This window comes from Curcuma longa, chromosome 2 (genome assembly GCF_044706935.1).
Source record: "Curcuma longa cultivar G26 ecotype Majalengka, Jawa Barat chromosome 2, ITB_CL_G26_1.1, whole genome shotgun sequence".
In the NCBI taxonomy this organism is placed as follows: Eukaryota; Viridiplantae; Streptophyta; class Magnoliopsida; order Zingiberales; family Zingiberaceae; genus Curcuma; species Curcuma longa.
In genome coordinates this window covers 7,716,274-7,988,928 of record NC_133862.1, presented here as the reverse complement: position 1 = coordinate 7,988,928, position 272,655 = coordinate 7,716,274, and the positions used below count along the sequence as shown (strand labels likewise).

The following is a 272,655-nucleotide window of genomic DNA, read 5'->3' as shown; positions in this document are numbered from 1 at the left end:
CTGAACTTTTGAACCTGTTGGTGACCTTCAGCCAGAGAAGATAAACAATAATCAAGGTTAGCAACGGACGATATTTGTTTCATTGCTCGCGAAATCAACAACCATGAAGAAGTATGACTTCTAGAGCCTCACATTCGCTGTCGGTCCAGTTCAGCTTTAGCATTGCTTGATTTCCTCTTGTTTGATCCTTGATTGAGAGAAAGATGTCTCATAAAATGCAGCTGCATCAAAAGGAAACAATTCTATTTCAGCCAAGAATTTAGAGCTTGCATTTAATGATATGAAGATAGTCAGCGTCGATCTTTAGAGGAGCAATGAGAAATTAATGCTGTGTGTCCACAGAATACAAATCCAATAGTGAAGAAGCAGAGGATGGCGTTGAAGTGCTTTGTCCATGAAAATGATGATTTGCAGTAGCGAAGAGATTACGTAAAATGAGAGATTGTTGTCATCGGGAATTCAACGAGAATGAAGAGGATGAGACTTGCAGTAACGATGAACAAGCATTCGTAAAATGCATTTACAGATGAAGGAAAGCGAGAACAGGTTTTGGTGAGGACCTGATCTCCATCGTTGATTCGGAAGTTCTTCAAACGCGTCTTGTCTTCTGTTAGCTTGTGTTCTTTGTAGCATAAGCAAAAATGACCCCAAACATGAGACCTGCCATTAGGACTGGATTAAGCGAACCCTAGTTTTGAAAACGCAGCACTTGGAAACGATAGTAAACATAAAGGAACCATCTTGGGGGTTATTTGCTGAAAGAACCCTAGTTTTGGGGGAAAAAAAAGATGAACCGATTCCATTTACCAAGAAATAGAACCTTTCCCATCCTCGGGGTCGTGCAACTCGCGAAAGAGATCCTCCACTGCATCCTTGAGATCCCTAACCGACGCCGTCCTCGCGACTCGCACATCTGCCCACAATGCATGCGCAAACACAGACAAATCGTCGACAAATCCGAAAGAAAAAGGGGAGGAGGGCAGAAAACGGGAGGGAAGGGGAGTACCGAAGGAGGATCCGTCCAGTCTGAGGACGGAGAGGTGGAGGATTCGATCGGAGGGAAGGCGGAAATAGGACGAACTGCTTCTCTGACGGGATCCGACGCCGACGTCGGATGAGGGGGAGGAGCGGCCACCGGCAAAGGCGGGCTGCGAGAGGGACCGCAGCAGCTTCACGTAACATGAGACGTCTCTTGGCATCGCACGGCAATCGCCAGGGTTGCGCCGATCTTTTCCTTCGCCGGCGACTCGTCGTCTTCTTCGGCGAGCGAGCGATCGTTATGTTTTCCGAGGCATTCGCCAGTTCAAATTTAAATAAATAAATAAATAAATTTTCAGAAAATAAAAAATAAAATAGAGGGAATGTTTCTCCTTTCAAATGACTAAATTGCCCTTATTCAATAAGAAAAAAACTAAATGTCAATTTTTTAAAATAGTTTTTTAAACGTTAAATACGCAAAAATAATTCAAAATATTTTATTTGACACGACAATGTCAACGTATTATTTCCACCCGTTAGAGCCGAGTCATGCCGCGGACACCGCCGCAATCCTCCGCCGCCGGCGCCGCCTTCCCCTCTTCCGGAGTTCTCGTCGGATTCCTCCGGAGAAGCAGATCGACCTATTTCCGCCTCCCCACCGACCCACCTTGATTTTTTCTTTTGGTTAACTTGGTCGATCAAGTTTGGATTTTGTGCGGATGTGGAGGTCGATAGGATGGCCTCCGTTAGGGAACTCAAGGACGCAGTCGAGGATCTCTTCGGACAGTTCTTACGAGGAAGGAAGCGACGCCGTTCCCTGGTATGTTCGATCGATTGACTGACTGGTTTCCTAGGGTTCCAGGTTCCTTGGTTGTATTAAAGATGGATCTTTTATGCTCCTTGTTTTCCATATCGTAATTTAGAGCTTTTGTGTTCCTTTTGGCTATGACCGGCCCCAATTATCCTGGGATGGACACGACGGATGACAATGCTTGTTTACGAACTTTTGGGATCAATGAAAGAGATCAGGTCTGCACTGCAACTGGTTGTTCATTAGTTTGTTCGTATAAACGTTTGCCTCATTGTGAATGTGCACCTCATTCAAGTGCTTCACTACTTGTTCAATTCATAGTTCAACTGAGCATCTTATCACTTCAGTGTTTTCCTCTGGATTTGAAACAAACAACAATTTAACTAATGTAGACTATCTAGGTGTCATTAGTTGTTCCAAGTTCTAAATACTTGCTGAACTGGAAACATTCAGTAAATCTAAATACAGAATGCTGAAAATTGTTGGAGTGATTGTAATCTATACTAGTCAAAAGGAAAAAAAAAAATCCGCAACTTAGGCATGAGACTGAGTTTTTGCTACAACTACTCTCGATTAGCACCAACATACAAACTCAAGGGGGAAATGGAAGAGTTCTATTAAGTTTGCTAGGTGTTAGTGTTTACTTATATAAGGAAGAAGCCAATTTTGATTTACGGAACTCCTACATATACTTAAATTCCATCAAACCATGAGAATATTTCGAAGGAGTGTTATATAATTGCTTGATTGAGGTCATTTACTTATTGAAATTTCAATATTTCTTTGACAGATTAGTCTATCTGCTGTGCTCAGTACTCAGATATCTCATCATTCTAATCTACCTAATGGAATGATTTTTCAACCTCTCCACTATGAAATTTTTCCGTTGTTCTCAGTTAGATTCTAAAACCATTATTTCATGTGAGGACCTTTGTCTCAATTTAAAATACCTATGAATTATTAGTAATACAATCTCTTAGTTGTTTCACTGAATATCTGTTGTTGTTTCATGTGAGCACCTTCATGTCGATCTGTTGTTGTTTCACTGACTATGCAAGACTTCCTTACTTCTTGGTTGCTTTTGAGAAGATATATATATGCATCTCTTAGTTATTATGTCTCAATATTCAGTAATTACTAACTGGATTGCTTCTGTAATCGATCGGTTCATCAAATGGGTGTTGTTATTATATAAGCTGTGCTCAGTTATGTTGGCCTTAATGTAGCTGTTTTTCTTTTACCCTTTCTTCTTCTTGTGCAGCTCCATTTTATCAGGCACGTTTCTCCTAATCAAGAATCAACAAAGAAAAGGAGAAATAGGAGAACAATATCAACGAACCAACACAGGATGTGAGGCTCTACAAACTATATTATTGTTTGCGCATATTCTTCATTTCTATTGAATTTGCAAAGCTTTCCACTTCCTTTTTTATTTTCCAGACCTGAAAATTTATCTTTAATTAATTTCCTCCCCTTGAATTCACAAGCTGGTTCAAAAGTACATGTTAAAAATGAGGAGAAACACAAGAATAGAGATTGTGGTAGAGTTGGTTCTAGTCTATCTTTAACTTAGCACAATGAAGATTCTGACAGTCGATGGCCTTCTTACCCAAGACTGAGAAAGTCACAAGATAAAGTCAGAAAAAATTAGCAGAAATCACTAGATAGAGTTGTATCATAGGCGACACCAAATTTATACAAGTTGTTAATTTCCTCAATGGAAATAACTTTGATGTAAAACAATATAGTTGGGCAATTTTAGAATTTTTTTTTCACTAAATTTCTGTGCATGTCCTTCATGATCTTAGTAGAATTTATGCAAACACATTTGCCCATTAATTGAAAATATTCCTGAATTCGTTTATGATAATTAACTAACAACTAATCATAATTAAAATGTTTAGTAAGATCTTGTTAATGGTCCTTTAAGAACCAGAAGGTGGAGTAACATACAATATGAAATGGAGAATTAATTCCTTATGCATAATTTGCATGACTGAACTAGGGAAAAAATAGAGAAAGGTAAAAAGAATAACTAAGAGATTATGCATGAAATGAACTTGTTTATTAATTAACTTTAAGTGCAAAGAACTCTCCACACTAATGGCCTATGTATATATATTGTCTTCAATGGCTTGTTGCATGAGATAAAAGACAGATAAATATATCGAGTTTTAGGGCAAAATATCACATATATTACTATTGCTTCATATATAATTGAAAAACAAAAACAATCAGAAAATTCAAGTCATACCTAATTTGCTGGAAATCAAAATGAACTATACTTGCCTGTTTTGATCAAAGGTGCAGTATTCCTTCCTCTTCCTCTGTCATATTATATTAACCAACACAATGATCAAAGCTAATGATGTAGATTAACTTCGATAAATAATGATCTAATTATATCTGAAGCAATAAACACTAACTTCAGTTATCAAACAAATATGCAATCTTAATTAAAGAGATAAATGAATGAAGAGAAGATGTGCTCAAGTATAGTGATATTGGCGCGGCTCAATCTGAGAAGGGCTTACCATTGTTTGTAAGTCAATCATCGGATTGAACCTCACCAATATCGCTGCTTACATCTTCAGCCTACTCAATCAATATATATATATATATATATATATATAGATAGATAGATAGATAGATCTCTTTCTTCATTTCATGAAGAGTTTCTTCTAGGAGAAAGCTCTGAAAGGAGCAAACTGTCTGTGCTGTAAATTAAGATCGAAACAGGAGAATGGTGATATATATACAAAGAAGAAGATAAAAAAGAGAGTATAGCATGTACTGGAACTGGAGAAGTGCTACTTTCTAGGGTTTTATATAAGGCATAAATAAGCAGGCATGCAAATGGGAAGCAGAGAAGTTCATGTGAGGGGCAATATTAATAATTATAATCATGCAAGTTGAGGTACGAACCTACATGTTCAGAACTATCTGCCATTTCTTTACACAAAATATAGTTCGAATGAATAATTACTGCACAGTGGTTCATGCAAAACTTAATTGCGCATGCATGCATGCATGGCCACTGCAATATTCCCCACTTAGATAACACCAAACCTATACTTTTGCACTTGCACATCTTCCAATGGAAGAGAAGCAGAAGTAAGAGAGAAAGAATCTTCATGTCGTGACTTTAGAGAGCTTTGGGAGCATGATCCAGAATGTGTGTACCTAGAAACACAGTCATATTTATCATCCAACTTATTTAATTAGTTATTAATCAAATAATAATAAATTGCAATGCCATAGTGGTGGACAAAGAAACATCCATGTTTTGCTCTCACCAAACATCTCTTCAGGATTTCCTCATCTCATGCATGCACTTGTTGCTACTTAGCAGTTGTTTAGGATGATCCAAATGGAAGTATTAAGTTGTAGATTCACAGTGAAAGAACATACATACAAACTCACACATTCTTTTATATATATATATATATATGTTTTTTTTTTTTGTAGTTTAAAGATAATGGGGCTTTTTAGGTAGTCTATATGAACTTGTTGTGCATAGTGGGGAAGATGAGTGTGTTAGGGAAAAGGGGAGTCTCTTTAATTATATTGCTTTGCTTTGCTTTGCTTGGAGTCTCTTGATCTTGTGATGTTGAGGTTGGTGGTGGAGTGAAAAGGAGAGAAGGAATATATATAAAGGTGAAGAGATATCCCATGTTTCAATCATGCATGTCAACTTAGTCTCCTTCATTATTTTTGCTTGCTTTAGTTTGTCTCCTTGTGAAGACAAAGACAAGACACCTCCAATCTCCCTTGGGAGTTTCTATGTGTGCAAGTTTTGTAGATCTCCATGCACACACATGCTTTCTATTTAATTTAGAAATGAAGATAATAATATTATGTTCATATTTAGAGGTGGCCTTTTTTCTAAAGTTCAATAAATGAAAGTGAGTGTGTATAAATGATATCTATATTTATTTAATAGGCAAATTAGGGGGAAAGACTGTTTACTCTTAGGATTAATTATATAAAAAAATGAAGGTAATAATAATATGTGCATACTTTAAGGTATAAAGTATAAAACATCTATAGAACTCAATACAAAATTGTGTATAATTCAAAGGGTAAAGTATATTTCTTGAAGTTATTTTTTTATATAAAAAATAGAATGGTATACATTGTAAAATTATGGGGTTTTTTTGTAAATTGGGCCTCGTTTAAAAATTGGGCCTCTTATTAATTGGGCTTAATGTAAGTCAATGCCACTCCGGCCCATTGTCCTTGTCCTCCTTCGGCGCCGTCTCCTCCTCCGTCGCCGTCCTCCTCCAGCGTCGCAGCCCTCCTTCTTTGCGCTCGGATCCAATGGCGACGCGTAGCTTCGTCCTCTGGATGCACCTTCTTCCAACGAGTCCTTCCCCGTTCCCGAATTCAAGCACGCCCAGCGTTCCTTCCCGTCCGCCCTCTCGATCTACCATCTCCTGCAACTGTGCCGCCATCCTTTCTATGCTCGAGCATTTGCTTTTATGGTTTTGCTTATGCAGATCAATGAGAAAAGGCACAACTTCGTGCTGATGCAATTTGATCTATATCGGTATTTTCCATTCGCTTTCCATTATCTTTCTGTGTCGTATCGACGAAAAAACAGTTGTTTTGTATGCAAAATGTGGCATTTTCCCTCATTCTAGGTTCGATTTTGAGTGGTATAATTGTTTAACTAGTTGGGCATTCAGATTTTGTGAAAATTAGGAGCTTTCTAATGCTTGGTCTGTATGAACCTGCTAAAACAAGTTTTGATCTATATGTAATTGTTATTTCTCCTCAGTCATCCATGTTGAGCTTCAAAGTGAAGAACTACTCCTAAAATTCGTATTTTTAACTTTTTGAAGAATCAATTTCTGATCGACTCTCTAGTTTGCAAGCTTTCCTTTTGAAAATTTCTTGAACTTTTATCTTATGTATTGCTCATGTAATTACATTCTAATTTCATGTCGATCAACTTGTAGTCACTTGCTCATGTATGCTTGAAGCTCTGCTATGGATATGCATCAGCTACCCAGCCATCCTGTTTCCATTACATCCAATTTATGTAAGTGATACTTCAAAACTGCTGTTAAATTTATACACATACAATTTTTTATCTGCATCGACTCTAAATGAGTGAGATTATTGATGAACAAGTTTTTGCCATGCCTGTTATCAATGCTGTCTCATTACTGATGAGCTAATTGAGTTTAGCTGTTGCTTTTAGTGATCTATTGCAATTGTGGAATGGGTTTAATACAATGTAGATGAGCGTTTATGACAGTCGGTCTCTCAGTTTCTAATTTTTGTGAAACACAGAGAGATACAGGACGATAATAAATCATAAAAAGAACACATACTAATTAAGAACTGTTGGAACATCTTTTAATCTTGCTTTAGCTTGAAGACTCTATATCAACATCAATGTATCAGTGGTTAATGTTTAGTAGATTGAATCAATAAATTTTTAAATGGTTAATCTATTTTGTTGTTCGTGAATATTTTCAGAGTTATTGTTGTCTGTATATTGATGTTAACCCATTTACTTTGTTTGAATTCAATCCCAGCTCAAATACTACAAGAACACATAAAAATCTAGGCAAGCAAACAAAAGTTCACGTGCATACAGAATCCACTAGACAACAAATCTTATTGTTAAATTATAATATTGCATTACTTTTTAATTAAATTGACATGTTTAATTTAGATTTGTCTCTCTTTTTTTTTTTTTTTTACCATCTCAATAATTTCTATTGTTTCCATAAGAATGCAAGTTGTATATAAAGGACAGGTCTACCAGATTCCAAAAGCATTGGTCCAACAAAGAAGACGTACCGTGCCCATGGCTGTCAACCTCTTCGTCCTCTTCTTCCTCTTCGGCTGCGCCGCCGGCCGCATTCCGGCCGTCATCGTCTTCGGCGACTCCACCGTCGACCCCGGCAACAACGACTTCCTCCTCACACCACTCAAGGCCAACTTTCCCCCCTACGGCCGTGATTTCCCCGGAAACATCCCCACCGGACGCTTCTGCAACGGCCGCCTCTCCACCGACTTCATCTCCTCCTCCCTCGGCCTACCGCCCACTGTTCCCCCTTACCTCGACCCCTCCCTCCCCATCCAGCGCCTCGCCTCCGGCGTCTCCTTCGCCTCCGCCGGCACCGGCCTCGACCCCGCCACGTCTCAGCTCCTCGTAATATGATCCGCCGTTCCCTCGTTGCTTTTCTTTTTTTTTTTTCCCCTTCATAAAAATGAGATTTTTAATTGATCGATTCATTGGTAGTCGGTGATTCCGCTGATGGAGGAGGTGGAGCTGTTCAGGGAGTACAAGAGCCGGCTGGCGGCGCATTTTGGGGCGGCGGAGGCGGAGGCGATCGTGGGGGAGGCGCTGTACTTGGTCAGCATCGGGACCAACGACTACATTGTGAACTACTTCCCGATGGCGACCGAGCGGAGCAAGCAGTTCACGGTGTGGGAGTTCGGAGAGTTCCTGGCGGCGGGGGTGGCGGAGTTCGTGGCCGCGTTGCACGCGCTCGGGGCCCGCAAGATCGTCTTCGTGGGGCTGGCCCCCATCGGCTGCCTGCCCGTGGAGAGGCTCACCGGCGGCGGAGGGGGGTGCTCGGAAGAGCACAGCGCGGCGGCGCGGGGGTTCAACGACAGGCTGGAGGCGGCGGTGGCGAGGCTGGACGGGGAGCTTCCGGGGCTGAGGCTGAGGTTTGCGCCACTGTACGATTTTGTCGCTGACGTCATCCAAAACCCCAGATCATATGGTGAGTTTTCAGCTCAGATCCGACCGTTCAAATACACACACTCAATATTAAACAATTATCTATTTATTTTTCAAATTATTACAAAATAAAATTTAAATGTTAAAATACAAATTAATTTTAAATTTATTAAAATAATTCTTATTATATAATTTTTAAAAATAACATTTTTTATATAAGGGAGTTTCTTATAAAATATTATTCGCATGTATTTTCATGTTAGAGTTTTGACACAAAATTATGTATCAAATTGTGTTGGCACAAATGATGGATTCTTTAGTCGCAACTGTTCGATCGATCGGATTGAGCTACGGTTCGCGAAATCGGTGATCCCGAACTACATTGATAATGTTGTGATTGTAGGGTTTGAGAATGCTGTGCAAGGATGCTGTGGAACAGGCGAGTTGGAGGTGAGCTTCTTGTGCAACAAATGGACCCCTTACACTTGCCCTGATGCCAATCAGTATGCCTTCTTCGACTCGGTCCACCCCTCGGAGAAGTTGAACAGCTTGCTGTCCGACTACCTTCTCAACACGACACTCGCCGAGTTCATATGATCCTCAGCCGCAAAATCTATCAAATTTGTATACCGAACGAAAGATACGATTGCGTTCAATCTCGAGACTTAGCAAAAACTTTGTTTGACAAATAAAACTTACAACTTCCATTCCTCCTCTACACAAAATGATGAAGTTGGGTCACTAGAGCAAATTGTATCCTTTTCAACTTGCTCCCTTTAATTTGTAATTTTAGCAAATTGTATCCTTTTCGATTTTTGAATCGATCAACTTTGCATGAATTGGCCCTTTTACTCTCAACTAATTGCATCACTGATTTAATATAAGGTTAGGGTAAATATAATAATTTAAACTATAGGGGTAAAATGAAAAAGGTAAACAATTGTGAGCCGCCTATAAATAACTCGACTCGACGCCTCCTCCGTTTGCTCCGCGCCTCTACTCTTCTACGGCCGCAGGGGCGGAAGAAGCAGGGCGCTTGTGGAGGACAAGAAGAACCCTAGCTTTCGTTGTCGCAAGGACGCATCGGCGGTTGGTACGTCTTCTTGTTCTTCTTTTTTATTTTTCCCTAATCAGATGTTGATGGTTTTATTGAATTCTTCGTCTAATCTCTGACATCGATAGTTTGTGTATGCTTGAGACGAATCGGTCAGACCATTTTAGGTTATATGTCTGATTTGAGTTCTGGTCAGGTGAGATTTAACGGAGACTATGATCAAAGCCTAAGGATCCATGATCATATGGAGATTTATATCACATGGTATTATTACATGACCTAGGATGTCTTATTTTTATGAGTAATAGATTGGCGTCTGAATGGGTTTATATTAGATTGGCAAACAAATAATCTGTCTTCTTTCAACAGGTTCGTGCGGAATAGTAGGTTCTTAGCAAATCTTACGAGTTGAATTTTTTTTTCCCATCTTCCAGTTTAAGTTTCATGTTGGTATTTTGTGGCTCTTAGTCATCCTTCCCCTCGTGTACAAAATGTGGCCTAATTTTTCTGGATTGTCTCTGTGCAAGGTCAAAGCTGACTAAATACTTGCAATTTTTCATGAAGTGGTGAGAGTAGCTTGCAGTAAATCATATATGCTCTTTAGCAATGTTCATGTGAAAAGATGATATGCTTTCAGTATCAATGAGCGTTATGTTAATTACTTTTATATCAGCATGTAACTTAAAATTTGTAGGTCTTTAAATACATGGTGATGCAAACATTTATTACTGTACCAGCACCTACAGCACAATGGCCAGCTTTTCTTCCGCCCCAGAGATTATTAGGTAAAATTATGGCACTGCTGACAAGTACTGTTTTGATTTCTGAGCATATATATATATATATATATATATATATATATATATATATATATATATATATATATATATATGTTGCCAACTGAGACGTAGTGGTACTTGTTTGAATCAATTAGGTATCATGAGAGTTTGTTTATATGGAGATATTGGCGTGTTCTTAATCTCAGCCATTTTTGAATACCATATGGCTTTTGTAGTCATGTGAAATTGATCATCTTCATAGCCAATTGTCATTTCTCTAGAATGCTGCACTAGTACTTGCTCAAACTCAGAAGATGTAATGCCTAATTTTGGAGGACCCAAAATTCTCAACTAATCTAGGGAGGAATTTTGGTTTGCTTGAACTCGGAAAATGTGATGCTTTTGTTGGCATGGCTCTGTTTGATCTTTCTGTTTGCCATTTTCTCCAACTGTTTATGTGGACACTTTGGGAAGAAATTGTCAGTCCATGCCGTGCCAATCTGGTTTTTGTCTGTCTTCAATGGAACACCCTTCAATAGCACAAATACTTTGATTTCCCTTTATGCTTCAAAATACCATCAACTTAAGCTTTGTATGAGATTTTTATCAATTTTCTTCTTATATTTCAGTCTGATACTATTCTTCGAAAAGAATCATCAGGGTCATCCTCTCCTTGTTTGAAACAGCAATTTCTTGTGAAAAAAATAGTTTTGACATATGGGGAATCTGAAGTTTTATGCTAAATGTGCAATCCTATCATTAGCTTTAGAAGATGATATCTCAACTGTGTGAGAACTGATACTGTTGTTTTCTTATTCACATACAGAGAAAGGGAGGCTTCAACTCAGCCAGATTGGTCAAAGGCATTGTTGTCTTACATTTGCTAGGAAATTTTCTCCATCTGCAAGGCTGCATGTCGCTAATTCGGTAAGAGATGAACATAAGGCTCACGCTAGCACAAGCAGTTGCCCCTTCACATTCGATACTTCCTTTTTTTGAAAAGAAAAAGAAAATTTGATTCGTTACTTTTCTTCTGTTCTATTAATTGCATGCATGATCTAAATGCTTCAGCAAGCAACTTGTGCTGCAACTCAGACTCAAAAGCAAACTGCAAGAAGTCGATCATCGACCATCTCAACCACTCCCACAAAGGGTAGCTTTCCTAACTTCTACAATGTGTTTTAACGCCTCGATGTGGCACAAGCATTTGATCATTTAGTACTGCTTTCCATGATATCCTCCTACATATGGTCAATAGTTTACTTACACTCTCTTTTGGAAAGAGGCCACTGAGTCAATCTACATTTTAGATACCCAAAAACCTCGGAAGCTTTACGATGGGGGCCAGGGTTTCCCCCCATGGTTTGGCGGCGGCGGCAAGGGCGGCGGTGGCGGAAGTTCATCAGGTGGATTCTTTTTGTTTTCTCTGTTGATATTTTTTGATTACTTGAAGGAGCTAGAGGAGGATGACTCTTTTGACGACAGGGGAAGGATGTACTAATATATTTCAGATACATTCCATGCATCCATTTTTCTATCTCGTTAATTAATAAATATTTAAATTCATTGTTTGATTCCAGCTTAGCTAAAGGATGAAAAGCTTTTTTTTTTTCATTTGTAAACATGTTTTGTCCTTCATCCTTAGTCTTCTTTCATACAGGCTAATTGAATCCATTGCTTGATTGGGTTTGGCAAATTGGATGGGTTGAATGGTCTAATCAATTAGTGTAGATTGGTCGAGCCAATCGATCGTCGGATCGCACAAGCAGGCCAAGCAAGATGGCCTGATTCAAAGACAATAAATCAGAGCAACACTTGAACATAACTTTGAAAAAAAAAAAAGGGATACAAATAAACATGTAAATTAACATTTTAGGAACACATTTGGCACAATATATCAAATATATACATAGCAAATTTTTGGTTTAGAGACAAAAGTTACAAACAAGCAGCCATAATTTTCACTTGTATTAACTTGTGGAGCTGCTACTTGTGAGAGCTTACACAGGTACTCGCCTGCCTCTAAATCGTTCGAGCAACTGCAAGAAGCGAAAAATGAAACTTGTAAGCAAGTGAGAATCTGAAGGAGCAAACTAAGAAATCGAAATTTTTGCGATATGTATGTCATTACCGATGTTACAAATGGCTGTTGAAACAACCAACCAAAGATGGGAATCCTTTGCAAGAAGACTGCAAGGGTTGGCCAAAAGCCACTGAAGAGTAAACCAAAGAAGGAAAAAATATCAACGATCGATGAGATATTACTGATGAACAAATAGCAACCTGTGTTTCAGAGTATCTAGCCGGCACAAAAGGTTTACGAAGAAAACACGCATGGATGTATCGAATAGCCTGCGTATCGAAGGAAAGTGTCACTCACCTGAAGAGAACAATGAAGCCATATGACTCCAAGATCATGCCAAGAATAGGCCATCCAATTAGGACCAAAAAGAAGCCAACTCCAAATGATATGGTCCCCTATCAAACGAGAGATGAAATGAGTAAACGATACAATCAAACAGACAGCCCATCGAAACACGGCAAGCAAACTTGCAATGAGCAAACCTTGTAATTCTTAGGCTTTGTGAAGAACTGCATAGTGGACTTGAGACCGATGGTCAACATTAGACCTGATAGAAAGAGAATCTGGTAGATCATCAAAGCATGAAGCACACAGTTAGATGCACTTTAGAGAAAAAAAAACAACCTAGAATAACAAATGAATATTATAGAACTCACATTTCCCATTGCTAAGAGACCTTTGTCAAAGAAGAAAATGATTCCCAAGAATGAGAAGAATATTCCAAATCCAGTCAATCCCAGCCCAATCTCTGTCAAGGAAAACTGAGGTCAGTAGATTAAAAATGGTGAATCAAAACCTACTATATTGTGAACAGATCAGGGACACTAACACGTAACAATATGAACTATCTGTAAAACACTAGTAACAAAGTGGAATATTGATCCTAAATGCAGATTAAAAGGCAAGAAATCCATACTTTTTCGATCATTCATCTCGAAGGAAACCATCCTGCTTAGCTAGCCAACAAACAATAATCTGCGACAGAAAGAACTGATAGTCGGTTGTTAGAGTTATATCACTCAACAGGATGGCGACATAAAAAAGAAACAATGAATTTAGAGTGAGTATAAGATAAGTCAAGATAGTTAGGATGCACAAGTTACAGCTTTTCCGTATGTCATTATGGGCCTATGGCATGCGAGTTGATTGTGAAGTCTCAAACTAGAGACAAGTGCACCTGATAGTTTCTGCTTATCATAGCATTATAGTAAAACCATGCAAGCATGACATATATCAGATCAGTTTAACAACAAAATACTCCGGAATACACATGCTCCCTCAATAACATATTAGCAAGCCACTCTGAAATTTTGTAGATGTAGTTGAAGGCTTCATAATTCTTGCTACAAAATGTAAAATTCCATTTGCATATTGAGAGGAAGGAAAACATGGAGTGAGTATCATAGTTTTCTTAGTAATGCCATCCATAAGCATCAAAAGATGCACCTAGCCAAGCTTCTCGAAGACCTAATTGTTCCTTTGCATAGCACACCAATGGCAAATCACTGAGAAATTATGTATATGTAATATCTAAAACTTCATTTATTGCACTGAGCAAAAAGAAGAATATGAATTTAAGTATCAAAAGATGCATCTAAGTCAGGCTACGCTTACCAAGTGCCCATCAATGATAAAGAGAGAAAGAGATGCATCTAAGTCAGGCTAAGCTTACAAAGTGAGAATAAAGGCTCGAAGTTGAGGTAAAATTTCAATTTTGTAACTTGATTGAATGGTATATACTAATGTTAAGGCAAAGAATCCATTACTTTATCTCCTTCCTTTAGAAGGAAAAATAGGTTAAAATCAATTTACTATGTTCGATGGTATTAACAAGGCATAGAAGTAGCCATGCACTGCAAAGAATGGGGGGAAACAATTTCGCAACATGGCAGGCAATAAATTATACGAGTACCTTACTGCGCTAGACGACTCAGGAGCGCCTTCAATTTGGAGCACCAAACACAAGACAATCACAAGAATATAGCGGAAAGGATCTAGAAATTAAAAATCCAGCAGGAAAATGGAAGCCGATGCCGTAGCATAGACCAAAAGCAACACTGTATCCAAAGAACATATTTTTTTTTACTCAAAAAAATTTAAGGGAATCCACAAACAATAGTAATCAGGATTCTGAATTAGGGCTAATCACTCAAAAAAAAATTATTAAAAATAACAAAAAAGCGAATCAGGGACGCTAGGTTAAAACTACGGTGAGCTCTGGAGCGAGACTTGTAACGACAAATCGAATAGAAATCGATGAAGAAGCTGCAGAGATCAAGAAAGGAACGCACCGAAAGAACCGCAGCGGAGATCAAAGAGGAACGAGGACCAGGAACGCCCGAAGCAATCACGAAAGCGAGAAGGCAAACGTACGGTATTATTTAGAGGAAATTCCATTTTACCCCAACTTTTATCAAAATTATCATTCCACCCCTAGAGTTTTCAATTTCGTCCAACAGTTGCATAGAACACGTATCCAATTCCTTTTCTTGAATAATAACATGAACAGAAATTGTTGTTCATGATTTTTTTTGGATTTAGTTATTATTATGAACAAGAACAGAACATAAAAACACTGATTCATGAGCTTGACGCTCGATCAACATGAAGCTTTTCCAAGAAAACAAAGTCACAAAGGCATCTTCAGTCGTCGCCATGAAAGCTGGAAAGGAAATAGCTACAAGAAAGATACAAGCAAGCCATCCTGCTACTGCTGCTGGCACTAGTGGGAATCCTGATGATGCTGCAAAACCATGGTCGAGCGATGTGGCGGCAGGCGACGGTCATCGCCGTCGTTGTTGCTGCTGCTGCTGCTGGCCGTGAAGTCGTAGAGAAACCCTGCTCTTTCAGGTCTTGCAACTCCATCGCTGCTGCTTGAATACTGCATCAACGAGCCCATGGTGAATCTTGAAGTTTCTGTCTGTTTTGAAGTGAATCAGAAGTTTACCTGCTTCAGTTGGAACTGATGGTGAGGAAGAGCGATCATGGATGTGGCGAAGAATTGCAGACTGGATGTTCCTGCTGTTGTTCGCTTCAGGAACCTCGACCTCGAGTTTCTCATCAAATACCTGCCCTTGATCCCCCCAAACTCAAGTCGAGATCGTCTTCGAGCTGGCCATGGCTTGCTGTGAGATGTTCGTTCATGCAATTAGAACCTCTGGTTGAAGCGATAGGCAGATTTCAGTCTACCAACTTGAGTTGAAAGAAAAACTCACTTGATGCATTGAACTCCTCCTCGTAGATGCTCCGATCGAAGTTTGTAACTGCATCCTTTCCGTTGCATCTAATTGCAGCCTTGTCATAAGCTCTAAAAAGTTCAAATAAACATCTCACAAACCTCACTAACATGAAAAAAATCAAAATTTTGATGTACCTTGCAGCTTCAATTTCGGTGTCGAAGAGGCCTAGATACACATATCTGAGATATGATCGATCAACGATGAACATGAAAGAATAGAAGCATTCAATCTACGGAAATCAAAGAGCAGATGCATACTTTTTACCCAGAAACTGGCCCATTCTTGCTTCCCATTTGCCGCATTTGTGCAAGGTCACTCCTCTGTACTTGGAGCTTCCTCTAGGATAGCTCGTGCTCTCACGACGAAGAACATGAATGAACTCCTCCTTTGTGAGATTGCTCACTTGGCCTAGGTCGCCCTTGTAATCATCCAGATCGAAGTTGATATCTGCATCTGGCCCCCGGAATTTGATCGCAGCTCGGTCGTAGGCCCTGCATTGAGATTGAGATCCATCTAGATGAAGAATCAAACAATGAAGCATGAAGAAGAGGAGTATGTAGAGCGAACCTTGCTGCAGCATGTGCTGTGTCAAATCCACCTATATAGACAAATTACAATGTCAACGAGCTTGAAACATTCGAAGTGTTTTGATTCTTAGAGTTTTGATTCCAAATCAAGAATCGAGATGAAACATACCCAGATAAACTTGTTTTCCGCAATCCCTGCAAATCAGTGGATGGAAACAGATTGACATGAAAAGTACCATCTTTGATTAGGGTTGTGGTCGTGATGGAAAAAGAGGAAGAAGCTAACCAGATATGGGACTCCCATCGGCCGGTCCTCCTGTAGAAGGTGACGCCCCTGAACTGTGAGCTTCTCGACCGCGGCCCCCTCCGGCTCTTCTTCGTGATTTGCGGCTCCTCCAACAGCCTTCCGGCCGCCGCCGTCGGCTCCGGCGACGACCTACCTCCTTCGGGAAAGAATTGGTGGGTTACGGGGGCGGGACTCTCCTCCCGGGGGCCGGAGATGGAGAACCCAAAGATCCTCATGGCGCCGGGACCAGGCTCCCCCTCTTCCGAAGCCTCGGCGACGGAACCCGAGGAGACGGAACCCTCGTTCTCCGCCTCGGCGGAGCCGGCCTCGTTGAGATTCCACTCCCCAACCATCGGTCGGACCTTCGTCGATTTACCTCGCTAAAAAATGGCACTTTTTCTGATCAAACCTCTTCCCAAATCCAATCTGTATCCCCTTTCTCCTTCCCAAATCAAAACACACGACAAGACGAAAAAGAATCGCACTTTTTGCAGCTCCAAACTGCTCTCGAACTCTAATCTTTATTCCCTTTCTCTTCCTATTGCCTCATTATACTCTTTCCTTTCGAAATCGAAACAAAGGACAGCGCGAAAAGCCGAGTTCGATCCCCAAAGCCAGCAGCTTTACCACCTTTTTGCCATCTAAGGATCGACACCATCCCAGAAAAAGAAATTTTAAACGAGACTATAATTCAGCATCTTCAATCACAAAAGTCAGTTTGAAATCGGCGATTTGCCTCCACAAAATTGCACCTTTTCTTTCTCCTCCCTCCTAGCAATTCAACTTGTCTTCCCTTTCTCCCTTAAACCTTGACGCCGCAAAGGTAGAAGCTTTGCCGACTGATACGCATCCTGTTCTTCCATCCTGCTCCACCAGGGTCTCCTGTGGATGGCGGAAAATGGAAGGAAGAAGGGGAGTGATTGCCACATCCCTGTTTAGCCATCCCACATTAACTAGATCGAAAAGCAGGATGCAAGCGTTCCTAATCAGTAAACACGCAGGAAAGCGACTGGTTACCTTCCTAATCCGGATCCTAATGCTCTGTCAACTCTGCTTTCTCACCTCACTCTGGCGTTTTCTATACTTCGATCACTGATGGGAGTTGAATTAATTCACTAATTGGCAGTGTGGGAAGTTTGAGTTGGATTCTGCATGATCCACTGTGTCTATCACAGATTCACAGAGTGAAGAAATTTCAGTAAGATTTCCACAAATGGCTAAATATATAAAATTAGTATTTTTCTTATCTTCCTCAACCAACTGCTCCTATTTCATTACAATTACTTCATGAAAATCTCATTGAATATACTACTCATTGAATCCAAATCTCATTGAAAGATTAATCTAAAGAAAAATAGATAACTGTTTAGTCCCTTTCCATCTAAATTTTATTTTCTTAGACTTTGCTCCTCTGTTTAATGTAAATCTGGGAGCAAAAGCTTCCTCTTTAAACAAGTCAATTGTTCATCATTATTGGTTCCAGTCGTCGCACTCTGTTGCATCAGAGGAAGAGACGATCAAATCAATGAATTATTCAGTGGATTAATTTGGGAACAGTTTGTTTTTTTTTTCAAAAAAAGAAGAACGAAGAAGAAAACTGAGTTGTCTAAAACATCCCTCCGTTCTCCAGTCCGTCATGTGCCTGGTCCTGCCAGTTCCTTGTCTTCTCCGTCCTCCCATTAATTCATCTGATACTTGTTTTGCAGTGGATTAAATTCTTCCACACTGGTCTGAGAATGAGTTGACTGATCTGGGAAGGTAGCTTGCACGAGTGGACTCCATTCCATGCTCCTCTGCTCTGCTCTCCTCTGCACAATGATTTCACCACCCGTGTGTGTGACTGCTTTCACCTCTGCCATCCCTGCTCTTCCCTACTTTGTATCACAACTCACCTGACAAGCTTGTAAGCACCCTGCAACACTGTTCTCTGCCAACCCCCAAGATCATCTTTAATAACGTGCCATTACGATCAGTAACACAGGAATCATACAAATCTACTTCTGACTACTTTTGGCCACTTCTTTTGCAGGTACTTGGCACACTATATCTGCCCTAAAGGGGTTACTTCAAACAAACTGTTTCAGGATGAGAACAAGGATGAGAAAGCTGAGTGACATGAAATGAAAAAGCCTGGCTTCAATATCACACCACGAAATCACACCACGAAGCATTCTTCCATCATGAGGTTCACACCGTGCTACAGTGACTTCGCAACCAAACAAGCAAAGCAAAAGCTGCAGCAAGCAGCCTGTGCCTGTCCATATCATATCACACACACACGCACACTAGTTGTCAAGATTTAGCTATCTAATCACTGAAAAAAAATCTTGAATTTGTTGTTCTTGGAGTGAAGAAGTCCTGACCTTCGTATTGTTGAATCTTGATGGAGTTAGAGCTTCTTCGGTGACTTCTCTGTGTGATTTCCCACAGCTTTATTGAACTGCATGCGACTGAGACATGCGCCATGACTGCCGTTCAAGAAAGCTGTGGAAAACTACACAGAGAGCCATTTCACCACCTGCAAAGATTCAGCTCTGCTCCAAGAAATGGGGAAGGACGAAAAAGAAGGAAAGAAAGAAAGAAAGAAAGAAAGGAGAGCCAAAGGCTTCACTGAGACAGAGCTGAGGCCGAGAGGTGGGTACTTATAGAAGTGAATCAGAGAGAGAGAGAGAGAGATCGAGGCAGATCCCAAGAAGAATAGAGGGTTCAGAAATTGATGCACTTGCCAGTAATTACAATGCATTTACACAGCAGGGCCGAAGGTGAAAGCCAAATTGGCTTCGAGGGGTCCCTTGTTTTGTAGGCATGTGGTGGTTTGCTGACAGATCTTGGCCCATCTGCACATCTGTTTCAGCAAAAATTGACCTCTTGGCCAGTAAAAAAGAAAAGAAAAGTATGAACTCTGAGAAGCAAATGGGGAGGATCCTCGCTCTGAAGTAAGTAAGAGCATCACAATCTCCCTCCTCCAGTTCAGGCAGTCAGAAACAACAACGCGAAGCTGCAAAGCATGGAGGAGCTCGAAGCTCGATCGCATTTACTTAGATTTCCCAAGAACAGCGTCGCCAGACAAGAAGGGGGGATGAATGAATAGGAAACCACAAAAATAATTGTGCAGGACAAGACACAATGTTCTCTTTCACAGGACGAGAGGGTACGTCCCCAATCTGGCTGGCAATGCATGGAGGAGCATGGCCATGGTGGAAAACAAAGTTCGGAGGTAGAAAATGTTTTACAAAAAGCCTCCTCAGGTGTATATGATTAATACTTGCTGAAACAGACTCCTATGATCAAAAATTACAGATTGAGAAGTTTCTCTGCAGATCGATTCGATGCTCTGTTTAAGGCTGTCATGATAAGGATTAGGCTGTCATTTTGAATCTTGTCACCTCTCCAACTAACACACTTTGTTGTTTAAGCATCTATCTACCATGTGTAAACAAAAGTGCTGTTGAGAGAAAGGACAAAGGCAGCTACAAGAGATGGCAAAAGGTGTATGAATTGGCTTGGCGAGTATTTGCCAACCACATGGCAGCGTCGTTGCGGGACTTGCCACTATATATATATTTAGATTATAATATCATTTACTATACACGCTAATTTTAAAAATATTTTATTGACTATTTTATATAAATTTAGCTTGAGAAGCTTTTTCTTTCTTTAATAATTGTTATATCGTTATGGAACGGTATGATCTGGTCCAAAAAGTTAAGGTTCGGTCCAAGAAAATAACGCATCAGATAGAAGACTGACTTGGCCTCACGTCCTGATTTGGTAGTCTCGACTCAGTATCCAGATTAGATCGGGGTCTAGAACCCTACTATGTTTTTTGCTCAGGTCTAAACTCAACGTCCGACCTCTAAAAGAGTGTTTCCTACTCAGGTCTGGACTCAATGTCCGACCTCTAAAAGAGCCCAACTTCTATTCGGCATCCTACTTCGACCCGACAGATTAGGTCAGGGCCTAGTACTCGACTCGCCCTCTAGTTTGGGTCTAGACCCAACACTTGCTTGGCACCAGACTCCGAGCTCTGACTCCTTACTTCTCCTTCAAGTCTACTCAAGGTTTTGTTGGGCCTTATGCCATCTCGGCCTCCGCCATCGACCTCGACTTGGTTTTGCTCCCTCGGCCCCAATCGACGACCATGCTTCATTCTCTCAGTGTCAAACTTAACACTCAACTTGCTCTGCTCTGATCATTTCTCCTAGTCAACTAAGCAGGTTGCAGTCATAAGGACACAAACAATCATGTGGTAGAGTGATTCACCTACTCTTCCATTAATGCTGCATGATGGTGCAGTATAATGAATGATACAACTTTTCACTATTGCAGCAGTGATAAGACATCCTTCTTATTTAGATGAGACATCTCTTCTAACAAAATCCTCGTTGATAGAATATTCTCCTCAATTACAATATGATATATATCTCTCGTAAGTCCATATAACTCCCGCTCCTTTCAGATACAAGTATGTGTGATCATCGTATGCACTCAATTAACATCCTCTACTTGTTTGTGTTCTCCTTCTTTCTCCAGATCAGTGATTAACTTGAGCGTCAGAACGGTTGAGCTAGGGCACTCCTGACCTCCGTCCTCACTCTCTTCTTCCTCTTGTAGTAGCTCGGAGTTCAATGGGATCATAGAGCTTGCCATCTTCCTCTCTTTATACCCCGTAGCAGTCAACCTAGTTAGTTTTCGGTGACTCCGAAAGGCGATTTTAATAGGAACAATAATAAAGTGATAAATTACTCTTATTAATTAGTCATCATTAAAATGAGAATATCACAAAAAAAAATAGCCATTTAAATTTATGAAAATAGAATTCACAAAAAAGGGTTTTAATGAAATTATCATCGATGAATTAGTTACCCAAAAAGGACCGTGACGATTGAGATTGGTGGCTGGGATGGGGCGACGCGCTGCGTTCCCCGGCTAACGGATTGGGTCAGCGGTTCTTGGAACGAAGGGTGACCTCGCGACAGCCGCACACGTGTGCGGACAGGAAGCTTTGAGATACTCGCCAGCCGTCGATTTGTAGCCGCATCCCTGTTTTGCTGGCCCTTGTTCTTCCTGGAGGACCAGGAATCCCTGCCGCCCTCGTCCCGGAGCACCTTTTCCCACCTATTCAAGGTGCTTTACTGCAAGATTTCTTTTTTTTTTTCATTGATTTGTCTTTTGATCTTTTGGATTTGTGCTGTGGCAACGGAAATGAGTGATCTTAGACTTTGTTAGAGGTGGGTTAGTTTACGGTTCTAATTTGCAACTGGAGTAATTGTGGTTCGGGCATTTTGGATTAATGAATCTGGAACGCAAAGCTGTAAGTTTTACTGGTTATGGTGGTTTAAGAGGAGAAGCCATGATCGCTGGATTCCTTTTTTTTTTTGTCCTTTTGGATTGATTTTATATGATTAGGAGCGAGTAGTTGCTAAAGTGATCGACTTTTATGTTTTTTGTTCGGGATAGAAATTATTTAGGAAGACTCGGAAGAGGCAATTTCCTGATATTTTGAGTTAAAACGAGAGATGTTTGTGCCTATGAATTCTGTCTTAGCAATCAGGATATTAGAATGATTGAGGAAGACTAGGATGAGGCAAGATTCTGACATTTCTGTGCGTTTGGATTTTGCCTAAACAATCAGGATCACAAGCTGAAGTTTTTGCTGCTTATTGTTATCAAAGAGGTAATGGGTTTGATGTCTTGATGCCTCTGTGTCATTGAGATCGTCATTTATTTTACTTAAATTTTCTCAATCTCTGTAGAGTTTCATTTTCACCAAGTACGATTTCCCAGCAAAGAATTGGAGTTTTGTAGGAGTCATCATGTGATGGTAGTTTATAGGCATGTTGGTGCTTGATTGCATTCGACTAAATACTTGGGTGTTTATGTAGCAGATTGAGGTCATGGTCATCTTGGTCAAGAGGAGAGAGAGATTGCTGCAGAGGTGGTAATGTTTAAAAACATGACAACGTGCAGAATGGAAATGTGTTGTGGAATTCAAGGGAAGCAGATTGGTGGATTCAATTTCCATGTCAGATTGTACAACTAATTTGGATCTTAAACTGTGGTTCAAGGACTATATATGGTTTCATCATTGAAGGAAAAGGAAATAGAAAAGACACTTTTCACCACCTTTCACTGTCACATCTCAAGCACACCTGCAAATGTTCGATCATTTCATTTCACTTCATTGTGTATGCTTTTCTAGCAACAAATTTGTTATTTGTGAATTCTTAACTTCTTGGTCAGTCGACCTCTTTTTTAATTTTTGAATGGAAATTTACTTAATTTTATACTAGCTTTTGTTTCCTTGACAAACTATCAGATTCGCTTCACTTTGTGGCAGTCAATTTTCCTATTCTAATTGTAAGCAGTGACAAAGGATATTAAAATCTGCAATATATGCAAATAACATGAACTTCAAATAAGGTTTTGTAGGGTTGCAGATACACCTGGAAGAAAATATAAATTGATGTTCCTTGTTGCCCTTTCTTAATTCCCTTTGGTTGAATTTCTTTGAGGAGTTATTTGTCAACAACAGGATGGCAGTTTGTTTGCCTTATTTTGACCCTGAATATGAGAATCTGAATGAGGAGATATATGGACCAAGGTCAGTTTCTTATTGGCCATGTACCACATAAATTTAATATTTGTCAAGATTCTTTACTTGATGACTTAAATACCAGTATTACAGGGTGTCTGTGGACAATGAATCTTGTGAAAAATGCACAGTGGTGAAGGTATGCTAATCCATGAATCTCAGAACTTTGTGCCTTCTTGATTAAACTAGGACATTTTATAATTTACTTCGTTTTGTTTATTTAGGTTGATAGTATCAACATACAGGGATTGTTACTTAAAGCGGTGCAAGTTATAACAGACATGGATCTCTTTATCACCAAGAGCTATATATCTTCTGATGCAGGATGGCTTATGGATGGTATTTATCTATGCCAATTGTCATATGGTTAAGTTTCATGATTGCATGATGACAGTACACATCTGTTGAGACTAAAGTAGGGAACTCGTCCTAATTTGTAATGGTTTGAGCTCAAGTGAGAACCGTTTTTGGTTGGAAGTCTTATGTGACTAGTAATTTTATGTGACCTCCATCTTTTTGAAACAATGGCAGCCTATTATTTAACTGCAAACTCCTTCAAGGAAGGCATGTTACTTTCAACTGAATCTACTGGATTACAATTGCTTCCTAGATGCATTTGCATAACCGATTCAGCTAATGGGTTGCTATTTGTTTCTAAGAAAGCACACAAATCTCATTAGTGCCTTTTCTCTTTGAAAACCCAGATTGAACTTCTCTTAGTAACTTATATCAGATAATTCCTCCTTTTGGGAGGGATTATAAGTTATAACATGCATTTAAATTTGCTTCTGAAATATTTAAGCTAGGTGCAGGATTTCAGCAATTATGCCATGATTTCTTTTTCTTCGTTGCAGTCTTCCATGTCAAAGATCTGTTGGGAAACAAAGTAAATGATAGAAAGATTCTCAGAAGCATACAACAGGTACACTGTCTCTGTGTAAGATAATTATTCCTTTGGTTCATCAATTTCATCTGAGTTGTTGTGAGTAGTTCGAAGGTTCGATTTTGGCATCAAGCAGATTACTTTATAATAGATTATAACTTGTAATGTCTACATGTGCTGAAAATTTGTGTCGTTTTGCAGGCCATTGGTCAAAAGCAAGAGAATAACAAGCAAGGAGAAACCAAGAAGCTTGATACTTACACCAGTGGTAGTGAGGTTTCCATTGACTGTACAGCCATAGAGATGATTGGCACCAATCGACCAGGACTGTTCTCTGAGATCTCAGCTGCCCTCGCCGAGCAGAGATGCCATGTTGTTGAAGCTCATGCGTGGAGCAACAATGACTGCCTTGCATGTGTAGCCTACATCTCTGATGAATTCACTTCGACAAGCATAGACGACCCAAGTAGGCTATCCACTATCGAAGACCGTCTCTCCAACATTCTAGGGGACTCAATTGATGGCCATGATAGTACAAGTGTTAGAACATGTTCTCTTGGATGTGATAACTCAATGGGTCATGCTGAGCGCAGGTTGCACCAACTCATGTTTCAAAAACGAGACTTCGAATGCCCTCGCAATCCCTTGAACCTGTCCTCATTGTCTGTGAACATGGACGATTATCAAAAAAGAAGAAAAGCATTCGTTTCGATCGATCGATGTAAAGAAAAAGGATACACTGTTGTGAATGTTGAGTGCTTGGATAGGCCAAAGCTCATGTTTGATACTGTCTGCACACTAACAGATATGCAGTATGTTGTTTTCCATGCCAGCATTTCTTCTTGTGGGAACTATGCTCGTCAGGTATGTTCAGTTGCATATACAAATTGTTTAATGTCAACTCCTGAGGCTTTACTCTTTCCTGATTTGGAATCGCAGGAATATTTTATTAGGAACAAGGATGGAAGCTCATTGATCAGTGAACTCGAGGTTCAACGAGTTGCTAAATGCTTGGAGGCTGCCATTGAGCGCCGAGTTTGTCAAGTAAGCTAGCCCTCTAAATACATAAACTTCATTCAGCAGTTTCTATGGTGTTCATATCATCAACCTTTTACCCCCGTTATCTGATCTAGCATATTGAAATATTTGATTTAGATCATTTTTGATGATAGATACAAGTAGTGATTTGTTCCTTGATCCATTTGCTTCAGGGGATTCGCATAGAGATCGACTTGCAAAACAATGTGGGAGTTCTTCCTTATCTCACCCGATGCCTCCGCGAGCACAGCTTAACCGTGACCCACGCAGACATTGCTGCGGACATTGCCACTCATGGAGGGAAGACCAAGAGTGTGCTCTACATCGAGGACATCTCCGGGAAGAAAGTTGACATGGGGGTCATGGAGCTGATGCAGAAGGAGATGGAGCCATTGGCGTTTCAGGTGAAGAACGATACACTGCCACAAACATGTACCTCAACTGATGGCGATCGGTCGTCGATCATTAGTTTGATTAAGTCCAGTCTGGAGAGGATTTCTCAAAGCTTCATCTCAATTTAGTGTGGAGATCATGCTGCAAAAGTGATACTTTGCACTCCAATGCTAGCTGCTCCTTGTAAATGCTTTGCAGATATGTATATATATGTGAATGTCCTGTAAATAGATTGCAAGGGATAAGATGAACATGTTTTTCATTTTAAAATATGCCTTTTGATACCCTTTTTTGCTCACTTAGTTGTGATTTTGAGATAAAATTGCTGCTATGTGATTTGAGATCATGAGTTTGAATCGCGAACACAATCTCTTGCGAAATAGAAAATAAGATCGCGTATAATAAATCTAATATGATTCCATTTTTTTTAGAATTTTGTATTGATGGAAATTTTATGCATCGGACTGTCATTTTTATTGTTAAGTTGTGATTTTATGATTAGACCAGGCTTGATGCATTATGTCATGTTTGATAATTTTAAAAATAAATAAATTTTTTAAAAAAAGTCTTTCAAAAAATATTCCTTTCTCTTTTTTTTTTATAAAAAAATTATTATATGTGACATCTTTTTCCATACAAATATATAACAAATGATTTGGTAGTTACGATTAAAAATTATTAAGATGAAATTTTTTTTAAGAGAATTAGATTTGAACCTTATTCTAATATAATAATTTTATCATACTAATTCAACTACATCATATCTATCCATAAAGAGGTAATGAGGTCCCGGGGTAATGGTGCCGCAGTGGGACATCTAGGTTGTCACTTAGGCATCTGCGATTCGATCCCCAACTACGGCGTATTTGTAGAAATTGACTGGCCGCTGTATCCCCAACTACGGCGTATTTGTAGAAATAGTCAATGGCCTAATTAGGATTTATTAAATCTTAAAATAATATCTGATTTATCATTAAAAAAATATATAAAAGCTTTATATTTTCTATCAAATAAATGGATCTTAAGAATTTATAATGTTTTATTTATTTATGATTACTTCTTTTAGTTATAAGTAATTAGTTTTATTCTTATTGGCAAACCAGATATATTTTTGCAATTATGGATTTTAAAATTTCGAAAGAGTAAATATTTATTTGTTAATTGTTAAAAAGGGTAAATTTTCTATTTTTTGAAAGAATAAATATGTGAATACGTTCTAATTAATAGGAGGTCCTTCTATTTGTATTTGTCGGAAGAGAGAAATAAACAAATATATCAACCAAAATTTCCTTCGTCGCCCTTCTTTGACGGCAGAGCTCCGCTTTCGGGCATCGCCTTTCCTCTCGCCTTCGATCTTCGCGTCAGGTACCGCTTATTCTCCTTCACTATGATATATGGTTTAAGCGATCCGGTGCTCGATCGGGCAAGCCAGGTGTTGATCTTGCTGTGGTCGCCGCCTGCGTGTCCCTGGTCAATTTGGAGGGGATCTGTTCAATCGGGATCCCTTTTGTCTTTTTTTTTAATGGAATTTCGCTCGATCGATGCTCCGTTGATGTGGACTCTTGATTAGTTGGGGTTTTGGTCGATTTTGGGGATTTTTGATGAGGACGTGGTTGTTTTGTTAGGGTTAGGATTTGCGTGGGTCGACGTAGGTTATAGTGGAAAGAGGGATCGTTAGAGATGGTTCGTGATTTGGGGACAAGAACCGTGTACATAACTCTTTGGATGTTTCTTTGGGTGTTTTACTCGCCAAGAATTAGGTTGTTTCTATGATCGGTGATTTCCCCTTTTCTGTTCGCAATTAGACCTGATTTCTTGACCTTGAAATGCATTAGTTGGTCTAAAGTTGTTATCTTTCTTATTGTTCTAGGGAGAACTTGGCTTGCACATTTGATGGATGATGACTATTCCCATGGATAGTTCTCGTCCCTCATCCTGGGAACTTGCACAGAGACTTTATGACAAGGTATGAACTTGTGAAAATTCTTATTTACTGTGAGTAGCTTTTACTTTTGCTGATATTCAAATATTAAGTAGATTCTATTTACTAGTTCTTAGTTTCTTATCCAAATAGCAGTAGTAGTTTTTGTTGTTGTTGTTGTTATTTAATCGGCACTTGTGTTTCACCTACCAGGCTTTGATAATTATGTAACCATGTATCTGAACGCACAAGAACTTCAAATACAGTGTAACAATATCAACAGCTTAGTTATATAAACCTTCATAAATAGGATCCACTTATTATCTTCTGAGCCCTTTAACAGTACAACTTTTTCACCTGAAATCATTACTCATTTGGATCTTCATAGTTCCATTTTTATGTCATCTGATTGGAAACATACTACAACTGGTAGTGGTTAAGGTACCTAGTAAAATATGCATCAAGAATTTTGAAGACTGTTTTGTTGTTCCATGTACTATAACTTTGAAAAAAAGGGTACATCTAAAGTACCTAGAAGTTTATTCTTTATAGCAAGGTTTTTAAAGAAAGTTTGAAGATGGTATGCACTTGAGTGCCATCTGTGGAAGTTGATTCATACATTCACTTATATGGTTTCTTCAGAATTAATTATATTGACAATAATGCATAAGATTGTGTGACAATGCAAAACACACTCACATACACACACATCTACTTTTATAACAGCCAGTGTTCAAATCCCTTAAATCACTTAGTGAGCTAAGTTTTCATTGGTATCCTCTATGCCTCACACCTTCATCTTTAGCCAGTTTAACCATATAGAATCTTTGGACGACTTTCAATATATCAATATTATCTTAACTAAGTTTCTCTCATTTTATATTTTGTAGCTACACCTATTGCTCCAACATAGTAAGCATTTTTAGTCAACCCATCTTAATAACCCAACACATTTGCTTTAGTATTCTCACCTCTTCATTATTATTATTTTTTAAATAAAAAATGTCTAGTCTACATAAGATCTTTTAGGCACGAAATTAAATTGATTTTCGCAAATCTTTATTGAATCTCTTATTATTCTCTGAATATTTCTTTCCCATAGGTTCATGATATGACTCATCTATTTAATTCTATATTTGAAACAACTTTGTATTTTTCATCTAACATTTTATATATAGATATTTGCTTCATCATCCTATGACAGCTAGCATCTTTCAGGATTCAGCATCTATTCTGAACCACAAAGAAGTTCAATTTATGACAGGCTTTTGACCCATCATGATAATGTGACATCATATTAAGTTACTAGCTGTATGTTGCATCTATCCTAAATGGAAAGAAAGTCAATTTATGATTAGCTTTCTACTCATCAAGACAATGCTGCATCAGATTAAGTTATCAACTGCAAATTTGTTGTCTATCAACCCATCATGATAATGCTGCTTCATATTAAGTTATTAACTGTATTTTTTTGCGTATCTCTTAGAATGTTGAATTGGAGAATGGACTACGACAGTCTGCAAAGTCAAAAGTTCCTTCAGACCCAAATGCTTGGCTTCAAATGCGAGAAAACTATGAGGCCATAGTTCTTGAGGATCGTGATTTTTCCGAGGAGAAAGATATAGAATTTGCCCTATGGCAACTGCATTACAGAAGAATAGAGGAGTTTAGACAGCATATTCATGCTGCAGTCTCGACTGGTACAGCAGCAAATCCATCAGCAAATGGGAAGGTCCTAGTTCGCCCTGATAAAATTAAGAAAATCCATTATGTTTTCAGAAGCTTCCTAACAGAAGCTACTGGGTTTTACCATGATCTCATATTGAAGATAAGAGCAAAGTATGGCTTACCATTGAGCTACTTTAATGAGGGAATTGAAAATGAAATTGTTTCAACAATAGATGAAAAAAATTTGTCCAACATGCAAAAGGGTCTTGTGTCTTGTCATCGGTGTTTGATATATTTAGGAGATCTTGCACGTTATAAAGGACTATATGGAGAAGGGGACTCTGTTAGCCGTGATTTTGCAGCTTCTTCAAGTTACTATTTGCAGGCAGCTTCACTCTGTCCTTCAAATGGAAATCCACATCATCAGGTTTGCATGTTGTTTCCTAGAGCAGTTATAATTATCCAACTACTGTTTACATGGTTCTTGTTCCATTTAGTATCTATATAAAATCTTTATGGTTGCAGCTGGCAATACTTGCTTCCTATTCATCTGATGAGTTGCTGGCGGTATACCGGTACTTCAGAAGTTTGGCAGTTGAAATACCCTTTTCAACTGCAAGAGATAATTTGATAATCGCTTTTGAGAAGGTACCTTTTTGTATGGCCCAACTAATATATTTATGCATTTTTGGGACTCTGTTGTGTACTTGTGTGGCCCTTAATTTTCTGTATGCATGTATCAAGCTGGTGTTCTTTTGCATGGTCACTGATACCTTTCATTTTTGTCATTCATTTTGAATCATGTATATGCTTGGTCAATGATACCATAACAAAATCTTTTTGGTACTTGTGGGTCTTTTGGTAGGCAAAGAACTTTATTGTTCCTATATTGTGCAACTTGCAAACAAGCTGAACATATTGTTGGCAAATTGTTATTTTTTTAACTTTCTGTTTAGGTTGACTGTGCGTTCTGCAAGTGGTAGATTTATCTATGGCAGATGCCAAAAATCCGTGTTTGACTGCATTGTAATTACTAGATCTTGATTTTTTTTTCTTTCTTGACCTTATTGTGTTATCAAGGTAAGAACATGAGCTTTTTGTTCTTTTTAATGCATGAAATTATACTTGACTATTTGATTTGTTAATACTTGGCTAAGTGTATTTGATGTCTTATTTGATGTATACCTTTTTCCTATAGAATCGTCAAAGTTTCTCTCAGCTGGCCAGCAATACAAAGGTTGCTAGGGGCCAAAAAATGCATATGCGCTCAACTGGGAGAGGTAGAGGAAGGGGGGATTTAAATCTCATGCAAAATGACACTAGAATTGCAACTTCTCCTATCAAAGATCAAGAACTCACAAAGTCTGAAATATTTAAATCCTTCTCAATTCGTTTTGTTCGTCTTCATGGAATCCTTTTTACAAGGACAAGGTACTCGATCAGTTTATATATTATATGTTTTCAACTTTTTATGCTGATTATTTTACTTGTTTTCTGACTTCAACAGCTTGGAGACTTTTGGTGAAGTGTTTGGCTCTGTAATTAATGATCTGATTGTGCTCCTTTCCTCTGGCCCCCAGGAGGAACTTAATTTTGGTTCAACTGCTGCTGAAAATTCATCAAGTATACTGAGGCTTATTGCCATTGTGATATTCACTGTTCACAATGTGAAAAGGGAGTCAGAGAACCACTCATATGCTGAAATCCTGCAACGCAGAGTGTTACTGCAGAATGCCTTTACATCGGCCTTTGAATTTGTTGGGTATATTCTAAAGAGATGCGTCGAGCTACAAGATTCCACATCAAGTTATTTTTTGCCTGGTATTTTGCTTTTCATTGAATGGCTGGCATGCCATCAAGACATTGCAGCAGGTTCTGATATGGAGAAAAAAGAAGAGGGTGCAAGACTGTTCTTTTGGAAATATTGCATTTCTTTCATGAATAAACTTATTGATACAGGACTTGCATCTATTGATGGTGATGATGATGAAGCTTGCTTTTTTAACATGAGTAGGTATGATGGAGAAGAAACTGGAAATAGACATGCACTTTGGGAGGATTTTGAGTTAAGAGGATTCTTACCTTTAGTACCAGCACAACTCATTTTAGATTTTTCTAGGAAGCATACACACATGAATGATGGAGACATGAAATACAAAATGTCTCGTGTTCAGAGGATTCTGTCAGCTGGACGGGCTCTTACAAATATTGTTTATGTTGAACAGAAAAAATTGTATATTGATCCAAGCCTGAAAAAATTTGTTATGAGCACTGAGCCTCCAGTATTGGAAGGTAAGATGGACCCTACCTTTTCAGTTCTGTTGGATTCAGGTTTTAAAAATCCAGGAAGTGAAATAGAAAGTATGGCTGATCTTGGGGTAACAGAAAGTCTAGGAGTGGGAGAAATCAAGGACCACATCTATATGGGAGGAGAAGATGAAGAAGAAGAAATTGTGTTCAAGCCTATTACCTCGGACAAGCACCCAGTTACTAAGTTAACTGCTTTTAATTTGATCAACCCTGTGCCAGAATCTTTTCTTTCTGATCAAGCAACACAAGGTCATCATCTTTCTTCAAATGCTGGTCGTGTTCAGATGTCAGCTCTACCAAATAACAAATGGTTCTCAAAGAACGAAGCATTCTTATCAAATGATCTTATAAATATGAATATAGCGGAAAATGGGCATTTGAATAAGCAGGTCTTGCAAGAAAGCTCAAGTATCTTGCAGCCCCAACCGTTCTCACCTGTAGTGTCAAGTTATGTTAGTCTGGATGCCAATAACACATTCTCCAATCAGATTAAAGCTGCAGATGTGATGTTGCCATCTGCACTTGATACTATATTACCACCAGGAGCCATTTCTAATGGTGTGCCTATGAATCTCTCAGCCTTTCCATTGAAGAAAAATCCTGTAAGCCGTCCAGTTAGGCACAATGGGCCACCTCCTGGCTTTTGCTATATTGGTTCTAGACAACCGAATCCAAATTCTTTTACTAAGGAACAGCTGTATGAGATTGATGATTATAGCTGGTTAGATGATAGTAGATCATCTACCATGGGTATGAATGTGGTGGATTCTTTTGATCAGATAGCACACAAGGCTCCATGCATCAACATGAACAATACTACTCCCTTTACAACTGTTTCCACTTTCCCATTCCCTGGAAAGCAAGCTCCTAATATGCAGTCTGAAACTGTCAATGGACGAAGATGGCATGATTTCCAGCTTTTCGAACAACTGAAAGCCTACAATGGGCAGCAAAGTCAGCACTTAAACCCACAGCAGACTCTATTGCCTGAACAACATCAAGCACAATCACTTTGGTCTAGCCGGCACTTTGTGTGATGCTATATTTGAAGAAGATTTTCATGGTGAGAAAATGAGGTATTGATGTTATAACTCCTCTTCAGAGACATTCATAGCAATTTACATAATTTTATATTTTGAGGTTGTATAAAATATCTTTACTTGCATTTTTTGTTGTTGTTTTAGTGATGGATAAGTACCTTCCATGGTGGGTGCTTATGGGAATCAGTACCGTTTCGCAGAACTAAATATTGTGCAAGTTTATGGTCAAATATTGATGGTCATGGGAGTGCTGCTAGTGCTTGGACTTTTATATGGTAGGTGCTGTATTGACTGTCTTTTTATGCTTTTTATGGATTTATACGAACTGCCTGGTCTAATCCATCCAGGTTGAGCTTTTGTTTTAGGGAAGGTAATTGCTGAACAATTTCATTTATTAGATAGATTTATTCCAATTAGTAGAATAATTATATCTTTTGTTAGTTACTGGAAACTATATTTAGGCCCCTATTACTATATTTTGACTTGGCATAAGTTAAAATATTTTAATGGTCATCTCCTTTCTTGCAAAGAGTCATCCTCTTCTCATTGAGCAATTCATTTTAGAGTTTGGACAGGAACTCCTTTTTTTCCCCCCAACTTTTCCAGTTTGGCTAAGCTCAGCTGTTAATGTATTTGGGGTGATGTTTTTCCTTCGTAAAATCTTGAGGGTTTACATTTGCCCAGTTAGACTGCAAAAATACCTGTCTTGCATCTGCTTTTGTGGAAGTTATTACCTCAACTATTTTTGTTCAAAGATTGATTACCTCAACTATTTTTCAAGTGATCTCTACTTAATTGCTGTTGATCTTTTGTCATGATCTTTACTATTATTATAATAGAATCTGTGAACAAATGTTTATCTCTTCAGCACTTTTTGCAAGTTATTTTGCATTTACTTGTCTTAGCCAAGATATGTTACTTGCGCTTATGGCAATCCACAAAGATTATACAAATTCTAGACTGCTCCGGATCAGTTTTTATTCTAACCCTAACATTTAGCAACTTGATATGCAAGGGATATTTCCATTTAATTTGTGGCAGATATTTCCATTAGTTCATCTCCTCTATCCTGTCTAATTCTTCTTCCAGTGGTTTTTAGTTGCTTGAGCAACCCAGATGCTTACATTTGCCTTCCCCCTTACCAGGATGCACCCATTGCTATCAGGCTGTGGGAACAAAGAATTGGTTGTCTCTTTGATCGAGAGGAATATAAGCAAGTCGTATGATTCAAACATGATAGTGATCCTTGGGCTTTGCTTCATGGCGGGAACTTTTCAGTCGAGCCATAGTGTTTGCGCCGTGTGCAAATCCAACAGCTTTCTCGGTGAGTCTGCTTTTATTATCTCTTATCAAGATGTCAACTTTACCAGCAGTAGGAAAGATAAAACGATCGAGAAAGTAAGTGGCTTCAGATTTGGAGGTTTGTTGCTGCAACTTGATGAATAACCCACCTATTGTTCTTGTCGCCTTGAGGAAACTTTTGCCTCGATATATTCAAATAATGGTATGGTGTTTTCATTGTGTGGTTTGTTTTGTTATGTGATGGAAGCCTGGAACTTCCATCTAAATTTCAAACTTTTTCTTCGTTTGAGTTGTTGTGGACCAACTTGTATGTTGCATGAATTATCTGGTTTGATTGCAATATTAGTTAACTCGCGTGGCTTTATTTTCAATTTTATTGGCATTATTTATTTTCTTCTCGTGCTACTTATGCGCTGGTTTTAAATTATACTGAATTAAATTAAACTATTAAAAAAACGAAAGCACACAAGATATCGGTAAACTCTTTTTAATGAATTTGTTTAAATTTGTTTTTCAAAAAATCAAGTACATGCATTGTACTGATTTACATATGCTATAATTTTGTTTTTTTTAAAAAAAATTATTGTAACATTTTGGTTTTGCGCCAAATCTATAGCCTCTTTAATCTCAATTTATTTATTATTAAATCGGCGAGGTCCGAGCCTCGGTAAAATTATTATGGATTTGAATGATGAAAATAATTTTTTATAATGTAAAATAAGATTTTATATAATAAATCCAAAAGGGTCTATTTTTTTTTTTGAGATTTTGTATTGACGAAAATTATCGTCTTGAGGATAAGCAACATATGTTTCTAAGTGTTGGAAGCATTCAAAGTTTTCTTTTGCTTGTTCTTTTCACATTGCTTGATGGCCAAGATCATTCATAATTTGAAACAGTTGACTTGTTGACTACCTAAATCGTTAGTTGTATACCAAAAAGATGAGAATTCATTGGGACAAAAAATGTCATAAGAACCAATCGGTTTAGCTTGTAATCATCTACTCTAATTCATCATTCTGGTAATAAAATTGGAACTTGTTAGTAACATAATTCAAAAATAGACCAAATTCTCACTTGTTTTGGAGTAGAAAAAATATACTTAGAAGAGTATATACACTCGCAAAGGACGAGTGTAATAACTATCCAGCTTATTGATGTACTTAATCATTGCAAACAAACTCCTTGTTTAACAGCACTAACCCCAGTTATCAGTAGGTCGACTTTTCTCATTAATGAATGCTCATATTGCTTAATGTGAAAGTAACCATGGGAAAATGTTCACGCCTTGCGATTGAATCCAGACAACCCATCAGACTCAATATTTTCTTAGTTAAACCAAAACTAGTCTCATCAACCTTTTCTTTTTAACTGATTAAGTACTTGTATATCTACTTAATTTTGGCACATCACACTTGAAAAAAATCTTGGAAGCAGAAATTGTAAAACTCATAATTAAATGTCCGAAAAAAGTTTCTCAATGCATCAATCTACCTAGTAGCTTCGTCCCCAGTATGCCCACTTCTTTGCAGGCTTTCCTGAGGCAAAGCAAAGAGTGCCTGCAAATAATATGAACAAAAAAAATCATGATGGTCCAGTGGAGTGGCATTAGACATATAAAACAAATAAAATGATGATAAAGAGAGCACTAAAATTGTAAACCAGACGAAATCCAACAGTTTTGCAAGGGTGAACGAGACTTGATGTTGAAAACTGAAGCATAAATCATAATGTGGTTTTAACAAGGAAAAGATATGAAAAGAACAATACTCATAAAAGAGAAACAAAACATATAAAGATGTTGATTCCAGCAAATTTTTTTCTTCACATCAAAGATCTACTATATGTGCATCAGAAAAGATCCGCTAAGGTTCAGAATAATCCTAAGCTCCAATAAGCTAGCTAATTACGTCTAGAGATGATACTCTTTTGTATCATGAACTTTGTAATCAAGATTTATCCACATCCCAAATCTTATAAAGAAATGTTAAAACATGTTCTTAAACCTCTCATTTAGATTTGCAATGAACAAACACCTCAACTCAAACATGGATTAGCCAATTGAGATATCTAGTTTCCAACCCATGCTGGATTTAGAAAATTAACTCACCAAAAGTGCCTTTGTTTATTGGGGTCCTTTAGGAGGATAGAATTCAAGAAGAAAATTACAAAAGCTTGAAACTAGCCTACAGGGTAGCTATGGAAGGTGTTATGTCAAGTTACTGGTGATGATTTAATCACATTCTCTCCTCAATCTTTCTTAATTTTGTAAAAAGCTATTTGCTTCCTAGATGAATAGGGTCTTCAATTAGGGTATGTAATCATGAGGTGTACTTTGTGGAGATCAACGTAAAAGTATAAGGGTACCTTCAGGGAGGTTTGGCTGATCAAATGGAATGCACAAGGACTTGGCAGCTCCAAGTTCACCCTTTGTTCGAGTTTTTACATCCTTCTCAACTTCCTGTAGATCAATGAACATAAACAACACCAGTCGTCAACTACAACATTCGACATTGTTAAAGAGGGCAAAAAACAGATAAGCAACATAAAGACAAGTTTAATTCTACAGTGGATCTTTAATAGGCCTGAAGCCAACTAATGTATACAACTAAACCAATAGAACATCAATATGATAAATAATGCACACAGAACAAATGTTTTTTTTGGAAAAACAGCTGATGACAATAAATTAGTTCATCTTGTGAATAAATAAATAACAGCACATTGAGATGTTTCAGCTTCTACCCCTTGTACCATCCAAAAAAGTAACAATTTCAAATTAAATCATAAAAGATGCATGAATGGCTTATGACAAGAATCTCTTGATTATGGAAAAGGATGTACCTCTTCATCACACCAAGGAGCAAGGATCATCTTTTTCTCATTCAAAGCAGAGACAAACTCATCCCAAGTGTTGACAATCTTTATGCATGCATCTCTCTTCTGTTTTGCAGCATTAAACAAGCATTCCTGGATGCTTGTGAGTATCTCTTTCACTTGATCCACCAAAGTTCCTGTTGGTATATCTGTTTTAGCACCATTGTCACGACGAACAACTCGTACCTGCAGAGTTGAATGTGAGATTTCTCACCTTTTAAATAACAAAATGATACAATGAACAAAACCCATCTAAGGATCATCCATGTGACTTGCAAAAATACTACAATAGAACCACACTTCCATAGACAAAATAGTAACCTTTTTTCTATCAAACAAGGTCGTAACACACCACTGACAGTTTGACAACCGATAAACATATATATAGATGTGCTGGAACTCTCAATTAAATATCTAATTCTGAAACAGTGGAGACCCAACTCCAAGTGTGGAGATATTAATTCTTAAACAGAGGAGATCCAACTCCAAATGTGAAATTATCACCAAATATTAAGCCTCAAACCTAGGTTATGAAAGTGTTATTGCATCAAAACAAGTAAAGAAGGGAAACAAAGCCCCATGGAGACACTGAAGCATGAAATTGTTTAACGACTGCAAACAAGAGCGTGAATGCACGTGTGAACTTCTAACTGCAACCATGAGTGTCAATGTGACTAAACTTGCAACTGCAATCACACACAGATTGAGTTTACCTGGTTATTTGCTAAATCCTTTGGTCCAATTTCAATCCTCAAAGGAACACCTTTCATTTCCCAGTGTGAATACTTCCAGCCAGGGGAATAGTTATCTCTCAAGTCAGTTTCAGCTCTGAAGCCTGCTTCACAAAGCGTCTTAACTGTTGATGAGCAAGCATTAAAAATAGCATCTGTATCTGCATCCTTGTATGGTACAGGAATGACAACAACTTGTACTGCTGCCACTTTGGGTGGTAAAACCAAGCCTTTATCATCTCCATGGACCATCACCATAACTCCAATCTGCACAAATCTGAACATTAGGAAAGGCAGACACTCTAGCAAAGTGTCTGTCAACCAGGTGCCAGTTGCTATCGAGCACAGCAATAGTGGGATTGACAGTGCATAAAAGCCAAGGATTGCTGACTAATTATCAATAGGCACATAAAATCTCTCAGAAGAAATAAACCATTAAAAATCAATATCCCTTCATCAAATGCAACATGCTATTAATTTTCTTCAAATAAAACATCTCCAAAAATTTTGAACCCATGACTTCGGATGTGGGATTTGGGGCATTACATTTCATGATCCAATTGCAAGAGGATGTATTGTGGCTGGTTAGTAACATTCAATGGAAATGTACAGTAGTATAGTTAACACTGTAGTATGCTAATCATCCGATAACAGTCTGGGCTTCTGGCAAATACTAATTTGCTTATGCTAAGATAATCCTCATGCATCAAACAAATTTTTCTTACTTTGTATGTGCAGACAAGCCTCGTACTTGGTGCAGTCAAAACTAATTTCAGAAATTCAGAAACTTAAACAATACACGTTAAATCACTTAGTGCACTTACAACCTATGGGTCAGCAACAGAAATGGAGATTATCTGCCTTTTGTGCTGTCAGATGAAAATTGATCTATATTATACTTGAAATATGACATAAATTACCTGAAAATGATAAATGATCAATTCCTATGATGCTTCTTTTGCAATTATGAAGTTTTTAAATTATAGTTGGCAGATCAATCTCCAAGTTCAACTATTAATTGAAGTACCATGAACTTGGCCCACCTTGAACAAAAGCATACAATGATCACAAACTTCAAGAACTTACTATTAAAAGACTCAAATAAACTTCAAAAACTGTATCGTGTGCTTCATTTTCTTGTTTATAAGAAATAGTTATTGCCTGAACAAATTGTCTATGCCAGTAGTAATGTCACAATATAAAAATAAATAAAAGTAGACCATTAGAAAGATGCAAGAATGAATATTTCAATGCTAGGATTAAGCTTCTATACAGATAAATTATCTGCAACATCAGATGTGCCTAAGATCATCAACAAAGAAGTAGGATAAAAAAATTACCGTTCGAGTAGTGTATGCCCAAGAATTCTGCCAGACCATAGACTTCTCGCCCTTCTCATTCTCAAAATTTATCTCAAACATCTTTGCAAAGTTTTGTCCCAAGCAATGTGAGGTTGCACCTTGTATTCCACGGCCAGTATTTGGAATAAAGGCCTGGAAGATTGTCAATAATTCTTAGAAAACTAGGAAAAGTGTTTTTTTATGCTTCAGGCAAAAGGCACTGCTTTTGATTAATAAATCAACCATATAGTATGCAGAAAGAGAATTGCAGATAGAAATAATCATTAGTACCTCGACAGTGGTAGTATAATAGCCACCAGCAAACTTTTCTAATTCACTTTTCCTACCCTTAATAATAGGAACTGCAAGGAACTCTTCATATATTTTCCTATATAATTCCAAGATTTGAAGTACCTGAAACAATGACATAGGATTGAGGCTAGCTTTATCGACAAACTGGCTAATTTTAAAACAACTATGAGTTTCACACAGATTGCATGTCATGCCACTTTCAACTAGAACTATAACCAAAACACAACTTTGAGAATCCAATATGAGCACCTGAAGAGGGCTTTTTTGAGGCTCTTAGCCTTTACAACATATGATATCAGAAAAAAAAAAAATCAAATGGATGAAACCAAGCAATCTATCAGCAGGTATAAAAGTTTTTTTTTTAAAAAAAAAACTTCAATCATATTTGATTTGGATGTCTTATCATTGGGTTATTCAGTGGTTGTTAAGTAACACCTGAGAATACCTTCATCATAGTATTACATCAATTGTCAACCAATACTCAGATAACCATACTTTTTTTAGCCAACATGGCTAATTACTATCACACAGATGTACTACTCAGGTACCTCTTGATCTGCTTCAGCTTGAGTTGCAAAAGCTGTATGCCCTTCTTGCCATAGAAATTCTCGGCTCCTTCAGATAAGAAAAATATGACCACAGTCAGTTAAGAAGACAGTGCCTAAATCCCAATAAGAAAGAGACAACTCAGACAATTGTAGAGAATCTCATTTTTTTTTTAAGATTTAGCACATTGTACAAAAGAATAGTTAATATTAGATGTCATTTCACCAAACTATGGAATGAGTATCAGTAACAAAATCAAATTTCATTAACAGACGTCACTTGTCTCAATACTACATATTTGTTTTTTGCTTTAACGGTTCAAATGAAGGAAAGAGTTTTCTCCAATATATGAGATAAATGAAGGAGTTGACATGGCATGGGCAAATTCATTGACATCTAATTGATTTGAAAAAAAAAGACTTTAAAGTCTTGTTCCAGGCTGATCTTTGGTTGGAATGATACATGTTGGAGTTGTGTTGATCATGATGCCTATGCTTGTTCCCAGCCTTAACAATAATGGAAAGAAAAAGACTTCAAGAATTGGCCAAGGGGTCGTATGACAAGCCTTAAGTCGATAGAAGAAGGGCGAAGGAGGAAATACGAAACGAGGAAGAAGCCTTGTCCTGCTGCTAGAAAAAGTCTTGCAACTATCTTAGCGAGGATCCTCATTTGCCACTTGTCACTGGAGGAATCTCATCTTCTCGACGAGAAAGAAGACTCGCTTCTATCATTGCTAGAGAAGAAATTGTTCACCACCCACATGTCACATTGTTGTTGGAGGATAAAGAGCACTTCACGTCGAGGAAGACATTGAGGGTTTCGATGTCTCAATCTAGTTTTTTGTATTGATCAATGGGTGAAATGAGATGTTTCACTTGTGATGACCAATGTTTTAAAAGGTGTTTCCAGACAACAGGCTGTCGACCAACTGCATAAAGCTCATATCTAAATGCAAGGGCATATGTCATCAAGATTTTAAAATTCCAAAAATATTTTTGATAATAATTATTAACACATATTCAACAAAGTATAATAATTGATCTATTTAATTTATAATTCCACATAAAAAATTCGTACAATGCACTATACAACAATGAATACATTATATTTATTGGAATATAATTAATTATAAAATATTTATAACTTGAAAAAATAACCGCTTAAGTAAGCCCATGTTAATTTATCAATTTTTATAATCATGAGTTAATCAAAAAACCATGACATAAGTGCTTGAATCTTACTTAACGGACCATATATCATGTACGACCACTTGTCCAAAACTCCTAGACAACCAGCCATATGTGGCTGGGCCACTTTTTCAAACATTGGCACCGATTAACATAAAACATTTCTTTAACTTGTGAAAAAAAAAGGTACAAAAAGTCATATGGTAGATTTGGTAGTTGACTCACCAATATCCTCTTCTTCACCCATCACCTCAACACCATCATTCTTATCATTCACTAAGCAGCCAATGGCTTCCTCGTAAGGAGTTCACTAGTTTTTCCTTCCTTGTCCTCTCGTTCCACCATCCAACCAATGCCCTTCAAATCACCTACTACTTTCACTATCCATGCATATTGTTGATCTATAGCTGTTTGATCACTAGACCCTTCATCAGGCTGGCAAGATCTTCTGATCATTCACTTAGCAGCCAATGGCTTCCTCGGTGAGGAGTCCACTAGTTTTCACTTCCTTGTCCTCTCATTCCACCATCCAACCAATGCCCATCACACCACCTACTACTTTAACTACATCCTTGCTGACATTGTTCATGTTTTCACTATCCATGCATATTGTTGATCTATAGCTATTGGATCACTAGATGCTTCATCAGGTTGGTAAGATCTTCTTTGCTGTAGGCATAGCCAACTCACTCCATCAGATTGGCACACAGGCAAAGTACACCTCCCTTGCACTCCTTGTCAAATTCCTCTAAGATCCTGGTTGAGTGACAATTATATGGCAACAATTATTCATGGCTCATACTCTCATCGTGGTGGTGTTGTTGTAAAGCCTATCAGGGATAATCTAGGCCCTCGCACGTGTGATGCACAGGGTGATAGCTCAAATGGTCCACATGCAATCGACATAGGAGGGATCACCATAACTACAGTAGATGTTAATGCCAAGTGTATGCTCAAGGAAATCTTAAAAGTATTCATGGTGCCCTTAGGGCGTAGCACCAAAGGTGGGTGCATGGTATTGTTGGCGTAATGGTCAGGGGTCGATTCCCAAGAGGTGATGACCTGCGTGGTCAACCCCACCATGCCCCTAACTCCTGTGTACCTGAATGAACCTCCCTCCATATCCGTGGGGCCAGCTCTAGAGAGGTCGTTGAGGTAGCGGATCTACCTTTTTTTAAAAGTATTCATGGTGGTGATTATCATGATAGCACGACTGTGATGTAAATCTTTGTGGCAATGCAAGGATGTATTAAGCAATGAGCTGGTGGTGGGAAACACCAATGAGCTCTCATTCTCTTGGGACAAACGATGGAACTCAACATGTGGGGATTGGGTATATGAGTGCACAACAGAAGGGGTTGAGAGGGCGCTGAAAAGATGCACCATATTTCAATATTGGCAAACCTTTGATGACATTAATCAAGCTGCATCGATGACTTGACAAAAGTTTTAACTGGCATTTAATTAGAGGTTAAATCTACAACAACTTAAATACTTTTGAGTCTAAAATTGTTACAAATTTTGATTTTGGCTAAATACATAGAAAATCCCTCATTGTTTAAACCAAATTTAGGCACTACAACGTTAAGGATTTAGAAAACCTCAAATACATGTTTCTGAAGAAGTTAAACTCAAAGACTTCAGATGACAAGGACCTGATTCATGTGAAATCAAAAAAAACATGAAAAATACCTGATAAAAGGAGTAGGGTGGCTGAATTCCCATCTAACAACATTGCACCATTGGTTAAGCTTCAATGGCAAATCACGATGGCCCCTGATCCATTTTGAAAAATATGGATACATAACAGTCTCACTTGTGGGACGTATTGCAATAGGCACTTCCAACTCAGATTGTCCAGACTTGGTCACCCATGCAACCTGCAAGAAAGAACAATGGTACATGGTCACATGGACATTGAGGATACAAAGAGTTGAGAACAAAAACTAACTACGATAATCCAAAAGATCCAACTTCAAGTGTCAGAAACCCTTAAAATTTATTATCATCACATGAATGCAACACTAAACAAGCTACAACAAATACAGGATCTATAGTCAAACAGAACCACTCCTTAATCTATCAACAAATTAATTCAATATACAAAAAATGATCCTGTGTGCTTGTGCTATTATGCATCACTGCTAAACAAACAATTGATGCTGGTCTTTAATATATAGCAGGATTTTGATTATAAAACTATACACTTTATTGTATCACACAAAAATATTATCACCATCAAATGCAAAATTAGCATGAAATAATAATCGCCAAACTCTAATATAAGGTTTCAGTTATCAATTGCTATAAGACAATGACAAAGTGAGAAAATGAAAACCTTTTGTATACCCATTTTTGGACAGAAAAAAAGTTAAACATGTAAGGTAAAGATTGATTGCTTGTCTCAGTGTATACAAAGATAACTGCCCTTCAATTATTGATGTCTTTTCAATATAACTGACATCCACAACAATGTTACAATATACTATGTCAAGCCAGACATCCATGATACTGAAAAGAAATCTCCTGCTGATCTCCAACCCCGTATCCACATTACTACCATACCAAGATGCTCTCTTACTAGTGCCTTCTCTCTTTCTTTCCACTTTTCTCTATGTTTAATCAATCCCTTGGCTATAGTTTGAAAAGGCACCATCAATATTTTCCCCACAAAAGAGCAAGGAAAGAACTGCTACTTTTACATCAAAAATGAAGTCAAATTCACTAGAGACATAGCTCCATAAAATAAGCTAAAAATTTTACCTCAGGAGCAAAACCTTCAATATGATCCTTTTCCCTTTGAAGGACATTTTCAGTAACGAATAGAGGGAAATAAGCATTCTTGATATTCATCTTTTTTATTTCAGCATCAAAAAAAGTCTGCATGTAAGATACAATAAATTTCACACATTAAGAAATAGAAATATACAACATGCCACTGGTATTTATTGTGCCGATCATTGATGGGACTAATTAGAAGACGATGTCTAAAAGAAACAGATGCTAGAACATGAATCTGAGTCTAACACTTACTTGTAAGGTTTCCCAAATGGCCATTGACCATGGTCTCAAGATGTAGCAACCAGATATGTCGTAGTACTCAATCATTTCACTAGTAACAACAACCTGACGGGAAAAAAAGAAATAAATTAGTGCCACGACGATGAAACAATACACGGCAATACAAATTTTTATGCACGCGTACCCACCTCAGAGTACCATTCACCAAAATTCTCATCTTTCTTGTAGGTCAAACCGAGTCCAGTTTCTTTCTTCACCTCCTTCTTCTTTGATGCTGCTGAGAAAATTACAACAAATATACATTCAAATTTACATTATTTCAGAAAATAAAACGTATATACATGTCGTAGTAACACGTACTGTTCTTGGTGTTGGACTTGGTGGCCATGAATCTAGACAAGTAATTGCCCGATTTGGTGACCCCTGGAAGAAAAATGAGAGCAAACCTCAGAGACCTGGAACGCCAATCGGTGAGGCAAAAGAGCACAGATCCGAAGTTTACAAAGATCTAGATAAAGAAGGAGAGGTCATCACCTCCAGTAGATGCTCGGCCTCGAGCTGAGAAGAGACCAGAGACGAGCGCCTTGCCGAAGACCTCCACGTTGAAAGCGACTGAGACACCGAGAGAGGTAAACCCTAGGTCTTGATCGAGCAGACCTTTTATAGGCGGCCCAAATAAATCGAGTCCATGCGATTGAAAGAGAAAATGGGCTGAGGCCCATATCAGTCTGGGCCTCCATGGTTGTAACACGAATTCTTCTCCATGTGCTTCTCACGTGACTATCGGTCGCTTTGACCTTGTCCCTTCTCCATTTCCTTTTCGAGAAATCTCGGCCATCTCGAGGCTCGAGAGATGGGCGGCGGACGGCGGAGGCCCAACAAAAACGGCGGCAGAGGCCGGGCACAGACTGCCGGTGCAAATACTTTCTCTTACGGTCATGCAGTACTTCGGGGAAGACCCGGAGGTGGCTCTGCCGCTGGTCGGGCGAGGACGGATGGAGACCGACGGATGCGTGGGCGGGCGAACGCCTTCCGGTACACCTACGCCCACGCGGAGTCCTCCGGCGGAGGCGACGACCCGAGATGCCCGATCCTTATCTCTTGCTCCCGGGATGCCCCGCCTACTGAGGCCTTCGTGGATCCTAGCCCGTGCGTGCATCTTGAATCTGAGATCCCTTCCTACGAGTACCATCCTTCGGTAGTGGGCGGTCTGGGGTTAGGATATCACGGGGACGAGGTGGATGCGGAGCAGGAGGATGATACAGACACGTTGGGCTTGGATTTGGAGATGATCGGAGGTGTTGGTTTAGGTTTTCGCCATGCTGAAGGAGGAGGAGGAGGAGAGGAAGAGGAGGCGGAGGAAATATTGGGGCTTGGATCTTTCTCAACTCCAGAAACCACAAAAAGTGTGAGAAATGAAGGCTACTTGTCGATTGGAGGTGTTAGGATCTACACTGAGGACACTTCATCACCAGAAGAGGAGATTGTCTTGTCTAACGATGATGACAGTGATGACGAGGATGCAGATCAGGTTGAGGACGGAATGCTTGATATTGTGGAGTCTTCTGATAACGAGGAGGATATGGAGGAGTCTTCGCAAGGAGATAGTGAAGAAGATGAAGAGGATGATTCTTCGTCTGAAGGAGGTAGTTTGTCATCAGATAGTGATTCTGATATTGATGACGAAGTTGCACAAGATTATTTGGAAGGAATTGGAGAAGATGTGGAATTATTGAATATTGGCTCTCTGGAAGCTGCAAATTTGGATTCATCTGATGAAGATGGTTTGCCGAAGTCTGGGAAAAATCTTAGCAAGCATAGAACCAAGTTAACAACGATTGGTTTGATGAATTTATCTTCAGAATACGGCATGAAGAAGCCCAAAGCAAAGAAACCAAAGGGACACATGCGACATAGTACGGGTTGGCCTGCAGCTGATGTTGGAGTATCAGCAGTTGAGGATTTCATATTTTTAAAAGACTCCAGGGCAGCATTGCGAAAAAAGAAGTCATCTTCTGATCTTTCACGATCATGGCCACGTGAATCTATTACTAGAAGGAAAAGCAATGTTCCAGGTAGATCTTCAGCTTGATCGCCTGCTAGTGTGATCGGTTTAATGCTAATTTTGGACTTTATTGCAGGGGGGAAAAAGAAGTATCGCAAAGAACTGGTTGCTGTGAAGCGCCGGCAACGTATGATCAATCGAGGTGTTGATCTCGATCAAATAAATTATGTGAGGCCAATTCTTGTTTGTGCATTCAAATTTAGGGAGCATAGCAAATTTGTGAATTAATGTAGCTGTAAAATCATCATCATCATGTGTTTGTTTCAACTATTTGTGCTTTGAATCTTGTCTTTTCATTGCACTCTATGTGAGGGTATATCATGGCCAAACCTTATGGAAAATAGGCTCTATGAATCTTAAAGTAGCCTTCAACTACAATAATTTTTTCAAAAAACACATTTCTGTCTTTCTTTATATGATTTTGTGTTAATGGCACCTATGGGGGAAGTTTAGTAATCATCCCTAAAGGGAAATATTAAAATCATCCTCTGCTTATTTATTGATTTTATAACCGATTAAAGAGCTATGTGTTATATTGCTCATATTGGGCAATGTCATATCCTCCTATTATTAATGTTCCATATCATGGATAATTGACAATGTCCAGTATTTTGGGCTCTTATGGTGATCTATAACATTACATAAGATTCATGTATATGCCATTTTTAGAAATATTAATTCTGCTAAACAGATCATAGGTATTGATTATATGTAGAAATAATGAACAATCGGCTTTACACATGTTTATATGCAGAAACTTAGACAGTTGGTGGTTAGTGAGGTTGATATGTTCTCGTTCCAACCAATGCATGCACGTGATTGTTCTCAGGTATGATTTGTTCTCTGTCCTACTCGTTCAAGTACACACTAGTGATCCTCCTCGTTCTTCCCTTCTTTTGAGGAACCATGCTCTTATGTCTTATCCATTTTTTGTTAATGCAAATTCATTTGTCAATGAAGTCATGGTGCATTTGATTTTCTTCATCAGGTCCAGAGACTTGCATCCGTATATCACCTGAAGAGTGGTTGTCAAGGCTCAGGCAAGAAAAGGTTGTTTTGTCTAATTTTCTGTCCTCGATAATTATTAAACTCATTAGTAGATAACTTTATTTCTTCATGCCTGAGTTCCATCAGATAGATAGGTCGACTATGTAAATTGTAATATTACTGAGAAATGGTTTGAGCCTCTAAGACATTATTTGTCAGTGCCAGTGTTTGTTTCAGTTAATCTATTAGACATAAATCAATCATCAGACTGAGATTATTATTTTCAGATTTGTGACAGTGAGCCGGACTGAGAAAACATGTCTTCCTTCCATAAGGGACAAAGCTAGGCTGGATAAGGTACTTGAGTACAAATATTTGATAATACGGTTAGTTATATTTTGATATTCTGGTTGATGGATCTCCTTTGTATAATGAGTTTATTGGGAAAACATACTTAACACTTATCTGTTAATCCCCTAGAACTCTTTTAATGGATGATTGTGTTTTTGTCCGATGATGTTCTTGTTGTACCATTCAGTTGCTTGGCCCCAGTGTCGATGAAGTTGATGACTTTGTTGTTGGCCCACGTGCCAAGACTGAGTCTTGGAGAAGAACCAAAGCAAAGGGTTCCATAACTCACCAGAACCAGTCTGCTCCAGCAAAGCTAGCAAATGGAACCGGAAGACGGTTTCAGAAGCAGCAGTATTCCAAACGACCTGTCTCCTTTGTTTCCTCCGGAGTCATGCAAGATGGTACAGAGAAAGAGACCCCTGCCATGGATCCAGACACTTCTACCGCCACCTCACATGCAATGGTTACAAACACTAGCTCAAACATTGGTGCATTTGAGGTGCATACAAAGGGCTTTGGTTCAAGAATGATGGCCAAGATGGGATTTGTGGAAGGCTCTGGGTTGGGGAAGGAAGGACAAGGCATTGTTCAACCAATCGAAGTAGTGCAACGTCCCAAATCGCTTGGACTTGGCATTCAATTTGAGGCTGAGACAAGCATCACGAAGAACAATGGACTAGGAAAATCAGAGACAGCGGGAATCGGTGCCTTTGAGAATCACACAAAAGGGTTTGGGTCGAGGATGATGGTGAAGATGGGTTTTGTTCCTGGCACAGGCTTGGGGAAAGATGGCCAGGGGATCACCACCCCCTTAACCGCAGTCAGGCGGCCAAAGTCACGAGGATTAGGTGCCAAAACATCTTAACTGTTGCTGAACTACCAGTGTTTAATTTCCATTCTAAAATTTACGTTTCTATCTTAGGACTGCTTGCACATGCCTTGTCTGACAACAGTACTGATTTATGTTATCAAGTGGAATATATGTTCATTTTCTAATAGTTTGTAGAAATTATATTATCCATCTGTGAACATGTTCTACTTGTTGTGGTCTAATCTATGAAACAATTGCTGTTTCAATCGATAGTGGTGCTGTTTTTTCATTTTGGAATGGTATAGTAGTAAATGCATTATTAGTTCTATATATTAATCATTATCAGTTTATTGAGATGAAATTCACATTCTTTTGTTTACTTACATTCAGACATTCTAGCAAGGCTTGTTCTGAAACTTCAGGTGGGAATTTACTGATAGCATTTTGTTATTCAAAACGAAAGGTTCTACTTTTTTTTCTATAAGTTTCTATTTGTTTCAGATTATCACGAGTGACAATAATTAAGATCAACCAACATCTGCATTAATATAGAATCATGCACAAGTTTTAATATATAACAAGAGTCTTTGGGCAAATCGTAATATCTACAGTGCTCCCATGAACACACTAACAAAGATGGGAGAGGGAACAAAAATAAAAGGAGCTCACAATCTGAGCTGCAACATTGACTTTGATTTTGAATGCATCCCAATAAACTGAACAACATGACACTGAATCAAGATCCTTTCGAGACATTCTTCAGCACGTTTAATGATATGAGTATGCCTTGCCCTTCTTTCAGAAGTTTGCCTCATTTGCGACCTTAGCAAAATTTACTGAAAGCATATCCTGATGTTGTGATGAGGGAACTGATGCATCCCAACCCCAAGAAACCTCAACTTCTTCGTCACCAAGACTCTTCGTTGTCAATTCTAGCGCAGACTCTAACTCTGCTATTCGCTGCTGTTGCCTTGTATTTATTAATTCATACAATCTTCTCTCTAGTTCCCTTGCGGAGACGCCACCGTGAACATTGTAGTAATCTTCTTGAGGGTCACCATTTTCAGAAGAACTTGAGCTCCCATAGGCTATCTGTATTTTTTTTCCAATGAAGATATTAGCATTTTGTGTTAAGGGATGAAGATATTAGACAGCAGATTTTTATATTGTTTCTCAAGGCACGTTATATTATATGTAAACAAGAATACTGCAGGTAAATCTAATGATTTCCATGTATGATCTACACTTGAACATGTCTTCCTTGATTCAGAGTGCAATTAGGTGGATACACCTAACGAAAACCCTTGTTAAAGAAATAGGCATGAATCCTATCAGTTCCGCATGTGCTAACTACTAAGTTATAAGTTATTCAGAAGGGAATCATATTGCACGTTGTTTTTCCAATTTCTCATGTTCCAGGAATAAACAAAGATCAAACTGAAATGAATGTTTTGAATTTTTTTACCTAAGAAACTAAGTATAATTGACTAAGCATGGTCTAAAACTAATAACTCAGACTATTTCCTGACAGGATCTTAACTATCATATGGAAAGAAAATTGAAAAGGAGAGAGAACTTCAGCATGATGGGAAAAAAAATGTGGCAATTATTATGATCACAGATGTATTTCTTGGCATATGTATAAGTATACCTCAAGTTTTGCTTGTTCTGAGAGAGTCGTGGAGTCATTTCCATCCAAGCTGAGCTGCAGCTGTTCTAGCTCGAATGCTAGTTCTGCTTCCATTTGATCCATACTCTGGCTCCTAATGTGATCATTCAAGTGCTGCGACTCCACGGTAGACTTCTTTTCTTCCAGATGAAAATTTGCTCCATGATCTTGAAATGAGATATTGTTAAATTTACTAACAACCCCACTACAATCTGATGAAGAGGCAAATTCATGGCCTGGATTTAGGATGCCAGAAGCAACGTGAGTTTTTGCAACTTCACTTCTGATATCGTTAAGAAGCATTTCCATTTGAAAGTGGAGGTCTTTCATTCTGTTGAATTCAGTTTCCCACCTCGATAGGGCAAAAGCAATTCCAACTCCCACTCCTAGGTTAAAAGATATCTCAGGTTTCCTACCTGGGTTAAGCATTCACATAGTTCTGGTCAGTGCAGCCATAAACAGAATGTCATTCATATAAAAATTGTTTCTTGCTAAAACTAAGACAAGGAACCAAGATGTATATTGATTAGAGGGGGTGAAATGAATCTTGCGCCACACAGAATCACCAATATAGATCGAGATACTGCACTGACACTTAACAACAGAAACAGGTGAATATGATGAACTAACTTTTTCTAAAGAAAGATGATGAACTTTAGCTAGGCCACAGAGAGCTTATGCTGGTGTCAGTGGAGAACTGCATTAACCTAGCTGTCCATTATCCACATAGTTTATCAAAGCAAATTCAAAAACCTATATTTAGAGTTCTTGCATAGGATAGAACCAATTCATGGTGTCCAAGCACTTCTAAATCTAAGTCAATAATTTCTCAAGGAAAATTAGCAAAATGATTTGGCATGAAAATAATTGTCCTGGATTTAAAGAGATCAAATGGATGATACCATGCAATCACTTTTGATGTAGGCTCTTGTAGTAGAAATAAATATTTTTGCATCTTTCGAGAACTTCAGTTTAGCAAGCTTGGTTAACAAAGAACAATTCTCAGCTAAAAACTATGACTTCTACCTCAATTTGAAGTTATCATTATATGTTTTTTTACTTAACTCAGTTGAACAGCCTAAAACCTCGCTTGAACCAACCTCAGAATCGATAGGACTTTGGCAACTGCAAGCACTCAAGTGATGCTTCAATAGGCAGGCTAACATCTAATCCTTTGATCCAAATTTGACAAGAGATACTCAATTCAGACAATAAACAAGAAAAAAAATGAGAAAGGGCAAGTTTTTGAAGGTTGCTGAGCAGAATTTGAAGCAATAACAATAAATCAAACATTGAAGCTGCAACTACAACCATGTAGGAATAGACAAAATCGATCTGCGCAACATACCTGGGACAAGCTCCATCGACCCAACGGTAGCGTCTCCACCAACCTCCTCCGCCACCTTGGAATCAAACGACGCCGACTTTTCTACTCCATCCTCCTCCCGCAGCATCTCCTTCCCTTTCCTCCTCGAATGCCGACACCCTAGCAACGGCGCCCGAGGCGATCTCGGGCTGCCCTCCCCGCCGCCCGAACGCTTCTTAAAAGACGAGAGATATCGAAAGAGGAACTTCCGCGAGGCGGACACAACGGGGCAAAGTTTGCGCCTTGGCCGATCGACTCCGCCCAATTCGTCCGCATGCTCCTCCTCCCGCAGGCAATCCTCGATCCGCATCCTCCCCGCCATCCCCCGCGCCTCGGTCACCCGACCATCGGCGCCAGGTCTCGGGGCGGCGGCGCCACTCCCCTGCCTCGAGGAGTCCCCCATGGATTCGAGGAGGCAGTCCGCTCAGCCGGGGCGGGACGGCGTCCTTTAGAAGCGAGAAAAGCGCGTTGAATGTTTTAACGAAAGGGACAGATCACGAATCTCGGCGCAATCCGACGATCAAAATGACAGTTCTGATGGGGAAAACGTCAGCGCACCGGTCTGATGGGAATTCGAGGATATATTATGGGAACGGCCATTGGAGCATATCCTTGTTTTCAAATTAAAGACCGAAATAAATAAATAATTGATGGGGATCAGTTAATGATTAGTCAAACATGTCGATTTAATTTAAGCACCTGGAGTTTCATTTTTCAATTTTGCCCCTAATTTTTATATGTGTAAATGGCAATATGTGAAATATTTATTTGTTAAGTAATAAAGGAAAAAACATCAAATGTTTGACTAAGAAACAAATTTAATAATCGACACATCTGGAAGGTTGCTTATTTATTGGGACACATAGGGCTGTCAAACTCATGACAAGGCAGATTAACCATGACAGACCCATCATATGATGGGACGGGACGGACTAACCCATCAATTTGAGACGGATTGAAAAATCTCCAATCCAACCCAACTCAAGGCGGGCCGCGGGTTAGACGGATCAATTCACGGATCTGTTAAAAAATAAAAAAAAATTTTAAATTTTTAAATTTTTAAATTTGAAGTATAATTTAAATTGATTAAGTTGAAAGATTTAAATTTGAATTATAATTATATTTTAATTTTAAAATTTAAAATAAATAAATAAATAAATTTTTTCGACCTGCGGGCCAACTCAAGCCCGTCGCGGGCCCACCCACGCGGGGCGCGGGCCTAGACGGGTCAATCCACCTCAATCCATCTTAAAATTGATTGATAAAATTTCAACCCAATCTGTCTAAATTACTTGGCAGGGTGGGCCAATTCCGACGGGCCTAACCCAACTTGACGGTCGTACTGACTAAGAAACAAATAGTCACTTTAGTCCCTAAACTTTGAAAACTAATAAGTCAAGGGCTGAATACAAATAATTTTTAAAATTATTTTAGAGATAGGAAATGGTCAAAACGTTGAATAGAAATGTAAACGGCGGTGGAACTTGGAAATGCAGCGCAGTCAAACAAAGATTATGCAACATTTGAATTTTTTATTATTATGAATGGACTATTGAATTGTTTTATTTTTAAAAAATCACCAACAAATCGAATTGGAATTATTGTAAAAAAAAACTCAAAAAAAAAAAAAAAAAGAGAACAATATTATTGAAAATGAAAGAGACAATCTTTAGTTTTGCCTATATCGAGTTCCATGTGTAAGAAGAAGAGTGATTCAAAGAGGAGCAATAAAATTTAAAGTTTGGCAATGATTTCCAAGGTGAAAAAATGAGTAATCTTCCTGTGTTTTGTTTCGCAAATTTTGTTGTCAAAAATTTTTTATCACAAAATTTATCGTAAATTTATGATAAAAAAATATTTTATCGTAAATTAACTATGAAATAATTATTTGTTACAATTTTACAATAGATTTTTTTTCATGAAACTATGATAAAATATTTTTTTGGTCGTCAAAATTTGATGACAAAAACCTGATTCATCACCATCAACTTGATCCGAACTCATCTGACTTACTCGAATTGACATCCCTACCTAAATACAATAGCCTAAGACAAATCATCTATCCCTAAATGGATAGTTTACGTTTAATTGCAATTTGATTTAGATTTAATATCTATCCAAGTAAGTTATCTTTCTTTTTCACCTATAAAAAAACATCACATTGCACAATCTTTCCTAAACACCAAGTTTTATATCATTTATTTATTTATATTAATAAAGTAAAAAATGAATCAAATTCTTTAATATGATTAATTAATTCTTTGTGAATATATTTTTGAAAACAATCTTTTTTTATAAAATTCAATTTGATTAACTAAACTCTCTAAACACTTATATAATCAATTGGGTGGGATATCTGGAAGGAAAAGAAAAGTATTCTTCTTCTTCTACTTAGTGTTTACCCATCCAAGAAACGCAGCACAATACTTGTGACTATAAAACTTTATTTTTGTAGTACAAATAGGATGGCAAAGAAGGATGTATTCACATTAAAATTGAATCAGAATTCAGTTCTACGAGTTAAATTTATCAAAATCAAATCAAATTAAATTTTTTTAAACTAATTAAAGATTAAATTTTTAAATAAAAATTAAATAAATTAAATCAATAAAATATCAATTAATTTAATTTTTAATCAAATTAATTAAAATTGTTAAATTAAAAATTTTTTAATTTTTAATTAGAAAATTTTTTTAAATTAATTTAATTAATTCTTTTATTCAATTTAATCAAATAAAAAATTTTAAAATAAAATTCGAAATGATTTAATTTAATAACCGAAATAACCTAACAGAATTTTTAATTCGGTTGGTTTTAACGGAATTTTTGCATCCTATTTATGCTGCAGTGGAATTCAATCTCGCTCCGGTTACGGTTGAATTTCCCAATCTCTGCAGTTCGCTGTCGCCGTGATCTTCGCCGGCGGTACCCAAGTACCTCTGCGCTTCCCAAGCCCCGCCGGTAAACCTCCACGCCGTCACTCGGATATTCTTTTAGGTCACCTGCGAACGGAGAAAGCAGGGGCGACGGCCAAGTTTGTTTTTGTCTGCGGCCGCGACACACTCTAGATAGATATCTACAGGTGCGACGTCCACTTTCTACAATCTGCTATTTTTGGTATTTGATTTGTCTACCGAAAAGCATAGTTTTGTTTTGTTTTATGTTCTATCTTCTCTCTCTAGGGTTTTTGGTGTTTCTGTTTATCCCCTTCCAAGTTGGTTGTTAGATTTGATTTGTTTCCTGATGTCGTGCTGTTCTTCTACTTTGATCCTCTCTTGTCACTCTCATAACCACGTATGACAGTATGACCATCCATTGATGAAGCAATCGTCTAACTAACCTGTCCATTTAAGCTCCATACTGAATTTGAAATTGTGTCAGTGTTCCAGACGATGTACTTTTTTATTCTCTGTAAACAAAGTAATTTCTTTGGTTTCCAGTAGTTGGATGATTCTCCATTTTGTATCTCTAACTCGATTGGACATGAAATTGTTGCCAAATCTATATTTAGTAATTTTGATGTTGTAATGAAAGATTTTTGCTGATCCAGTTATAATAACTATTTGAAATTTCATAGGATGATATATACTGGGATTGACACCTTCTACCTCACTGAAGAGCAGTTGAAGAGTTCACCATCAAGAAAAGATGGCATCCATGAAGAGACAGAAACCACATTACGAATTTATGGGTGTGACCTTATCCAAGAGAGTGGCATTCTTCTTAAACTGCCACAAGCCGTAATGGCAACTGGGCAGGTCCTTTTCCATCGTTTCTACTGCAAGAAGTCCTTTGCTCGCTTCAGCGTTAAGGTGTGAATCTCAAGGTTCAAATTTTCATTTTTTGTTTAGGATATTTTATAATTATATCTCTCACCTTATGGAATTTGCTTTTTGTGAATTATCAGAGGGTTGCTGCGAGTTGTGTATGGTTAGCATCAAAGTTGGAGGAGTGCCCCAAGAAAGCAAAGCATATTATTGTTGTCTTCCATAGAATGGAATGTAGAAGGGAAAATTTGCCAATAGAGCCTTTTGATTTCCATTCTAAGGCAAGTGCAAGTGTTTCTCTGTTTAGTGCTTTGTTCTGCTAATTAATGAGATTTTTCTCATATATTATTTTCTTTATTTTTCTTGCAACAGAAATATACAGAGTTGAAGAATGATTTGGTTAGGACTGAGGGACATTTACTGAAAGAAATGGGCTTTATTTGCCAGGTTGAACATCCTCACAAGTTCATATCTAACTATCTAGCAACACTTGATGCTTCTCCTGAGATGAGGCAAGAAGCCTGGAATCTGGCCAACGACAGGTACTATGCAGTTCTTTCATCTGAAAGAGTGTTGATGTTCAGTAAAGGCTTGAAAGTTAGCTATTGCATTGAAATTGATGATATTCTTTTTATTTCCGTATGTTTCATGCTCTAGAAATATTTTCAATATAAAGTTGATTTGCTGTACTCGTATCATTTTTTTATTATTTCATTTGCATATTCCAGATACATTAACTGATTTATAATAGAGAATTCACAGGTTTAAGTTGCCATATTATATACATAGGCTGTCAGCTACAAATAAAAAATTCTTCTTTGAGATATCTGGGAATACCTTTTGAAAGTTAAGTGCATTTTAACAAGTTTTATATATTTCTGACACATCATCTGATCTATATAAAGCATTCACAAGTATAAAATTATGATATAGCTGCCATCTACAACTATGAAATTTTAGTTTTGAGTTGCCCGGGCATGTATTTTAAATGTTTAATAGATTTGCATTCTGATTGAGGGTATCATTGTCCTGAATGGCTGTAGATGTGTCCCATCTTAGTACTTTGTTTTTTAAACTAAAAAATTAGTCAATGTATTAGAGGAACTAGATAGATAAGTAGTCGTGAAATGCAGTAGAAGAATTTGCTTTAACAAATAACTTCTAGAACATAGTTTTCCTATTAGAAGTTAAATGCATCTCAACAAGTGCTAAATTCTGAACAAGGTTGTTCTAGAATATTAGATCAGCTTAAAAGTTTATGGGAGCTAATCTAGTTAGTTGAGTTTCAAGTTTGTCATAGTGAATGAAAAACTTGATTTAATAAATAACATATGATAATTTTTACAAGCTAGCCTCTTTTTTTTTTTAGTTTAGTTAGTTATTTGTTTAATTCAAAACACAAACTTCATCCTAGTTTAGTTAGTTATTTGTTTAATTCCTATCGTATACTTGTCTTGAACAGTCTGTATTCTTTCTTCTCATTTGAAGATTAACCAATATGAGGGAGTGAGGTTGGTATAGATGACATGACCACTAGGGACAATTCAGCTTGAATTTGGTATAGCAAGGATTTCGGGAATGATGTAGTTTGAGACTTCTTTGAGTAATTACATGGTAATGGATTGACATACAACCATATGGTTGTTGTCTTTCATGGTAACTGATTACTTGGATGGAAGATAAATTGAAAGTTGGTTGGTTGGAAAGGCAAAAGACAAAGGACTTTGTAAGATGATATCTTTATGGTTTCCAAAATTACATATGGAGCAATTTATTTCATTTATGTCTGACATCTTTTTGTCACTTTACCTGCTCTTGCCTCATATTTTCCTTCTTGCCAATTCACTAGTAATCATACCCAGTCACTAATAGTAATGTTAATTGTCTTATGTGGGACTAAATCCAATAGCATGGGCAATTGATGCCTCTTTAACTAAAAGGACGAGAAAAAACAATATAAACATTCTTATTTTTCAAAGTGTATATTCTTCTTTTTCACAATGCTTCTTATGATATCACTAAGTTCTGTTTGTTTTGTTTTTCTTTTCCTCATCAAGACTGCCTATTCTTCATTCTATTTGAAATATATGGTTTTTGACTAAACAATATTTTCTTTGTACCTACTAGTTTGCGGACAACCCTTTGTGTGCGTTTCAAGAGCGAAGTGGTAGCATGTGGTGTTGTATATGCTGCAGTCCGCAGGTTCCAGGTCCCCCTTCCTGAAAGCCCACCCTGGTGGGAAGTTTTTGATGCAGACAAAGCTGGGATCGATGAGGTTTGTAGAGTTCTTGCACATCTCTACAGTCTTCCTAAGGCACAATGTATTGCAGTCTATAAAGATAATGATTCTTTCACTTCAAGAAGTAAAAATCCAGACCAACAGGCTCAAGTTCACAAGGTATTGAATCGAAGCAGCTTCTGTACTTAGATTCTGTAAACTAACATGAATTGTGGCTGTCATTAACAGACTACCACATGTTCTTTGGTAGGAGAGTCTACTCAATGGTGAACCCAAGGAAACATCTACTCCCAAGTCCAAAGCTCCGACTCCTGATGGTAGTTTGCCAAAAGAAACAACTGTAAAAGCATCAAAGATTGATCAGAAGGTTGATGTAGATAGGAACCGTGACAGAGATAGGGAGAGGACAAAGACCAGAGAACGTGATAGCAGGGGACGGGATTCTGATTATGATGGTAGGAGTCGAGACTTGGACAGGGATAGAGAGAGAGACAAGGATCTAGAGCATGAAAGAGAGCGAAGACATCATCGTGCCAAGGGTATAGCAGATAATTTTATTTTTTAGTGATTATTTTGTGAACATTTAAACTTCCATCAGTGCAGGTTCCTGCAGTAATTAACATGAATTGTTCTTTGATCCATTTTATGTTTCTCATCTTTTTCAGGGCATTCAGAGAAATTGAGGCATCACTCTTCGCGAGGTACATTTCTGAGCTCTTTGTAAAAATGTCCTGTTGTATATGAATGTAGAGTTTTACTTGGCCTTTTTGTGAATCTTTCTCGCAGATCGCAGCGAATACCATAGTTCTCGCTCCTCTCGTGAGAAAGATCGATACGAGAAAGATAGACACAGACACCATCCTTACAGATGACTGATAGATGCATGGTGGAGCCATACTCTGTTGGCAAACACTATCACTGGCTTACCAACTGCATAAGTCGATTGAGAAGCTGTAGCTGTGCTTTCCAAAGTATAATATTAAATCTTTGCTGGATCTGCACCTAGTGCGAGCAACATAGGGATTTTATTCGAAAAATAATACGCTATATGAAAAATATAGTATGAAATTCAACATGACACACTCAATTGTATGGATGTGGTTCTACATTACATAATTGCATGTGTGTATTGAGTTTCATACTATATTTTTCATGTAGTGTATCATTGTTCTTTTATTCAATGTATCTACTGTAGGGGAAGAAACATAGAAGAGAGAGAGAGGAGAGGAAGAGAGGCAGGGATCTTGTTCAATGTGTCTACTTCATTTTTCTTTTATAGAGAGAGCAAGAAGGAGATAAAAGGGATTAACCTTAGCTCATACAAACTCACTTCCACTCCACTTGTTTCATTGTGCCCAAGTCGCATCTCTGCCTTGCTCATGCCTCACCTCGCCTTGCTTTGCCCATTGCTTCACTCAACATTATGCGCTACTTCACACTCAGGTGTCGGGGTTTATCAATTCCCGGTCAATACATCGTGGATGGTTCCAACACCGATTTAAGGATTGCCGACGTTGCGGATACGCTCTTGATATGGGGTTGCGGTGAGAGGTCCAGAGACTTGCAAAGTACTCAGAAAGTCCATGTCGCATCTCTACCTTGCCTAGCGTCGTGCTGACAGTGTCAACTTCACTCATCGCCTCACTTGATATTATGCACTACTTCCACCCTTAGTGCTGAGACTAATCGACTCTAGAGGAACTAATGAAAAAGAATTGTCTAATCTCATCTGACCATGTCATGGGCAATTTAAAGATTTTGATAGAATAAGGGAAGGATTCCACATTTAGTGCCAAAGTGAATTCAAAAAAATGTTTACTATAAATTCAAAGTAAAAGAACCTTGGTCTTCTCTCCACATTTTATGTTGCATTTTCATATATTTTTAATTGAATTTCTTTCTTTTTCACCTATAAAAAAAACATTGCACAATCTTTCCTTAAACACCAAGTTTTATATCATTTATTATATTTATATTAATAAAGATTTGTTTATGAGAAATTATAGATTGCATGAAAATATAACATTGTAAAAATATAATATGACACTATATTACATGGAGATAAGACCCAAATCTATTATATAGTCTATATATTTTTAATTGGATTTAAATTTGTTACTAATTTTTATTTATGAAAAATGATAGATTACGTGAAAATACAGTATATATAATTTATACTTTGTGAAAATGAGATCAGATATGTAATGTGTTATATTATATCTTTGTTTATATCTTTGTTTATAGTTGCTCTTTGTTTATAGTTGGTTTAGATTCAAGGCACTAAAAGTCAATAACTCATCTCTGATTTTGAAAGACAAATTTGATGCGACATGTAATTTCATTCACGTGCATGTAATGTAATGTAGTATATGTCGATGGAAAACAAAGCCAAGTTCCAAACGAAAATTTTACCAGTGGAGTAGGTGCGATTTGTCCTTGTCAAAATGTCACTATTACACCAATTTTCTTCATTAATGAGATGTGTATTCAATTTATTAAATTATTAAAAAAATAAATAAATGCATAAAACTTAAATTTAATATTTTTTTAATTTAAGGAAGTCAATTTAAAGTCTCCCACTAGTTGTTACCAGTTGGAGGATTCACTGGATGCAACCAGAACGTTAACATCCAACTCACCGCCTTGACCTAAATGATGAGATCAATCTGACGGTAGGGATTCTCCCACGTCATCAAGCGAAATTCACCACGCCGTTTCCACGGTCAGAAGTTGCGCGTGCTCACACCATCCCGGATCCTTCCTTCCTTCCTCTCTACCGTTGGATCTGAATCCCATGGTCCAGATTTCACCTCCTCTTCTTCCTGCCCTCTTCCTGCGGCCGCCTCTTTCCTCCGTATAAAGCAGGCCTGCGGAGCAGAGCTCACCCACACGCACACCGCCACCGCCGCCGCCGCCGCAGCCGCCGCCGCCGCCGCCGCCGCCGCCGCCGCCGCCGCTTCTTCTCGACAGAGTTCTCGCCGTCCAAGTCTAGCCACGGGGATGCAGAAATATGGGGAGGACACAGTTGGCATCTAATCTCCCTGCTGCGAGAGGCGGCTCGCCGGACGGAAGTTCTTCGAGGATTGAAAGTTTGAAAGGTCCCTCTTTTTGTTGCCTTGGCGATGGAGGACTGCGGTGGTGGCGGCGGCGTCCTCCAAGGCCGCTATGAGCTCGGCCGCGTTCTGGGCCGCGGTTCCTTCGGGAAAGTCCACCTCGCCCGCGATCTCTGCTCCGGGCGGAGCGTGGCGGTCAAGGTGGTGGACAAGGCGACCGTCGTCCGCGCAGGGATGATGGATCATCTTAAGCGCGAGATCTCCGCCATGCGGATGGTCCGCCACCCCAACGTGGTCGCGCTCCACGAGGTCATGGCCACCCGATCCAAGATCTACCTCGCGATGGAGCTCGTCCGCGGTGGCGAGCTCTTCGCCCGCGTCTCCCGCGGCGGGCGCCTCGGCGAGTCCGCCGCGCGCCGGTATTTCCGTCAGCTGATCTCCGCCGTCGATTTCTGCCACCGGCGCGGCGTCTACCACCGCGATCTCAAGCTGGAAAACCTCCTCCTCGACGAGAACGACGATCTCAAAGTGGCTGATTTTGGGCTCAGCGCCCTGACCGATCCCGCTGGAGCAGATCGGCTCCTCCACACCTTGTGCGGCACGCCTGCGTACGTCGCCCCGGAGGTGCTACTCCAAAGGGGCTACGACGGGGCCAAGACCGACGTGTGGGCCTGCGGCGTCATTCTCTTCGTCCTCCTCGCCGGATTCTTGCCGTTCCGAGATGACAACGTCATGGCGATGTACAAAAAGATCTGCCGCGGTGATTTCCAGTGCCCTCCCTGGATTTCTCCTGGTGCCCGTCGCATCATCGTCAAGCTGCTCGACCCAAATCCCAACACCAGAATCACCCTCGCGAAGCTCATGGAGTCTTCGTGGTTCAACAAATCCGCCCCGCAGAAACCAGAGCAATGCGAGGAAGAACCGATTGCGGCGCATCTGGCGGAGGAGCCAGAGAAGCTGAACGCTTTCCACTTGATATCCTTCTCCGAGGGCTTCAACCTTTCTCCTCTGTTCGAAGGGGCGAGGAAAGAAGGGATGAGGTTCACGACGAAGGAGCCGGCGAGCACTGTGGTGTCGAAGCTGGAGAGCGTAGCGGCGAGCACGTCGGGGAAGTTGCGGGTGACGAAGAGCGGCGCCGGCGGGGTGTGGATGGAGGGAGAGGACAAGGGGAGGACGGGGAGGCTGGCGATCGCCGCGCAATTCTTCGCGCTGGCGGAATCTGTGCTCGTGGTGGAGGTGAGGAAGGACGACGGCGACACGGTGGAGTACCAGAAGTTCTGCGCCGACGAGCTCCGGCCGGCGCTCGAAGACATCATGTGGTCGCCGAATTGCCAACCTGTCGTTGCCTGATAAAGAATCCTAGTTCGTCCTATAGTTCGTTTACAGTTAAATTCTTCTTTCTTTCTTGCGTTTACAGTTGATTCATGACAATAAATTTGGAATTTATTCTGACAAAAAAATGATAAATCCGTCAGTCTCGTGGATTCAATCTAGATGTCCAACATCTTTTGATTGCGTTCTCCATTTAGAGCGTTCTCTATTTAGAAGAAAATTCTTGCAAATACGTCATAGCTAGGGATCGAACCACGAATCCTGGTTACAACCTAGATGTTCTACCATTGCACTATTGGTCCGGGGATTGGAATTTATTCTGACGATTCTTGTGAAAGGAGCTTCTATCATCAAGATTTCTGAGATCTCAAAATTTTGCTATCATGTAGCATGGAATTCTTTAATAAAGATTTGCTATCGTGTTAATATTTTACTATGAGCAAAAGAATACTTTGCTTTACCTATAAAAAAAAAAAGAGGTAAAAAAAAAGAGAATACTTTGCTTTGCTTGTGGCTATGGCAAATGAAAGATGCTGATGTACATATCAAAACTAGTTTGCTTCACTATCATCATCGATCGTCTCCACCATTGCATAAACCCATTCAATAGCAAAGAAAATAAGAAGCAGAAGAAATCATGTTTGTGTTGGTGGAATTGAAGCATCTATTGCTGGAGGTGCTACCATCGCCTGCCATGATGGAACAAGGCCGCTTGTTGTGTATCCAAAACCACTTGGCCATGGTCTGTGATAGCCTTTGGGCTATCAATTCAATGATCGTCATCCCAGATATGGGAGTGCAGTATAACGATTATTTACGATGGATGAAGTTAGATTGGATGCTAGATGTGCCGGCAGAATTCGCAGATTGGGAGAGAGATGTGGCTGCAACAGTCATCGATGTGGAAGAGTTGCTCGATCGAATCTTGAATTGGGAAGCAAGTTTGCATTGTTTCATTCTGGGCAACACCCAACAGGTGCACTTTCGCCATGGTATTCTAGTGGAGCTGAACGAAATGTTGTGCAACTTGAATTCTCTTGTGCTCAGAGGAACTGCAATGGGTCTTCATAGAAATCCCCTGGGTTCCATGAACCCACTCCGAGAAGACTACTCAATGATCCTTCAAAATGAGGTGGTGGGAGAGAGGAAGATCTCGAGAAACTCATCGCAATCTTTCAACAACAACAACAACAACAACAACAACTAGTCCGTCCAACAACAATGGCGATGATAGCAACCCGTTTGTGATTGTCATAGTTGGCGAAAAAGGGGTTGGGAAGACGACCTTGGCACATATAATCTACCACCACACTTGGATTCGTCAACAATTTCATCATCGCATTTGGGTGGATCTACCTCCTGTTTCGACATTCAAGATGATTAATATAATCGGAAAAGCATTTGCAAGGTCTATAAACAATGAAGAAGAATATTGTGATCAGAAATTACATCTAGAGCTGCCGCTACAAGCTATGTGGAAATATATTAATGAACAACTCGATGGAAGTAGATTCTTGTTGGTGCTTCATTGTGAAGATTTGGCTAGTTTGACGCAACAAGAGTGGAATGAGTTGAAGAACATCCTGTTGTGTGTGGGCGGGCCAGGAAGTGCAGTCTTGGTCATCCTCAAATCATCAACAGAAGAATCAGTAAGTGATATGGGTTTTCTAAATGGGGCGAAGGATGTTACAACATACTGCTTAAATTCCTTATCTGAGGATGCATGGCTGGAATTATTCATGAGACAGAAAGCAACGACGATCCCAGAGAACGATGAGCTTATTCCATTTGCTAAGCAACACTTTCAAAACTTGATTGGTCAAACTTTTGGGGCAAAGCTTTTTGGATCGTTAAGCCATAATATTCAGGCAACACTTTCATCCCTTACCTGTTATACCATAAGGAATTTATATGCTTAGGAATTGGCCACTTTTCATCGTACGATTACTCCAATATCAACACCTGTTTGATGCTGATACTGATAGTGATAATGATTATGATGTCATCTCACACATGTTGATCTTGAATACCTGATACCAGCTGAAGGCCTCAAGCAGGTTGGCTGGAGATGAAGATTTTTTAAAAATATATATTACATTGGGATTATCAGCAATACTGATTCCCAGGATGGTCTACTTGCATATGAAGGTTCCCAAAGATTCAACTACTATTCCAAGGCATTGTCGCTATTTGTGTTTGAAAATTAATCCTAGAGCGATACCATTTCGACTGCCGACCATGCCAGTTGAGGTGAGCAAGAAGCTGATAGCATTGATTTTACAAGAAGGCGAAGATGAGGCAGAAGATGATGAGGAAATAACACTTCAAGTTTATGAAAAAAGGCGAACTAAAGCAGCAACTGCAATATCAAAGTTCCTCGACAAGATGTTGGTAAGACTCATACATTTGCGTATATTAGTTGTAGAAACTAGTATGATCCAAAGGCTACCCAATGAAGTTAGCAAGTTGGTTAACTTGAGATACCTCCACCTTTCAAAGCTTAAGATGGAATTACTTCCGAAATCACTTTTTTACCTACCTAATTTGCGAATTTTAAGTTTGCTTCACTGTGAAAAGCTTCAAAAGATATCTGAAGGAATCCATGAGCTTAAGAAATTGCAGATTTTGAAACTAGCTTATTGCATCAAACTTCAGCAGTTACCAAAATCTATAATGAGACTCAAAAACTTAGAAGTGCTTGATGTGGAAGGTTGTTGTTGGCTCAGCAAGCTCCCAGAGGATTTGGTCTGTTTTAAATCACTGAGAATCCTCAACGTAGCAAAATGTGCATCCTTGTCTCAAATTCCTTATGGGATCGAGCAATTAATTGACCTTCGTAAGTTGTTAGGAATATTCGTGGGTGTCGATGGAGGTTTTGGGCTCGCACAGTTGCAAGCTTTAACAAATCTTCAAGAAATAAGATTACGAAACCTAGAACGAGCAGAGGAGACTCAAACTGAAGTGTTGATGGGCCAACAAAGTCTTCGGACTTTGTCATTGCATTGGGGTGGTGAAGAAACAAATGAGAGTTCTGAATCAGCTACACCACTGCAGGTACTCGAAGCTCTCCGACCCAACATGCATTTGGAAAAGCTAGAGATCATTTCTTATAAGGGAGTGGAATTCCCTACTTGGATGAGTAAACAACAACTTGTTCGTTTTGATTCTTTAGTTGAGGTCAGACTCATCAATCTCAGGAGGTGTTCTACATTACCATCACTTGGTCAACTTCCTCGTCTTCAGAAGCTTGAGATAAGTGGAATGGATTTAATAAAACACATAGACGATACATTTTACGGCGATGGCAACATATTTCCTATGTTGACAGAGCTCACTTTCTCAGAAATGCTTGCACTAGAGAAATGGTCTGTGCCGAAAAGGGAAAATACTAAAAATTTTTTAAAGCTTAAACAATTGACACTAATTCAGTGCCCAAAACTCAAGGAAATAGATCTTGGTTCTTATGTGAATATTTTTTTAGAATGAGAGTGTGGTTGAACAATAAGACAATATGGTCTGTTGAATTTTGCAATTGGAACCTCCTCCAATACATTAGAAAAATAGAGATAGTCGGGTGTCAAGAGCTAAGGTGTCTACCACAGGGTATGCAAAGCTTAAAGCATCTAACTGATATGACAATTAACAGCTGCAACAATTTGACGACTTTGGTAGCATTGGATTCACTTGATGTCTTGCGCATATATGCTTGCCCAATGCTAGCATTCAACCTCGAAGCATTTACAAAACTTATGTGGCTTACAATTAAAGATTGCCCAAAGATGCAAATGTGAGTATGATCTTCATCTTCTTGTAGATTCATTTACTTGCTCCTATGCTTCAATCAAACTAGTTATTTATTCTCTTCTTCCTTATTTGTTGTTTGTTTCTACCAATTAGATGTTATTTACCATCCGATCTCTCTCTCTCTGCCATTGCCTAAACTCATTCACTAGCAAAGAAAATAAGAGGTTGAAGAAATTATACATGGCGGTGTTCTTGAATTGAAGCATCTATTGCTGCAGGTGCTACCATCGCCTGCCATGATGGTACAAGGCCGCTTGCTGTGTATCCAAAACCACTTGGACATGCTTTGTGATAGCCTTTGGGCTATCAATTCAATGATCGTTATCCCTGAGATGGGAATGTTGTAAATGATTTTCAAATTGGCAGATGTTGGGTAGGATATATAGATGTGCCTATAGAATTTGCAGATTCGAAGATAGATGTGCCTGCAGAATTTGCAGATTGGAAGACAGATGTGGCTGCAGCAGTTACAGATGTGGGAGAGTTGCTCAGTCGAATCATGGATTGGGAAGCAAGTTTGCATCGTTCCATTGAGGTGCGCTTTCGCCATGTTATTCTAGTGGAGCTGAAAGAGATGTTGTGCCACTTGAATTCTCTTGTGCTGAGAGGATCTGCAATGGGTCTTCGGAGGGATCCTATGGCTTCTATGAACCCACTCCGAGAAGACTTCTCAATTGTCCTAAAAAATGAGGTGGTGGGTAGAGAGGAAAAGATCTAGAGAAACTCATTGCAATCTTTGAACAACAACTAGTATCATCCAACAACAATGGCGATGATAACAACCCGTTTGCCATTGTCATAGTTGGCAAACTAGGGGTTGGGAAGACGACCTTGGCGCATATGATCTACCACCACACTTGGGTTCGCCAACAATTTCATCATCGCATTTGGGTGGATCTACCCTGGGTTTCGGCATTCAAGATGATTAATATAATCGGAAATGAATTTGTAAGGTCCATAAACAAGGAAGAATATTGTGATCAGAAATTACAGCTAGACCTGCCGCTACCAGCCATGTGGGAATATCTTAATGAACAACTCGATGGGAGCAGATACTTGTTGGTGCTTTGTTGTGAAAGTTTGGAAAGTTTGATGCAACCAGAGTGGAATGAATTGAAGAACTTCTTGTTGCGTGTGGGCGGGCCAGGAAGTGGAGTCTTGATCATCGACAAATCATCAACAGAAGCAAAAGTAAGTGATATGGGTTTTCTGTATGGGATGAAGGATATTACAACATACTGCTTGGATCCCTTATCGGAGGATGCATGGCTAGAACTATTCAAGAGACATGCAGCAACGACAACCCCATCGAAGCAGGACATATTAGAGAATGATGAGCTCATTCCATTTGTTAAGCAACACTTCCCAAAGTTGCCTGGTCAAACTTTTGGGGCAAAGCTTTTTGGATCGTTAAGCCATAAAATTCAAAACTATCACCAACTTGTTGTTAATGCTGATGCCAACGTTTGGATTATGAATTATCCATTTGTCATGTACGATTACTCCAATACCGTCAACTACTTGATTCTGATACTGATGATAATGATAATGATTATGATGTCATCTTACACATGTTGATCGTTGAATCCCTGATACCACTTGAAGGCCTCATAAGAGATGAATCTTTTAAATATATAACTACATTGGGATTTTCAGCATTTACTGTCACCCAGGATGGTCTCCTTGCATATGAAGGTTCCCAAAGATTCAACTACTATTCCAAGGCATTGTCGTTATTTGTGTTTGAAAATTAATCCTAGAGTGATACCATTTCGACTGCCGACCATGCCAGTTGAGGTGAGCAAGAAGCTGATAGCATTGATTCTACAACAAGGAGAAGGAGAAGATGATGAGGAAATAACACTTCAAGTTTATGAAAAAAGGCGAACGAAAGCAGCAACTGCAGTATCGAAGTTCCTCGACAAGATGTTGGTAAGACTCATACATTTGCGTATATTAGTTGTAGAAACTAGTATGATCCAAAGCCTACCCAATGAAGTTAGCAAGTTGGTTAACTTGAGATACCTCCACCTTTCAAAGCTTAAGATGGAATTACTTCCGAAATCACTTTTTTACCTACCTAATTTGCGAATTTTAAGTTTGCTTCACTGTGGAAAGCTTCAAAAGATATCTGAGCGAATCCATCAGCTTAAGAAATTGCAGATTTTGAAACTAGCTTATTGCATCAAACTTCAGTGGTTACCAAAATCTATAACCAGACTCAAAAACTTAGAAGTGCTTGATGTGGAAGGTTGTTGTTGGCTCAGCAAGCTCCCAGAGGATTTGGTCTGTTTTAAATCACTGAGAATCCTCAACGTAGCAAAATGTGCATCCTTGTCTCAAATTCCCCGTGGGATCGAGCAATTAATTGACCTTCGTAAGTTGTCAGGAATATTTGTGGGTGTCGATGGAGGTTTTGGGCTCACACAGTTGCAAGCTTTAACAAATCTTCAAGATATAAGTTTACGGAACCTAGAACGAGTAGAGGAGACTCAAACTGAAATGTTGATGGCCCAACAAAGTCTTCTGAACTTGTCATTGCATTGGGGTGGTGAAGAAGCAAATAAGAGTTCTGAATCAGCTACATCACTGCAGGTACTCGAAGCTCTCCGACCCAACATGCATTTGGAAAGGCTAGAGATCATTTCTTATAAGGGAGTGGAATTCCCTACTTGGATGAGTAAACAACAACTTGCTCGTTTTGATTCTTTAGTTGAGGTCAGACTCATCAATCTCAAGAGGTGTGCTACATTACCATTCCTCGGTCAACTTCCTCGTCTCAAGAAGCTTGAAATAAGTGGCATGGATTTAATAAAACACATAGACAATAAATTTTACGGTGATGGCATCAAATTTCCTTGGTTGAGAGAGCTCACTTTCTCAGAAATGCTTACGCTAGAGAAATGGTCTGTGCCAAAAAGAAAATATGATGAATTTTTTCCAAAGCTTAGGCAATTGACACTAATTCAGTGCCCAAAACTCAAGAAAATAGATATGCTTATTAATGCTACAACAATGAGAGTATGGTTGAACAATGAGACAATATGGTCTGCTAAATTTTGCAGTTGGGACAACCTCAAAAACATTCAAAGAATAGAGATAGTCGGGTGCCAAGAGCTAAGGTGTTTGCCACAGGGTATGCAAAGGTTGAAGCTTCTATGTCAAATGACAATTAACAGTTGCAACAATTTGACGACTTTGGTAGCATTGGATTCACTTGAAGTCTTGTACATATATGCTTGCCCAATGCTAGAATTCAACTTAGAAGTATTTACAAAACTTTGGAGGCTTACAATTAAAGGTTGCCCAAAGATGCAAAGGTGAGTGTGATCTTCATCTCCTAGTTGTAGATTTCATTTAATTACTACTACTATGCTTCTATTCGTACCAACGATATATAACTGTTGGATTAATTATTGCTTCAATCAGAGTAGTTATTTATTCTCTTCTTCCTTGTTTGTTCTACCTATTAGATGTTACTTACCATTACTGCATAAACTTATTACTTAGATAATTAAATAAAAATTAACTGACTTGTATGATTAGTGATATAATATGTTTGTCAACAAAACTTAATAGTAATATGAAATATACTAACTTGTATGATTAGTAATTGATCCCATGTACGACATACCATTTGCTTAGCCATTGGACATATTGAAATACAAAAAAAATTAGAAATTATGAAATTTATTTGTTCTTTTATTGTACTTGGATGTTTGACTATGTATCAAAGTGTAGTGCAAAGGTTGAAAAATCAAACCAAGATTCATATCCTCAATTTAATGTTATCAAAGCAAATTATAATACATGATTAATAATTGTTTATCATTTCAGTTATCACGATACTTGGAAGGAAAAAAATGAGAAACGACGACAAGAAGAAGGAGAAGAAGAGGAACGACGATGGGCAAAAGAAGAAATAAAGAAACAAATATTGGCAACAAGTAGAAGAACAAGAAGAAGAGGAAACGATGGTTCGAAGAAGCAATGAAGGAACGATGGAGGGCAAAAGAAAAGAAACAATGGTCGGCAAAAGAAGAATGAAGAAGATTGACAATGCAAGTAATTCTCTTCGCCAAATTGAATGATTCTACTGGACATATTACAAGCAACAGTCGATTTCAAGTGACAACATAAGAAGAATAGAAGATCCTAATTGACATTGATATGCTAGTTTGAATCATATCTTCTTAGTGTGTTTTAATTTGGTTAATCATCTAGTCTATTTTTTATTTTGTGAAATTAATGTGTGTTATTGTGAAACCCTATATTTATTGTGCATCATTAATTAGATACATGTTATGGCTTGTGAACTTTCAAACATACATCATTTTTCTAAAAATAAAAAATAAAAATAGAACCATCATAAAAGTTTAAAATAATAAGAGATTTTGAAGCCTAAATTGATCTAAGCCCTTAGAGTTGATTGTGCACTTTATTGAGAACCTAATGAGTTGACCATGCAAGCTTTATAATCTAACCATGCAAGTGGTTGATCTAAGCAAATAAGATAAGTCAAAATAAAAAAAAACAATCAAGTTGGATAAAATCAATAATTCAATTCAGATTTTATCCCTTCCCCTAAAATTAAATAATTCAAAATTCAAGTTGGATAAGAGGAGAATTGATCTGCTAATTTGATCCCTTCCCCTAAAATTAAATAATCCCTCTATCCGAGTGGCAATTTCGTAATTTCGGTCATCATAGACAGCATTGATAAGGTCTTGCATTTGCCAAACTGTTCTCCATTTCGTCTACCTAATAAGGTTTTAGCAAATGAGGTCTCTTTCTCTCACGCTCAATTTATGAACAAACTGAATCGAACCGAATCGAAGAGCCTAGAGATAGTTCATTGTTTCCGGTAAAATTTGAGCTTGACTAGTTTAGATTGGTTCTCGGTTGATGGTTGAATTGTCCACATCACAATTTAAGGGGTGCCAAAGACCTACTCCAAACTTCCTCAAGCAACCACAGAGAAGAAAAAAAGAATTCAAACTATGGAAGCTGTTGAACAAGTCACACAACAAACACCCTCAAGTTTCTGACCAAATCCTAACCAAACCACAAATCCTTCAATTAAATACCTGCTTCCTCTGAAATCCTATCTGTCTTCAACATCTCATAAGCTTCTCCATGGCCATGGCCATCCCAGACAAGCTCCTTGAATCCTTCAAATCCTCAACTCTTTTTGCGTCCATCATCCTCCTCTCCGCCGTCTCTGCTTCCTCCTCCCTCTTCTTCTCGAGCAGCCACAACTCCCTCTACTCATCTCTCACGAGACCAATCTGCAGCAGAGTAACCGACATCACGACCCTCTCTGCCTCGATCGGAAAGACCAGCATCAAAGACTCAGCCCTGCTGCTAACTTCCTTCGTCATTGCCTCCTTCCTAACGCCTGCAACTATCCATGCTTGCTCCAAGGGAATGGCATGCGCTCCGAAGAACCCTTATACCGACATCGTCGTGAAGACCAAACGTGCGTGGAAATCCTCCTTTATGAGCCAAAGCTGTGTCACAATCCTTCACACCTGCTTCGTCCTCTCGATGGATCCAATTCTTCTTGGATCCACCGTAATGTCGCACGACTCGAAGCTTTTAGTCGTGATGCTCATCCTTGTAGCTGTTTTGTCGGCGGTGTATTACTTCTACGTAGCAATAGTTTCGCTTCTGTGTTTAGTGGTATCTGCGGTGGAGGAAGAGTGTTACGGCATGGAAGCATTTGGCAGGGCACTGGAGCTCATCGGCAGGAGAAGGAAGCAGGGAATTATAATCAATGTTCTAGTGGTGGTTCTTAGCAGTGTTGCCACTTTAGCATTCATGGTTTTCTCCCCTTCATCCTCAGATTCTGAGGAAAACCAATGGCGGATTGAACTAGTTCGTATTGGCATGGATGTGGTGCTAAACTTCCTCATCTTGGCTACAACAACAGCGCTATACTACGAGTGCAAGAAGAGTGAAAGGGATGAGAGTTTCCGAGAGATTGAAGAGTACATTGTAGATGTTTATCTTCTCACTAGCCCTTAAGCAAGAGGGATCCTTCCATTCAAACGTGTGTATAGGTATTGCAGATGTAACAAAATGTTTTTTGTACTGTAATATCCTTTATTTCTGGAAAATCATGAGTGCTCATATTGGGAAGAATAGACAGGTAAGCAATTCTGAAATGAAGAGTCTACACATTGAGCTGAAGATGAAATGCAAAAAAATGGCAAAAAGTGTGAAAGAAAAAAAGGTAGAAATGTAGATTATGTGAACTCGATATTGTCTACTTTGGATCCACGCCGTCATGATTTTGTTTTTGAATTTTATCTCAAAAAGTCTCGTACCGATGAAATATTTTTTCATCTTATAACCCCAAGATTTTTTTCATGTATTTTTAATGTCAGACTTTGATTGTATTCCAACAATCTATCCTTCAAACAAAAGACCACTGGAAGCCCCCCCCCCTTAATGGTCCCAACGGACCCCTTAATGGGAGTCGGGTCCCAACGGACCCATCCCCTTAATGGTCCCGACAGACCTCTTAATGGGACTCCCGCCACATGGATCCCTTATTCGTATGGGTCCCAACGGATCTAACCCCTTAACGGTTCCAACGGACCCCTTAATGAGGCTCCCACCACATAGACCCGCTCTGATACTACTGTTAGATCCGATGAAATTCATATATATCTCTACAACGATACGCTATTGTCCACTTTGGGTCCACGCCCTCATAGTTTTATTTTTGGACTTTGCTCAAAAGGTCTCATACAATGTGATATCTGAGCCTCCCCCTTAATGGTCCCAACAGATCTTTTATTGGTACGAATCCCAATGGATCCGTCCCCTTAACGGTCCCAACGAACCCTTTATTAGGAGCTCTTATATCAATGTTAGATCCATATATTTCCAATGTGTGACTTTCCAATTGAAAGAACAGTGATTCTTTTGAAGCTTTTTCGACGAAGTTAAATGGGTTTGGTTCGTATCTGCATATACAAATTACAATTAAGTTCACTTTTAAAAAATCAAATCCAACAACTGTTCACCATCAATGCGTTATTTTCAGCAAAAATTTCTTACATGGTTATAAGAATAGTTAGAACAACAAAGCATAGGAGCAGTAAAAGCTGTGCATTCGATGTAGTATAACTAGATTTCAAAATGAATGAATGATCAGCTCAATAAGTTATGTTTGAATGAACACTATTCAAAATAAGATGTGCCATAACGAGATCCCTCATCAAATCAAGAATGAGTGCATGAACAAGATCATGTTGGAAGGAAAAGAAGTTGTAAACAACTAATTCAAGCACTAAACTTGAAAATCAGATGCGTTTGGGATAAAGAATAGTGAATGAACAGCTCGATCATGTTTGATTCAGTAAAAGTAATGGATCGAACCAACTAAAAGCACTGAGACTAGAATGTTCAACCGGTTGTAATCCCTAAAAGTACTGACTCTAACCTGGAGACGGAAGCTAGATCGACCATGGAAAGCAAACGACGGCCTCCCGTGCAGGTTCAAGCACGACGAGATCGGAAACAGCGAGGAGAGAGTGCCGGTAGGGCACGGAACCAGGATTGTCCTTGGAACTCAGTGCGGGACGACTTCGCCGGAGAATCGTTCTCAACCTCGAGATCCGCCTACGTCGAAATGGGGCGAGGGAGAGAAAGAGCATTAGGAAGAGGAAGGCGGGATGCGATCCGGGGAGATGGAATCCTGCAGAGGGCGGAGGAAAAAAGACGGCGACTCGGATCGGGAGAACTGAGTCGGACTCGGACTTGACTCAGCCGAATCGGTTATAGACAAGTCGAATTGGTTCGGATGTCAAAAATTGATCCGATCCAATCTGAAAAAATTATATTAGAATTGAGGATTTAAATTGGATTAAATTTAAATCGGATTTAAATTGAATTTAAATTTAATATTTAGGATAAATTAATTAATTTAAATTTTATTTTTAAAATTAAGATGTTTTATATAACGAGATTAGGCGTTGTGGGGTACGGTGGTAATAGTTGAAAATATAAATACATGTGTATTGCATATTTTTCATACGTGTTGACCAAAATAAAGCACGTATGCAAACGCGTTTTGTTTTTTCTTAATTTTGCCATGTCTTCAAGTCAAATTTGTCCACAAATGAAAGATAAAGTCAACGCCTAAGAAATGAATCTTCCCCCACAATCAATGAGTTTCCAATCAATGACTTTCCAATTTTAGATTATCATCCTCCCTTTTTTATTATGAAGATTAATCTTGTTAGGGATGGTCAATTCAAAGTCAACGGTATAAAATTACAACTCTCATATAAATTTTAATTCATTTCTATAATCTTGATTTTCTATGTTCGAATTTAACAAAAGACAATGGTTAACATTGTAGATGTATAATCGATGTATAATTAAAAGATACAAAAGAAAACCATAACTTTGACCAAGACTTTACATTAATATATCCCATTTTTTTAAAAAAATATTGAAAATTCAAGATTATATATATATATATATATATATATATATATATATCAAGATTATTAAATTAAATTCAATATTGAAAAATATTGAAAATTGAAGATTTTTTCAAAGTAATGTTCCTCTTTTATCTTTAAATTATTGTTGACCATAATAATTTCATTTACACGTGTTAATTGTTTATGGTGAGACTTTTGGAACTAAGCGTTTACATTTGATTAGGCAAAAGAAATGGGAGATAATAAGAGGGAGTGGAGGACATAAATTCACTATTTTATTTGATCAAAAATTATTAATTTATTAATTTTCCTATTTTATTCGATGGAAATATTTTTGTTCTCGGCTCTAATTAAACCTCCAATGTGACATGCGGAGTAATTTATTGTAATAGATAATGTCAGAATCTTTTTCACGTATGGGTTAATTATAATTTTTCGATTTATCTTCTTATAGATGATTGTGAGATCAATCGTATGAGTCTGCTGGAATGATATATTATACCTTTTGTGCAGGAAAGACGTTTACTCGATTCCATAATGATTTTATTTCTTCAAAAAATTATTTCCTCAAAGATTTAATCTTTATTCTCAATGTGATAATGTACTATTTAAGTACCAACTCAATTATCTCCTTAAATACTAATTAAGCATCCAAAGTACTACACAGGGAAAATTTAATAATAATAATATATACATTTGTAATGCCCTTGGAAAATTTTATTTTGCCTCTTACAATTTTCAACTTTGCACTTTACCTCTCGGAGTTTGTGAAAATTTTATTTATTCTTTTTCTTTCCTTCGCTTAAACGGCAGAGCGAAATTCGTCAAATTTAAAAATAAAAAAATGGCACGAAAAGTTTGTGTTTGGAAGAAACGAAAGAAACAGAACACAATAACCAAAATAAAAATAATAAAAATAAAAAACTTTTCCATCTCAATATTAAAATAAGATGGGCAAAAAATTAAAAAACATCCTAATTAGATAAATCATCGAAAGCATATTATTTTTAAAAAAATAATTAAAAGGATGCTTCATTATATGTTTTACTTTAAAAATATTTTTTATTTGAGTGATAATTGTTATCACCGAATCAACTTAATTAAAATTATTAAAAATTTTAAAATAATTATAACAACTACTTAAATAATTATAATATTATGTTATAATATTGTAATAATTATAATTATAATAGTTATTTAAGTAGGTATGACACTATTGTAATAGCTATTAACTAATTACTATAACGATATAATAATAACTTAATAACGGTTACCGCGTTGTGCCAAAAGAAAAGCGGCAACATAAAAACAAACAAATAAAAAAATATTAAAATTTATTATGATTAAAAGATTTCATGGATTCTGATAACCCAATTGCTGCGATACCGCCACAAGAAGACAAATTAAATGTTTACAATAATCAAAGTCCAAAAAGTTGTGATGCTTGATGATGATAGACCTCGTCTTCCTCTCAATAAAATAAAATAAAATCCAAATATAATATTTTTGAAAAATCTCTTCTTATAGGTTTTTTTTTGATGAAATTTAATAAATAAAAAATAAGGCAGTGATTATTATTAGAGAAGGAGGAGGAAGAAGAAGATTCTGTTCATTTGGTCTCAACTTTCTCTCTTCCTTGAATTCTTTCTGCCTCCGTACTCCTACTCCAGAAAGAAAGACACAGGGAACCAAAAAAGTTGCCATCTTTTTCTTCCCCTTCTTCTTCTTCTTCACGATCTTCCTGTTTTTGTTGTGGGAATTTGATCGATTGTCTTGGTTTTGGTTTCGCTAATTTAGTAAAGGAGAGATTTTTACTCGATTTGAGGAGATCGCCGGAGGATTTAGAAGTTAAAGGTGAGATTTTTAGCGGTGGGAAGAGAGGATGAGGGCGGAGCTGAGCACAATCCAGCAGATGCTAACGCCGGAGGCGGCCAGCGTGCTGGCTCGCTCCATCGTGGAGGCGGTGCAGAGGAAGCACGCGCGGATCACGCCCCTCCACGTCGCTGCCGTTCTTCTGGCTGCGCCCTCAGGCATCCTCAGGAGGTCCTGCTTGAGCTCTCACCCGGACTCCGCCGCCCACCCGCTCCGTTGCCGCGCTCTGGAGCTCTGCTTCTCCGTCGCGCTCGATCGCCTGCCGTCTGACGGCGGTCGGGACGCCGCCCAGCCGCCGATGTCGAACGCGCTGAAGGCGGCGCTCAAGCGCGCGCAGGCCAACCAGCGTCGCGGGTGCCCCGAGCAGCCGCAACAACCGGCCGCGCCGCTGCTGGCTGTCAAGGTCGAGCTCGAGCAGCTCGTCGTCTCCATCCTCGATGACCCTCAGGTCAGCCGCGTCATGCGGGAGGCCGGCTTCTCCTCCACCGTCGTCAAGGGCGTCGTCGAGCAATCACTCTCCTCTTCTTCCTCCAACTCCTCCACCTCATCTACTATCACCGCCGCAGTGCTTTCCACCACCACTTCCCCTGTTTCATCTGTTCCGCCCTCCCCTGCCCACCTCTATGTGAACCCCCGCCTCCACAATGGAAGCGGCGCAGCTGCCACAGCCAGCGGCGAGCAACCGCGAACGGAGGAGGTCAAAAGGGTCATGAGCACACTATCACGATCCAAGAAACGAAATCCAGTTCTCGTCAGCGATATCGATCCGGAGGCCGTTATCCAGGAGGTGATCCAGAAGATCGAGTCCGGCGCCGCCCCGCCGCCGCTCCACACCGCAAAAGTTGTCTCTTTTGCCAAAGATTTGCCCGCTGCCACGGCATCCGGCGACAAATCCTGGATCGCCGCAAAGATACGAGAGTTAGGCAGCGTCGTCGAGTCTCAACTCATCGGTGGCGACCACGGCGTGGTGGTCGATATCGGAGACCTCAAGTGGCTGGTGGAGAGCTCCGCCCGGCCCCCGACTATCACTTCACCGAAGATCAACGCGCAGCAGACCGTCTCCGAAACCGCCCGCACCGCAGTGGCGGAGATGGCGACACTTCTCAAATCGTTCCGCGACGGCGGCCGCCAGGTTTGGCTACTGGGCACGGCGACGTGGACGACGTACCTCCGGTGCCAAGTCTACCACCCGACGATGGAGGACGACTGGGATCTGCAGGCGGTGCAAATTGCTCCAAGGTCCCAAAATTTTCCAAGGTGAGATTTTTATTCGATTTATAAGGTTTTCCTCTTCGATCTCATCCAAGAATCATAACAAAAAAGCAATTGTTTTCTTCTCCCCGATTCAAAATCTGCAGGACTAGTCAGCAATTTCCAGGGACAATAAACTCTGCAACGAACACAGGGATGTGCGCACTTTGCACCGAGGGCTACAGGCACGACATGACCAAGGGAAGCCATCAACCTCCTCCAAAGGTAGACGAGAACAAAGCATTGCCGCCATGGCTGCAGCTGGCCAAGCTCCGCAGTGAATCCTGCACAACTGATCATCAGCACAAGGAAACGCTGCTGAAGAAATGGCAACACATATGCTCTCGGCTTCACTCCAAAGCCTCTCCTCCTTCACCGTTGCTTCTCTGTTCAGGAAACTCACCAGCTATATCCCTTCCTGAGATATCAGTGAAGACTGATCTTGTCCTTGGCAATTCTGCAATCTGCAATCCGAACGAGCCCAAGAAAGTTGAGTTCTTGAACCAGAAGAAGACTAATTTCGCCGGCGTTTCTGATATCGACACCTTCAAGAGGTTGTACAAGGGGCTCCTGGACAAGGTCAGCTGGCAGCCGGAAGTGGCCTCCGCCATGGCCGCCACCGTGCTAAGACTCAAGTCCGAAAGCAGGAGGAGAGGCCATTCCTGGCTTCTCTATCTGGGGCCCGACAAGATCGGCAAGCGGAAGATGGCCACCGCGCTATCGGAGCTTGTATTCGGGACTCCTCCTGTCGTCGTCAAGCTCGGCGGCGATGATGAAGAGGAAGGAGAGTGCACCGTGAGCTCCTTCCGTGGTCGGACGTCGATGGATCGAGTCGTGGAGGCGATCCGGAGGAACCCGTTCGCGGTGGTTCTCATTGAGGAATTTGACCGAACAGATGATGTTCTGGTGAGGGGAAGCATAAAGAGGGCGATGGAACAGGGAAGGATGGTGGACTCGCATGGACGAGAGGTCAGCTTGGGAAGCGCGATCTTCATCATGACGTCGAGCTGGCTTCCGGAAGAGCTCCAGAGATCTCACGAGTCGCTGATCAAATACGAGGAGAAGGTTCTCAGGGCGGCAGCGCGGGGGCAGGGGCTCGAGCTCTCGGCGGAGAAAAACACTTCGAAACGATGTGTCGATTGGCTCCGACACGGCGCCCCGCCGACGAAGCTCCGACGGCCGCTTTCGCTGGACTTGAATCTAGCCATGGGGACGGCGGAGGACGACGATCCCGGCGAGGGGTCGAGCGACGTGACGGTGGAGCGTGACGTCAGCAAGGAGCGGCTCGACGTCAAGCGATCGACCTCGTCCGTGGCGGCGGAGATGGCCGAGCTGGCGGACGGCGCGGTGGTGTTCGAGCCGGTGGACTTCTCGCCGATGCGGCAGCGAGCGGCGGAGGGGATATCTGGCATCTTTGCGGCCGTGATGGGGGAGAAGTGGTCGATGAGGGTCGACGAGGAGGCCACCGACCGGATCGTGGGCTGCGCCTGGATCGCCGGCGAGAAGCTCGACGAATGGTCTGAGAGAGTACTAACTCCTCGCTTTAAGGAATTAAAGGGAAGATTGAAGACGGCTGAGGGAGAGGTGGTCGTCCGGCTATCGATAGTGGAACGCAGCGGGGCGAAGGCGAACAGCAACCGCAGCGAACGGGACTGGACGCCGGCGGTGAGGGTTGCGGTAGAAGGGGCGTAGAGATAAAAATTATGGAATATTTGAGGGTGGATTTGTAGTTTTGTACACGTAAACATTATAGTAGTCTTCCTGTTCATTTCGTTAAGTAGGCGTTAATGACAGATATTAACTATACAAATTCAATTAACTTTGTATTATATAGTTTTTTTAGTAAAATATATCAAGAAAAGGCTGATTGTTAGTCTCCAATTAATGTTCTTTTTATTCTGATTGTTAAAAGAGTATTTTTAAAATAAAAAAATTATCAAAACATCATCTCATCTTATATTTTAATTTATAATTTTTCTTATTAAGTAAAATAATTATACCTTTTAAGAATAATTTTAGTCAAAATCCTCTAAAAGAAGGAGATTTTATCAACACTATTTCAAATGGATACAATATTAATCAAAATTCTTAAGCAATAGTATATTTTTAAAATAATTTTGATTTAAGATGAAGCATAAAAGAATATTTCAGATATTAAATTATAATAAAATAATATTTTAACAATTTTTCCTAAAAAAATAAATATTCTTTTAATAATATAGATAATTGTATCATGTTAGCCAACATTGGTACCTAATCCTTTCTATTTTTGACTTGGTCAAATAAAGAAAGATTAATTTAAATTTCTAAAAATAGAAATGGATCAAAATCCTTATTAATCATGTGCAAAATCACTCCCTTAATTCTTTAATTTAATTATCTTATCAAATAAATTTAAACACTATAAAATAAAAAATAACAAGGAGACAAACTCTAATTAATTAGCTCATTTAATTGCTACCCTACCACAATCACCACAAAGGCAAATTCTATTCTACTACATTTGAGATTTAAAAAAATAAATTTTTAATTTAGTCGATGAATTGAAAAAGATCAAATTGAACATCTGAATTATGAGAGGAAACTAAAATAGAGACTTTTAATTGTGGCCTGTGGCTAAGTGCCAACCCAATTAATGAATGTCATGTATGTGCATGGACAAGTAGGAAGAAATGGTCCAGTGAAGGAGGACGATTCCCTCACGACTCTTCCACTCATTAATACCAATACCACCAACAAGTGTAGAAAGGGTGCAACCTCTTATTTATTGCGCTTTGCCCTCGTAACCAACAGATTTACAGTTTGACTTTCTCGATTTACCTCCTCACAGATGGTCGTGAGGCCGACCGCCGCTAAGGTGACGGATCCACCTTTTTGCAGAAGAAAAAGGGTGCAACCTGTTTTTGGAGCAAGACAAGTCATTTACGCCTCACAGAAAGATAGATAGATACAACTAACTTTGAATGAGGACTAAGGAGCTAGTCGGCTTGTGCTTCCATTCATTGCCTTTTTGCCTTACCTAATTGTCGTCGAGAGATTTGCGTTGAGGCAAATTAAGGCAGTCCATGTGAAGCAGTGGACCACGGTTGCAGAGGTGACTACTGCATGAGAACAAAGAGACATATTGAAGCAAAAGGAAAATGATGGATGGGTGTGTTGTGTGTACCTCATCATATCCATGGACAAAGGGCTTGCCACCCTCATCAATGAGTGATAATGGCTAGACAGACTTGTCATTACTCTCAGGATCTGATCTGATAGGTCAAGAAGAGAAAGTTGTAGAATAGGAACTTTCTGAGGTGAGAAATGGTCTGAATTTGATATGTTCGCAGGTGGAATTGAAGCTTACCTGAAAGCAAGCGTGGTTCATGATTTGATTCTTCCAGGTCGACTTTGCTGGACTCCTGTAAAAAGAAGAATTGAATACTAATTAAGGCTTATTTAATTTCCACTGAAGTTATTTGTGAGAAAAAAAGAGCAGAGAGAATTAGTGCATTCTGGGAAGATCATAAACCACGTGCACTTGACAAATATAAGAGATGGCATGCATCTTCAATTATGAACCAATATCAATAGGAATTAGAGCACACGTAGTTAGATAATGCCCTTTTCCGTCGTGGTCAACTAAAGCTTTTCAATTTACCTTCTCACAGATGATCGTGAAACCGACCGTATAAGGCTGTTGATTCCACCTTTTTACAGAAGTAGAGCACACGTAGTTCAAAAACTAAATATGCTGTGCGTGAATACTGATCACTATAAGAAGAAAATACTTGTGTCTTCAACTCCTTGGTACTGAAACTATTAGCCTATGATCAGTGCCTCCTAGCTAGCTCATTGAAACCTACCTGCAATGCAGAAATGAATACATGAAAGTCACTAATATGTTCCACTAACCACATAATATATCCTCAATCTTGGCATATTCAATTATTTACAAGAGGGAAGGGACTTTTCTCAGCATGAACTTAAAGAAAGTGGGTCTGGTCTCTATATATGTTGCTTTACAAGAATACTCAGGTGTTTGTGTTTGTCCATCACTTCCTAACATGTAGATTGGCCCTCTGTTTTTTATGCTGAAAAGGTCATTTCACAAGAACAACAAGCTGAACTTGAAAATTCAATAGCATATATATGAAATATTTCCAGATTGAACTCACTATATATAATACCACCACCTCCAATTTTTTCAATAGCATTTGTAAACTCACTCTAGGAAGAGTTAAAAGCTTGTTGTTGTATTTTCCTTTCTGCTGAATATGATCCTATGAATCTGATCCAATTTTAGGTCATCAAACTAGAAAATAGAACCTAAATTCCTCTTTCAATTCCTACAAATACGTCGTAGTTGGAGATCGAAACGCAAGTACTTGGGTGACAACCTGAATGTCCTACCGCGACACCATTACTCTGGGGACTATAAGTCCCCATTAAAAAAAATAATAAATCTCAGTCAGTCTCATGGACTCAATCCCTGGGGGTGGCTGACCCGGTCTCACGGAAGTTTCCCACCAACCATCAAAATAATTAATAAATCGAGAAGCACATACGCTATAAGTCACCCACTAGTTTTCCTAGAAGGGTGCGATTGGGTACTTTAAAGATCGATTAATGTTGCAATTCAATTTTTTTACTAAAATAATATTTTTCTAATTTATTTGGTTCGATTTTAAAATCCACAGATGGATTAAATCGATTAAATTAAATTATCAATCGACTGATTAATTAATTCCATAGTTTGATTTATTTAAAAAATTAATTTAATAAATTTTGAATCGATTGTTCACCGCTAGTTCTTTGTATTATAGTATTTATTTTTTTAAAATCTAATCAATAGATTGTAAATTATTAGATAATAATTTATCCAGCAATTTATTTAAAAACTCGATTAAATAAGTAAAGTAAAGAAAAAAATATTAGTTTAGTTCAATCTCATATATTTTTATTTTTCATAATGCTCTTTCAAATTATGACGTCATCAAACTTTATTCTATAAGTTTGTATTGCCATGGGAAATATTGATATACAGTGAATCAAATGAAAAATATTACAAAATAATTTTTTTTTTTATGTGATAACCATTTGTAAATATTTGTTAGTGAGGTAAAAAATTATAATAAATAAATGTATTCTATTCAATTTTTGTTCTTGATTTTAAATTAAAAAATGGGGAAAAAATTCATGAATGAACAAAAATAATTGCATTAATCTGCTCGACAAAATCACACCACAATCAACCATCCATTTTTCTCAAAAAAAGAAAAATGAGAAAAGAAATTATTATTATTATTATTCTTTTAAAACAAAAATCTTGGGAATAAGTGAGGAAATAAATCACATTCCTACTCTGTTTTAATTTTCTTGGCGGCTGAAGCATGGGACGGCGACACCGCCGGGAGGAAGACGGCGGCGAGGTCTCCGGGGACGGTGAAGAAGCACCGGGAGCCTCCGTTGCCGTCGGGCTTCCTCTTCGACGGACGCGGCTTCCTCGGTGGCGGGGGGCACGGCAACAATTCCGGCGAGCTTTGCGCAGGCTTGGGCGTGGCAGGGCAGTCCCCTGCTTCCTCAGTGGTCTCCTTCGCCGGGAGAAGCCACAATTGTTCCCCGGCGGCGAACTTCAAGCCCATGGCATAGAGTGAACTTTGTAGGACAAGGAGAAGGTGGTGGTGGTGGTGGTGATAGGAGAAAGAAGAGGAGATTTTGAAGGAAGGTGCAAACTAAGGATGGTTAAATAAAATATGAGAGAGATGATGCAAGATAATGTTAATTTGGTATAAAGTAGTCATTAAAGGTGCTAAAATATAGAACAATTAATTAAAGTTTATTATTTTTTAATTGAGATATCTAACTCTTACAATTTGAATAATTTGATTTGACTCCATAAAAATTTTTCACCGACTATCAAGGTAAATCCAAGAAATACAGACGGCTGACAACCCAACATCACTAATAGTTTGAGCACGGTAAACGTTTAGTGAATTAAATCCTCGCTGTATGAATTATCCGCATTATTGTTTATCATTGCACTGTGCCCCAAAGACTAAAGTTGATTGTCATAGATGATAACTATGGTGCTATAATTATATTAAAGTGATTTTATCTAGTTAAAATAATTTTAATTAATTTGAAAAAAATATGTTAATATAATAATATTTTATATATAATAATCCGATAAAATTAAAATACATTTTGCTCCATAAATATATTGAATTTTAAATTTATTTGAACTCAAGACAACTTGTTCTTCAAGCATTCACCTTCTTTATAATCATCATTGTTGACTTTTTAATTAAAAAAATGTGTTGCTTGATTGAGCATGAAATTTTTGAGTGATCCTAGAAGTACCATCAACTCACTTGTCTTTCTCTCCTACAACAAAACAAAAACTTCCTTTATTTGATGTGATTTTCTTTTAAAAAAAATTAATCTCCACTTCTTTTAGTTCCTCAAATTAATATTTTCATTTTTTTAATTACTAAACAAAATTAAATTAAGTTTAGGAATACTTATCTTTGGATTTAGGCTAATTGCTTGTCAAGATTCTAATCAATTGATTTGTTCTTAATTTATAGGTGAACAGATTTAATTATAATTAATATGATTACAGCTGCTAATGAAAAAATAATAAGAAGAATAAGCATTTATAAATTTGATTATTACAAATAATAATTTTAGCATATTAAAAAAGAAAATCATTGAGTAACTTTCTTAAAATGTTAAATTATTAGGAAGTGATGCATAAACAAATTAAATGAAAGACCACTTCCAAAGCTTCATATAATTTTCACATGCATCAGAACAATAGTACATGCTCAACCTGTAAATGGATAGAGTAAAAAATAAAATAAAATAATGAATGCTGAATTGTGGATCATATGAGAAGATTACAAATAAAATAATACAATAAATCAATGTAAGCATCTTAATATGATCTGATGAAGATCTAGATCAGAATATTTAAGTGAGAGACTATGATTTAGATGGAGGCTCTTGATCATATTTTCTTTCACTTCTTCCAACTCCCTGTTTTTTCACCTTCAAAACATACACACCTTAATTGACTCAAATGCCAATTGATCACTGATATCATAATTTACAATCATAGAAGAAAGTCATAGCATCTGATACCATAATCAGTATCTACAGATGAACAAGAATTGAATTTAGGCGAATATCCTTGGGAAGAAATATTTACAAAAAATGAGGTTGCAACAAATCAAAACAGGAAGATAGAAAATAATCACATTTGACTAAAAGTAGAAGATACATGTGTGAATAACATTGCCCCTTTTAGTGCTAAATCTCTCATCTGCTCACGCTATGCTTTATCTCCATAAGTATAATTGTTGGCACCAATGTATCACAAGTTCTTGATCAGTGAATATGATTGCAGAATGCAGTTCCAGAGACAAAGGAAAAAATCGAATTGGCTGATTCAGGTAATAGTTGATTCTGCAGATTGAATGCAATGTCAAAAAGGGATGCCAATGTAAATGGTTGCAATGCAGCCAGTGATATTGTAAGTTATTGCTCCTTCTTTTGGTTCTGGCAAAGCATAGGCTCCCTGGTTGATTTAGCCCTGATTTTTGAGAGATCCCTCATTTTGCCCTGAAGACACATAACATGATTTAGCATTAATCAAACTGTAAACCATGATTGTTTCATCTATAAATATAGTCTATTGTTTTATTTAGTGGAAGCAAAATCTCTCAATATATTCTTCTGTATAAGTATCACATATTACTGATAATACCCATCTTGTGCAGCGGATGTTGAGACCTTAAGTTTCAATAAACAAACTAATAAACAGTAACAAAAACTAATTGAGATTCAAGGTACATTTAATTGAGTATGAGTGACAACCCCGGGACATAGTTGAGTTGGTTACGACGGAACAGATTTGCTGAAGTGGACAAGGGTCAAATTTCAGTGAAGCCGAGGCAATGCCCTCCCCCGTCGTGGCCAACTGCAGCTTCTCGATTTACCTCCTCATATATGGTCGTGGGCCGACAGTGTGGGGCCGTTGGAGTGGCAAATTCCACCTTTTGCTGCAGAGTATGAATGCTAATTTCTCAATATCTTTTTTTTTCTCAAGTTTTTCAATGCTTTAACTGGCAGTAGAATAAGAAGGAAGAAAAGATTGGAAACTCTTCCAATCTTTCCTCATTAATTAAAAACTTAAAACAGATCAAGTAGTTGAATCTGTATAGGCAGCTAGTTAAGGATGAAGGGAAATGTTTGATTTCATCAAAATCAGATAGAGATTCTTCACCAACATAGATCATTCGAAAGCAATCATCTAACAATAAAAAATATGACAGAAGCTGTAAATGTTAAAGGTGATTCATCAAGCAGAAGGAAATATGGCTCGAGTTCAGGAGAAACAACAATTCCAGTCTCTACCGTCTTTCCCCAAAAAATTCCACATGGATTGCACAAGGTCCTTTGTCCATCAGGCCCACGGCGCATCATCGGTGTAGACGTTGGGGTAGTGCCACAATTATGACATCTGTGCAAATCCATAGCTATATGTTAGATTTTAAAATTCAAAATAATTAATCAATATAGTATACATATAGGACCACCAAGCAATAATAGTCAGCATTGATGGTATCTAGAATAATTTCAATATGAGATACAATCATTATCGTCAAGTTATGTTTGTCTCAACTATTTGAGGTTGGTACATGGATTTTATCCTTTGAACCCTATGCAAAGCTGCGACTTCTAATATTCAAATATCTTAAACCACTTTGCTTTGTATTAATTAATTTTTTTAGTTTCCATCAACCTCTATGCAGTCACTCTAATTGATTCAACTTGTTAACTATTGAATCAATAAAAGAGCAGACCGGAAGAGCAGACCGTTGCACGAATCTCCTGCCAATGCAAGATTCCGGGGAAGGATATATTGTATGCAGTTTTACCCTGCATGGCAAGAGGTTGTTTCCATGACTCGAACCCGTGACGTCCAAGTCATATGGCAGCAACTTTACTATTGCACCAAAGCTCTCCTTCAACTATTGAATCAATCAAGTGAGAAATTGAAATATAGAATAAGATAGCCAACCACCTAAATCAAACAAAAGGTAGCTACTTATAGGAACAATGAACCACTTGACAAGTATAAGAAATTTTATAATTTTATTCCTATGTTCCTCATTCCAAAGATTTTAATTTAGGTATTTATATTTTCTATTTTTAATATTTTAGGTAAACAAAGAACATATTCACACTAGGAATTCCTTTTCCAACAAAGATTATCCAATCTCATTCCTTTGCCTGCTTAGCAACCCAAAAATCTTTCCATGTTACTACTACTGCAGTCTCCAGACAACTAAATCTTCATCATTATTGAGCCCGTATAGATCCCCCATTCATTTGGGATCAGCTACATGGGCCATTATTCTTCCATTCAGACAACTAAATTCCTAAAATAGTCAACTTTTATTTATTTACTTATTCTGAATTTTATTTTAATATTTTTTAATAATGAATCCAAAAGCAACAGATTATAATTTTGCTTCTACAAAAATCAAAAACTACAGCAAAAGGCACACACTGTTTTGAAAGCTTACGCAGATGCCCCTACAATCTTATTCCCCGATGAACCATAATCTTGGTTGGCAGCAGTACTATCACTTGTGGATCCAGTAGTCTGTGATTTTGATGATGCAAATTGACCCTTGTTCCGTGGCATCCTGTAACATGTCCAACCAGAAACTAAATTCCAAAATGGAAAAAGATATGCTAAGGAATTTGGAAAGATAAAGATGTTCTTTCTTATGATACAAAAAGAAATTCTTGCTAGTGGTGTTTCATTTTCGTAGCATGGGAGTGTGTTGTCCATATACATAGGTCAGTAATTTATTGCTACACCATATATATCCCAATACGACATATGCAAGTGCACATAAATAAATCTGATAAGGCATTAGTGAAGACAAGCTGTGGCCATAGTGAGGCAGTCACATGAATAGTCATCAAGCACTAAGATCGATAGTTTTCCCTCTATTTTTAGAATGCAATGACTTTAACTGATGGCCATGAAGACATTAATACATATGAAAAATACAGCTAGCAATGTACCCATGTCAAGTGCAGGCAGCCTTAGGTTGTGAGGTTCTACCTAAAATTTGAAATGCAAAATTGACTTGCAAGGATGCAAGTTGTGTCTAGAAGCAGGAGGATGATCTGAGTTGTAACTAAAGAAAACATTGAAAATGAATAATGATCTTTACATTGCTAACCCACACGGTCTAGTTCTCTAACAATAACAGTTTTTTTTTTTTTGCACTGTTCATTGGTTGGCTAGAAACAATGATGGTTATGTGTTCTAAAAGATTGATTAGCATAAAAAAGTGAAATGGCCCATAACATTAATCCTATTGTCACTCCCATGATAGTACCAAATGAGCCTTAAGTATAGCAAGAGCCTAGTGTTAGATATTAAAAGAATAAGAGAACAAGGATATGTACAAGAAATTATAAGGACACATCACCAGAAAAAAAATTCAATAGTTAGAAATTAATATAAATTATATGGTCCTATAGAGTTTGAGGAACCACAATTCATCTAACTTCTGTACGCCGAACCTTATGAAATAGCAATAAAATTAAATCATTCCATGAGCATAGACCTAGTTTTAAGGTAGCTGTCTATGATAATCATAAAGGCATAAGCACTTAAACAAGAAGCAATTCGAGCATAGAAACAAGAAAGACTTTTAGATGATGCGCCCTCCTACCTTGATGCGACTTCCTTGCGAACAGTATATCGTATTTTCTTCTCAAAATTCCTATCTTTCCGCTTTTCTCTAAACCTCATCAAGGATGCAATTCTACGAGGAATATCTCCAGGCTGCCATATATCAAAAACAGCTAAATTAACAAACGCATTTAATACAATTCTACATCGAGCAATGCTTGACAGTACTTGAATTTGAGTAGAAGATGACGGAAAAGGACTTGATCCAGATTGCATCTCACGGCTTCCCAGTAACAAAAGTATGGATTGCACCTACAATTTGAAGCAGAAGTGTAAAAGAAGGAATTTTTTAACTTCAAAAACGGCCTTTTGAACTACAGCAAGCGAAACAAAAAGATAGAGAGAGAGAGAGAAAAAAAACCTGGTCGGCAGAAACAGAATCAAAGACGTAGACTGCGTCCTGAAACGAGAGCGTAAGCCGATTCCTGCCTTCCTGTGCTGGCACCACAGCCCACGTGTCGCCCAGATGTTTCGGACCAGGAAGTTCTTCTGCCTCCATATCCTCGTTCACCAGCACTCCTAAGCCGTCCTCTTCCATCCCGTTACTGCCGCTGCTGCAGTCCGCTTCCTCGTACTGCTGCCACGCCTGCGCATCTACGGCGGCAATCAATTCTCCGTTGCCGCCGCCAATTGCGTGGGCATCACCTACATTGGGCGGAAGGGCCACGATGTGGTGGACATGGTATCTCGGCCAGCTATCGACGCTAGCCGGTATCCCGCCACCGCCAGCCAGTGGGTTACTGTTTCCGCTCATCGTTGGAAGCCAAAATCCCGATCGCGCGCTCGAATTCTGCCAATTTTGTAAATCAATCAGAAAAACTAGGAACCAAAACCAAGGATAACAGCAACAAATCGACAGAAGCGTCTGATGAAGATCAAATTGGAAAGAGAACGTACAAGTATTTTCCAACGCTTGTGATTGCTCCAGGGACGAACGAAATCGGAGCACAAATCCCCACCACCTTCACGAATCACAAGCAAAATCAAATGGATGAAATCTGCGGACGTGGAAACCCTAGAACGAGACAAAGGCAAAGGCGCTTATAACTTAACATATATATTTTTAAATATGTTAAAATATAAATAAATATTTTTTTTCGTAAACTAACTAAAAAGATATTATCAATTTACTTACAATTATGTTAAAAGTTTGAAAAATAAATAAATTTATCATTAAAATGTTTTCTTTTCGATCTTCTTCTTATAAATTATTTTAAAGACCATCTATTTTACTTCGTAAGTTTTTTATAAAAAATATTTTAAAAAATTATAAATAAATATTTTTTCCTACGCTAACTAAAAAGAGATGATCAATTTACCTACAATTATGGTAAAATTTTAGGAAACAATTAAATTATTATTAAAATTTTTCTTTTCAATCTTCTTCTTAAATTTTAAATTATTTTAGGTTTTATTATAATTTTTCTCTAGCCTAAAAAAAATTTATTTCTCTTATATATTATATACATTGCATATAGATTTATTTTCTATTTCAGATTCAATTGCGTAATATTTTTTTTATAATTAAATTACATATATATCAGAATATATTATTTGAAAATTAATAACACACCAATAATTCAGAATTCACCAGGAATGTAATATATTGCAATCATTAACTGAAACAAGACTATTTTTTTTTTTCAGCAAGAAGTTTGCTGAAGCCCAAAAGAGACCAAAAACACACACACATATTTTCCATATTTTGAGGTTAAGATTTGGTTTTAATCTTCATTCCCTTTTTCTTCAGGTTTCTTATTTCAGTGTGCAATTTTCAGCTCCAAAAACAACACTCATTAATCTGTAGAGGAATTCTGAATAGTGTCTGAACATTTCAGTTTGTGATCAAATAGCGAATGCATCAAGGCAAAAGCAATCAAATCAAATCATAGTTCTAGAAGTGAATAGTGTTTGCCATAGATAAGAAAAAAAAACACAATATTATAAGCTATTGTTTGGAATTTAATTATCCCCACGGGCATAAGATAGTTGGCACTCAAGTGATAGATTTATTGGATTGTGTACGAGTCAATTCCTGATGATTTCATTACTTGGAGTATGTCCTTCCATCTAGGAGGTCATTGCATATCATGATTTATCTATCTGTATCTCACTATGAGGCCAACTATACTAGGCCACTTGGGCACATAAGACCATCACAACTCCTCTCTTCTTGAGAATTGATGCAGGAGGATTTGAAGATTTTTATTATTAATTTTGATAATTTTTATTTTTATTAATTTTTGAAGTTTTTGGTATTTAGAATAGTTTTGAAAAGTTCTATTTTTTTATTTTTAAATCCGTTTAGGATTTTTAAGATTGAGTCTGTTAAGAAATTTTCTTTTTTATTAGGAATCTTTTTTTAGAGTTTGTTAAGAAATTTTCCTTTTTTATGAGGAATATTTCTTTTAGAGTTTGTTAAGAAATTTTCCTTTTTTATAAGGAATCTTTCTTAGAGTTTGGGTCTATATAAACATCTTATGAGTTGATGTTTTGAGAAGAAGTTTTGATTTAATAAAAGTTTCGGCAATGCCGTTTATTTTCTTATCTCTTGTTATTCTTTCGAATTAACAAGTTTTAGAAGATTGTTTCCGGTGTTCGCAATTGAACCCACGGATTCAATATTGCCCTGGGATAATTGCTATCCCGCCCGGCGTCAGAATCCATACATCTCTTATCAATGTATGAGTTGCTATCTCTCGAGCACAAGTTTAGGTTCGCCTTCAATGGAAAAATGGAGCACCTAACAACACATCTTCATAAACCAAGAACTACGAGATCATCCTTTCCATTTTGGGGTGATGGAGGGATCGTATCATTCGAGCCTTTTTTTTTCATGCTTTTCTCGAATGTTTGGAGAAAACAACAATCAATAGGATTTTCCTAATCAATAGGATTCTCGAATGTGAAATTCTTTTTCCTTTTTACAGGGATAAAGAGATTTGATCTAGCCATAAAAAGGTTGCTGAATCCATGGGTAGGTAAGAGACAATATGACGAACTGAAACATCTTAATAGCCAGAGGAAAAGAAAGCAAAAATGATTTCCATAGTAGCGGCGAGTGAAATGGGAGCAATCTAAACTGTGCGAGCAAATATGGGAGCAACATAAATAAAGAAGTGCACGCAACGGCCAGCCATTCCCCATTTGGAGGAAAATTTCGAGATTGTGCCTGTGTGACAACCTGGATGTCTTATCGCGACACCATTGCCCTGTGGACTGCTAGGATAATCCCAGTTAGTCGAAGTGATGAAATGAAATCATCAAAATAAATTGCTGCATGCTGCTATGTGAAGTGATGGAATGAATGTGCATCCTAAGTGGTGAAAGTCCAGTAGCCAAAAGCATTAGTTGGTGGGAACATGATAGCTTAAAATTTTCCCTCCCTCAAAATTAAAATTTTGAGGATTTTGAGAAGGCCCGAATCTAACGGTGGAGAGCATGGGAAGAGTACATAGTATCAGAAAGATATCTGTTTTGATACTCGAACTAGTTAAGGGTGAGAGAGGAATCTTTGGAGAGTCTCGCGTCGGTTCTGGAGAGGGGGAGAGAGAGGGATTAGGGTTCTTCTGATGCGAGGGCCTCTATGTAGCTCTGGTAAGACCGAATTTTACACCCATTTTTTCCTTCGATTTGCTACTTGATGCATTCTTGTGATGAATATGTTGCCTTGAGATGCGAAATTTCCCTCTTTTATTGGATGTTATTGTGATATGTACCTGGTTAGTGGGGATCGAGCTATCGTCCTCGGTGATCATTACAATTTTGCTGGTCATATAGCTTGATTGGTGGACATGGTCTATGTGGTATTGTTAGATTTGAGGGTATGCAGTGTGGTCCAGTTGACTATACTAGGGTTTTTTTGTAGTTCATGATGAGGAATGGTTGGTTAGTGTACAGAGGAATCTGTGAAATGATGTTAGAAATGTGAAGCTGTTATGTTGTATTTAGGTCAAAGATGGTATGCCAAGATTTAATGGGTCGCTGTTACACATTAATGATTTCTATAAGGTTCAGGGTGTTTCGGCAGCATTTCAGATATCTCTAGGGTTCTTTTTTTGGAATGTGGGATTTCTTTTATTTTAAACAATTGAAATTAGAGGAATTATCTACAACATGATTCAAGTTGATTAAGAATCATTGTTTCAATCAAAAACCAAGGAATTGGAATTAAACCTTTTCTTCCCTCTTTCTCTCACACAAGTGGCCGTGTGTGTGAGTGCACAAATTGGTTGTGAACGAATTGGTACAATAGAGGTTAAAGCCAAAAGAATATAAAAGAAAATAGAAAAGAGTGATAAAGTAAAAAATAGAAAAAGCATATCTACAAGCCATCAAGTTAATACTTGTAAATTATAAATAGGGCATCTAAAAATTTTATGTTAATTTGGTTTAATCTAAATTGGTTCAAATGAATTATATTAGATTTTTTTTTATTGGACATGTGGTCAGCAGAATACGTGGCCCATGCAAGGGTAGTTTAAAATCATGGCTAGGGTTTGGGCGATGTAGATTAGATTGAACCATGATTTAAATGGATAATTAAGTAGGTTTACTACAATCTATCCTCAATGAGTAGCAAGAATGATTTTATTTAACTTAGATGTATATTACAATCTCATCTTATTATTTGGTATTTGTTATATTCAGAATAAATTGATAAGGTGACATTCACACATGTTATTCTATATATTATGTTAGCTAATAAAGTGACTAGTCACATCATCATCATCGTCGTCATCATCATCATCATCACTTGTATTTCTCAACCATTTGTGATGAGCTTCATGAAACTTATCCTTTCATCGAGCTTTATGCAAGGTTATAAAAGTGCTGAATCACATAAATGATTAAAAGAAGCTTGTGCAAGTTGAATGTTGAGTGGGAATAACATTTAAGTTTTAAGGTTTTTTTTATGTGACTAACATTTATCGAGGTTAATGAGCCATTTAACATAACAGGTGAGATATTGCCACATCAATTTAACTTAGTTTTAACAAATGCTTACCACATTAATTTAACTTGGACCAACACATATGATGTTGATATGATGCAAGTTCAAGGTTGAGTGGCATGCCAAGGGCATTCCTTGGTAATGTGTTAAGGCATTGCCATTCAACACCTTGGCATGCACTATTGCATGTGTATGTATTCTCTTCTTACTAGTTTTGTCACTGATAAGTTGCATCTTGTCAGTCTCATCAAGTAATTATTTAATCTGTGGTTGATTACAGAGTTGTTAAAGTTGTCAAATGTCTCCAAGCCATGAAGAATGCCAAAGAATTTGAACTGCCTTCTAGTGGGACAATAGCTTCATCTGGAATCTGGACTGATGTATCTATGCCAAGTGACATGCTCATGAGTTCAGGGCATATGGCTAATAAGTATGTCTACAAGAGGAGGAAGCTACAAGGAAATTCACTTGCTCTTCTTGCAGAAGACAATAATATAACCAATACCGATAAGGAACAATTTGAACTTCCTCCTAGGGAGTCGGTAGTTTCATCTGGAAGCTGGGCATCTGTGTCAAATCCAAATGAATTGTGCACAAGTTCAGGACATAAGAGTGATAGATATGTCTACAAGAGAAGGAAGTTACAAAGAAATTCACTTGCTCTGCATCCAGAAGATAATAGTATAACAGATGGAACACGAAATTTTGGTGCTGAATTGTGCATTGGTTCCAAGGATTGCCTGTTGGAAGTTCATAAAGTTGATCTTGAGACAACTGTTGCTGTCCCTACCATAAACATTGATGCATTTCAAGACTCCGACTTGCATAATATGTGTTCTATTGGAGAATTTGGAGTGTTAGATAAAACAAATAATGTAAAATTTTCGAAATCTACACAGGATAGTTACCATAATTTAAATGATAGATCTTCATCATCAAAATCTAATTTGGCACTTACTTTGACTTTTATCAAGATACATACAGATGACCCCTCTTCTGATGTTCTGGAGCTAGGAGAATTTAATTCAGCAAAGGATCTTTGTATCTATGTGCTCAAGAAACATGGGCTGATTGGAAATTGTTGTGCTAGCAGCAGTCATTCTGATTTAGAAATTCCGTTTGATGATAAAAGCAAACTTTCTCAGAAATGCAAAAAATGTGGGCTATTTGATGACCCACTGCAGATGCTTATTTGTGACCAATGTGATGAAACATATCATCAGTCTTGTTGTGTTCCTCGTGTGACAAAGATTCCAGTGAATGAATGGTATTGCCAACTCTGTTTCAAGAAAAGGCCAAAACTTCTAATCAGTAAGTCACCTGATACCGTAGGTGAAATCTCTGGTCACACATATGGAATATCCCCCAGAAAGTATTCCATATCATTCATGTTGAAGGACAGTAAACCATATACCACTGGGGTTCGAATTGGTAAAGATTTTCAAGCTGAAATTATGGACTGGTCTGGACCAGTTACCAAGTATGCCAGCTTTTCACCTCTCATTGAATTTCTTAGTTTATTGAAATGATATGTGATATGTTAATCCATATTCTGTTTTGTGGATAAAATCTGACCTAGAGTAGATATTGGTTCCTATTGTCAAAACATTCTCTTGTATTCACTTAAAGATAGAATCTGTTTTGTTGTAATCCAAGCTACAAAGTTAAATATTTCATATATTGCAAGTGGTACACAAACTTTTCTTGCAACATTATGAACCTACATAACTGTTGCATTTGAATTCATCTGCAAAAATCACTTTTATGGTCATCAAAGAAAAGTTGAACGGGCTTGCATGTTAGTTATGTTTGTGTTTTCCAAAAAAGGCAATATGGGACATAATTCACATATCAAACATTTTATTTACCTTTATTGATGTTACTGAAAATTGATAGTAAATGGAATCCAGAAGTTAGATAATACTTAACCCCATGATGAATTAAAAATAAGCTAAGAAGAAATTGTCTTTTTTAAGATGACTGGCTATTTTCTATACATGTTTACTTTATCCCATAGTTTATGAGAGAATGTTACTAGCTTTTATGATAATAACGATACACACTAGCTTTTATTTGTCAATCCTATGTCCATTTCCATTGTTTATTTGGTTCCAATTTGCCATCGAAGATATTCCATTCCTTTGTGCATGCAGTTCCTGTAGTGGCTTCAAATTGGTCCCTTGAGCTTCAATTGGTTATCCAAGCCACGATCCATATTGTTCCTGATGTATTGTCGTTAATTATGCAGTGAAGATGATTATTTTGATGAACCTTCTGAAATGGATATTGATGAATCTGTAGATTTGAATGTGAGTTGTAAAGTTTTTATCTAAGTAATCTTATTTCACATTGTTTTGGATGCTAAATGTCATAGATTATACTAGGTATGGAGAGGAAGAAAGACACAATGTTCTAGCAGTATTGGTAATTGGGTCCAATGCCGGAAGTTCTTGTACTCAGATGGACCTAAAGATGGGATTATTTGTGGAAAGTGGCGCAGGTGAATTTCTTTTTCTTATTTTTTTTGGAAGACTTAATATCTATTTCTATACCGACATCTGAAGAAAACATATCCAAGTATCTTTTTAATTGATTATGGTTGGATTTACTGGCTGTATTAAATCTTTGTATGAACCACACACACACACAAATCTTTGTATGACCAATCATATTCAACTTAAATTTCCTTGGTGTAAGTTAGTTGCCAATGATAGGATGCTAATTATAAGTTTAATTAAAATAAACGCGAAGCTTAAGTGTACAGAAAAATTTTAGAAATTACAGATTTTAGGCTAAGTAAACTAAATTTAATATGTGAAATACAATTTCAACATAATAAAGAAGTGAGGTGTAGTTACTTTGGATGGAGTAAAAAAGATCTTTGCAGCTATGAGTTTAAGATATCATGGATCTGTTGGAGATGTCGATGAAGACATTGTTAATATGAAAATGATTAAGTGGTTAAAATGAAAAAGAACTTCTAGAGTTTAATTAGATAATTCTTTGTCCGTCAGACAAATGGGAAAATTTTATAAAATTGGTATGACCAATCATACTTCATGGCTGGGATTTTAATTTTTATGTAGTTAGAAAACAACATATAATTAAGTTAGTTTAATAGAAATGAGAGCTCTAAATGAGTTATGAGGCTATAGGAAAGATAAAACAATGCTACTAATTAATTGTTGCTCTGCTAGATGATAAAACAAGAGAAAATAAATATTCTACACATTCAAAGAACACTCAGAAAAATGTATAGTTAAACAAGTAGAATTGATTAAAATTGAAGATGCCAAAGGTGATCCAAGAAAAATCTACTAAACATAATCAAAAGTGATTTTAAGGGATCTGTGTACTACTAGGAGATAATCATATAGAGAACTAAGATCTATGTAATGTTCCTAGTTGAAACAAAAATTTGTTCTTGTAGTAGGTTACCAAATTTACTAATCATAAGATTTTTTTGTTGAGTTCTAGAAACTAAGTGTTTTCAGCATGACTAAAATTGGTTATAACTTTGGCAATGATAAAAGAAGAAACAATGATGTGATTAAGCTAAGATATTTGGATTTAACTTTGGTCATGAATAGTAGATTCATGGAGAAAGGTATATTTGAAGTGGAAGTGGGCATCAGACAGTCTAGATAATTCTGTAATATAAAAAAATTGAGTTTGATCCTCATTGTTTAAATGCTTCTTCAAGATGTTTCATCTACTCCAGAAGAGTTTGAAGATGTGGTTAACTCAATGTACATTGCAGGGCTCCTCTTTTCATTGTTCAGAGTGAAGATTGGGATTGCTCTTGTGCTGTTCAGTGGGATCCAATTCATGCAGATTGTGCAGTGCCTCAGGTGAGTGATCTTTAGTAAATCAACTAGCCTTTTAGGTGATGCTTGTCTGCTTATTTCCAATTGTCCGCTCTTATCGTATTCCAAGTATTACACGATTTTAACCTATGCGTTAATGTGATATTATTTATCAGTGAAATTTGTTGTTTAATGTTATAATCCATTCTAGTTTCCTTTCTGCTTACCTGAGTTCAAAACTGAAACCTTTTCTTTTGTTTTAGCTTGATGACTTCTTAATACTGCCAATAGTATATAAATGTGATCTTTATTCAGAAAAGGTTTTATGTAGTATGGTTAGCTAAAGATATTCCTGCACCAGTGGGTTAAAATGAGATGATAGATTCTTTTGTTCGGCAATGGAATAAATTAGACTTGAATGCCAGTTTAAACTGTGAGGGATGAAGGGTGACCAAAGGAGGTCGCTGTACATTATGTTTGTATGTTCTTTGCGATATACCTGACTACTGGAATTCTCAGTTCTGATGTCATTATTTATAATAAAAGGGAAATTCTCCACCAAATACATTAAGATTACTAGTATATATCATAGCTTCAAGTTATATTCTCAGACATATATGTTTCTTTTAATCTAATCCCAGTTATAACTTTTTTGCCAATATAATAACATGACAATCAGTAAGCTTAGATTAGGGTGCTAATTAATTTTGTCACGTCCAATTGGTTTGTGTTATTTTGGTTCACTATTAAATGATTCAAAGGTATAAAATCGAACAGAATACTCAAGTATCAACACGATCTAAAATTAGTCATTTTTTTAAAGTTCATTTATATGATGGAAACTTTTCTAAACTAACTAAAGTACTTTTTTTTTTTTAAAAAAAAAGTATATTGATTAATAGATAAAGAAGAGTGATTGAACCGGGATGAACTTCTAGAGTCTTAGAGTCATATATTTATATAAAGGTAAATGTAATAAAAATAAGAATGCTAAGATGGATGAGTTACTAGAAAGGATAAAATAAAGAAAATAGATCAACATGGTATGAACAGGATGAAAAGATAACCAATATATTGTATAATTAGAAGAATTAAATTGATTAAAGTAGAAGGTGTAAGGGTAAGAATAAAGACTAAGAAAATATTTCTCAATGTAACAAAAAAAAACAATTTAATTTATTTGTATGGTAATGTAGGCATTTATTTGTTTTATGATTCCAAAATTTGCGAAAAGCTTCATGTTTGTTACTCCAAGTGTGTTACAGAATAGTCTTTTCCATAATCATTGTTATCATCAAACAGTTTGGGGTTGATTATATGCGTATCGTCCTTACATTAATCTTCATTCAAGGTTGTATGACTAGTAATTAAATTGTTTCCTCAATCTACCAGTCTTACAAGTCATAACATGTCAGGAATTTTATTTGAATTGATCATCTATGATGGTTTATTTTATGTATTTCACTAATTTTGACCTGCTCTTCTATACTTGTAGGAACTCAAAACTGAAGAGGTTCTTAACGATGTGAAATTTGTACAATGGGTACGTCAACAACTATCTCTGTTATTTAATCCAATGTTTTCCGTATATTTTGTTGTCTGCATATTTGGTACCATTTAAGCAATATTCTGTCTTTGCCACATGTATACAATTCATGATACTTGGTAGAATTGAATGTTTATGTAGAAGTTGCCTACCTATCCACTTATATCATGGATTCCTATGTAGTTCTTGTATGTGCTTACAGATCAGAAATATATTTGTGATGCATGGAATAGTTGGATAGAGGTGTGTTGATTTGTTGGTTCAATCAGCCAAATCAAAGTTCAAATGCAACCTTGGACTTGGCTCATTGAAATGATTTAGAATCAAATCAAACTGAAACCGCCCAACATTTTATAATTTTTACTCATCCTTCTTTGTATACATATCAAACATCTAGATTCCATCCATTGTATAACTTTTGTTCATTATTTAACCACAACTTGAACAGAGTGAATTGGTTAGGCATATTTGTTTAAGGACGCCCTTGACTTCTTCAAAAGGTCACAAGGATTCGTAGCCCCTTCGACATTCATGTTAGTTTGAGTGCGAATAAGAAGTGCTTGATTCTATATCACTAAAACTCAAGTTTTTTGGCAAGTGTATTTGCTAGCTTTATACACTTGGATTAGTAAAGGTCAAGTGTGTCCTCTGAGTCAATGGCTTGTGGTTGATATGGCTAGGCCATGCCGAGTCACCTCGTCGGTGATGCCCGGTCACTAAGGTGTTCCTCAAGGTCGGACATTCAGCCAGAAGAGCTGTCCCTCTTAGTATGTTCAGTTGAATTGAAATAGATTGTTTGTTTACTTGTATTGAAACTTACTACTTTTATATCGTCCTGTTTCTGAACATGCCAATGCCATTGCAGCTGAGGCATCGTCTGAGTGCCAAATCGTTGAAAGACAACTCCAACTGAAGTGTCGATTTGGAGGGGTACGAATGCTGTCCCTGTTTAGATTCTTACATGATACTCTAGGAATTTTGTTGTGTAAATATGATTTGGAGAACTCGATATAGACGAGCATGATATTATTTCCAGATTTTTGAGAAATGTAAGAGGCACTGGAAGAATGAGATCATTGTAAAGAGAATGAAACAATTTTGTTGTAAAAGTTAGAGTGCAAGATCCATCAGTTTTTCTCGAGCTTGTGTTATTCTTCAATTTCTGAAACTTCAATGTTTTTTCACAAAAAAAAGAAGTTCCCTAGGAGTGCAAGATTTTTTTAAACAACAAAAAGAATTAAAAATTCTCATATGATCTTTTCGTTGTAGTCTAGTTGGTTAGGATATTCGGCTTTCACCCGAAAGACCCGGGTTCGAGTCCCGGCAACGGAAATCTTATTTTTTTCTACCGCGCTAATTTCATTATAGGACAGGTTACATCTCCTAATTCTTATTTCACCATTCCGTTGTAGTCTAGTTGGTTAGGATATTCGGCTCTCACCCGAAAGACCCGGGTTCGAGTCCCGGCAACGGAATTATTTTTCTCCTTATTTTTGTTATTTCTTATCAGGATAATCAAATTATTTACTATTTTTAACATACAAACAATATTTAATTTTCTAAATTTGGTTCTCGTGGCAGATGAGGAGATGAACGTTAAAAGCTAGGTTTTCTTTTTCCTCTTTCTGTTTTCCGCCGCTCCAGCCGTTCTCTTGATCTCTTCCGCCGCACTGTTCTTTTCCCTGCGACATCTTGCACGTCGTCGCTCTGCAGCAACTCAGATCGGCGTTTTTCGGTCGAGCTGTCGCCGCCACCCAACCGTCGAGTAACGTCCAGCCATCGAGCATAGTCCTCAGCATCTTCCGGCAAACCGACAACAACGCGGTCCGACGTTCCTAGGTCGGCAGAGCTCCACGGTCGGGTAAGTGCTAACTTCTACAGATTGATAATGCGTGTATCATTTTTTGCTCCACGGTCTGGTGTTCCTGATTTTGAAATTCGTCATTTTTTTAGAATCTGTCGTTTTATTTTGCATGTTTGGTTGATTGCGTTAGACTTTGTAAAGTCAAAATTTTCTGCCTTGTTGAATCTATTTCCTGGATAACAAAATTGCCTGCTGCGATTCTATCATCAGAACTGTGAATCACCATGGATAACAAAATGAATGTGACTTCAGTGTCAGCTAACTATTGGAAGTTTACGTAGGTTCCAATTCTTCCTGCAAAAGTTGTTTAGCAACTTGTACCGGATCATCAAGTAAAAAATAACAAACATTTCCGACGTCTCACCCGGTCACTGCCCTCGCGGTCACCGGCGACCTCCCTGCCCTGCTCGCCGCCCCCCTTTGATTAGCCATCGCCACCGCCTCCCTCGTCCACCATACGCTTCTCCCAGTTATTCGATCGATCTGAAGAGTATTTTTCTCCCTTTAGAAAAAAGTTCACATCTGGGCTATATTTGATCTTTTGCCTGTTCCGTTTAGCCAGGAATAATTATTACTTGGATCACTGTTTTTATGTTGCTGTGGATTACTACTCTTTCCCAGACGAATAGAGAAGGATAGATACTGTCTTCATGGCCTTTAGGCAATTCCCTCTCTCTGTGTTCCATTTATATCTTCTCCTAGGGACTATTCTACCTTTTATTATGTTTTTTTGTTGAGGGATTTGGCATGATATGCACACTGTAATTTTCTTGCCTTGGCACAGTCTTTAGTTTCTTTCATTCGTCTAATTGCATTTAAGCATATTCTCTAGATAAACTCTATTAGAGGGAACTTTGAAAAGGAAGAGTGTTTAACCACATTTGCGAGCATAACTAGGTGGATAAACCTTTAATCTCGACCATATTAATTACTTTATTTGGTTATTTTATCATGTTTTCTTATGAACTTTGAAGTAACTTTTCTTAGCTTGTGAGTCTCTTTATGGCATGAGAGTTCAATGAATAACATTGATAAGCTTCACAGTGACATATTCTCTAACATAGGTTTATGTGGCAATTAACCATCCTCAAGTTTTGGAGTCTAGTTCAGTTTCAGCGCACGTATAAAGCTTTATAGTTTTCAATGTTTTCAGAAGGTGTAAGACTCAAACTTAGTGGTGACTATAGGTTTTAAATTTCTGCCTTCAATTAGTTTGTTATATGTGAATGCATACCTATTGCTAAATCAACTGAACTACTGTTGTAATTGTTCGTTTTGCCCATGTGGCCAAATCTAGTTATACATACATTGGTTATGGATCCATTTGCAAATTCGAGAACATGTTTGCTTCAACATGTATTGTGGTGTAATTCCATGTTTCTTTTTGTTCAGAGAATAACCCAAGTTTGTTTTTCCACAAACTTCTATCAGGAACACAATTGATTCTTAGCCTCTGTGTTCATCCATAAAATACAAAATAAAGCTGTTGAAGCAGTTTGCTTGGTTAGAGACGTAGGTGTTTGCTCCTATGGGAAAGTGGATTCCTGAGGATGATCTTTTGTTGAAGAATGCTGTTGAGGTTATTAATTCCCTCTTTCCCTTTTCCTTGGGTTATACGGTTGCCTGATTGATGTTGTGCTTGTGGTGGCTGACTTCATTCAATTCATTAGTAAGAAATGGACTGATGTTGATTTCTTCATAATCCCTACTTTTATGAGTGATAATAAAAGTGAGAATGGGTAGACTACTCATTTTCATTCATGCTTTAAATTGCTGACAGACTTCCCCATTTGTTATTCATATCATTGTTAGAATTGAATACGAAGACAAATGTTACAGCCCTTTCATTTCACAGGCTGGTGCTTCTCTGGAGTCATTGGCTACAGGCGCAGTACAATTTTCCCGACGATTTACCATACAAGAATTACAAAACCGCTGGTATTCACTTCTTTATGATCTTGATGCATCAGAAGATGCATCTGCTCGTATTTTCGAGATCGAGTTTCAGCTTTCTTGTACTGGTTAGAATTGAACGTTTATGTAGTAAGTTGCCTGCCTATCCACTGATATCATGGATTCCTATGTAGTTCTTGTTTGTTCTTACAGATTAGAAATATATTTGTGATGCATGGAATAATTGAATAGTTGGTTAAATCAGCCAAATGAAAGTTCCAACAGTTTATAATTTTTACTCATTCTACTTTCTATACATATCGAACATCTAGATTCCAGCCATTGTGTAACTTTTGTTCGTTATTTAACCACAACTGGTACATCGGGGAGTGGAATTAGTTTGGCATATTTGTTTGAAGGACGTCCTTGGCTCCTTCAAAAGGTCACAAGGATTCGTAGCCTACGTTCAAGTTAGTTTGAGTGCGAATAAGAAGTGAAAATCAATTTTTCGGCAAGTGTATTAGCTAGCTTTATACACTTGGATTAGTAAGGTCAGAGTACCCCCTGAGTCAATGGCTCATGGTTGAATTGTCAAATAGGTCAACTCATAATGGGATGGTTAACCCATTAGAAATTTGTCATAGGGTGGGGTGGATTGGTTCATTAACTTAGCAGATTGAGAAATTTCTACTTTAACTCAAGTCGGATTGTCGGATAAGGTGAGTTAACTTAACTCACAGGTCTATTAAAAAAATAAAAAGATATAAAAAAATATTAAAAATTTTAATTTTAAATTATAGTTTAAGTTTAAATTAAAATTTTTAAATTTGAATTTTGATTTAGACGGATTAAGTACATTAGTCAATTAAATTTTAAAAGAAAAAAAATTAAATTTTCTCAATCCGTGAGCTAATCAAGCTTCACGACTTAATTCATATGAGTTGTGGGCTTAGGTGGGTCAGTCAACTTGAATTATTTTAAAATGTATTGATAAAATTTTAATTCAATCCGTTTAAATTATTTGACAGGACAGATCAAATAGGTTCACTAGGGCACGCCAAGTTTCCATCTGTGGGTGATACATCACCTCGTCGGTGATGCTTGGTCAAAGACGACGACTACAACTAAGGGCTATGCCCCTGTTAGATGTCAGGAATTTTGTTGTGTGGAAGCTTTACGTCATCACACTTATATAATTGTTGTGCATTATTTTTTTTTTTTTGAAAAAAAACATTGAAGTTTCAGAAATGGAAGAATAACACAAACTTGAGAAAAACTGATCGATCTTGTACTCTAACTTTTACGACAAAATTGTTTTATTTTCTTTACAAAAATCTCATTCTTCCAGTGCCTGGAAAAATTCATGCTTGTCTATATGAGTACTCGAAATCATATTTAGTTGAGGGGGATATGCTTACAAGTTACAACTCTTTTAAAGAACTAAAATAATTAAAAATTCTTGATTAATCAATCCGTTGTAGTCTAGTTGGTCAGGATATTCGGCTCTCACCCGAAAGACCCGGGTTCGAGTCCCGGCAACGGAATTATTTTTCTACCACGTTCATTAGAGTCTAAAACAGGTTAAATTTCCTAATTCTCATTTCATCATTCCGTTGTAGTCTAGTTGGTTAGGATATTCGGCTCTCACCCGAAAGACCCGGGTTCGAGTCCCGGCAACGGAATTTTTTTTCCTACCGCGTTCATTGCAGTCTAGGACAGGTTCACGTTTCCTATTTTATTATTTCTTATTATGAAATATAAATTAATATATTTAGGAACTTTTTGTATCCCAGGTTTGAATCCGACTGCTGTAGCAAATGATACTTAAATAAATTATAATATTTATATCAAATATTTAGGCTATTTTCTGCTTCCTTGTTTTTGTTATTTCTTATCAGGATAATTAAACTATTTACTATTTTTAATATACAAACAATATATTTTTTAAAATTTTTTAAATTTGGTTCTCGTGGCCGATAATGAGATGAATGTCAAAATGATATTTAATTCAATTTTATTATGTAAAATTAAAATGTTCTCTTTCTAGAAAGCATGTGGGAATGTGGGATGGCATTTCTGTAAAAAATGGAACACAACAAGCCACACACTTAAAGACGAGAAACTATTAATGGATCCTGATTTTTGTGAGAAACTGCTATTAATGGATCCTGATTTTTGTGATCCGAATCCAGATTCGGCCCGAATATTAACCTCCGATTATCTAATCCGACGCCCACTGAGCTTTTCCCAAAGTCTCACACGGTCACTGCCCTCGCGGTCGCCGGCGACCTCCCTCCCCTTCTGGCCGCCCCTTTGATTTGCCACCGCCACCGCCACCGCCACCGTACGATTCTCGAAGTTATTCGATCTATCTGAAGAATATTTTTCTCCCTTTAGAAAAAAAGTTATATTTGATCTTTCCTGAAAACAAAAATAGGCGGATCGGGATTCTATGTGCTGTTATTAGGTTGATTTCTCGTGAAGATTTTATTTTGCCAGTTCCGTTTATCCAGGAAAAACTATTACTTGGATCATTGTTTTTTATGTTGCTGTGGATTACTACTCTTTCATGGCCTTTAGGCAATCGCCTTGCTGTGTGTTCCATTTATATCTTCGCCTAGGGACTATTCTACCTTTAATTATATATTTTTTTGGTTGAGGGATTTGGCATGATTTGCACACTGTAATTTACTTGCCTTGGCATAGCCTTTTAGTTTCTTTCATTCGTATACTTGCATTTAAGGATATTCGCTAGATAACTGGGTGTTTAATCACATAGCTTTGCGAGCATAATTGGGTAGATAAACCTTTAATCTCAACCATATTAATTACTTTATTTGCTTATTTATCATTATCATGTTTATTTATGAACTTTGAAATACCTTTTGTTAGCTTGTGAGTCTACTTATGGCATGAGAGCTCAATGAATAACATCGATGAGCTTCACATGGATATATTCTCTAACATTGGTTTACGTGGCAATTAACCATCCTTAAATTCCACCACATCGGCAAGAGCCTAGTTCAGTTTTATTGCACGTATAAAACTATATAATTTTCAATGATTTCAGAAGGTGTATGACTCAAACTTTGTGGTGACTATAGGTTTTAAGTTTCTGCCTTCAATTAGTTTGTTATATGTGAATACATACCTATTGCAAAATCAACTGAAATACTGTTGTAATTTTTTTGTTTTGCCCATGTGGCCAAATCTAGTTATACATACGTTGGTTATGGATCCATTTGCAAATTTGAGAACATGTTTGCTTCAACATGTATTGTGCTGTAATTCCATGTTTCTTTTTGTCCAGAGAATAACCCAAGTATGTTTTTCCACAAACTTCTATCAGGAGCACAATTGATTCTTAGCCTCTGTGTTCATCCATAAAATACAAAATAAAGCTGTTGAAGCAGCTTGCTTTGTTAGAGATGGACATGTTTGCTCCTATGGCAAAGTGGATTCCTGAGGATGATCTTTTGTTGAAGAATGCTGTTGAGGTTATTAATTCTCTATTTCCCCTTTCCTTGGGTTATATGGTTGCCTGATTGATGTTGTGCTTGTGGATTAGTCTATGGTGTTCTCTTATCTCCTTAGTTTATTTCTTCATGTGGCTCACTTCATTCAATTTTTTATTAAGAAATGGAACGATGTTGATTTCTTCATAATCCCTACTTTTATGAGTGATAATATAAGTGAGAATGGGTAGACTACTCACTTTCATTCATGCTTTAAATTGCTGACAGACTTCCCCATTTGTTATTCATATCATTGTTAGAATTGAATATGAAGACAAATGCTACAGGCCCTTTCATTTGACAGGCTGGTGCTTCTTTGGAGTCATTGGCTAAAGGCGCAGTACAATTTTCCCGACGATTTACCATACAAGAATTACAAAACCGCTGGTATTCACTTCTTTATGACCTTGATGCAGCAGAAGATGCATCTGCTCATATTATCGAGATCGAGTTTCAACTTCCTTTACCTGGACATTCTAAAGGAAGCAGAATATATGATTCTAAAAGCATGCAAACTTCAATTGGAAAAAGGAAAGGCCAGAGTGTTCAGAGCTATTATTATGCAATGCGAAAGAGAGTTTGCAATGATCCATGTGCTTCAGCTTCTCTTGATTTTGTTACACAAGCTGGTCCACATATCATTAAACCGTATGCTAGTAGTCATGAAGATCAATTAACTCCTCATGACAATTATCAAGTCAATGATCTTCCTGGATCAACTAACTTTTATTATCAACATCCGGGGATTAGCTATGAACATTGTAGATCGGATGCAGTTGTTGGTGATGGTAAAATTCTGACTCATGCTAATGACCATGTTGACTTTGTTGAAGAGGAAACTTCACATGAGAAAATGGACATAGATTTCTTAGAGCCCTTGTCTGAGGATAATTTAAGCTCAGAGATCGGAGAACTTGGCAATACAGGTGATAGCTTATGCTATTTATCTCCTTCTCTTAAGTTACCTTATGAGATCGGAAATGAGGACAAGAGGATCAATTCAAGTTGTCCTGGTGTGGAAGTAGAGCCAGAACTAGATGCTGGAGCATCAGAAACTGTTTTAGATAATCCCCATATCTCAGAAGAAGGCATGGAATTCCTGAATCACCACACACACTGTCATGAAGATGATAACCTTCTAATTGGTATGGATATGTACAACGAAGAGAAGCCTTCTTTTGTAAACATAGACTCAATTATCCCTAGTACTTATTGTGGTGCAAATGAAGTTATTATGCTCAATTCTGATCAGCATACTGTAACAGAGGTTTCAAAAACATTACTTACTGATATTGCAACTGGCAATGCTAGTAATGTAACTAATGTCAGTTGCTCTCCTTCAGAAGTCCTTTTGCCATCAAATTTTCCAGAGGCAAGTTCTATGCCTTGTTTATTAAACACAGAAGATCAGCAAATTCCGTGCAATGATCACATTTTGCTTCCACTGTTTTGTTCCTCAAAACATGAAGGAAAGGATGATTTTTCTTCTGCCAAGGGGTTTCCACTCAACAGAGACAGATCTGTAGGATTGATGACTTCCGGAAAGCAAGAACAGGTTAAGCATTTATTTCAAACATCTAATCATGACAAGATGGATCTTTGGCCACTTCGAGGTGATCACTCCTTTGGCGGTAGCATAAAAGTAGTTCTACATGTTCATCCGAACCATAAGTTCATATTTAAGCAAGCATGAAAACTATAAGCTTTCATTTCGTGCAGGAACAACTTCTTATAATGCGCCACAAGAAGGTGTGCTTCCATCACATGCAGACAGAATTTCCCAGGAATTGTTACTGCCTGTTCCATTGAAAAAATCCCCAACAGATGATAATGAGGAGAGTTTTCTAGACAGTGGATCCGACATACCTAGATTTGCTGAGATCGAAGCTATGGTAAAATGTGACTTCAATTTCTTTGAATTCATTCTACTGTATCTGTGAAATTTGCAATAAATCCATGCTTGGGTTCTACAAGTTGTATAACTTAGCTGTTAGCTTTTCTTTCTAGATTCTTGATATGGACTTGGATTTATACGATCAGGGATCTTGTTCCTTCACTAAGGAAGGTAATATTTGCTTATTTGTTTGAACATTTAGAGTAAATATCTGGCAATTTCTTTGGCTCTCTCCAAATGGCTTTATCTGCCGCATGACATAGTGGAGCTTCTCCTGCTGAAGTGGAAATGAACATGATATTACTTTTTTGGCATGGACCCCTCAATTTACAAGTCCATTATCTTCTGTATTTGACTTAATTTTTTTACAGCCATAGAATTATATAGCACTTGTTTTCTTTCTCAGCTGCAAGATACCAATCAGACGTGGGTAAGAAGGCAATCATAAGGCTCGAACAGAGTGCTAGATCATTCATAAATAGAGCAATTTCTTCTCGTGGCGCTTTAGCAGTTCTCTATGGTCGTCATTTGAAATATTTCATGAGAAAGACAAAGGTAGTCTTTCCCATTATTGGCCATTTTATGCCTAACATTCTGAACTTAATTTGAGATTAGAATCTGTTTTATAAGTTATCCAGTCTGTTTCCTGAGTTGTTTTATCCATTTGTTCAGGATTCCAATTCTATAGTTTTAATTTTATTCTACATGGACTTTCATATAGTTGGTTTATAGACAATTAGCAGTAATTACCTATATTGTTACTAGCAAGATTCTTCTCGGTTTAGGCAGGAGATTGGGATTGAATTAAAAGATTTAAGAATTCTAGTAAGTATTTAACTTGGGTTTCTAAGCAACTTCTTCAGGTTTGTATTATATATTAGTAAGGATCATATAACTGCTGCATTTTTCTATCATTATCTCCTCACTTACTCTTCTCTCGCGATATAATTTCTCTCGCATTCCTGTTCTTTACGTAGTCTCTGAGTAATGATAAGCTCGCAAAAAAGTCTTAAAACTTAGTTAAGTAACCTCTTGCTCTTTTGAATGTTTTCAACGTAGGTTTCAATGGGAAGAGCAACTCAAGAGGCAAAAGTTGACATTGACTTGGGATTAGAAGGACGTGCCAATAAAATATCTCGATTCCAGGTATAGAGCCTTTTTTATTCGATTGCAAGCAAGATACACTTTCATTTCAAACCTGAAAACTACTGAATTTCCCTGATGAAATGTCTAGAACTTATGCTTGAAATGGTTTTCAGATGTTTCCATGATAATTAGAACAAGGTATAAGATTATTTGGCAGAAAATCATTCTTCACTTGAGAAACACGATTTACACATGGCCATTGGGGATAATCACTTGACCCACCATAGCAATATCTATTGTTATCTTTTTATTCTTGAATTTTAAAGAGGATGCTCCCTTTATCTTACAGGCAACAATTAAGATGTGTAAAGATGGATCATTTGTTCTCAAGAACTTTGGCAAGCATTCGATATTCGTCAACGGCAAGGAAGTGGCAACCAAAACTTGGACACACCTAAAATCTGAATCCTTGGTTGAGGTATGTGGATAGTTAACTTTGTAAACATCCAACCGCGCTAATTCGTTCGTCCAGTCTGATTTTACAAACACTAGTCCTTGCGACACTGGTCTTACATAGACAAATGCACTAGTCTGTTCATTTTAGAATGGAGTAGATTCAGGCCAATTCAATATCAGTAATTCACACAGTTGATCACTGATGGATGATGCAGAACGATGTGTATGTAGGTTATGTCTATGCCACTCATGTTCGAGGTGAACCAGACTGTAGTCAAGCGATACATAGCGAAGCCGCGCGACGAGAGGACGACATGTTAGTAGAATCAAGAGAAATATTCTGATGTAAATAATATTATCATTTGCTTTGGTGGATGCCATGTATGCGTATTAAGACTGTGACATCTACTTGCTGTGTATATGTAAATTGTAAACCAATGCTACTAATTACAAAACGAAATCCTGAAACATTAAAAAATTTCATTGTAGAACGTAAAATTTAACAAAGAAATCGAGATTCACTTCCCAAAACCATTTCAATTGTAGAAGACCCTACGAACTACATACTACAAGCCACCCTCTCACAACGAGAAGAAGGTTTATAGTTGAGGAAAGGAAAGGAAATTATGGAAGAAATTTCCGTAGTTGTGTGCAACTAAACTTCATATTCCAAAACTTTTTAAATTTGATGAAAACATCAACTTTTAATTATTTATTTCAATTCTAATTCACAATTTAGAAAATTTTAGATTAAGAAATTCTAGTACATGAAATTAGGAATTTTTTATATTTATTTCAAAATTCTAATGCATCGAGAGTAGTGGCATTTTAAAGTAAGAATTAAAATTTATTTAAGAAATTGTCCTACTTGTAATAATAAAATTTAAGTTGTTAGGTATCTCTATCTCTTTGATATTTTCAAATAAAAACTATTTATTGGTACGTGAGACAGACTGAATATATTTAATTTACAAATTATTATACAAAATAAAAAGAAAAATAATTTTCACAATAATTAACTTAAGATAAAATACTTTACAATATGCTAATTTAACTAGCTCATCCAATTCGACTGAATTGATTGTCTTAACCAAGGCGAATATGAAATAGAACTCCATCAACCCACCTAAAATCCAATAAGCGTAATTAATTTGTCTAACTCAACCAATTCAACAGCTCAACCAACTTATCAAATCCAACCATCTCAACTAGCTTGCTACTAGCTCATTCGACTTAATCAACCCATTAATCCACTCAATTGAGCCAATTTAAGCCCCTAAAGCATAGTGTGATGGTAAGTGCTAGAATATTTTTCCCAAACAATTAAGATTCAAAATTCACTTCAGCAAAAGGTGGAATTCGTCACTCCAACAGCCTCACACGATCGATGCCACGATCATCTGTGAAGAATAAATCGAGAAGTTGTAAAGATTCAAAACTCACAATGCATGTATACAGTGTTTGAATAACTAATGATGTTGGAGCGCTACATTAGAAGTCACCTCACTTTATGAATTTATTTAGAGTGCAAAATATAAAATTGGACAGTACATCTAAAGATTAGTTGACCTGTAAGATTCAGATACCTTATAAACAATTCGACCAACATATTGAACTCAATTGAGCCAACTTGAACCCCTAAGGCATGATATGGTAGTAAGTGACATAGTATTTTTTTTAAATAATTAGGATAATCACAGTGTATACGTACTATGTTTGAACAACTAGTGATACAGACGTTACATTAGGAGATACCTCCTGCCTAATTAGTCCTCAAACTTCATCAAAGAATAAAGAAAAACATCTTCAAAAAATAATATCTTAATTTGTTTTCACAATAACAAACATAAAAAAATATTTACCAAATAAAAATGCACAGGATTAGGATAATCATTCCTATCACTCAAACTCGTCCCATTAAACTGTGAAACAAATCCTGTCTATACTACTTAAATGCTAAATGCTGCATCCACAATGTGCAGCACAGTTCATAATTTCTACCAGATGAAAAGAATTTGCATGTCTGAAAGAATGCTGCTGTAAATATGACATCATGCAGCACATACATTGAATCATAAGGAGACTTTTCTAAGGGACAAAATTGAGGAGAATCATTCACATCTTATTTCATGTGGACTAAAAAAAAAAAACCAACCTTTGATTAAACCAAAAATTTGTATGAATATCCAGATTCAGATTTGACCTGCACCATGTAGACTGTCTTGAAGGTTGAAAATCCAGAGTTGACCTGCACTTGTAGCAATATGATGTTGGATACAGAATGCAGATTCAGTATCTTTACTATACCTTTTAACTAAACTTAAACCTCTTTGTCTTAGTTTATTGTAAGTGGAAGTCAATTGACATTTTTGTTGGTTGATATCCAACTGATACATGAACCTGTCTCTCTTCCTATACTGTCTTGCATCGATGCATATCGTGTTGGCTTGGGATTTTATATGCACGATAAGGTATGAATGAAAGTGATAGCAAAGGATTAGGGACATCTTTACCTTGCGCGTGCCTAATGCCGTTGCATTCTACGGAAGATATTTGAAACGTTTGGAGACCATCTTGGAAGGAACTTAAATAACTGCACAATACGCGCGAGAAGTGCGTTAGATCAGCATTTAGATTTGGAACACAGATCTTGAAAGTTAGACCGAGATAAATTTAAAAGTTAAATCAGTAGAGGCTACTTATAAAAACTTACCCAAAGCTTGACACAAGCATCAAGGATGACTGGAACTGAGCATATAAAGATGATTATTGCAGCTTCATCGACTTCAAGTCCATAGTGTTCAAGAATAACTTCTATCAAAACCTGCCAACCCAATTCAGAATGATACCTGCATTAGAGTATTAACAGTTTTTAGTTGTCGTTAAAACTCATTTGGTGCTACTTTGACGGTAGAATCTTAGATAAAATTTGGTTATTCATCATATTTAATGGTGGTAGATCGGTTGGGCATAGACACAATCACACAATCGAAGAGGAAGATTAGATACACAAAGTATCATAATCTTTATCAACAAAAATTCAAGATCTATCCTGGACACTCAGCATTCAGGTTTGAAATAACCAATTAACTTGTGTGATTGTGCCCGCAAGAACAAACTCGTGTGATGTGCTAGTAACAGAAAAACAACAATCTAGCAAGTAACAAAGACGAAAATGCTAGGAATAATTATGGTATCCAAGAGGCTACCAAAAGTATTTTGTGATGCTGAGGAGGAAAACAGATCATGTTTAAACCTTGCTTATTCACGTTCTTAGAGAACCTTGCTAATTTAGGTATTAACTACAGTGAATCAAGCACAAAACGTAGCAACATGGTCGAGTGACGAGTAACACTATCTTGTTCCATAACAAATAAGTATCAAAATAAAAATAATGATAATACAATAGTGTATTAACAATCAAAGTCCAACAATTATCATTCTGTCAGATTGCTTGTGTTTGATATGAAATTTCCAAGTAAACTCCATGTTATTCCACTGTTAAGCAAATCGAGCTGAGAATGAAAATCTTACCCTAAGAAGGTGTCAGCGATTAGAATGATAAGAAATGCCTTTCCAGCATCTGTAACGTTACTTAGAAGCTTATATCCTGTAAACTTCAGCAGGGAAACCTGAATATGGAAAGATGACCAATATAAGTAAAAGAATGCAATCACAGTGGAACACAAATAAAATAAACCGCAGCCTACTATAGAGAGTTGCAACGCAAGGATTAATATAATATTGCAATAGCCAAGCAACAAAATGAAAAGTAATAGAAAATGGTAGCGAATCACATGAGAAGTCTAATAAAGACTAAATGTAAGCACTTGCAAGTCAAGATAAACAGTGTGAAAACTCAAGTGAAAAAAACAATGCAAAAAAGTCATGGCATTAAGTCAGAAAAGATATAGGCAAGTAAACATACACACTACAAGAAGATGTTTGTTTGGAGGATCAGACAATTATCATATCACAATAAGCATATTATGGTCTATGAATGTCTTTATATATGGTCTTCTCTAGGGCACAAGTCAGAAGAAATATGAAGTGGTTGTTTCTATGTTCAGAAATTTTCAGATAGGGATTTAATTCTTTGACTTATAGGTTTGTAGCATAGATTTCAATTAGTTCATTGCATTTCATACTGTTTTGCTTTATAGCAAGATTGCAAGCAACCAGACAAATAAAGTTGCATGAAATTTTCATGAGGAGATTTGATAAAGATGCAGGGGAAATCAAAGTGAAATACTATGTAAAAAAACTAATGATAATTTTGACGATTCATACTTATCATAGGTCTTTCTCCTTTCTCTTTTGAGTTGGTCTAACAATATCTTTTTGTCATCTATTCCTGATGTGATTATTATATTTTATTCTATTTTATTTTGTCTTCAACCTTTGTTGTCTATTAGCAGGACAGATACCAGCAGCGTGAGTGCCATCATCATCTCCCCTTAGTTCTTCCTTAAACCATCCAATTGACACTGCAACTATTGAATTACTTAAAACACAAGAACTTGTGGAGAAATGTAGATGAATATCCAAGAGTTTATTATTGCTTACTCAGTAAGCAGCATCAAATATATCCTCAACTAAATCCAATCAAGGAATTTAATTAAATTCCTAGCCCCTCTTCCTTGTCTCTTCTTTGTGGTTGCTAGAGCAACTCCAATCACATAATATACTACACTAATCAGTTGAAAATCGTAACAATATCAGTGCCATAAATTTGCACAAGACCAACATCATAACCCATTGAGAAGATTGATGTGAAAACTCTAGTGCAAGCAACCCAAAATTTGTAAGATCCTATGTAGAATACTCACTTTGCTGCTATTGAAGTAGATAAGAAGGAACAATGCTATGCCGTAGACCAAATCTGACCAGATATTTGCGAATGCTCTTCGGTTTTCTAATCTCTTTTCATTTCTTAATTCTATCCTGAGAAAACAGCAAACGAAGCACCAAATTCATAAGATATTCAAGGACCTAATAACAGTGTTAAATTGCAAGCAGTCTATGAAAGAAGCAGTATCTTCCAGTTGGCAATACTCTAGAATATTGTTTTATGTATTGTGGAAAATCAACAGAAATATCTACAAAGGAGATATACAGACTACAGAGAAAATCCAAGAAATTTCAAAGAATTGACTAGCTAAGCTATACAGGACCACACATGTAATCTAAATGAAGCGAGAAAAGAAAAAGAAAATAATTCTCTTCATTTTGGCAGGACTATTGGAAATATGGAATTACAACTAAGAAAATCTAGTAACTTGGGAAAGAGGAACAATATGAACAAGGAGAGGTACAACTTAAAGAATCAAAGAAAGAAGAGCACAATCAAAATGTGAGGTAACAGCACCAAATACAGACGAATATAGGAACTTCAAAAGCATATGGACATGAACAGTTATGTGCATCCTAAAGGAACATGCAACTTCCTCTTAGAGTTTTACAACATGCTGCATAGAAATTTGTTAAAAAATAGTTATATAAAAGACCAATTAGACTATCTTACATTTTTTGCTGCAACTCCAACCAGACCTCTTCATCTGAAATAGCAGGTGCTTTGCCAATCTCAACTTCTAAGCGCAATCTTGCTTTCTCGAGTTTTAATGTATCTATCATCTCAAGCTTTTGTTGTCTCCTAACATCAAGCATCTTGGCAGCAAGTGGCACAGTCTTCACATACCTATTAATGATAAAAAAATATATATTTATATTTGTTACAAACTAATGTGCACCATTTAAAACTCACTAAATTCAAAAAATTGGGGGAAGTTATAAGAAACAATATAAGGAGATTTAGCTTGCTGCTGTAAGTATAAAACCCATAAATGAATACTAATTGTTATAGTTCATGTGCCAATTTGGCTATAGAATACAAGCATTGATTATGACAAGGCACCAAAATTTGAGCTTTGGTGTAGGCCCCTTTATGGACAATACAGTGATGTGTATTGTCTATAATAGCAAGAATTTTATGCACCATCAACACCTATATGGTTTCGAATATTTTCCTTTAGACAACACTCCAAACCAGTCCATTTCTAACATACTTAAAAATAAAAGTAATTAAATAAAACTTATTAAACAGCCATCACAAAGATAATAGAATCACTGATGTGCAATACCAGAAGTCGAAGGAAGAAAGCCACTAGGATTCTCATGTAAGGGAAACCTTCTTGAATGAATGGTATGAAAGATGTATATTTTTAATGATTGTTAAGTTTTAAAACATCTGTCAATGTGAGTATATTTCATTTACTCAAGGTTGACATGATCTTTCCTAAAAATGGCAAGTGGATATAGTATCAGATTAAGGATTAATAAGATCCCAGTAAGTCATATCCTACTTAGGTTTTGAATCGTTTATACTATGGATTTTGAATCGTTTAGGCCAATTTGGATCATAACGTTGTGACATCCTAAGGTTGGATTGCAATCTTATTAAGCATATTATAAGCTATAAATAGAGCCATTCAAGTTGCCTAGAGTTGTGCTACACTAAATCCTCTGTATTACAATATTATCTTTTTAGCCTCTAGTATGGATGAAGACATTGGATTATGAATGATATCAGTAGATATGTTAAGTGTTAACACTTGATATGATGATGCATGCAACTGTCAGCACAACCATGAACCAACTATGATCCCTTGTCTACCCAGGCAGCTAATGCAAATTTCCAATCTACATTATAGTTTTCATGGAATCAGTAGATATGTTAAAGTGTTAACACTTAATATGATGATGAATGGAACCATCAAAATCAACCAACTATGATCCCTTGTCCACACAAGGCAGCTAATGTGAACTTGTGACCTGCGCCATAGTTTTCACTGGAGATCAATGAATTTTTTATCATGAATTAGAATGCAAAGCTTGGGGTTAAGCTTAGAACCTAGCCATTTTCGTGAGAAAAACCTTGTGCTAAAAAAGATCAAGAAAATTAAAAATAAAATAAAATTGTAGTCAAAACAATACCAGTTTACCTGTCTAAAAATGGCATCATGATATAGTCATGAACTACAAAGTCTAATGCCCATGGAACAAGAATCAACACAGCTAGAAATTTAGCCTGTAAGAAAATCCTTTTGAATTAGTGAATAGCTGTCGTTATCAATCATCATAAAATGTCAAATCCAACATAAACCAAATTTTCATACAATGAGAATTACAAACAATAAGCTACCAACCACAAGATAAGTGCTAAAATGCCATTAGCTAACCAGAAATATATAACAACCTATGCAACAATCCTTATTAATAAAACACTAATATGAGTATTTATATCCCTGTCCTTTTCCAACATATTCAAAAGTATAAAGGTTCAATTACTAACAAGTATCATGGCTTCAACCTTATTGCTTTGTAAATAAATAGTGACTATGCACTCAAGTATTGGACACAAAAGTTTGATATAGACATGAATTTGTAAAATAGTAACTTTAAAGAAACCATCAATTATATGATTCTACTCAGGTTCATGCTACAAAACATGAAGTTGAATGTACACAATTTTGAAAGCATAGATGTTTTATAATTTGTTTCTAATGCACAACTGTATTTTCCAAGAAAGAGAGCATGAATTTCTCAAACCTCAAAGCTCACTGATATTGTACGCAAACTGAACCTATGAAACAATCTACGGAGAATGATTTCTTTACGTACCGAACTGCTCGAAGCATAGCGGAAAACTCTATCTTCAAATAGCAACTCATCGTCATTCTCGCCAATCGACTCTTTGAAGGCTTCAACAAGACCCTTCTCCCGCATTACCACCATCGGGTCATCATTCACCTCCCTCGACGATTCCGCCTCACCGCCGCCCCAATCTTGATCCCAGGAAGAAGAATGCGAGTCCATCGACTCATCTTCTCCGATCCAATCCTCCCACGCGCGGTTCTCGGCATTTCTCGCATCCTCCTGGGCTTCACGGAGCTCCACAATCGCCTCGGCCCGGCTCTTCCAAGCCTCAAACTTTTCGGCCTCCGTCACATCCTCCTCGTGCACCTCCTCCTCGCCTAACTCATCGACACCCAGCACATCCTCCGCACTCCAGCTGAACCAGCTCTCCTCGTCGACGTCCGAGAAGAATTTTTGCCACCAAGATCTCTTCCTGCGGCGCCCTTTCTTGCCGCAATAGCTAACCAACCGAGACGCACCCCGCTGCCTCCGCCGGCTCCAGTACTGGGGAAATAGCGCGAACGAGTAGCGTGGCGCACTACCGGCGGCGGTACTCCGCGAGCCTCCGAGGAAGACGAGGTTGCTGAGGGACGCAGTCATCGAAGTGCTCGTCGAGGACATGGATAAGGCGCCACATTTTTCACGCTCAGCCACGATTTGGCGGAGCAAACACCATCAACGAAGAATCTACCAAACGAGAAGAAGGACCGAGGATGGATTATGGAATCATCGATCGAAGATCGAGTTGGAGGGAGAGAGGAGAGAATGGATAACGAGGCAAACGTGGAGTTGTGGTGGCGAATCGGGAGGCGTGGAACCGCAAGAGATCAGTCGCTTTCGCCTTCCTTTCTCTTCTTATTCGTGTTCTACAGATATTAAAAAACAAATTTAAATTAAAAAAAAAACAAATTTAAATTTTCAACCCAAAAAAAAAAGTATGCAAACATCAAAAACAATAATTGAAGACACTTATTCGATTGAAGAAAAATCTGATAAATATTTTTATAACAAAATCTATCAACTCTGATATTCCTACAATGTTGTTCTAGGTTTCTTCTTCCTAACTGGGTGTCGAATCGCTGAGGTTGCGGCCGCTGGTTTCGAGAGGAAACAGACACACGGCGATTCCCGAGGCGAAGATCACAAGCTCAAACAGAAGAACTGCTGCGGATTGGTGGCAGCCATGGACCAGGCCCACGGCCACGAGAGGGCACGTTATGCCGCCGATCCTCCCCACCGAACTCGCGATGCCGATGCCGGAAGTTCTCACAGAGGTTGGATATATCTGATGACAAAGAGCAACATTCTACTCGTTAGAAGAATCCAGATCGATGTAACATCACTGATTTGCTTATGCTAACCTCAGGAGCATAGATGTAGACGATGGTGAAGCTCGCTGAGATGCTAATCCTCGCACAAAATAGAAGCGCGGTCGTCAATTCTTCCGTCTGAGCAAAAAGCAGCGGAATCAAGATCGCACAGCTTACAAAAAGCATAGATGACATGGAGAGCTTGCGGCCAATCCGATCCACGATCGCAGCGGACAATACAAGCCCAGGAATCTCTGGAAAAAAAAAAGAAGAAAAACATGTGATGAACAGGCGAAAAGTGCATCGATCTTTAACTTTTAAATGATACCAGCAAAGCTAGTGACGAGCACATCCTTGTAGAGGTTATCGCTAGTTCTTTGGTTCGAATCGGCGACTTCCGCTGCACAGATCCTATTTCCGTTGCTCAACTCGGATGTCAGCAGTACGATCCCATAGTAGGAGAATGCATTTCCAAAGAAAACCATCCATAGAAGAAGAGTTGATCTGATTAATTTTTGCGATAGAAGTCTCCTCAGAGCACTGATACCTTCATTTGTTGCATCAGTATTCTTGCCCGAGCTGCCATTCGTCCCATTTTCAATTTCGACTAAATGCGCAGCTTCAGAATGATCAGTTCTTTCCTCTAATTCCATTTCTTGGTTCTCGGAGACGAGCATGCCCAAAGGCATTCCCTTGCTGTTTGCTCTGGCCATCTGTTCCAAAACCTGCATAGCGTCGTCGATTTGCCCTTTCATGCAGAGGTACCTCGGCGACTCGGGGGTGACGACGTAAAACAGAAGCAGAAGAAAAGATGGCAAGGATGAACAAGCCAGCAACCATCTCCATCCAAATCTGGGCATAATGGCCTGTAAATTCAGCATCCAAATCTTGTTTAAAGAAAATCGACAGGCTTAGCGAACTTGGTTGTGGCACCTACCCATGCAATCGAAGCTTCGAAGATTGTGCCGATCGTCCAGAAGGCAGAGAAGATGACCATCCATTTACCTCTGTGCGGAGCAGGAATGAACTCCAGAAACCATGAAGCAAGCACAGGCCCGCCTCCCAATCCAACCCCAACCATGAACCGCGAAAGAAGTAAAGATAAATAATTGGGAGCGAAAGAACTCAGAAATCCAGCTCCGCTGGTTACTAGAGCTGTGAACAGAAAACCTGTCCTGAAAGCAATAACAAAGCTGATGTTAACTGCAAATGAATTACTAATATAGAAAGGTTCCCTGGTTCATGAGAAAGGGCTTGCCTTCTTCCGTGGATGTCAGAAACTATGCCCCAACTGTAAGCGCCTACGAGCATACCAGCAAACACAACGCTGGTGATGAAGCTCTCCTGCTGAGGGGAAAGATTCCAGTCCAACTGAACGGCTGGCCCGACGAAAGAGAGGAGCATCATCTCCATGGCTTCTGAGATCCAACCCATTCCGGCGTAGCAAAGCACCAGTGCCTGGAACTTGCCAAACCCGATGGATAGAAGGGCATCATCCACGGTAAATGAAGAGACCCCATCGCCAATCTGCAATACCTAAGATACTGATCATCAATCTCGAATGAAAGTAGACAAAGATAAAGATCACTACACACTACTAATGTTTATCACCTATCTCAAACTATTGAATGCTTGCATATTATCAGAAACATCTGAGCATTAAGATCCAGACCCAACTATAAACACAGCATCAAATCGACTTCTGAACATTAAAAGGTTGACTATTTCCCTTCCAAAGATGAAACAGGACTTTAATGTTTATCCAAGTTTCTAATTTCTCACAAATTTGAGGATGGTTATTTGGTTAGAAACAAAATCATATCCCCTGCCCTTCTACATTTTGTTATAAGATTCATAAGAAATATACAAAAAACTAACTTTTGAAACACAGCAAGAGTTGATGATTCGATAAGAGCTAGGATTGTAATCAAAACTGCTCATGGCTGTGAACTGTTGACTGCTTCTTTTGGGCCAAAACTACAGCAGATGTCCACAGCTTTATTATCTAGAACAGCTACACAACAAAACTGTAGAACCGTATCAAGATTTTGGAAGGTCAATGAACAGCATGGATAGTTTTTTAGCAGAAACCTACAATAGAATTTTTCATGCTAGCATCGTTGATGCAAGCTCGGTCAGAAATTAAATCACATCAGACAAGGAAAAAAAAACGACTTTAAACCAAGAACATTTCGCTTAGAAACGACATCCACGATAAAGAAGAGACTTGATTAATATGCACGTAAAGAAAGGTAGATAAGTGCAGGAAACAAAAAGATGAGAAACCAACCATTGAATCTTCACGAAGACCGATCAATCCTAGACGACTACCGAATCTTGCTTTTCCCTAATCGAGTTGCGAGATCCGCATCGAGACGATCGGGGTGTTCCAGGGCAGGAATCATTCAATTCCAGTCGGCGAAGAGGAGAAGGTGGACCACCAAATTCAAAGATCAAAGGGTAGAGTCAAATGCCGGACGCGCTTCTCCGATGTCTTCTCCTTCCCCTAAATTTTAGGTCACACCATGTCCAACGACCAGAGGTTGCTCAAACCCTAACTTGATTCTCCGATCGGCTACTTTGGATTTGGTTGATCAGTCTCGAAGATATTTTTTAAAATAGTCAAATCCGATTTATTAAATATTATTTTGGATATTCGGATTTAATTTAAATAAGTTGAATATTTCAGAATACTTAATTATTTAAATATTTTTTGAATTATTAAAAACATATGGAAAATGAACGTAGTAGAAAAAAAGGAGAGAGAGAGAAGGAGTCGAACCGAGGACAGTTCGTTGCGTTGTCTTTAGTTGAGGCATCTGTTGCAGCGCCACGATCGGTGCCGCCCGCTCGCGCGATCGCTCTGCTCCGCCGCGTCCCGTCTCGTCTCCTTTCTCCCTCGATCCCGTCGCGGAAGCGCGGCATGCCCAGGAACAGCCCCCCGAGTCACCGCCATGATGGGACCTCGCCGCTCCCCCTCGGCATGGACTGGAGCCCTCCCCCGAAGCGTTGGGTACGCTCTCCCTCTCCCCTCGCCTGATCTGCGCTTCTCGTTTAGTATTACACTCCGCCGATGAGAATTCTTGGGTTTATCCAGTGAATCGTTTGTTCGATTGAGCGAATTCGTGCCGGCGCCGCCCTGGAAATTGTTTTTTTTTTTGTCATGTTTTCGATTCTCCAGATATGAGATCCAGGTGGTGCTGACCTTAGGATGTTGATATAGGCTGCTCTTTTTCCGCATAGGTAGATTAGCTGGTAGTTCGGTAATGGATAGGGGTTTAAGAGAGAAATGTAGTTAATTGTAGTGGATCAAAATGGATCACAGGGAGGAGGAAGAGAGAGAACATGGTCTTGTCACTCGATGTGGTAGATCATTTGCACTGAAGTGGCTTACCCCTTACGTAGTGGTCTAGAAGGAGGGAGGTCTGAAATCATTTTCTTGCTTATTATATACTCGCGTTGGTTGCCTTTCTGATTTGGGGACTCTGCTTGTTCATTGTTACTTTAGTTTTTGCTGCGTTTCATAGCGTTTACAAGTTCATGACATGAGGTCGGTGGTGTTTGTAGCAATACAGTACTGTGTGATCCCCTTCAATCACTTGGATTCTCCTAATGGTTTCAAAATTTATGTTGGCATATCTCCATACTCCTCAACCTTTTTGTTCGTGCACAGTCCATCCATGGATGACTGTCCATTAGTGCATTCTATCAGCTGCACGAGGAAGGTGTTTATTTTCCTGGGGGCAATTTCTGAAACACTGTCATCATGATCCTAGTTTGCATCTTCTGGATTATGTTACATTGTGTTGTTCCTAGAGTGTCAATATGGATGCTCAAATATGGTGCTTGAGTCGGGATCATACCTTTTGCACTGGATTTGTGGTTAGTTGGGTGGCAATCCAAATGCAATTTAGTTCTATTAGTAAAGTAGCATTCCCTGTGTTTCAAAAATCTTTGCATTTCATATTACCTTTTTTCATTTTAAAATTCCTAATTATTCAAACATTTGCAGGATGGAAGGAATACTGTCTGGCCTCACAACCACCAGACTGGTTGGAGCTATTGTGTCATGATTCCTTCTTGGAGTATTCAGACAGAGCCTGGTGCATCCCATGAGAGCTTAAATCCTATTGTTGTAATAACCACTCTTTGTTTATTATTTTTTACTTTTCTTGAAATGCTAAATGCAATTTCATAAGGAACAAATTAAACTGCCCATGAAGGAATAGCTAAGAAGAGGTTCTTACTAAGAAAAACTTGCGAGTAGATGATATCTAACCTTTGTGCTATCATTAATCTGAACAAAATATCAGAATCTGTATTATACAACTCTTTAATTGGAAAATATGCATCAGAATTCAACTCTTTGTCAAGGATTAAAATCTCATGCCATCCCAACCCACATGGATGGTCTTTATCATTTTGCTCCCACATTGAGATGTGGTAGCAACAACAGTGGAGGTTGGGAGATGATGGGAAACTCTTGGATTTTCCTCGCCTGCAATATCATAATTTCTTTGGCAACACAATTATTGCAGTTTCCCTCACTGCTGCTGTTGAGGTTGCATAGAGGACAATTTTACTTGTTGAAGAGGAGAAGATGGCATGAAGGAGAAGACAATGTCAAGGTCATCAAGAAGTGGAGGTCGAAGAGGAATCTTGATGACAAGGTAAATAAGGGCAGTTAGAGAAAGAGATAGTGGGGGAGAGGGTATCCTGTGATTCCATAATTGGGAAATTGCAACAGTGAGGGAAATTGCTGGTCCAATCTTCTTTGTTTTTGTTGGTCCTCAATGAAAATTTGCATGTACGTGATGCACCAGTCCTTGGGAACTGGTAGCAGCAGCAACAGCAAGTCCCCATCATTATCATCATCTTATTCTTCCTTCTACTCTTGGCCAACACCAATCAGCATGTTCCACACCCTTGTCTCCATGCATGCATACAAGGATTAGGAAATGTTAGAGAAAGCTGATGTATTTTTTAATTCTGATCTAGCAACTTAAGGAGCTCCTTCTGGATAAGCCATTTTACAATATTTTTGCCCTATAATAGTTTTTGTGGGTGTTCCGGAGGGAGACAATTATTGTTAAAGCCTTGAGAGTGGGCATTATCTGCTGAGAATGGTAAAGGCAACTAAGAATCCATAGGATAGTAATGTAGAAGATTGTTTCCATCTCATATAAAATTCTAAACTGCCACTTTCTGTTTTGTTTAACAGTTTTGTTTGATAAAGTCTAGACCGTTAATTCAATAAAAATGATCTCTTGATTTACCATTTGATGTGGCATGTTGATCTAATATCTTTCATAACTTTCTTTCTTGGTCTTGCTGTTAACATTATTGAACAACAGTTTTACAGGATTCATGTGGGTATACAATCCCCACAAGGCATCAGTACCAGCCATGAGTTACTACGAAGATTCAGTGACTTTCTGAAATTACACTCTGCTGTATGATAAGTTATATTTTAACCAGTTGATATGAAGAGCATTATTCTTTATGAGTTATATCTTTTTGACTCTTTTGTCTCTAGAGTTGAAGAGTCCCATAAGCATATCAATAATTGAAGACCATTTGTGATGGTGCTTGATAATGCCAAGTTTTTTTTTTTTCTACTGAGATTCATAATAGCAAAGAGAATGAGCCTTCGTTTTTCAAGAACTACATTTACCTTTTAATTCAATCTTGTATCACTGTTCAAAAACGAAGAAGAAAAAGGTGGAATAGTAGAATCAACCCAGAAGCATACACTTTATTTGAAGACATTAAATTTATGGCTTGGGAATCTAGACATCTAATGAGCACACACCAATCACAATGTTGAGAATTTCATATGGAGAATCATTAGGTAGCATTATCATTGCTGTCTACCTGCTTTCTACAGCCATGATAGACATATCTTTTATTATTTGAATCCTAAATGCCCTTTTTAGCAATATAAATTTTGATAGTGAAACTGATTTAGTGTACTAACAATGAAATTTATGTTGGTGTCATTTGTTTTATTTTTGGTAAATTTTCTCTTGTAATTATGTTTTGAAAATTTTGCACTGATAACTAGAACTTTTAAGATTATCAATTCTTTATCTAATTAATGAGTACATATTATTGATAGCTGAGGAATCACATATTTGATAAATATCTATGCTTTAGAAATTGTTTTATACATTCAATGGGGAATTGGAAATTGTAGTTCTTCTTGCTGTTGTGTTCTGTTTAATACCTCTCTGATACTAATAAAAATATGATATGTATGGGATAACCTACTTTGCATACTCTGGGGAAAGTTTGATTTTTGTTCTTTTATTTTATTTATTTATTTGTTTTTTGAGGTTTCAATTTCTTATAACTTTTACTCTTTTTCCTTTTTGTAGCTTAAGAAGGCATTTCCAAGAAAAGATATTCCTATAGCGCCACCAAAACATGCTTTTCTGAGAATAAATTCCAGTCGTGTTCTCCTAGAAGAGGTACAACTGTACTAATATTTCAAATGGTTAGTTCCATGGATTCTGCTGTATTTGTTAAAACTATGACAGCTTACAAACTATATGCTCGACAAGATCTGTGTCTCGTGCCATCAAGTTTAGTCTGTTCTCTAAAGAATATTATAGTCTAACAAATGGAAAAAGTCTTTATTTTATTCTCAATAAGACATCTAGCATTCTTTATGTTAGCAGATGAATTGTATTTTATGAATATTTATAGTTTCTTATTTTTTTCTTTGATAATAACTATAAATTAAACAAGTCTAATTCAATGTATTGCAGAATACAAGTATTTTCTCTGTTGCATGTCTGTCTTATGGCCTTTTTTATCCTAAAGTTCATTTCCCTATTAGGATACCAATGATTCTCATGATGGACAATTTTCATGCAGAGAAGACATGCTTTGGCGGAATGGATGCAGAAATTACTCTCTGACATAGATCTATCTAGAAATGCACAAGTAGCAAGTTTTCTTGAATTGGAAGCTGCTGCAAGGTCAGGTAAGCCACAGCCACATCTAGGCTTATTATTGTCCGTCCAAAAATGCTTTTATCTAGTGCATGATATGGAACAGAAACTCTTTGAGCTAGTTATTTTTTACGATACCAAATGAACTTTTTATCTAAATTTTCACTTGTGTCAGCTCACTTGCGTACTCATTTTGTATGCAGCATTCCACTATGTTAATAATCATCCTACAGAATCAAACTCTTCAACTGATGCTGCTGCCATAAGCCCATCAACTCTAGCTCGATCTAGTTCAAGCGTTCCTGTTTCCAATAATTCAACAGTCACATCTATGATGCCATCTGGTTCATTAGATGGTCTCCATGACAATGCAAATGAAACATCAGACTTTGGTATTGCAGGAAAAGGAAAGATTCAAGTATCTCAAACTAGTGCTGAAGATGTATCATTGGTTCACAATCATTCTGCAAGCATAGCAATTGGGAACGGCATCATGGGCAAATCATTCTTTGATCAACCAGAAGATTTCGGTAGGGTTAAATTGAACGATAGGAAAGAGTTCCTTGCTCCACATAGAGAGATAATTGGTGGCAGTTCTAGGGACAGAATGGAGCTTATATCAGATCAGGACCATGATAAACATCCTGGTCATGCTCGTAAGCTCTCTGCTGAAAGCTTTGAGAGTGACATAAGTTCTATTAGAGGCAGTGAACTATCATTTGCTGGAGTCACAAATTCAATTTGGGATGGTTCCTTTGATGTCCCTAGCAGCACTGAAGTTTTAAATGCTGCAGATGGTCCAGGCACACAATTTCTTGAAAATTCACAAATTGTTCTTCCATATGATCAAAGGTACAAATTAAATAGAGTTCTTGTAACTATGCGACGAAGGTTAGTAACAGCAAAAACCGATATGGAGGATCTTATAGCTCGGTTGAACCAAGAAATGGCTGTGAAAGAATACCTTACCACGAAGGTGCATCTCTTGCTATTACTTGTTGCCTGCTTCCTTTATGACTGCCTATGTGTTGTCTAATTGAGAATTTTTGTATTAAACTAGTTTTGAATACATATTCCTTGGATTTGAAATCCACTTGAAACCCTCTGGTTAGCTGTAGTTTTTTAGTGTACCCTTGGCGATTATTAAATGACTTTCTATGTTATTTCCCTCATGGTTTTATCCCTTTGTTAAAATTCTCTAAATTAAGGTGCTTCCTAGAAGCTTATCCATCCAAACTTCCTCCATATTGAGCATGCTTAATTGTAGAGGTTTTGTAAAGAACTGGCATACTTATTATTAAGAGTATGTACTTAATTTATTCAAGGCTAGGTACACCCGTGGTTCAATCATAATTTCTGCTACAGTATATGTTTTGATTCATTGCCCCATGTAGTCTAGAAGCTTGCTGTGAGTTGTGACTTTTCTAAGCTATCTTCTCCTGTGATCGCTCTTTGTCCTCATCATATTGGGTTGGGACAGGCCCACTAGCTTCCGCTTGTTCATCCATGAATAATACACTTGATAGAAGGGGTCCTACCAAATTGTAATACATCATGTACTCGACAATGTCAAATTATTCTCCATTTTGATCGACAACCAATCACAGAATTACTATACACTAGGCACACATAACTGCATTGTTCTTATGAAGAACCAAACTGATTCTACCAAAAGGTGCCTCATTATTTTGAATACATACTGCATTCAGTTCAGGCAAGTTACAGCCATTGATCATTTACATGTTACCACTTCAGTGCGTGATTTGATTCAATCTTGCCCCTTGCATCCTAAAAACTTGCTAGGGACCATTCGTTGTCCTAGCTTATCTGCCCCGTTATCCCTCCCCGCCTTCACCAGACTTTGTCACATATCTGAAGTTATGTTCCTGTCAGCTTCATTTAGATGGCATGGTCTGTAATTATCCTAGCTTATCTGCCCTAGCATCACTCCCCGCCTTCACCAGCCTTTGTCACACATCTGAAGTTGTGTTTCTGTCATCTTCATTCTAGATGGCATGCTCTGTAATTATTATTATTTGATGCAGGTCAAGGATTTAGAGATTGAATTAGAAGCTACTGAGCAGAAAGCTAAAGAAAACTTGCAGCAAGCTATCTTAATTGAAAGAGAAAGAGTTACTGAAATGCAATGGGATATGGATGAACTACGGAGGAAGTATTCAGAGATGGAGACAAAACTCTTGTTTGAGGAAGTCTGACCTTTGAATTTTTTTCATTGTCGTAATATTATATTCAATTGAGTTTCATGTTCCTGTTTTGAATTCTTTCTTCTTCTTTTTTTTTTTTTTTTTTTTTTTTTGCAGAATGAAAGGAGTTATGCTGAATCAGAAAAGAAAATTGCTAAAGAAGAAAAAGATTGCTTGCAGCAGGAGTTATATAGTAAACAAGAAGAATTTGTGAAAATGCAAAAGCGTCTGGAAGAGTTGGAATTGAAATCAAAGGCCGATATCAAAGTTCTTGTCAAAGAAGTGAAGTTCTTGAGGAAATCTCAAGCAGAGCTCAAGGAAATGCTGAATCAGTCTGTAAAAGAAAAGACTGAACTAGAGGTAAGTTTGCTGTTTGCTGTGATCTCCTTTGACCATTGAGAAGAAGCTAACAATGATCATGTTCAACCAGTCAATATGATTTATGTGTGTAACACTATCTTGTAATACTTTCCTCCGTGTGACATTGGAATTTGATCTTTTCATTGAACATAAGTGAAAATAAATAATAGAAGATAATTGAATGCCTTTACAAACAAAGGAATGCCTGTATATGTTAATATATAAGTGCATGATTGCAGCTTTACTCATTTGTTGCCCATGATTTTACCAGATATATTCTTTTTTCTATCTGTAAACAACACTTACTGCAAACTAAGGTTTGAATTATCACTCTGTGCCAGGGTTTCAGCTTTCAACCAAAATGATCTATTTCATTCCCATGTTGGAATGAAACTTAACACACTTTGATGCACTTCAACACACTTAAAATCATGCTGAGATCAACTTAAGTGAGCTTTAATTATATAATTTCTTTTCACTTAGTTTGATTATCTCCGAACATAAAGTTATAGCAATTCGAGAGTCAATATTGGTTCTTGTATCCAAATCAGGTTAACCCAATAATATTTCAAGACCAAAATTAAATAATGCTCTTTATAAATTTGGCATTAGAATTGATTTTTTCATATTTATAAACATATCTTAGCTAACCATTGAGAATTGGACTTAGAATGACACAATTGGAACTAGCACATGTACAAATATAGGATACAAAAATATCTCTGTTTTTTTTTTCTTCTGGTATCACTCCTCTTTCCTGTTGTTCTTGTTGCTGTTTCAATTGGTGCTTCTATTTTCTTCCACTTTTTTTTATAGTGTTTCATCTTCTCTCTGTGACTAGCAAACAAAACAAAAGGATGTACGATGGAAAGAAAATATTTTCATCTCAGTCAGTTCTAGATAGTACAAGCTGACAGAGGATTGTGTTTATGTCAGTATTATTGAAATTATGTTAGCACAAGTGACATTTTGATGTATCTATGTCGGCACAATATTGGTATCATCTGACAACCGAAATGATATCTTTGGGCTATGCGATGATACCAGTCGACATTTGAACCATGCTCGAAGCCTCTCTTGTTGATTAACCATGCCTTTTCCATACAACTATAAAGTTAATACTGAAATTTTTATATTGGTTTTTGTAGAATTTTCAAGTTGTTTATCTTATCAGTGCATTTTATTTTATGGAAATGTGTCCCTTCCATGTAATTCCCTCTTGTAATTATATCTGTTTGATTTTATAGTTCTTGAAGAAAATTAAATACATTGTAGGATCTTGCAATCTTACACTCCTGTCCCACAATCGTAATTTATGAATCTCTCTGCATTTTAAGATAAGGTCTCAGTTTTGACAATCTTGGATTCAGCAGATGGAATGAAGTGTATTGTCTCCAAAATTTTGCCTTTTGCCAATTCAGTGCATCAAACTTGTTGCAGTCAACTATATTACTTCTTTTCCCCCCAATGTGATAAACACTTTAAATTGTTGCAATCCCCAGGTCCAGAAATTTCTGACCAATGGTCCTTAAAATTCTTCCTCTTTTGCAAATATCAGATAATACCATAGTTGATTAACTTAATGAATGACAGTGGGACATGCAATTCCATGCTTCATTCTGTTTTATCATTGTCTTGGTTCTATTCTTATGTTTCTTATTCTGTTTCAATGCTTTCTGTCTCATTAGTCTTAGTTTACCACTTCTGAAACCTACTGGCATTTCACCATTCACTTTGATTCATTATTAATTGATATTATTCAATACAAATTGTAAACTCAAAACTTGATTGTTTGGATCCCTATATTCTCCAGTCAGTTGAAAACTATGCTGGTAGGATAAGATTCGTGTAGCCAATCTCAAATATTATCATCAGAAATAGCTTGATTATGATGTTAACAGTGGAAGCATGTCTTCTATAGTTGTTTAAATCTTGTTAAAGAAATATGGCATACATCATGGCCATTTTTATTTAATATTGATGAAGCAATTTGCTTTAGTTCCTGATTAGATGTGTGTGTTCTGTGTGCTTAGTTTTTGATCTTCTCTGTTTATTTATTTATTTACTTTCTTTCAAACCAGGGAGTTCTACGTAAGGAAAGGCAGAGATGGTCACATGCAAAGTCAGCGAACAAAACTTTTCTTCATGAATGCAGAGTTCTTCGTGATCGGCTTCAAGAATGCAGTGTTAATTTTCTCACTGATGAGGAAGACAAGTTCAGTATTGATGATTCATCACTCTCTGATGCAGTGGATCTTCTGGCGACATCAGATAATCGGATAGGTCTCCTTCTTGCAGAGGTAGCTTTTCAATGTCGTGTTACATTTCAATTGACTAGCTCGTTTTGCTTACAATTCTTTGGTAGGAGCATTATGTGTATGCTTTTTTGATAGATAGAATAGATATTCATTGGGATGACAATAGAGTGGGGCAGGAAACTTTTCAAGATAAATCTTCTTCCTCACTCCCGTCCAGTGCCACACAAGACAAATCTTTAAAAATATTTTTTTTTCTTCATTATACACAAACATACACAAAACAAGCGGGGCAAATATGGGACACAATGGCTGGGCAAGGAGGCCCCAACCAAAGTAGGTCACTATGGGTTGAAATTTCCATCCGTATATGTTCAATGATATTGCAAGGCAACTGCTCTCCTTTTGAGTATCCCCCTGTCTCATGACAATTATAGGCGTATACCAACATTGTTTATGATCAGTTTTGTTATCTACATTTAATTTGGTTTAATTGTTTAACTATAACAGCTATTAAATTTTAACTGATAACAAAACATGCAAACCAACCAAAATCTCTCTCTAACCCAAAAGAAAAAATGGTGATATTGGTGATATTGAGAAGAAAGAAACAAGGACCAAGATTCTTTACTGGGATACCAAACAACCACAAACTTCATAGTTGTTTATTAATTGATAACTTGATCATGAAATGTGAGACAAGTAATTTACTCTCAACTGAGATAAGAACGAAAAAGGGGTGAAAAAGACGTGGCATGCATAACTATAGTCTATGTAGAACAGTCCACAGTAGCGTACATTCTTTTAAGTTCTCTTTGCTGTGTTACTTATCTTTGTAATACTTTGGAATGGTAGGGAGACCTTATAGCAATCGATATTTGCAATCTTGATGAAATCAAGATGTCTATTCAGGATATATGTTGAAGTTTGTGTATCCATTCTGAAATAGATTGCAATTTCCTTTACACAAATCATTATTTTAGGAGAACCTGCTGGGTTTCTCCAAACTATTAACTCAAAACTTCTTTGTTAAGACTTTCTTTTATAGCGAATAAGCATGATACTGGCGCTTTTGATAAAGATTGCAAGACATATTATTTGTTTCCTCATCTTCTCAATCAAATACTAACAATCAACAATTATTGTTCAGGCTCAACTCCTTGCAAGAAATGACGAAGTGGCCTATATAGATGATGATGCTCAATCTACGGAAGTTTCTGAGTCTCCAATTATACCAAACGGTGCTACTTCCATTACTGCAGATGACGATGAGATACGAAAAACTCTTACCGATGTGTTCATAGATAATCTGAAATTAAGGAAACAGGTAAACACTGTTATCAGACGCGCTCTGAATACAGTTACGAAACAAGAGAAAGAAGATGGTTCCGAAGTCCCTTCCAGGAAGACTGTTCTCAACCGGTTCTTGGAGAGATGAAATGGCACAAATGCACATCATCACTTATTCGCGTTTAGATTCGCTGTATATTCCGGTCACATAGACAAGATATGGTCATCTACAGGTCAACAAGAACAAGTGCAAGAACTGCCTGGGTTTTGCATTGACAATCTCGTGTGGCTATAAGAGATGTTTTCCTTGATATTTAGACTTGTACTACCGCGAAATATCGAACAATAGTATATAAAACAGAGTCAAATTTGCTGGCAATAACTGATAGAAAAAAGAGGAAAAAAAAGTTTTCCAGATTTCAATCACTTGTTTATGAACTTCAAAAATGATATAACAACAAAATCATCAGATTTAAATCGAGTTTAAATTCATTTGTTATTCGTTTAAGTCTATACTTATTTATCTTTCATCTCGTGCCAATGGTTCAAGACTGCAGCCATCGCCAGAGAATCCATTTGTTGTTTCTATTTCTTAAATTTTCTCCCTTTTCTGAAGAAAAAAAAATAAATTTAACCAGTAATAATGTAAACCAAAACAAATCGTAAAGGAATATATCTCTATGCTAAACAAAAACACTAACAGGCCTTTTAACTGACAAAAAAATCCATTAAAAACATGGATATAATAAATTCAGTATTCCATATTATATTGTTCATGAACCAAAGTTGACGTCCCATAGACATAATTGAGTTGGTATTTGAATGATAGATTTACAATAACAATAGACCAAAGTTGATAAATCATCGGAGTATGTGTTATGTGTTGGTAGAACGTTGTCCTCCTCTGTCGTGATCAACTGTAGTTTTTTGATTTACCTCAATAGTCGTGGAGCCGACTGTGTGGGGCCGCTGGGGTGGCAGATTCCATATTTTACTGAAATGTGTTGATAGAATGTTGAGGTGCTTGCGACTATGATTGCAATGAAGACCAACGAGTCAATTTTGGAAGTGATCGGCGGGAAGTTTCGTAGGTTAAAATCATTTGCTCATGATTGTGGATGGATCTTGGCAATCATTCTTGGGATGAGGCATTTGATTTCGCTGTTAGGAAATAGGAATTGGTCAAGTTGCGCATTAGGTTGACGTCGATCGGTTGGACTTGGACACGAATGCTTGAGCATCTGATTATCGTTTGACAAACTCAATCGATAGTACGACAGCTTTATGGATTTTCAATCACGCTTGTTCACTTTCAAAGACACTCACTCACTCACTTTATATATGTGAGGTGAAACTATGAAATGGTCATCATTTCCCTCACTCGCAGCTTTCACATACCTACCTCATCTATAGTTCAGTCAACTTCACCTTTATCGACCTCTCACTTGTGGCTCGATTGATCGCACCACTTTCGTACATCTAGACTTTAATGGCATTGTACCATAGTCGCATTGGCCTTTGATGCTTTCCACTAAAGCTATATATCCCTCCCTTTAATATTCAAGTTGGTCATCATCTCGGTCGACATTCACGGGTTTAGCCATGTTAATTAGCTTGTTAGAGCACAAGCTACCATTATCGTTGTGGTCCATCCAAGTAATCTAACTTTAAGAGTAGCCGGTTCGCAATAAGCATGAATCTTAGAGATCAATGAGTGCTCAACACATGGTGTAATTACTTCTAGATTAACTTATCTACGGAATTCATTTGTCTATATCTCGCGAAAAGAGTATCTTTTAGATAATGTACAAATTAAGTGAAAGTAAAGTTTGAAAGTTAAATTTTGATAATAAATTCTTAGATCCTTATCGACTAAACTAATCAGCTAAAGATCAACTTTTTTTTTATTATCACATTTTCACATATCTAAAAAAAGTTAAAACATTGCTCACCTTTTTCCTACTGTGTGAATGAGACAATTGAGATTTTTGATGACAAAGATGATCCAATTCACTGTTGGTACTTTAAATTATAAGACATGATATATTAATTATAAATAAATATAAAAAATAAAATTAGCATGAACTAGAAGAATCATTAAAAAATAAAACTTTAAATTATCATTTAAATCAATGTTTTAGAAGAATAATTTTAGAAAAATTAGGTGCATGCAAAGCGACAAAGTGCATGATGCATTGAGAGTTGGCAAACACCTTTAGCACATATACTCTTTGCTTTAATTTCTTCTTTATTCCTTCAAGTAATTTAGAACTTTTAATTGTAAAAATTATGATCAATAAGGATCTAAAGGAGAATTAAGCTTGCTTATAAGATAACTTTGATAGATAGCCTATATTTAGGCATTAGTGGAGGAATCAATATCGAGTTGATGTTGATTAACTTAGATTCCTCCTAATCTATTTGTCCCCCCAATTTAATTATTTTCTAGCAATAGGGCATCAAAGGTCGGAATCTAGAGCCTAATATATAATAGATATATATGTTCATCATGAATCTTGATGATGTAGGAGTTAATCGAGCTTTGAGCTAAAGAAAGTGAAATATTTTATACGTAATGTTGGTTCACCTCCTTTGCCATTAACACTAATGAAGGGGTAATTAAATCGATAACATTATTGAAACTCGATAAATGACTAACTAGATACAACTTAATTACAAAAACCTATTACTTGCCTAACATTTTTAGCAACATAATTAAACTCTTTGAGATTAATGATCACTCAACTTGTTCACTCATGGAAAAAAACCCTAGAAGTTATATGTTTAATTTCAAGAAGGAAATAAAAATAATAATTAAACTTTTCTCTATAATAAACAAAATTAAACTTTCCCTAACATTAGAGTTCTAAGTTAATTAATTAATTAATAGAATTGGAGTATCATCCTCATCATCATCATTTAGCATCATATCATTAAAGTGGATTTGCATTAACCCTTTTCCACTTTTCAAAAGATACCTTAGGCCTCAAACTAATGCAAGTGGCCATTTTCTTTTATTTGGAACTCACCACAATTAATGCAATAATATCACTAATTAAGAACTTATGTTTATAGTTTATTTTTAAGATAATTCAGATCATATTTATCATTAATTATCAATAAATTTGATTGGATTTTGAAACCATTATATCTAGGCAATCTATGATTAATTATATTTTTCTAAATATTATTTTTTTTACAATTAAGAGAACTTTAGAGTGCAATGCTTCACTTTAGCTTTACTTAAAGCTGAAAAGGCTACCAACTTCAAGCATTGGGACATGTCTAATATTTCTTTTTGCATCAATGGATTCAAAATTTTAAGTTTTCTCTTCTTCTTCTTCTTTTTTTCTTTTTATTCATAGAAATCTCAAATAAGGTAATTTTAAGATTTTATCTATTCACTAATTGCCTTGAAATTAATAATAGAATACTAATTAAACCCCTAAAAAGTCGATCGAGATCCATCAATTGTGGAATGGAGAGACTATCACATGGTGGATTAGTTAATTAACCACTCTTCTAAACCACAAAATTAATAAACTAATCTGAGAAAGCATGTTCACAAGTTTGTCGTTGAACTAATAAAATAAGGCTAAATTTTATAATTATGAATGATTCCTGAATTAATATATACTTATTCATTGATAGAATATTTTAGTATTCGAGATTGGAAAAAATAAAGTTTATGGAGGATAGAATTCGAACCTAGATTCGAGAGGTTTAGGGCATTTGATATTCTTGACAATTATGCGAAAACTCGCATTACATCTTGGCCCTATGCATTTAAAGTGCCCCCTAATTTTATAGTACTACTAAAGCAAATCAATCCCTAGTGCTCACGAGTCATAACCCTCGTTCTTCCTCTCCAAATCATTGATGCACTTCGAGGCCTCGTGATCAAAGATCTATTATTCCACGACTCATATGTGTGCATTATTTTTACCTTGTACTCATATGAGTCACCATCTCTCTTTATTCAAATGTTCTCATCTCGTGGATGCTTGAAAATCAATTGACAACGAGAATAGAAAGAAAGAAAGAAAGAAAGAAGACCTTTTGCAAAAGTGGAACTACCGAACTTAAAACCAAAGAATGAATAGGAGAACGACTTCAATTATTAGTTCTAATATTCGATAATATATATAACACCACATCAAACCAAACCTCAAGTGAGACACTCAAATAATTCAATTCTTGTATAAACATGCTTGCTTCAGAATCATTTGACTTGTTGTGGTTTCTTTTTAATGCTTGATCAATCTCATTCATGGATCTTCCACCTTTTCTTTCTTTCAACTCGATTTTTCCTCCTCTAGAAACAATATTGTAGCACATAGCTTGGGATCTTAGCACAGTGTGGGGAGCATGTGCCTTTTATTGTATAAATCTTTCGAAAACAACTAATGAACACAAATTTTATAAAGGAGTTCGTCTGAATGTTCCTTAGATTAATAAAGAGACAGATTCGATGGTTGAAAGAGGAACCTTCATGGAAAATCTTGTGGAGTGCATCTCCATAGGAAGTTTGTTCCTTCTTCGCGACTCTAAGATGTCGCACCGTGCGGTTAGATTAGTAAAACATTTTCTTATCTATCGGTGTCTCACTGTTTTGCATATAAAAGAACAATTGAGATGATGATGACGATGATGATTAGGCAAATTGATCCATATTCCCCTTAAAATAGTTAGATTGTAATAGCCATTTAAAGCAAGCATCTCTAGTAAAATACTTCGAACGACATGAGTCACCCGAGCACTTCCTCCACCGAGACAATGCACAAAAGTAACGAAAAGAGCATCAATCATTTACGGCGACACTAGTTGAGAAGTATCATAGAAAGAAAGAAAATGAGTCGCAATATAGATAGTTCATGAACAAGATGGGAGGGGAGGACTAGCAATACTTGTACTAAACAATCAATAGGAAAACTTTCATTGATCAGGCAAATGTTAAAAGAAATCAGAGAATATTTCATATAATATAGTTGATACGAGACACAATTGCATTAGGCTTTTAGGAAATTGACCTTTCCTTTAGCTTCTCCACTCTGGTTTGGTAAACCATTCCATGTTCCACACCTTTTCCCCATTATACTACTGATTAATCCTCTTATCTACTTAATCAAATCCCTCAAATTCCATTCTTCCATTAGATTAGACATTTTAGAGTAGAAAAAGCCTCACAACTCACTCCTCTCCACCATCATCTCCATTCACAAGTGTTAACAAAGACAAAGAAAGAAAGAAAGAAAGCATTTTTGGGCTCTTTGAGAGTTAAAAGTGAGTGAGTGCAACAAAGCATATTGGTGGGCCGCTCTCTCTTATAAGTATGCCTGCTTTCTCCTTAACCATCATCAAACCACCACCCCAGTTCCACCGTCCACTGATCCACCATGGCCACGCCTGCGCCTGAGACGGACTTCGCCGGCGGCCGAGAAGACGACCCACCGACCGTCGTCGCTTACCTAGCTGATGCAGCCTCTGTCTTCCCAATCACCCTCAAGGTGGGTAGCTCTGGTTTGATGCTCTGTTTTAGTGTTCTGTTTGTTTTGTGTGAATAGAAGGTTGTGATTTTTGAGCAGTTTGAGGAGGTGGTGTACAAGGTGAAGATCGGAGAGGGCGGGTGGTGGTGGAGGCGGGGGAAGAGCGGGGCGGCGCCGGCGGTGGAGAAGACGATTCTGAATGGTGTCACCGGAGTGGTGTGCCCAGGGGAGCTGCTGGCCATGCTCGGCCCCTCGGGCAGCGGGAAGACGACTCTTCTGACGGCGCTCGGCGGGCGCCTCCGCGGGAAGCTCTCCGGCAAGATCACCTACAACGGCAGCCCGTTCTCCGGCGGCGTGAAGCGGCGCACGGGGTTCGTGGCCCAGGACGACGTGCTGTACCCGCACCTGACGGTGGCGGAGACGCTGACTTTCACGGCGCTGCTGCGGCTCCCGGCGGCGCTGTCGCGGGCGGAGAAGGCCCGGCAGGCCGAGGAGGTGGTGGCGGAGCTGGGCCTGGGCCGGGTGGCGCACTCCATGGTGGGCGGCGCGCGCGGCGTTCGCGGCGTCTCCGGCGGCGAGCGGAAGCGCGTCAGCATCGGGCTGGAGATGCTGGTGGACCCCAGCCTCCTGCTTCTAGACGAGCCCACGTCGGGGCTCGACTCCACCACCGCCGCGCGCATCGTCGCCACGCTCCGGCGGCTCGCCGCCGACAAGGGCCGCACCGTCGTCACCACCATCCACCAGCCATCCAGCCGTCTCTACCGCATGTTCGACAAGCTGGTGCTCCTCTCCTCGGACGGCTCCGCCATCTACTACGGCCGCGCAGCCGCCGCCCTCGACTACTTCACCTCCGTCGGGTTCGCCTCGCCGACGGACGGCGTCAACCCGGCCGACCTCTTGCTGGACCTTGCCAACGGTAAGTCCACTTCCCATGCATCTCTCAAAGATAACCTGGAAATTCCATATAAGCCCTTCAAAAATTAGGATTAGAATTTTTGACCAATTAGGAACACAAACTATGGGAAAGAAGAGAAGACCATCGATCGCAAAACTCAGCACGATAAATCGAAAGACAAATGACACCATCGCGAAGAACATTCAAGATTCTCTAGAACACTCTCACAGTCACAAAATTTACGATAGCATAAGTGCCCCAGCATATCCAAGCATATTCCCTTCCTACATAGAAATTTAGTAGACACCTTTTACCGTCGAGTCACAATCAAATTTATCATGAACAGAAGCTACAAAATCCTTAATATAATTCTAAAAAACTACATATGATGAAAGAAAATCACTGTGCAAGATCCGAAATGCTAATGCATCCTTGAATTACCTTTCCAACTGATGTAGTAATGCGAGTGGGAAGATCGAAGCTGCGATGAAGACATGTGTCGATGAGTTTGATGGCACTGATACTTTAAGTCACTGTCCAAAGGCCTTATCACTACTTGCTCATGCATCCCCCTCCTTGTAACTGTTCTCAGTCCCCACAGAAACACAACGCCTCAATAATGGCAGATGAGTTGAAAATTTTGGCAGTCCCATGCATGCCCTCTCTGCATCATGCACCTCTCTTTCCATCGTCTACTTGCCTACATGGGGAGAGACTGTGGAGGGGATGAGTTGGGGACGTAGACCTGCACTTGCTGCAAGATGTCCCAGAAGTTTGTTCTGTGCATGAGATAGCAGGAGACGCCAACTTTCATGATCTTTAGCAGCTTGGCAATCAACACAAGTGATTAGATTGTTGACACTGTTAGGATGCTGAATTATCTTTGGTATTGTTGAATGAGATTGAAACCTGTTCAACACCACTTACTAAAACTTAGTATCTCAAATCAAATCACACTTGTAGATCAGATTATCACAAATCGAGCAGTTTTAGATCTAAATCTGGTATCTCTAAAATAAGAAATAGCTTCTACCACAAGAGATAAAATCTTTCAGATAAATAGCTTCTACAACATGATGGAGCAACACACGAGCAGTTTTCCGTGATTCAAATTTGCACAAAAGTATAATAAAATTAAACAAATTGATATATATGTGTGTGTGTGTGTGTGTGTGTGTCTAATGCTCTCTAAACTGACAAATATCTTATAATCTCTAAATGCACTTCATGACGTCTTCTAAATTTTAAAACACACTGCACTGTTGAGAAATTTAGAGTCCTATTTGCCACAAAATAAACCGATATTGAAAACCATCTAACATAGGATTTATTTGGTACTTGGAGCATAATCGAACCTATTACATCCAATATATTGTAGAGGCCAACAGATAACAAGATCGTCATTTGGTTGAGTTGAGTTCTAATGCACAATGAACGCACAACATTCTTGCGCTGAACATAATGAATTCATTGGCTATCTAAGCAAGAATGGAAGCTGGATCTACCTCACCAGATCATTCTCTCATATTGCAGAAGGCTGAACTTTAACCAAATGTAGGATTTCTTCAACAAAAACAAGGTGCTACTTTAGAGGTTTGAATTTATGCTAATGAATTCTTCTATGGAACAGGAATTGCACCAAACTCCAAGTACGCAATCGAGAACAGTGACTTTGTCAAAGGTGGCTGCGGCTTGCAGCAGGAGCAGAAAGCCGTCAAGGAGGCCCTGATCAGTGCGTATGATTGTAATATTGCCACACGATTGAAAGCAGAACTCTGCACAGTAGACCTGAACAATTATGGATACACTCGAGAGATGGCCAGTGCCAGTAAGCCACTCTGAACAACCTGGAAGAACACCGATTTGCAAGAACACTTCAGGAGTCACTAATTTGAATTGCAATCTGCTTGGTTGATGCAGTGAAAAGAGAGCAGTGGTGCACAAGTTGGTGGGAGCAGTTCAGAGTTTTACTCAGCAGGGGTCTGAAGGAGAGGAGGTATGAGGCTTTCAACAAGCTGAGGATTTTCCAAGTCCTCAGTGTTGCCACTCTTGGAGGCCTCCTATGGTGGCACACCCCAACTTCTCATATCCAAGACAGGGTAAAATTTTTGGGATTGAAAATGTTAGAACACACGGTTTATATTTTCTGACAATATCTGTCTGATTACTTCATTCATATAATCCTGTTGCAGACAGCATTGATTTTCTTCTTCTCAGTCTTTTGGGGCTTCTTTCCACTCTACAATGCTGTGTTTACATTCCCTCAAGAGCAACCAATGTTGCGGAAAGAACAGGCCTCAGGCATGTATCGACTCTCATCCTACTTCATGGCACGCACCGTGGGGGACCTGCCTATGGAGCTTGCCCTTCCAACCGCCTTCACGTTCATCATATACTGGATGGGTGGCCTCAAGCCAGACCCAGTCACCTTCCTGCTCTCGCTCCTCATAGTCCTCTACAGTGTCCTGGTTGCACAGAGCCTAGGCCTTGCGGTAGGAGCAATACTAATGGATGTCAAGCAGGCAACCACCCTTGCTTCCGTCACCACCTTGGTCTTCCTAATGGCTGGTGGCTACTATGTCCAACATATACCAACTTTCATTGTCTGGCTGAAGTACTTGAGCTATAGTTTCTACTGCTACAAGCTCCTACTGGGGGTTCAGTTCACTGACCATGATGTCTATGAGTGCTCCAAAGGAGAAATGTGTCCAGTGATAGAATATCCGGCCATCAGATCAGTGGGGCTAAGTCATATGTGGATTGATGTGTGCATCATGGGGCTGATGCTCATTGGCTATCGGCTGGTCGCATATCTTGCACTACATCATCTGCAACGCCGGTAATACCACAGTAAGTGTTGAATAACCTGCGATTGATTGCACTCGAGAAGAAGATACCATGGTGAGTGTTGAATAACAATTGATTCAAGCTCCCCAGAGGATACAAAATAAGGGATTAATGCAACAAGCATTCTCAATTTTTTGAGAATTGCCTACTAGTGAAGTTGCTACGTTGTACTGTAGGAAAATGTGCAAAGAACTACTGATCAAGTTTTGAGAGTACAGTCTATGAACAATGGCAAAATGTTACTGAAATAAGATGTGCAGGATAACTTTCCAACCAAAAAGGCAAGAACTTAAAATTCTTTGATTGCCAGATATATTCAAATCAGCATTTTTCAAAACGAAAGCAACTTAGAGAATAAATTTGAGCTCCGTAATGTACTGAACTTATACAAAAGCGTAAATGGAACTTATAAAAATCCATTTTTTTTTAAAGGAATAGAAAGAATGCACATGAAGGACTTGGAAATAGGAATCGGGACTTACGATATCAGATACTGCTGCAGATTCCTCATTCTCCTCTTGCTTTTAAGTTTTCTAAAAGCCCAAGGCTCAATTTGTCGAACTCTCTCTTGACTCACACCCATCGACTTTCCTATCTCTTGTAGTGTCTTCATCCTCCCATTTTCCAGTCCAACCCTCAGTATCATAACCTGCTTCTCTCTAGGATTCAAAGAGTTAAGTATTATTCAGTTCCTCCTTCATGAAGTGCTTGATGAGAATGTTTTCTGATATCTCAGCCTCAGGATCAACAATAACTTCCTATAGACAAACCAACATAAGATCACCGAGTGAAATAAATCAGAAGATCAACAATAACTTCATGAAGTGCTTGTTGGGGGAGGATCTGACATTCCAATCTTCAAAGCAGCCATTTTGGCAACTTCCACTACTGCTCTAGCAAGAGCAACAGATTCAGCTGCTGTTGCTGCTAACACTACCTCCTCACATGTTAGGAGAGTTTCTGTAGCCAATGTTGCAGCAATAATTGCCTATAAAAGATAGGACAAAAGGAACATAAGGAATGACTGATTGTGCTTAAATGAACCCAATTCAGTTTGTTAAATAGGTCCTAAGAGAAAATGTGTAACATAATACAGTTGTTGAACTGCTAGAAAAATCTACCAGCAAAAACTATGCTGTTAACTTATTGTATTACTGAGCTGTCATTTGTCTGTAACAAATTATTTTTAGTACATTCTTCCGTATTATGATTTGTTAGTAGAAATACAGGACTGCGAGGAAGAAGGAGTATTTTTTATCAGTGAATTAATTCCAATAAATTTGATATGCCTAAGGAATTTTTTTCTAAAAAAATTTAAAATCAGTTTGATGGATAATAACTATACCTTGTTGTTCCTAAGCATAATTATGAATTCCATTCTATAGAGACTTTTGGCAAAGTCCCATTTAGTAACCAATTATCAGGTAACTATGAAATAATCATGTGAAATCAATCTTCCTTTTCAGTTTGTAATATCTAACCTTTCCAGAAGGACCAACAACTGCAGCATATTTTCGGGGTCTACTAACATCAGTCAAATGAGCTTCCAGAGTAGGTATGTGCTCAATTTCAACACTGATGGAGCAGACAAAACAGACTGAATTCTGCTGCAAATAGAATCTCTAGCATTTACTGTACCCAGAAAATGCAAAAAGAATAATGAAAATTGTACTTAACATTAACATGTGAAAATACAAGAAAAAATCAAGACACCAATGTCCAAGGGTTCCCGGAATGTTATATATTATTCTCAGTGTTTCAAAAGCATGTTTCATTTCTTTTTCTGTTGAAGACAAAAGACAAGAGTCAATCAATTTGTGCCTAATTTTGATAGTAAATGAGAGTACAATTCACAAACCAAGCAAGAGCTATAGAAGGAATATTTGTGCATGTCAAATAAATTCAAGAAAATGAAGAGCATAATTATCAGATTATTTCTTGACAAAAAAATTACAAATATACTTCACTCTTCCAAAATTTTGCCAAGCTTAGAATCTCCAAGATGACTGATTAAATCTTATGAGGCACCACATCTAAATGATGTTAGCTCCAGGAAGTGCATCGGTTGCATGGATAAGTTGGTTTTGTAGTTGGTTACCAACTCACAAAGGTTCACCAAAAATGACAATAGCAAATACTCCATGACTAGCTAGAAAGATCATTATCAAAGCTGAAAAAAAAACACAAAAAGAAGAACTGAGCAGTCTCATTCTTCGTACAGATACGACCCAATTATATTCCCCTAAACAAGCTCCATGGAGAACTTAGAACTTAATGCAATTTCTGATTCATTAACCATTAAATAACCGAAATACCAACTCTCTGATTCCATATTGCACGGGAAAACCAAGAGATCGAATAAAGAATGGGGGGAAAAAATCAAAATGTTGAATCAACAACCATCACGTCGACACTTCATGTCGTTCAGACATATCAACAAGCACCCAAATCACAAGCAGTTCCAGATTACTAACACGCGAAAAGGAACAAAATGCCAAAGGAGGGAATTTGTATATATACATATAAGGGATCAAATCACGTACGGTGTGAAAGAACATGATATAGAAGGGGGAATGGACTCACGACGAAGCGAATGGAGAGAAGAAGGCCACTTGAACTGAGGCGCCGCCAACCACTCCATGGAGAGGAGGCCGCCGTCCGCTCGTCGAACGATCGCTATCCTTCTTCTTCGTCGCCGTCGTTGCGAGAAAGCGAGCGAGCGGAATGGGAGAGAGCCGGAGGCTGAGGAAAGGGGTATGTGTGCCTTCTCGCGCGGGTTAACGGGTAGAAACTAGAAAGCGGATAATAGATCGGGTTCGCGGGTGGATGATATCAAACCCGATCCAAATTGTTAATATTTGGCATTGCCTCCCGTTATTTTCTTACTTTTTTAAAAAACCCCTTATACTTCAATGTAGTATCGCGTGAGAATCGAACGCGTAAAATCAGCGCGTGCAAATAACGGCAAAAATCATCGGCCCTCTCCTTCTTCCTCACCCCGTTCTCTGTTCGTAGTTGCAGATTCCTTCCTTCGCCTTTCAAATCTGTAGAAATTGAATCCAGAAGGAGAGGAATGACCGCGGCGCTCGTCGAATTTGCCCTCAAACCTTCGCCTCCTAAGCCCTCCCCTCGCAGCGTCATCTCCTCCTCGAAGGAATTCCGCAATCACCTCAGACTCACGGAGATCCCACCCAAAAACTGGACTTTGGCCTCAAAAGCTCTCCCGGACGATGAGGCCGCTCGAGAACGCGAGAAGAAAGAGCTTTCTCGCGAAGACTACGACGGTCTGATCCATTCCCACTGCTCAAAGGGCCGCCTTGACCGGTCCTTGCACCTTCTGAGCCGGATGGAGGCGGCGGGGATGCACCCGAGCGCCGCGTCCTACGGACGGCTCGTCTTCGCGCTGGGCCGCACCGGGAGGACACTCGAGGCGGACGCGGTCTTCCGGGAGATGAAGTGGTCGGGCATCCGGCCCACTTCGAGGGACTACAACGCGCTCCTCGGCGGATTTTTGCGGAAAGGTCAGCTTTTGATGGCCGATCGCGTGCTGGTCGAGATGAGCAAGGAGGGCGTGGAGTGGAATCGACAAACCTACTTCATCCTCTTGGATTCCTATGTCAATTCTGGCCGTCTAGAGGATACCTGGTGGGTTCTCGGAGAGATGAAGGCAAAGCGAATTCGATTGGATTCCTTTGTGTATAGCAAAATCATTAAGCTCTATAGGGACAATGGCATGTGGAAGAATGCAACGGGCATGATAATGGAGATGCGTGAGCTTGGCATTGTGCCTGACGTGAGAGTGTACAATGATATGATCGATACCTTCGGAAAGTATGATCAATTGGATGAAGCAGTCAAGGTGTTTGACAAAATGCGCAGTGAGGGACTGAAGCCAGACATCACAACTTGGAACATGCTAATTAGGTGGCATTGCAGAGCTGGAGACTTGAAACGTGCACTTGGATTCTTTACTGAAATGCAAGAGCAAGGTTTATACCCTGATCCTAAGATCTTTCTCACTATCATTAGTCGTTTAGGAGAACAGGGAAGATGGGATGACATAAAAAACTTGTTCAAGGGTATGAAATATAGAGGAATGACAGAAAGTGGCATAATATATTCAGTTTTGGTCGATATATATGGTCAGTATGGTATGCTTCATAACGCTGAGGAGTGTGTTGCTGCACTCAAAGCACAAGGCATACGGATGTCAGCTAGCCTTTTCTGTGTATTAGCAAATGCATATGCGCAGCAGGTGCGATGACCGTCTATCCTTTGTTTAAATTTGTCAATTTGCATGAAAAGAAGTTGTTTGTCTGTCAGTGCTGATGATGATCTTTCTTTGCATCTGCATGATCTTTGGAACCTTACAATGCTTGGTTATATCCATACATGCATTCCTACATTTGTCTTTGTGCATTTTTATTTCACAGGAATTGAATTTATTTTTATTGTTGTTGTTGATCATTTATGCGCTTGCTTGTATTACTTGAGACGACTTCTATAACTTGAGATTTTATATGTTGGATAATCCTTTAGGGATTTTTTATTTAAGAAATAACTTTCGAGATTCTTCAACTAATTGATTGCTCATATTCTTGCATGTTGATTAGGGGCTTTGTGAACAAACTTTGAAGGTTCTTCAGCTAATGGAAGCTGATGGAACTGAACCAAACCTTATAATGTTGAATCTGTTGATGAATGCATTTAGTATTGCTGGAAAGCATTTGGAAGCAACGGCGGTTTTCGAACACATCAAGGAGAGTGTAAGTACTTTGCTGAACCAGATCAGATTACTTATGCGATCTTCTAGTGTATTACACCACAATCAACAGGAAAAATTATTATCGTCTCTGTAGGGGATTAGTCCAGACGTGATTACTTATTGTACCTTAATGAAAGCATTCATGAGGGCTAGAAAATATGACCAGGTCAGCTTCTCTTCCCCTTTTCTGTTTGTTCTCATGACTATATCCAGTTAAGCACAATAGAACAAATGATTATGAAAACAAAATCCAGTGTCTCATCAATTTAAAATTGCCTAGTATTTTACCATGCAGCTATTTGACTCTTTTTCTCTTCAGTAAGCACAGATAGTTTGCTTGAACTTCAATTTTCTCTTGCTTGACTTCAGATTTCATCCATAAATTTTCTTGTGTGACGCGGTTGGGAAGGTGATATGAACCTAGTGATTGAATTCCTTTGATCTTCTTGGAATGCCTTCAGGTTCCAGTTATCTATCGCGAGATGGAAAGGTCTGGATGCACTCCTGATAGAAAAGCTAGGGAGATGTTGCATGATGCCTCGCTTGTATGCCTTCAGCGAGGGAAATTTCAGGCCAAGACATTTTCATAAATATTCTCATTGGCAACAGGTGGGTTTTCTTCAAAATCAAGGAAAATTTCATAATCTGAAGGGCATTCACTAGCTTTAAAGCTAAAAAGTCTGATAATATGTCATTCCAAATGATCATTTATCTGTCCCACTGAATTGGAAACTAGCAATTCATAACTACTCATGTATAACTCTTCTCCTTGGGACAAAATATAGGTAGGTTGGGAGCTATTGGTGCTCCACACTTACAGAAAGAGAGAGAGGAAGATGAACTCTACTTATGTCGATGTTAAATATGATATTTCATTAGACCTGACATGAACAAGTATCTTTGATCACTTACATATTTCTTTATGTACTTCCTAATCCTTTACAAAAATCTCGAAAGCACCAAATACAAAATGAGATTTACAGAGAGCAACAGGTTAGCACCAACAAAAAGGAGGTAACCTGTTTCTAAAGTTTTGATCAATCTTTCTAAGAATCATTCACCCAAGAGGTGGCTGGGATGTCTGACTATGTTTTGAGCAGGTGGTTTGGCGGAGGTCCCATTGTCCTGGGAAGGCCCTGCAGGTCTCCATCTTGTGTCGCCGTCCAATGGCTCCACCACATGAACAGCACCGTCGCTCATCCCCAGGGCTATTTGATTGGGTTCCAATGGGTGGGCAGCAATCACCATGGGATAGGCAGATCCACTGGAAATTCAAAAAAAGACAGTTATCGTGTTGTTATCTCTCAAATTGCAGAGAAATTAATTTACTTAGAGACAGAGAGAGAGTTATACTCAGATATATAGGCAGAGGGTGCTATCCGGCAATGGAGCCTCAAGCTGCTTGCTTCAAATATTCCAACAGCACCATCAACAAATGCAGCATACACCAACAAACCATCACAAGAAAATGCTGCACTTGAAACTGATGCTGGGAGTGCATCCCTAGGAGACCACTGCATCATTGGATCAACTCAGATTTCAAACATATAAATGATAACTGATAAATAGTGCCTTCTGATGGAGTTGAGAACTAACCGAACACAAAGAATCGAGTTTACTGTCATAGATAGCTATTTGTCTTTCGTGGACAGCCAACAGATGTGTCTGATCATTGTGAAATTGAATTTGGATGTCCCCAACTAATGGAGATGCACACCCAGTATCCACCTGGATAAATCGCGAATTTTTCTTCTCCCAGCTCTCCATGCTCCAAACACAAAGCTGCAAGTAGCCAACAAGTGAAGATGTTAGAAGATACATATTAGAAACGAAGATGTTCCGAACGTGACTGGAAATATTTTATCTGCACACCTGAGCATCAGCTCCAGCGGACACGAGAACATTTAATGAAGAGGAAAATGCAAGACCGGTTATCTTTTTTTGGTGGCCTTTGAACTTGGTTTTCACCTACAAACATTATAGACAATGATTTCAAGTAATGTAACAGAGGAAGTTACAAATGATACTAAATTTTGTACAAGATTCAAGTATTTGGAGGAAGTTAGCAGGAAATAATTAGGCAAGAAAGCTATGGAGAAAATGAACTGCAGAAAGCATCAAGAATCCAGATAATTTGACTGATAGAAATTAAGCATGAGATCATTAATTACCTCATCAAACCGAACATTATAGATCACAATAGTAGAATCTTCCATTCCAACAGCAATGATGTTGTTATCCGGATGAAATGCTAAAGACGTGGCTGCCGGTGGGGTTGGCATGAAAGTGGTCATAACCTGCAAGTTATGTTTCTGTTCAGTTTAGTTTCTTCAAGAAATAAAAAGATGTGTGAGCTTTTTGGTAGCAAGAGTTAAATCGCTACGCACCTTAAAAGTCTTTAAATTAAACAAAGAAACTTTTCCACCTGATGCAGACGTTGCATAAGAGTCATTCTTAGATAAAGCAATACAAGCAGTTGCTTCTTCTGGATTGTTATCACTCCTTTCATTGGTCATGAAAATACCATCTGATGGCTGGCAAAGCTGAGGAGCAACAGATGCAGTTGACTGAACAAGCAAAACAATTAAACAATCAGCACTAGGCTTATATAGCAAATTAAATAGATAATTTCTTACAACTGTTTCTTTCTGACCTTGCCCGATGGATTTCCTTCATCGCATGGCCACTGCCAGAGCTTATGCACAGCATTGGAACCAAGTGCTAATAAGGCAAGTCCAGAATTGGTGTACATCAATCTCACAACCTGGAAGAGAACCCAACTGATTGAAAACACATTATCAAGACTAACAACAAGATGCAAGTAAAATCATACCTTGCTCACTGCTGATGTTGCATCAGGCAACCGCAAAGCTTTAAGATGGCCAGCATTCACAATCTCAGCTAGCTTCCAGCTTCCGATTTTTTCGGTTTCTTCAGGAATCCTTGGCTGGGCATCAGCAGCCCCAGTACTATCCATAACAGCCTGCAGATTTTGCTCATGTCACACTGAATTTGAAACACAATATTCACTTTGAGTAGTTGCTGAATGTTAATTACCTTCGCGTTGGAAGTAGATTGTTTAGAACCACTACGTAAAACCTCACGCATCCTTAAAACCCGTTGCCCATCAGCATTTGCCAGGATTTTGATTCCATTATCAGTAGTTGTAACAGCAAGTAATGAACCATCTTTCTGGAATCTCAGTCGAGGAAATTCCTGCCACGGAGAAATTAAAGAGTTGCATACAAACTAACTAAAAGTTTGAATTAATTGCAAGAAATATACAAGAAAAGCTAAGGTAGATTAAGCTACTAACAGGAAGTCCACCATCTGCATCAGTAGTAGTCAGTATCTTAGTGTTATCCATGTCCCAAAACTTAATCTGGAATCCATCGCCTGCAACCAAGAAGCGATTCCGAATTGTGTCAAACTGGACAACTTCCAATGAGTGTTTCCCAAAGCCACTGTATCTCCGCTGAATAGTTCCATTCTCATTCCACTCCACTAAATGTGAATCCCCATCTTTACTTGTTCCACATGAAAAAAGCCTGCGACCAAATGATGAGACTTTAGCATGGATATTGGATAGCTAAAAATGGCAGCTACAGCTACAGCTAGAGAAAATTTGATGACTGTAAATGCATAATATGAACACACATCACCTTGTTCCATCTGTGCTATATGCCATTGTTGTGCATCCGGGGCCAGGAGCATCATAGTCAACGCTAGATCTCAAACAGTCATAGAGCCATACTTTGACTTTACCATCAAGTGAAGTTGAGAAGATAAACTTCACATAGAGAAATAATGAAACAATATAAGCCATAGTTGAAAATTTTGCATTGCAAAAATCACAAATAGAAACAGTATATGACAGAGCAAATACATACATGGATGGACCCTTTGAAGTGAGGACAAACAGAATAAACAGGGGCTTGATGACCTTCAAATGTATACTGTTTCTGTCCGGTTGAAACATCCCAGACCTATTCATCATGCAACAGAAACTGTTAAGAACATACAATTCTTGTACAATCTATCTTCTGACTGATCAACCACATGGTTTTACTCACTTTAATCGCCTTATCATCGCCGCAAGTAATGATCGAGAGAGTCTTCTTGGGATGGGAAAAGGCAATGTCATTAACACCACCTACATGAGCATCAATCTGCAGAAGAAGATGCTATCAGCATCATCATATGGTTGCCAAACACCACAACTATTAACTCACCTCCAAATGTTGGCGTAATTCTTCATTTAGATTAAAAGCATATATCTGCACTAGATGCTTTGAAAATGCAACACCTATAAGTATCACAGAAGAGTAACAAGAATTTTAGATTAATGTTGTGACAATATATCTACAGCACCAATGGTCCTATTTGAACTATTTTTTTACTTCGGCATACCAAGAATAGAACCTTCAGGACTCCACAAGCATCGGTTGACAGATACGGTAGTATCTTTTATGAATGTTGCCTTCTAGTAGGAAAAAAAAGTGATGTCAAATATGAAAAAACACTATGAGATTTAAGAAAAATGGCATGTTCTTAGTCTGATCAGCTTGATGAATACCTGAAAAGGCAAGGAACATTTTGTAATATTCCACACTTTGAATTTCTTTTGTGCTAACCTTTCTCCGGATTCAACTTCCCAGAGCACAATGTCACCAATATTTGTCCCAACTGAAAGAAAATTGAAAGGATATATATATAAGATGAGCATCAAATGAGAAGCTCAAGGCTAAATAACAAGCAAGCTTACATAAGAACGGAAGATGAAGAAGCTACCTAGAAGAATTGTAGTATGGATAGGGTGAAAATCCAAGCTCGTCACATTTGAACTTTGATCAAGAGTCCGTACCACTGTCTTGGGAATCTCATCTTGAGAATAGATATTGTGCTGATGAGTCATAAAACTATATATTATATTCCAAGAAAAAAATACATTCAACTTTACAAATAAAGGATCCCAGCCCTAAACAACTGTAAGAAGAATTATATCTTTTGTACCTCATCTACTTGGCTCGTTTTCATTTTTTTCATCGGACGTTTAGAATTTGCATTGTGATAATCAATCCCAGGAGCACCTATGGGAAGACTCGGGTGGTTCATAAATACAACTGCAATAATATCACATGCATGATTTGATTTCAGCACCAGTCACTACACTTTTTGATCGCATGTGACATGAACATCAAGCAACCCATACCTGCATTCGGAGTCTGCACCAAACCTGGGGGGCCAAGGGTCACCACAGGCTGTGGCAATGAAGGGGTAGCATTGGTCATCCACCCAGCACTGGAACTTGTAGAAGCAACTGATTGAAAGGACTAAACAAAGAAAATTAAAGAACCATGATGATCAGCAATCAGATTAATAATACTATACACAATTGCAGACGAACATAATCCACTTACACTATGAACAACCCTTGGAGGAAACGTCCCAGTCTTGGGAACTGACGTCCCAACAAGTTGAGCATTAGCATTGGTAGGAGGAGGTGCCCCTGGTCCATTTGTAGGGGCAGCACATGAATGATCAGTAAACAGTGTTTTAATATCAGGGGTGGGATGTGGATTTTTGCAAAGCTGGTGCTGCCAATTGAGACTAAACCAAGGGCATAAGTCAATAAATAATACATTATTACACATACATTAGCAATCTTTGGATATATCAGCTAATCAAAGTAATCGTGCAATAAAGAAGAGAAAGTAACTTTGCACCTTTGGTTGATTAGTGATCGCAAGCGAGAAGCTGTAAAAGTTGGAAATGTTAACTTGTCTTGAATCAAAGGATTAGCTTCGATGAGTTTCTTAACTTCCATAAGCATGTTAGCTCTCGCTGACTTTGTATCGCCATAGGTAGAAAGCCTCTCATCCTGCCTGTATAGATTTTTTTGAAATGGAAAAACATGAATGACAAATTAAGTTAAGTAAAATCACATAAGCTATATATCCATCTCTAGAATATGTTACCTGAAATTTTCCAGAGAAAGCAGCATGGTGATCTCCTTGAAAAGTTGCTGGTTGAAAGAATCAAAGACTTTCAGATACTTAGCGAGAATATCAACGGCTTTTGCCTTGTCATGTCTGAAGAAAGAATGCAAAAATGCTCTAAAAAGTTCCAGCTAAATCCGAACATCACGACCGAATTTAAGATGAGGCAACGATCGAACTTTACCTATCAAGTGCTTCGAGGTACCTCTGTTTCCTGATTTCGAAGAACATTTTCAGGGAAAACTTGTTGTCTCCAACTTTACTGAAACCACCTAGATATTTTTCAACTTCATCCCATTCCCCTGCCTGAACAAGATTCTCGAAGTAGTTCATGTTGAAAAAGACGGCGGACTCCTGCTCTAGCCTACAAGACAACCAGACATTTAAACAAAAGACTAAAAGTAGTTAAGAACTCTAGATGATAATGATGTGTTTAAAGGAAAAACGCGAACGTACTTGTGAACAGTTTCCTTAAATTTCTCATCCTCTAGGAATTGCAGTATCAAGAAAACAAGCTCCTTATTCAGGGAAGACATTTCGGCGTCCAGATAGAATAGGAAAAAAAAAGAGAACAAAGAATAGAAAAACCAAAGCTGTACGAAGCTGCGCAGCTCTCCGCCGCCGAACACAAAGCGCCGCAGATCTCTCAAGTTGGTAGTACCTTCCCTTGGAGGATTACGTAACATTGTCTTTAAATAGACATATAAGATCCGTTTTTTTTTAGAAAAAGTTTAATAATTTATCTAAAAAATCATTATTTTAAAATTTCAGTTATTTTTTTTTTAAATGATTAATTCAGTTAATTTAATTCAATTTTAATTTTAAAATTTTTTATTCGATTAAATCGAATAAATTAAATTAATTAAAATAAAAAAATAATTTCTAAATAAGTACATTTACATAATCCTAACTAATATTATTTTTTTAAAATATTTAATTAATTTAATTTTTAATTGAATTATTTGATATTTTATCGATTTGATTTATTTAATTTTTATTTAAAAATTTAATTGATTCGATTATTTAAAGTATATTAAATTAATTTTTTAAATAAATATTTAGAACAAAAGTCAATAGATACTTCTTTTATTTTTTTCAAATCATCAATGTTCTTTTTATTTAAAAAAACAATAAAGTGGAGTGAATTTGAAAATAAAAGGGCACTTTTTTCTTTTTCCCAAATATTTATTCTTAAATTATTATTATTTTAAAAAAAACAATGTCCGAATCTCACGAAGATCTGGTGCGGAATCGATGGGTGGGTGTGTGCCTGCAGTTACCCAAAGCGTACCTGCCCGTGCCACGAGATGGTTATTGGGGGTGGATGCTGGGGTAACCGTGTCGGGGCCGCTTGCTTTTTGACGGCCAGGCGACTGCTGCAAGGATAAGGAACAGTACAAGTACACGGTTTCGTCGTACCACGGATCTTTTTTGAATAATCTAACAGAGATTCGATATTTTTTAATCATTATATTCATTAAATATTTGCATCTAAACTAAATTTGATCAGTCTTACAAATGCTTAGTCTAAAATCGAGATTCATCCAAATTCAATCAAATTTTAACAAAGAAGAAGCATTCCTCACTATAAGGCCAATGTATACTTTTAAGGGCTTAAACATGAAGCTTACATAACTATATGGCCAATGTATGCTCGTAAGTCTTAACCAACATCGTAAGTGTCTCTCAACCATCATTATCACATCTCTTGTGTTGATAGTTTCATCAAGTCGATATTAAGAGACAAACAAAAATGAGAAGAAAAATAATCACACCTATTTTGAGAAGAAAAATGAGTAACAAAATCAGATAGATAGAATAACTTCCTTCAATCTGTGGAGATTTGCAGATTCAACAGCAACCTAAATTAAGCGAAGAAATACAAACAAAAATTCGATAACCAGTTGAAAGATAATTAAGGACTGGCCCAACAAATCTATTTAAACACCATGCATGTGTTGATGATACAGTAAAACTACTACAGAAAGGCAAAGATAACAAGAACAGGGCCAACAACTGAGTGCCCGGTGAAATCAAAGAATTAAAGGAGCTCCTTTCTTCAGCTTCTAGCCACGAGGCTTTTGCCTTGTCTATCTCGCCTGCAAGAGCAGATAAAACTTAGCAATAGCAAAAGAAAAAACATCTTTTTTTCACAAATAAGATGAGGAGGAACACCTTTCTCTGCTAACTCACTGAGTCGCGCTCATGAGCGAAGAAGTAGTCAGTGGGAAGATTCTTGGACGCAGCTGTGCATACTATCTAGGGTTTTCAATTACACCAACGCCAACAATAACTTGGACTGTCCCTCGAATCTGTCACGAAGATGGGCAGGAATGTCTGCCGCACACATTTAATAAGTCACTTGCGGACATCGCATTGGCTGTGGAAACTCCAACAAAAGCAAACTAAGAAAAAGAGGAGAGAGGGAGAGAGAGGCGGAGGAAGAAGTGGAGAGTGAGAATGCAAGGCGCACACCATGGCCATGGGATGGATCTTACAGAATGGACAAGAATTTTGATTAGATTATGGACAAAGTTTTGTGTTAGATTATTAGATTCGCGCATGTTTATTAGGAGAAAACTCAAATATAAAATTATTAGATTCACTCTTTTATCCCCTCTCAATTGTCTTCTTTCTTATTCGTAAACCATCTTTATATTAAGAATGTTCATACCTTAAGAAGCTGAATGACACAGACAATTTGATGCTCTTTATCTTTTTTATTTTCCCTTTTTCAAGAAAATGATTAGTTTTTGTAAACTTAGTAAAAGTACATATTAAACAGCCTTAGAACTATGATCAATGGCAGGTTTATTAAATGCCACTATGATCAATTTGATGTCGACAAGTGTACCATACTTTCTCATCACTATACACATCTGGAAGTGAAAGAATGATGGGGAATAATTAGGTAGTGAAAATAAATAAATATTAATATTCCGGTTAAATATCGCGGATAGTTAAGCTATCAATCAACGAACGATCTAATATGCATGATTTCTTGATAAAGCTCAAAGGAGAAGATAACGAGGACCTGAGATACGCTTCAACGGGAGATGAGAATGCAGAAAAGAAGATCTAATATGGTATTAGAGAGTCTCGATAGACCACTCCGACACTCAAGTTAAGGTTCTTCCAAAAGAATGGAGTATAGGCAGAAAAGAAGATGTCAGAAAAAATTTTCGAGTCAAACCTGAACTAAAGCTACGTATTAGGCTTTCTATAGCACGAGGGAATTAAATCCGATAGTCATTTCCTTTTGGCCTTATATGCAGAAAAAAAGATGTCCGAGGAAACTAGGTCTAACAACCTCATAACCATCTGATATTCTTAAATTGTCGAGTGTCCATGAGAATATTCGCGTTCTATCTTAGTAGGTCCATATAAGACAGTAGTTCATAAAAGACGTATAAGTAGGTCTCAAGATGGAGCCAACTGAGGTGGTGGGGTTGAGATCAGACGGTTGAGACCGAGACAATTGATATCGAGATGGTCGAGATGAGGCTTTGGGATTGGATGAGATTATTTTGGACGCCCAAGTGAGATCCAAGACTAAGCTCATGTTGAGCCCGAGGCAATAACAGAGTCAGGAATTTTGTAGCCTCTAGGCTAATCCTGAGCTGATCGAAAGTTCTCAGGCTATCTTCCTCTTTCACATAAATTTTTTATTTTGTCTATAGTATACTTAAACTATAATGCCTCTTTAAACTATAAGTCCCCGGGCTTGAGGAACAGCTCGAGCCGGAGGCAATAGCTATCTCACTCTAGTGGGATCGTTTCTTCTATGTTCATATTGACTCATCTTGCCAGATTAATCTAAATGATGACCTTCGTATTATAAATCATAACTATTATAACGTACAGATTAAATGGAAGATAATAGTACTATAACGTAAAGATTAAATGGAATATAATAATATTGAATAGTATAAAATAATTTTGAAAGATATTTGAGTAAATATATATGATAAAATTAATAATAAGGTAGGATGTCCTTTGATTTAAAAATATAAGAGCGTGTTTTTGATTTTTGTCCTAAATATTTCTACTTGATTAAATAAAGTTATACTATTAAAGATAAACATAAGTTGAGTTTAAGGTAAGAAGTCATGACCCTCGTGGGATCTAACTCTAAAGTTTAGTTCGTTTGGAATGCATACAATGTTAGGATGATTGTAATCCTAGTATGTTAACATTTAATAATATGCTATAGTGTGAAAGTGATTTTTCTTGTCGTGGGGCTGATCGTGTAGGGCCGTTAAGGTGACAGATTCTTTTTTTAGAGTGATCTTTCTTAATCTTTACATAGATGACTAAGTAAGGAATTTGATATTGATAGTGTCGAGAATCATAATATTGTCGAAAGATGAAAGTCATTAACGTTTAGAGATAAAGGATAAATAAGAAATCTCACTAGTATTAAGAGGACATAGATCACCCCCACATTTATTAATTCATATTGAATGTCATTCTACAACTTTTAGAAGTTTATTAAAACAAAGAATTTGCAGTCAACAAAGTCGTTGTAGTATAGTGGTGAGTATTCCCGCCTGTCACGCGGGTGACCCGGGTTCGATCCCCGGCAACGGCGAAATTCGTTTTATTTTTTATTTTTTTAATTTTTATGTTAAAACAAAGAATTTGCAATCAACAAAGTCGTTGTATTTTAGTGGTAAGTAATTCTGCCTGTCACCTGGGTGACCCGGGTTCGATCCTCTGCAACGGCGATTTTACTTCTGTTTTTTTATTTTTTTAAAATTTCTTGTTATTATTGAAGCCGTTCACATCAAGAACAAAGTTCAATGCATGGGCAGATTCATTGTGCAGTTCATTAATTACTTGCCGAAGATAGTTCGGCAGAAACCAAAATGATCTTTCCAGACTATTTATTAGATTGAATAACTTTGATACTACGTTACTACCAATTTCTGAACCGAGCAACACTAAAAAAACTAATCATCCATGCACCATAACTCTTCTTTCTGTTCCCAACTGCATCAAATTTCTAACCAAATAACAGATCCACTCACCCAGAATGATTGATATCTCTACGATAAAGTGAACAAAAGCTGATTAACTTTTATATTAATGCAACCTTTTCCAACTTGCAGTCATGTATGTCCCATGAACATCATAATTTCTTAAAAAGAGGAGCATTATATACTTTGGTTGGCAATCAATCTGTTCCTTTTCTGCAATAAATATGTTAGTAACTACCAGTATTAAAGTTGGAAGTTAGCCAACAATGGAACCCTGAACAAAACTTTCATTGAATACTTCACTTGGCAAGTCCTTACTTTCCTGCAACTTTTAATGGAAACCAGTTAAATCGGTTGAACCATTTAGCCTCAGTTGGTTCAGTGGTTGGTCAGAGCTTAAAACACTGATGTGCTAATACAAGGCAACTTCATATTGCTACTAAATAGTAAAAAAGAGGCAAGAATTAATCAACAAAGTAATATGAACAAAGAACTACACCTCCATTCACAAACAATAAATAGTTACAGACAGTTCTTTTGATATGGACAAGATGTATCATGCATACTTCCCTTCTTGTATATTAGTAAAGGAGAGAATGATGATATATTTCAGTAATTGAAGGATCAATTTCAATAAGGACGTAACGCAGATTTCAATTTATATTGAAATGCTTAACAACCAGTACCTAGAAATGAAATAGAATTTGATGTACCTACCGCCTAGCTCCCATCTTGTTTATGGATTTTTGTGGCTACTCTTCTTCAGTAACTTCCCAAATTTGTTCAGCAAAGCTTTCTTTTTCTTTTGCTGCTGGTTTTTGGTTGGTGAGGTTGCTCCATTATTTGTGTTCTCCTCCTTTGGTTCGTAGAGTAAACCATCCATCTTTAAATCTGAATCGTCATAAACCAAAAAATCCTCATGGTCCTTTTCAGATGATAAATCCCTGAGCATTGTATTTGCCGGATCTTCTTCATCATTTTGGTTTACCTTCTGATTCTCCTTTTTTGATTTTTTATCATCCTTGTGGTCAATTTCATGCTTCCATAAAAATGCCTCTGAAATTGGTGTCTGTACTATTCTTTCATAAGGATTCATTTCTTGAGAAGTGTTTGCTGATAGGCCATATTCCTTTTCATTCTTTGGTAGCTTATCTGTTTCTTCAGTACTATTCGATTTTGCCTCCTCGATCAATGAGGACAATTCTTGGATTTTCTGCAGGGTGGCTATTTCCCTGACCCGCAAATCATTATTTTCTTGTGTGATGCTTTGCAGCTCATTCTCCTTGTCCAACAACATTTCCCTGTATTGCAGTGTATCAGCTTTTGCTTCTTCTGCCACTTCATAAGCTGTAGCTGCAGCAGATTCAACTTGTGTTAGTTTGTTTAACATCTCCACTCCATCTGCCTTTGCTGTGTGTGCTTCTTGCTCTGCTAGCTTGAGTGAATCAACCACTTTTGCCATCTCAACCTTGAGGGAAGCAATTTCATCATAAGACTTCTTGATAGCATTGATAAAATTGAGCTCCTTTGCTTCCCACTCAGTGTTTGAATTGCTTTTTTCAGTTTCAAATCTTTCAACAGTTTTCTTGAGGCACACAATTTCATATCTTGCTTCATCGAGCATGACTTCATACCTTTCTTCAGCATTCTTGATTTCTGAATTCAATTGCTCAATCTGAACCTTGTGCTCTTCAATTTCAGATTGCTCTGTCAAAAGCTTTTCTTGATTTTCTCTGGCTTCAGTAGATATTTCATGCAAAGCTGCAGCTAAACCTTCCATTGCTTTTTTGACATTCTCTCCTTCATCTTTGCTGGCATTGAGCTCGGCAATGAGTTTAGTCTTCTCCATCAACAGAGACTCGATTTCTGAAGCAGAAACATTGCATTTGCCCAGTGCTTGTGACCTCTCTTCTTCCAGCTTTGTAAGCTCAACTTTTAATAGGTAAACTGTCTTCCCCAAGCTTACTGTTTCTTGCTGTGATAAACCCATCTTCCTATCTGCTTCTTTGAGATTATTTTGGTAGCTAGCCACCTCAATTTCCATTGATTCGATCTTCCCTTTAAGAACAACAATCTCAGTTTCAGCATCTTGCAATAATGCAGTGCCCTCTTCCATTGTTTTCATTGTGATTGCAAGAGATTCAATTGCAGATTTCTCGGATTGATTGACTTCCTTAAGCCTACTTTTTAAATATGCCACCTCCTTTGCCAATCCATTAGCTTGCTTAAATGTATCTGATTCGACCGTTTTTGTATCAGTCAATTCCATTTGAAGTTGTTCAACAGATGTTTCCATCTCCCACAATCTCTCTTCAGCTGTTTTCGCTCTTTCAAGTTCAAGTTGCAAAGCAGCAACATCAACATTCAACTTCTTAATCATCTCTGCAGCTTCTTTGTTTACATCATCCAGCTTGGAATCAAGTAAGAACTTTAAATGACTCACTTCTCTTGCCAACACGTCCATCTTCTCTCCATTCATTTCAGCAGTTTTCTTTGCATCAGCTGCTTCACTCAGGGCAACCTTCTTCTCGCCGGTGGCATTCTCAAGATCAAGCTTCAGCTTCTGGAGTTCCTGAGTCACACAAAGCAGTGCCGAAGCATCCATCTTATATTGCTTTTGAATGCTTTCAAGTTCACTTTGAAACTCGTTTTCCCTTTTTTGTGAAGCTGCAATGGCTGCTTGTTCCAGTTCATCAGCATGGAATTTCTCAACCTCCAAGTTATCATCAGCCTTCTTCTTAGCAACAATTGCCTCTTGGAGCTTCTCGTTTGCCTCGTCGGCCAATCTCCTGGCTCCTTCTAGCTGCTCAACGGCATGAATCTTCTCCTTCTCCATAGAAGCCAACTGCTCCCTTGCTTTCTTCAACTCTTCCTCGACAACTACCAACTTCAACTGCAGCTCTGAGTCTTTCAATGTCCTCTTTTGTTTCTACAATCAAAATCTTAAAGTTTTAGCACCCAATAAGAATCAGAAATCTAAAGAAGCCATAAACATAGTATATGATTCTTATTTTACTTACTTCAGCAGTTGTACTGTTCTTGCTCGGTGTTGGCGGCTTCGACTCTGCCGACTTTGGTGATCGCTCAATTGAAGAACGAAGCTTTGGCACTGGTGAGGATAATTTTTGCACAGGGGGAGAGGATAGCTTTACCACAGGAGATGGCAATTCAGAGTCCAACTTGGAAAAACCATTTCTAGTTGTTTTTGTGACCTTGGGAGTTGGAGGTGTAGCCTTGCCATTTGAGGCCTCCGAGGACCTGGATCTGCTTAAACCAGAAAACCCTTAGCCTTTTAACATCCAGATAACATAACAAACCTAATAACTAAACAATGCAAGATGATCCAGCAAAAGAATCATTCTAAATACTAGAAGAACATTTGTACGAATCAGAAAACAGCAATTCTATTCTACCAAAAACGCATGATTAAAGAAAAAAAGGGCAATGCCGTGATAAACAACAAAACAACCATAAATTCCTCTAACGATCAAAGTTCTAAACTTACCATTGACAGATCGAACACATTGAACCAAGAACAATCACTACAAAAGCCATTGTCATAGATCTATCATCCACACAAAATCAATTTCAGCAGGAAGGAGAAAAAAAAACTTGTTTTTTAGGAGAAATGCGCCATCTTTAGACCAACACTGAAGCTAAATGCCAAGAAAAACCCTAAAAAAAACAAAGAAAAGCAGCAGCGCAACAAGCGTTCTTCCAGATCTGGTGGAAGGAGGATGCTTACTTGGATCTCGAGGGCAACATCGCATCCCGTGGAGATGGAGGCGAAGCTGGGAAGTGCCACCAAATGAAGATACCCAGTAGCAGCAGCAGAGCTGCGCAGGTTAGCAATTATATCGTTGCTTCACTCTCTCACATCCACGGAAATATATAAATTTCCCTCTAAACTTTAAAATTTTTTAAATAATACCCCTTTGGAGGTTCAAAATTATTAAAATTACTCTTTTATAAAACACCACCTTGAGTTTAAAAATTATCAAAAATACCAGTTAAAACAGTCGAGCAAGGCACAACTAGAGTGTAAGATAGTCTTATTGTGCTCAACCCAATTGACACTCGAGGGCATAGTGAAACAAGCATATCGTGAGATTAGGAGGTTGCAGTTGACTACTACGGAAAGAACATTGTGAAGAAGTAAATCAGAAAGTTATAATTGACTACTATGGAGAGAGCATTCCTTGTTTTGTCGAGATTCAATCCTTACCCACTTTAACAAGTATGCTCCACAGTAATCAATTCAACCATGTCCCGGGACAATTTGAACTACATCCCATTATTAGTAAGTTATACATATCATGTGCTTAGATCAAGAAAATTTAATTTCATGATCCAATAAAAAAAGTTGATGAAGATATAAAATATTGGGTGATATATCAAGCTGAGAAAAAAAAATTATACATCCAAATTTAGCCAACTAATGAATTGCCAAGCATTACAATGAATCCAAGAGTGAGTGAAAGAGAGTTCATCCATATGCTAGAGACTACAGAAAGAAACTATAAATGAAACCATCATTTCTCAAGGATGAAGGACCACAGCATTGAGAAAAAGAAGACTTGCAGATAACATTTAATTCGAGTAGTTTGGATGATTCGGTAGCGAATTGATCACTCAAAAAATATGGCTTCATTACTCGTTTACTTGTTCTTCAGCGTCTGGTGGTCCATATATCACGCTGATATAACTCTGTATCATTTCTGTAGTTAGACCTGGAAATCGGTAAGAGCTTGATGGTTGAAGATCGATTTTTATGAATGGCCATGTCATTGCCTGAGCAGCTTCACATTCTTCAATTCCATCTCCGATAGCGCAGAACCGGACATTAGGGCCGGTGAATCTCTCCTTGATCCATGAGAAGCACTGAAGCTTTCCTACTTCCCATGAGCTGTAGACTGGACATGGAGTGTCAAGCATTTTAGAAATATAACAAGTGATAAAAACTATATTATGGATCGGTTTTCGCAGGTAGATAACTCATTTGAAAAACATAATCATGCAGATTTGAAAAGTTGAACTTGCACAGCTTTTGAGTTTCGGAAGTCCTCTCCTGCTCTCTAGGGGCAGGCATCAAAAATCAAAATCTGAACCAAACTGAACCGCACCAAACAAAATAGAAATTTTAATTTATAGAGATACTGCTACCCAAGGGTCAAATAAATAAAGTTTTACGGTTTTTAGATGATTTTCAATGTGTTTTTATAGGATGATAGGCTTAGCTAGGGCTGTGACTTTCTCACTTTGTAGTATTTTGGAACCAAGAGACTGTGGCAACCATCTAGAGGATACGAAACTAAAAGATTTACAGAGAAGAGGGCATTTTGAAGAAAGTTTTTTTCACCGAAAGGTTTCTTTTTCTTTTTTATGTCCAACTTGGAGGTGAGGTTTCCACTTTTTCTCCATCGATATTGAAAGAGCAGTATACAAGGGATTGAGAGGTGTCTTATACAAGGTGTCGATATCATTTTGTCTCATTTTCATTGTATTCTTGGTCACATATATTATAGAATTACAAGAGCTAAATGATCTTAAAAATCCTTCTACAGTACAATTTTGACAACCTCACTCATGAACCTTTGCTAGCTACTGAACTGACAGTTAAGCCATTTTAAGCTGCACTTCCATTTTCCAGGTATAAGAAGGCCCTTGTGGTTCTGAGACTTTATGACAAATGGCAACAATCTAAGCTAAATTGCTTATTGTGCAACTTAAGTTCAACAGATCCAAATCTGATTCTCCAAAACTAGAATTTAGCTTCAGGTAACAGATTGGACTAATCAAGAGCTGAATTTTCCCAGAAGAAAGTATTGTACAATATCATCAACCAAAAACACTGAATTCATTTGCAGATCTCATGTTAAAGGTTGGTATGTTCTAATCACCCTCAATCATAAAAGAACATCAAGATTAATATGCTCCAGCAATTTTGTATGATAAATTTGATAGGGAAAGCAAAGAAAGCAGGATAACTCCAGCAATTTTTAAGGAAGCTTTCACTCTCTTTTACAATGGATACTCGTTTTACTTACCAAATCTACTAAACTATAAAATAAACCGTAAACCAGGGTCACATGGAAGATAAGAGAAAAATACATACCATTATTAGCTGGGATTACATCATCCAAGCGATAGAGCAAACATTTGGCAAGACTAGGAATCAAGGATCCCTTAGTAACCACTACATTGACGTTTAGGTGTCTTTTAGCAATTGATCCATGTGTCATTCCTAATGTTTCCTCCAATAGGGCATGTGCTGCAAAAAAAAAAAAACTACTTAAAGATGACAGGAAGAAACAATATAAATCGATGAACTATTTAATAGTATAATAGAAATAAACAATATAAACTTATGAACTATTTTATAGTTTAGAGGAAGTCATATGCCACCAAATAGCTGGACTGAAGACAACTAAGATTGTCACAAGGAACAATTATGATACCACACTTGTATTTCGAGAATTGAGTATCTTAGTCTTTCATTATGATTATGGTAAATGAAGTTGCACCAACTTCTTGAGAAAGTACAACAATACAAGATTCTATAGCTCAGGAATACAGGAGAACAATGCAGAAAAGTTCAAAGACAGAACTACATCTTTTGTGTCATTACCAGTAATAAGCAGGATGAAGACAAGGATGATAGTCAAGTTTCTAAACCAATGGTTTGGTAGCTTCTATTCAACTTTTGCGGTTTTCTCTTGATTAGATACATGAAATGCCAGCCATTTTGGCATCCAAAGGTAAGAGATCAAGGTGAATTGGGGATACATTGGTAAGTTCCACATCCATCTAAAAACAATGATATATTTCTCATTACTGACCACAAAACCACATTCCCTATGTGCCCAACTGAATTTCCTAAGAACTTGACCCATGAACATGTCGCCAAAGCTAACATGCTAAGGAAAACTCATTTAATTCCTACTTTAAGTGATTTAAGTCCTCATATATAGTCCATATTAGAGTCACAACCACTACCTTCAGGTCCTACCATTATGCACTTACAAAAACAATCATTAATCAAACAATTATAATAACTTTTTTAGCACCAAATATAATATAAATTAGTGCATTTTTTTTATCTCCTACTTGATCCTAAATCAGATGAACTGATGTCCCAATATAAAAATCACTCTTCTAGGAATAAATATAACTTCAATGGAAAATAAAAATAATTGCAGAAGAAAACTAAAGTCTATAGAAGTTTATCTTTCTTCATCACAAATTAAACTAGACATTAGACATGAAACAACATACCTGAAGATAACCATCTGTTTGTATAGCCATCAGTCAAATTGTACAGATCATTCCAGAGTTTGATCATCTGGTGTCCAATCAACTTGTGCAAACCCTGTATTCAGCAATAGTTCTGGATCAAACGTGGAACACTATTGTCCTCCCCATATAATACTATATACATCTTGCCACACAGAAATAACTATCTTCCATGTACTTTTTAGCTTTGATGCCTAACAGCAGGGTTCAATCTACAATGAACATTGATGAAATTAACCAAACCACTATGATAAGCAATCTAACTTGAGTTCTTTAGATCTCAGATATAGATCTTGATAAGAGAGGAGCACCCAAAAGTGCTGCAACCCAGATATTTCTTGTTTGTTTCTTACCTCCTATTTATCAGAAACATGTAATGAAATTCATGCAGAGAGGCAGCTGTACAGATCATTCTTACAGGATTTCATTAATGAAGGCTGACAATGAAAGATAACTTCCAACAACACCTGAGAGTATTTCTCAGCAATGAATCGATGGCGATATGCAAGTTTTCTTTTATTGGAATCATCATCAGGAGAACAAAGCCCATCATTTTTGAAGTCATAATTTGACAAGTCTCTTCCATCATCATATTCACTCAGAGAATCAAGAAATGGCTCATTATAGTTCTCAATCTGCATGGCAACAAAAAAAAGTGAAAATATCAGCAAGTGACAGAAAATATGACTCACTCATCCTTGTATAAAGGCACTACTTTAAATAAAGAATGGCACATCAGGGTAGTCAAACTCCAACGTAAAGCATGGTATGGTGTGTTAATCAGTTAACAACTTTCATTTGTGAGCACAGTAATTTGATCAGGTCTAAGTACAGTGCTTTGCAAAATGCAACACTTAGAATGATTCATAAGTAAATATATTCACCTACAACTACATATGAAAACTCGAATTCATATTTTCCACAACTTGACCTGCATTTGATTGTCTGCCAATCCAAATCCAGATAAATATGTTGCCTGGCTTTTAGAAGTTGTACTATGATGACGAATTAACTGAAATGATAATGTTTGACATGACCATTCAAACAAGGTTACAACCATTTTCTTTCAGCCTCCAAAATTCAATGTTATAGACAGAAAGATGCATACTATATTCAGTAAGTATAGCTTGAAACCGACTAACCTCTTCATAAAAGAAAAATTCATCACAAACTTGTAGAATGTGGTTCTCCCAATGCTTCCCAATCTCAAAACCTTTTCTTGGGTCCTTCAAACCATTAAAGACCCCAGCATATGTTCCATCCAACAAGGACTTCAACAATATAAGTGTCTCATCCATATCCCATATGTAGACTGTTGTGGACGTAGAAACCTCCTCGGCGTTTATTTGGTTTTGAGACATAACTGCAGGAGTTCTTATGAGACTCTGCTTACAAGCATTTCTGTTCAATTCTACAACACATAGGTGCAGCAATCAACTCTGTAATAGACATTGCAAAATAAGTATATTTGACATTTGTATTAGATACATACAGTAAATTTTGTGAATTTTGCTTTATGATAGATATTTTTAACTCCATTAACTAATAATTGGACTTGTTGAGGTTCACTTCTAGTTTGTCAACTACATGTACCATTTTAAGTCGCATACTCTAATGCTCGAATACTTAAGACTCCTCATCTACCTCTTTCATACCCGTATCGGATGGACGCCCAACACAAGTGAACAATTGATATTTCTATCGGTCAAGTGTATTTGTTTCTTCAAAAAAAAAAAAAGCATGGCAAACACTTGGATCTGCATTTGTTGGGTACCAATATCTGAGTTTGAGTAACACAGCTCTAATGAACTTTCTAAAGTCAAATTTCGATGCTTACTGTTCAAAATTTTCTTTTTTCTGTTCAAAACGAATTTATTCACGCAGGGCCTTCTTTAGAAAAACTCCCTTTTGTTTATTTCGAAGCTATCACCAAACGAACCCTACCTATCAGCAAAAACTAAAAATTCACCAGTGAAATCAACTTTAAAAGCTCAATCCATAGATGATTCAACAGTAAATAGTATTAAACGAGATATTCTAAACAATTCGTAAACCCACAACCTTTCATCGGCTAAAGAACACTGATCGACAATTTTCTCAAATATTAGAAGAAACAGTTTTTCACTCCATTTCTTTTCAAAACTGCAAACAAAGATAAAGACACCCCACTAGAGTGTCCCCAATCTCTTCCAAAACCAAAATAAAAGGTTAAAACCCCCTCTTAAATAGCTTGGTAGCAAAACAGATAAAGTTTTCCAGGGAAACAGGAAGAGAAGAAAAAGGATACAAAAAACAAAATCCGGGGACAAGAAAGGCGCACCTGCTCTTCCACCAGATCCAAACTGTTCCTGTTGGGTGTGATCTCCAATCGAGCGATTCCATTCCACGGCGCCGCAAGCGTAATACATCTTTTATATCAAATTTAATAAATGTACCAAAGTGCATAATTACCCTTTTCAAAATATTGAAAAATATTAAGGATGTATAAGCATTTTTGCCTTGGCCCGACAAAATCAGTTTTATATTTTTTCATGGAAAAATTTCAATTCACCTCTCAGATGTTTCAAAATCATCAAATTCACCTCTCAGATGTTTTAAAATGGAAGAATGAAGTGACAAAATTTTAACTTTATAAAATAGCTTTATATGCTTTAATGTCATTAATCTATCACGTAAGATAACATTATTAATGGTAAATTTCCCTATCTAATAGATAAAAAAAAGATAATAATGTCATTTATACACGAGTATAAATATGACATCAGTTTAAAATTATGCCTAAAGATCATAATGTATCATTGTTAAATTTATGTTTAAGATGTTCAAAATGGACAAAGCTTGAGTTGAATTGAATCGAATCAAAAACGAATCGAATCAAGCTGAACTGTCTAGGTGGATTTTGCAATGTTTTGCCTCCCTTCTAACCTTGTTTACTAGTTCATAAGTTTATGTTCCAAGAGTGGAGTGAGGTGATTGGAAGAATGAATAGCATGGCAGATACTGACATTCTTCCTCATGGATTAGGCTGCCAATCTCCACCATTCATCCCAATCCACAGCTTACTTCTAATTTGGCTCTCCTCTTTTGCTGAGAACAAGCATCATCACAAGAGGAGAAAGAAAAATTTGAGATTAAGATCATGGCCTTGAAGCTGTGGGCTTCTTCAGCTGCCAGTGCTCTCAAATTCTCCTGTAGAGATACTGCCACTGCCTTCCCTGCTTCCTCCTTCACCAGATGCTTCTCTTCTGGTAAGTCTAACAAGCTCTTGATTAAGCTCTTCGCTTTATTAGCTTACTTACTACATTGGAGAAGGCCATTTGTGAAGTTGCCTGCCATGTGTTTGAAAGAATTTACACTAGAGTTTATCGAGAATGTGGTGTTGCTAATTTGTTTGTGTCACCAGATGTTTCACCAAGCTCTTAAAGCTCTTCATTTTGTTGAAGTTGCTTGCCATGCGTTTGAAATAATTCGCAAGAGAGTTTATCGAGAATGGTGTGCTGCCGTTTATTTGTGTTACTAGATGCTTCTCCTCTAACACTGGTCACTTTGTTAACCTAGTGCTGCAATATTAGAGAAGGTCGTTTGTGAGGTTGCTTGCCATGTGTATGAAAGAATTCGCAAGAGAACTTACTGAGAGTGTTGTGGTATTATTTACTTGTGTGAGTTCAGATTTTATTCTCTATATTTTATTTTGACTGAATTTATCATTTGCTGAATGAATCTTTTGTTGTGTTTGATAGTTATTTTTAGGGAATGATAGTTGAAAAACAACAAGAGGACTTCTTGATGTTGTTGTGTTATGTGCATAAGTATGCATGCATGCATGAGTTGCTCTTCTCCGGCTCCCTCCCCTTGTGAGATTTTTTAGATTTTGGCCTTTTATCTACTTTTTAATTTCAGTGACATGGTAAAATTATCCCCGTGAGTTGCTGTGCTCCCGTTGCCTCTTCTCTAGTAAAACGAGTTTTTAGTTCAGCCTTGACAGTTTTGCCAATTGAATGGTAACGACTTAGAGGTCTCAACATCGAGGTCAATCCATGAAATAGGATGTTGAGGAATGGGGAACTAGAGCGTTCCTGGGTAAAGCATTAGCCAAAGACCAACCTCCAATAGGATGTTGAAGGTTAAATTACTGACAGCATTGAAAAATTCGTTAACTGAAGAGAATAGGTAGTTAACCGACGTTGAAGAATGTCTGTCTGTTTGGTTGAGAGAATCAATAGCCAAAGACCAACCGCCAAAACAAAAACTAATGTTATCATGATTATCAGAAAGAATGGTTGAACGGGCAGTTTTCAGCTACTCACCTTAGAATGAGATTCTTTAGTAGTCAACATTCACTGTCTATCAATTTTTTACAGGACTAGAGGTTATTAAAGTAGCTTGTCTCAAATTGTGATTGTTCTTTTTCTATCCTTATTATTTTCTTTCCTTCTGAGATTCTTTTTTATATTGAACATTAGTTTCTTTGAAAATTTTTCAAAGGTCTAAAAGCTCTTCTTAAACGAACGGACTTTCTTCATCCCTTTTATCAGTTTTAGTCTAAATATTCTGAAACATAATTCATGTGTGTTCATTTAATAAAATTGTCAGCAAAACAAATAATGCTTAGTTACCTTAGAAAAATATGTTAAGATAAACAGGCAATTAAAGCAAAACTTTCTCTAATTCAACAATTTCTCTTTTTGTCGGTATGCGAGGAGATAGATAGACCTTAAGTCCTCTATGCTTGCAGTGATTGATGGCTTCAAGTACAGTAATTCTCATGAGTGGGTGAAGCATGAGGATGCTGTGGCCACCATTGGCATCACTGACCATGCTCAGGTACCGAAATTATTCCTCAGAGAAATTCAATTTTGTGTTTCTTCCTGTTTGAACTAATAATAACATCTAGCTCATCTGTGCCAAATGGCGATTTCAGGAATCTTGTTCTTGTTTCAGTTAATGATAGTATCTTATAAAGGAGAGAGTTTCTGAATCTGATTGATTCATGATGTCCATATAGAACATATTCAACTTGAATCAGTATGGTTGATCGATGAGTTTTGGTATAAGTGATCACTCAATCGAACTCAACCGTATTGGTATCTTGATAGGGTCATCTCGGGGATGTGGTCTTTGTGGAGCTGCCGGAATCGGGTGCAGCAGTCACAAAGGGACAAAGGTTTGGGTCTGTGGAGAGTGTCAAAGCCTCAAGTGATGTCAACTCTCCTGTCTCTGGTGAAGTCACTGAAGTCAACACCAAGCTCACTGGGACTCCTGGCCTGGTAATTCCTTCAAATGATTTATTTACGATTCGACTCATAATTTGCTACGATGACTAAACTGTTGTTTTTCCCGCCTCCTTTCCCTTTAGATCAATTCAAGCCCATATGAAGATGGCTGGATGGTTAAGGTGAAACCGAGTGATCCATCGGAGCTCGAATCCTTGATGGGATCAGAGGAGTACACCAAGTTTTGCAAGGAAGAAGATGCTCATTAGAGCACACTGGTCTGTCATTCAATTCTCAATCTTGTTAGTTTTGTTCTCTTTTTAATCTTGTTCCTGCTCTTCTTTCTGCTGTTTGAAAAAGGAAGGGGGAAAACACAAACTTTGTTCTTTCATAGTTATGTTTCAGATCGGAAGCTACTATGATTGAAGAAGTCACTTTTTAGGCCTTTGCTAATGAAAAGTTTCGAGTTCGAACATCCCCCTATATATCGAAAATGCTTAACCATGACGACAATCAGAACTACACGAAAATTGACCTAACCGAGATGCTACGAATACACTCGAAAGAGTGCATTGGTGAATCTCGACACAATCTTAATACAAACTATCAAGATGTTTGGTGAAACAACTCTATGACCCACCCCAAAAGGATATTTTGATGCTGCAGGGCGACAAAGGAGGTCTGAATCATGCAAAATTTTGAATTCTTTGTTAGTAGGGGCGCCCGATATGGCTATTTGCTCTTGCCAAAAACCTTCTATTGTGAGTTTCATCCATGCCAAAAGCCGCGATAGCTCCTATACTCTCGCTTTGCTCTGCTCAATGTCTCGCGGCAATAGCTACTACACTCACCACGGTAGCCCTCTATGATAAAAATAGATCGGGCCATCCTTTGTGATCCTTACAAGCATCATTTGAAGATTGTGCAAAGAGTATAGCTAAACCTAAATATAAAACTTAGGATTGATTCTCTTGATACATACAATAATTCATTAACTAAATAGTTTAAAAGCTCCAAATCCTTTTTGGTTAGGCTTTGTTCCTTGCCATGGCAGGCACTCATCATCAACTTGCACGGGTCAATTGGATGATCGATCGAGTGAAAGATTAAAGAAGAATGAGAAAATGATTGATCAAGCAAAGGATTGTTTACCAAGCAATGAATCATTTGCCGTTGAGCTAAGTGCACCATGAGAGAACCCCCCACCTCACCTTCATTGAAAAGTAGGATAAAGTCTCGATATACCGATATGTCGTCACGACATTGGATGGACAAACGATGACCACGTCGCGTATACGGATGAGAAGGCCACATAGATAGATCACAAGTGGCACCACGGTCATGGTTGAAGATGATTTGGGAGGAGCTTTCGAATACACTTGTAAGAATGATGCTAACAATTATTAATGGTTAGCTTGCTAACGAGAGAACAAATCAATTTAATGACTAATACATGCTCTTTTCTTGTTTTGAAAAGATTAATAATAATTGAGTGGTCCTTTAAATTGATGGAAAGAGACATAATCAATTAAATCCTCGAATGAGATAGCAATTGATAATTATTCAATATTTAAAATGCTATGGTAATCTTTCATCAAATATAACTCGATAAGAATGACGACAATAATTAGAAAAAATGAGTCATTTAACACATTGTATATGATCATAAGTCATGAGAGTCGGCTAATTTACAAGTCAATCGACTTAAATCAAGTCTTTTCACTCATTTGAATATGAGAAAGAAATGTCTATATTATTATTATTATTATTATTATTATTATTGTTATTTCACTGTAAGCTTACAACATTTCCAAGTAGAAATTCAACATTCCTAGACAATTCCCTCCATATTTTCAACATTTTTTCTTCCATTTATGAAGAATTTACACTATTAAAGTGATGCATTCATGCTATATTTCACAATGCAAGAATCACACATCCATTATTTTATTACAAGATAAAAAGTATAATTTTTTTCCCATTGACATCAAGTGTCTAGTTTACACCGACTAATCATTCCTACAGTGCACCATAACTAAGTTTTGAACTCGAGATCCTTGAAATCTATCGGAGGGCCTTAACCACTATATAATTACCTGAGATAATAATAAAAATTTTGAACTAGGATTAGAGTGGACAAAGAGAGGCAAATACATAGAATCATCAACATCAACGACATCATTTCGTGGAAAGTGGGATTTGCTATAGTGACTGATGAGAAAAAATAGTCATTTAAAAAAGACGAAAGCTACATTTTTATATATTTTTTTTACTAGAAAATCTAAAAGAATTATAATAAAGATCGTGACTCGATGAGATAAAGCTACACGAAATATGATTACGAAGAAAGCATGAAGATACTACAGTTTTTAATGGCATATTGAATTATATATTTGCCAAACAAATTTATTAAAGTGTTCAATTTTGCAAGGAACCTTGCTAACCTAACTAAATGTATATATCAAATTTATTCTTATTTTTTCAAGAACATCAACATCTATGTTACTATGATCCAATAGACCTTTACATGACTAAGAATTCAATGACTCGAAGCTAGCTCGATTAGGTCATTCACATTAATTTCCTATTGTGTTTACTTTACTACTAATAAAGGGGAAAGATCGATCACGAACCTAGAAAAATAGCGAGTGGTGTCATACAAAGCAAAGCACAATCGTCTTAAATTAGGTTAAGTTGGCATCATGACAAGGAAGGGAATAGTGGGAATGATCTCATATCGAATGGAAAGCAACTTATTTTTCACGAACAGTTGATCAAAGTTAGGTCATATTTCTTTTAATTAATTGGAGCTTGTGTTGATAATGGAAACAAAAACCTAATAAAATTAGAGGTACTTATCCCTTTAAAGAACCTTTAATCCCTTCCCAAATGCAAAAACACCTAATGGGCACGATGCCATAAGTGTAGCTTGTTATCGCGCGTGTTCCGGCTGGATGTCGTGGACGGTCAAGTCATCAGTCAACGAACGATCTCGACGTGTGCGACTTCCTGGCAAAGCTCGAGGGAGAGGATGATGAGGACCTGAAATGCACTTCAACAGAAGATGAGAATGGTGTCGGAGAGTCCCGACAAGTCACTCTGACGCTCAAGTTAGTATTTCGTGGAAGGAAAAAATGAAAATGTAGAAGAAGAAGAAGAGTTTAGAAAGTCGAACCAGCCAACGGAGAAGAAGAAGAAGAGCCCCCCTCGGGAAGAAGAGGAAGAGTCCTCTCTCTGTTTGCTAGGGCAGTACCATTATGTAAGTGTATGAGGAGACCATATCTGACGGATGTCCCTTCCTTCTATTTTTTTGGCATTATGTACAATAAAAAGGGAATTCGAGAGCATCAGATATGACAACTTCATAATTGCTCTTTTAATTCTTATGTTGTCATGTGTCTTAGGAATATTTATAACTTGTTCATGAATCCACAAAAGACAAAGATTGACATCAGTCCATTTGACTAGCACTGCCAAGTCAGCCATAGGTGGGACTTTCATTTGACTCTTGACCTCCATCCGGAAAGGAACCACGTCATCCATTGCCCCTGCATCAGCGTGTAAGGAAACTAATACTTGAAAACATAGAAGGGTTTCATCCTAGCTATCCTAGAAACCAATATCGAAATAGTCAAGGCATAAATAGTAATTCAAATGCTATGCTATTCGGAGTGTCATTATCTCAGTTATGTCGATGAACATAATTTCTCGATAGTAAGTTCAAGAACTACTCACAGTGATGGGCAGAGCAGCCTGATGCAAGGGATCTGAAGATAAAGAAGAAATGAATTGGAGGAGTAGCTTTCCAACAGTAGCAAGTCCAAGAAAGACTTGGAGACTCCCTTAAAGTTCTTCATGGTGTGTTTATTAATTAATTTGTAGTGGCATGTCTTTGTCAATACCAAACATTTTTCATTTTTTTAATTTTATTGAAATAAAAAAATATTGTTTTCTCCTTCTTTTTCTTTACTTTATAAATGTCTCCCCCTCCCTCTATAACTCCAACGCCGTCTTATTCGACTAATTTGCCACTTTCGAACTGATTGATCGAGCTCGAGGAAGCAGACGAAGTTTTCATGACCTACCAAAGTTTGTGCTATCGATACACGATTAGACTCATGTATTTTTTAGTAATTCAGATTTTTTTATCGACTATCAGAGTAAATCAAAGAAATGCTCACGTTGTAGAGTGTCATACTCCATGAGTATTGAAATTATGGATCGCAATACGACTACTTCGTCAGGTGATAATCTTACTTCATATTATTTCTTATATTTTTTTCATCAATGCATATTGCAATTAAGAATCGAGACTGTTGTTTTCCGTCGTGATTAACTGCAGTTTCTCAATTTATCTCCTTATAAATGATCGTGAAACCGATCATGTGAAACCGCTAGGATGACGGATTCCACCAAAGAAAACCGTTGTACAGTATCTTGGGGACAATCCGACCCATGCTCATCCTTTGTGAATGCGTGTCCCTAAGCTTGATATTGCACTCCAAACATTATTTAGGTACCAATCACATCACACCCCCCACACTAAACCACCACGCTATCACCACCAACACGATCTGTTCGATGAAATGCCCCAATCGCCATCCACGCGTGCAAATTGGACTCAGCCATGGAATCCACAGCAAGACTCCAACAACAACAGTCATCCAATGTTCGATCGACTCAAGATTGGTCAGCCAAACCAATCGAAAAGCTAGTTCGATTGAAATGAATCTGCATTTTACAGTAGTTCAGCTGGTTCTCGGTTCAACTGGTTGGCTCCAACTTAATATGAGCCCTCTCTGAGCCAGTCATTGAAGGGATGAAAGAACATGAAAGAAAAGTATAAGATTGATGTAGATGTATCAGTCTGGGCAATTTATCCTGTAGAGAAACTGAGTTGCACTTGCAATCTACTTGATCGTAATGACGACGTGCCAAATTTAACCTTTCATCTCCTCTCTTGGATCATGTGTGCACACAATTAACGTTTAGGCATGTATTAGACAGTATGACAAGAACTGAGCTTGCACTCCACCCCTCTACTTGACATTTCGGGGGAGATTTTATACCTATTTCAAGTGCAACAAACCCTTATAGTTCTCAAAGATCGAACTATCGAAAACTTATAGTTCTCAAGATCCAAGCATCAACAATTCTGACTGCCTGATGAGGATTTGAATTTGGACAGAAAAAAAAAATGTCACTGTTGAATTTTTTTTCAAAGTCAAGGATGCAATTATAGAATGACTTGCTTGTGAAACTCACAAAATTATAATTGCTCAAGAACATACACTTGTTCCACCCAATAATGATTTGTTTGTTGAACACACAAACGGTAGGAAAAATGAACTCTACAACTGTTGACACATGGTTTGATCACAAAGAAAACTTCTCATCTTAACCAATTATCAAGTTCAAGATTTACGCAAGTATCTTACAGGTCGTATAAATCGTATGCAAAATCTAAAAGCACTACGATTTGCGATGATTCTACTGTTAAGAAAAGTCAATGGATGCTGAGTCAGCTGTGCCATATCAGCTGAGACAGGCTACTCAGCATGAAAAAGACTAAAATCTCAATCTGAGAAGTAACTACATGGCAGTTCAATGAAGGTGAAAGATAAAAAGTAAAGTCTCAAAGAGAGAAAATAGTCCATGCCAGACTCAAACAGATAATTACAAGATATACCTGTGTTTATTCAATAGCATTAGCTTTTGGAATGCACTCGCCAATCTTCAAACGATTTGAAAAACTCAAGCAAAAGGATGAATCATGCATGGATGAAACACATGTTTCAGGCAAAAGTTTATCAGGCTACCAGTCATATGTTTCTATGTCAAGCTTTATGGAGAAGGGAAAAAATGCATCCATTTGTTCGCCATACATTGCACGCATAGTTTGGCATAGTTCTACACTTCATAGTTTGACATGCTCAAGGGAATGGTTTCACTTCCTAGTACTAAGTTCATATTTCTTGGCAAAATAGGCATCTTGGATAACTGATTTGTATGCAAGCATTGAAAAATAACTGATTTATATGCAAGCATTTATTTGTTCTAAGTTCTACACACTAATAATGATAAATAGGATAGGGTATAGATCAATTTGCATAATAGAACGATAACGAAAGGTGCTAAAACTTCTACCTCTTTCTCGAACAATAAAAGCCAACTTTTCTATTTAAACCAAAATCAGTATTCAAGTTGCCCTATCAAGTATGTCTTCTACAAGACAAATGAATGCAACTAATAACTTTGTGTTCCCTTCGAACTCTTTTGCTTGTCATTTTCAGCTTTTTCATTCTGCCATGTGGGGAAGTAGTATCACATCACCCTCTTCGGAATCTCTAATCTCAGCCATTGATGCATTTCCCTCACTTCTATAAATTCGAACCTCGCCAGCCTCTCTCAGCACCATTTGTCCATTCAAATTTCTCCATCCTCTCCTGAACTCTGCCCCTGAGTTTCTGTTGGCATCCCCCATTTTGAGCAATGGCCAGCTCTGATAAATCCATGGTCAGTAGCTCTTTGAGGCTATAATCATGGGATGTTTTATTAGACTGACTAAGTTGAATTGGGCACTGCAGGAGAAAGAGAGAGCAGAAGATGGCAACATGGTGACTAAAAGTTCTTCCTTTAGCACGGCGAGAAGTGGATACAAAGCTGATCAGTATGAGTACACACTTGATGGATCAGTGGACTTCAGAGGCAGGCCTGCTGCCAAGGGCAAGACCGGAGGCTGGGTGGCCGGATCACTTGTGCTAGGTAACTATTTTATCATCGAATTTCAAATTTCATTCATTAAATCCTGAGGACAAGGATCATATAAGTAACAGAAAACCAATCTGAATCAACTCTTCGCTCCTAAAAGATATTGACAGAACGTAGGTGCACAGCTTCTTGTTCTATGGTAGCCATTCAGATGTGCAGGAGGATACGTGAATCCTATTCTATTCTATAACATAGACAACCATCTAGATGGATTGATCATTCCCATGATTGAAAAGCTAATTCACATGGTGGATGCCAGTCCAAAAATGGCTGCGTTTAGTTGTGGATGGTCTAAATTACCTTCTTGCTGAATATTTTGTTGACTTTACGGTAGACACAAGTAATGTTTTTCCAGTAGATTTAAGTCTAGTAGATCCTTTCTTGAATTCTTGGTCTTGTTAGTGAAATATATGCACTTGTCTTTGCCACCACCTGCAACAAAGTCATTTACCTGTAAAACTGAGTAGGATTACATTCCTGAGTGAATATAAAAGTGCACTTTTTTCTTGTAAATTTGATAGGAACAAAAAAAGACAAAGTTGGGTGGTGCATATTTATCATGAGATCTTATCATGGGGACAGGCCAAAAAGCTTGAATTGATCACGAGGTTAGGTCGGGCTAGATTTCAGTGATGACGATGGAACCCTACCCACTCACAAATTTTTTTTGTTGCTCCATGCATGCCTAAACATATGCATCACGTAGATGTTTATGCAATTTGTCATGTGAACTGAACTGATCATATCCCTAATCCCTGCAATCTTGATTCAGTGAATCAGGGACTGGCTACCCTTGCGTTCTTTGGGGTCGGAGTCAACCTGGTATTGTTTCTAACAAGAGTTCTGCAGCAGAACAATGCAGAAGCAGCCAACAACGTGAGCAAATGGACAGGCACAGTCTACATCTTCTCCCTCGTAGGTGCCTTCCTCAGCGACTCCTACTGGGGAAGATACAAGACGTGTGCCATTTTCCAAGCCATTTTTGTAATAGTAAGTCTCCCAAAAATCTAGGAATTATTTGCAATTATCTCATTGATTCTTTGTCTACAATGCAATGAAGCAGAGACTTACTGGATGATCTTCGGCTTGCAGGGTTTGGTGCTGCTCTCTTTATCCACACACATGTTTCTTCTGAAACCCACAGGATGCGGCGATGAGGACTTCAACTGTGCACCTCACTCGAACATAGAGCTGGGGTTCTTCTACCTCTCCGTCTACCTGGTCGCCCTGGGAAATGGAGGGTACCAGCCAAACATAGCCACCTTTGGAGCAGACCAGTTTGACGAGGAGGATTCTGCAGAGGCTCGTTCCAAGATTTCATTCTTCAGCTACTTCTACCTGGCCCTTAACCTTGGCTCTCTCTTCTCCAACACGTTCTTGGACTACTTCGAGGACGAGGGCATGTGGGCACTGGGCTTCTGGGCATCAGCTGGGTCTGCCATGATGGCCCTGGTCCTCTTCCTCTGCGGCACGACCAGGTACAGGCACTTCAAGCCGATCGGCAACCCCTTCATTAGGGTCTGCCAGGTCCTTGTGGCTGCATCAAGGAAGTGGAGGGTCAGCCTGCCGTCAAGTGGAGAAGATCTCTACGAGGTGGAGGGAAAACTGATCTCAGACTCAGATGCTAATCGAAGCAGAAAGATACTGCACACTGAAGGGTTCGAGTAAGTTTCTGAACGTCCGCTTGAAGTATAATTTTCAGTAACCCTCTCGATTGATCCGAACTTGACGTAATTTGCTGATGCAGGTTCTTGGACAGAGCAGCGATCGTTGTTGATCCAGAGAACGACTTCATGGCCCGAAAGAATGAATCGAGTCTCCACAACCCATGGCGCCTCTGTCCCGTCACACAAGTCGAAGAGTTCAAGTGCGTGCTTCGACTCCTCCCCATATGGCTGACCACCATCATCTACTCCGTCGTCTTCACGCAGATGGCCTCCCTCTTCGTTGAGCAAGGTGCAGCAATGAACAATGTCGTCGGCGGTTTCCACATTCCTCCGGCGAGCATGTCTGCCTTCGACATCACCAGCGTCGCACTCTTCATATTCTTCTATCGCAGACTGCTCACCCCTTTGGTTTCGAGATGGATGAAGGATCCAAAAGGGCTCACGGAGCTGCAGAGGATGGGAATCGGGCTCGTCATTGCAATTACGGCGATGATTTCAGCTGGGACAGTCGAAGTCTACCGCCTTAAGAACGTCTGCAGCAGCTGCGCCGACGACAGTTCCCTGAGTATCCTATGGCAAATCCCTCAGTACATGCTGATAGGGGCCTCCGAGGTGTTCATGTACGTCGGCCAGTTGGAGTTCTTCAATGACCAGGCGCCGGACGGGCTGAAGAGCTTCGGCAGCGCACTCTGCATGACCTCAATATCGCTAGGGAACTACGTAAGCAGTCTCTTGGTGACCGTAGTGATGGAGATCACCGCGAAAGGCGATCGGCCAGGGTGGATTCCGGTGAACCTGAACAGAGGGCACATGGACAGGTTTTACTTCCTCCTCGCGATCTTGACTGCTGCAGATCTGGTCGTGTTCGCAGCCTGTGCAAGGTGGTACAAGAGCATCAAGTTAGAGGGAAGGTACGAGGATGAAGAAGGCAACTGCGACGTCTAACTTTGATTTAATCCGAAGCTTCACGGCATTGATTCTTTGATTGATGCAAAGAAAAAGGTCAGAACGTTTCTAGTTCGCTAGAAAGAGTAAGGAAGATCTTCGAGCACAGGTTTGGACATGTCTAAACAGAGAAATCTTGAGGAACAGAAGTGTAGAATGTAAACCCTCTGCGTAGAAAAAACGTTGAATGAAAATCCCTATTTTCTTTATTATAGAAATAATAATAATAATAATATCGTTAACAACCGTTGGATTTCTCTGAAGAAATCTGGATGGACGGTCCTGATGGAATTTTGTCTGGGTCAACTCGGAGACTCGGTGGTTTCTTCCACAGTCCGCGTCTCGAAGTCTTCTTCTACCCGGAGGAAATCCATCGGAAGCGCTTCTTCTTCTTCTTCTTCCCATGGATCTCCTCTAGTGCCGTCGACGCTCCCGTTCTCTTCTGAATTCGATCGGCAAGGTCTCTCTTTTGCATCTCTCGTTAGATCCGTTCGGAATTCTAGGCTTTTCGGTTCAATCTGATTTTGTATCTTGATTAGTATTCCTTGATTTTGTTTCCCGATTTATTGGTTTGAATTTGATTCGTGGAGTTTTCAGCGCTTTGGGTATTTGGTCTTCTGATCTGCCTAGTGAAAATTGGAGTCTTTGAATTTGATCGCAGGTTATCTGGAAAAATTGTTGAGATTTGAACTCATTAGCGAACTCAATGGAGCCTTTTGTGATCTTTTTGAGGCCTTCGTGCTTCATCAACCTTGCTTTCTTGATCTCGCTTCTGAAACTGGCGCCCGTCGATGCGTTTTACCTACCCGGGAGTTATATGCGTACGTACCCTGAAAGATGAAATGATATCTCCGAAAGTGAACTCGCTCACTTCTTTGGAGACTGAGATCCCTTTTAGCTACTACAGTCTTCCCTACTGCCAGCCGGAGGGAGGGATCAAGAAGAGCGCGGAGAATTTGGGCGAGCTTCTTATGGGAGATCAGATCGATAACTCTCCCTACCAGTTCCATGTCAATGTCAACGAATCCCTTTACCTCTGCACGGGAAAGCCACTCACTTTGGAGGAGGTGAAGCTCCTGAAGCAGAGGACGCGCGATTTGTATCAGGTGAACATGATTCTCGACAATCTTCCTGTTAGGAGATTTATCAAACAGAACGGCGTTACCTTTCCGTGGACTGGGTTTCCGGTTGGTTTCACTTCTCCTGCGACTGCTGAAGATTACATCATCAATCACTTGAAGTTTAAGGTCTTTCTGCACGAGTATGAAGGCGCGCAGGTAATTGACACTGGTGATGAGGGCATGGCTGTGTTTACAGAAACTGAAAAGAACAGTATGTCTGGATACCAGATTGTAGGGTTTGAAGTTACTCCTTGCAGTGTGAAACATGACCCAGCTGCCATGTCGAAGCTTGAAATGCACACTAAAATTAAACCTGTCGACTGCCCAGTAGAGCTCGATAAGTCTCAACTTATCAGGGAGAAAGAACAGATCTCATTCACCTATGAAGTTTCATTCGTGAAAAGTGATATCAGATGGCCTTCTAGGTGGGATGCATATCTTAAGATGGATGGTGCCAAAGTTCATTGGTATTCGATAATGAACTCTCTGATGGTCATATTCTTTCTGGCTGGAATAGTCTTTGTAATCTTTCTGAGGACCGTGAGGAGGGACCTTACTAGATACGAAGAACTGGATAAAGAGTCTCAAGCTCAGATGAACGAGGAGTTGTCCGGCTGGAAACTAGTCGTCGGCGATGTCTTCAGGGAGCCAACTTCCTCGAAGCTGCTCTGCGTTATGGTTGGCGATGGAGTGCAAATTACAGGCATGGCCGTCGTGACGATTGTGTTTTCTGCTCTTGGGTTCATGTCTCCTGCTTCACGAGGCATGCTGTTGACGGGGATGATCATGTTCTATCTGTTCCTTGGAATTGCCTCTGGATACGTCGGAATCAGGCTATGGCGGACCATCAAAGGCGGGCCAGAAGGGTGGAGGTCCGTGTCGTGGTCGATCGCTTGCTTCTTCCCCGGGATCGCGTTTCTCATTCTCACTGTTTTGAACTGCATGCTGTGGGGGAGCAACAGCACCGGCGCTCTCCCGTTCTCATCGTTTTTCCTTCTGCTGTCCTTGTGGTTCTTCATATCGGTGCCGCTCACCCTTTTGGGCGGCTTCCTAGCCACTCGAGCCGAGCACATTCAGTTCCCCGTGCGAACGAATCAGATCGCAAGGGAAATTCCGGCGAGGAAGTTCCCTTCCTGGCTCCTCGTCCTCGGCGCCGGAACTCTACCCTTCGTCACGCTCTTCATCGAACTATTTTTCATACTCTCCAGCATATGGGTGGGGAGGTTCTACTATGTCTTCGGCTTCTTGCTCGTAGTTCTCGTCTTGCTGATCGTTGTCTGCGCTGAAGTTTCAGTCATCCTGACTTACACGAACCTGTGCGTCGAGGATTGGCAATGGTGGTGGAAAGCTTTTTTTGCTTCTGGATCAGTGGCCTTGTACGTGTTCTTGTACTCCATCAACTACCTGGTGTTTCAGCTTAGCAGCTTGAGCGGGCCTGTTTCAGCAATGCTCTACCTTGGCTACTCACTGATCATGGCGCTTGCGATCATGTTATCGACAGGCACGATTGGATTTCTGGTCTCGTTGTACTTTGTTCACTACCTTTTCTCGTCAGTGAAGATCGATTAGAGGTTTACTTTCCCCAGATATACATAATTTCAGATATGATCATAAGCCTAGTCACAATACTTGCTGCTACTTCAAAGTTATAGCCCTTTTTTGTTCTTATATTACAGAACAGAAACTTATAATTAAGATGTTTAGTTTTTATTTTTTTTTTTCTTGTTTGCTACTGGGTTTATTTATGATTCTTGAGGTTATTGTTGAAGGTGCATAGTAAAATTTAAATTTTGGAAATTTAAGATAGGAGAAATGCCATGCTGCGTGACGAAGAATCCGCGCAACACCCGTGATCCATCGCCGCTGTCGCCACCCTCGCCGTGTTGTCTGGCCACCGTCGGTCGCCGCTCCCGGACACGATCGACGCGCCGCTCGCCAGCCCTTCGTCTGGCGTCGGATTCCGACTGAATAGTGGTCGGAATCTGACGAAATTCGATCGAAAACAGGGTCGACAGTGGCAACAGCATTTCCGGCCAAATCGCGGTGGAGGAAATCCGGCCGCGATTTGGCCGGAAACGCCGTGGCCACTGTGGGCGACGATCAGGCCGGATTTCGGTAGAATCGCGATCGGAGACCGGCCGAGCAAGAATCGGTGTCCTCGGATTCCGGCGACTTTCGATCGAAATCCAACGCCGACCGAAGCGTCGGCGAGTGACGCGTCGATCGCGATCGAGGCGGTAGTCGGCGGTGGTCAGACGGCACGGTAAGGGTGGCGACAATGGCAGTGGATCGCGGATGTCACGCATGAGTCGCGGATTCGTCATCGCGCAACGTAACAATTTCCTTAAGATAGAGGTATATATACAATCATCCATAAAGGAATTCATTTTTAAAATTTAAAATCATTTATATGTTATCTAGTGTGTTTTTAAACTCTAATAACTTTACCTTATAATCATTAACAATATTATTATTCATATGAAAATTAATAATTTAGGGTACAATACTTTAGGGTAAAGATATTTGGCCTAAGTTTATCAAATTATGCCCTAAGTTTAAAAATTTTCAAAACATGCACATTCTTTTATGCCTTAAAATGAACTATTTCAATTTTTAAAGGTTAAAGATTTATTGCTTTAACATTTTTGAATTGAAATAAATTATTTTACACTAACAATTGATTGCTATTTGGGCCATCAGTTGATGAATTTTAAAAAGTTTTAGGGGCAAGGTGCGAATTCTCGTATTTAGTGTGCTTCAGCATGTTCGCACTGGCCGCAGTGTCGAGTTCCTATACGTGGGTCCGCAGGGAGGCTGTGCGTTGGAAAGAAACAGACGCATAATTCACAGCGGACCTTTTCTTTGGGCCTCTGAGAATTCGCCACGTGTCAGTGCTGCTTCCAACCATAAAATTCTGCAACCAACCAAAACTCATTAATTTTGTGGCCGCGCACCGCCACATCCAAAGCCCGAGACGATTCCAACAGCCACCGCCACCGCTGCCACCATCAGACACCGCCGCATCCAAAGTCCACGACTTCTGCCTTCCCTTTTATGGTGTCTGGTCACCCCGGCGCAGCCGAAGGTGGAGGCAGCAGAAGAGAAGTAGCGTCGCCGTCGTCGTCGGTCGTCTTCTTCCCGCCCGACCTACCTGGGCCTGCACCCATGGCCCTCCCCGGAACCTCCCCCGCCGCCGAGGAGGACCACAGCAAGAAGATCCGAAAGCCCTACACCATCACCAAATCCCGGGAGAGCTGGACCGAGCAGGAGCACGACAAGTTCCTCGAAGCCCTCCAGCTGTAAGAAAAAAAGTCCCTGCTTTCGACTGGATTGCCTCTTGGTCTTGCCCTATCCTGTGGTTTTGGCTGGGGGAGGATGATGTTTTTTCTCAGGATTGGGGCTAAATTTTGTTGCTTGATATTTCTGCAAATCGGATCTGGTGCTTCTTAAGGATGTAGTTACCCTATCGAAAATTAGTATCTTCGGGTGGCTTATTGAAATTTAGGAATCCTTACCTGAAATAAAGAGTCGAGTGGGATTTTCGTTATTTCTGTTATAGCTTCTCGTGGCTTTGACTGCTCTCTAGTCTTTACAAACGTCTAAGCCTGATAGAGCTTCATGTGGCAGTTGTAGTAAACTATGATATATCTTCAATCGATCTTTCAAATTTCCATGTTGTTCAAAGGATCTTCATTTACTTAGATAAGGTTGACAGCTGATCCTTGGTTTGTGCGTCTAGAAAGCTCTTGTCTTCCATTGTTGTATGCCAATTGTCATTTTATGAAAGTTGGAATCATTGTTATGAAATCACTAGAATACTATATTTTTCCAAAGCAGCAATATTGTTTAGTACTAAACCTAAAGGTGTCAATTCGGGTGAGTCAGATGGGTTCGGGAAATAAAATATTATTAAAAAATTCCAACTCGAATCTGAATTCCTAAACCCGAACTTGAACCTGTATAACCCGATCAATCGGATTTTTTTTCTATTTTTCCCCATAATTCTTTATTTTTATCTCAACATTTTATCATTGTCATATTAATATTACATAAAACATCTTAATTTTCAAAATAAAATTTGATTTAACTCCCAAATAATTCCATAAATCCTAAATATGGGTAACCCAAGTCAACCCGAATCCAACCCGAATTTAATCCAATTCAAAACTCCCAATCCGAACCCGAAAATCCTCAACCCTAACCTGATTTTTTTCGTGTTGGGTCGGGTCGGGTCCATTTTTGACACCCCTAACTAAACCTTTACTTCCAAACATAATGATTCCTTTTCCCTGTTCTAGTTTTGAAACTACTCATAGTGGAGTGAGAGATTACCTCCAGCAGGGAGCACTTTGATATATAGAATAATGAAGGATATAGTAACAGATTGCATTGGGATGTTCAGCTGATATTTAAGCTAGTGGATGCTTCTTCAATTGATTTTCTGATGATACTGTTGAACTAATGTGGTCTGACTTTTCTCCAGGAGCCCGCATTGGTGAGAATTTCGTGCACCGAATTGCTTTTTTTTTACTGTTGAACTAATGCACGCTGTTTTAGGGGAGAAGATTTTTTTTTTTTTTTTGGCTCAGAACATGTGAACTTTTGTAACTGATGAGTTGTAACAATACTACCATACCAGGGAATAGTAGACATATCTTGGTAAGCAATATCAGAACGACATTACAGAAGTTAAGCTCAATGTTCACTGATGAAATGTGAATCATCCTTATTTTCTAGAGGGATCCAGGAGCTAAGGTTCACAATTCATAGTTACTAATCATAATTCTGAAATAGTAGCTCTGTTGACCTTACAAATATCATTTGACTGAGCACCAACTACACTCAAGAGGTTCCTCTTATGCAAAATCACAAATATATTAGTTCTTCCCTTCTGCATTATTGTGGATAATTCCCATGTGCCATAGCCTCTTGTCTAAAGTGTGTACTTTGTTGGCCCTTATGTAATTCCTATCATCCTTAATATATAGGAGTGGTTTGCCATTTGATTAATTTTAAACTATTTATGTATGATGTTTTGATGTATCTGCAATAGGCTTTAGTACTATAATAATCTTTTGGATTTTCAGTTTTGATCGGGACTGGAAGAAGATAGAAGCCTTTGTTGGCACGAAGACAGTTATCCAGGTAATATAGAGGCATCATATTTGATAAATTAATGCAAATGGCATGAAAAGACAATGAAGGATAAAACTGATGCACAACTTCAACATACTCCATTGTCCTATAAACTTCTTTCTATCTATACCATATACCAGATGTCATTGAAGAATTACTTTTCATTATATTGAAAAGCTAGATTTGGGGGTCTAGTTTGTTGATTCTGTGATTGATTTGTCTCTTATTTTCTCCTTGTCTCAAGGTTTCCATTGTCACTTCTCTTTGCTTTTTAGTGAGTCTAGTTTATTCTGTATGATCCAGTGAGTAGGCACCTAATTTGAGGTTTTGTTATCTCATTTTACAATGCAAAGAAGTGGGAATCAATTATCCCTGTTAGACTTTCAAGACTTAAGGTCAGGAACACTTACTACTTGTTTTCAATGGAGCTAATTAAAACAATCTTCATTTTCCTCTTGGAATTTGAAAACTATTGCTCACACATACACAAAAAAAGGTGCTAATTGGTTGCAAGCTCTCTCATTATTTTCATCCATTATTAAGTCCAGATTAAAAGGAGATGTTGTAGGTTTCCAGGTAACTGATTACCTGATATGAAATTTCTATTTCATCCAAGTCAGGTTAATGGCTGTTTCCCAGCAAGATAGTCGTACTCTCAACATTAGTGGTTGTTTCCTTCTTGTATAAATTGTTGTTTGGGCAACAACTATTGTTATACCTATGGTGTATTTATCTTGGTATAGAAAGATTTTTGTGTATCTTTTTTGGGTCTTGTTATCTTTGCTTTATCATGCATACTAGCGTTACAAGAAGCAGCACTTTTAAGAAATCACGCTACTTGGCTTCTTGATATGTGATATATATTACTTTGTGATTTGAATTTTTTGATTGGGATAGAATTCCCAAAAGTCTAGTTTTCTTTACTCTAATCTACTTTTGGCTTTGGTATTTGTGAGTTCAAGGTAAAACAAGGAGAATTTTTTAAAGTCATAAAGTTGGGTACTCAACTTGACAAGACCTCATTTAGATTCGTTCAATAAGAAAAACAATAAAAATTAAACGATCTTCAATAAGATAAACGAACCCTTGAACACTTGTGAGCTTGGTTTGTTAATAATGTACATGAACAATGCTGTGAACTACTCAAGAACGTGCAGTGCATGCAAGTTTCATTTATTGATTTTAGTATTAGCTAACTATAAGGGTAATATCATCTTTTGTTGAGCTTTGGTTTGAACTCAATAAACTTTTATAAAACAAAGTTAAACCAAATTTTGAGATTGATTAATATTGGGTTCAGTTCAAGCCGCCATTTACTTTTCCAGTGAACAAGCTCGAACATTATCTAGTTTGGTTAGGCTCGGCCCCGAGAAAACTTATCTTGAATGAGTTTGATTTTCATGGCCAACATTTTCGATTTGTAAAATGCATCTTGCGACAACACAAAGTTATGTAATATCTGAATAACATGTTTATCATATCGATTCTACTATTGGAATAATCTTGTAGTTCCTCATTTAAGTGCTGAAGCATTGCTGACTTAAGATACATTGTATTGTCAGAATCCAGGATTTTAAAGGGTTTTCTTGCAGATAAGGAGCCATGCGCAAAAGTACTTTCTGAAGGCTCAGAAGAATGGTACAAGTGAACATGTTCCTCCACCTAGGCCCAAGCGGAAAGCAGCTCACCCATATCCACAGAAAGCCCCTAAAAATGGTCAAACTTGTTCATTTGAATTCTCAGTTTCATGTTGTAATCCAACTAATATATTTTCTGGAATTGCAGCTCCACAGGCACCTTTTGGCACTGTTCCTCTGCAAGTTGCCTGTTTACTTGAACCAGGTTATGCTCTGGCAATGGATACATCTTCCACTCCTAAGAAATCTACCACAAGTGTTGCAATGCTTCCTAAGGTTCAAAGTTCCATGCTCCCAGTTAGTGGATCTCATTCCACAACAGGTTCGATATTCTACCTTTAGTAGTTTGATCATTCTTTTTCCACTGATTAAGTTGTTAGCTTTGCAGATGATATAGGATCTGCTGGGGTTTCAGCTGCAAATAATTGTTCTAGTGGCACAATCGGTCCTACAGCCTGGCCAAATTTTGAAACAAGTGATCAAGAAAATCATGCCACAGCTCTTCATGGTGAGCTCTTATTTCTGCCACAGCATAATCTTGGTAGCTGGCTCATCCAATAGCAAGAATAAATAGTATCTTTTCCGGCTCATCATAATAGTCACAAGTTCATGTTGATGCAAACAGAAAATAAAAGACTTTGGGGAAGCTTGAGAAATACCATTCACCTTTATGGAGGTGAATTGTCCATGTGAAATATACATAAGTAATTACCACAAAACCAATAAGCCATGAGTTCCAATTATTTGGGTTCAGTTAAGTTCATGAGGTTGCTGCTGAAATTGATGCTCATGAGTTCCTTAACATAGTTTTTTTGTTGGTTTTTTGTGGTCTAACACAATCCTCCACCTTTTTATTCTGGATCGGAACAAGCATAAGTAGGGTTATTGTAATTACTGAAATATGATATCTGAAAACTATTTAGTAATTTATCATTATTATTAATTTTATGCATGTCAACCTTTCCCATTTTCTTAATTGCTTCATCATATTTAATTTGTTGCTTCATACAGTTATGCCAGATTTCGCTCAGGTATACTGCTTTCTCGGAAGTGTCTTTGACCCTAGCAGTACTGGTCATTTGGAAAAACTGAAGGAGATGGATCCGATTGATGTCGAAACAGTATGTTATCTTCCAAAAGCAAGCTTATTGTTCTTCTTGTATATCTTGTGTAAAGCTTAATGATTAATTTCACTAACAAGGAAATTATATTCTTTTTTAATCTGCAGTCATTATCCATCTAAATATCTTGTTTAGTCTTTATTTCATAACCATTATTTTATCTGAATAGAGTTACTGCTGACCAGTTTGTTATTTGGTTCTCAATTCTCACTGTCTGCCGCAATTTTGTGCTTGTATAGCATAATTATTAATTATTTTTATAACCTCTAAAAAATAATATATGTAGATACAATCAAGATAAGAGGATTTAGTATTGTACAAAGTTAAATGGAGGGATAAAATCCATCTATCCTACTAATAGTTGAGACTAAAACCATATGACATACAATCAAAACATAAAATCAATTGTATTAGATTGCGCTACTACACAATCAAGACATTGAACTAAGAACACATCTTTCTTATTGATCTATTGATTAATAGAAAAAAAAAAAAAAAAGATGTCTATATTTATAATGAAAATGCTAAATTCTAACAGATCAACCCTTTTTCTTTTTGTAAATTCTTCTCATACAACAACAACAATTAAGCTTTATCCCACTAAATGGAGTTGGCTATATCCTATGTCATAAGGCTTGATCCCCTACTATATCCTCATCTATATTATCCTGTTTTGTCATTGTTAATCAAGTCTTATTTGGTCTCCCTCTTCCTTGATTATATATGTTAAATTCTTCTCATCCTCCCATTAAATTAACAAAAAAACATCCTATGTGGCACTAAGCCCAGGAATAGAAACACATCATTTGAATGAAGTGAACCCCCAATAGGGTCATGACAGCTGCCAGGAACAAAAGTTTTCTGCATAAGCATAACATGCTTGATGTCAAATGGGCAAATCTTGCATGTTATCATATAGATTTCATTTTGCTTGTAAACATTAATTTCCATGTTGCTAAGGAGATAATATAAGGTGTATCCTAGCTGCTAGGTCATTCTTCAACCCACAGAATAAGCATATTGGAATACCCACCGATAGATACTGACCAATCGAGGCACAATGCAATGTGGCCCCATGATGTTTATCTTTTGGCAAACTCTATAGCTAATCTGATTGGCTTGTAGGTTGATTCTTGATGTGTATATTGGAAGTAATAGGTTACAAATTTGTGAATAAGAAATTACTGAATTGGTGAGATTTACTAGGGATCAGCATTCTGAATCTGGTAGGAAGTGATAGATAACAGAAGCTAAATTGATGGAAAATTGAAATAACATTTGGCAATTTTCTTTTCCTTTATTCCTTGAGGAGTTTAGTTTGTCTATGGCACACCATATTCCCCTTGATAGTTTTTCTTGCTGAAAAATTGCCAACTTACATTTTTTTTTGCTATCATATTATCATCATCATTAAACCATTGTTATCCCATCTATTTGAAATTGACTATATGAATTTGAATATTCCTCCTTGAGTATGCTTGATTGTATTAGTTGTAATATTAAAAATCAATTAAATTTATTTTTTATTATGTTAACTAATGTTATCTTTGGTCTCCTTCTACCTCTTACATCTTCTACTATAATATCTCAAACAATTCCGAGTATAAAATATATTCATTTACGTTGAACATATCCAAATTATTGCTACCCTATATTTGCTTAATTTATTATTTATTGGAGTTACTCCTAATTTCTCTTAAAAATATTATTTTGGCTCATATACACCTCAAAATACCATAAGTATGTTATTCCCTTGTGGTTCATACAATCAAAGAAACTTCATTTCAGGCATTGCACTTTCAATTTCTCTTCTTGTTATCTTTGATGTTGATCTCAAAAAATGTGAAAAATAAACAAGCATTTTCCTGCTGCTTGCATGACTAAGGTTGGTTGATATGGATCTACTACTATTTGCTAGTATCTGAATTAAAAAAGTTTGAAATGTAATTGCTACTTCTCTTTCCTTTAGGATTCTGATTTGTTTTGTCAAATTCATGCTACTAGATATTATACTTCACAACTTATCTTAGGTATGCTTACTGAATAACTTTGTCGTGTAATTTTCCCCGCTACAATTAAACCACTTGCAATTTATACCTTTTGCTTCTTACTTTACCTTCAAAACAAATTTCTCGTCCATTATAATTTAACTACATGCAGTTTATACATTTGCCTTGTGCTTCTTAGTTGTTACCTAGAAAGAAATAACAGTGTCTACCATGAATGTGCAGGTGTCGCTTCTGATGAGGAACCTAGCCATCAATTTGATTAGCCCCGACTTTGAAAACCATGTGAGTGTCATCTAACCTTGCACCCGAGATTTCTCGTAACTTGACAATTCAAGGCCACAATTCTGCCATTTAGCGTTTCCATGAACTTATTGGCTATTCTACATACCAGCTCTTCATTTTGTTGTCTGCATACTAGCTTTAGTTTCCTTTTCTATTGATGGCAAATTTCAACTTAAATAAGTTTACATTCACTCAGATAAGGTTACTCTCATCGTACAACGGTGGTGCAGAGGATGTAAAACCTGGCCCTGGAAACAACATGCTCAAAGCTAGTACTGCTCCATTTATGTAAGTTCTTCAGTTTCACAAGTAAAAATTTACCTATCTTCCACTGCCTTTCAGGACATTCACTAACTACACATTCCAGGGTTAAAGGTGAATGATAAACCCCTCCGATTGGGATCATCGGACTCTTCAAGGTCTCAAAGATCAGAACAGTCGTTAGATAATATATTGTCTTCGTGGAAAATCAAAGCCTTGGTATCCAAAGACACGAGCAGTTTGATTTGCTCAAAATCGTGTTGGATCTTGTACAGCAGGTAATAATAGATCCCATATATGTGGATTAGCTCCATTTGTTTTGTGTATATAACAGTTTTGAGATGCTTGTGAGGTTACGATGTTGGCTTGGCTTGTGAAATCTGCTCTGTTCCTGACTTTCTACCTTCAAACCTGTGACTGTAAACAATATTTATATCAGATATAAATAGAAGATGTTGTTGTCAAACGCAATACAAATTATTATTCTGGATTATGGTTTCATCTGACATACCATATCTGTCATTTTATTAGGATCCATGTTAGATGTAATTTATGTGGGGTGTTTCTTTTTGTTTAGGGAAATTTTATAAATACGTCGTAGTTGGATTAAGCATACTAATTATAAAAATATATGATGCATCTTTATGTGCACAATTCCCCATAAGATAAAAGGAGATTTCTTTTTTTTATAGATAAAGGAGAATCTACACATGATAATCCAAAACAGAGTCCAAAAGAGGACAAAAGTAGAGTCTTAAATTGACGAAATCTACTTGATGAAAGTGACCAACTTAGTCGTTCTCACCAATCATTGGATGGCCACATCTCCCTCATCCATGTGAAAACTTGCATAGAACACGTATCTCGCATCAGACAAAAGAACTGCTGCTCAAACACGCAATTCTGGATATGATCGGTAAAACATGATCGTTCTCAGTGAGAAAAAGCAGAGTAAGTTCCAAATTTTTGTAGTGATTCAATCATCGGAACAGTTGAAAGCTTTATTACATTCTTATCTAAACAAAGAAACATATACATATTGCATTGTTCTGTTTTGGTTTCTTCTATCTCTGGATCTAATTACTCGTATACTGCACACGCACTATCGTTTACTCACTGATTGGATACAGATTTTTGGAATATAATTACAGCCAGGGCAATTGCAGCGACTCGAACTTCGCCATGGCGTCCTGCTCCTGCTCCGCTCCGACGAGGGCCAGAAGCCGAAGCACTCGTCGTCCAACAAAGGCACGTCGTGGAAGGCCTCGAGCCCGAAGTCCTCCGGCTTCGGCAGACTGGACACGTAGTCCTCGAAGTCGTCGAGTCGTAAGCTTGCGCCGTATAAAATGTCACCGGCAATCACCGGCGCCGTTGATTCGGCGGAGACGCTTAGTTGGGGCGAATCGTCTGTGGTGGTGGTGAAATTTGACGAGTTTGAAGTGGAGGAGGAGGAGGAGGAGAGGTTGAGGCGGGCGCAGTCGCCGTAGAGGGAGCGGGCGGCGGCGTCGTAGGCCCGGGCGGCGTCGAGGGCGGTGGGGAAGGTGCCGAGCCAGAGGCGGGCGCCGCGGTGGGGCTCGCGGATTTCGGCGACCCACTTGCCCCAGGTCCGCTGGCGGACGCCGCGGAAAGCGCACGCCTGGTTCTCCGGACCGCCCTTCCCCTTCATGCACCCCTTCCGCGACCGCCGCAGCGGGCACCGCTTCTTCGTCGACGACCGCTGCTGCTGCTGCTGCCCCCCATCTCCGCCGTCGACATTGTGATGGCGACGCGGTGCTGGTGGAAGCTGGATGATATAGGCGGAGGAGGAGGGTGGCGGGGAGGACACGAGGCTGGCGGTGGCGGCCACCTGGGCAAGGAGGTGGGCTCCACGAGGCGTCGGAGGGGTCCTCGAAAACGGCAGGAGATGACACGAAGGTGCAGCATGTGCGGGATAAGTACGGACCAGCCGCGAACCGTTCACACGCTCAAATCTGAAACTATATTGGTCGTATAAATCCTGAACTGTGTCATAGTTCAGACTGCTTAACAATTATATCCCATGAGAAATGTTACGCTGGGCTAAGAAAAATTCGCAACCCGTGCGCAACACCCGCGATTACCCCTTCGCCGTGTCGTTCGGCCACCGCCGGCTGCTAAATTGGGCGCGATCGACGCGCCACTCGTCGGTGCTCCGTCCGGCGTCGGATTCCGACCGGATAGTAGTCAGAATCCAACGGAATTCGACCGGAAACAGGATCAGCAATAGCAGTGCCGTTTCTGGTCAAATTGCAGTCGGATTCCGGCCAAATCACGATCAAATTCCAACAAATCGCGACGCCAATCCTTCCTCGATTGGTCTCCGATCGCGATTTGGCCAAAACGACACGGCCACTATCGACGACGATCGAGCTGGATTCCGACCGAACCAACACCGATCCTTCCTCGATCAATCTCCGATCACTGTTCGACTAGAATCCAACTCGATCGCCGTCGACAGTGGACACGCAGTGGAGGCAACTGTTTCCGACCAAATTTGTCGAATTCCAACTATTATCCGACCGAAATCCGACGCCGACCAAACCGCTAGCGAGTGACACGTCGATCACGGCTAAGGCGGCAGCTGGACGACACAGCGAGGACGACGACAGCGGTGGTGGATCAGGGAGTCACGCACGGATCACACACGGGGTTGTCGTGCAGCATAGCAATCTCCTATATCCCATTATATATAACCAAATAAAACACCAGTATCAATGTACGCCTCAGAGTTGATAACAATAAAACCTTGTACAAAATTGCACCTTACGAACTCATTTTGAATTTTGATGATGATGATAATGATAGTTCACAAAACAAAAAAACAAAAAAAAAAAAAAAAAAAACATCAGGCTCTCTAACAATAGTGTCCCAACCATGGATATGACAATACGTAGATAAAACGGTTAAGTGAACGCCATCGTCATGAGCTTTGGGCCATTGTCGGGCATTCCCATCCCTGCCGCAAGCTCAGCATCCAGTTGAGTGTGAGGGGCAGGCCCCATCATTTCCTTCACCCTTGAGGAGATTAGATTCACAAGAAACAAATCAGAGAAGGAATTCAAACATCAAAACTTACAGCAAGTCGAGCAATGGAAGTCAGACATTCAGTGCTATTCATTTTTTTTTCAAGTTCAAGAAGCTACAGAAAGTAGTAAAGCCAACGATTTTGGTTGCTACAACCATAATGGCTATTTTTTTTAGTTTTGCAACCTAGGTCTCCTGATAGTAGTTGGAATCAAGACATTTTATCAGGCTTAGTTTGTAAAATCTCGGTGGTTATGAACTTTGTGTCGATCGAAATAAAAGTTATGTTCATGATAATCAAAATCATGGTCCCAAAATATACTAATTAGACAACATATTCAAGATTTTGAAAATGGTGTGTATCTCTTCATGTCACAAATCTATGTAAGTTTACTCCTATCGTACATTTGTGTACATAAACGAACAATATAGACAAAACATACATCTGTCGCCATAGATACTAAATCAATTAACTGAGAATCAAAGATTTCATAAAATACTTTCAAATGAACCTTAGCAATTCGTGAACCACATAATATATAACAATGCACACTAAACAACTATGTTATTCATACAAAAGGAAATTTATGAATTAACTCATGCAATATAAAATAGTTACTGTGTATTTATTTAGCAAAAATAATCTCAAACAAATCAATGTTAACTTGGACTCCAATTCTGACACACTATGATTCAATTTAGTGTGTATAATCCATATGCATCCATATGATTCGATTTAGCTTGTACAATTCAAATTGGCTAGTCATACTATTATTTTGCTACAGCTTCTGAAGTGGTTCTTTGAAAGAACAGCATCTCTTTTCACTGCTTACAAACTAGAAAGATAAAAATATGAACTTATGGGTCCAAATCATCTGATTGACTTTTCTATATAGCTCAAATCAGGAATTACTATATAACTCCTAAGTCTTTACAATACAATGACATTCCTCATAAGACAAACAAAATAAGTTTTTTTTTTGGTAAAAAATGCAAATTGAGACATGATGGATATCCTCATGCTAAGGTGTTCTTAACAAATTAATAAGAGAAGATACCAAATTTTTATCAAAGAATTCCATGCAATATGATAGCAAACAAATTCTGAGACCAAGAAAACCAAAAGAAAAAGAGTATGGAAAGAAGCAACAAGGGAAGCTGTAGGGAAGTACCGCTTCTTGTGGCGCTTTGAGCTGAAATGACCCTGTCGGACATCCTCACTGGCGAAGTATCGGCTGTGATGAATAAGCAATACCAATTAGTGTTACCATAGAGAAAATATCCATATAAAAAAAAAATCAATCTTTTACAGCGGAAAGGAAGATTACTCGCAGTGGACACAGTAAAACTGCCCCATCCCAGGGAGATCCTCGTCAAGTGGCAACGTTTTCTCTGCCGCAGCTTCCTCCGCCTGCTTCAAGAGCTCGTTGTAGACTTGATCGTCGCGTGGTCATCCGAGCCACCATTCCAGTAAAGGAGACAGACAAGATATGCGACGGCATAGCAACAGAATGGAAAGGAAAGCAAGACAATGAAGGATCGAAGTTAAAAGAAAACAAAAAGGATATCTTTGACAAGGAATTTGGCGCGACGAGCGGTCTTGTGGGAATAGCGGCGCTTCTTCACCTTCCTGCTCGGGCACTTCCCTCCCATGACTCCTCGATCCTCTTTCTTCTTTCCTTGATCTATCTATCGATCGCAACGGCGGTGACGGAAGATAGCAGAGTTTTGGAACCCTAGAATTAGAATAGGTTTAAGAAGCTTGCAAAGTTGGGGAAGTTGTGGTACTTTTGCATTTGCACCCCTGGACATATGAGTATTTGTAATTTTTCTAGACCTAGCAGAACTACGAAATTATATACACGCGAATCCCCGAAATCTGAATTACTAAAAAGAAAAAATAAGGAGAAATTAATTTTCATTTAATTTTTTACTAACTTTGTTTTTTTTTCATTCTTTCTAAAATAAAATTAAGTTTAACGTAAGTTATTTCATTAAACCATAAATTCAAATTAAAATAAAGTTATAATTAAATTATGGATGGATAAATTAGTAAATAAATTTCTCTATGAATTATTTATGACCCATAGACAATCATTTATCTTATCTAATTTTTAAGTATATTTATGATATGATGATTTATTTAAAAAAACTTATATGTTAATTTATTTTTAACTTATTATAAATAATTTAAACAAATATAGTATTTTTTGAATATTTAAATTAACAAAATAATAATTATGTTACATGTTAAAAAAAAACTTTAGATGATAAATTCATGCAACTAAATAAAGATATAATATCAAGTCGAGAAGTCTCAAATAACAAGATATCTTACTCCATCTAACTCCAACCTAACAGGGGTAATTCTGTAATTTGCAGATCAAAAATATAAGTCAAACAACAACTATTCTCAACGTCGACAATTTTTGGTCACTGTTGACTCAATCTGCCGTCATTTCTATCTGATTTCTATCTGATAAGGTCTATCCATGGATTAAGGCTTAAATCGGAGATGAACAAGGCCATTAGTCTAATTAATTAAGATGCTTACGAGAGCCCAACGCTAGAAAATAAAGATCCAGGAGATCTCTACATTTGTAAGGGTGATATATATTTTGACATGTTACAGGCTTCTGAAAACCATGAAGTTCCTGAGTACGTAAAAAAACATACATTCTGATGCAGCTACCAACACTTGTTGCACTCTTAACTGAGAAGCGTCACTGTGTCGAGAAATCATCACTGTCGATCTCATCGTCGTCAATGGGTCTTCACGAGCTTGAGCATCCATCCATGGCACCCCAAACGCAGGCTTTCGCCCATTTTCCGATCTCCCATAGCCCTCTTGATGCCCTTCTTTTTCTCCAGTGCGGTCTTCTCTTCTGAACTCCTTAAAGGTGCTTGCGGAGCCGTGACCTCTGCGTTCCCCACAATTTGCTGCACCATCTCCACCACCTCGCTCATCTTGGGCCTCGACTTGGGCAGCCGCACGAGGCAGCGGTTCGCCACGTAAACGAGCCTCGTCGCGGACTTGAGGGAGTAGTCATCTTGTAGCTTTGGGTCCATGATTATGCGCAACTTCTTGGCATCGGTTATGTATGGCTTGACCCACTCCAAGAGCTTCTGTTCCCCTCTGGGACGGTTTCTGTCTATCGGTCGCCGGCCGGTGATGAGTTCATAGAGGACGACTCCGTAGCTCCATACGTCGCTCTTCGATGTCAAGCGACCAGTTTGCAGGTACTCCGGAGCTGCATAGCCCAAAGTTCCTACCACCTGTCAAATGTTTCAGTGGATAGTGTTCATCTTAGCATTCAAGAATTTGAATTCAAATGGCTGATAAGATAAACAGGGAGATGAGCAGCATGACTTACTGCAGTTGAAACATGAGTTATTCCTTCTGTTGGTCCCTGTCTCGCCAATCCAAAGTCAGACAATTTTGCTTTCCAGTCCTCATCTAAGAGAATGTTGGAAGTTTTGAAATCGCGAAAAATAATCTGTCAATTGAAAGAGAAAAGAAAGCAATTACTGTCTTGTTGACAAAACGAATCACCTAAAAATTGACCAAATTATATATACTGAGTCAACTAAAAAGTCTGATACCTGAAAATCCATTTCTTCATGCAAGTAGGCCAAGCCGCGAGCAGCATCAAGAGCCACTCTTAATCTCATGGGCCAAGACAGTGTTGTCCTAGATCGATTCGATAAATGATCCTCCACACTTCTATTTGGCATGTATTCATACACAAGAAGACGTTGAATTCCCCTTTCATCATCCTCAGCACAATAACCCACAAGTTTGACTAGGTTTGGATGTTCAAGCACCCCAAGAACATTAACTTCTGTCAACCATTCTTTGTGCCCCTACAAGTAGTAGACAATGAATTCAAATATGGCACTGGAAACAACTATCTAACATAGATATAGAATCCTAGCGAAAGCAATGGAAATGCCCTATAACTTTCTTTAGCTTTGTATCCTTCATACAAGCGTATGAGAAGATTGTTTCAGCACATTTAGCCACTTGAGTAACCAAACACTGTTTATTCAATGTTAGATGAATTTGGAAATGTAGAAGAACACAGTCATAATCTAGCAAGATATGTAATAAAAGGAAAAAGACTTGCCTGCAATCCCTTGCGATTTAGTTGCTTAACTGCTATTTCAATCTTAGAATTTTGGTCTTCAAGGCTCTTGATTGCCCCCCTATAAACACATCCAAAGCCACCTTCTCCAACCATTAGCGACCTGCTAAAGTTTCTTGTGGCATTCCTCAGTTCTGAAAACGTGAACACTCTGAGATTGTTCGGTTTCTGGGAGAAACTGGGATAATGTGACCTTCCCAGTGAGCCAGAGCTGATATCAGTAACATCCCCAGAGTTAAACTCAGATCCTGACCTCCTCATGTCAGGCTCAGTAGATGTTGTGCTATTAGATCGAATTGACCCAGACATCCTAGCCGGGAAGTCCACCTCCTTGGTCACTTCATTTCGGATTGAGAAGCAATTCATGTCTCACAGAAAAGAAACTAAATCGGTTGGGTTGATATTTCACAGCCCAGACTAGAATTTTGAATCCTTGATCCAATAATTGCAATCAACAAAGAGTAAACACTTCAGGATCAGAGGAACAAATCAAACTATGACATAAATACAAGATATATTCTGTGATCAGAGAAGACTTTGTGTTTGCAATCGACATATCCTATCTACATAACACGAAAATAAGAAAAACTCTTAGCCCCTAAATACTGATACTGAATTGTAATTCAACTTGAATCAAGATTAGGTTTTAACCAAAGAAAAATAAAGAGTAGGCATGACATCACCTCCGTATCTATAACCTGAAATTACAATCAAATAAACTAAGGATTAAACCCATAAGCAAATAAGAATACTTTATCAGATCAATCAAACCACGGATTTCAGTGTTGAAAACTGGAATTACAAACATTCCTCTATACTTCGTCAATCCAACCTTTTCCTCCAAACAAATTGAAGAAAATATATACAAATTTAAACTCACCGGTTTCTGCGGATACTGAATCAAGAACGCCGCGGGATGGAGCACGCGAAACCCAAGGCAATTGGGGATCCCCTCGAGGACAGATCTCCGCAAGGGAATCGACCCGAAGCCCCCATGGCGCGACCAGCGACGACGACGAAAGTCAACACAACGAGGCAGCTCGGAGACCTCTTCTTCTACTACTCTTCCTCCTCAACCACCGAAAGGATCTAGACGAGGTTGAAACGGGAAGAGCGTGAACAGAAAGCGAATGGGATAACGAGAACGATCGAGGTGGGCAGGTAATCAATGCAGATGCCAGATAACCGTCCGATGTGAACGCACTCGATTGGTCAGTGCTCCTTCGTCAACATTGGTGGTTTGAAATGTACACGCCTAATATTTTATTTTATTTTATTATTTTGTTTTTTTTTCAGAAAAAAATCGGAAATTGAAAAAAATATAATTTGTGAGTATTCTCGCTCGTTTGGGCTGCGTTTGGTTTCAGAGACAGGGACACAAATACAGAGACATAGTAAAAATTTTTGTCTTTGTCCCCGTTTGATTTTGAGAGACAGATACAGAAATAGGATTTCTGTCTCCGTCTTTGTCTTCATTTCTATCCACTGTAAAAATGGGTACATTGAAACGGAGACGGAGACAAAAATTACCCATCTCCGCTTCCGGCACCGTCGCGCCGTCGTCCGGTCACCGCCGACCGCCAGGCCGGGCGCGTTGGACGCGCAACTCACCGGCGCTCCGGCCGGCGTCGGATTCCGATCGGATTGTGGCGGAAATCCGGTCGGAATCCGACCAAAAACAGAGCCCTGCGCGCCCCAGCCACTGTTGGCTGGAATTCGGCCAGATTCCGATCGGATTTCGGCCGAATCGGGGTCGGAGTCCGACCGCGGTCGACGCGCCCGGCGCCGGCACGTCGACCGCGGCCGGACTCCGACCCCGATTCGGCCGGAATCGGACCGAATTCCGGCCGAAATTGGCCAACAGTGTCCCTGTCTCTGTATTACTAAACACGATACAGAGACCATTGTAAATACATCTCTGTCTCTATTGTATTTATGTATTTCTGTCTCTGTATTTCTGTCTATTGTAAACCAAACGCAGCCTTGTGGATCAATCTCGTTGTTCCCGTCTCCATCCAATAGAATAAAGGTACACTTTTGGGGGCGAAATGGGCTTTTACCTATTTATACAGGGTACGCAAACCGAGTCGGCCCATTTTTTTACCGCATCGGCTTCCTCTTCGCCGGCGGCGTCACCGGCCTTATCTCCTCTGCTGCCCTTCTGCCGCCGCCGTTAGCTTCCACCGCCGCGCCGATCCTATGTTTCCGCTCAATGTGCAGGACTCGGGCCGCCACCGAGGCATTGGAACCTGGATCCAGGAGTAGATCGGGAGCCTCCACTGCGCCTCCCTCCTCCGCCTACGCCTCCGCTTCCTTAAACGGGACGCCCACCGATCCCGGTGGCCGACCTCTCCGCCGTCCCCTTAATTCCGCTACTTCCTCCTCCTCTCACGCGTTCACATCCTCTTCTTCCTCCGCCCTCAGCCTCGCCTCCGTCCGCTCGTCTCTGCCGGAGGCACCTGGCCTCTACCCCTTCTCGGAGGTCTGCGCCGCCACCAACAACTTCCTCTCCAAGCGCCTCCCTGGTGCCTCCTCCTCCGCCTGGCGTTGTACCCTTCGCGGCCGGGACGTCGTCGTCATCCAGAAATCCCTCCGCCGCCAGCGAGAGGACCTCGCCGCCCGTCTTGCCGCCCTGGGTAGATCACACCACAGCAGCCTCGCTCGCCTTCTCGGCGCATCCTCCGCGGACGAATACATCTACCTCGTCTACGAGTACGTCCCCGGCGCTAGACTCGCCGACTGCCTTCGCAACTCGCGGAACCCTGCCTTCACCCCGCTCGCCACCTGGATCTCCCGAGTTCTGGTAGCGACCGACGTCGCTCAAGGCCTCGAGTACATCCACCATCACTCCTCGGCGGCTGCCGGAGTCCATAATCGGGTCACTAGCTCCGACATCATCATCACCGAACCCGATTTCCGCGCCAAGATCTGCCATTTCGGAGCCGCGGATCTCGCGGGGGAGATTTCCGATCCCCTCGAGGAACAAGTAGGCGAAGTTACCCCAATTCCCTCGCCGCGAAGAAAAGGGCAGGGTGAGCGGCAGAAGCACATTGAAGGCACACGGGGGTACATGGCGCCTGAGATGATCTCCGGCGCACCTGCCTCCCCTCGGTCCGACGTGTTCGCCTTTGGAATTGTACTCCTGGAGCTGCTTTCCGGCGAGGAGCCGCTCAAGTACAGGTACGACAAGGAACGGAAGGAGTTCGACGTAGTCTCCCTGATCGACTCGGCGCGGAAGGCGATGGGAGCAGACGACGACGAGAAGGAAGAGGATCAGTGGGGGTATCAGGTGAATGGACCGGCGGTTGCGGGACTCGTTCCCGGTGGATGCCGCGCAGAAGCTGATCCGGGTAGCGCTGCGGTGCGTGGAGTCGGAACCGGCGGCGCGGCCGGAGATGACGTGGGTGGCCGGGAAGGTATCGAAGGCCTACCTTGAATCGAAGGTGTGGGCAGAGAGCGTTAGGGTTCCGACCGACTTCTCGGTGTCGATGGCTCCGCGCTAACTGTCGCTGGTGACGGAGATGGGTCTGAACGTCAAGACGTCAACCAATTTTACTGTTTCAATACATTTTATTCCTACGTCATCAAAAAGAAAATAAATAAATAATTCAATTTTTGATGAAATTATTTATTTATTTTTTTGATTCTTCACTGAAACATTATTTTGACCAGTTAAAAAAAAGAGGAAGGGAGTTAGGCAAAATGGCACCACTTACAATTTCCATCACGTGATTGGAAAATCTTAAATAATACTAATTATAATTATTTTTCCATTTTTTTCCAATAGTTTCCAAAGCAATATTTTTTAAGGATATGTTGTGCCTCAGTTGAATTTCACTTAAAACAACAACATTTTGTGATCACAAATAACACTTTTCACTCACGAATTAAGAAAAGATGGGGCCATTTTGAAAATCCGTAAAACTATGAGTTTTAGGGAATATTCCCAGTGTACGGCAACCAAAGAGTCGCCTTAGATCAACACTTGGAGATTCGTAACCGACGCTTTAAGATTCGAGAAACGAGTAGTCTGCATCATGATTCGCGCATAACGCTGTGAACGGTGAGATCTCGATCCTTATTTACACGTACGGCTGCGATGATGCTTAATTTAAAACCGCAGAAAAGATAAAGGTTACTAGTTACACCTTCCATCGCCCTCTCTTCCTCTCGCGATCTCGATTTTGATCGCAGAAATCCATATAGAAACTTACGCGAAGATTAGCGGTGCGATCGGAATAAGGTAGGTCTGGTACTTTCAATTCTTGTTCCGGCCGATCAATACATATGCTTTTGAATCAAAGAATTGGCATCAGTTTTCAGTTTTTGCGAGTTGCTTATAGATCGAAGGTTAATATTGTTTCGCCTGTATTTTTCGGTTAAATCTCGTCAGATTTGCTTGTGTTTTGTGGTATTTTCTTTTTTTGACATGTTTAATCGTACTTGAAGTATTTGTTAATGTTCTCCGATCTATCTGTTTTATTGCGTTAGGTTTTTCCTCAGGGTATGCATTCGTTTAATCTTGTGGTTGAATTCGTTAACTTAAATGTATGATTGAATACTTCGGGCTATTTTGTAGACTTGTTTGAAACATTGTTGAAATTTCGAATTGGGGAGACGAGGATTGTGAGGACGACCAGAGGAAGCAAAGATTTCCATCTCGTCCGACATTAGTGCAACCATGAATTCGAGGAGGTTAGTTCTCACTCATTGTTATGTCTGCAACTGACTGGCATGTTAATTTATTGTTGAGTGGCAATAACTTTGGTTTTGTTTTGTTTTATACTTGATCTATTAATTACTTTTTTGCTCCAATTGTGTTTGCATTTTTTCATGCTTGATTTTTTATTTCATTTCTTCAATTGTGTTGAGTGTTTCATAGAACACACTTTATCTTGCTCGCGGAAGAGAAGCCAGTAGCTATTGATTAATAACTCAAATATAAAGTTCACTAAATTCTAGCAATAAAGGTGGAGAGGTTATGTAAATGTAATAAAATTGTTTGAAAATATCACATTTTTGTAGTAGTTGTTGAAGAAACGTTACCATTGCCACTATCCTAGATTTAAAATGAAATAGGATATCCTAGTTGCATAAATTCAAGTACAAAGTATCAATGTTTCAAGATTGTGATATTTGTTGGGGAAGCCTACCATGAGAAAGGATAACAAAGAAATGATGCACCAAACTTGGCACATCAAATCACCTGGATAAATTTTATTCAGCGAACAAATCTGCAGATGTTCATGGCCTGCGGATGACTATTACCAAACCTATATTTCAATTGGGTTAACTTTGGCTTAATTTATGTTATATGTGCTCTATTATGTCGGAAGCCTAATAATTTGTGGTGTGTTGGATGATTATCATTAGGTCTGCAGGACATAAGATAAGTTTTCAAGTGACAGTCACTGTTATTGCAATTTCACTTGGACCTTAAAGTGTCGATATATTCTCCTTGAAAATTGTTTTTATAATATTATGCACTTATCTGTAGTAGGGACTATCGTGGTAGTAGAGCTGCTCTTTTTGCTGGCATTGAAGAAGGTGGCATCCGAGCTTCGCATTACTCATCTCATGAAATTTCTGAGCATGATAACGATTTAGCTATTGAAGGATTGCAAGATAGAGTCAGCATTTTGAAGAGAGTAAGTACAAGAGGGTAAATTTTACTGCAATGTTTCAGGCATTTTGAACCTTTGGTTGTATATATGACATCAGAGCTTGTCTTTTATAACTTGATAATGGAAACATATGCAGAAAGGAAGATTTTTCTTTCATATTATTTCTTCTGTCTCATCTTGTTCGCCATTACAAGGAACATGTGTTGGGAAATATAGAAACACATACTATGTTGTTTTATTCCCAAAAATCAAATGGTTGCATAAAAAGCTTAGAACTTGGTTTGTGTTACTAGTTGCCTATTCCTCTACTGCTTTAAAGGTGCATCTAATGGACTAACAGAAGTATGTGGGGAAAAAACAGAAGGATTGATAAATGATGGCTAGTAGGAGATAAGAAAAATACAGAGAGATGAAGTTTTTTAGGCAATCAATTAAATAAGTCTCTTGGATTTGTGGATCGCAAAGAGTTGGGAACTTGTATTTTTGGTCACTATGTAAACCAACCCAATTAATAACTTGCTATCTGAGCGGATTAGCTGTCCGCTTTGGATGATAAATAAGTATCCAAACCTATGTAAGTGTCTTACTTGAATGGGTAAAATATGTGGGTAAACCTATATCCAAACCTAGAGGAGGTCACAGGTTGAGCCTCGGAAATAATTTCTTGCAAAGTAAGGTAAGGCTGTGTACAATAGACCCTTCTTTGAAATGCACATTAACAGGAGCTTCGTATACTGGACTGCCCTTATATGTGATTTTAGGCAAAACTGAATCTGATTATTAAGGAAAGTTGGTTGCCTGTGGATACTAATTACTCGCACATCCATTTCCTTCTGGATTTTAGTTTCTTTTGAACTGTTAAAATTAATCTGATGCATGACTGATATATTGAAAAATGGACTTTCTAGCAACCTTAAAAAAGTTGTCAATGTGAAGATTGTAACCTTTTTTTTCCCGTCAGGAGCCCATCACTCTGCATGTTAGTATGCACATAGTTTATAACTGATAAACATGTGTTTTTTTTTTTGGCAAGAATGCAACGTCTGCCACCAAGCTGCCAGTAGCCATATATAATGCCACTCTTACAACTTTCATAGAATGGAATTATTCAATCTCAACACTAACCTTTCCCTAACACCATACTGATCCTTGTACAATTCAAGTTGATATTTTTTTCCAGACTTTTCAAGTCATTTGTTTGGACCATTGCACAAACGTAGGCAAAAAGCAACAGATAGATTCTTGGCTACAGCTCACAGTACCATTCTATGCACTTTTACAGCTGACCGGTGATATCCATGAAGAGGTTGAGAGTCACAACAGACTGCTTGATCGCATGGTACGTAGTCGAGCCATTCCCTCCCTACTCTCTGAGCATGTGTTTGTGGATTTCCTACCTTTCTTTATCATAATTCACGACATTAATATTCTCAGGGCAATGATATGGATTCATCACGGGGAATTCTTTCTGGAACTGTGGATCGCTTCAAGATGGTAAAGCTTAAAAGTATATTGACTACTGAAACTTTTAAACTAGCATAGAACCCTAAGTTTATATTATATTCCACACTAGGTTTTTGAGACCAAATCTGGGCGTCGAACAGCAACCCTCGTTGCATCGTTTGTGGCTCTCTTCTTATTCATCTATTTCCTCACCAAGTAGCTGCCAGCGTCTTCCATTGGATGCTTTGAATGGTTATGTAGTGGACAAATGTGTTGTCTCCTCTACAAACATGTCGAATGTACAAGATCAGCGTGGATGGATATACTGTTTGCTACTCTGGATTATGATTTGATATTATCAATATAATAACTGATACTTCTGGATATTAGTTATTCGTGTGGTTCAAATCTAGATAAGTGCACAAATTACTTTCATGTCGAATACTTATGTTCTCATTCCACAATCAAATTACTTAAGAGCAAGTAGATGTTAGTGAACTTTGCCAAGGTAGTCTACGAGTAAGCATTAAAGAGTAATAGAAAAGCACAACACGTCACAACTATTTGCAAACCTCAAGCTAATTAATTCAACTTCAACGACATGAAGAACTAACACAACCACATTTCCTAACAGATTCAAACCACCATTTCTAGTTTTTTTTTTCTTTTACAACTTGATGAAGCAATTAGTAGTCCATACTAGTGCAGAGAAGATTGAGCATGTTAAACACTTTCAGAGGTTGTTGATGTCGGCAAGAGTGGCTGCTTGATGGAAGAAGCCTTGAAGGAAGCAGCAGCGGCAGTTCGGAGAGCATCATGTTCAGGGTTGGAGGAGGCCGCGGCCGCTGCTTCTCTCGCGGCAAAGGCCCTCTCTTCGTTCTTCCCCCATAAGACCAGATAAAGCCCGGCTATGATGAATATGGCACCAATGATCCTGCATAAGGCTCAACGATCAGCATTGCATAGAAAACAAATAGATTCATTAATTGTTCTTGGCCATCTTGAATTCAAAAAAATTGAGTACCCGCCGAGGTAGAACTCCTCCCCTAAGGCAATGGAGGCCATGATGGCAACAACTAGAGTTTGCACCGGCTGGTAAACTGCCACGAAAACTGGACCACCGCGGTCGATGCACCAGATTTGAACCGCAAAGGCGATGCCGGATGCCACAAAACCCTGCATTTGAGTTGCTATTCATATTGCTATTCAATTGTTCAGTGACAAAGCAAAGTTGATCCTTGCTGAGTATTCCTTTTACTTTTTTCTGATTTGTTGTGTGCTATACTAAACCCTGATGATAGATATGAGTATGTTGGCACTTGAACAACCTCTTCTTCTTTTTCTTTTTCAGCTCCACTCTTCTTCTTTTTGTTTGGAGAGAAAGAGGTCTTCCTTTATTTATCGAAACAGTAGAAGCATGATGAGAAGGCCTATCTCTTGTAGTGGATTGTCATGATAAATGATTCATGCATGGAGCCTACACAATTATGTAAAGGATGGACAAAGGGATGCAAAAAGGGAAGAGTTGAATGGACGTCTCTCATCTCCTGTTTGTGTCCACCACTAGGATGAATGCTGTTGGGCATCCACAAGGTCATGAAAGGGAAAGGCCATGGGCAAAGTTGAATACTTGCCACTAAGGGAGGGAGATCAGTGTCATGCCCAGACAAAATGTTCCTTTTGTCTGAAAATTTAAATAATTTGTTGCGTCTTTGCAGATATGTCTGGAATATTGTACTAGTTTTTGTGGTTTTTTTTTCCTAAAGAAAGAATTTTTGAAACAGAAGAAGGTATGTCGTACCGCGTAGAGGATGGTGAAGAGCTCGCTGCCGGAGTGGAAGCTCCAAGCGTCGGCGTCCCTCTCGAGGAAGGCGGCGATGATCAGGAACTGGATGACGCCGAAGAAGCAGGTGTAGGAGGTGACCGACAGCCGCGCCGGGTACTTCTTCAGCACCGGCGCCTGGAGCACCAGCCAGCCGGACCACGACAGGCAGTGGCCGATGAGGTAGATGCAGCCCAGCGTCCAGCTCTTCCCCATTCTGTCATCCTGCAACCACAGCATCGTCGCCGGCGCCGGCTCCTCCGTGCTGTTCAGGGTCATCTTCGAGGGTCCGAAGATGGTGGGGCCTTTGTACAGAGTGATGATGGTGGCGCCGGCGACGCACGCGAGCGTGCCGGTCATCTTCGCGACGCCGTCGCGCCGGTTGAACCGCACCTTCTCTATCCTGCAGCAAGATCGAATTTTTATGTATGACTTAGGGTCATCCAGCAAAATCATATCTTTAACGGTTCAAAGCCGACCGTCTTGCCTGAGAAGGGCGGCCATGAGGAAGGTGATTGCCGGAACAGAGTTCTGGATGGCAGAGGCGAAGGTCGGCGACGTGTTCTCGAGGCCGAGAAGATAGAACCCTTGGTTTGCAGTGATACTGAACACAAATTTAGTGTCAAAACGCTTATTAGTTAGATGAACTGGATCAAAATCCAAAACTCACCCACACAGAGCAAGGAGGAAGAACTGAACCGCGAAGGAGAGCGACATGGCTGGCCTGTCCTTCCTGCAACAACATACCAATTAACATAAACCAACAACTCAAACTTCACGGACACTGATTCATCAGTGATTTCTCCTTACTTCTCGAGGAAGTAGGCAAAGGGGACAAGGAGGACCAGGGCGATGATGTTGCGGTAGACGGGGAAGACCACCTTGCTGATGCCCATGTTGAGCGCCGCCCGGGACACGACATGGAACCCGGCATAGCCAAACTGCAAGGCCAGCATGGCCACATGCAGCTGCACCCTCTCCGGCATCCCGCACACCTTCCTGACCTCCACGTCCGCCATCTTATCTAGCAGAACCAGCGCCGTCGACTCGAACGAGTGGTGCTCACTGCAGAGTGAAGAAGAACCAGCGAGGAGGGGGGTTTATATACAGAGTGGTGGTGGTGGCCATGGGACAAACAGTAGTTGGATGTCTTCTCACCCACATTTCGACAAACACTCGTTGGGCGTTGGGTAAGGCGAGGGTGACAAGACAGCGGAGAGCGCACTAGGAGAGTGATCGCAGGATTCGAATCTCTCGTTCCTCCATCTGCAGCGCAGTGTGCTCTCCAGGCACGCAAATTAAAAAAAGCTCTCACCTTTCTTCCTCGCCTTCCTTGTGCTCCCTTGAAACCTGAGGGACACCCTGGCTCCTGCCCTCCCATGGCTCGACAAGCCATCATTCCTGCCACTGTTTTCTTATGACTGCTTTGGTGGGAGACCCTCCATCTGCCCTCCCTTTTAAGGGCACCTCCTGATACAGATACTGATACCCTCTCTTCTTCTTCTTTCCTCTTCTTGCAGTTGCAGGATCATGTGTAGTGGTTGCTCTGGCTCATTTGTTGGAGCTATCTGATCTTGGTGACTAACAACAGGCAGTAAGTGTATACATATTGCTTGATTAATTCTGGCAAATGCTCTTTTTGCATGGTCCTGATCACAATTCTTCAGTGTAGTTCACCTTTTTGCTGTTTTGCAGATGTAGTTTACTGTTTGTTGTACAGAATACGTGGTAGAGGAATTTATCCGATCACACCCTTGTTTTTATGTTTTTACTGGATCGCCCATTTAATTCGATCAATTTGATTATTAAAAAAAATCAAAATAACAGTTACTTGGCCATTGATCAATTTCACAATTATCTGTATTTTTATTTTTTAAAAAATAATTATTTTAGGCACAACAAGTGAAGATTCTCAGGTGTTGTCGCCATTAATTCACCCATGCAATATGCTATTGTTGACTACCTCCATTCACAATATTCCGTCATCATTTAAGTGGCGAATTAAGTAAAAAAGCCTCGCACTCACCACGTGGCGCGCAATCTATCCGAATCCAGTGCTTAGATTCCTCGGTGTTCGATTATCCGACAAGGTGAGTTCCCGCGTCAGCATCATAATATTTTACCTCCCGGAGTTTTCAAATTCGTTCCATTTCACCCTACAAGGATGATCTTTTGACTGTCTAAAATGATAAGAGGGTGAAGAGAAATATATTTGAAATTTCAGGGGCAAATTGTGAAATTTTATGGAACCAGAGCCAGTTCGGGGGAGCCGCCGCCGCCGCCGCTGCTGAAAGATCGATCGCGAGAACCCTAATTCGCGGTCATTAACACCTCACTCTCTCGCCGCCGCCGGCGATTTCTTTGTAAGATCGTGGTGTTCCCTTCTCATCCCTGAGTTGCCTTTGAGTTCCTGATGGCTGTGAGACTTCAGAGGTGTTAAGATTCTGAAGAGCAGTTAGAATTGTTAACTACCGACCATTACAATATAATGGAATGATTTTGTTTTAAACTGAAGTGTTTCAATGATGAATTCGAGTTGACTCTGTTGCTGAATCTCTGTGCCCCGCAACGAAACTGGTTAGTAAGTTTGGCAACAAGAGCAAGGGTGATTGCTCTGCAACCCTGAAGGTGCTGCTTCAGGAAACATGACTGGAACAAGTTTGTTGAGAAAGCGACGGAGAAGAGGATGGATGAGCTTGAGGAAGATCGTTGAGGATGAATTTAAAGAACAGAACATTACAAACCATAGTGTTTGTAGACACGATTGATCTGTATCTATCAAAGATCTACTAGACAGATTTTTCTTCTTCTTTTGTATGACATGGCGTTTCTTCGAGTTCTTTTTGCAGGGGATCGAGCAATTGAGAATTGTTTTTTCAGACATCTTCCTGGACGATAAGTTGCTCATAAGTTCTTATCACGCCGAACACTAAATTTATTTATGAATGATCGATCCATTTACAACTTTATTTAGAATAGCATTTGGACGATATCTAACATCAACCTATTGATTGAAAAATAAAACACACAATTTAGTCGCATTTTATAGACAAACAAACTTCATACGCAGATAAAAAACATTACCATAACAAATGGACTCGATGCATATCTTTGTTCTGTCTTAACTAGAGCTTAAGTTGCAGCATTGTTTATCTCATGGGAAGTTGAAGAGGCACGACTATTGGAGTTCTGATTTGAAGAGAAGTTTCCAGTGGAATTGTTGTCGTCGGCACAAGAGTTGGTTAGGTCTTGGAGAAATTTGGGAATAGGAGGAACGTTGATGTCTAGATTGCCCTCTAGAGCTTGAACAATTTGACTCATCGTCAGCCTGGAACTCTCATGATCCTGAATGCACCAACCAGCCAATTTGCAAGCAACTTCTAGCTCTCCGAAGTTAGCTTTGCCCTCGAGCCGGTGGTCTAGCAAGCCTTTGACATCTCCATTAATGAGTTTGCTTGTTGCCAATGCTGGAAAGAACTCAAAACAACTTTCTGTTGCACAGACTAAATTTCTCTTGCCTGATATGATCTCGAACAACATCATTCCGTAGCTGTAGACATCTACTTTGGCATTGATGGGTGTACCTAAAATCCATTCAGGTGCCAGATATCCTCTGCTTCCTCGAATGGTTGTGAGAACTTTGCTAAAGTTCCTTCCGACGAGCTTTGCTAGACCAAAATCAGCTACTTTTGGCACAAGTGCTTCATTCAACAGTATGTTCTCTGGCTTGATGTCACAATGTATGATGTTGTCCCTGCATTGCTCATGAAGATAAGCTAATCCTCTTGCAATTCCGATAGCGATTCCATATCTTGTTTTCCAATCCAAAACATTCGAGTTGCTATGAAAAAGCTGATCAGCTAACGAACCGCTTGGCATGAACTCATAGACCAACAACTTCTTGCTCCTTTGAGAGCAAAAGCCGATTAGCCTAATGAGGTTTACATGTTGAATGACTCCTAGTGTGCTCACCTCTGCTCGGAACTGCTTCTCGCCTTGGTGAAGACCCTCAAGCTGCTTCACAGCGATATCAATTGAGCCGGGCAACGACCCTTTAAACACGGATCCAAAGCCCCCTCCTCCGAGCTTTTCGGAGAAGTTTTTGGTGGCAATCCGCAGCTCATCATACTTGAAGGAGACCAAAGAATTTTGCACAACTTTTGAGTTTTGGATAGCTCTTCTCCTCTCTCGCTTCCATATAAATAGCAAACCCCCAATGATGAACAAACAAACTACAACAGCCAGCACGACGACTCCGATGGAGATGTGTGCGACCATTCTCTTCTTGTTGCTGTCAGAAGTTTGAAACTCAGAGGCAGCCAAGCGCAGGTAAAGAGTGCCAGCATCAGGTTGATTAAGTTCTTCCTGAAGATTGAATAATTCTCCATGCCAAACAAAGCACCCAGTGGAGTTGAAGGAATAAGCAGTACAAGAGCAATTACTCAAGCAAGCTTGTTCACAATCTTGGGAGCTCCGAAACTTGGCCAAACTGAGGGAGTTGTCAGGTAGTCTAACATTTTCCATCTTAAAGAAACCATCCTCTTCAGAATTGTTCTGGCCATTGCACTGTAGAGAGGCCATCCTCCCACAACCCTGGCTTCGATCGCCCAAATCCCAATCTGCCTGAGACTTGATCTTGAAACCTTTAATGCAAGTGCAGAATGGCGTGGAGAGGTCATGGCAGCTGCCGAAAGGCCCGCAGACCCCATAAACGGAGCATTTGCTTCTCGGTTGAGCCCAAAGGATCTGCCACGATTTTGAATTCTCCATCCATGTCAGTATCTGGAGCTGGCCGTATTCAGCATCGATCACAAATCTGGACATCAAGTGGTCGCGATTAATGATCGTGTACGTGAAGTAGTTCTCATCTGTTTCATTGACTAGTTTGCGGATGGCTATGTAATCAGGAAGCAACTCAGGGATTTGGCTGAAGATTCGGCCGTTCCACAGTCCAGTAGTCCAGTATGTGCGAGACGAGTTCCAAATGCTGAAGTACTGAAAGTTTCCTTCCTGATCCATCTCGTGGCTGAAGATTCCTGGAGCAGGGTCGACTTTGCTCTTCCAGGACGTGAGGCGCTGGGATCTCTTGGTGATCTTGTTGAACCCGAACTTGGCTCCGGGAAGCAAAGTGTCAGTGGGGTGGTCGAAGCTCTGCCAGAAGACGAGGGAGGAGTTGAACTCGTCCCTGAGCTGGAGATTGCCCGTGTCAAGGATGACCGCGACGATTGTGGAGTTGGAGGATGAGATGGTGGTACTGGCGTTGGTGGACCATATGATGGATTTGAACTGGCTGAGAAGGATGAGGTTGCCATCGTCAGAGATCTTAAGCTCCGACGTGGTTGGGTCCGTGACTGGAGTGGCTCTGTTGGCCACCCACACGGGGGTGAGCACAGAGATCTTATCGTACCAGATGCCGATGTAGTAGTTGCCGCGGCTGCCTGGTGGCGTGAAGAAGCCAAGCACGAACCTGCCGCCTCCGGAGGTGATGGTCCGGTTTCCGGACAGAGAAGTTTCTGCGTAGATTGTGTCAGTTGACGTTGCGGAGAAGAAGAGAAGAGAGAGGGAAAGGGAAAAAGAGAAGTGCAAGAATGAAGTTGCACTGGAACATGAAGAAGCCATTGCCTTTGCGGATGGCTGGTGGGCGACGAGAGGTTGAAGGAGAAAATGGAATATTTAACGGCGTCGCTGGAATGAACGGGATATTTCTTAGCCAAATTGGAATGAACTTACACTACTGCAAAAGCTGGATCGTAACCAACTCAATACTCAGTCAAATAAAGCAATGGAAATCTGAGGCACCTAAACACCTCAATTTCATGTTAAATAGTGATCATTTAATTCAGTCACAGAGTTTCTCTAATTCTTATTTTTCTCAGAATAATGATTCTCTATAGAAAAACATAATTATCTACAGGAAAACCCAGGACAGACACATAGGGCTCTGAGTCCCACTTGCATGCAAGTGGGCCCCACTTCCATGTAAGTGTCTGTCCTATTGTATTTTCCTGCTAGGTTTTTTTTTACAGAGAATCATTACTGCTGTCAATTTCTTCCATTTCTTCACCCCAAAAAGATAAAATCAACGTTAACATCAGCGTCAAAACGATAGGGACAACTTTGAGCAGTGTCAGAGACTCAGAGTTTCAGTATTCGATCGATGAGCTCCACCAGATTTGCTGGTAATAAGTTGAGCCACACATATATAATTTGAATGCATATTTATGTTTAGTATGATTTTTAAGTTTGATTATAATGCTAAATAGTCTATCAAATTACACATTGAGCACACCATAGCTATCCTCGGGGCATAATTGAATTGATTACTATGAGACAGATTTACTGAAATGGACAAGAGTTGAATCTCGACGAAGTCGAGACAACGTCCTCCCTCTAATGGTCAGCTACAGTTTTTCGATTTACCTCCTCACAAATGATCGTATAACAGATCATGTGAGATCGTTGAAGTGGTGAATTCCATTTTTTATTAAAGAGCACACCATTGATCACTATATCTATATATATATATAAAACAGAGTTGTCTGTCCAAAAATTTCCCGCCTAAACATTAATTATAGACATATTTAGCTATATGGAAACAAACTTATACACCCATCGAGGACCGCAAAAATCTTTCATACAATTAATATTTATCTATATGGAAACAATTTAAGGAACCTAATTTTTGGGGACCTAATATAGCTACGCTCAACTCTTTAGTTTCAATCAAATCTTTCATTATGGAAACAATAAATTATATATGCAGTGAACATAATTTAAGAAAGATGTGCATGCATCTGTGTATTTTGCGTACAATTAATATTTATCTATATGAAAATAATTGATCATATATGTAGTGAACCTAATTTAAGGAAGATGTTTTGAATCTCTGTATTTTGCATATTAATGATTTTTTACAACTCGAACGGACATACATTTTATTTTTAATTAAGTTATGAAAATGTAGCCTTAGTTAATGTATTTAAATAATTATGTATTACATATCAATTATTATTTTTGTTTTACCTGACATAGAAATATTTATCTTATGAATTATCATTATAATTGTTTTACACAAATAGTATGATTTTTTAATTCAATAAAGTATTTATTTTTCATTTTTGTCTGATTTAAATGATTTGAGTTATATCTAAAACTTATATATGGTAAAGATTACCATATTTGATTGTAAAATATCATTTAATGTTGTAAAGCTAATAAAATGTTATTAATAATTGAAATGACCTTAATTAAAGATTACCATATAAATTAAAAAATGAAGATTCATCGATATTATTCAATTTTGATACTTATGACATTGAAGAGATTTTGAAAATCGTGATAAGATTAGTGCTCTCTTTGATTGTTGCTACTTTCCATCTTTTATAATATTAATTAAAAAACTCATCTTAGAATTTAAATGATATTGATATCGTTAGACTTAATTTGTGCAACACTCCATGATTTGAGTTACACAAATTAAATATTACCACCTTTGAAATACCACATATTCTAAAGTTTCAAGGTCCTGCCTTAAATTATATTTAATGCCATCAATAAAATTGCCATCTTTTTCGATTTAAACTTTTCAAATTCCTCTTCAATACACTCTATAAATTAAGACTGTAATATCTTTACTCACTCACTTTAGGTTGAAATAAAAAAATGGCTCCTCTGTTTAATCTTATCCGAGAGATTAACCCTTCGAAAATGCAGTAGGTGTTGAAACTCCGATTAGTTCGTTGTTACGATCTACCTGCATATGGAAACAATGGAGATTTTAGCTTGGAGTGTATCTTTCATGATAAAGAGGTTGTATATATCTTTTTTACGTATATATCTGATTATTGTTCAAAAATATAAATATTTACTCTTTCTAAATATTTGTAGGGTGAACGCATACATGGAACAATAAAACGTCTGATCATGGAGAAAGTGAAACCCATTCTATTAGAAGGTCATGTATTTGCCATAAAAAATATCATTATTGCAGAGAATCGAATGAAGTATAAGACAACAACAAACAAATACAAGATCAATTTTATTGCAAAAACTCATGTATGCGAAATTTTTGATGATACATTTCCATCGATGATGTATGAATTCAAGTCTTTTAGTGAACTGAAGGAGACAGATTCTGTTAATGAGAACATACTTTTTGGTAAGTTAATTTATTTTTTTATTTCATGATTAATTGATCGAACATTTTATCTTATAGCTTAAATTTTTTTTGAGATGTCATTGGCAAAATGGTTGCACGAGACTCGCCTCAAAGTAAAGAATTTGGTGGCCGCCTTACAAAACTTCTTGATTTTGTCTTAGAAGATTCGGAGTAAGTATTGTTTTATTATTCTTTTAATTTATGGAAAGACTTTGTCAATGACATTATGACATATTACATCCAGTATTTTAATATTTTTTTAATAATCAATTATTTTACTATTTTCAAGAACAATAAGATATCATGTACTTTGTGGGGAGACTTTGTCAATGATATCATGACATACTTGGAAAAAGTAGGTGAAGAACCCGTTGTTATCGTTCTACAAATGTGTCGAGCAAAAAAATTTAGGGGTGAAGTACACGTTTCAAATATTTTCCATGTCAGCAAGATGATAGTAAATGGAAATTTGGATGAAATTATAGAATTCCGTAATAGGTAATTTCGATTATTCAATTTTATATTAATGTATATTCATTATATATATATATAACTAAATATTATTGCAATGTTCAATTTAAGGATTACTGTCGATTGTAAGACCTTAAATTCAATCAACACTATTTCAACGCCATCTGCACAAACAATCTTGGAAGAACTTTCGATTGCAAAGGATTGTTTTAGGACTATAGGGCAAGTTTCTAAAAAAATATATCCCGTGCATTGCACGGGTGAAATACTAGTAAAGTGGTTAACGCTCCATTAACGGAGCGTTACAGATGCCCTAATTATACATTTTGTTAGTCATAAAATTAAAGAAAAGAGTATCTATCAAATCAAAACATCTACTAGATAGTTTTTTTTAAAATGTTTCTTCGAGTTCTTTTGCAGGGATGAACTGTTGGATTTAATGACTTCGTTGCAATATCATGACCTTTTAAATAGAATCAAAATATAAAATCACGAGTATTTATATTTAAAATGGACAATATAGACAAATATGAATTTCATCACTATTTTCAATTGATATTAGAGTCAAGTTTCTATTTCATCATGTTTCATAGTTTAAAGTTGATTTTTTTATCAATCTGTTAATTTCATACTAATTACTATTTTATTAGTATTCAATAGTCGAAACAATATGCAAAAAAAAAAACTCAGAAAGGCTTAGGGAGTGTTTGGTTTGGTCATTTTTCATTTTTATTTTTCTATTTTCTAGAAATTATTGTTTACTTTGTATTTTTCAATCTCATTCTCTGAAAGAGAAGTCATTTTCTAAGAAAATAGAAAATGATAAAATTTTATCATTTTCTATAGAGAATAAAAACTACGACTAAGAAATAGAAAATGAGAAAATACGACTACAGTAACGTCGTATGCCTCTAAATTTCTTTCCGACATCGCAATCTCATTGCACAACTCCTTTTCTCTCCCAATTTAAGGGTTGCAATTTTGACCCCCAACAACTTAGGCATCTTCGCCTCAGCCTCCACGAACTCGGGCGCCTCCGGTGGGAACCACTGCGTCGACACTAAAAACTGGATCGTTCTTCTGTTTCCCATAAAGCGGAGTGGAAAGGAGCGGCCTTTGGGGGTCGAAGACAACTCTTAGCCTCGGAAGCGATGAAGTGCTCTCCTCCGAGTTAAAGTCGAGGACTGGGGAGGCAAAATGGGCGACGACGAAGGGGAGTCAATGGCCGAGGGGTTGCCAAAAGGTGTTAGCTTGCAGTGTGGGAGGCAGCGAAAGAAGACCCTACGTTGAGATAACCCTCTACATGATTCTAAGTAGCCGGAACTGAGGGATATTCAAGTAACAGAGAGAAGCTTGAACAGATTTGGGAATTCAATAACGTCCAGAATCCAACCTCAGAATCATTACGAGACAGTAACAAACCCTTTTTTACTAGTTCTGTTCCTGAAGGGATGGGAACAGGGAAGGAAGCATCCAAGGAAGAGGATCAAAATGTAAGAATTGATCCGTCGACGCAAGCAAATGTATTGGTGCGATAGAAGTCTTCGTGGTTACGTCTCAAAAACAGACTGTTTGATCCGATTTATTTGGTATTTTGTCCCTTGGATGTTTTTTTTTCTTTTTGAATTTTTCATCAAATTATGCTGATCCTCTCTTGATTTTTTGATTATACTATAATTATTCATTTGATAAATTTTATTTTTGTTTTTTTTATAATTTAGATATTCAATTCTTCAAATCAATTAATTTTAATTTATTTTCCACTCCACGGTCCCACACGGTCTGGTTAGATTTGGCCCCCTTCTTATATGATTTTTCTTTTTTTATAAATAAGATGATCTTTTTATTTAAAAAATTATTTTGTTTATAATTTTTTATATTAAGAAACCAAACGTATATTATACTAAACACATTTCTATTTTTTAAAAACTAAATTAGAAAATAAAAAAATAAAAAAATAAAAAATAAAAAATAGAAAAAACATTTTAAATCAAACGCCCTCTTAATTTTTTAAATTTTCAAGAAAGATCATGAAAAAAATCTCCGTCATTTTTCTCAAAGAGAACTATTGCATTTGATCCTTTGTTGGGCAGATCTATTTTTGATTAAATTGCGATGGTGTAATCATTGCCTTGGTCAAACAATCGATTATCAAACCTAAATTAGTGAACAAAAACATCCAAAATCGATTGATGTGATTAATCAGTTGTCACCCATCAATTACATTGATTTTGTAATTTATTGGCTCAACAAGGGATCATTTTTTATTTGGCTATTAGTTCGATTGCTTTCACCAATCGATTTGTGGTCTTGAGGTTGGGCATAGTAGCGTGTGGAATCGATCAACACAATTGATTGACGCTATCAATCGACTAGTAATTTTGTCTCTTAATTGCCAATCTTAAAATCGTGACAAAATCAATTTTAATCAGTTACTTGGTCTGAAAATCACGATAAAATTTTATGGTATTGTCATCCTAATTCCCATGAAGATCATTCTCTTACTTTCGGTTCATCTTCTTTCTTAGGGATTGAATAGTTGATACTGCAAGACAAAGATATTAACTCTTCAATAAAGTTATTTATTATTCTTTATGCATTTTAATACGTTGTGTTTAAAATTAAATTTATATTTTTAATTATTTCAGTTCTTATTCAATTTATATACTTTATGCGGATTAAGATCTATATGTTTTTTCACGAGCAATTGAGAATTATTTTTCCAGGCATCCTCATGAATGATAAGTTGTTTCAGAATCCTTGGTAACTGGATGATGATCTTTGGCATCATATTGTCTATTATATAGGATACAAATACACGATAGGATAAAATACTTATCCCATTTGGGATTTGATTTGTATATAATCTCTGTCTTTTAATATAATTTTACGTCGATATAAATATTATAATACAACGATTAGCACTAAACAATATTATTTCTAAGCCTAAGAACTTGAATATTTCTTCTATAAAAATGTGGAATCCGCGAGTTAATCATTTGTGAAAAGGTAAATTAAAAAATTGTAATTGATCACGATAAAAGAGGATATTGCTCGACTTCATTTCGATTTTGCTTCATTGGTTCATTAGGAACCCTTGAACCCTCCTTTTTGATGTTTTTTCTTCTCTAATTTCTTTGCCCCTTAACATTTTTTTGTCTAAATCTCAAATTTTTAGCTCCCATGTAGTTAAATATCTAGAGAAACAAAATTTTAGAAAACTTTTTTTTTTCTTCTGCAAAAGGTGGATCCGCCACCTTAGCGGCCCCACACGGTCGGTCTCACGACCATCTGTGAGGAGGTAAATCGAGAAACTGCAGTTAGTCACGACGCAGGAGGGTATTGTCTGACTTCGCCATGATTCGAACCTTTGCCCTCTTCTGCAAGTAGAAAACTTTTTTTTTAGTTGTATGTAGTGTTGTTGTGATTGGGAAAATTTTCTACTGCCTAGAGATGCTAAGTTGCTTTTTATTCAACTTGTTGCATTTAAATCTTTGTTGTTGTGTAAAAGATTAGGGCAAATTGTTTTTTCTGCAACAAAGTTTAAGTGTGGTTGAGGAATCACCTAAAGGGCAGCCCGGTGCACGAAGCTCCCGCCATGCGGAGTCCGGGGAAAGGATCCATTGTACACAGCCTTACCTTGCCTTTGGCAAGAGGCTGTTTCCAGGATTTGAACCCGTGACCTCTAGGTCACATGGCAGCAACCTTACCGTAGAAATCACCTCTGAAAGATTATTCTTAGTTTGAATAGCGTATCAAGTTCCAAAATTTTCCAATCCAATATGCTACAGAATGTAGGGTTGGGGCATCAAGATCTGTCTTGAATAATTTGTTGAACTAGATCTAAACATGTCACATCTAGCTTACGTCTAGCTGTGCTTCGGTCTCATGATATAGAAGGCGATCGTGTCTGATAGTGCTTATGGAACATCGCAAGTGAAGAAGACAGCTAGCCAAAACTTCTCTAGTATTCATGTGATGAGGATTGAATTATTTGACATGATTTGTGGTGGAAATTCTGTTATGTGGATATGCTCATTGAGGAGCATCCATATCAACATTATCATTTGCGGCGGGAAGGCAACTCTCAAAGGAATCACTACCAACTAACTTGAATGTCACCTAAATATAGATCGAGAGAACTAGATGGTTATTTCCTTTGATGTGGCTTGGGGGAGGGAGAGGAGGAGATGATAGGGAATGGTCTTCTGGCTGAAGAGAGGAATGTAGGATGAGATTGCAATGAACCAAGATGGAAAGAATTCATCGCTGAAGTGGAGACCAGTGCCACGAAGAAGTCAAAACCTCTAGATATTGATAAAAGTAAGAAGAGGTTTGTGCGAGCACCGCCAATCTTCTTAGAGGAGTGTGTTTAAAGTCATTGCCAAGGGTCGTACGAGTGGAAGTGAAACATCATGGTTGCCAGAGTGGTGAAGGATTTACTAAGTGTTGGTTTGAATTGGTGCGCAGACTGTGTTATACACACCATCAAATAGGACAAAACATATTTTGTTAGTGCTAGTGGTGTCACAAGACATGATGTTTAATAGCCTAAGCAAAATCAGACAGAATGATCTTGAAGACCTATAATGTTTGGACTCTTAATCTATTTCTTTTACAATGTTAGATATTGACACTCTGACAATTGGATTGGTCACTTGAATACCTCTATCAGTGGTGCATGTGAAGACTCATGTAGAACACATATCATACCCAAGTTTGGACATTGTCGATGAGATGTGGCTGGCTGTCTTAGCCTCTACAGAATGGCATACACCAGACACCCGAATTAGTGATGGGAACAACCAAAAAGTTGTGGACTTGTATTGTCCCTTCAATATAATCTGTAGATTCACACAACAAAACTATGAGTCTCCACTATTTGAGGTTGGCTTTGTGGATCCTAACCCCTATGTGGAAGTCTGACTAAGATTAGTATCAATGAAGTTGTTGACATAGTTTTATGCTTTGTTACAGTTTAATGCGATTTTCCACTTTTTTTCATTTGCCCTTGTCAAAATGACATTGGCAATGTAAACTACAATCTATACGTTCATACCATAACTTTTTTTTTTTTGTATAAATTAGAGTTTTATTTCCTTTTGATCTATCTGTTGATGTGCTCACAAACTTGATGGATTTCAAATTTCAGATCAAGCGGGCTATTGAGTCCGCAGAGTCGGCTTTCAAGAGATACATCTTTGGTTCTGGAAGAATTCAAGAGAGCGCAGAGGAAGACCCGAAGAATGAAAAATCAAAATAGTGATCTCATATCAAATGCAATGGATAAGGTACTTCATATAAATGGCTGCAAAAGATACTTCTTCTTTGATGGGTCGGTTGTGGAGGTGCAATGACGAGGCATTGAGCTTGAGGAGGTCGAAGGAGGTCACAAAGTTAGTTTACAGCCTCGTCATAGATCAACATGACCTTCGTCAGTGGCGTTCGGCACAAAGGAGGATGTAAATTTGAAATATAAAAAAAATGTGGTTGTAACTAGAAAAGGAGTATGTAGGTGAAAAATAGATAAAAGTAGTAGTAAATGGAAAATATGAAAAAGAATAGAAGGGAAAAAAATAAGAAGGGTATTGTTAATAAGACACAAGATAAAAATCAATGGTACTTTTTAATATGTTTTTAAAGACATGATTTGTAATTTAATATTTTATTTATGGATGCAAATACTAAAACAAATAATGCTAGCAGTTGTCAAATTTGATTAAACAAATTGCGTGAAAAGATTTTTTGTTTTTTGCTCAATTGATATTACTAATCATATCATTGTGTCCAATTAAGTGAAGTATTTAATATCGTATAAGCAACAAAATCCGTCTCAAAGGGAATAACTTTCTTCCAAATGATAAATCAATTCTCCAACAATTATGAGGAATTGGTTTAATGTCTCTGTCTATGTTCCTCCTGTACGAAATTGCTAGCAACCACAAAAGAAAGAAAGAAACGAGTTAGAACACATTCAATTCAATGAATAAAAATCCAAGTCCTCAACTAAATGATCAAATCAAACTCATGCACAGGCCACGCACACACACTGCACGCTCCCTTTTTGAACTTTGGAAACATTCAAAAGTCACAGCAGAAGACGAGGAAATTGTACAAGTTGGTCCTCAGTTTGCTGCTGCCCCTTTGAGTTGCTTTCCATGGAAGAGAAAAGAAAGGCAAGGAAGGAAGAAGAAGAAGAGGAGGCAGCACTCGGTGGAGGTTCTTCTTGAATTGTTGTCTTATATTTGATTTTTGTTGTTTTTCCTTCTGCCAAGCTGTAGCAAAAGAGGCTTTAATTGCCTGTGCACGAGTCAATTGATCGCAACAGCATGAGACCAAATTCACTCGACGTGCAGAACAAAACGTTGAAGTCCATGCTACTTTTCCATTGCACGAGATACTCGTATTAAAACAGTACACTGTTGTGTCTCTTATTTGGCTAGGCACGGGCTCCATGCACGGCAGAATAAATAAATAAATAATCAATAATTATTTTAACTCGAGTAAAAAAATTAAAATCGACGTATTTTTTTTAAAAAATAGATAGTTTACAGATATTTTTGTCTATTTTAATTTAAAATATAATTTTATATTATTAATGTTTTTTTTATTAATTTTGGCCAAACCGATGCGTATCATGAGGCCAGAGGAAGTTCCGTGCCTGACATATAATTTTAAAATCAAAATCGAATTAATTATTTTTTAAAAAATAATTAAAATTTTAAAATAATTTAATTAAAATTTTAAATTTTAATAGAATTTTTTTTGTTCTGTATTAACTAAGCCCCTGGCTTTGCCCTATTTATTCACGCAATGTGCTCGACGTATCTCGTCGATCGTTTGGCAGTTGGTTTGCGGCGAAGGATTCGCCGGTTGGCGTAGAAGTGACCATGGAAGGGCTCGCCACTCTCACCGCCGTCCTCCGGAAGGCCGCCGCCGACTTCCCCTCCCGCCGCGCCGTCTTTGTACCCGGCCGGCTCGAGCTATCGCACGGCCGCCTCCAGCAACTCGTCGACGCGACCGCCGCCCGCTTCGCCGCGTCCGGTGTCCGTGCCGGCGATGTCGTCGCGCTCGCTTTTCCCAACACCGTTGAGGTATGCTCTGTAATGGCTCTTTGATCTTTGATTGGTTTGGCTGATTCGTTCGTCGATTTGGTTGCGTGCCGCAGCTGGTGATCGTCTTCCTCGCCGTCATTCGCGCTCGCGGCGTGGCCATCCCGCTCAATTCCGCCTACACGCAAGAGGAGTTCGTGTTTTACCTGTCCGACTCGGAGGCGAAGTTTCTGGTGACGAGCGCGGAGGGCAACGCGGCCGCGGAAGCGGCAGCGGAGCAACTCGGGATCCCCCGCGCCGCCGCGTCGCTCCCTGACGCGTCGGGACCGCTGGAGCTCACCCTCCCTGGAGGGGAGGAGGACGGTGCCGCCCTGCTCGCCGGCCGCATCAATGATCCTTCGGACGTCGCGCTATTTCTCCACACCTCCGGGACGACGAGTCGCCCCAAGGGCGTGCCTCTTACGCAGCTCAACCTGGCGGCGTCGGTCAAGAACATCAAATCCGTGTATCGGCTCACCGAGACGGATTCCACGGTGATCGTACTTCCCCTGTTCCACGTCCACGGTCTGATGGCGGCGCTTCTCTCCTCCCTCTCCGCCGCCGCCTCCGTGACCCTCCCATCGGCTGGTCGCTTCTCGGCCTCCACATTTTGGGCCGACATGGTCGCCTCCGGCGCCACTTGGTACACCGCGGTTCCCACCATCCACCAGATCCTGCTCGATCGCCACTCCGCCCGGCCCGAGCCAGCTTACCCTGAGCTTCGCTTCATCCGGAGCTGCAGCGCGTCGCTGGCGCCGGCGATCCTCGAGCACTTGGAGGTCGCCTTCGGCGCTCCCGTCCTGGAGGCGTACGCGATGACCGAGGCTTCGCACCAGATGGCATCGAATCCGCTCCCGGAGGACGGACCGCGGAAGCCCGGCGCCGTGGGCCCCCCTGCAGGTCTGGAGATGGCGATCCTCGACGAGGAAGGCTCCCGCCGGCCGGCGGGCGAGCCCGGCGAAGTCTGCATCCGCGGGCTCAACGTGACGAAGGGCTATAAGAACAACCCCGAGGCCAACAAGGCGGCCTTCGCCTTCGGGTGGTTCCACACCGGCGACGTCGGCTTCCTCGACACCGATGGCTACCTCCACCTCGTCGGCCGCATCAAGGAGCTCATCAACCGCGGAGGTACACCTTCACTTCATCCCCACTCATTTCGTCGAACGCTTTCATCCCATCTAATCTCCCACTAACCACGATCGCAGGCGAGAAGATCTCCCCGATCGAGGTGGATGCAGTGCTCCTGGAGCACCCGGACATCGCGCAGGCGGTGGCGTTCGGCGTGCCCGACGACAAGTACGGCGAAGAGGTAAGCCACGCCACATCTCCTCCTATAGTTTCTCTCATCGGATCAGCTCCGCCGGCTGGCTAACGGACGGCAGTGACTGCAGATAAATTGCGCGGTGATACCGAGGGACGGGGCGGAGGTCGATGAGTCGGAGGTGGTGAGGCATTGCCGAAAGAACCTGGCGGCGTTCAAGGTGCCGAAGAGAGTGTTCATCACGGATTCGCTGCCGAAGACGGCGACGGGGAAGATCCAACGGCGGGTGGTGGCGGAGTTCTTCGTGCAGCCAGCGAAGGCGGCCAGGGCCGGCGCTTAAGACAAACGTAAAACAACAATGGCATCTACAGAAGGATCTCCTTTCATTTCCCATCAAAATTATCAACAAAATCTCTAAGCTTTTCTCCCTCATTGTTCTTTCCATAATCCCTCTTGTATTGGTTGATGATCATAATCTTGAACTACAAGAACTATATTCCTGTCAATCCATTCTGTTCATCAATTTGGAAGGACGGAAATAAAAATTATGAAAAAAAATATTCTCAGCTCACCAATTGGATGATGAGAATGAAGAAAAGATATAGATGATATGCACACTAGCAGCAAATGATCATTCATGAGTCATGGATTTATTAGATAACCAAAGGTCACAAAACACTCAACTAAAGATCTGCATATTCAACAACATGAATCTTATTTCTCAACTAAATCGTTATCTCACTAAACTCTATCTATATAAAGATCTACATAGAAGCTAAAGGAATAGCAAAAGTTAAGCTATATCACTGCATAAAGTATTCGGTTTGACATTGTTCTTTCATCTAGATGAACATTTAACACGCCCTGAATATAATCTTTGCAAAACTACATTCACCGATTACTTGTAACTCAAGAAGAAAGTAAGATGTACTTTTCATCCTCTATGGTACCCAATGGCTTCTCTTGTTCATAAGAACAAAATACTAATGGAACAAGTATGTTATCAGTATTTATAACTAGCGTGGTTAACTCACAAATTTAGAAGCATGAAAGAACAGAAGAATCCACTTGAAAAATGGCAGTACTAGAAGAATGAGGATCTAAGGGGCACTTACATTGCTGTTGAGGTGAAGAAAGCAAAATCAGAGATGGCAATGGCTAGTTTGATATTGGAACACTTGCAGTCCACAATGCCTCTCCCTTTGTTATCCCATCTGTGCCTTTGTTGCCATGCTGCTGCCCCTGCTGAAGACAACTTAACAATGTTTCTCGGAATGAGCATTTCACCATTGAGCTAGTTAGAGTGCCAAAATAACAATTTTATTTACTTCAAAAGATTCAGTAGTGTTCCTGAAGCCGCCGTGTTCCTCTTCTAGCCTGCTTCTCTAAGATTCAGTAGTGTTCCTAAAGCCGCCGTGTTCCTCTTCTAGCCTGCTTCTCTGCATCTTCCAGTTCTAACAAAAACAATGGTTAGTAGCTGATATAGATACCTTGATACGTCAATGCAAGGGCCTTCCATTGGTCATGTTTACTTGCATTTGGTACATCCACCTTCATTTTTCATGCAGTTAGCTCTGAGGAATTGCTACAGATGGTCTTCATCAAGACATTCTTTTTCAACTCTTACAGCTAAAGAATACACTTTTGCAGATTGATAGAATTGGAATGCTTTGGTGATAGACCCAAAGAAAGAAACAGAAACAATCTTAATCCATGTCATACAATTAAGAATGAGATCACGAAAAGAATAGTGCAACCGTTGCTAGTAATCACCAAAAAGGGGAAATGGCTAAACGTAGGTTCCTTGAGTCATATGGTGTTTATTCTCCATTCAACTACACTGACTCATGTAGTAGTTCACTTTCCAACTGGATCAGCTTGAAGCTCAATTCCTCAAATTTGATGGCTTTATCAAAAGATGTGGAAACATTGAAGTGACTAGTTCTTGTTCCCTTGTTCATCCCAAGCTTGCTGCTCCCATGTCTCCACTTGCTTGACATTGTTCTCCCTTGTCTCAAGCAGCTTCGAGAGCTCATTCGAAGTAAAGGGTGGAGCTAATGCACAGGGCTCTGTGTCACTTGTCCACCTCTCCATGGATTCCAACATATATTCCTTGGTCTTCTCTGAAGCATGGCATGCCAAAGACTCCATGCAAACCTCAGTGAAACCTTCTGGTACAGTAGGCTGATACCTCAGAAGCTTGGCGTACTCTGTAATTGAGTGCAACATGTAATCATAAACATGATCCATTGTCACTTGTTCCTGGAAGAAATCACTGCTGGCTTTGCCCATAGCTTGTGCCTATCAAAATCCATATGTCATGTGTCATTCATAGCGACATCTATTTAGCTAAATCTTGTTTCACATCTCGAAATCCAACTTGTGCAATTACCTCCTCCGGGTGAGCATTACCCCAGTCAACAGCAAATTTGATGGCCCTGCACTTGTTGTTCACAGCAACAGGCCAGTAATGGCGGCTGGGCATGAGGCCACGTTGGAAGAACTCAATGTACTTAGTGTCAACAAAGAGCGTCGGTGAGTCACAGGCCATGATGTACTTCTGGCTCACTGACCACGCAAGTCCTTCCACATAAATCCTATACCTGTACACCAAAACCTCTTGTTAGCAAATGTACAAACACATTGCCTGCAGAAAACTGAGGCAATAACTTCCTTACCTGTGGTGGCATTGCCTGGCCAGATTTGACTGGTGATACCCTTGCTTCGATTCTTTGTTCCAATCCTATCAAAGGATATTAAATAAACTGAGGAAAATCTAGCACTGATTGTTGTTGTAGACAAAATTTCCAAGCTGAGTGAATGTGTACCTGTGAATAGATTCGAGCATTCCAGTCGCGTTCTTTGCTCACATTGCACTTGACGAGGTCGAGCCTGGTGCCGCCCATGAAAGGGGTGCCCTTCCAGTAAGCATACGGTACTCTCTCCGTCCATTTCACCTCCGCATTGCCTTCCTTCATCTCCTTCATCAAGGGAACCCATGGCCTTATGTTCGTCTCCGGCCTTCCAAATTAACCATTAAGGTTCCGCCAGGTTAGTTCAAATAGTGGTGTAACCCTAATCTTTTCGACTTTGATCGAAATCAAAACACCAAAAAACAAAAAAGATCTTTTGATCGTGGGATATGAAAAATTGCGATGTATTACCAACCCCAGAAGGACCAATCGGGGAAGAGGATGTCCCTCGTCTTGTCGTCCTTGCAGTAGTGGAAAAGCGGCGGCGGCGGGCCGGTCGAAGCGTTGTACTCCGCCGCCTTCACCGACGGCATGTCCATGCAATTAAACACCAGCTCGAAGTCCGGCACGCGGCCGGGGTACCTCTGGATGAGCTGTAGTATACCCCATAGGGTGAACACGTTCCGCGACAGGCCGCGGCCGAAGTACTCCTGCACGTACACGCGGCCGCCGACGACCACCATGTGAATCGTCGCGAAGGGGCGAGATCGCATGACCATCTCGCGGGTGATTCCAGTTTCTCTCCATAGTCGTAGGTCCTCGTGGATCCAGCGGAAGTATTCGGGGCAGGCGGCGGAGGGGCGGAGGCGGGCGGCGGAAGGAGGAGAGGGCGGCGGTCCTCGGCATTGGATGACGGGTGGTGCCGAGTCGGTTTGGGCCGATTGGTTCGGGCAGACCAAAGTAATGGGTCTTCTTAAATCCGGTTCATTCGGTTGGTTCAATGTGGCTTTTGGGCGTGGATCTCCTCCTTGATCGCTCCAACTAAAAGTCTTCACAACAAATCAAATTCAAACAAATAAATTAAAATCATATTTTCATAAATTTTAGATATTTCAATAAAATATCTAATAAATTTTATATAATTTTAAATTTTAGTCAGCGGTTTGACATGGTCTCATCTGTGGACGACACGTCTCAAAGAACCAAGTATTAAGATAATAATTTCCAGGTGTTAGGTTGTTGTGCTTTTATTCACTTTCCTCCCCTTCAATCGACATATTTCTTTGGAACTCTTCTTTCTTCAGACTTTATTTTTATTGCCCTTTTATTCAAGATCTAGCGAGGACTGAGTTTAAAATAAAAGAAAATGTTGTGGTAAAATGAATACTACCTTGGCCGAGTCTAATCTAGGAGGTACATTTTTAAATTTTTAGTTGCTATTTTTAATGATTCAGTGTTTATCAAAATATTAATTAAACTTAAAGTAATTTGATCATGATGCTCCAACTACCGGGTAGAGATTCCTTTCCTTTCCTTGTGTTCTGGACACAATTATTTTTTAATATTCAATGAATTTAATGATTAAAATGCCAATTCTTTTAGAATAAAATAAAAAAAGCCTCAAAGCCTAAAAAAATACTGATAAAATGAAAAGAAGCATAAATAGGGCATCGATTTCATCAATTTTTGGGGCAAATCTCTTGAAACAAAATACCAAAACCAAATCGCAAAGAACTCAAGGCGATGTTAGAGATGAAGTTAATCAGCACTCACCGCATTGTTAGAGATGAAGAAGACGAGGAAGAGGAGGCCGAGGAAGGCGGCGATGATCAGCTTCACGGCGGAGTGAGCAAAGACGGCGGCCACCGGATTCCTCCCTCTGCCATCCAGCACACTGTACCTTGCCGGATCGCCTCCATTTCCAAGCCTGTTCGGCTGCGCTTTCATCGAAGAAGATAGCAGGAACAGCTCAGCGATGGCGAGGAAGCTGGAGAGGAAGAAGTCGTTTGATGGGTTCTCCTTCTTCCTCCTCCTCCTCCTCCTCCTCGAGCTGTTGTTGGATGGAGATCTGCGATCGCGATTGGACTTTTCAAACTTTGGGGATCAATGCGATGAAGAGGAGAGGGGAGCTGGATCGGTGGAAGAGTTTGAATAATTATTGGGGCGTTGGTTGGGTTTGGTAGCATCTCGAGCTTTTAGTAGGCTTGTGGTCCACATCTAGACGGCTACTGCTCCTCTAGCCCTTTGACTTTATTGTAAGGGTGGACACTTATATAAAATTAGAAAAAGGATAGAGTGATTTGTATAACGTGTAATGATTCTAAATTATAGATTAAACAAAGTAGTAGCTGATGCTTGCACACAATATTTAGATTTAGCGTTAAGTATTTAGATTTAGTTCAAGATTTATTTCGATAAACATTTCATATATACACTCTAATAATTGCTTAAATGAGGAAAAATAATCACTCTTCTGTAAAAGATGAAATTCCCCGTCATCTTAATGGTCACCTACACGGTCGGTCCCACGACCATATATGAGAAAATAAATCAAAAAATTGTAATTGATCATGATACAGAAAATATTACTTAGCTTCGTCAGAATTTTTATCCTTGTCCCTTTTACAACCCTGCTGGAAAAAATAATCACTCGGTTCTAGCCTTTTTTTTCAGTTTTATCAGCGTCAAAAACAGAGCCCATGCAATAAACCGCTTTATCGCGGCAAATCGGAGCACGACACGTGTCAAGGTTCATGCACGACAAACGATTTCGCTAGGGCTCTGGCGGCGCCGGCCAATCACCGCTACCTTCATTCGCTTCGCCTCATCTACAGCCAGCGAACAGCCCGATCTCTAATCTAACGTATCGAAAGATGTTTTTTTTTTTTATAGTTTTTTCAATAATCGATCGTAATTAAATCGGCTGTTGGCGAATGATGGCTTCTTAAAGATGGCATTCAATGCCGTCGGTGAGGCAGAGAAGGTTCGAAGGGCGGCGGCGATCTGAATCCGAAGCATCCACTGCATTAAGTTGAAGGATGTTGATAGGAGCATTCAACAGCGGCATAAAGGACATGGATGGGAGGGCAGATACCGATCTCACCATGGTATCCATTGAATCGTGTCTTCCTGTTCGAAAATGACCGATTCGATACTATCAAGAATGTTTCGATATTTGACCCAAAGAAGAGTTTTGTGTTTTTTTATTTTTTGATATGAAATCTCGTTTAATAAACTGTCTGGTAAGCAACTTGATGAAAAGAAAAAGAAGAGTTTTTTGGTATGGCAGATGAGAGGAGATCTGCATAGATCATATTCGAACAAAGGAGCTAGCATCTGTAGTTCTTCATTTGCTATAGTTCCAGTTCTTTATTTAGGTTTCATATAACTGATCAGGCTTCATCAGTTTATTGTGTCGGCAAAGGATTCAGCTGCGTGGATAATTTAGTCTCCGAAAGATCCTACATTTTATTCCTTATGTAGCCATGTCCCTACGTTGAACATACGTTTTGAAATTCGATGGTATCATTAAATATAAAGGCACAGTTGATTGTGAGAGGACATGGATGCTGCAGTGAGACTTAAATGACGTGCGCGGAAGAAATCATTTAGGACATGTCCTTGGAGCCTTTATATTTTACCAGCAGCAATCGATCAAGTTGCAGCAAAGCCATGGCTTGTTCATCATCATCGATTGCCTCATGCTTCTTCTACTTGCTCTCTTTTTCTCTTCTTCTACTCTTCTCCTCAGCAACATCAACTGATACAATCTCTGCAAATCACTCTGTTACAGGGAACCAAAGCATCACCTCCAAAGAAGGCAATTTCGTACTTGGCTTCTTCACGCCACCAGGTAGCTCCTCTCTCAACTATTATATCGGCATCTGGTACAATAAGATCTCCATGCTTACCCCAGTATGGGTGGCCAACAGAGCCACCCCAGTCACAGACACAACCACGTCAGAGCTCAGAATCTCTGATGATGGCAACCTCATCCTCCTCATCAACTACTCCAAAACCATCCTATGGTCCACCAATGTCACCACCATCTCTTCCTCCAACTCCACAGTTGCCGTCATCCTTGACAATGGTAATCTCCAGCTCAGGGATGGATCCAACTCCTCGCTCATCTTCTGGCAGAGCTTTGATCACCCCACTGACACTTGGCTTCCTGGTGGCAAGTTGGCGTTCAATAAGATCACCAAAAGAACTCAACACCTCACTTCCTGGAAGAATAAAGTTGACCCTTCTCCTGGTATCTTCACCTATGGGATGGATCCGACTGGACGCTTACAATACTTAATTTTGTGGAATATGTCTCGGATATGTTGGGCTAGTGGACTTTGGGATGGCCACGAATTTAGTTCAGTCCCGGAGGCCACATCAAATTATATGTACCACATGCAAGTAGTCAATGATACAGATGAGATGTATGTCACATACACAGTAGATGAAACCAATCATCTCACGTCTAGATTCGTACTGGATTATGATTCCGGGGAGATCCAAGAACTGGTGTGGATGGAGAATTTGAAGTCATGGATGCTCATCTGGGCTCGACCAAGAAGCAAGTGCTCAGTTTATGGGGTATGTGGACGTTTTGGTACCTGCAACGACCTCGCCTCACCCTTCTGTTATTGTGTTAAAGGTTTCAGGATCAAGTCTCAGAGAGATTGGGATTTGGGTGATAGAAGTCAGGGTTGTGAGAGGAAGACGCCTTTACAATGCAGTGGTCTCTCTGCCGATTCAGAGAAAGATGGCTTCTTTGAGATGACAAATGTTAGGCTACCAGATAACCCCTTCAAATTGACCATGCTTGGTAGCTCACAAGATTGCGAAATAGTTTGCTTGAATAACTGCTCTTGTAATGCTTATTCCTTTAATTCTAGTGGGTGTTTTGTTTGGCACGGAGAGCTGCTTAATCTTCAAGAAGAACCTAACGAATCTGATGCAGGTACAGGTACACTTTACCTGCGGTTGGCTGCCTCTGAGTTGCCAAGTTCTGAAAGCAGCAAAAAGAGAGTGGTCATGTGGGTAATCATAGGGGCTGTGCCATGTACCATAATTTGTTTGTTTGTTGTTTGTATCTCAATTCTGAAGCGAAGACGTAGAAGAATGATCCAGAAATCAAAGGCTGTGCAAAGTTCTTTGGTCTCTTTTACATACAATGAGCTGCGGATTGCCACCAAAAATTTCTCAGATAAGCTTGGAGGAGGGGGCTTTGGATCCGTGTTTAAAGGGTCGTTGCCTGGTTCAATTGATATTGCAGTGAAGAAACTCGAAGGTCTTTATCAAGGAGAGAAACAGTTCAGAGCAGAGGTGAGCACACTAGGAGCCATTCAACATGTAAACCTGATTCGACTAATGGGCTTTTGCTCTCAAGGAACCAAGAAATTACTGGTTTATGAGTTCATGTCGAGCGGTTCTTTAGCTACTCAGCTTTTTCATAACAATTCAAATGTTTTGGACTGGAACACAAGATATCAAATTGCTATCAGAACTGCAAGAGGATTAGCTTATCTTCATGAGCAGTGCAGAGACAACATTATACATTGTGATATTAAGCCAGAGAACATACTGTTGGATGATGCGCTCATGCCAAAAGTGGCGGATTTCGGTCTAGCAAAGCTCTTCGGAAGGAACTTTAGCAAAGTTCTCACTACCATTCGAGGGAGTAGAGGATATCTTGCACCTGAATGGATTGAAGGTACACCCATCACCACCAAAGTTGATGTTTATAGCTATGGAATGATGTTGTTTGAGGTCATATCCGGCAAGAGAAATTTAGTCTGTGCAACAGAAAGTTGCTTTGAGTTCTTTCCAACAGTGGCAACAAGCAAACTCATTAATGGAGATGTTGAAGGATTGCTAGACCACCGGCTCGAGGGCGAAGCTGACTTGGGAGAGCTTGAAGTAGCTTGTAAATTGGCTGGTTGGTGCATTCAGGACGATGAGAGTTCCAGGCCTACGATGAGTCAAATTGTTCAAGCTCTAGAGGGCAATCTAGACATCAGCATTCCTCCTATTCCCAAGTTTCTCCAAGACCTAACCGACTCTTGGACCGACAACATCAATTCCCCTGGAAATTTCTCTTCAAATCAGAACTCCAACAGTTGTGCCTCTTCAACTAGCCATCAGATAAACAATGCTACAGCTTAAATATTATTCAAGCTCTAATTAAGGCAGCACAAAGATATGTAGCGAGTTCAATTGTTATGGTAATGTTTGTTATCTGCATATGAAGTTTGTCTGTCTGTAAAATATGACTAAGTTGTGTTGTGTTAGCATATTCATATTTAGTATGTTCTTAGATGATTGCTACCTTGAAAGTTGTATTATGTTCGTGTAGAGAATGTAATTGTATAATTACACTTCAATAAGAGATGTAAATTATTTGTTCTAAACTCCCAATTTATTTCAACTTGTAGATTTTAGTAGAATCCAGGTGATCTGTTTGCTGCATATGAAGAGAACCATACTGAAAGTCTGAATATGAATTTAGAATCTGAAATAATCACAACATGACTTGCTCTCATTTCTTTGGCATAGAAACTCCACATGCAGATTTAAAGTTCAAATACAATAAATTATGCAAAAAAAAAAAAAAATTATGAACTCACAACAACTCTTTCTCCTGGTTTTATTGGAACTTAAACAGGATTTAAGTTGCAACACTCCTTATTTGAGGACTAATTGAAGTGGTACACTAATCCTTAGTTCTGTTGTGAACTAGAGGAATTGATGCTCTTGGTCCATGACTCATTTAGGACTTGGAATGACCTTGGAACAGGAGGAATGCCGACATCTAGATTCCCTTCTAGAGCTTGAACAATTTGACTCATCGTTGGCCTCGAGCTCTCGTCATCTTGAATGCACCAACAAGCAAGTTTACAAGCTATTTCAAACTCTTCTGAGTTGGCATTACCCTCTAGCCTTTGGTCTAGCAAGCTTTTGACATCTCCAATTACGAGTTTGTTTGTTGCGACCAAGGGGAAGAACTCGAAACTACTTTCTCCCGTATACATTAGGTTTCTTTTTCCCGAAATGATCTCAAACAACATCATTCCATAGCTATAAACATCTACTTTTATAGTGATGGGCATACCTGAAATCCATTCGGGCGCGATGTACCCTCTACTTCCTCGAATGGTTGTGAGAACTTTGCTAAAGTTCCTTCCCATGAGCTTTGCTAGACCAAAATCAGCTACTTTCGGCACAAGTGCATCATCCAACAGTATATTCTCTGGCTTAATGTCACAATGTATGATGTTGTCCCTGCATTGCTCATGAAGATAAGCTAATCCTCTTGCAATTCCAATAGCGATTCGATATCTTGTTTTCCAGTCCAAAACATTTGAGTTGCTACGAAAAAGTTGATCAGCTAACGAACCGTTTGGCATGAACTCATAGACCAACAACTTCTTGCTCCTTTGAGAGCAAAAGCCGATTAGCCTAATGAGGTTCACATGTTGAATGGCTCCCAGTGTGCTCACCTCCGCTCGGAACTGCTTCTCGCCTTGGTAAAGACCCTCAAGCTTCTTCACGGCAATATCAATTGAACCGGGCAACGACCCTTTAAACACGGACCCAAAGCCTCCTCTTCCAAGCTTTTCGGAGAAGTTTTTGGTGGCAATCCGCAGCTCATCATACATGAAGGAGACCAAGGAATTCTGCACAACTTTTGAGCTCTGGATGGCTCTCCTCCTCTCTCGCTTCCATAGCAAACCGCCAATGATGAACAAACAAACTACAACAGCCGGCACGACGACTCCGATGGAGATGTGTGCTACCATTCTCTTCTTGTTGCTTTCAGAAGTTTGAAACTCAGAGGCAGCCAAGCGCAGGTAAAGAGTGCCTGCATCAGGTTGATTAAGTTCTTCCTGAAGATTGAGTAATTCTCCATGCCACACAAAGCACCCAGTGGAGTTGAAGGAATAAGCATTACAAGAGCAATTTCTCAAGCAAGCTTGTTCACAATCTTGGGAGCTCCCAAGCATGGCCAAACTGAGGGAGTTGTCAGGCAGTCTAACATTTGCCATGGTAAAGAAACCATCTTTCTCAGAATTGTTCTGGCCACTGCACTGCAGAGAGGCCACCCTCTCACAACCCTGGCTTCGATCGCCCAAATCCCAATCTGTCTGGGACTTGATCCTGAAACCTTTAGTGCAAGTGCAGAATGGCGTGGAGAGGTCATGGCAGCTTCCGAAAGGTCCGCAGACCCCATAAACGGAGCATTTGCTTCTCGGTTGAGCCCAGAAGAGCAGCCACGAGTTTGAATTCTCCATCCATGTCAGTTGCCGGATCTGGCCGGAATCAGGATCGATCACACATCTGGACGTGAAGTAGTTGGGATTACTGACAGTGTACGTGAAGTAGTTCTCATCTGTTTCATTGACCACTTGGAAGTTGTATATGTAAACGGGCAGCAACTCAGGGATTTGGCTGAAGATCCGGCCATCCCACAGTCCACTAGTCCAGTATGTGCGAGACGAGTTCCAAAAGCTGAAGTACTGAAAGTTTCCTCCCTGATCCATCTCGAAGCTGAAGATTCCGGGAGCAGGGTCGACTTTGCTCTTCCACGACGTGAGGCGGTGGGTTCTCTTGGTGATCTTGTTGAACCCGAACTTGGCTCCGGGAAGCAAAGTGTCAGTGGGGTAGTCGAAGCTCTGCCAGAAGACGAGGGAGGAGTTGGATTCGTCCCTGAGCTGGAGATTGCCCGTGTCAAGGATGACCGCGACGACTGTGGAGTTGGACGTGGCGGCGTTAGTAGACCATATGGCACCGGCATCGGAGTGGTTGGCGAGGAGGACGAGGTTGCCATCTCCGGAGATTCTGAGCTCCGACGTGGTTGGGTCTGTGACTGGGGTGGCTCTGTTGGCCACCCACACGGGGGTGAACGCAGAGATCTTATTGTACCAGATGCCGACGTAGTAACTGCGAGAGGAGCTACCTGGCGGCACGAAGAAGCCAAGTCTGAAGTTGCCGTCTTTGGAGGTGATGTTTTGGTTCCCGGAGAGAGGCTGGCTTGCAGAGATTGTGTCGGTTGAGGCGGAGGACGAGAATTGAAGAAGAGAAAACGATAGGAAGAAGAAGAAACAGAAGGCAACTGACGATGTTGAACAAGCCATGGATTGCCTGCAACTTGATTGATGGCTGCTGGTTATAGCAATATGTTGAGCTCCAAGCCTTAAAAGCAGCATTTACTTCTATCGCAATCAACTGTTCCTTTCTCCTCATTCATTCAGCCATGGCAAGTGCTTGGTTGAAAGAAGGCGCAAAAATGTTAATTAGTGTTCAAGATTGTGCCAACTGTTGCAGAGGAGAAGAATTGAAGAGGAGGAGATGAATGAAGAAGTATGCATGAGGCAGTTGATGATGATGATGAACAAGCCATGGCTGTAGCTTGATTGATGCACTAAGCCATTACAGTAACGCATTAAGCTCCAAGAAAAAGAGTTGTGGAAGAGAAGATTTCTTTTTTCTTCTTCTCTCAATGATTTTTTTTTCTCAAGAATGAATGCATCCACCGGTCATTAATGCCCACTCAACTGCCTCGTTCAGTGTTTGCATTGAATTATTCTTATCTGCAAATTCAATTCTGTCACTGTTCCGGTTGATTTTGTTGGTGATTCATGATTGAGGTTTTGTTGATAATGACTTAATTAGTTTAATTAAAACAGCCAAGCCGAACTAATCATTTTTTTATCAAACTTATTTGATAAAATAAGTAAATCAGCTTGAATCTAAAATTAACTAAATTGTTAAAATGATTGTTTAAGTTTAATTTAGTTTTTTTTAGTTTAATATTATCAAATTTTTAATTCAAATTTATTTAATTAAATTTTATATTTTTAAATGAATATTTTATTCATTTATAACTCTACTAATAAGAAAAATATACAAAATTTAATTAAAACCATGATATTAAAAATCCACTTCTCAATGACTTTTCACGGGGGAAAATGTTAAAAGTGATTTATTTTATTTAAATTTATTATAAAAATAAAATAATTTAGTATATATGTATCGACTCATAACGTATGAGATGAATTGATTTGATCACTTCTAACGAGCAATAAAATACACAAATAATTGATATTTTCTAATATCATGGACTTTAAATGCATTTTGAAATTCAACAATGTATAGTTGTTGAAATCTTTCCCGTTATTGAAATCTTTACCGTTGCAATATATTAGTTTTAGATTATAAAATAGATATATTTATATTAGTTAATTTTTATTCTCAATTATTAGTTCTTAATTATCCTTTTAAAATTTTTATTCCTATAAACTATTTTTTTCATTGTAAATTAATTTATATTCTAAGTACATTACACATATATACAATATTTAATATGTGGTCGGAATCAATATTTTTTATGCACCCCCTTTCCCTTATTCTAATATTTAAGACTTATCATAATTTTATGAAAACCAAAAATATTATACTATTTTATAAAAAATATTGACTAGATATTTATTTTATTTGATTTTTTAGTTATTTTTTAATAAGAAGGTAAAAGAGACTAAGAAGAAGAGTGGAAGGTGTAATCCAATCCTACTTTGACTTGTTTTAATATCTCATCACGCTGTTGACTTTTTTTGGAATTTTTGAGTGCGCGTGGAAGAAGTCTGTGCCCTCTTTAGATTCTGGCGACGCCATTATTAGATCTTCCACATATCCCACTTCAATTCAAGCTTCTTCAAGCTCCATAACAGAAGCCATGGCTTCCTGCTCCACATCTTCATGCTTCATCCTCTTCTTTTCCCAGTCTCTCCTTCTCCTCTTCTCCTCTGCTACAACTGACACGATCTCTGCAAACCGGCCTCTCTCAGGGAACCAAAACATCACCTCCAAAGATGGCAACTTCAGGCTCGGCTTCTTCGTGCCACCGGGTAGCCCCTCCCTAAGCTACTACGTCGGCATCTGGTACAATAAGATCCCTTTGTTGACCCCCGTGTGGGTGGCCAACAGAGCCTCCCCTGTCACAGACCCAGCCATGTCGGAGCTTAGAATCTCCGGCGACGGAAACCTCGCCCTCCTCGTCAACCACTCCAATGCCGGTGTCATATGGTCTACTAACGCCACCACGTCCAACTCCAGGGTCGTCGCTGTCATCCTTGACACGGGTAATCTCCAGCTCAGGGACGAGTCCAACGCCTCCCTCGTCTTCTGGCAAAGCTTCGACCACCCCACCGACACTTGGCTTCCCGGCGGCAAGATCGGGTTCAACAAGCTGACCGGGAGATCCCAACACCTCACTTCCTGGAAGAGCAAAGTCGACCCTTCTCCCGGAATCTTCACGCTTGAGATTGACCCAACTGGTGCGACCTCTGAGTATTTTATATTCTGGAATTTGTCGAAGATGTATTGGAGGAGTGGAATTTGGGACGGAAACATCTTCAATTTGGTCCCAGAGATGACAATCAATTACATTTACGACTTCAAGTTCGTCAACGTTTCTGAGGAGATGTATTTCAATTACACTGTCAAAAGTTCCAATATCACGTCCAGGTTTGTGCTAGATTCTGAATCTGGCCAGATTCAGCAATCGACGTGGATGGAGAATACGCAGTCATGGATGCTCTTCTGGTCTCAACCAAAAACCAAGTGCTCAGTTTATGGGGTTTGTGGACCTTTTGGTAGCTGCAATGATATAGCCACACCCTTCTATAACTGTCTTAAAGGTTTCAGGATCAAGTCTCAGGCGGACTGGGAGTTGGGTGATAAAAGTGAGGGATGTGAAAGGAAGACTCCTTTACAATGTAGTGGTCTCAATAACAACTCTGCCAATTCTGGGAAAGATGGCTTCTTTGAGATGCCAAACGTTAAGCTGCCTGATAACTCTAACACTTTGGCCACCGCTGGAAGCAGGGAAGGCTGCGAGTTGGCTTGTTTGAGTGATTGCTCCTGCAATGCTTATTCCTACAACGGTAGTGGCTGCTTTGTTTGGCATGGAGGGTTGCTGAATCTGCAAGAACAGTATAATCAATCTGATGCAGGTACTCTTTACCTTCGCTTGGCTGCCTCGGAGTTGCAATCTTCTGAAAGAAACAAGAAGAGAGTGGTGAGTTTGGTTATCATCTGTGTCATTGTTGTGGCCATTTTGTTTTCTAGCGTTCCTGCCATTTTGATTGTGATGAAGAAGCGAGAAAGTAGGCGGATGATTGAGAAAGCAAAGGCTATGCAGGGTGGTCTCGTCTCGTTCACTTACAATGAGCTGCGACAAGCCACACGAACGTTCTCAACGAAGCTCGGGGGAGGAGGCTTTGGATCAGTGTTCAAAGGGTCATTGCCGGGGTCAAATGATATCGCCGTGAAGAAGCTGGAAGGCCTTCGTCAAGGAGAGAAGCAGTTTCGAACGGAGGTGAGCACTGTCGGGAGGATCCAACATGTCAACCTCGTTCGTCTACTTGGATTTTGTTCTCAAGGATCGAAGAGGCTTCTCGTGTATGAGTTCATGCCAAATGGTTCCTTGGACTCTCACCTCTTCCACAACGCCCCTTCCTCTCGTTTGGGCTGGAAGACGAGATACCAAATCGCAATTGGCATCGCTAGAGGAATAGCCTACCTGCACGAGCAATGCAGAGAGTGCATCATACATTGCGACATCAAGCCGGAGAACATTCTCTTGGATGCTTCGTTCAACCCCAAGGTGGCAGATTTCGGTCTCGCGAAGCTCATGGGACGAGACTTCAGTCGAGTCCTCACGACCTTGCGAGGAACCAAGGGCTATCTCGCCCCCGAATGGATTTCTGGCGTCGCCATCACTGCCAAAGCCGATGTTTACAGCTACGGAATGGTGCTGTTGGAGATCATCTCGGGAAGGCGAAACCTGGAGCAAACAGCAGCAGAGGAAGATGGCACAAGGTATTTCCCAACGTTTGCGGCCAGCAAACTGATCGAAGGCGACGCTGCGGGTGTGTTGGACAGCAAGTTGGGACCTGAAGAAGTTAACATGGAAGAGCTGGACAGAGCTTGCAAGATCGCTTGCTGGTGCATTCAGGATGACGAGAGCTGCAGGCCAACGATGGGGCAGGTCGTTCAAGTGCTGGAGGGGATCATCGATGTCCATGATCCTCCCGTCCCGAGATCACTTCTGCTTGCTTCTGATGTTCCTCAGCCTATCAATTTCTTCTTCGAGTGCTCGTCAAACCGAAGCACTCAGGCTGGGAATACCACTTCAAATTGCTCTGGGACCAAAAGCCATACATCAAGTAGCTCTGATAATAAATGAGAAATCCTAGGGAGAATACATAACTAGTAGTTAAAGTAGAGTCAATAAATTTTGTTGTAAGAAAAAGGAAAGAAGTAGCAGCTTACCAATGTATCTTGATCTTGATGTTGCAAGAAGTGAGGAGCAAGTCACGTTGTGTTTATTTCAGATTCTAAGCTCACATTCAGATTTTCAGATATGGTTCTCTTCAGATACAGCAAACAGGTCCTCTAAATTACACTAAAATGTATAAGTTGAAATAAATTGGGAATTTAGGATAAACAATTTACATCTCCAATTGAAGTGTAATTATACAATTACATTCTAAATATGAGCATAATGCAACTTTCAAGGTAACAATCATCTAAGAACATACTAAATATGAATATGCGATACACTTTCAGAATAGCGTTTGGGCGATACTTAACATCAACCTATCGACTGAAAAACCATAACACAACACTCTTAGTCACTTTTTACAGACAAACAAACTTCATATGCAGATAAGATACATTACCATAACCATTGAACTCGCTACATATCTTTGTGCTGCCTTAATTAGAGCTTGAATAATATTTAAGTTGTAGCATTGTTTATCTGATGGCTAGTTGAAGAGGCACAACTGTTGGAGTTCTGATATGAAGAGAAATTTCCACAGGAAATGAGGTTGTCTGTCCAAGAGTTGGTTAGGTCTTTGAGAAACTTGGGAATAGGAGGAATGCTGATGTCTAGATTGCCCTCTAGAACTTGAACAATTTGACTCATCGTCGGTCTGGAACTCTCATCATCTTGAATGCACCAACCGGCCAATTTACAAGCTACTTCAAGCTGTCCCAAGTCAGCTTCGCCCTCGAGCCGGTGGTCTAGCAAGCCTGCGACATCTCCATTAATGAGTTTGCTTGTTGCCACTGTTGGAAAGAACTCGAAACAACTTTCTGTTGCACTGACCAAATTTCTCTGGCCGGATATGATCTCGAATAACATCATTCCATAGCTATAAACATCTACTTTGGTGGTGATGGGTGTACCTTCAATCCATTCAGGTGCAAGATATCCTCTACTTCCTCGAATGGTTGTGAGAACTTTGCTAAAGTTCCTTCCCATGAGCTTTGCTAGACCAAAATCAGCTACTTTTGGCACAAGTGCATCATCCAACAGTATGTTCTCTGGCTTAATGTCACAATGTATGATGTTCTCCCTGCATTGCTCATGAAGATAAGTTAATCCTCTTGCGGTTCCGATAGCAATTTGATATCTTGTTTTCCAGTCCAAAACATTCGAGTTGCTACGAAAAAGCTGATCAGCTAACGAACCGTTTGGCATTAACTCATAGATCAACAACTTCTTGGTCCCTTGAGAGCAAAAGCCGATTAGCCTAATGAGGTTTACATGTTGAATAGCTCCTAGTGTGCTCACCTCTGCTCGGAACTGCTTCTCGCCTTGGTAAAGACCCTCGAGCTTCTTCACAGCAATATCAATTGAGCCGGGCAACGACCCTTTAAACACGGATCCAAAGCCCCCTGCTCCGAGCTTTTCGGAGAAGTTTTTGGTGGCAATCCGCAGCTCGTCATACATGAAGGAGACCAAAGAATTGTGCATGACTTTTGAATTTTGGATGGCTCTCCTCCTCTTTCGCTTCCAAACTAAACCCCCAATGATGAACAAACAAACAACAACAGCCGGCACGACGACCCCGACAGTGATGGGTGCTACCATTCTCTTCTTGTTGCTTTCAGAAGTTTGAAACTCAGAGGCAGCCAAGCGCAGGTAAAGAGTGCCTGCACCAGGTTGATTAAGTTCTTGCTGAAGATTGAGTAATTCTCCATGCCAAACAAAGCACCCAGTGGAGTTGATGGAATAAGCATTACAAGAGCAATTACTCAAGCAAGCTTGTTCACAATCTTGGGAGCTCCCAAACATGGCCAAACTGAGGGAGTTGTCAGGTAGTCCAACATTTTCCATCTTAAAGAAACCGTCTTCTTCAGAATTGTTCTGGCCACTGCACTGCAGAGGAGCCACCCTCTCACAACCCTGGCTTTGATCGCCCAAATCCCAATCTGTCTGAGACTTGATCCTGAAACCTTTAACACAATAACAGAAGGGTGAGATTAAATCATTGCAGCTCCCAAAAGGTCCACATGCCCCATAAACTGCGCACTTGCTGGTTGGTCGAGCCCAGACGAGCGTCCATGACTTCGAATTCTGCATCCACACCAGTACTTGGATCTGGCCGGTATCATAATTCAGTACCTGTCTATATGTGCTTTGATTGTCAACATCTACCGTGTATCTGATATACATCTCATCTGTATCATTGACTACATGCATGTGGTACATAAAATTTGATGTAGCCTCAGGCACTAAACTAAATTTGTTGCCATCCCACATTCCACTAGCCCAATATATCCGAGACGAATTCCATGAAATTAAGTATTGTAAGCTTCCAGCCGGATCCATCCCAAAGGTGAAGATCCCAGGAGAAGGGTCAACTTTATTCTTCCAGGAAGTGAGGTGTTGGGAGTTTTTGGTGATCTTATTGAACCCCAACTTGGCACCGGGAAGCCAAGTATCCGTGGGGTGATCAAAGCTCTGCCAGAAGATGAGCGAGGAGTTGGATCCATCCCTGAGCTGGAGATTACCGTCGTCGAGGATGACCGCGACGACTGTGGAGTTGGAGGATGAGATGGCGGTGACGTTGGTGGACCAGATGATGGATTTGAACTGGTCGAGGAGGACGAGGTTGCCATCGTCTGAGATCTTAAGCTCCGAAGTGGTTGGGTCCGTGACTGGAGTGACTCTGTTGGCCACCCACACGGGGGTGAGCACAGAGTTCTTACCGTACCAGATGCCGATGTAGTAGTTGCCGCCGCTGCCTGGTGGCGTGAAGAAGCCGAGCACGAACGTGCCGTCTCCGGAGGTGATGGTCTGGTTTCCGGTCAGAGAATGTTGTGCAGAGATTGTGTCAGTTGACGTTGCTGCTGAGGTGAAAGAGAGAAGAGAGAGGGAAGAAAGGGTGAAGGACAAGAGCAAGAATGAAGTTGCAATGGAACATGAAAGAGCCATCGCCAACGCCATCGCCATTGCTGATGGCTAATGAGCGTCGAGAGCTTGAAGGGGATGGAAGATTTAATGGCGTTGCTCGAATCTAGACGGAACTGACTTCTTCAACTCCGTTCAAATGTGTTCTTGATAGATCATCCATATATTTTTTTGAATATGTTAAACATTTAAAAATTGATTCGAGTTCTGGCGGAACTCAACGGTCATTGACTTCCATCATATGTTTTTTTTAATTGGATGAACAATCTTATCATTGACTTTTTGTTATAGATCATCTGTCGTAACAGGATCTAAGGATCGATTCAGAATGAATGCTGAATGTCTTCCTACGCTGAGCCACTGGATCAGAGCAAATACTGTAACGTGGCATCATGAACAAATTATTAGAGTAAAAATGCTGAATGATGGGATCAGCTGTAACGTCTTTTAATAATTTCATAGGGTTGATTTACTATTATTTATTATTTATGATGAGATAAATCGATAAATTATAATTGATTACAAGAGAAAATATTTTTTTAATTTCATCAAAATTTAATCATTATCCATTATAATAATATCTATCCTATTCTATGGTAGTCAATTCCACTATCTATCTCTCAAATTACTATTCAAGAATGTGGCTGACTGAAAAAATTATCAACCTGTCCAATTTAATTGACTGGGACTCCAATTAACAATCCTAACATGAAAACTTGTTATTTATTTAAAATTGAAACCTTTATTCCCTTGTTTTCATATTTAGTATGTTCATATTTAGTATGTTCTTAGATGATTGCTACCCGAGAGTTGCATTATGTTCATGTCTAAAATGTACGTAATTGTAGACATTTTAGTAGAATTCAGGGACCTGTTTGCAACATGGGAAGAGAGAAATCACTTTTAGCGAAGAAAATTTCCATATGGATATGATAGATTAGTGACGAAAAGTATCAATTTTAAAATTTTTAATTGCTAATTATTTTAGTTATTGAATTAAATTTAATAAAAAAATTTAATTTCATCACTAATTTAATAATAAAAATTTAAATTCATCATTAAATTTAATAATAAAAATTTAAATCTATCGCTAAATTAATTTCGTTACTAAATTAACGATAGACTTAAATTTTTATCACAAAAATTAATGAAAATTTTATTAAAATACCCCTTAAAAGAAGATTTAAATCCTGTATTACATCATAAAATTTAACAACAAAAATTTAATTTTGTCATTAGAAATTTAATTTCATCGCTAATTTAATAATGGAATTAAAAATTTTTATCACTTAATTGAACAAAACATTTACTAGAATACCCCTTAAAAGAATATTTAAATCTTATATTATATCACAAAATTTAGTGGAACATTTAATTATGTCACTAATTTAGCATTAAATTTTCATCGTTAAATTTAATTAAAAAATTAATTAAATCAATACTAATTAAAATTTAATTTACTAACAACATCTAAGTGTACATGCAGGCATATCTTCCAAAATGAAAAGGGCATAAATCTAATTTTAACATCTATTGGCAACAATAATTAGCTCCCGGTAGAATTGTCAAACCAGTCGACCCGTGTGAGTAGACCAACCCATCAAAAACTCAACATTTGATGGGGCAAGCCAACCCACCCTCTCGACGGCCTGCGAAATCCCCAACCTAACCTAAGACGGATAACGAGTTAGATAGACTAACTCACAAGCATAAAAAAAAATAATAGAGAATGTGACACAGAACATGATAGAAAATAAAGGTGGAAATCACTGATATATGATAATCGTTAATAAATGAATTTGTAGGATCGAAGAGAGTGCTAGAGGGGGAGTGAATAGCGTTATCTTGTAGCGTTTTTTCCATTTTTATAAATTTGTCGAGTACGTTCGTTCGTGCATGAATAAAACTAAACAAAGATCAAGTCACAACGGAAATAACACAAATCATGAACACAAAAAGGCACAAGATTTTTTACTTGGTTCACAGCCACATGCTGCTACTCCAAGGTCCACGATCTTAGATCGTTTATGTTTGAGCAATCCGCTAATTAACTCCTTCCTTACAGAACGGAGTTGAAACGATTTACAAAATCAGGAATACGATAACAACTTTATCGTACTTAAATTAAATGCATACAAGTAGACATTACCAAATTACCGGAGATTGAGATGAAGTCTTGTGGTGTAGAACTCCGACGTTACAACGACTTCTAGGGTAATCCTTCGTGCTCAGATTGCTGTCGATTATGGAATGCTCTAAATTGTTCTTCTGAAGCCTTCTGTCAAAGGTCTTTTATAAGACTTTCCGGGTGCCTGAAATCCCTTTCCAGGCGCCTCCACGACGTCCGTCGATCCGCCATCGACGCTGCTAACTCGGCACTTCCAATCGTCTGGATTCCCCTTCCAGGCTCCTCCGTGCTGACATGGAGATTCCGGATGAACTTTGATTGCCACTGCATTTATTCGAACTCAGGCACTTGGAACCAATCCAATCGCCTGGAAGCTGAGGTGTGCCGATCACTGGGACAACGCCGCCCGCCTCATCGCTTCGCTGACCTGGTTCGCTAACATACAGTCGCCTGGATTCACAATCCGCGCGTCTGGACCGTCGGTCACTTGGATTTCGGATAGAGTCACCTGGAATCAAAGTTCTCGCCTCTTCAATCCTGCATTATAAGTTAGTGCAAATATCAAAGTTGCTGAAAAGGATTAATAGTTTTTGAACTGTTAAGTGGTCTTAACTTCAGATTTTCTAGTGAAATCCTGGGTTAGACCAACACCTACTGTTCTACTTTGGGAACGCGTCCTTACCCATTCCACTTGGGAGAATTTACCTGATTTGCCTCTAGACTTATTGGACTTCCCGCTTATCCTTGATCCTCGGCTTTCAAGATTTGCTATTAGACCTACAGGTCCTCTTGACTGCCTAGACTTCCATCACACATCTGGTCCTCCTAATCCTGTTTGGATTTCTATCATGCATCCGGTCCTCTTGACCTACATGGACTTGCACTTGGTGCATTTGATCTTGCTAAGATTTCTATTTGATCCTTCAAATCAGGACTTGTCTTTGCCTAACCTCAACTAGAACTTACTTTGTCTATCCTCAACTAGGACTTACTTTTGTCTAGCCTCAATTAGGACTTTCCTGTGCTCCCTGCACACTAGATAAGCATATCAGTACATAACACACATTTAACTTGAATATCATGTGATTATCAAAATCAAGATTCGATCATCTGGTGCTTCCCTGCACTAACATAAATGTCAATCACCCCTCCATCATATCTGCCACATTAAAAATATAGAATCATCATTCATTAGTTATCATGGGCGTTCTGTTTCCAATGAACACTCCTCTTTAAAGAGTTCATACCACATAATAGGTCATATATAATTTATATAATCAAATAGTTTAATAAAGTAATTAAAAACATAAAAAGTTTAATAAAAAATTTTGAAAACAAATTTTTTTTTCAATCCACAAACCAATTCTCCAATTCAAGTTCATTATAGATCAATCCGCACGGGTCGTGGGTTCAAGTTGATCGATCTATCTAGACCTATTTTAAAATAAATTGATAAAATTTTGATCCAATCCACTTAAATTATTTGATGAGATAGGTTAATACATTGGACCTAACTTGAATGACTTAACTCCTTTATAAAAAAAATTAATCAACTATACAATCAACTCTGATCCTCTGTAAAGGATGAAAACTAATTATAAATAAATAAGATATATGATTAAATTTATACTCTAACCAGAATAAATAAAAAGAAAAAATCCTAAAGGAGTGTATTCATAGTGAATCCAAAATTTTAATATATGACTAAGTAAAAAGTTAATTTGTCTATAAACTAATGATTTTGTGTTAAGTGAAGAAAGTTACTTGACAAATATGAAGTCTTGGTTGAGAACTAAGCAATTGACTAAGTCCTAATGAAGATAGGCAAGCGAAAAGTCTTAATTGAGAACTAGATAATTGATTAAGTCCTAGGGAGGTATACGATAGAAGTTCTAGTTGGGAATCAAACAATTAGTTAATCCTTGATTGGGAACCAAGTAGAAAAGACCTGGTTAGGAACTAGACAGAGTAAGTTTAAACAGAGTTAACTAGGAGCTGAAGTCTTGACAGAGCAAGTCCAAATAAAATTAGCTGGGAGTTAAAGTCTTGGCAAATAAGTCCAAATAAAGACAACAGAGAGCTGTGACTTAGCAAATCACACTAGGTGGTTCAGCTAGGAGTTGAGCATTTAACCAAGGTACGCACAAGTGAAATTTTTATATCATACTTATTATGCTTATAAAGTGCAAGAAAACAAGGTTCAATGACTCTAGGCAACCGGAAGGGAGCTTGAGCTACTAGTTGGAGAAAATCTTTGATCGTTGGAGTTGAGGTGTACCAGGCGACTGGAACAAGAAGTGAGTGACCGTAGTGTCCAAGCGACCATAGATGCATCCAAGCTATTGGTAGGAATGAGATATAACAATTCAGAAAAGTAGGTTAAAGATGAAAATTGACCTAGCTCTAAGTGAGGAGTCCAGTCGACTAGGATCTAGGATAAAATTTAGTAGATCAATGTCGCAGTCACATCAACAATCTCCTAGGCAATCCAGGATGGTCCAGTTGACCAAGAGGTGCCACATCAACGTTGGAAAAAGATCAATAAAAAGAACTACAAGGCAATACTTTTAAGTAACTCATCATCAATCATTCTCAACGTGCTTGTGCTCACATTCATTGCTCTTCGGGCGCTACATCGGCAATATGCATGCAATATCATTTTTCATCTTCCATAAACGATAATTCGAGCGTAACATTATTATTTTATTGTTATCATATATATGTTGAACTATGCATCGTAGCATGTTGTTAACTCTCATTGTACAGTGTGGGTGAGAGCATTATAGCACTTATTGATATCTTTTATATTATTATACTATTGTTCCGGCCATGTAGGCTATTTTTTAGGGAAGGTCATTGTTACTAATTTTAGATTTTTTTTATTTTTTTCACCTCTAGAATCTTTTTAGAAAAGAATTAATCGAAATATAAACTAATTTATTTCTATCATACATCTTTATTATTGTTACATATTTTATGTGATAATTTAAAAAATATTATTATTTTTAGAATACTTAATTTAATTATTTATCTTTATTATGCTACATAATTACTTTGTTAATATTTTTAAAGTTATTTTTCGTTCTTTAAAATTTATAAAATTTATAACGCTATTCATCCTCCTTCTAATGTCGGGTTCAATCATACAAAGATTCATAACACTATTCATCCTCCTTCTAATTCATTAGAGTTCAATCATATAAAGTGAACACAGAGAAATTTTAAAAGAGTGAACTCTAAGCAAAAAGAAATTCTAAGAAGATGAATATCAGAATAGCGTTTGGGTAATACTTAACATCAACCTATCCACTGAGAAAACATAATACAACTTAGTCATATTTTAACATCATATGCAGATAAAAAACATTACCATAACAATTGAACTCGCTACATATCTTTGTGCTGCCTTAATTAGAGCTTGAATAATATTTAAGTTGTAGCACTGTCTATCTGATGGCTAGTTGAAGAGGCCCAACTGTTGGAGTTCTGATTTGAAGAGAAATTTCCAGAGAAAATGAGGTTGTCTGTCCAAGAGTTGGTTAGGTCTTTGAGAAACTTGGGAATAGGAGGAATGCTGATGTCTAGATTGCCCTCTAGAACTTGAACAATTTGACTCATCGTCGGCCTGGAACTCTCATCATCCTGAATGCACCAACCAGCCAATTTACAAGCTACTTCAAGCTCTCCCAAGTCAGCTTCGCCCTCGAGCCGGTGGTCTAGCAAGCCTGCGACATCTCCATTAATGAGTTTGCTTGTTGCCACTGTTGGAAAGAACTCAAAACAACTTTCTGTTGCACTGACCAAATTTCTCTTGCCAGATATGATCTCGAATAACATCATTCCATAGCTATAAACATCTACTTTGGTGGTGATGGGTGTACCTTCAATCCATTCAGGTGCAAGATATCCTCTACTTCCTCGAATGGTTGTGAGAACTTTGCTGAAGTTCCTTCCCATGAGCTTTGCTAGACCAAAATCAGCTACTTTCGGCACAAGTGCATCATCCAACAATATATTCTCTGGCTTAATGTCACAATGTATGATGTTCTCCCTGCATTGCTCATGAAGATAAGCTAATCCTTTTGCAGTTCCGATAGCAATTCGATATCTTGTTTTCCAGTCCAAAACATTCGAGTTGCTACGAAAAAGCTGATCAGCTAACGAACCGTTTGGCATTAACTCATAGATCAACAACTTCTTGGTCCCTTGAGAGCAAAAGCCGATTAGCCTAATGAGGTTTACATGTTGAATAGCTCCTAGTGTGCTCACCTCTGCTCGGAACTGCTTCTCGCCTTGGTAAAGACCCTCGAGCTTCTTCACAGCAATATCAATTGAGCCAGGCAACAACCCTTTAAACACGGATCCAAAGCCCCCTGCTCCGAGCTTTTCGGAGAAGTTTTTGGTGGCAATCCGCAGCTCGTCATACATGAAGGAGACCAAAGAATTGTGCACAACTTTTGAATTTTGGATGGCTCTCCTCCTCTTTCGCATCCAAACTAAACCCCCAATGATGAATAAACAGACTACAACAGCCGGCACGACGACCCCGACAGTGATGGGTGCTACCATTCTCTTCTTGTTGCTTTCAGAAGTTTGAAACTCAGAGGCAGCCAAGCGCAGGTAAAGAGTGCCTGCATCAGGTTGATTAAGTTCTTCCTGAAGATTGAGTAATTCGCCATGCCAAACAAAGCACCCAGTGGAGTTGAAGGAATAAGCAGTACAAGAGCAATTTCTCAAGCAAGCTTGTTCACAATCTTGGGAGCTGCCAACCATGGCCAAACTGAGGGAGTTGTCAGGTAGCCCAACATTTTCCATCTTAAAGAAACCGTCTTCTTCAGAATTGTTCTGGCCACTGCACTGCAGAGAAGCCACCCTCTCACAACCCTGGCTTTGATCGCCCAAATCCCAATCTGTCGGAGACTTATCCTGAAACCTTTAACACAATAACAGAAGGGTGAGATTAAACCATTGCAGCTCCCAAAAGGTCCACATGCCCCATAAACTGAGCACTTGTTGGTTGGTCGTGCCCAGACGAGCGTCCATGACTTCGAATTCTCCATCCACACCACTACTTGGATCTGGCCGCTATCATAATTCAGTACCTGTCTATATGTGCTTTGATTCTCAACATCTACCGTGTATGTGATAGACATCTCATCTGTATCATTGACTATGTGCATGTGGTACATATAATTTGATGTAGCCTCAGGCACTAAACTAAATGTGTTGCCATCCCAGATTCCACTAGCCCAATATATCCGAGACGAATTCCATGAAATTAAGTATTGTCCAGCCGGATCCATCTCAAAGGTGAAGATCCCAGGAGAAGGGTCAACTTCATTCTTCCAGGAAGTGAGGAGTTGGGAGTTATTGGTAATCTTATTGAAACCCAACTTGGCACCGGGAAGCCAAGTATCCGTGGGGTGATCAAAGCTCTGCCAGAAGATGAGCGAGGAGTTGGATCCATTCCTGAGCTGCAGATTACCATTGTCAAGGATGACCGCAACGACTGTGGAGTTGGAGGATGAGATGGCGGTGACGTTGGTGGACCAGATGATGGATTTGAACTGGTCGAGGAGGACGAGGTTTCCGTCGTCAGAGACCTTCAGCTCCGACGTGGTTGGGTCCGTGACTGGAGTGACTCTGTTGGCCACCCACACGGGGGTGAGCACAGAGATCTTACCGTACCAGATGCCGATGTAGTAGTTGCCGCCGCTGCCTGGTGGCGTGAAGAAGCCGAGCACGAACGTGCCGTCTCCGGAGGTGATGGTCTGGTTGCCGGTCAGCGAATACTGTGCAGAGATTGTGTCAGTTGACGTTGCTGCTGAGGTGAAGGAGATAAGAGAGAGGGAAAGGGTGAAGGACAGGAGCAAGCATGAAATTGCAATGGAACATGAAAGAGCCATCGCCACTGCTGATGGCTAATGAGCGACGAGAGTTTGAAGGAGAAGGAAGATTTAATGGCGTCGCTCGAATCTAGAGGAACTGACTTCTTCAACACCGTTCAAATGTGTTCTTACTTCTTAACCAAATTCTATGAACAAACTTATCATTGACTTTCCATCCATATATATATATTTTAAATTGGTTGAAGAATCTTATCATTGACTTTCCATCATAGATCATCCTTTTTTGAATATGTTAAACATTTAAAAATCGATACGAGTGCCGGAGCTGTCATTGACTTTACACCATTTTTTTTTAATTGGATGAACAATCTTATCATTGACTTTTCGTGATAGATCATCCGATATATAATTTCATACTCAATATATGATTTGAGAAGTAATTGTTGTCCTTGTCACATAGTTGAGTTGGTTACGACGGAACAGAATTACAAAAATGTTATACTATGTACTAATCAGGACAAAATACTAACGTCACATCATCACTCAAATTATTAATCAAGAGCGTAGTTGACCGAAAAAATGTCAACTCTTGTCCAATTTGACTCCAATTAACTATCCTAACATGGAAACTTGTTTTTTTTATGTAAATTGATACCTTTAAGTTCCCTTAATTATCATATAATTTCATACCCAGGATATGATTTGAGAAGGAGTGACCCTTGGCCCTGGGGTATAGCTGAGTTGGTTACGACGCAGTAGAGTTACAGAAGAGGACAAGGGTTCAGCTGAGTTGGTTACGACGCAGTAGAGTTGCAGAAAAGGGCAAGAGTTCGAATCTTGGTGAAATCAGGCAATATCCTCCTGCATCGTGACCAACTGCAGTTTTTCGATTTACCTCCTCACAGATGGTCGTGGGGCCGACTGTGTGGAGAGTGGAATGGTTTACAAGCTTTGTTCTTAGATGAATGCCCATATGCATATTACATCCATTTTGTTTTGCTCATAGGCTACAATTGGTTTTGGTGGCAACAGTTCAGAGTCTCATCCCTATTGAAAATTTCTTCTCCTACGTGGCTTTGATTATTAACTTAGTTGCTTCTTCTAAACATCATGATCAATTGCAAAATGCCAGAGCACTTCAGATTGAAGAATTGGCTGCCACTGGTGAGCTTGAAACAGGAAGGGGGCAGAATCAGATTGGCTGTATTCAACGTCCGAGTGACACACGTTGGGGTTCCCATCTAAAATCTCTTCTTAGTCTACTTGAAATGTTTGATCCAGTTTTACAAGTATTGGAAGATATTGTAGATGATAAAGGTTCAGTTTCTTCAAGAGCATAAGCTAAAGGAGCCTGTGAGGTAATGTTGTCTTTTGAGTTTGTGTTTATCTTGCATTTGATGATAGACTTATTGGGAAGAGCAGATGATCTTTGCAAATTGCTACAATACAGATCTCAAGATATCTTACATGCTATTGATTTAGTAGCAAACACCAAAGAGATCATTGAAAAGTTTCAGGAAAATGGTTGGGATGAGTTGCAAGAAAAGGTGAAGCAGTTTTGTGAGAATCGTGAAATATATATTCCTGATATGAATACCCTTCGACAATCAAGTAAAGGACGCCCCCGTAAATCTAATCTAGTTACCTCAGAATATTATTATCGGTTACATATACAATAGACTGCATATTGGATGAGATGAAGTCCAGATTTAATGAACAGATGATGGAATTGCTCAAGTTCAGTTTAGCTCTGCATCCAAAATCATTTGATATTCCAGAAATCTGTCAATTAGTTGACAAATTCTATCCGGCAGATTTTGCAAGTCAAGAGAAGCTACATTTCAGATATCATTTGGAGCTTTTTGAAAGTGAGGTTAAGAAAAATATGGATTTCAAGGATATTTCAACTATCTTTGAAGTGTGTCAGATTATGTCAAAGACCGAAAAGTCAGTAACTTATTATCTTCTTGATAGGTTGATTCGACTTATTTTGACTCTTTTAGTTTCAACCACAACATCTGAACGTGCATTTTCAACCATGAAGATTGTGAAAAATAGGCTTCGGAATAAAATGGAAGATGATTTTTTTATCTAGTTCTTTGATGATGTATATTGAGAGAGATATAATTGCTCGTAGTTTTGATATTGATTCTCTCATAGATGAATTTCAGGAGATGAAAAAACGAAGAGCAGAGTTTCGATTGTGTTAAATGTAATCATGTTTATTATGAATATTTTTGTTTATTATTATTATTTGTTCAAAATGTTTTTTTGAAATAAATTACTAATATTTTAATGTATTTATTTTAAAATTAATAATTAATTATTAAATATTTAAAATGTGGCCCCCCCTCTCGTGGAAACCTACCTCCGCCCCTGCCGACTCACCAGTTGATTCTCAATGTGTGTGGAATATTCCATTGATTGTCCCACCTCTCTCACATAGTGGGTGGCCTAGAGCAAAGTACCTCGTGATTTACCTCTCTTTCAGATCGTTTAGGAACGTACAAGAGAGTCTTCCGAATGAGAATATCATCTTTTACCACAACACATAGGTTTTCAATAGAGATGTCTCAACTTAAAAGCCCTCAAATTTGTTTCTTTCAAAAAAACACAAAAAAACTTCCGAAATTATAGGTATATATCGTTGATAATTGCTTCCGTCGTTTCCATTGATTGGCTCGACCACTAATTTGTACCTCTTCGGGGGATGAAAACGACAAGTAATTTTGTAAGTATTCACTATTTGAATCCTAAATACAATATATTATATGATACTTTTTTAATAATGTAAAAAATTTTAGATAGATAATTATCCATCGTAACGATTAATTGGACCAAAAGCTAAAAGACATCTAGATTATAAAAAAATACATTTGTGAACCTGTCATATCGAAAGATCAACCGAGAAACCGTCCCCACAACAACGAGGAATTAAGGATTATATAAAGAGAGTGTGGTGTGCTTAACAATGCTGCTTTGTTTGACCATCCTTGTTTTGAAAAATTTGAGATTTCTAAGCCGCCGTCAAAGAATCAAAATGTATTTGATGATGATTTAGACAACTGAAAGTGACTCCCATCGATTAGATTGGAATTTAGGTGATGGGTCACTGTCAAATACTTTTTACCAAGTGTTTAGCATACCAAAACAACTCAATTTCATATCAAATAGGTACCATTACACTCTCAAGTTTCTAGATTTTGAGTTATATAGTCATCAGACATTTTTAGTCAAATATATTTGATGACCTTATGAATTTTAGATTCGGGTTATATAAGCATTTTTGTACTCATATATAGGCCTCCTCAAAGTATGTCGTCGATATTTATTTTTCTAAATTTTAAATTGTCTATAATCATTAAATATTTTTTATTTTGTGTCGAATGGGCATCATCGAAGGCTTGCTAGGCCACCGGCTCGACGGTGAAGCTGACTTGGGAGAGAGCTTGATTGGGAGAGAGCTTGAAGTAGTTTGTAAATCACTAAATTGTCTATAAGCGTTTTTCTATGGCCTAACAGTGACAATCAATATCAATTCCCTTGAAAATTTCTTTTCAAGTGAGAACTCCAACAGCCGTGCCTCTTCCACTAGCCATCAAAACTCCAACAGTCTCCCTCAATTTTCCCTGCATAGATACAATTTTGATTTTTTAAAATATATTTATTTTTTATTTTATTCTTCTTTATATATTCATATATCTATTTTAACATTTTCATCTCTGTAATTTTTATTTTCTGCTCATGTTCAAGTCATAGTCCAATATTTAACTTTATATAATAAAATAGATCTAACCATCATTTTATAAAACTTTCATTTAAATTTTAGAGATACTTTACGATCATAAAGAACAATTGACGCTTTCCTTAAATGCATTTAAGGATCGATTAGCGATGAAAATTATCAATTTCAAAATTTTTAGTTGCTAATGATTTTAGTGATCAAATTAAATTTAATAATAAAAATTTAATTTCATCATTATTTAACAATAAAAATTTAAATTCGCCATTAAATTTAGCAATGAAATTTTAAATCTATTGCTAAATTAATTTCGTCGCTAAATTAACAACGAAATTAAATTTTTATCAAAAAATTAATGAAAATTTGATCAAAATACCCCTTAAAAGAAGATTTAAATCATGTATTACATCATAAAATTTAACAATAAAAATTTAATTTCATCTCTAATTTAGCGATGAAATTAAATTTTCATTCCAGAATTTAACAAAAAATTTATCAGAATACCCCTTAAAAGAATATTTAAATCTTATATTATATCACAAAATTTTGCAGCAAATTTAATTATGTCGCTAATTTAATATTAAATTTTCATCGAAAAAATTATCAAAATACCCTTTAAAAAATATTAAAATCCTATATTAAATCATAGAATTAAACTTAAAATTCAGAAACTATAAAGCATTAACGCCAATCAAAATAATACAACATCAAATATCAATATCAACACTAATTAAAATAATATTATTAATGATATTTAAATAATGTACATAATAAAGGTATCAACACTAATTAAAATTTAATTTATTAACAACATCTAAGTGTACGTACATATATTACAAAATGAAGAGTAAAGGCAAAAATCTAATTTTGACATTAACAGGCGACGACAATTAGCTCTCGATAGAATTGTCAAATGAGTTGACCCCCGTGAGCGGACAATTAGCTCTCGGTAGAATTGTCAAATGAGTTGACCCCTGTGAGCGGACCAATCCATTAAAAACTCAATATTTGGCAGGGCAGGCCAATCCACCACCTCGACGGCCAACGAAATCCCCAATCCAACTTAAGCATTTGACTTAGTTTCAGCTCGTTGTCTGGTCAAAAGATTCCTCTTAATCCGCCGCTAAAGTTAAATTTATTGATGCAATTAACGTTCATCATTTTAATATTTATTTACTAATATATTGAATAGAGTCGCATCAAGATTAATCAAGAGAGAAAGCTAATCCAATCAAGATTAATCAAATAACGAACAAAGGGAAAAAAATCCAATGATATAAAGATTGACTAAGTGACTAACAAAGCAGATCAAAAGTAATCGGATGTTTGACAAGTTAATAAATTCTAAGAAAGTAAACCTTAGGTAGTGAGAAGTTTTAAAGGAGTGAACTCCAATTAAAAAAAAATCCTTAGAGAGTAAATCTTAGACAATAAAAAGTTTTGGAAAAGTGAACTTCAAACAAAGAAAAATTCTAAAAGAGTGTGTTGGTGCTAGAACCACCACAGTGAATTCAAAATTTTGATATATGACTAAGTAAAAAATTAGTTTATCTATGAACTAATGATTCTGTATTAAGTGAAGAAAGCTACTTGACAAATAAGAAGTCTTGGTTGGAAACTAAACAATTGACTAATCCTAATGAAGCTAGGCAAGTGCAAAGTTATGATTGAGAACTAGGTAATTGGTTAAGTCCTAACGAGGTTATGCGATGGAAGTCCTAGTTGGAAATCAGACAGCTAGTTAATCTTTCGTTGGGAACCAAGCAGAAAAGATCTAGTTACGAACTAGGCAAAGCAAGTCTAAGCAAAGTCAACTAGAAGCTAAAGTCTTAACAGAGCAAGTCCAAATAAAGTTAGCTAGAAGTTAAAGTCTTGGCAAATAAGTCCAAATGAAGGCAACAGAGAGTTATGACTTGGTAAATCACATTATATAGTTCAACTAGGAGTTGAGCATCTAACCAAGGTATGCACAAGTGAAGTTAAACTTTATATCATACTGATTATGCTTATCAAGTGCAGGGAAATAAAGTTCAACAGTTCTAGGCGACCGAGAGAAAGCCTGAGCTACTAGTTGGAAAAAATCTTCGATCGTTGGGGTCGAGGTGTACCAGGCAACTGGAGCAAGGAGTGAGCGACTGTAGTGTCCAGGCGACCATAGATGCATCCAAGCTACCGGTAGTGGTGAGATACAACAATTCAGGAATGCAAGTTAAAGATGAAAATTGACCTAGCTCTAGGTGACGGGGGAGTCCAGTCGACTAGGATCTAGGATAATATTTAGTAGATAAACGTTGCAGCCATGTCAATAGTCTCCTAGGCGACCAAGGATGGTCCAGTCGATCAGGAGGTGCCACATCAACGTCCGAAGAAGACTTTTATAAAAGTAACTACGTGGCAAGACTTTTAAGCAACTCATCATCAATCATTCTCAACATACTCGTGCTCATATTCAATGCTTTCGAGCGGTACGTCGGCAACACAATATCATTTTTCATCTTCCATAAACGATAACTCAAGAGTTACACTATTATTCTATTATTGTCGTATATTCTTGTATTATTATGTATTTATTTTTAAACATTTTAAAAGATTTTTTAATCTTTTTAGAAAAGAATTAATCAAAATAAGAATTAATTTATTTATATCATGCGTCCTTATAATTGTTACATATTTTATGTGGTAATCTAGAAAATATTATTACTTTTAAAATACTTAATTTAATATTTTTTTTATTATGATACATTAGTCTGTCAAAATTCTTAGAATTATTTTTCATCCTTTATTTATAAAATTTATAATACTATTCACCCTCCTTCTAATATCGAGTTCGATCATACAAATTGAACACAATGAGAAATCTTAAAGGAATGAACTCTAAACAAAAAGAAAATCATAAGGAAATAAATATCAGAATAGCGTTTGGGCAATACCTAACATCAGCCTATCGATTGAAAAAACATAATACAACTTAGTCATATTTTACAGACAAACAAACATCATATGCAGATAAAAAACATTACAATAACAAATGAACTCGCAGCATATCTTTGTGTTGCCTTAATTAGAGCTTGTATAATATTTAAGTTGTAGCATTGTCTATCAGATGGCTAGTTGAAGAGGCACGACTGCTGGAGTTCTGATTTAAGAGAAATTTCAAGAGGAATTGATGTTGTCGGTCCAAGAGTCGGTCAGGTCTTGGAGAAACTTGGGAATAGGAGGAATGCTGATGTCTAGATTGCCCTCTAGAGCTTGAACAATTTGACTCATCGTCGGCCTGGAACTCTCATCATCTTGAATGCACCAACCGGCCAATTTACAAGCTACTTCAAGCTCTCCCAAGTCAGCTTCGCCCTCGAGCTGGTGGTCTAGCAAGCCTTCAACATCTCCATTAATGAGTTTGCTCGTTGCCAATGTTGGAAAGAACTCAAAGCAACTGTCTGTTGCACTGATTAAATTTCTCTTGCCGGATATGATCTCGAACAACATCATTCCATAACTATAAACATCTACTTTTGTAGTGATGGGCATACCTGAAATCCATTCGGGGGCGATGTACCCTCTACTTCCTCGAATGGTTGTGAGAACTTTGCTAAAGTTCCTTCCGATGAGCTTTGCTAGACCAAAATCAGCTACTTTCGGCACAAGTGCATCATCCAACAGTATGTTCTCTGGCTTGATGTCACAATGTATGATGTTGTCCCTACATTGCTCATGAAGATAAGCCAATCCTCTTGCAATTCCGATAACAAGAGCTCGGGAATTGAACGAAGAAGAACATCTTCTTCCATCCCTTATGCGAGGTCGGACAATTATCCAAGAATTTGATCCCCGGCTTAGCATTGAAGTAAAACATGCCGTCCTCTTTCCTCTTCGGGTAGAAAAATAAATGGAAGAAAGGCGGACGTAGGGGAATCTGATATAGACGGAAGATCAGGGCAACCCCCAGAAGAGGCGAAACGAGTTAGGAGCGAGTTGATTAAGAGGAATGTGGAAGTAAGACGAAATGGCCAGGAAGAACGCTGGAACTGGGAACCGAAGGCCACCTTCAAGTTGGCCATAAAAGAAGGCTACGCTACCCGGTGGCGGCGAACTAGGTCTCTGAGTCGGCCCTGGGGCCAGAATCCTAAGGTCCGCAGGGATCTCATACGCTAACCTAGTGGTAGGAATGGTTGCTTGGTGGAAGGTAGACGTTATCGATTCATACCACGGACCTGCGGGGGCCTCTGAGGCACTATCTGAAGACATTTCTAAGGGAAGAAGAATGGGAAGCAGCACTTACGTGGTTCGAAAGAGAAGGATGAATGAAGGAATCGCCAGAGGAGAGGACGAAGTAGACGAAGAACAGACGGAGACAAGAGACGATGAAGAGAAAATCGCGTGGCCGCCACACGAAGGACGGGTTAGGCTATATATCAGATACCCTAACCTAGCAGGACCGTCCGATCAGGTGGCAGAGCGAGAGCGGGAATGCTTAGCTGCCGTCCGATGGGCTCAGTTTCCTAAATCGATCTTCGACGCCATGATGACGATTCACCCGTCCCATCGGACATCCCGCTAGCACGCTCCCATTAATGGCACATTGGGAAACGATCCGACACATCATCAATGTGTCAAACCGTTCCGGGCTCGACGAACCACGTAGATCTCTACGCATACATCTTCCCAAGGACAAAGGTTACTCAAGAAGAACCGAGGTTACCGCACGTGAGCCCACTGCCACACTGGTCTAGTCAGTCAAAATCCCTTCTCCTTCGACTAGACTAGAGGGGAGGATTGTGTTATGGGTGTGTATGTCCGGCCCTGTTAGCCGAAGCAAACGAAGGGTGTCGGGCACAAGGTCTCAGTATCGGATGCAGGGACCGAACCGAGTCCTCCTCTCGGGGTCTGATGTATGGACCGAGCCAATTCCTAGGAAACCATTCGGTCATGCCCGCCTCAAGCACCAAGCCGAATCCTCGCTAAAGATATGTTGTCTGGACGTTGCTGTGGAACGACAACCAACTCGCTCGGCACGGGTAAGTCCCGTACTGACCCTCATCCCCTCAAGGTAAGTAAATAGGACCGCTTCGGTCCTCATTCCCGAAACGAGAATACCGCCAGGTACTTTGAGTGGATCCATGCGGCTCGGCCTTTACCGCCCACAGCATTTCCTCCTCTCCCGTGTGGACTCGCTCGGCTCGGGCTTGTACTCTAAAGTCGAGCCGAATCGCCCACCCGAAGGTCCCTCAGTAGTCGAGCCAATCTCATGCAGATATACGGCCATTAGCTTATTCTAATCCTGGAAAAAACCACTCCCCTATCGTACGGTTATGAATGTTCCTCTGACATCCTTACATATCATCATGACAAATCTGCGGTAGATAGCTGAGTAAAAGGTCAGTTGCTCATCGAAGGAAGGTATGCAATCTCATATTTCCTACTTCTTCCTTTAGTTTTCACGCCTCTCCCTTCAACTGACTTAAGCATCGGAGTGGTCGCGCCAGGACCCTCCTGACCTTCCATCTCACCTTCCTCTTGTGTGCAGGTGTTGTTCTCAAGCCCTTCTCTCCATCTTCCTCTCAATAGTCTTGGTGTTGAAGAAGACGATCGAAGCTTCCTAGTGTAGATCTCAACAGGAACAGTTCTAAACTCCCAATTTATTTCAACTTATAGATTTTAGTAGAATTGAGGGGACCTGTTTGCTGCATGTGAAGAGCACCATATCTGAAAATCTGAATGTGAATTTAGAATCTGAAATAAACACAACATGACTCGCTCTCACTTCATTGGCAAACAACCTCCACATGCAGATTTAAAGTTCAAATACAATAAATTATGCAAAAGTAAAATAATAATTACTATGAACTCACTGCAACTCTTTCTCCTGATTTTATTGGAACTTAAACAGGATTTAAGTTGCAACACTCCTTATCTTAGGACTAGTTGAAGTGGCACACTAATCCTTAGTTATGATCTGAACTAGAGGAATTGATGCTCTTGGTTCATGATTCGTTTAGGACTTTGAGTGACCTTGGAACAGGAGGAATGCCGACATCTAGATTGCCCTCTAGAGCTTGAACAATTTGACTCATTGTTGGCCTCGAACTCTCGTCATCTTGAATGCACCAGCAAGCAAGTTTACAAGCTATTTCAAACTCTTCTGAGTTGGCTTTACCCTCTAGCCTTTGGTCTAGCAAGCTTTTGACATCTCCGATTATGAGTTTGTTTGTTGCCACTAAGGGGAAGAACTCGAAACTACTTTCTCCCGTGCATGCATTAGGTTTCTTTTTCCCGATATGATCTCGAACAACATCATTCCGTAGCTGTAAACATCTACTTTTGTAGTGATGGGCATACCTGAAATCCATTCGGGGGCGATGTATCCTCTACTTCCTCGAATGGTTGTGAGAACTTTGCTAAAGTTCCTTCCGACGAGCTTTGCTAGACCAAAATCAGCTACTTTTGGCACAAGTGCATCATCCAACAGTATGTTCTCTGGCTTAATGTCACAATGTATGATGTTGTCCCTGCATTGCTCATGAAGATAAGCTAATCCTCTTGCAATTCCGATAGCAATTCCATATCTTGTTTTCCAATCCAAAACATTCGAGTTGCTACGAAAAAGCTGATCAGCTAACGAACCGCTTGGCATGAACTCATAGACCAACAACTTCTTGGTCCCTTGAGAGCAAAAGCCGATTAGCCTAATGAGGTTTACGTGTTGAATAGCTCCTAGTGTGCTCACCTCTGCTCGGAACTGCTTCTCACCTTGGTGAAGACCCTCAAGCTTCTTCACAGCGATATCAATTGAGCCGGGCAACGACCCTTTAAACACGGATCCAAAGCCCCCTCCTCCAAGCGTTTCGGAGAAGTTTTTGGTGGCCATCCGCAGCTCATCATACATGAAGGAGACCAAGGAATTCTGCACAACTTTGGAGCTCTGGATGGCTCTCCTCCTCTCTCGCTTCCAAACAAACCCCCAATGATGAACAAACAAACTACAACAGCCGGCACAGAACTCCGATGGAGATGTGTGCTACCATTCTCTTTTTGTTGCTTTCAGAAGTTTGAAACTCAGAGGCAGCCAAGCGAAGGTAAAGAGTACCTGCATCAGATTGATTGTATTGTTCTTGCAGATTCAGCAACCCTCCATGCCAAACAAAGCAGCCACTATCGTTGTAGGAATAAGCATTGCAGGAGCAATTACTCAAGCAAGCCAACTCGCAGCCTTCCCTGCTTCCAGCTGTGGCCAAAGTGTTGGGGCCATCAGGTAGCCTAACATTTGTCATCTCAAAGAAGCCATCTTTCTCTGAATCGGCAGAGTTGTTGTTTAGACCACTGCATTGTAAACCAGTCTTCCTCTCACAGCCCTGACTTCTATCACCCAAATCCCAATCTGTCTGAGACTTGATCCTGAAACCTTTAACACAGTTGCAGAAGGGTGAGGTGAAGTCACTGCAGCTACCAAAAGGTCCACATACCCCATAAACTGTGCACTTGCTTCTTGGTCGAGTCCAGAAGAGCATCCATGACTTCGAACTCTCCGTCCACGCCAGTACTTGGTTCTGGCCGGAATCATAATCCAATACTAGTCTAACCGTGGGACGATTGGCATCTCCCGTGTATGTGAGATAAATCTCATCTGTATGATTGACTACTTGCATATTGTCCCTATAATTTGATGGGGACTCAGTGACTGAACTAAATTCGTGGCCATTCCACATTCCACTAGCCCAATATATCCGAGACAAATTCCATAAAAATAAGTATTGTAAGCTTCCAGTCGGATCCATCCCGTAGGTGAAGATCCCAGGAGAAGGGTCAACTTTATTCTTCCAGGAAGTGAGGCGTTGGGAGCTTTTGGTGATCTTATTGAACCCCAACTTGGCACCAGGAAGCCACGTGTCCGTGGGGTGATCAAAGCTCTGCCAGAAGATGAGCGAGGAGTTGGATCCATCCCTGAGCTGGAGATTACCGTCGTCGAGGATGACCGCGACGACTGTGGAGTTGGAGGATGAGATGGCGGTGACGTTGGTGGACCAGATGATGGATTTGAACTGGTCGAGGAGGACGAGGTTGCCATCGTCGTCAGAGATCTTAAGCTCCGACGTGGTTGGGTCCGTGACTGGAGTGACTCTGTTGGCCACCCACACGGGGGTGAGCACAGAGATATTACCGTACCAGATGCCGATGTAGTAGTTGCCGCCGCTGCCTGGTGGCGTGAAGAAGCCGAGCACGAACGTGCCGTTCCCGGAGGTGATGGTCTGGTTTCCGGTCAGAGAATGTTGTGCAGAGATTGTGTCAGTTGACGTTGCTGCGGAGGTGAAGGAGAGAAGAGAGAGAGAAAGGGTGAAGGACAAGAGCAAGCATGAAGTTGCACTGGAACTTGCCATCGCCATTGCTGATTACTGTGAGCGACGAGAGTTTGAAGGAGATGGAATATTATTTGATGGCGTGCTGGAATCTAGAAGGAACTGACTTCTTCAACGCCGTTGAAATGTGTTCTTGACCAAATTGGATTAATGTCTCAATCTCGCGGGAAGGAAATCAATTAGCAGCAAATTTGAGACGCTAACGGCGCATCATCGGTCTAATTCTGTACTCATCAGTCTATTGAATATCATATAACATGATATGTGTTGATTAAACTAGAGATGAAGTAACTATATTACATAAGTTATGAACTTTAATTGTTACAATACAATATTTTTAATATGATAATTTTAATTGTTACAATACAATATTATTAATATTGATGAGATTCAAAGGAGAGTTTTGATGCAAAGGTAAAAAGTTATTATCGTATGATTTGAAAGTCATGAGTTCAAGTTATAAAAATAACATCTTATGAAGTATGGTAACACTGTGTATAATAGATCCTTACTAATACCTTGACAAAAACTTTATGCACCAGACTATCTTTCTAGATTCAGAATGTTATATAATAAAATATTAATTAATATTCGACTTCAAAAGATTTAATTTCCTCGACCCATCCACTAACTCGGCTACTTGACTCCATAGGACTTAACCTCCTCCACTGGCTCGGCTATCGGATTCCAAATGATTCAACCTCCTTGAACTAACTCGGTCATACGACTCTAGAGGATTCCGACTTCTTTTTTTTTATGTTTATTTTTGTTGATTTTAAGTATTATAGAACCGTCAAACATTTTTTTGTTTTTACCAACGGTGTTTAATGGCTACCGGTGGAGTCGTCATTGTCAATACTCTTTAGTTAAAAAATATGGGAAGGGGAGAAATGAGGTGATTAGGTTTGAATGGCACTTTTGTAAAAAGGTTCAAGAAGTTTATTTGTCAATAAAATATGACTAAGCAGTCGATAGGTTGATGTTAGGTATCGCCCAAACGCTATTCTGAAAGCGTATAGCATGTTCATATTTAGTATGTTCTTAGGTGATTGCTACCTTGAAATTGTTTGCTGTTTATGAATGTGTATAATGTATCAGATTTACAAATTTATTTGAATGTACATGTGTCTTGTTTAAATTAAAATTATGTGTATCTTATTTGAAATATACAAGTTTATTTGTATATATATATATACAATAGAATGTTTGTTTATTTTTTTTGCTCCAGGAACATAGCTGAGTTGATTACGATGGAGCAGAATTGTAGAAATGTACAATGGTTCGAATTTCGACGAAGCTGAGATAATGTCTTTCTCCGTCGTGGTCAACTACAGCTTCTCAATTTACCTCCTCACATATCGTCATTGGATCGACCATGTGGGACCGCTGCTAGGTGACGAATTCCACCTTTTACAGAAATAGAATACAGAAATGAACAAATTCCATGAAAAAAATTAAATTTTGTAACAAATTTTGCAATGAAAAATTTTTATCTTAGAATTATCGTAACTAGTGTCGCAAATCGATGATGAATTTTAAGTTTCATTGCAATTTTGTTAGGAAAATAGATTCATTGCAAATGTACGATGCAAACGTGTTTTGTCACAAATTTGCCATGAAAATAGATTTGTCGTAAATCTACGACGAAAACGTGTTTCGTCACAAATTTACGATGAAAATGTGTTTCATCGCAATGAATCAATTTTCGTCGCAAATCTACGATAAAATCCAAAATTCCTCGTAGATTTGCATTTAGGATTAGGTGAATTTCCATGTGAATTGTGCGATAAATTTTATTTTTATCACAAAATTACAATTGAATTTTGTTATGAAAAAAAAATTATTGTCAAATTTTTAATATATTTATATTATTAGAATTTAATAACGGCCTACTCACGAATGAAACTTTTTTATTTTTATTTTTTAAAAAAAACTTTTGGAACACCAAATATTGGCTGTAAATTCTCCATCCATGTCGATGGATTGCCAAGTGCACAATATTTAGGAAGTGTTTAAAGATCATAGTACATGTTCAGGAATCAATCTGAACTTGTGTTAAGCCTGAATAGCACAGGCAAGTCCATCAAAATAACAATTGACTCATCAGTCTAACAACTAACCTATTCTGAAGCAAAGTCCACAACAATGAAAAGGAAAATTGTGAAAAGAAGTCCAACTAAACGATTGACTCTCATCAGTCCAAGTTTTTTTTCTTAAATTAAAAAAAAAAAAAGAAAACGGAGTGACCAATCACAATTCACTTGATTGACATTAACAAAGAAGCCAAACAACTGATTCTGCAAGGCAATCAGCATCAACAACCAATAGCAGAAACACATCTCTGCTTGCTATTTCTTTCCTTTTTATTATAACAAAATTTATTGATTCTAATTCAACTACTTCTTATTCATTTTCCATACGATTTCTCATTTATTATCTATCAGAGCTACTGGACGTGTGACTTACGGTGTCAGAGCAATTTGAAGTGGTGTTCGCTGCCTGAGTGCTTCGGTTTGATGAGCACTCGAAGAAGAAATTGATAGGCTGAGGAGGAACATCAGAAGCAAGCAGAAGTGATCTCGGGACGGGAGGCGCATGGACATCGATGATCCCCTCCAGCACCTGAACGACCTGCCCCATCGTTGGCCTGCACCTCTCGTCGTCCTGAATGCACCAGCAAGCGATCTTGCAAGCTCTGTCCAGCTCTTCCATGTTAATTTCTTCAGGCCCCAACTTGCTATCCAGCACACTTGCAGCTTCGCCTTCGATCAGTTTGCTCGCCGCAAACGTTGGGAAATACCTTGTGCCATCTTCCTCTGCTGCTGTTTGCTCCAGGTTTCGCCTTCCCGAGATGATCTCCAACAGCACCATTCCGTAGCTGTAAACATCGGCTTTGGCAGTGATGGCGACGCCGGTAATCCATTCGGGGGCGAGATAGCCCTTGGTTCCTCGCAAGGTCGTGAGGACTCGACTGAAGTCTCGTCCCATGAGCTTCGCGAGACCGAAATCTGCCACCTTGGGGTTGAACGAAGCATCCAAGAGAATGTTCTCCGGCTTGATGTCGCAATGTATGATGCACTCTCTGCATTGCTCGTGCAGGTAGGCTATTCCTCTAGCGATGCCGATTGCGATTTGGTATCTCGTCTTCCAGCCCAAACGAGAGGAAGGGGCGTTGTGGAAGAGGTGAGAATCCAAGGAACCATTTGGCATGAACTCATACACGAGGAGCCTCTTCGATCCTTGAGAACAAAATCCAAGTAGACGAACGAGGTTGACATGTTGGATCCTCCCGACAGTGCTCACCTCCGTTCGAAACTGCTTCTCTCCTTGACGAAGGCCTTCCAGCTTCTTCACGGCGATATCATTTGACCCCGGCAACGTCCCTTTGAACACCGATCCAAAGCCTCCTCCCCCTAGCTTCGTCGAGAACTTCCGTGTGGCTTGCTGCAGCTCACTGTATGTGAACGAGACGAGACGACTCTGCATAGCCTTTGCTTTCTCAATTATCCGCCCACTTTCTCGCTTCTTTATCACAATCAAAATGGCAGGAACGCTAGAAAACAAGATGGCCAGAACAATGGCACCGATGATAACCCAACTTGCCACTCTCTTCTTGTCTCTTTCAGAAGATTGCAATTCCGAGGCAGCCAAGCGCAGGTAAAGAGTACCTGCATCAGATTGATTATATTGTTCTTGCAGATTCAGCAACCCTCCATGCCAAACAAAGCAGCCACTACCGTTGTAGGAATAAGCATTGCAGGAGCAATTACTCAAACAAGCCAACTCGCAGTCTTCCCTAATTGCAGCCGTGGCCAAAGTGTTGGGGCTATCAGGTAGCCTAACGTTTGGCATCTCCAAGAAGCCGTCTTTCTGAGAATTGTTGGTGTTTCGTTCGCATTGCAAAGGAGTGATCCTCTCGCATCCTGCGCTTCTGTCGCCCAAATCCCACTCATTCTGGGACCTCACTCTGTAACCCCTGGCACAACTGCAAGAAGGCCTGCTCATATCACTGCAGCTACCGAAAGGTCCGCAGCTCGCATACACCGAGCAGCTAAACTTGGGCATAGTCCAGAAGAACATCCATGATTGTGTATTCTCCATCCACGTCGAACTGAGCATCTGGCCGGTCCCAGAATCGATCACAAATCTAGTCTTGAGGTTGGGATCATTGGCAGCGTAGGTGAAATAGGTCTCCTCAGTGTTGTTGATGAACGCGAAGTTGAAGATGCCTCTCCACCTCATCTCCGGGACAGAAGTAAAGACGTCTCCGTCCCAGATTCCACTGGTCCAATATTGCTTGGACGAATTCCATAAAAGAAAATACTGAGAGGTTGCACCGGTTGGATCACTCTGGAGAGTGAAGAGTCCAGGAGAAGGGTCAATTTTGTTCTTCCAGGAAGTGAGGAGTTGGGGCGTGCTGGTGAGCTTGTTGAACCCGAGCTTGCCACCGGGAAGCCAAGTGTCGGTAGGGTGGTCGAAGCTCTGCCAGAAGACGAGGGAGACGTTGGACTCATCCCTGAGCTGGAGATTACCGTCGTCAAGGATGACCGCGACGACTGTGGAGTTGGAGGATGAGATGGCGGTGACGTTGGTGGACCAGATGATGGATTTGAACTGGTCGAGGAGGACGAGGTTGCCATCTTCAGAGATCTTAAGCTCCGACGCGTTTGGGTCCGTGACTGGAGTGGCTCTGTTGGCCACCCACACGGGGGTGAGCACAGGGATCTTATCGTACCAGATGCCGATGTAGTAGTTGAAGGAGGTCGTGCCGGCGCTGCCTGGCGGCGTGAAAAAGCCAAGCACGAACCTGCCGCCTCCGGAGGTGATGGTCTGGTTTCCGGACAGAGAATTTGGTGCAGAGATTGTGTCAGTTGACGTTGCTGCGGAGGTGAAGGAGATAAGAGAGGGAAAGGGAAAGGGAAAGGGAGAAGGAGAAGAGCAAGAATGAAGTTGCACTAGAAGATGAAGAAGCCATTGCCATACTGCTGATGGGTGTGAGCGACGAGAGGTTGAAGGAGATGGAATGATATTTAATGGCCTGGTCGCATCTAGATGGAACTGACTTCTTCGGCTCCATTCAAATGTTGCTTAGCCAAATTGGAATGACTCAATTTTTCGTAGGAATGAAATCAAACAAAACATTGGAAATCTGATAGACTTACGTCGCATCATCAGTCTAATACAGTCATCAGTCTATTTACGCCATTGAAGAAAAATCATAGAAAGAGAACGGCAATTTAGCGCATTTAAAATTTCAAAATACTTCAAAAATTTATCAAATTGACATCTAACAATTATTCTAAAGTCTCATTTTCTTAGAGAGATTTTAAAAGAAAAGATAGAAAATCACAATGGTAGAAGAGCCGTCTCTAAGTTTAAATGAATACAATAGATTAAAAACAAATAAAAGTCCTTTAACATCTAATTCAACAAAAATTTAAATAGACTTTAAACTCTAATAATGCAACAAAAGAAAATACGATGTTTTGGTTCATCGATCCCACGTCGGTGCAACAAGACCGTGTCAATAGACATAACTTGGTTGTGCCAATAGCCATGTCAATAGACACGGCAGCCGTGCCAGAGAACACGGGTTAACTGTGTTCCCTATTAGAACTCTCGTTTGCTCATCGTTAGAGCGCAGAACGGAGCACAAGTGTACTGGGGAACATGGCTTTGTTGTGTTTCCTGCTGAAATCTTCAACTTCCCCTAATGAAGGCACAAACTAAGCGTAGATGTGGCAAGGAATACAACCCTACTGGAAGCTTTGGTTGATCCTTGTCAAGGCTCAGAATGGAGTACAAGTTGATCTAATTGTGTTCTTTGATCTCTCTACATCAGTCTTTCTGGGTTGAAAAGAATTCGTCATCGAATTTAGAATAAAATAATCAATATCCACAAAGTAAAGATTGAAGTGCTTCACATTAGAGACATCAGATGTCTTCAAATGACTAAGGAAACGTAACATGTAAGCATTATCATTGATCTTCTGTAATATCTCACGAAATCTATTCTTCCATTTTTTAAAGCTTATTATACTAGCTAATAGAGAAACATTCACGAGTTAATACAACCCATACAAAATCATCAATATCAAAAAGTATCTGACGACAATAACGGTCATCCCATATCTTATACTTGATATTGTTCTCATGAATAACATGTTTCACCCACTCATGGATACCCCGAAAATGCTTTGTCATCTCATCAATTTTAGGACTAACTCGCCCTATGTGTGGAATATGGACTAAATCTAGTACTCCGGATGAGTTTTAACCATAGACAACTTTAAAAGGACTTAAATATATGGTTCAATTTTTTGATCGATTGTAAGTAAATTTTATTTGAGGTAATGCTAAATTTTACTATTTCAATTTAAAATTCTGTGGAGTGTTTTCGGATTTATTTTATCAAATGTTAAGCTTTTCAGGGTCAATAAAAAAAAATTTGATAGCTTTAAAGACCTCAAATTCATGCTATATGGGATTGCATTCGTGCATTTTTCTTGAGGTCGTTCATGTTCATTTTTCTAAATTTTGAGCCTTCTATAGTTATTAGACACTTTTTGATAAAAGTATTTAAGGGTTCTATTTTGTGTCAAATGGGTAAAATTGCACTTATAGGATTTTCCTATATATATATATATATACACACACGAATTTAATATCCTACACACCTGTCTGTGCATGTAGCATGTGCGACAAAAATGCCTAGCGCCCAGATCACTTTCGAGCACTCGAAATAAGACACAACATCATTTTATTATTATGATCTCTTTTACTTATGGTTAAAACATTTAAGATTATTTGTTTAGAGCTTAGAAGTTGAGTTATAGTATTAAAGATAAAAGAATTTTCAAAATAAAAAAAAATTAGGTGCTCATAGGGTATGTCAAGTTGTTATCATGCACTCCTTATCTCGTACATCATGTGAACAAATAATTAATATATTTTATTTCGACCTCCAGCTCCGTCCATTTAAAAATAAATTAAATTAAAAATTTTTTTTCAGCCCCGCGTCCCCACCACAAATCTTGTTTCAATTCTCCTTAGATTTTACTGTTATCGCACGGTTGCTTCACACACTACTTGCGATATGTCGCGCGAGCAACCAATGCCATCGCCGGCGCCGCCTTCTTTGTCCCTCCTCGCGGGCGTCCGGCAGGAAATCGACGAGCAAAATCGCGGCCTTCCTTCTCCATAACAGCGCGCGATATGTATGGACTGTGCGACCATGCATCGCCGCTGCCCCAGCCCCGCCTTCGCTGCCTTCCTCCCTTACCACCACTGCATCGCGCGCTTTCACTGCTTTCCCCGTCGAGAGTTTCATCATTGCAGCTCTCCCTAACGCAAGCGACGTCGAGTACGGCCTGTCGTCGCGACTCTGTCGTGACCACCGTGGCCGGAACATCAACGCCGGCCAGCCACCCGTCACTTCAATTGGAGATGTAAATTGTTTGTTCTAAACTCCCAATTTATTTCAACTTATAGATTTTAGTAGAATTGAGGGGACCTGTTTGCTGCAAGTGAAGAGCACCATATCTGAAAATCTGAATATGAATTTAGAATCTGAAATAAACACAACATGACTAGCTCTCACTTCATTGGCAAACAACATCCACATGCAGATTTAAAGTTCAAATACAATAAATTATGCAAAAGTAAAATAAAAACTATGAGCTCACTACAACTCTTTCTCCTGATTTTATTGGAACTTAAACAGGATTTAAGTTGCAGCACTCCTTTTATTTGAGGACTATTTGAAGTGGTACAGTAAGCCTTAGTTATGATGTGAACTAGAGGAATTGGTTCATGATTCGTTTAGGACTTTGAATGACCTTGGAACAGGAGGAATGCCGACATCTAAATTGCCCTCTAGAGCTTGAACAATTTGACTCATTGTTGGCCTCGAGCTTTCGTCATCTTGAATGCACCAGCAAGCAAGTTTACAAGCTATTTCAAACTCTTCTGAGTTGGCTTTACCCTCTAGCCTTTGGTCTAGCAAGCTTTTGACATCTCCGATTATGAGTTTGTTTGTTGCGACTAAGGGGAAGAATTCGAAACTACTTTCTCCTTTGCAGATTAGGTTTCTTTTTCCCGATATGATCTCGAACAACATCATTCCGTAACTGTAAACATCTACTTTTGTAGTGATGGGCATACCTGAAATCCATTCGGGGGCGATGTATCCTCTACTTCCTCGAATGGTTGTGAGAACTTTGCTAAAGTTCCTTCCGAAGAGCTTCGCTAGACCAAAATCAGCTACTTTTGGTACAAGTGCATCATTCAACAGTATGTTCTCTGGCTTGATGTCACAATGTATGATGTTGTCCCTGCATTGCTCATGAAGATAAGCTAATCCTCTTGCAATTCCGATAGCGATTCCATATCTTGTTTTCCAATCCAAAACATTCGAGTTGCTACGAAAAAGCTGATCAGCTAACGAACCGCTTGGCATGAATTCATAGACCAACAACTTCTTGCTCCTTTGAGAGCAAAAGCCGATTAGCCTAATGAGGTTCACATGTTGAATGGCTCCTAGTGTGCTCACCTCTGCTCGGAACTGCTTCTCGCCTTGGTGAAGACCCTCAAGCTGCTTCACAGCGATATCAATTGAGCCGGGCAACGACCCTTTAAACACGGATCCAAAGCCCCCTCCTCCGAGCTTTTCGGAGAAGTTTTTGGTGGCAATCCGCAGCTCATCATACATGAAGGAGACCAAAGAATTTTGCACAACTTTTGAGTTTTGGATGGCTCTCCTCCTCTCTCGCTTCCATAGCAAACTCCCAATGATGAACAAACAAACTACAACAGCCGGCACGACGACTCCGATGGAGATGTGTGCTACCATTCTCTTTTTGTTGCTTTCAGAAGTTTGAAACTCAGAGGCAGCCAAGCGAAGGTAAAGAGTACCTGCATCAGATTGATTGTATTGTTCTTGCAGATTCAGCAACCCTCCATGCCAAACAAAGCAGCCACTATCGTTGTAGGAATAAGCATTGCAGGAGCAATTACTCGAGCAAGCCAACTCGCAGCCTTCCCTGCTTCCAGCTGTGGCCAAAGTGTCGGGAATATCAGGTAGCCTAACATTTGTCATCTCAAAGAAGCCATCTTTCTCTGAATCGGCAGAGTTGTTGTTTAGACCACTGCATTGTAAAGCAGTCTTCCTCTCACAGCCCTGACTTCTATCACCCAAATCCCAATCTGTCTGAGATTTGATCCTGAAACCTTTAACACAGTTGCAGAAGGGTGAGGTGAAGTCACTGCAGCTACCAAAAGGTCCACATACCCCATAAACTGTGCACTTGCTTCTTGGTCGAGTCCAGAAGAGCATCCATGACTTCGAAATCTCCGTCCACGCCAGTGCTTGGACCTGGCCGGAATCATAATCCAATACTAGTCTAACCGTGGGACGATTGGCATCTCCCGTGTATGTGAGATAAATCTCATCTGTATGATTGACTACTTGCATATTGTCCCTATAATTTGATGGGGACTCAGTGACTGAACTAAATTCGTGGCCATTCCACATTCCACTAGCCCAATATATCCGAGACAAATTCCATAAAAATAAGTATTGTAAGCGTCCAGTCGGATCCATCCCGTAGGTGAAGATCCCAGGAGAAGGGTCAACTTTATTCTTCCAGGAAGTGAGGCGTTGGGAGCTTTTGGTGATCTTATTGAACCCCAACTTGGCACCAGGAAGCCACGTGTCCGTGGGGTGATCAAAGCTCTGCCAGAAGATGAGCGAGGAATTGGATCCATCCCTGAGCTGGAGATTACCGTCGTCGAGGATGACCGCGACGACGGTGGAGTTGGGGGACGAGATGGCGGTGACGTTGGTGGACCAGATGATGGATTTGAACTGGTCGAGGAGGACGAGGTTGCCATCGTCAGAGATCTTAAGCTCCGACGTGGTTGGGTCCGTGACTGGAGTGACTCTGTTGGCCACCCACACGGAGGTGAGCACAAAGATCTTACCGTACCAGATGCCGATGTAGTAGTTGCCGCCGCTGCCTGGTGGCGTGAAGAAGCCGAGCACGAACGTGCCGTCTGCGGAGGTGATGGTCTGGTTTCCGGTCAGAGAATGTTGTGCAGAGATTGTGTCAGTTGACGTTGCTGCGGAGGTGAAGGAGAGAAGAGAAAGAGAAAGGGTGAAGGACAAGAGCAAGAATGAAGTTGCACTGGAACTTGAAGGAGCCATTGCCGTCGCCATTGCTGATGGCTGATGAGCGACGAGAGCTTGGAGGGGATGGAATATTTAATGGCGTCTCTGGCATGTAGAAAGAACTGACTTCGTCGACGCCGTTCGAATGTGTTCTTAACTAAAACAACAATAATTTATAAAAAGGTACATTTAAAATTTTCAAACTCTCAACCTGCTCCAATGAATTCATTAACGCTTAAATTTATAATTAACAGAGTAGTCGACTGAAAATACTATTTTACTACCCAGCTAGTTACTATTTCAATCAATTAAAATTATTTTTAATCAATTAAATATGATTCAAATTAATTAGTTATAGTCAAACTGAAGTGTTTAATAAGAAACTTTATAGTTTCAGTCGAATCGAATCGACACCTCTGCAATTTTAGTGTTTCCTTGAATATGTCAATGTTATTTTTCTCGGTTGTAAATCATATAAAGTCATCCAAATTATTTAATATTCTAACAACCTTACATTAGTGTTAAATAAAAAAATATTGATCCCGGGACAACGGTGTCGCGGTAGGACATTCAGGTTGTCACCCAAGCACCTGCGTTTCGATCCCCAACTACGGTGTATTTGCAGGAATTTTTCTCGTGCACTTCCAGATTTACCCTGGTGGGCGGTGGATGAGCTGACCGCTGCGTGCACTTCCCGATTTATCTTGGTGGCCGGTGGATGGGCTGATCGCTGCGTGTACTTCCCGATTTACTCTAGTGGCCGATGGATGGGCTGACCGTTGTGTGCATTTCCTGATTTACTCTGGTGGCCGGTGGAAAACTTCCATGGGGTCAGAACAATCACCTCCATAGATAACGGGACTAACTGGGATTTATCTTTTTTTTAAAAAAATATTATCCATATTTTTTTAAAAAAAATTTGATCAAATTGCTAAAGCCCATATTTAATTGACTGATCACTATCAAATACTGTATTTAACTTATGGAAATTCGAAAGTAAGATTCCTTGAATAGCAACACAGGTAGGTTTTCGACAGTGACATCTGAACTGAAAAGCCCTCTGATTTTTTTCTTTTTAAAGCCCTCTGATTTTTTTCTTTTTTTCAAAAAAGCACAAAAATTCTTCCGAAATTATATCGCAGTCGATGTATCTGTCGATGTGCCGTCTTCTCCATCGATTTGGTCGACCACTAATTTTCATCGCTTCTCCTCGGTGTTCGTCGACAGGCCTAGCCGATTCGCCTCCACGGGATTCTGCCGCCACTTGTCCAGGTTCTTCCTATTCGAATTTGTTTGAACGCGAATCAGATCTGCTTCATTTGAGTTTGGCATCACTTTTTTCTTCGAGAAAAGTAAGCTCTATCTACGCTACACTGGTTAATGTATGTTAACTTGCCTTGGAGTCGCGTGGTGGCGATGAGATCATTGCAGTGGTTTTCGATTGGTCCTGCATTTCTAGGGTGGTTGATGGATTCAG

At 39.0% G+C, this 272,655-nt stretch overlaps 41 protein-coding genes, 2 long non-coding RNA genes, 5 other non-coding genes and 6 pseudogenes across 73 annotated transcripts in view; 30 read left to right on the top strand and 24 right to left on the bottom strand.

Annotated features, from left to right (window-relative positions):
- The window catches only part of LOC141816106 (uncharacterized), a 1,361-nt gene extending 162 nt beyond the window's left edge, over positions 1-1,199 (bottom strand). Inside the window, exons 1-5 of the mRNA XM_074703944.1 lie at positions 1,007-1,199; positions 808-913; positions 561-660; positions 133-221; positions 1-25 (exon numbers count right to left, since the gene is read on the bottom strand). The exon at positions 1-25 is cut by the window's left edge and continues 162 nt beyond it. Coding sequence (XP_074560045.1) covers positions 1-25; positions 133-221; positions 561-660; positions 808-913; positions 1,007-1,199 — 513 coding nt within the window. The remainder of the gene's footprint in view (positions 26-132; positions 222-560; positions 661-807; positions 914-1,006) is intronic.
- A 5,584-nt stretch (positions 1,200-6,783) lies between these two features.
- On the top strand, positions 6,784-9,319 carry LOC141822199 (GDSL esterase/lipase At2g42990-like). The gene is made up of 4 exons (XM_074709634.1): positions 6,784-6,833; positions 7,560-7,958; positions 8,049-8,535; positions 8,896-9,319. The coding sequence occupies exons 2-4, from the start codon at positions 7,611-7,613 to the stop codon at positions 9,087-9,089; spliced, it is 1,029 nt and encodes a 342-aa protein (XP_074565735.1). The 5' UTR covers positions 6,784-6,833; positions 7,560-7,610; the 3' UTR covers positions 9,090-9,319.
- A 189-nt stretch (positions 9,320-9,508) lies between these two features.
- Positions 9,509-11,904, top strand: LOC141816318 (uncharacterized). Of its 2 annotated transcripts, none has more exons than XM_074704129.1 (5): positions 9,509-9,581; positions 10,241-10,331; positions 11,152-11,252; positions 11,397-11,478; positions 11,636-11,904. In XM_074704129.1, the coding sequence occupies exons 2-5, from the start codon at positions 10,253-10,255 to the stop codon at positions 11,824-11,826; spliced, it is 453 nt and encodes a 150-aa protein (XP_074560230.1). In that variant the 5' UTR covers positions 9,509-9,581; positions 10,241-10,252; the 3' UTR covers positions 11,827-11,904. The 2 variants fall into 2 exon arrangements, with proteins under 2 accessions (XP_074560230.1, XP_074560225.1); XM_074704124.1 differs by having other exon boundaries at positions 9,510-9,585.
- Positions 11,905-12,160: 256 nt separating this feature from the next.
- On the bottom strand, positions 12,161-14,748 carry LOC141821731 (vesicle transport protein GOT1-like). Of its 3 annotated transcripts, none has more exons than XM_074709074.1 (7): positions 14,700-14,748; positions 13,325-13,398; positions 13,065-13,156; positions 12,891-12,971; positions 12,706-12,803; positions 12,457-12,538; positions 12,161-12,364 (listed from the first exon to the last, which is right to left on the bottom strand). In XM_074709074.1, the coding sequence occupies exons 2-7, from the start codon at positions 13,353-13,355 to the stop codon at positions 12,326-12,328; spliced, it is 423 nt and encodes a 140-aa protein (XP_074565175.1). In that variant the 5' UTR covers positions 13,356-13,398; positions 14,700-14,748; the 3' UTR covers positions 12,161-12,325. The 3 variants fall into 3 exon arrangements, with proteins under 3 accessions (XP_074565175.1, XP_074565176.1, XP_074565177.1); XM_074709075.1 differs by having other exon boundaries at positions 13,325-13,383; XM_074709076.1 differs by lacking the exon at positions 14,700-14,748 and adding an exon at positions 14,321-14,465 and having other exon boundaries at positions 13,325-13,383.
- A 705-nt stretch (positions 14,749-15,453) lies between these two features.
- On the bottom strand, positions 15,454-17,384 carry LOC141821824 (floral homeotic protein APETALA 2-like). Its single transcript, XM_074709192.1, has 7 exons — positions 16,461-17,384; positions 16,344-16,369; positions 16,215-16,245; positions 15,905-16,138; positions 15,782-15,826; positions 15,624-15,715; positions 15,454-15,533 (listed from the first exon to the last, which is right to left on the bottom strand). The coding sequence occupies exons 1-7, from the start codon at positions 16,811-16,813 to the stop codon at positions 15,469-15,471; spliced, it is 846 nt and encodes a 281-aa protein (XP_074565293.1). The 5' UTR covers positions 16,814-17,384; the 3' UTR covers positions 15,454-15,468.
- A 4,142-nt stretch (positions 17,385-21,526) lies between these two features.
- On the top strand, positions 21,527-25,638 carry LOC141821313 (ACT domain-containing protein ACR2-like). Of its 5 annotated transcripts, none has more exons than XM_074708724.1 (9): positions 21,527-21,587; positions 22,349-22,648; positions 22,996-23,064; positions 23,149-23,194; positions 23,280-23,394; positions 23,910-23,977; positions 24,140-24,802; positions 24,878-24,982; positions 25,150-25,638. In XM_074708724.1, exons 3-9 carry the CDS (start codon positions 22,997-22,999, stop codon positions 25,495-25,497), a joined length of 1,413 nt encoding a protein of 470 aa, XP_074564825.1. In that variant the 5' UTR covers positions 21,527-21,587; positions 22,349-22,648; position 22,996; the 3' UTR covers positions 25,498-25,638. The 5 variants fall into 5 exon arrangements, with proteins under 5 accessions (XP_074564825.1, XP_074564823.1, XP_074564822.1 ...); XM_074708722.1 differs by having other exon boundaries at positions 22,780-23,064; XM_074708721.1 differs by having other exon boundaries at positions 22,349-23,064.
- Positions 25,639-26,636: 998 nt separating this feature from the next.
- LOC141821913 (nonsense-mediated mRNA decay factor SMG7-like) lies at positions 26,637-33,981 on the top strand. 2 transcript variants are annotated; one of them, XM_074709297.1, is made up of 8 exons: positions 26,637-26,734; positions 27,240-27,335; positions 28,777-29,385; positions 29,484-29,606; positions 30,157-30,389; positions 30,466-32,331; positions 32,453-32,583; positions 33,454-33,981. In XM_074709297.1, the coding sequence occupies exons 2-6, from the start codon at positions 27,267-27,269 to the stop codon at positions 32,303-32,305; spliced, it is 2,874 nt and encodes a 957-aa protein (XP_074565398.1). In that variant the 5' UTR covers positions 26,637-26,734; positions 27,240-27,266; the 3' UTR covers positions 32,306-32,331; positions 32,453-32,583; positions 33,454-33,981. The 2 variants fall into 2 exon arrangements, with proteins under 2 accessions (XP_074565398.1, XP_074565396.1); XM_074709295.1 differs by having other exon boundaries at positions 30,466-32,344.
- Positions 33,982-34,969: 988 nt separating this feature from the next.
- Positions 34,970-44,241, bottom strand: LOC141821953 (proline--tRNA ligase, cytoplasmic). Of its 6 annotated transcripts, none has more exons than XM_074709344.1 (13): positions 44,159-44,241; positions 43,985-44,047; positions 43,813-43,901; positions 43,637-43,729; positions 43,367-43,483; positions 42,296-42,483; positions 39,419-39,485; positions 38,850-38,972; positions 38,559-38,711; positions 37,201-37,485; positions 36,455-36,673; positions 35,978-36,071; positions 34,970-35,169 (listed from the first exon to the last, which is right to left on the bottom strand). In XM_074709344.1, the coding sequence occupies exons 2-13, from the start codon at positions 44,010-44,012 to the stop codon at positions 35,105-35,107; spliced, it is 1,521 nt and encodes a 506-aa protein (XP_074565445.1). In that variant the 5' UTR covers positions 44,013-44,047; positions 44,159-44,241; the 3' UTR covers positions 34,970-35,104. The 6 variants fall into 6 exon arrangements, with proteins under 6 accessions (XP_074565445.1, XP_074565448.1, XP_074565446.1 ...); XM_074709347.1 differs by having other exon boundaries at positions 43,813-43,898; XM_074709345.1 differs by having other exon boundaries at positions 43,985-44,079; positions 44,159-44,238.
- A 229-nt stretch (positions 44,242-44,470) lies between these two features.
- LOC141815609 (uncharacterized) lies at positions 44,471-48,127 on the top strand. Its single transcript, XM_074703561.1, has 6 exons — positions 44,471-45,699; positions 45,766-45,857; positions 46,444-46,518; positions 46,678-46,739; positions 46,964-47,033; positions 47,215-48,127. The coding sequence occupies exons 1-6, from the start codon at positions 44,478-44,480 to the stop codon at positions 47,890-47,892; spliced, it is 2,199 nt and encodes a 732-aa protein (XP_074559662.1). The 5' UTR covers positions 44,471-44,477; the 3' UTR covers positions 47,893-48,127.
- Positions 48,128-48,390: 263 nt separating this feature from the next.
- LOC141822097 (protein POLAR LOCALIZATION DURING ASYMMETRIC DIVISION AND REDISTRIBUTION-like) lies at positions 48,391-51,276 on the bottom strand. The gene is made up of 3 exons (XM_074709523.1): positions 50,856-51,276; positions 49,490-49,923; positions 48,391-48,930 (listed from the first exon to the last, which is right to left on the bottom strand). The coding sequence occupies exons 1-3, from the start codon at positions 51,274-51,276 to the stop codon at positions 48,637-48,639; spliced, it is 1,149 nt and encodes a 382-aa protein (XP_074565624.1). The 3' UTR covers positions 48,391-48,636.
- A 3,175-nt stretch (positions 51,277-54,451) lies between these two features.
- LOC141818631 (cyclin-L1-1) lies at positions 54,452-57,952 on the top strand. The gene is made up of 7 exons (XM_074706087.1): positions 54,452-54,685; positions 54,781-54,921; positions 55,013-55,182; positions 56,768-57,038; positions 57,130-57,418; positions 57,545-57,580; positions 57,666-57,952. Exons 1-7 carry the CDS (start codon positions 54,452-54,454, stop codon positions 57,749-57,751), a joined length of 1,227 nt encoding a protein of 408 aa, XP_074562188.1. The 3' UTR covers positions 57,752-57,952.
- A 1,830-nt stretch (positions 57,953-59,782) lies between these two features.
- On the top strand, positions 59,783-61,697 carry LOC141818623 (CBL-interacting protein kinase 6-like). The gene has a single exon (XM_074706082.1). It carries the CDS (start codon positions 60,002-60,004, stop codon positions 61,280-61,282), a length of 1,281 nt encoding a protein of 426 aa, XP_074562183.1. The 5' UTR covers positions 59,783-60,001; the 3' UTR covers positions 61,283-61,697.
- Positions 61,698-61,788: 91 nt separating this feature from the next.
- LOC141821522 (uncharacterized) lies at positions 61,789-69,062 on the top strand (annotated as a pseudogene).
- A 1,148-nt stretch (positions 69,063-70,210) lies between these two features.
- Positions 70,211-71,245, top strand: LOC141821521 (uncharacterized). The gene has a single exon (XM_074708923.1). The coding sequence runs from the start codon at positions 70,211-70,213 to the stop codon at positions 71,093-71,095; it is 885 nt and encodes a 294-aa protein (XP_074565024.1). The 3' UTR covers positions 71,096-71,245.
- Positions 71,246-75,154: 3,909 nt separating this feature from the next.
- On the top strand, positions 75,155-78,513 carry LOC141822285 (protein SMAX1-like). The gene is made up of 2 exons (XM_074709725.1): positions 75,155-76,659; positions 76,761-78,513. The coding sequence occupies exons 1-2, from the start codon at positions 75,413-75,415 to the stop codon at positions 78,343-78,345; spliced, it is 2,832 nt and encodes a 943-aa protein (XP_074565826.1). The 5' UTR covers positions 75,155-75,412; the 3' UTR covers positions 78,346-78,513.
- A 5,427-nt stretch (positions 78,514-83,940) lies between these two features.
- On the bottom strand, positions 83,941-88,383 carry LOC141822402 (GATA transcription factor 17-like). Of its 2 annotated transcripts, XM_074709848.1 has the most exons (7): positions 88,319-88,383; positions 87,783-88,211; positions 87,590-87,673; positions 87,402-87,514; positions 86,232-86,354; positions 85,057-85,162; positions 83,941-84,261 (listed from the first exon to the last, which is right to left on the bottom strand). In XM_074709848.1, the coding sequence occupies exons 2-7, from the start codon at positions 88,173-88,175 to the stop codon at positions 84,178-84,180; spliced, it is 903 nt and encodes a 300-aa protein (XP_074565949.1). In that variant the 5' UTR covers positions 88,176-88,211; positions 88,319-88,383; the 3' UTR covers positions 83,941-84,177. The 2 variants fall into 2 exon arrangements, with proteins under 2 accessions (XP_074565949.1, XP_074565948.1); XM_074709847.1 differs by having other exon boundaries at positions 87,402-87,673.
- Positions 88,384-90,928: 2,545 nt separating this feature from the next.
- LOC141822194 (uncharacterized) lies at positions 90,929-98,862 on the top strand. The gene is made up of 7 exons (XM_074709629.1): positions 90,929-91,018; positions 92,656-93,855; positions 94,624-94,684; positions 94,760-94,875; positions 96,136-96,226; positions 97,677-97,724; positions 98,593-98,862. The coding sequence occupies exons 2-7, from the start codon at positions 92,687-92,689 to the stop codon at positions 98,638-98,640; spliced, it is 1,533 nt and encodes a 510-aa protein (XP_074565730.1). The 5' UTR covers positions 90,929-91,018; positions 92,656-92,686; the 3' UTR covers positions 98,641-98,862.
- A 124-nt stretch (positions 98,863-98,986) lies between these two features.
- TRNAE-UUC (transfer RNA glutamic acid (anticodon UUC)) lies at positions 98,987-99,059 on the top strand. Its single transcript has one exon. It is a non-coding gene; the product is annotated as a tRNA-Glu (tRNA).
- A 70-nt stretch (positions 99,060-99,129) lies between these two features.
- On the top strand, positions 99,130-99,202 carry TRNAE-CUC (transfer RNA glutamic acid (anticodon CUC)). Its single transcript has one exon. It is a non-coding gene; the product is annotated as a tRNA-Glu (tRNA).
- Positions 99,203-99,323: 121 nt separating this feature from the next.
- LOC141815511 (uncharacterized) lies at positions 99,324-101,780 on the top strand. Its single transcript, XR_012600553.1, has 3 exons — positions 99,324-99,588; positions 101,023-101,170; positions 101,447-101,780. It is a non-coding gene; the product is annotated as an uncharacterized LOC141815511 (long non-coding RNA).
- Positions 101,781-102,955: 1,175 nt separating this feature from the next.
- On the top strand, positions 102,956-103,028 carry TRNAE-CUC (transfer RNA glutamic acid (anticodon CUC)). The gene has a single exon. It is a non-coding gene; the product is annotated as a tRNA-Glu (tRNA).
- Positions 103,029-103,093: 65 nt separating this feature from the next.
- TRNAE-CUC (transfer RNA glutamic acid (anticodon CUC)) lies at positions 103,094-103,166 on the top strand. The gene has a single exon. It is a non-coding gene; the product is annotated as a tRNA-Glu (tRNA).
- Positions 103,167-103,742: 576 nt separating this feature from the next.
- On the top strand, positions 103,743-108,894 carry LOC141821816 (uncharacterized). The gene is made up of 9 exons (XM_074709186.1): positions 103,743-103,828; positions 104,834-104,981; positions 105,304-106,612; positions 106,719-106,891; positions 107,007-107,064; positions 107,300-107,448; positions 107,953-108,039; positions 108,329-108,457; positions 108,667-108,894. Exons 2-9 carry the CDS (start codon positions 104,913-104,915, stop codon positions 108,754-108,756), a joined length of 2,064 nt encoding a protein of 687 aa, XP_074565287.1. The 5' UTR covers positions 103,743-103,828; positions 104,834-104,912; the 3' UTR covers positions 108,757-108,894.
- Positions 108,895-110,597: 1,703 nt separating this feature from the next.
- LOC141821961 (protein DAY-LENGTH-DEPENDENT DELAYED-GREENING 1, chloroplastic) lies at positions 110,598-116,976 on the bottom strand. The gene is made up of 8 exons (XM_074709360.1): positions 116,116-116,976; positions 115,437-115,522; positions 113,960-114,133; positions 113,265-113,379; positions 111,970-112,067; positions 111,149-111,284; positions 110,949-111,028; positions 110,598-110,683 (listed from the first exon to the last, which is right to left on the bottom strand). Exons 1-7 carry the CDS (start codon positions 116,749-116,751, stop codon positions 110,960-110,962), a joined length of 1,314 nt encoding a protein of 437 aa, XP_074565461.1. The 5' UTR covers positions 116,752-116,976; the 3' UTR covers positions 110,598-110,683; positions 110,949-110,959.
- Positions 116,977-117,078: 102 nt separating this feature from the next.
- LOC141821209 (organic cation/carnitine transporter 7-like) lies at positions 117,079-119,956 on the bottom strand. 2 transcript variants are annotated; one of them, XM_074708604.1, is made up of 6 exons: positions 119,731-119,956; positions 118,699-118,976; positions 118,378-118,615; positions 117,769-118,306; positions 117,492-117,694; positions 117,079-117,415 (listed from the first exon to the last, which is right to left on the bottom strand). In XM_074708604.1, exons 1-6 carry the CDS (start codon positions 119,731-119,733, stop codon positions 117,191-117,193), a joined length of 1,485 nt encoding a protein of 494 aa, XP_074564705.1. In that variant the 5' UTR covers positions 119,734-119,956; the 3' UTR covers positions 117,079-117,190. The 2 variants fall into 2 exon arrangements, with proteins under 2 accessions (XP_074564705.1, XP_074564706.1); XM_074708605.1 differs by having other exon boundaries at positions 118,699-118,967.
- A 295-nt stretch (positions 119,957-120,251) lies between these two features.
- Positions 120,252-130,818, top strand: LOC141822443 (PX domain-containing protein EREL1-like). Its single transcript, XM_074709893.1, has 10 exons — positions 120,252-120,453; positions 121,453-121,575; positions 122,795-122,893; positions 123,818-123,910; positions 124,320-124,428; positions 124,600-125,372; positions 126,442-126,606; positions 126,718-126,960; positions 129,042-129,260; positions 130,366-130,818. The coding sequence occupies exons 1-10, from the start codon at positions 120,364-120,366 to the stop codon at positions 130,651-130,653; spliced, it is 2,202 nt and encodes a 733-aa protein (XP_074565994.1). The 5' UTR covers positions 120,252-120,363; the 3' UTR covers positions 130,654-130,818.
- A 5,061-nt stretch (positions 130,819-135,879) lies between these two features.
- On the top strand, positions 135,880-139,947 carry LOC141821351 (ABC transporter G family member 14-like). The gene is made up of 5 exons (XM_074708772.1): positions 135,880-136,012; positions 136,091-136,907; positions 138,517-138,714; positions 138,807-138,985; positions 139,079-139,947. Exons 1-5 carry the CDS (start codon positions 135,902-135,904, stop codon positions 139,727-139,729), a joined length of 1,956 nt encoding a protein of 651 aa, XP_074564873.1. The 5' UTR covers positions 135,880-135,901; the 3' UTR covers positions 139,730-139,947.
- Positions 137,534-141,296, bottom strand: LOC141821352 (uncharacterized). Its single transcript, XR_012601213.1, has 3 exons — positions 141,215-141,296; positions 140,216-140,721; positions 137,534-137,795 (listed from the first exon to the last, which is right to left on the bottom strand). It is a non-coding gene; the product is annotated as an uncharacterized LOC141821352 (long non-coding RNA).
- Positions 141,297-142,753: 1,457 nt separating this feature from the next.
- On the top strand, positions 142,754-146,842 carry LOC141816744 (uncharacterized). 3 transcript variants are annotated; one of them, XR_012600730.1, is made up of 5 exons: positions 142,754-143,988; positions 144,347-144,499; positions 144,593-144,664; positions 144,960-145,512; positions 145,599-146,842. XR_012600730.1 is itself a non-coding variant. In XM_074704492.1 (5 exons), the coding sequence occupies exons 1-4, from the start codon at positions 142,807-142,809 to the stop codon at positions 145,086-145,088; spliced, it is 1,536 nt and encodes a 511-aa protein (XP_074560593.1). In that variant the 5' UTR covers positions 142,754-142,806; the 3' UTR covers positions 145,089-145,107; positions 145,599-146,842. The 3 variants fall into 3 exon arrangements, 2 of the variants coding, with proteins under 2 accessions (XP_074560593.1, XP_074560590.1); XM_074704492.1 differs by having other exon boundaries at positions 144,960-145,107; XM_074704489.1 differs by lacking the exon at positions 145,599-146,842 and having other exon boundaries at positions 144,960-145,580.
- LOC141821519 (protein TOPLESS-RELATED PROTEIN 2-like) lies at positions 145,552-151,033 on the bottom strand. Its single transcript, XM_074708922.1, has 24 exons — positions 150,954-151,033; positions 150,682-150,861; positions 150,477-150,590; positions 150,225-150,383; positions 149,919-150,108; positions 149,711-149,831; positions 149,507-149,621; positions 149,290-149,423; positions 149,075-149,184; positions 148,909-148,981; positions 148,731-148,804; positions 148,572-148,667; positions 148,389-148,484; positions 148,161-148,288; positions 147,815-148,046; positions 147,529-147,714; positions 147,332-147,481; positions 147,152-147,262; positions 146,886-147,065; positions 146,670-146,795; positions 146,371-146,466; positions 146,095-146,280; positions 145,852-146,012; positions 145,552-145,762 (listed from the first exon to the last, which is right to left on the bottom strand). The coding sequence occupies exons 1-24, from the start codon at positions 151,031-151,033 to the stop codon at positions 145,552-145,554; spliced, it is 3,309 nt and encodes a 1,102-aa protein (XP_074565023.1).
- A 3,983-nt stretch (positions 151,034-155,016) lies between these two features.
- TRNAD-GUC (transfer RNA aspartic acid (anticodon GUC)) lies at positions 155,017-155,088 on the top strand. Its single transcript has one exon. It is a non-coding gene; the product is annotated as a tRNA-Asp (tRNA).
- A 915-nt stretch (positions 155,089-156,003) lies between these two features.
- LOC141822249 (WEB family protein At3g02930, chloroplastic-like) lies at positions 156,004-159,279 on the bottom strand. Its single transcript, XM_074709694.1, has 3 exons — positions 159,222-159,279; positions 158,497-158,740; positions 156,004-158,405 (listed from the first exon to the last, which is right to left on the bottom strand). The coding sequence occupies exons 1-3, from the start codon at positions 159,239-159,241 to the stop codon at positions 156,213-156,215; spliced, it is 2,457 nt and encodes an 818-aa protein (XP_074565795.1). The 5' UTR covers positions 159,242-159,279; the 3' UTR covers positions 156,004-156,212.
- A 636-nt stretch (positions 159,280-159,915) lies between these two features.
- Positions 159,916-165,147, bottom strand: LOC141821349 (protein phosphatase EYA-like). 5 transcript variants are annotated; one of them, XM_074708767.1, is made up of 6 exons: positions 165,090-165,147; positions 163,912-164,208; positions 163,237-163,404; positions 162,752-162,845; positions 161,592-161,747; positions 159,916-160,389 (listed from the first exon to the last, which is right to left on the bottom strand). In XM_074708767.1, exons 2-6 carry the CDS (start codon positions 164,128-164,130, stop codon positions 160,127-160,129), a joined length of 900 nt encoding a protein of 299 aa, XP_074564868.1. In that variant the 5' UTR covers positions 164,131-164,208; positions 165,090-165,147; the 3' UTR covers positions 159,916-160,126. The 5 variants fall into 5 exon arrangements, with proteins under 5 accessions (XP_074564868.1, XP_074564872.1, XP_074564871.1 ...); XM_074708771.1 differs by having other exon boundaries at positions 163,912-164,132; positions 165,090-165,139; XM_074708770.1 differs by having other exon boundaries at positions 163,912-164,180; positions 165,090-165,127.
- Positions 165,148-165,871: 724 nt separating this feature from the next.
- LOC141822142 (glycine cleavage system H protein, mitochondrial-like) lies at positions 165,872-168,285 on the top strand. Its single transcript, XM_074709574.1, has 4 exons — positions 165,872-166,017; positions 167,505-167,593; positions 167,866-168,036; positions 168,126-168,285. Exons 1-4 carry the CDS (start codon positions 165,909-165,911, stop codon positions 168,249-168,251), a joined length of 495 nt encoding a protein of 164 aa, XP_074565675.1. The 5' UTR covers positions 165,872-165,908; the 3' UTR covers positions 168,252-168,285.
- A 6,136-nt stretch (positions 168,286-174,421) lies between these two features.
- On the top strand, positions 174,422-177,555 carry LOC141819589 (protein NRT1/ PTR FAMILY 7.2-like). The gene is made up of 5 exons (XM_074706844.1): positions 174,422-174,498; positions 174,570-174,747; positions 175,526-175,743; positions 175,846-176,417; positions 176,501-177,555. Exons 1-5 carry the CDS (start codon positions 174,475-174,477, stop codon positions 177,363-177,365), a joined length of 1,857 nt encoding a protein of 618 aa, XP_074562945.1. The 5' UTR covers positions 174,422-174,474; the 3' UTR covers positions 177,366-177,555.
- A 122-nt stretch (positions 177,556-177,677) lies between these two features.
- LOC141819582 (transmembrane 9 superfamily member 12-like) lies at positions 177,678-180,065 on the top strand (annotated as a pseudogene).
- A 1,376-nt stretch (positions 180,066-181,441) lies between these two features.
- On the top strand, positions 181,442-189,192 carry LOC141817389 (protein REVEILLE 8-like). Of its 2 annotated transcripts, none has more exons than XM_074705056.1 (9): positions 181,442-181,785; positions 183,574-183,631; positions 185,215-185,338; positions 185,408-185,581; positions 185,657-185,767; positions 186,271-186,380; positions 188,612-188,671; positions 188,868-188,959; positions 189,039-189,192. In XM_074705056.1, exons 1-9 carry the CDS (start codon positions 181,541-181,543, stop codon positions 189,052-189,054), a joined length of 990 nt encoding a protein of 329 aa, XP_074561157.1. In that variant the 5' UTR covers positions 181,442-181,540; the 3' UTR covers positions 189,055-189,192. The 2 variants fall into 2 exon arrangements, with proteins under 2 accessions (XP_074561157.1, XP_074561154.1); XM_074705053.1 differs by having other exon boundaries at positions 185,648-185,767.
- An 842-nt stretch (positions 189,193-190,034) lies between these two features.
- On the bottom strand, positions 190,035-191,614 carry LOC141821518 (dehydration-responsive element-binding protein 2C-like). The gene is made up of 2 exons (XM_074708921.1): positions 191,586-191,614; positions 190,035-190,950 (listed from the first exon to the last, which is right to left on the bottom strand). The coding sequence occupies exons 1-2, from the start codon at positions 191,612-191,614 to the stop codon at positions 190,035-190,037; spliced, it is 945 nt and encodes a 314-aa protein (XP_074565022.1).
- Positions 191,615-191,762: 148 nt separating this feature from the next.
- On the bottom strand, positions 191,763-193,696 carry LOC141822363 (zinc finger C2H2 protein ECU02_0310). The gene is made up of 4 exons (XM_074709807.1): positions 193,543-193,696; positions 193,303-193,420; positions 193,147-193,209; positions 191,763-191,965 (listed from the first exon to the last, which is right to left on the bottom strand). The coding sequence occupies exons 1-4, from the start codon at positions 193,625-193,627 to the stop codon at positions 191,854-191,856; spliced, it is 378 nt and encodes a 125-aa protein (XP_074565908.1). The 5' UTR covers positions 193,628-193,696; the 3' UTR covers positions 191,763-191,853.
- An 845-nt stretch (positions 193,697-194,541) lies between these two features.
- LOC141817354 (serine/threonine-protein kinase PCRK1-like) lies at positions 194,542-197,261 on the bottom strand. 3 transcript variants are annotated; one of them, XM_074705021.1, is made up of 5 exons: positions 197,000-197,261; positions 196,102-196,551; positions 195,578-195,838; positions 195,349-195,471; positions 194,542-195,250 (listed from the first exon to the last, which is right to left on the bottom strand). In XM_074705021.1, exons 2-5 carry the CDS (start codon positions 196,483-196,485, stop codon positions 194,738-194,740), a joined length of 1,281 nt encoding a protein of 426 aa, XP_074561122.1. In that variant the 5' UTR covers positions 196,486-196,551; positions 197,000-197,261; the 3' UTR covers positions 194,542-194,737. The 3 variants fall into 3 exon arrangements, with proteins under 3 accessions (XP_074561122.1, XP_074561129.1, XP_074561136.1); XM_074705028.1 differs by having other exon boundaries at positions 196,102-196,487; XM_074705035.1 differs by having other exon boundaries at positions 196,102-196,457.
- Positions 197,262-198,301: 1,040 nt separating this feature from the next.
- Positions 198,302-199,779, top strand: LOC141817343 (lysM domain receptor-like kinase 3; annotated as a pseudogene).
- A 488-nt stretch (positions 199,780-200,267) lies between these two features.
- LOC141817404 (bet1-like SNARE 1-1) lies at positions 200,268-203,575 on the top strand. Of its 2 annotated transcripts, none has more exons than XM_074705066.1 (6): positions 200,268-200,362; positions 200,699-200,814; positions 201,620-201,767; positions 203,026-203,082; positions 203,178-203,237; positions 203,317-203,575. In XM_074705066.1, exons 2-6 carry the CDS (start codon positions 200,801-200,803, stop codon positions 203,404-203,406), a joined length of 369 nt encoding a protein of 122 aa, XP_074561167.1. In that variant the 5' UTR covers positions 200,268-200,362; positions 200,699-200,800; the 3' UTR covers positions 203,407-203,575. The 2 variants fall into 2 exon arrangements, with proteins under 2 accessions (XP_074561167.1, XP_074561162.1); XM_074705061.1 differs by having other exon boundaries at positions 201,617-201,767.
- A 172-nt stretch (positions 203,576-203,747) lies between these two features.
- Positions 203,748-206,068, bottom strand: LOC141817377 (protein WALLS ARE THIN 1-like). Its single transcript, XM_074705044.1, has 6 exons — positions 205,819-206,068; positions 205,679-205,741; positions 205,496-205,612; positions 204,988-205,411; positions 204,211-204,362; positions 203,748-204,120 (listed from the first exon to the last, which is right to left on the bottom strand). Exons 1-6 carry the CDS (start codon positions 206,025-206,027, stop codon positions 203,910-203,912), a joined length of 1,176 nt encoding a protein of 391 aa, XP_074561145.1. The 5' UTR covers positions 206,028-206,068; the 3' UTR covers positions 203,748-203,909.
- A 1,877-nt stretch (positions 206,069-207,945) lies between these two features.
- On the bottom strand, positions 207,946-210,661 carry LOC141817335 (G-type lectin S-receptor-like serine/threonine-protein kinase At2g19130). Its single transcript, XM_074705010.1, has one exon. It carries the CDS (start codon positions 210,625-210,627, stop codon positions 208,141-208,143), a length of 2,487 nt encoding a protein of 828 aa, XP_074561111.1. The 5' UTR covers positions 210,628-210,661; the 3' UTR covers positions 207,946-208,140.
- A 9,784-nt stretch (positions 210,662-220,445) lies between these two features.
- Positions 220,446-222,560, top strand: LOC141821375 (putative CoA ligase CCL9). Its single transcript, XM_074708798.1, has 4 exons — positions 220,446-220,731; positions 220,806-221,856; positions 221,934-222,037; positions 222,120-222,560. Exons 1-4 carry the CDS (start codon positions 220,528-220,530, stop codon positions 222,327-222,329), a joined length of 1,569 nt encoding a protein of 522 aa, XP_074564899.1. The 5' UTR covers positions 220,446-220,527; the 3' UTR covers positions 222,330-222,560.
- Positions 222,561-223,586: 1,026 nt separating this feature from the next.
- On the bottom strand, positions 223,587-226,833 carry LOC141822296 (uncharacterized). Its single transcript, XM_074709738.1, has 6 exons — positions 226,456-226,833; positions 225,154-225,731; positions 224,818-225,010; positions 224,668-224,732; positions 224,382-224,592; positions 223,587-224,290 (listed from the first exon to the last, which is right to left on the bottom strand). Exons 1-6 carry the CDS (start codon positions 226,627-226,629, stop codon positions 223,928-223,930), a joined length of 1,584 nt encoding a protein of 527 aa, XP_074565839.1. The 5' UTR covers positions 226,630-226,833; the 3' UTR covers positions 223,587-223,927.
- A 1,521-nt stretch (positions 226,834-228,354) lies between these two features.
- LOC141821948 (G-type lectin S-receptor-like serine/threonine-protein kinase At2g19130) lies at positions 228,355-230,994 on the top strand. The gene has a single exon (XM_074709338.1). The coding sequence runs from the start codon at positions 228,355-228,357 to the stop codon at positions 230,839-230,841; it is 2,487 nt and encodes an 828-aa protein (XP_074565439.1). The 3' UTR covers positions 230,842-230,994.
- Positions 230,995-231,240: 246 nt separating this feature from the next.
- LOC141821949 (G-type lectin S-receptor-like serine/threonine-protein kinase At2g19130) lies at positions 231,241-233,810 on the bottom strand. The gene has a single exon (XM_074709339.1). The coding sequence runs from the start codon at positions 233,808-233,810 to the stop codon at positions 231,396-231,398; it is 2,415 nt and encodes an 804-aa protein (XP_074565440.1). The 3' UTR covers positions 231,241-231,395.
- A 1,592-nt stretch (positions 233,811-235,402) lies between these two features.
- On the top strand, positions 235,403-238,039 carry LOC141821296 (G-type lectin S-receptor-like serine/threonine-protein kinase At2g19130). The gene has a single exon (XM_074708706.1). The coding sequence runs from the start codon at positions 235,409-235,411 to the stop codon at positions 237,920-237,922; it is 2,514 nt and encodes an 837-aa protein (XP_074564807.1). The 5' UTR covers positions 235,403-235,408; the 3' UTR covers positions 237,923-238,039.
- Positions 238,040-238,477: 438 nt separating this feature from the next.
- On the bottom strand, positions 238,478-240,976 carry LOC141821295 (G-type lectin S-receptor-like serine/threonine-protein kinase At2g19130). The gene has a single exon (XM_074708705.1). The coding sequence runs from the start codon at positions 240,974-240,976 to the stop codon at positions 238,478-238,480; it is 2,499 nt and encodes an 832-aa protein (XP_074564806.1).
- Positions 240,977-246,497: 5,521 nt separating this feature from the next.
- LOC141822207 (G-type lectin S-receptor-like serine/threonine-protein kinase At2g19130) lies at positions 246,498-248,977 on the bottom strand (annotated as a pseudogene).
- Positions 248,978-255,698: 6,721 nt separating this feature from the next.
- On the bottom strand, positions 255,699-261,037 carry LOC141821796 (G-type lectin S-receptor-like serine/threonine-protein kinase At2g19130; annotated as a pseudogene).
- A 2,428-nt stretch (positions 261,038-263,465) lies between these two features.
- LOC141821193 (G-type lectin S-receptor-like serine/threonine-protein kinase At2g19130) lies at positions 263,466-265,991 on the bottom strand (annotated as a pseudogene).
- A 2,829-nt stretch (positions 265,992-268,820) lies between these two features.
- Positions 268,821-271,226, bottom strand: LOC141822031 (G-type lectin S-receptor-like serine/threonine-protein kinase At2g19130). The gene has a single exon (XM_074709438.1). It carries the CDS (start codon positions 271,224-271,226, stop codon positions 268,821-268,823), a length of 2,406 nt encoding a protein of 801 aa, XP_074565539.1.
- Between the last annotated feature and the right edge of the window lie 1,429 nt (positions 271,227-272,655).

Excerpts from the sequence above, each read along its gene's own strand:
- LOC141822097 (XM_074709523.1), bottom strand. The coding sequence starts at position 51,276 with ATGGGGGACTCCTCGAGGCAGGGGAGTGGCGCCGCCGCCCCGAGACCT. Across the intron at positions 49,924-50,855 it reads GTCGATGGAGCTTGTCCCAG|GTAGGAAACCTGAGATATCT; the intron begins GTATGTTGCGCA and ends TGCTTAACCCAG. Across the intron at positions 48,931-49,489 it reads CAGAACAAGCAAAACTTGAG|ATAGCCTATGGGAGCTCAAG; the intron begins GTATACTTATAC and ends AAAAAAATACAG.
- LOC141821313 (XM_074708724.1), top strand. The coding sequence starts at position 22,997 with ATGGCAGTTTGTTTGCCTTATTTTGACCCTGAATATGAGAATCTGAAT. Across the intron at positions 23,978-24,139 it reads TTCTCAGAAGCATACAACAG|GCCATTGGTCAAAAGCAAGA; the intron begins GTACACTGTCTC and ends GTCGTTTTGCAG. Across the intron at positions 24,803-24,877 it reads GTGGGAACTATGCTCGTCAG|GAATATTTTATTAGGAACAA; the intron begins GTATGTTCAGTT and ends TTGGAATCGCAG.
- LOC141821953 (XM_074709344.1), bottom strand. The coding sequence starts at position 44,012 with ATGGCCACCAAGTCCAACACCAAGAACA. Across the intron at positions 36,674-37,200 it reads AGGATTTAGCAAATAACCAG|GTACGAGTTGTTCGTCGTGA; the intron begins GTAAACTCAATC and ends TCAACTCTGCAG. Across the intron at positions 36,072-36,454 it reads CTCCTTGGTGTGATGAAGAG|GAAGTTGAGAAGGATGTAAA; the intron begins GTACATCCTTTT and ends ATTGATCTACAG.
- LOC141822363 (XM_074709807.1), bottom strand. The coding sequence starts at position 193,627 with ATGGGAGGGAAGTGCCCGAGCAGGAAGGTGAAGAAGCGCCGCTATTCC. Across the intron at positions 193,210-193,302 it reads TTTTACTGTGTCCACTGCGA|CCGATACTTCGCCAGTGAGG; the intron begins GTAATCTTCCTT and ends TATTCATCACAG. Across the intron at positions 191,966-193,146 it reads TCAAAGCGCCACAAGAAGCG|GGTGAAGGAAATGATGGGGC; the intron begins GTACTTCCCTAC and ends AATCTCCTCAAG.
- LOC141821518 (XM_074708921.1), bottom strand. The coding sequence starts at position 191,614 with ATGCTGCACGACAACCCCGTGTGTGATCC. Across the intron at positions 190,951-191,585 it reads GACAACCCCGTGTGTGATCC|TCTGAACTATGACACAGTTC; the intron begins GTGCGTGACTCC and ends ATTGTTAAGCAG.
- LOC141822249 (XM_074709694.1), bottom strand. The coding sequence starts at position 159,241 with ATGTTGCCCTCGAGATCCAA. Across the intron at positions 158,741-159,221 it reads ATGTTGCCCTCGAGATCCAA|ATCCAGGTCCTCGGAGGCCT; the intron begins GTAAGCATCCTC and ends TGGTTTAAGCAG. Across the intron at positions 158,406-158,496 it reads AGAACAGTACAACTGCTGAA|AAACAAAAGAGGACATTGAA; the intron begins GTAAGTAAAATA and ends TTTTGATTGTAG.
- LOC141821731 (XM_074709074.1), bottom strand. The coding sequence starts at position 13,355 with ATGGTTTCCTTCGAGATGAATGATCGAAAAA. Across the intron at positions 12,972-13,064 it reads GTCTCTTAGCAATGGGAAAT|ATTCTCTTTCTATCAGGTCT; the intron begins GTGAGTTCTATA and ends ATGATCTACCAG. Across the intron at positions 12,804-12,890 it reads CAAAGCCTAAGAATTACAAG|GGGACCATATCATTTGGAGT; the intron begins GTTTGCTCATTG and ends CTCGTTTGATAG.
- LOC141821519 (XM_074708922.1), bottom strand. The coding sequence starts at position 151,033 with ATGTCTTCCCTGAATAAGGAGCTTGTTTTCTTGATACTGCAATTCCTA. Across the intron at positions 150,862-150,953 it reads TTTAAGGAAACTGTTCACAA|GCTAGAGCAGGAGTCCGCCG; the intron begins GTACGTTCGCGT and ends GTTGTCTTGTAG. Across the intron at positions 148,805-148,908 it reads TCCTGAAGGTTCTATTCTTG|GTGTTGCATTTTCAAAGCAT; the intron begins GTATGCCGAAGT and ends TGATACTTATAG.
- LOC141815609 (XM_074703561.1), top strand. The coding sequence starts at position 44,478 with ATGGGCGGCGGACGGCGGAGGCCCAACAAAAACGGCGGCAGAGGCCGG. Across the intron at positions 45,700-45,765 it reads AAGGAAAAGCAATGTTCCAG|GGGGGAAAAAGAAGTATCGC; the intron begins GTAGATCTTCAG and ends ACTTTATTGCAG. Across the intron at positions 47,034-47,214 it reads ACAAAGCTAGGCTGGATAAG|TTGCTTGGCCCCAGTGTCGA; the intron begins GTACTTGAGTAC and ends TGTACCATTCAG.
- LOC141818631 (XM_074706087.1), top strand. The coding sequence starts at position 54,452 with ATGATATATACTGGGATTGACACCTTCTACCTCACTGAAGAGCAGTTG. Across the intron at positions 54,922-55,012 it reads CTTTTGATTTCCATTCTAAG|AAATATACAGAGTTGAAGAA; the intron begins GCAAGTGCAAGT and ends TTCTTGCAACAG. Across the intron at positions 57,419-57,544 it reads AAGACATCATCGTGCCAAGG|GGCATTCAGAGAAATTGAGG; the intron begins GTATAGCAGATA and ends CATCTTTTTCAG.
- LOC141822199 (XM_074709634.1), top strand. The coding sequence starts at position 7,611 with ATGGCTGTCAACCTCTTCGTCCTCTTCTTCCTCTTCGGCTGCGCCGCC. Across the intron at positions 7,959-8,048 it reads CCGCCACGTCTCAGCTCCTC|TCGGTGATTCCGCTGATGGA; the intron begins GTAATATGATCC and ends ATTCATTGGTAG. Across the intron at positions 8,536-8,895 it reads CCAAAACCCCAGATCATATG|GGTTTGAGAATGCTGTGCAA; the intron begins GTGAGTTTTCAG and ends TTGTGATTGTAG.
- LOC141822194 (XM_074709629.1), top strand. The coding sequence starts at position 92,687 with ATGAAGAATGCCAAAGAATTTGAACTGCCTTCTAGTGGGACAATAGCT. Across the intron at positions 96,227-97,676 it reads CAGATTGTGCAGTGCCTCAG|GAACTCAAAACTGAAGAGGT; the intron begins GTGAGTGATCTT and ends CTATACTTGTAG. Across the intron at positions 97,725-98,592 it reads ATGTGAAATTTGTACAATGG|CTGAGGCATCGTCTGAGTGC; the intron begins GTACGTCAACAA and ends ATGCCATTGCAG.
- LOC141817404 (XM_074705061.1), top strand. Across the intron at positions 203,083-203,177 it reads ACAGACTGCTTGATCGCATG|GGCAATGATATGGATTCATC; the intron begins GTACGTAGTCGA and ends TAATATTCTCAG. Across the intron at positions 203,238-203,316 it reads CTGTGGATCGCTTCAAGATG|GTTTTTGAGACCAAATCTGG; the intron begins GTAAAGCTTAAA and ends ATTCCACACTAG.
- LOC141822142 (XM_074709574.1), top strand. The coding sequence starts at position 165,909 with ATGGCCTTGAAGCTGTGGGCTTCTTCAGCTGCCAGTGCTCTCAAATTC. Across the intron at positions 167,594-167,865 it reads GCATCACTGACCATGCTCAG|GGTCATCTCGGGGATGTGGT; the intron begins GTACCGAAATTA and ends GTATCTTGATAG. Across the intron at positions 168,037-168,125 it reads TCACTGGGACTCCTGGCCTG|ATCAATTCAAGCCCATATGA; the intron begins GTAATTCCTTCA and ends CTTTCCCTTTAG.
- LOC141822296 (XM_074709738.1), bottom strand. The coding sequence starts at position 226,629 with ATGAAAGCGCAGCCGAACAGGCTTGGAAATGGAGGCGATCCGGCAAGG. Across the intron at positions 224,593-224,667 it reads GCCAGGCAATGCCACCACAG|GTATAGGATTTATGTGGAAG; the intron begins GTAAGGAAGTTA and ends TTTGGTGTACAG. Across the intron at positions 224,291-224,381 it reads GTAATGCTCACCCGGAGGAG|GCACAAGCTATGGGCAAAGC; the intron begins GTAATTGCACAA and ends GGATTTTGATAG.
- LOC141822031 (XM_074709438.1), bottom strand. The coding sequence starts at position 271,226 with ATGGCGACGGCAATGGCTCCTTCAAGTTCCAGTGCAACTTCATTCTTG.
- LOC141821295 (XM_074708705.1), bottom strand. The coding sequence starts at position 240,976 with ATGGCGTTGGCGATGGCTCTTTCATGTTCCATTGCAACTTCATTCTTG.
- LOC141817335 (XM_074705010.1), bottom strand. The coding sequence starts at position 210,627 with ATGGCTTCTTCATGTTCCAGTGCAACTTCATTCTTGCACTTCTCTTTT.
- LOC141817354 (XM_074705021.1), bottom strand. The coding sequence starts at position 196,485 with ATGAATTGCTTCTCAATCCGAAATGAAGTGACCAAGGAGGTGGACTTC. Across the intron at positions 195,839-196,101 it reads TAAATCGCAAGGGATTGCAG|GGGCACAAAGAATGGTTGAC; the intron begins GCAAGTCTTTTT and ends TACTACTTGTAG. Across the intron at positions 195,251-195,348 it reads TAACTCATGTTTCAACTGCA|GTGGTAGGAACTTTGGGCTA; the intron begins GTAAGTCATGCT and ends AACATTTGACAG.
- LOC141819589 (XM_074706844.1), top strand. The coding sequence starts at position 174,475 with ATGGCCAGCTCTGATAAATCCATG. Across the intron at positions 174,748-175,525 it reads GGCCGGATCACTTGTGCTAG|TGAATCAGGGACTGGCTACC; the intron begins GTAACTATTTTA and ends ATCTTGATTCAG. Across the intron at positions 176,418-176,500 it reads CTGCACACTGAAGGGTTCGA|GTTCTTGGACAGAGCAGCGA; the intron begins GTAAGTTTCTGA and ends TTGCTGATGCAG.
- LOC141817389 (XM_074705053.1), top strand. The coding sequence starts at position 181,541 with ATGGTGTCTGGTCACCCCGGCGCAGCCGAAGGTGGAGGCAGCAGAAGA. Across the intron at positions 181,786-183,573 it reads TTCCTCGAAGCCCTCCAGCT|TTTTGATCGGGACTGGAAGA; the intron begins GTAAGAAAAAAA and ends TTGGATTTTCAG. Across the intron at positions 185,768-186,270 it reads TCATGCCACAGCTCTTCATG|TTATGCCAGATTTCGCTCAG; the intron begins GTGAGCTCTTAT and ends TGCTTCATACAG.
- LOC141821349 (XM_074708767.1), bottom strand. The coding sequence starts at position 164,130 with ATGTCTCAAAACCAAATAAACGCCGAGGAGGTTTCTACGTCCACAACA. Across the intron at positions 163,405-163,911 it reads AATTTTTCTTTTATGAAGAG|ATTGAGAACTATAATGAGCC; the intron begins GTTAGTCGGTTT and ends GTTGCCATGCAG. Across the intron at positions 160,390-161,591 it reads TGTAATCCCAGCTAATAATG|TCTACAGCTCATGGGAAGTA; the intron begins GTATGTATTTTT and ends CTCCATGTCCAG.
- LOC141816744 (XM_074704492.1), top strand. The coding sequence starts at position 142,807 with ATGACCGCGGCGCTCGTCGAATTTGCCCTCAAACCTTCGCCTCCTAAG. Across the intron at positions 143,989-144,346 it reads CAAATGCATATGCGCAGCAG|GGGCTTTGTGAACAAACTTT; the intron begins GTGCGATGACCG and ends CATGTTGATTAG. Across the intron at positions 144,665-144,959 it reads GGGCTAGAAAATATGACCAG|GTTCCAGTTATCTATCGCGA; the intron begins GTCAGCTTCTCT and ends GAATGCCTTCAG.
- LOC141821209 (XM_074708604.1), bottom strand. Across the intron at positions 118,616-118,698 it reads TCTGACATCCACGGAAGAAG|GACAGGTTTTCTGTTCACAG; the intron begins GCAAGCCCTTTC and ends TATTGCTTTCAG. Across the intron at positions 117,416-117,491 it reads TCTACATCTATGCTCCTGAG|ATATATCCAACCTCTGTGAG; the intron begins GTTAGCATAAGC and ends CTTTGTCATCAG.
- LOC141818623 (XM_074706082.1), top strand. The coding sequence starts at position 60,002 with ATGGAGGACTGCGGTGGTGGCGGCGGCGTCCTCCAAGGCCGCTATGAG.
- LOC141821913 (XM_074709297.1), top strand. The coding sequence starts at position 27,267 with ATGATGACTATTCCCATGGATAGTTCTCGTCCCTCATCCTGGGAACTT. Across the intron at positions 29,386-29,483 it reads ATGGAAATCCACATCATCAG|CTGGCAATACTTGCTTCCTA; the intron begins GTTTGCATGTTG and ends TTATGGTTGCAG. Across the intron at positions 30,390-30,465 it reads ATCCTTTTTACAAGGACAAG|CTTGGAGACTTTTGGTGAAG; the intron begins GTACTCGATCAG and ends TGACTTCAACAG.
- LOC141822285 (XM_074709725.1), top strand. The coding sequence starts at position 75,413 with ATGAGGGCGGAGCTGAGCACAATCCAGCAGATGCTAACGCCGGAGGCG. Across the intron at positions 76,660-76,760 it reads AGGTCCCAAAATTTTCCAAG|GACTAGTCAGCAATTTCCAG; the intron begins GTGAGATTTTTA and ends CAAAATCTGCAG.
- LOC141821961 (XM_074709360.1), bottom strand. The coding sequence starts at position 116,751 with ATGTCCTCGACGAGCACTTCGATGACTGCGTCCCTCAGCAACCTCGTC. Across the intron at positions 113,380-113,959 it reads TTGGAGTTGCAGCAAAAAAT|GATAGAATTAAGAAATGAAA; the intron begins GTAAGATAGTCT and ends CTGTTTTCTCAG. Across the intron at positions 111,285-111,969 it reads ATCGCTGACACCTTCTTAGG|GTATCATTCTGAATTGGGTT; the intron begins GTAAGATTTTCA and ends ACTCTAATGCAG.
- LOC141821521 (XM_074708923.1), top strand. The coding sequence starts at position 70,211 with ATGGCCATCCCAGACAAGCTCCTTGAATCCTTCAAATCCTCAACTCTT.
- LOC141822443 (XM_074709893.1), top strand. The coding sequence starts at position 120,364 with ATGCCCAGGAACAGCCCCCCGAGTCACCGCCATGATGGGACCTCGCCG. Across the intron at positions 122,894-123,817 it reads TTCTGAAATTACACTCTGCT|CTTAAGAAGGCATTTCCAAG; the intron begins GTATGATAAGTT and ends TCCTTTTTGTAG. Across the intron at positions 129,261-130,365 it reads TAGGTCTCCTTCTTGCAGAG|GCTCAACTCCTTGCAAGAAA; the intron begins GTAGCTTTTCAA and ends ATTATTGTTCAG.
- LOC141821351 (XM_074708772.1), top strand. The coding sequence starts at position 135,902 with ATGGCCACGCCTGCGCCTGAGACGGACTTCGCCGGCGGCCGAGAAGAC. Across the intron at positions 136,013-136,090 it reads TCTTCCCAATCACCCTCAAG|TTTGAGGAGGTGGTGTACAA; the intron begins GTGGGTAGCTCT and ends ATTTTTGAGCAG. Across the intron at positions 136,908-138,516 it reads CTTGCTGGACCTTGCCAACG|GAATTGCACCAAACTCCAAG; the intron begins GTAAGTCCACTT and ends TCTATGGAACAG.
- LOC141821948 (XM_074709338.1), top strand. The coding sequence starts at position 228,355 with ATGGCTTGTTCATCATCATCGATTGCCTCATGCTTCTTCTACTTGCTC.
- LOC141816318 (XM_074704129.1), top strand. The coding sequence starts at position 10,253 with ATGGTGATGCAAACATTTATTACTGTACCAGCACCTACAGCACAATGG. Across the intron at positions 10,332-11,151 it reads TCCGCCCCAGAGATTATTAG|AGAAAGGGAGGCTTCAACTC; the intron begins GTAAAATTATGG and ends ATTCACATACAG. Across the intron at positions 11,253-11,396 it reads GGCTGCATGTCGCTAATTCG|CAAGCAACTTGTGCTGCAAC; the intron begins GTAAGAGATGAA and ends TAAATGCTTCAG.
- LOC141821816 (XM_074709186.1), top strand. The coding sequence starts at position 104,913 with ATGGACATGTTTGCTCCTATGGCAAAGTGGATTCCTGAGGATGATCTT. Across the intron at positions 106,892-107,006 it reads TTGCTGAGATCGAAGCTATG|ATTCTTGATATGGACTTGGA; the intron begins GTAAAATGTGAC and ends TTTTCTTTCTAG. Across the intron at positions 108,040-108,328 it reads ATAAAATATCTCGATTCCAG|GCAACAATTAAGATGTGTAA; the intron begins GTATAGAGCCTT and ends TTTATCTTACAG.
- LOC141821949 (XM_074709339.1), bottom strand. The coding sequence starts at position 233,810 with ATGGCTTGTTCAACATCGTCAGTTGCCTTCTGTTTCTTCTTCTTCCTA.
- LOC141821375 (XM_074708798.1), top strand. The coding sequence starts at position 220,528 with ATGGAAGGGCTCGCCACTCTCACCGCCGTCCTCCGGAAGGCCGCCGCC. Across the intron at positions 220,732-220,805 it reads CTTTTCCCAACACCGTTGAG|CTGGTGATCGTCTTCCTCGC; the intron begins GTATGCTCTGTA and ends TGCGTGCCGCAG. Across the intron at positions 221,857-221,933 it reads GGAGCTCATCAACCGCGGAG|GCGAGAAGATCTCCCCGATC; the intron begins GTACACCTTCAC and ends CCACGATCGCAG.
- LOC141817377 (XM_074705044.1), bottom strand. The coding sequence starts at position 206,027 with ATGGCGGACGTGGAGGTCAGGAAGGTGTGCGGGATGCCGGAGAGGGTG. Across the intron at positions 205,412-205,495 it reads CTCATGGCCGCCCTTCTCAG|GATAGAGAAGGTGCGGTTCA; the intron begins GCAAGACGGTCG and ends ATCTTGCTGCAG. Across the intron at positions 204,363-204,987 it reads TCTTCACCATCCTCTACGCG|GGTTTTGTGGCATCCGGCAT; the intron begins GTACGACATACC and ends ACTCAAATGCAG.
- LOC141821824 (XM_074709192.1), bottom strand. The coding sequence starts at position 16,813 with ATGGTTGGGGAGTGGAATCTCAACGAGGCCGGCTCCGCCGAGGCGGAG. Across the intron at positions 15,716-15,781 it reads ACCGAAATTGAAGCTGCAAG|AGCTTATGACAAGGCTGCAA; the intron begins GTACATCAAAAT and ends TGAACTTTTTAG. Across the intron at positions 15,534-15,623 it reads GGAGGAGTTCAATGCATCAA|CAAGCCATGGCCAGCTCGAA; the intron begins GTGAGTTTTTCT and ends AACATCTCACAG.
- LOC141821296 (XM_074708706.1), top strand. The coding sequence starts at position 235,409 with ATGGCTTCCTGCTCCACATCTTCATGCTTCATCCTCTTCTTTTCCCAG.
- LOC141822402 (XM_074709847.1), bottom strand. The coding sequence starts at position 88,175 with ATGAGCGGAAACAGTAACCCACTGGCTGGCGGTGGCGGGATACCGGCT. Across the intron at positions 86,355-87,401 it reads CGCAAGGAAGTCGCATCAAG|GATGCCACGGAACAAGGGTC; the intron begins GTAGGAGGGCGC and ends GACATGTTACAG. Across the intron at positions 85,163-86,231 it reads AAGATTGTAGGGGCATCTGC|ATGTCATAATTGTGGCACTA; the intron begins GTAAGCTTTCAA and ends GGATTTGCACAG.